Source organism: Pelodiscus sinensis, chromosome 9, assembly GCF_052426305.1.
Source record: "Pelodiscus sinensis isolate ZL-2025 chromosome 9, ASM5242630v1, whole genome shotgun sequence".
Classification (NCBI taxonomy): Eukaryota; Metazoa; Chordata; order Testudines; family Trionychidae; genus Pelodiscus; species Pelodiscus sinensis.
Genome location: NC_143060.1, coordinates 56,753,640 through 56,997,432, shown reverse-complemented (window position 1 = coordinate 56,997,432; position 243,793 = coordinate 56,753,640). Strand labels below are relative to the sequence as shown.

The following is a 243,793-nucleotide window of genomic DNA, read 5'->3' as shown; positions in this document are numbered from 1 at the left end:
CTTGCATGAGCGCAAAGAGGTGCCGTCTACACAACAACCCCCCCTTCTTGCGTTCTTCCTCATTTTTTCAGGAAGAAATGCTCTTGTGCAAGAGGGGGTTTTTGCGCAATAACGTCTTGCACAAAAAGGGCTCCTAATTACTTATGCAAATGAAGCATGGCAATATGCTAATCTGTGCTTCATTTGCATAGGCTTTGGCGGAAGAGGGAAACTGCATAGATGTAGCATTAGAGTCCAGAACCAGCAAAGTACTAAGCATAAGTCGTATCATTTATGCCATTACTTAAGCCCCAGTTTTGCTGAAGGCCACCTACCATTCAGTGAACATTTCTAAACTACCACGCAGTCTGGCAATCTCTGCCCAAGATTGGATTAGGTGGAAGTTATGTAGCTCTGAAGAAGCGTAGGGAAACTTGCATAGTATTTGCTCAGATTCTAAGCCTGGCTCAAGCCAGTTCTAAGGAAACTTACATGAGCACTAAAGTTGACTCAAACATATATAAAATAAAATAAAAATAAAACACATTCAGGCTGAACATAATGGCAGGTGAAATCAGCTTGAACTTCAAGGCTGGGATAGCCTTAACACTGCATTATCAAATGATGTAAATGCTATACAATATCTTATCAAATGTAATAACATCTAAAATATACAATAAAGCCAAAATGTAATTCCCCATCTTCCTTCTTTATTTATGCTTTTGGCCGTATTTCACAGAATGGTTTGATACAATATTATCAGTACTAATGGAGGGTAGACATTCATTTTGTTGTATGGGTTTTGTTGTTGATAGTATCGGATGCTTTTTTCCTCATGAGAGTGTAGGCCAATCTATAATGGCATTAGCAATCATAGCCTGTTAGAAATTAAAGATGGAAAAGTCTCAGTTATGTCACCTTTTCCACCCCAATTATGCCAGTGCAAGACGCTCCCTACAATTTATTGTCCAGTCTAGTTTTAAATTACTCAAGTTCCCACTAATTTTCAGGTGAGACTAATCACAATAATCCCACTTTGCATCTCTTGGGACCAGCCTGACCAATTTTCTTCTTTTTCCTGACTTCAGATATTTAGATAGTGCTTCTATTCCTCCCTACCACACACTTTCACTGTCAAGTAAATTGCTTACTGAGTCAACTGCTGGGAAATAATGAACTGAAATTATTGATAGATAATAAATATAATATAGTAATATTATATAGTATAATAAATATAGGGTAATGATACTGCCCCCAGCATGTGACCTCGAATAAATGCTGAATCTTTTCTGTGGCTATGTTTTCTTTCTGCAAATAATACTTATCCTGCAAGCACATTGGGAAGATTGTTAAGTGCATTAAGATCCTTATATAAAAATCTGATATCACTCATATTTATCATGTTACTCAGACACGTTGGGCAATTAGCTTGTGACAGCATGTTTAGAGCAATATAGGAGATATGAGATGTCTGAAATATCCCTGAAAGCAGACAAATCCTTTGTAGGGAAAGCACAATACTTAGCTTTGTTCATAATATTTTGTTTAAAGTACTCTTTTTCAGATAGGAGGGTTTCCATTTTTTATGTCCATCCTACTCTGGCTTGGCTCTAGGTGTTTTGCTACCCTTGTGGAAAATATTTTTGGTACCCCTACGACCTATAGTCAAGTAGGTGGAGAACACACACACAGCCTTGATTGCCCTTGTCTAAGGCTGGCGCTGGCCCTCATAACTCTGTATTCTAGGTGTTCTCAGAATATTGAACAAATATACTTCTATAATCTGTAATACAAACTTATATGATGCAAGTATGCTTTCTATTTTATACATTGTAGATGGCTATAAATGTATATAGGGCTGGAAGTTTTGAGGTTATTGCCCATGTCATTAAACTACGTTAATCTCAAAGCAGTTTTATTGTTACCAAATAATAAATTTGGAACAAGCCATATTGGCTCCAAGGGAGGTGAATGCTGAGGCCTGGTCTACACTGCAGCAGCAGGTCAAAGTAAGATACGCAATTCCAGCTATGTTGGCGTCGATGTATTTTAAATCACACTTTTGCGCTGTCCACACAGTGGGAGGCCAACGGGAACAATCCCATTGGCTTCCCTTACTACTCATGACAAGCAAGAGTACCAGCCACAACAAGGGTACTTTCTGAGTCGATTTAGAGGGTCTAGACTAGACCCACTAAAATCGAACCCCAGAAGATCGACCACAGCTGCATCAATCTTCCGCATACCATAGACGTGCTCTAAGAATCTGCTTAAATCTATCCATAATTCAGGAAAGAACTGCTTTTTTTCCTGATCTATACTGCTTAAGTATAATCAGGAACAGGGCATTTTTTACTAAACTGGCCCCATTAAAAGTTTGAAGGAGCCCACTTGTAGCATAATTCAATTCTAAAAAAGAAGGATCTGCATGCAATCCTCCAATGTTCTGAATCTGTTCAGTAGGAAATAGATAAATATCTTGACTATCAGAGTAATTTAAATGTCTAAATTAATGCTTAAAAGTAATCACATGTTCTGAATTGTGTAAATTAAAGTTTGGACCAAATCTTTCAGCTTTTGGCTAGTTCTTACACAGGAAAATATTCCTTTTCAATTTCCAAGTGTGAGCTGCTAAATTTGGTCCATTATTTGGTACTATATGAATTAAGTATTAATAGTATTATAATTGTTCTTTAAAACAATGTGAAAAGAAATGCTGGTATTAATAGCACATAGTAGTGCATAACTTTAAAACTACTGTTTGATAAGATAGGAAAGAAAATATAGTCAATGTTTCTCTGCAATGATTTTCTACTGCTGTGCAATATAATCTAATACCTACCAGATAATCTGTTCATTTCAATATAAAATTAAAATTATGTTTTGCCTAATAAGTCTAAATATAATTAATTTATTTTTGTAATTATTTTAAAGGGAGTGTTTGTTCTCCAGATGTTGCTTAACTCTAGTCATCTGGAACCTTTTCCAAATGCTTTGGAAACTTTGCTGTCATAGACAAAATCAACAGAGACAACCCAACATGTTGGGTAATTAGTTCATCACAGTATATTTACAGCAATATATAAAACGTCTAAAATATCCCTGAAAGCAGACATAACCTTTGGAGGGTAAGTACAATACTCTTTATTCACAATATTTTGTTCAAGCGAAATAAAGCTGAAAACCACTTCTCCACTGTTCTAAGCAATAATGAAATGTCTACATTAACAATTTGTTGGATTATTTTTTACCCAATCTGCTGATTAATTTGTTTGACAAGTTGTGTTTTGATAGCAATTTTTTAAAATATAAGTAGCTTTGCCAGCCATATCTCATTAGAAATTAGCTTGCAGATTAAATAAATGTATCTAATTGACTATATTCCTCCTATTTAGGGACTTCTACAAAAATATAACTCTATGAACTGCTATAATTTACAGAAATAGGCTTTAAAGAATGATGCTATTTACATCTTTTTTCTGCAAAATGTAATGCATAATCAACTTATTGTGAGGAGATACATGGTATAATTCTGAATTAGCAAGGTTTCTTAATATTTTTAAATGATGTTTAAATTGTTACATGATTTTCATTATAGATAATAAAGCATCCATGTACATTTCATATAGTGGTCAGAGTATTTCTTCAATACACTGTTTCTTTTCAGGAAGAATGCAGTACCTAAAAATAACCATGCTGTGGAATATATATTACATATCCCTGGTGTTATTTTCAGCATCTTTGATTCAGCAAGTTTCTTCTGAAGGTATTGTAAAACACACGATGGAAGCAAAGTTGTTTGGAATATTTGGAAACATAAATTAATATAAATAAGAAGTGTTTGCAATGAAAGAATCATTTAAGATTCTACTAAATTACAACTAAATGATTTAGCAACATGGGTACCATGATTCAGTTTGCCAAAAGTTGACAGTCTTTTTAAACATCTGTTAATATAAATTGGCCTTTTAAGTGGAGTAATTTATAAATCTCAGTGTCATGTAAAATGTATATGTACATGTTATGTGAGTGTGTGTGTATCTACAGCTCTCTTTCTATAGAGATAGCCTTCAGATCCTATTAACCTCTAAACAATAGTCAAATCCACCGTTGATATAATCCAATGGGATACTTGGAATTACACCATTGATTAATTTGGCAAGGATGGGTAAAATACTGATCAGAATCAGGACAGGGCATGTAACATAATATGATAACTAAATACTTTCCTTGTCAGTCAGTCACGCACTATCAGATAATTTTCTTGTGGCATTAATTTCTCTAATACTGTAATTACTTTGAATTTCTCTTAAATTCAGGAAGCAATTAGGAAGCAATTTAAATACTGTAGGTTTCTATTGCAGCAGATATTACATAGTTGAATAGTAGTTACACAAAACATTCTCAACAGCTCTCCTCTCACAAGGCAGGAGTGAAATTTTACCTACACAGGATCTTAGAGCCCAGTGGAATTCCTTTTGAAGTGAGTGGGAATTTTTGTACTAACATCAACAAGGATCAGAACCTTACTGCCAGGAAAGAATGTATTAAGCCAAAAGTGTCTTTAAAAAAAAAAGAAATAACTTATCCTATAGTTCATAATTTTTTTCATCTTGAGTCCAGATTTCACCTATGTTTTTCCCTCAGCCATCTCTCGTACATGGAGGGAGAATTGTGGTGTAACAAGCTATGTAGAGACCTGGTAGCGAACAAAGATGGGATCTAACTCTTGCACAGTTTTAATTATTATTTTTATGCCATCTCCTCTGATACACACACACACACGTACATTGTATGTTGTTGAATTTTTTTCCTTGTCTCCAGTGCTGTGTTGTGTGTTATTTCTTGTTGTTTCTTGACATTTCAACTCACTGTCTTGAGTCTTTTTTTCAGCTTGTTTACTAAATGTACAGTCTCTTCGTTCGCATTTAAGGATGCTTCATTTGCATATTTTGGTTCCTGAAGGGGAGGCTGTTAGTACACTAGTGTAGCTCTCATTTATTAGGGGAATTGTTCCAAGATGATTGTATGATCTAACAGAACAAGATCATTGACTGCAGATAGAAGCTGTGATGGTTTCATTGATAAAACAGTTCTATCTGTCAGGTAGATTTTTACTTCTAAATGCAAAAGAGGGAGTCCCCCCCCCCCCCCACACACACACTATCTTTAATTATCCATGATCTCCCAGCACTGCAGCAACCTGGAATATTTTTCTTCCATTGAAGCCACTCTGTAAGATGAATGTCACCCCACTGAACATGAAGAATCCACATGAACAAAAGGAAAGAATGTATTTTATCCTGATGAGCAGGACTGGGACCCAACAATTCCTAAATTTTAAACTTCAGAGAAAATACAGGACTATGTAGCACTTTAAAGACTAACAAGATGGTTTATTAGATGATGAGCTTTCGTGGGCCAGACCCACTTCCTCAGATCAAATAATGGAAGAAAATAGTCACAACCATATATACCAAAGGATACAATTTAAAAAAAAATGAACACACATGAAAAGGACAAATCACATTACAGAACAGAAGGGGGATGTGGGGGGGGGGGGGGAAGGAAGGTGAATGCCAGTGAGTTAATGATATTAGAGGTGGGGAAGGGGAAATGTCTGTGAGTTAATAGTATTAGAGGTGATAATTGGGGAAGCTATCTTTGTAATAGCTTCCCCAATTATCACCTCTAATACTATTAACTCACAGACATTTCCCCTTCCCCACCTCTAATATCATTAACTCACTGGCATTCACCTTCCTTTCCCCCCCCCCCCCCCACATCCCCTTTCTGTTCTGTAATGTGATTTGTCCTTTTCATGTGTGTTCATTTTTTTAAAATTGTATCCTTTGGTATATATGCTTGTGACTATTTTCTTCCACTATTTGATCTGAGGAAGTGGGTCTGGCCCACGAAAGCTCATCATCTAATAAACCATCTTGTTAGTCTTTAAAGTGCTACATAGTCCTGTATTTTGTTTCAGCTACATCAGACTAACACGGCTACATCTCTATCACTAAACTTCAGAGAGTGAGTCCATCTCAGAATGATATCAGGCATGTCAACTGAAGTGCAGTCTTGCTTTGAAAAGGGACTGTAAGAACAATACCATAGGACAGGGCTACTCAACTTGGGAAGCCCTGGGGGCCACAATGATACTCACAGCATATGCCGAGGGCTGCATCTTAAGTGTGGTTGCATGTATATGCAAATATATACAAATAGTTTCTTTCACACTGACAGGCACGAATACAAAGATTAAGTCAAGACTACACAATACCCAGGCTCCATTTAAGTCAGTTCTGCTGATATTAATAACGTACCTTATTTCCACCCATCTGACAGCACTTTTAATGAGCAATGACAGTCCAGGAATTTAACTACGAAAACGAATATCAACAGAAGACCATTATATTGACTCGCCAGTATGGAGTGTGTTCCCAGTGGAGGTCATGTTCAAAGGATCCCACCCACAGGCTGAGTGTTGAGCCCTGAGTAAACCCAAACCTACTGCGGGCCACAAACAAACAGGCCGCAGGCGGCCCACGGGCCTCATGTTCAGTAGCTCTGCCATAGAATTTCTTGGTACTGTGATCTATTCACTAATGGACAGACATAATTTTTTTAAACAAGCCCAAAGTATGCTGTCAATAGCACATTGCCTTCCGATTCTGCATTTAGGGTATATCCTCTGGACGACTGGGACACCAGTAGTGCATACAGTGCAGCATAGGTAGTAGGAATCGGGCAAATACTTGGGTCCCCAGCCTGCTCCGAAGCCCATGTTGAGCTACCTTCACTGTTACTATTACTTGTACTAGCTGGACTCAAGATAAGCTAACCTATTGCCCAGCTTTTTTCTGTGCAGACAGATCCTTAGTTACACTTATGTGATCACACACAGAGCCATCATTGAGATAATGCAGGTTTCACTGAGAGCCAAGGTACCTTTTATTTGTAATTGGAGCAACTTTATTCTGGAAGTCAAATAAAATAGAAACCCCATCCCCCACAGCCATATTCACTGGTCTTTTCAAAGCAGAACTGCACTCTCCCAGTGTTCCATCTGGAGTTTGTTGTTTAATTTTTTGAAAAATATTTTGATTGTTTCTATTCACTTTAAACATTGTTGTAATCATTAAGAGGCAAAATTAACAGTCAAATTAGTCATACCAGTCAGTTCACCAACACTGACCAAATCTTGTTTTTCTAAGCGATGACAGGTCAGATACATATGCTGATCACTCGCCATAAAGCGGATTCATTCAGTACGAAAGATGATCCCACACCAATCTCCAGTTCATCCTCTGGATGAGGGCTGCTGCAGTTTGCAAACCTAGTTAGTGGGGTGGCAGACCTCCAGTTGTCCCCTATCTATTTCCATAATATACCAATCCAAAACTTTAGACATCATCCCTCTAAGCTTTCCTGTTTGAAATATGTCTCTGCATTTCCAAGCTCGGGCTCATCTCTAACCCAGAGAATGAATTCATGCACAGTGATAGTCTGACCACAGCTACACATTCTAGCTCGCAGTAATCCTCATTCAAAGCATAAAAGACAAATTAACATGTCTTGGGCCCAATCCAACTCCCAATCAGTGGGACTTTTGCCACTGATTTCAGTGGAAGCGAAACAACTCTTGACATTTTTTTGCATATTCAGTAGATATATTTTGGTCTAATTGGAAAGAAGAAACCTGCCTCCTACAAGCCACATCAAACTTTAAAAATATCCCATAGTAGAAACCTTTACTTATGAAGTCTGGATAATGCAGCTATTATACCCCCTAATATAGGGCCCAATCCTTGGCCCATTGTAGACAATGAAAAGACTCCCATAAATTTCAATAGGAGTTGGATTGGGTCCACAGTTTTGCTTATAATGAGTAAGCAAATTAAATACTTAAAAGAAAAAAAAATTAACCACCTTATTACTTTGCCATTCACTGTTTCCTTACAAACCATTCTAGTTTGGCACTGTTTAAAATTAGTATTGTGTGATTTTAGATTTATCAAGCTGTGCAGGGAGATGTGGGGAAGGGTATTCTAGAGAGGCTGCCTGCCATTGTGATTATAGCTGTCTACACTACATGGAGTGCTGCCACGATTACAAGAAATTCTGCACCGAGGGTAAGTTGTCAAACCCCATGAGTTTCTACAATGATAAGCTTTTGCTCCTACTTTTTTTGGCTCCTGTACCATGTTCTCGTCTCAGTGTTCAACTTCCCTCCCGCCCACCCCCTTTCGCTTTACTTTGTCTCTTGTTTCCTTCTCGTAAATGTTGTATTGCGTCTGAATAGTGAATGTTTTTCACGGATAATCGCCACTTCAAAACGTCCAATATTCACAGGTACAATAATTAGGCTGCCATGAAGAAAAGTGCCCTGCTTTGAAAAGAAGCAGAGCAGCACACAAGGGGTGAATAATTTACTTACAATTTGGGGCCCATCCTGTTCATTGCTTTAAAAAAAAAATCTTTTAAAGCAACATTTTAAAAGCCATGGAACCAGAGGTCCTGATTTAAAGCCCAGCGAAGTCAACAGGAGTCTTTCACGGACTTCATTGGACTTTGGATCAGATTCTGCTATCAGTTTTGAAGCCAAAAATTGCTACTGACTAAGGTTTTCTTGTTTTTAAATGTGATGACGTCTCACTATGGCCCTACAACTGCTAAGGAAAAAGTAGTTGAAATTTGCCACCTTAAAAACTCACATCTGTTTCCATATGCTGAGCCCAAGTAGTTGAAAATGTTGTGTGGGAAACTGATTGGGAAAACAACAGAATGAATATTAGACTCTGAATAGGTCTCCTGCAATTGAAATGTCACTGAACAGTGCAAATATACAGGTTTTTGTCTACAGGCAGTCCCCGGGTTACATGGATCCTACTTACATCGGATCCCTACTTACAAACGGGGTGAGGCAACCCTGCACTAGCTGCTTCCCCCCAGCAGACCAGGGAGATGTGAAGCTAGTGCCCCTCCCCCCCCCCAGCAGACCAGGGAGACATGGAGCGGCTTTTCTCAGCAGACACCTCAGCTTGAGAATAAAGGACTGAGTGAAGTGAGGTGTGGGAGAATAAAACTGAGCTCTGGAGAAATGTTTGGCTAGAGTTTCCCCTACAATATGTACCAGTTCCGACTTACATACAAATTCAACTTAAGAACAAACCTACAGTCCCTATCTTGTACGTAACCCGGGGACTGCCTGTATTTTTACAAGGATTTCGGCAAATTAGGTTTATTGTCAGGTATCAATGCCTTATATTCATTTTTATGATTAAGTTTTGTCTACAGAGTGTTTCAGGCTACACCAGAGGGGTGTGAATGGGTGCACAAGTATGGACTAATGTACACTAATATAGGTCTGTTTAAACAGTACTATGTTACCGTGCACCGGGAAATTTGTTTGCATGCCAGTAAGATCCACATCAGCCAGTTATTATGCAACATGCTAGTGTGCACTAGAATGTCACTCAATTTCACCTTCTGGTGTGGACTAAATGCACAATGCAGACAACCCCTTCAGATAACCAGGGTATGCTACTTTCATTGCAGTTCAAACAATGGCTAAAACATTCTAGGGTAAGATTTTTTAGCTCTATCATTACAGAATCATAAACCCTGATTACACCACCTTTACTAATTGGTACCTTACTGCACAAATAGCCCCATGGAAGGGACTTGTATTGTGATTAAACCAGTCATATTTATTACATGGAGTGTATTGATAGCTCAGGTAAACCTGATTTGAATAAGACAAAATTTTAATCTGCTCAGCAATTTCAATATTTCTTTGATTCTCTTGAATGATAGGATGGTCTGAAATGTTGCAGATTCTCTTTATTATACAACAGGGTCTTTAGTTACTAAGGGGCAGATTTTTAAAGGTCTCTAGTGGTAGACAGGCAAGTCTGGCTCTTTGTGGCTATGTATTCTATGTGCTGAGCACCCTAGCCCTGACCAAGCGTGTGCTTACGTTTAAACATGCAGAAGTGATGAGGAATCCTGTGGCACCTTATAGACTAACAGATGTATTGGAGCGTAAGCTTTCGTGGCAAAGACCCACTTTGCCAGATGCATCTGATGAAGTGGGTCTTTGCCCACAAAAGCTTATGCTCCAATACATCTGTTAGTCTCTAAGGTGCCACAGGACTCCTCATCGCTTTTGCAGATCCATACTAACACGGCTACCCCTCTGATACTTTAAACATGCAGGTAATCCCACTGAGCTGACAGAGTGATTTTGGCATTAGTAGCATGTCAGAGTAATGATTAGGAATGCAATTTTTCTTAGCACTGTAATTTAAGGACCTATTTCTGATCTCATTTACACTGGTACGTATCAGGAGCTAAACCTGACATAAGTTGGGCTACACTGAATTTCTATCAGTGTAAGGTCAGAAGCTGCCAATTGTCTATGAATGATCCTAGCAGCACTCAACAAATATTTATTGAAAAATAGGGTTTTGATCCCTGCACATAATCACAGACGAACTTCAATAGGAGATCAGACCCAGAGAGGGTTCATTACCTGTCTGCCATCCAGTGTAACTACCAACTGACAGCTTATTTGGATCCCCGTTCTGGGTGGTACTGAGTATTCTCAGCTTCTGGTGACTTCAGGTCTAATCTGACCGCTGAAATACACAAGATGTATCTGTTACACACGTACTATACAATGTCAATGGCTGTGTTAAGATATGACAAACATTTACATGGGTAATTCCTATAACTTTCTGAAATCAATGGGAGCTGTGCACACTCTTGCAAGCAGATAAATTGACCCTTACTATTTAATATGTAGTGCAAGGAATTTAGTGGTTATTAAAAGTTAAGCCCCAATGGATTATTAGGAATAGGCAGCATTAATTAAATTTGAATTATTTAATTATACTTATGTCATAAGATAATAATAAATAATAATAATTTTGTACTCAATTAACATTTTTAATCTTCTCCACGCAAATAATTGCTTATGCAAATAATGTGGGGCTTCTTCGAAAATCTGGCCTAGCATAACATTTTTGTTGACTCTAAATTCAGGCCCTCTGAGATATTTAACATCTGGCCCATACTGCAGAGCCATCACATCTGACTAGGGGGGGGATGGAATCCTCTTCAAAGGAACCTTTTTATAGTGAATTCTGAGATAGTGAAACAGCTTGTAGTGAAGCAGAATGCAAATTCTAAATTGCTTCAGTACACCACAGTGTGCAAATTGCAGTTACAGAGCATGACAGCCAATCCCCTGAAAGCAAGCGGAGTCCTCACATTGATTTAAATAGGCTTCAGAACAACTAGCTCCTTATACGAAGTTGCTCTTTATAACAACAAAAATGAATGACTTCATTATAAAAGGGTTCCAATACAGACCAAAGCCAATCCAAGCCAAAGACAGGCAATAGCGCTGAACGTCTTGCTTTGCCTTGTGTAGAACTCTCCTGTAAGGGACGGTGCTTTGAAACGTTTGTGAGAGGGAGAGAATGTGATTGTGATGCAGACTGCGAAAAATATGGGAAATGCTGTCCAGACTATCAGAAACATTGTGAAGAAGGTGAGTGTACTTCCCTTATAAACGGTTTTCTGTGTTTTATATGTTTGATGTAGCTGCCTATGTGTTATAGCAGATTGGCAACCCCACCTATTTTGTACTTGAAAATGCTCCCATTAAAGGGACGTTGGTTGCCATTAAGTTCAGTGAAAATAGAATGGCTCATTCCCTTTCAGTAACAGAACCCCATGTATGGAAAGCTCAATCAACAGGAACTAAGAGGGGGCGATTAAAGGAATGGTCTGGTAACCTGCTTTTATTTGAACACAGGTGCTTGGAACTGGCCTTCTCTGAATTAACTGCCCTGAGCTACCTCTCAGGTTTCCTAACTGCTCATCTTTTCAGGCAGTCCTTAACTGCTGATAAACTTGTTTAACAATAGAGTGCCCAGGTGTCCGGGTTTGGACTGGTACGTCCAGTCAAACAGGGATGCTGGTGTCTCTGGTCAGCACTGCTGACTGGGCCATTGAGTCTCTGGTTGGTGGCACCATTGTGCTGGGCAGTGGGGCTGGCAGGCTCCCTGCTAACCACTGTGCTGTGCAGCTCCCTGGCCAGGAAGCAGACAGCAGGTTCAGATCCTAGCGACAGCCCTCCCTCCCTCCGCCCACAGGCACAGATCCTATTGGCTGGGTCAGGGCAGGAAAGGAACTAGTGCAACTCGTACGTGCTCAGCAGGCAGCTGTTGAGGGGTGATGTGGCGGGTGCACACGTCTCCCCTGCTGCCCAGCCCTCTTCTCCTCCCATGGCAGGGTTCAAGCTGCAGTGTGTGCCCTGCAGTGAACCGCTGTCTGTCTGTCGCCCAATTGCCAGCACCCTGGAGTCTGAAGTAATGTATCTCCATCTCCAAGTACTGGGAATGGGGCTACCCCCGCAGATCCTATCACTGCACCCCTCCCTCATCCCATCTATCCTTGTCCCAATCTCACCACTGTACCCCTTCCACCTCTCTCCCACCCAGACTCGCCACCTCCCATGTCCCTTATCCCCATCCCCCCTGTAATCCATTCACCTCCAGACACTGCTGCACTGCCATTACGTCCCTATACATCTGTCCCCCAAATCCTCATGCTCCTGTACCCTCATACTCTTACTGCCCCTCCTCTCGCCTTCACTGCCCCCTCTGCCCTTCACACTGCTTTCATCTGTAGCCTCTTCCCTCCCCATCTTTTCCATTCCAGCCACCTTCCCAAATAGGTGATTGAGGCTGCCTCTGGAAAAGCGCATGAATAAGTATCTCTGTGTAGGCAAGTATGTGCATGCATTGTATGTATGTAAAAGTCTGTGTCTTTGTGTAGGGAGGTGTGTGTACTGCCGCATGTGTGTACACCCATGTGAATAAAGTTTGCGGCATAACTTTTTGACTTCTCTTCCTTTGGCTGGCTTGTTCACAAATAATTGGATGGCAAAGTATGTATTCATTTCATAACAAACTTTTAAAAGAGAAAGGAACTCTAAGGCTACATCTACACTGCAGACTTCTTCTGCAAGAACTGGTTTGCACAAGAGTTTGCATGTCCACACTGACATGTGATTTTGCACAAGAGAGATGCTTTTGCGCAAGAGCATCCATGGCAGTGTGGATGTGCTCTTGCACAAGAAAGCTCTGATGGCCATTTTAGCCATAGGGTTTTCTTGCGCAAGAAACCCCTGTTCCCGTCCACACTGCCTTCTTGCACAAGAGGAGCCTGAGCCCAATGCCAGGACGGGACGGAGAGAACTGGAGCTGGGTCCGGCAGGGGAATGCAGGATAAGGGGCAGCCTAAAAGTAGCAGGGCAGAATGGGTCCCCACATGGCTTAGAGGCTAGGGTGTTGTGTTCTAGTCCCCTGAGCCTGACCCCAACCCTGGGAGCTCTTGTGCGAAAAGGTATATCCTTCACAAGGAGAGGAATATCTCTTGTGTAAGAAGCCCTCTGTTCCAACACTTCACTGTAAATTCACTTGTGCAAGAACACACATGCAGTGTAGATGCTCTGCAAGTTTTTGTGCAAGAACAGCTGTTCTTGCGCAAGAAGCCTGCAGTATAGATGTAACCTAAAAGTATATTATTGTATTAAAATACTGTGGCAAAGTTGTGGCTGTGTTCCATGGGTCTTGCGCTCCTGGCAGATCATTTTAGCCTCAGACATGCGCAGTGGTCCTATACACAACCCCTTTCTCTTTACAGGAGGCAGTGTCCGTAGCTTAGTGAGCCATGCTCATCACAGGCTAGTCCATGGTTTTGGGGTGAAAACCCCTTCATAGTCCTGGTCTCCCTTCTTGGGACAGGCTCTGTGTTGGTGTCAGGGGAAGGTTTGGGGGGAACCTGGGCCGACCCACTACTCCGGGTTCTGACCCAGGGACCCTAAAATAGCAGCAGCAATCATGGTTGGTTTTCCTTCAGGCTTGGCAGTTTTTTCTTTGGGCCACTTCCCCAAACAACCCCTCCAAAATGTCTCCCTCTGGTACATGTTAACCAGCTCTCAGCTCACACACAGCTTCTTGTTCCTCCCTTTCTCCTGCAGGTCCCTTACTGTTTGTCTTCCTCTCCTTGGCTGCAGGTGTGGAGTGACTTCCTGAGGGAGCAAGCTAGCTAATTAGCCCCATGTGTTTTCCTGCCTTCATTTTACTGCATCCGGCCTTAGTACAGCCATGGCCAACCCGCGGCTCACGAGCCACATGAGGCTCTTTCCCCCAAAAGTGTGGCTTACGAAGCCTCTCCCGCCCCCTCAAATGCCCCGCCGCCAGCCTCCCTGTGCTCACCGGGTCGGCAATTCAAAAAGATGCCCAAGATGGTGGCCATCGATGGGAGCCTGATATAGCCAAAAAGCCTAAGCCCGCTTGCTCCTTAAAGGGGCAGTCTCCTTCTTTTTTTTGCTTGACAATTCTGAGGTGGCTCTTCGCATTTCTTCTGCTGCTGTTGGCCACTCCTGCTCTAGTAGTTTACACTGGAAAGAGAAAGCCACTTATTCAGTGCCCTGTATCTCTGCTTTCACCAGAGTGTGGAAGGCTGCTGGCTTAGGTCTGTCACAATATATTACTCTTTAAAAAGTGAATGTTGCTGACTAGCAATTGCAGAAGAACCAGTGTTTCTCCATCTTTGTCTAGCTACATTATAAACTCTTTATTAAAAGATTCTCTCTTTTTATGTGTATGTCTAGCACCTACCACCCTGGAGCCCTGATCGTAGTTGGGATAGTAAATAACAATTGTACTATTAAACAATGCGGAAGTATACATGTTAGTGATGTGTAAAAGGGAAGTCAAATCCCCCGGAGCCATTGATTCCCCTATGAGGGGCACGTACAATATATATACATTGCTAATGCTTAGATATATTTGCTATTTGTATAGGAGTAAGACATGACAAAGGTCAGGGCCTGTCACAGGTAATAACTTATAATAAGGAGACGAGGGGAAGTGAAACCAGTCTTCTGTTAAGTAGAGATATGGATAGATTCCACATCCTTTAAACTTGTGACCGGCTCAAGCAGGAAAGGAAAAAGGGAAGTATGGCTTGCCCATTGTTCAGCAAAAGTGAATGACTGTAAGACAGCTGTAACTGCAAAGTCAGCAAGTAGGCATTGTATTTAACCTCATTGGGAAAATTAACCTGACCTATAGGAATGCTAAACGTCAAAAATGAAGTAACCTATCATGTTAAGGCACCTAAACCAGGAAGGATGTGAACCCTATAAAAACCCCTGCATATGAGATGTTGGGGGTCGGCTCTGATTTGAACATTGAGTTCCTTAGCCGTACCGTGGTTGCAACCAATAAACTTGAGTTGGACCCAGCCTGAAAGTGTGACTCTCTTCTTGGGGTAAATCAGACTAGCCTCCAAGGGGACGAAACCAGCAATTTATGCAACATTAGTGCATGTTAGATGTCTATGCATGAATACACATATGTATCTGCATGTAGACATGGGAGTCAGTTTCTACAGATTTATTTATATAGTTATCTGGACAAGTGCATCTTTCAGCTTTGTTTGCTTTTTTTGCTTTTTTTTTTAACTTTGCATGAAGAAATTTAAACATCCCATTAAAGTCTTGGGAATGTTGTACTAACTCATGAACATCATATGAGTTTTAAGGTCTGAACTACCAGGCTGCTGGCTATGAATATTTTGAACATTTCATAAGAACATAAGAATGGGCACACTGGTCTATCTAGACCAGTATTCTGTTCCTTCAAGTGGTTAATACCAGGTGCCTTAGACGGAATGAACAGATCAGGTAATCATCAATTGATCATCTCCTGTCACCTATTCCCAACTTCTGATAAACAGAAGCTGGGAATGGGAATGGGAATGGGACACCATTCCTGCCAATCTGGCTAGTAGCCATTGATGGACCTATCCTCCATGAATTTATCTAGCTTTTTTTAATTGTTATAGTCTAGAACTTCACAACATCCTCTTGAAAGGAGTTCCACAGGTTGACTGTGTGCTGTGTGAAGAAATACTTCCTTTTGTTTGTTTTAATCCTGCAATCTGTTCATTTCATTTGGTGACCCCTCATTTTTGTGTTATGGGAAGGTGCAAATAACTCTTCTTTATTCATTTTTTCCACACCAATCATGATTTTTATCATATCCCCCCTTAGTTATCTCTTTTCCAGGCTGAAAAGTCGCAGTCTTATTAATCTCTCCTCATATGGCAACTGTTCCATACCCCTAATCATTTTGGTTTTCCTTTTTTGTACTTTTTCAAGTGCCAAAATATCTATTTCCCTCTGTCCATTTGTACTGCTAAGAAGGTTGTATATACCAGATAACACTGATTTTCACCACTGATCTTGGTTCCTGATCCTTTTTGCTTCCTGCTTTCTCAGGCTACGTCTACACTACAGGGGTTTTGCTCAAAAACAGCTGTTTTTGCGCAAAAACCCATGGCGTGTCCACACCTCAAGCGTGTTTTTGAGCATGTAAATTTACAGTGAATCAACAGAACAGAGGGCTTTTTCGGTACAGGTATTCCTCTTTTTACAAGGAATAACTCCTTTTTGTCAAGAGCGCTTGCGCAAAAAGGTATGTGTGGATGGAAAACGGGAGTTTTGTGCAAAAAGAGCCTCTTGAAAGAAGTACAGGTGCCCTGGTGGCCATTCTGTGAATAGCAATCAGAGCTTTCTTGCAAGAGAGCATCCATGCAGTCTGGATGCTCTCTTGTGCAAAAATACATCACTTTTGTGATGTTCTTTTGTAGTGTGGACGCATTCTTGCACAAGAAGTTTTTGCGGAAGATCTCTTTTGCGGTAGCCCAAGAGTTGAAGCTGAGGTCTGATTCTTTTCAGAGCTTAAAATAACACCTTGTCTTACTAAGGCAAAACCAGAAAGAACTAGATTAAAAATACTATATTTTTTCTGCAGAATTACTGCTTAAAATATTTAATTATTTGCTAATTTCTAAACTATCTAATAACTTCACTTCACCTAATCCCCCACAAAAGGCAGTTGCATCTTGGACCTCCAGGTACTTTAGCAAAGGAAAAAATAGGGAAGAGCCCATACTCTGCTGCAAAGCTTCGGTGTGTATCTGCTATTCAATGCTGAAATTGGAGGAAATCCATAGGAATGGTAGATACCTCCTCTGCTGTCACTGCTCAGTCTCCCTATACAGTCTCCCTATAACCAATCATGCAAGGTTACTTAAGAATAGTTAACCAAATATGGATTTCTGTAATGTCTTACAGAAGTTTCAAATTAATATCATATTGTACCATGTTAATCCCGACATAACCCACATTTCCAGGTCTCATTTTGTGCAAGGGAGAAAGTGGTCTTATACTGTTCACACGTCACACAAGACATTGTTAGTAGAGTGCTCCCATGTGTTTCTCTTTTCTGGGTGTTTTCTGGGTGTTTTCAGCACAACAAGGCCCTGGGCTACTGCAGGCTTCTACCTGTGCAGGTTCCACGTGGCTCCAAGAAGTGGCTGCCAGGTCCCTGCAGTCCCTAAGACTGAGCTGGCAGCATCCACCCCTCCCACCCATGAATTTGACAAAAGGACAAGGCTCCCACTTGACAGCCTGTGTGCATTGCACTAGTTAGCCTTTTACTGGGGGAGCTGGGAAGGAATTTTTCTCTCTCTGCCAGACAGGCCCAGGTAGCATGTCTGGGGCCCATTGGGATGAAGTAGGTTATGACGTTAGGATTATGTGGAAATTAAGAAAAGGTTAATGATTTGAACTGCACAATTTATTGCCAGATGCTCCCAGATATTTTAAGTGAATAAAGTTGCAGCCTTGTGAAACCACATCCATTGCCTTCTATCTTTCTTCTGCCATGGCTGGACAGCTGACCTTTACCCGAACCCTTGCTATCTGACTCACTCTCTGATCCAAATTCACACCTGCGGTTTAGACTGACTACTGGATCCCAAATTATTTTCCGGTTCTGGTATGAACATGTGTGAAACCTCATGAGATTTCAGTGACAGTATATCTGAACCCAGACCCTGATTTAGCCTCAACAGAGAACTTAAGAGGACTAACCTAATACCTGGATCTGACCTTGCTTCCAAGTTTGCGGCTCAAGACATTTTTTTTAGCTTGGAGTAAGTGGACATAAAAGTGAACCAACATTTTAAAAAGTAAAGCCTTGTTTCCCCTTAAGTCCCATTAATGAAAAAAAAAGTGTTTAGTTGATCTCAATCTTTCAGAAAAAAAGTTTTCTCTGGTCTTAAAGTAAGCACGAGAAGCTTCCGGTCTAAAAGTGTGTGTGTGCGTGCATGTGTTTTGCAAAAATTTAGTGGAATAGAGGGAGTGAAGCAAAATTAGACTTATAGTAGAAATGTGTCACAGCTGTTCCATTTCATTTGTTAATGATAATATGCTTCATGCTGAATGAGAATGGAATTTCCATTAACACATTGTATTTTTCTTGGCTTCAGCACTTACTACGAAATCATCATCAACCAGAACAACTCCTTTGGTGACCAAAACAACTGCTAAACGGTCATCAAAAAATTCAAAGAATAAGAAACCAAAGAAAGTAGTTCAATCCCATGAAGTTATGGAAGGTAAGAAAGAAAATGAATGCAACTGGCATTATCTGAGTGAATGTTAAAAATCACTCCACAGTTCTAGCTGTAGAAAACTAATGTGAGATGTTTCCACATAGCTATTAAGCTTGTTCCTAGAATTTATTACATCATATACTCTTCAGAGAAGATCTTAGGCTACGTCTAGACTACATGCCTCTGTCGCCAGAGTCATGTAGATTAGGCTACCATTACCAAATAATTTCCAAATAACAGACGGCTTATTCCAAAATCTGTAAACCTCATTCTATGAGGAATAACGCCTAGTCTGAAATAGCTATTTTGAAATAAGGCATGTGTGGATGCTCCACTGCTGCTATTTTGAAATAGCTCTTCACCAGGGCCATTCTAAGTTATTCCTCCCCAGTGCGTCCAGGGGCTCTAAATTGACACAGCACATCTACATTAGGGGAGCCTCCCTCGGACTAATTTTGAGGCTTTCCTGTAGACATTCTATTTTGAAATAAGCTATTTTGGAATAACTATTCTGGAATAGCTTATTTCGAAATAAGCGTGGAGTGTAGACATACCCTCAGTCTTTCTTTGCAGAATGTGCAAAGCACCTTTTTTTCTAGGATTATGTAATATCGTAACTTGTTAGATTATAGGTTTAAGTTTGTATGCTTACATTGACTGAGAAATTCAGACTTGTAATTGCATTCACTACAATAGTTATACCGGGGGTCAACGATGGCAAATGCTTGAGAGTTTTAATAGATAATTCTTTAAAACTCTTGCAAAATATGCCTACTAGCTGCAATAATCTTACAAAATATTTGCCTATTCATTGCATTAATTTGTCATAGAGAGATGATACAGAGGACCAAAGCTAAAGAAATTACATTCATTTTAACTTTTTAAATGAGAGCAAAAACCTTTAACAAGACTCCCAGTCAATTTACTGCCTATGCAAACATTACACAGGAGAAAGAACTAGTCTGTAATGCTTTGCCATACAGTATTGTTCCTACAGTACATTTACAAGTGTGCCTCAAGCAGTAGTTTGTACAGCTCTTCCAGGTGGCCCACAGGCTCTTCTATCACAGTGCTGTCCAACCCTTGTTAAGCAGCAATGCTTGCTCTTAGTAATTTCTGGGAGCTTTTTTGAGAAGCAAAATGAATCCTGCTCTAAACTACATGAAGGTGTTGTGTGTCTGTCGGGGGTCAAGGAAGTGTGTGTGTAAGCTTAGGTCTGATAGTGGGCAACACCAAATCTGAAGCAAAACACCTAGGAGGACAAAACAAAACTGTACAATATGTCGGAGATATAATACAAAGAAATACAAGGCCATATACTTATGACCAATTATACAAGGTCATATACTTATGACCAATTCCTGATCAATTTAGATATGAAGTATGACCTGAGTAAAGTCAATGGGGCTACTAACAAAGCCAAAGGTCTCAAACTCAATTTATCTTAGGGTCAGTGTCAGTCCTCAAATCCTCCTAGTGGACCAGTGAGCACCCCCACTCTGGCAGGGCTATGGGGAGAGGGGGAAGGTGTCTCTGTACCTCCCTACCCATACATCCCTCAGCCCAACCTGCCACCCCAAGGCAATTTAAAACCCACTTCACCCCACACAGGCAGTGGAGCGGGGCTAGAGTAGCTTCCCACTGCTAGCTCCATGCCGCTGCCAGCTCGTCCCTGTGGCCCAGGAGCCGTGTTTGCAGAGCTGTCCCGTCCGTAGGGGAAAGCTGTGAAACTACTAACGCATTTTGTGAAACTGACTAGACATCAGTGATACCAACTCTCCTGATTTGATCACAAGCCTCCTGATAATTGGGACTGTTTTTTTTCCTGGGAAGCCCCAGCCACGTTGTTAGAATTAAGCCAGATCTGGGAATTTCACTTCCTCATGCCTCGTGCATGGCTGCCAGCTGTGATCACTCTGATTTGGTAGATTATGCTTGTTTGTTGGTGCCTCGTATTAGAAGAGAATCCCAACCACACTTTTCTCCCCTCCCCTTTTTTTTTAAAGGAAGACTTTAGGTCTCACGGTTTGTAGAGAAAAGCTAGAAAATGTGCCTTGTGTTCAGCCAAAGACCTCGAACACCAGATGCCAAATAAATATGAATGGTATGATAGATATGATAGAGGTCTATAAAATCATGACTGGTGTGGGAAAAGTGAATAAGGAAAAGTTATAAGAACTAGGGGTCACCTAATGCTACCAATAGGTAATAGGTTTAAAACAAACAAAAGGAAGTTTTTCTTCATGCAGCACACAGTCAACCTGTGGAACTCCTTGCTAGAGTATGTTGTGAAGATCAGGAATTTAACTGGGTTCAAAAAAGAGCTAGATAAATTCATGGAGGTTAGGTTCATGAATGGCGTCCCTAGCCTCTGTTTGTCTGGAAATGTATGACAGGAGAGGGATCACATGATGATTTCTTGTTCTGTTCACTCCTTCTGGGACATTTGGCATTGGCCACTGTCAGAAGACGGATACTAGATGGACTTTTGGTCTGACACACTATGACTATTTTTATGTTCTTAAAAAGTTCCCCAAGTTTACTTTATCTGTGATTTTAAGAAGCCATTCTCTTTTGGGAGGGTCGGGGGTGGGGCTGATTCATGAGTTTCTCCCGTGTCCAGGAGCTGAGAAAGAGACCAGGATCCCACAAAAGACCTGAAACTGAGTCCTCACCCTGACACCCCCATGTCCTTGCTCTGAGATTTTCCCCTATCCCACATCCATGTCCTCAGACTAGGATCCTGCTTGCCCCGCACTAACATTTGCATCCTCGTTCTGGGGTCCCCACCCAGGGTAACCAAAAGCAAAACAAACTACCCTTCCCTGCTGTTTGCAGAAGGGCATCAGCTCAGGCAGCTCCCTGGCCAGAGCAGTTCACATCACAGTGGAGGCAGCTAGCGTGGCATCCCAGACTGAGTGGTTCCCTCTATGTCCGGGACTATATGGGTGCTGGGGGCCTAGGTGAGGGTGAGTTCCCACCTGTACCTACCCCCTCACCCCCGTCCTTGGGTTGGCAGCCACACAGGTCTGATTAAATAACTTTTTCAAATATTTCATGGGCCAGATTGAGGAAGTGCTCGGGCAATAGATGGCCAGTGGGTCAGCAATTAGAGACCCCTGGACTGAGGTGAGCATGTTTTGGTCTTTAAGCTGTACATCATGAAGAGGAAATAAAGCCCAGCATACAAAATGGGAGGAAATGAACCAAAGTTATTACTATTCAGTTCTACTAAAATGGCTGCATTTCCCTTTTATCTCCTTACTCTTTTCTTATTCATGCTTGTCAGGTAACCACGCGTTACCGTAACCCCAGGGAAGGTGTGCAGTTGGGATTAGGAGATTCCAAGGGGAGCAGACCCTGGCAGGGAAGTGGTCCATAATATGAGAAAGTTCGAAAACTCCTGGACGAGAGTGTTTTCCTGTTTATTACTTTTAAAAGTTTATAAAAAAATTAAACCTGTTTCTCTGAGGCATGGGAGACTGCTTTGAAATGCCTTGAGCTCTGCAGAATAGTGATAGAAATGTAGCCGTGTTAGTCTGGGGTAGCTGAAGCAAAATGCAGGACAATGTAGCACTTTAAAGACTAACAAGATGGTTTATTAGATGATGAGCTTTCGTGGGCCAGACCCACTTCCTCAGATCAAATAGTGGAAGAAAATAGTCACAACCATATATACCAAAGGATACAATTAAAAAAATGAACAAATATGAAAAGGACAAATCACATTTCATAACAGGAGGGAGATGCGGGGGGGGGGGGGGAAGGAAGGAAGGTAAGTGTCTGTGAATTGATGATATTAGAGGTGGGGAGAGTGGGATGTCTGTGAGCTAATGGTATTAGAGGTGATAATTGGGGAAGCTATCTTGGTAATGGGTAAGATAGTTTGAGTGTTTGTTCATTCCTTCCCGGAGAGTGTCGAATTACTTAATTACTTAAGTACTTAATTACTTAAGACTTAATTACTTAAGACTTAATTACTTAAGTCGAGTGACTTAACCACCTGCATTCTGCTACAAAGATCTTTTACATCTGCACTTGAAAGGGAATCCTCTGAACTGTCATTCATGTCATTCTCTGAATGTCTGTCATTCTGCAGACCAGGGAGACGCTGAGCAAAGCCGTGGAGGACCCAGCCGGACCCGCGGTGCTTCCAGCTGATCTGGAAGTGGCCGCGGGTCCGGCCCCGGGTCCTCCGCCAGCAGACCAGGGAGACGGGGAGCAGCTTTTCTCGCCCCGGAGGAGGTGGGCAGCGGGACCAGGCGTCCCGCTGCTCCAGTCCTCCGGGGCGAGAAAAATCCCTGTTCGTTACTGCAGATCCGACGTAAGTTGGATCCGCGTAATTCGGGGACTGCCTGTATTAAATGAGGCTGCGAAGGGCTCAAGTTTTCAGGAATATGACCATAACATTTGCTACCTCCTTCTGGGTGTTGCTTCCATTCATTGCTGGCTCAGGAGGCAAGCCATTTCAAATACTTCCCATCTTCAACACTCCAAACCTTTATCTTTTGAGAACAATTTTCTTGTAAACTGAGTATTAGCTTCTTCTACAACGTGTTTTACATGGCTTCCCATTTTCACCAATTGTTTTACTTGGCTACAGAACATTCAGAATCTGAGAAACAGAAATCATCTTCCTCATCGTCTTCTTCATTGTCGACCACAACCATTCGGAAGACAAAGGCTTCGTCAAAAAATCCCAATGAAAATGGCCAAACAAAGGACATTAAAAACAAAAATAATAGAAAAGCGAAGGATGCCATGAAAGGTATGTGATAGAAATGTAGCCGTGTTAGTCTGGGGTAGCTGAAGCAAAATGCAAAGTGCTGCATTGTCCTGCATTTTGATGAAAGGTATGGATTGTGATCAAACAGCCTAATGCAGAAATCAAATGTAAACAGTATAAGTAGCAATATAATAGAAGCATGCTTGTCTTTCTATGTAGAAAGAATTTTTAAGGATTTACTGCAAACAATCCTCTTTTTTAATATTTTCTGTTTCACCTCTGATTAAATGCTTTAAAAGTCTTGAGCTTGTAAGCTATTCTGCATGGACAGACCATTAAGCTCACATGAGACTCCACTGAGGTTATTAGGGCCATGCACAGGCTCATTTGCAGTTTACCAAATAAGGACAGTTTGCCAGAGATTCCAACATACCTAGTTTTACTTGTAAGTTTGGAACATTCAATACAGAACTCACTAAGTGACAATAAACATATAACCCCATGTTGGCATTTTTACAGGGTCCCTTTTCAGAGTAGAGCCACCATTAAAGTTGACACAGAAAAAGACCAAAATTGATATATTTCCATGGAAGAATCAAAATGTCCTAAGCAGCATGAAGAAGTCCTCCTTTAGTCAATGCAGTATCTCTCCCTTTTCAGATCTTAAGTGCACCAATAGCCCTATTCCTTTTTTAAAATGAAAAACAATCTCCTTCATATATAGTAAAGCAGATGAAGCAAGAAAAAAGGCCTACCAGAACTATACTGTAACCAGAGTCAACTAACTATTTTTGAGAATCCCCTGCGTAATAAGTCACTAGGCAGGCTCAGGTAATCGTGTAGAACTTAGGTAGGCAGGAGATTAGATAGCTTGGCACACTGAAATCTCTTTTCTAAAGAAGGATGTGAGTGGCTTTGTTGGGTAGGAGGGTTGACTGCAGATACACACAGGATAGAATTGCGAACATGGTGTTGCTCTCAGAATTGCTTGGCCTAGCGTGAGAGCATTTTTGGCCCAAATCTAAAGGTGGATCCTTTAGACTCTGTTCACTTTTATATTACAAAAACTACAAGGAGTCCTGTGGCACCTTAGAATTCGTTTTTTTTCTTTTCTTTTTTGCAGGTACAGACTAACACAGATACCCTTCTGAGACTTTTATATTAAAATGTCATTAACACCCGTCTTCCCCAAGGCCAGGAGGTGGGGTATTTCCTAGCACACATCCTTTTTCCAGCCCAGCACCATTTAACATTTACAATCTGTGTATTTAACAACTAGAAAAGGTAATAAAATCTAACCTGTCTCCAAAGACTTCCCATTTCCTCACACAGTTTGTTATTAGAGAAACAACTGACATTGGAAAAGTCACAACACAGTGCACCACCACATGTCACAATGATTACAGGTGGCATAAGAATATGATTATAAAAATAACAGGCTTTCCCATTTTCAAGGGTGCACTTATTTAACTAAAGGTGTGATTTTAAACCAACTTAATTAAACCAATGTAAAATCTTGCATGGACAGTCACAGTTAAACACAATTTAAACTTGTCTTTTATCAGGTTAGCTTAACTCAAGTCCTTATCTCTTGATGAATTAAGCTAACCTGATAAAAACTAGGTTTAAATTGAATTAAGGTACAGGTTGAACTTCTCTAGTCTGGCACTCTCTGGTCCAGAATCATCTGTGATCTGGCATGATTTTAGTTAGCCAGGTGTCCACTAATCATGGGTGTGGCCAAGTTTCCCGCTGTCTCATAACATTTGTTTACAGCCACCAGTCCTGACTCAGCGTTGTGTGCTGTTATTTAGCTCTAATCTACCCCTAAATGTCTTCTAAAAGGCCAAGAAGCAGTGGCAGCATTAGTAATATTAGACAATATTGACCTCTCGTGTGTGGCAAATTCTCTGGTTCAGCACCAGTCAGATCCTTAGGGTGTTGAACTAGAGAGGTTCAACCTGTATTCACAAAGGTTTCTAAATCGATTTAAGTTAAAACAGTGCAACTTTACAGAAAAAAAGTGAAAGAGATATTGCTATAATTTACAAGAGTTACAACTGTTGCCAGCTGTGTTTACAAAAAAGCCATGAGTGTCAAATCCAAAAGAGCAAATGCTGGAATGCTGCAGAACTATGAGAAAATTAAAAAATGGCGCTTTAACTTGATATGTGCTTCTTGTAGAGAAAGACTCAAAAAACAGAAGAACTACAGCTGATAAAATAAGAGAAATTTCTGAGGAGATTGGCAGTGGATTGGAAAATGCGGGCACCAGGCCTGCTCCTACTACAAAGCACCCCAACAGAAAAATTTTAAGAGAAGGAAATAAAGCTACAACAGCAGCTCCTTTGTCAGAAGAAAATTTTAGAGAGACCCCTGCCTCCCAACCACATAAAACTACTATGACAATCAAAATGAATACTACAAAGATATTAACTCCAAAGACCAGCATGCCACCTACTACTACAACAAGTACAACTAAGATCTCAGCATTAACTAATGCAGCTCATGTCACCAAAGCTAAAGACAAAAGTACTACATCTATGAAAAATGCCACACCTACTACCACTAAAGGGGCAACCATAGCTAAGAAAAACACAAGTATTGTAACAACTACAATAGATAAAGAAACAATAGCCCAAACAGATAAAACAGTAACAGCTATTACTGAAAGTCAGACTGTAACAACAGCAAAACCAGTCACGACAGCTGCAGCTAAAGACACTGTAAAAACAACAGCAAAAAAAGACGCTACCACAATAGCTAAGAAAGACACAACCACAGTAAATGATATTATATTCAGTCCGGATGAAAAAGACGTAATGAGTGAAAAAGGTACAACTACTGCAGCTAAGAACACTGTAACAAGAGCACCTAGAACAGACACAACTACAGAAATTAAAGACACTGTAACAACAACAGGAAGAAAAGATACAACTATTGTAGACAAAGAAAAGGTAACAACCAAAGTACTAGCTACTACAGCTAAAGAATCTATAATGACAACAGCTAAACTAGACACAACTACAGCAACTAAAAAGACACCTACTGCTGCTGAAGTAACAACTGTGGCTACTGACTTGACAAATGAAAGAGAGACAACCACAGTAAGTGATGAAGTTATAACTCTAGATGAAAAAGACTTAACTAAAAAACACACAACTACTGCAGCTAGGAAGACTGTAACAAGGGCACCAAGAACAAGCACAACTGCAGAAATTAAAGACACTGAACCAACTGCACGTAAAAGAGATATAACTATTGTGAACAAAGAAAACATGCCAACAGGTGAAAAAGACAAATCAACCACAGATAAAAAAGACACAACTGTGGCTACAGAGACTATGATGTCTACAGATGAAAGAGACACAAAAGATGCAAAAAAGACAATTACTGCAAAAAGAGAGACTGCAACAACAACTAAAACAGTCACAACTGGTTCAGCTAAAGACACTGTAACATCAGCAACTAAAAAAGATGCATCTACTGCAGGTGAAGAGATTAGACCAAGTCCATATGAAAAAAGCTTAATGCCTAAAAAAGACACAACTGCTGCATATAGAGAGATTGAATCTTCCCCTAACACAGCCACAACTGCAGCAGCTAGGGAGACTGTCACAAGATCACCTAGAACAGACACAACTATAGACACTAAAGACACTCTAGCCACCACAGGTAAAAAAGACACAAGCACTGTGGACAAAGAGAGTGTAATGACAATAGATACAAAAGACACAACTACTATAGCTGAAGTCAATATAATGACAACAGGTGAAAAAGACACAACAGGAAAAGACACAACTTTTGCCTATAGAGAGATTGTAACAACCAAAGTAACAGCTACTGCAGCTAAAGAATCTATAATGACAACAGCTAAACTGGACACAACTACAGCAACTAAAAAGACACAAACTGCCACTAAACAGACACCTACTGCTGCTGAAATAACAGCTGTGGCTACTGACTTGACTACTGCAGACAAAGAAGAAACTGAAGATAACAGACAGAAAACTACGGCCACCAAACAAACAACTGAAGCGAAAAAAGAACTGACTGCGGTTATCAAAGGGACAACTACGGAAAAAGCCTCTGATGACAAAGAGGTAACCACAACAGATAAAAAGGAAACACCTGAAAGTACTGTCACTAAAGAAACACTGACTGTCTCTGAAGAAGTGTCCACTATAGCTAAAGACTCCCAGGAAAGACCTGTGTCACCAACACAAGATGGACTTGGTACCACTGTCACACAAATCCCACCAGTAAAAGCCACTGCCAAACCTTCCATTGAACCTGAAAAAAAAGCTAACCCTGCGATTGAAATTACTGCTACTGCACCAATAAACCTTACTACCTCTAACCCAAAAGACTTTATGAAAACAAAAGTCCATTTTGAAACCACAAAAGAAACCTCTACTGTTACTAAAAGATCTGTAACAACTTCCATTTCCAAGGGGACTACTGAAACCAAAGACATCTCTGAAAATGCATACACTAGAGATACTGCTACCCAGAAAAATACAGAGCAGTCTCCAACTGACAGATTACAAACTTCCAAGATCATCATCAGCCCTTCTTTGACTCAGAAACCAGCAGCAAACTCAGTCCCTTCTGAGCAGGAGAATCATAGAGATAATTCAAGCCCCACTCCAATGGACCCAATGACTGTGGCAGACAGTAATTTCCCTGGCAGAAACACAGAAAACCCTAAAGAACCAAACCAAAATCCTACCTCTCCTAAACAAGAGGACTCCATAGACTCCCTAGCAATCTCATTCACAACATGTATTGCTCCACTGAAAGGTACACTTAATCCTAATGGCAATAATGAGTATAACTGGTTGGAAACCATTACAAAAATAACACAGACAACAACAAAATCTAATTCGGCTATTTCTCAGAAACAAGAAACTACATCACATGGGATTACAACTAGTAACAGCACTGATCTTGTTTCAGATAAAGCAATTACCAAGGAAAACCAAATTGCTATGAACACAAATACTTCAGTAAAACATACAATAGGGACTTCAATCTCTGCAGCTGTGAAGGATATGCATTATACCTCCACCTTGGCAAATGGATTCAGAACCACAAGGCCTGAAGAGAGAAAAGAAGACCCACATTTCCCTACTAAAACATATTCAATATCTTACTCAACTAACGCGCCAGAAAGAACTCCCACTATCCAGGCAAACTCCACACTACAAAAGACGATCAACACAACGTTCTTTTACAAAGGTATCTTTCTTTATAATTGTAACATTTATGTTTATAGCAATGAACAAACTAAATTTCTTAGACAGCCAAACCATGTCACCATTTTAGGAGCCATATATTTCTGAAGGGATCACTGGGAACATTGAGTGCAAGTACCAGGGAACATAGGAATCAAAACAGGGCCAAAGAATAAAGCTAGAGAGAGATTTCCAAGTCTGATGAAAGTATTCCAGTATTTATTAGAGTTCAACTATTAGTCACGTGACCTAATTTGACAGCTATTTTGTACTGATACCCACAATGAAAAACAAGAAAACCTCTCCCCTGGCTCCATCCAGCTGCAATGCTGCTCTTTGTCCTCATTATCCATTATAGTTTAATTAAATTTAATCCCTATCATTTTCCCGAATCAGTTTTCTAAATTCACATTTGTGCATAGTTTGCTACAGTTAGGCACCAATAGACCTAAGTATTGTTTAAATCCAATTACTAGGGTAGAGTAGTCACCCATTTTTTATCATTATGAAACTTGAGCTCCAGCTATATACTTATCCTTATGAAAAAAGAGCTCCAGGAAACACTACACGATGTCTGTTCAATTCACACTTATGAGTGGAGAATGCTGATGTGGTTTTGCATCCACTATGTGGTGTGAGGGACAGCATGAGATGCAAACCAATAGACTGTTGAAATCAATGAGAGGTAGGTGCCTGAAAACATTTGAGGATCTGAGCATAAATCTATATCTCTGTGAATGAGACAAAATACAAATATTTTCAGGACTTCTTGCTTTGGGTCCAGGGGAGCTAGCAGCCTCCATGGGCCTCTGGGCAAGGTATGTCGGGGGGGGGGGGGGAGGGAAGAGGACTGCTCTGTGCTCCTGGAAGGGACAAGACCTCAAACAGAAGGGGAGGGCTGAGGCAGCCAACCCTCATCGCCGTCAGAGTGTGGTGCGCCCCCGCCAGCCCTCAGAGAAGCATAAAGCGTTCTGGAAGCAAGTCATAGGAGCCTGGGGCTCTGGCCATCACTGCTATTGCAACCTGGAGCCCTGGGCCCCGGTGCAACTGTCCCATTGGCACCTCTCTGTTAGCAGGCCTGTTTGGAACAGGTCAGCTATACAATGCAGGATGTTTTTCTGAAATGCAGGTACTCAAAATATTAACGAAAGAAAACTATGGATTGCTATAAAAATACCAGACTTGACATTCTTCGGTCACAAATATCAAGATTCAGACTTTGGTGATCCTATCTCAAATGAATAAAATGCTAAATCTATATCTGCTCTGTGTGAATGAGACAAAAAGGAAAATATTTTCAGAACTTTTTGGTTTGAGGCAAGATTGAAAATTTCCTGCAGTTTTTCTGTTTCTTATCCCAGCTTACCCAGAGCAGAGAGAACTAAAACAAAACAGAAGAGATTTTTTAAAAATCTTAAGTTCTCTTATTTGTAGTGTAAGTATTAGATATAGGAATTAGAACCCTGGATCCAGAATATTCTCAAACATAAAGAAGGAATGGTGCTTCTATGCAGCATTCTTACTGAAAGTTTTATGTTTATGCCTTCTTTTATAGTTTAATAAGTTGATCAATATACAATACAGATTTCCTTATGCACACTCTAATAAATAATTATATTAAAAGACTATGTTCCATTAGTAAGAGGTTTATTTTACTTGACAATCCTCTGGCATTTCAAACTGTTCTTTGAGCTTCAATTTCATTTACATAAAAATATACACTAATTATTTTGACCCAGGTGAACAAGATGATAATAATTTGTGTAATGGAAAGCCAGCAGATGGAATTGTTGCTTTACCAAATGGAACATTAGCTGTATTTCGAGGTGAGTAATCTATTATTTTATTTTATTTTTTTTTACAAATTGTGTTGACTCCACGTTTAGTCAATTACCTGCCTCTTAACATCTTTAGGGGAAGGGGATGGGGGAAGGACTTTTGATGTTTGAAACCCTGAATTTCATATTTGAGATCTGCTTAAAGCGCATGCTCTATCCCCAGAGACAGCTCTTAATTGCAACACAGTTTGTACTGCTCCCAGCTTTTCCTTTGGGGCAGAGAGTTTTATAGGCAGAGGCTATGGCTACACTGTTTGTTTTTTTGCAAAGAAGAGGATATGCAAATCACACTTGCATTTGCATATCTTCTAATTCTTTTTGCGGAAGAGGTTTTTCTGATAAAAAGCTCTATTTAGATGGAAACCCCCCTCCTTCGCAAGGCCCCTTTATTCCTCGTAAATCGAGGTTTACAGGGTCTTGCGAAAGAGAGTTTTTTTCTGACAAATGGCCCCGTCTATATGGGGCTTTTTATCGAAAAAACCTCTTCCGCAAAAAGAATCAGAAGAAGCTATGCAAATGCGAGTGCGATTTGCTATCCTCTTCCGCAAAAAAGCAACAGCGGTGCCCAGCAAGAAGGAGGCAAGGTGATTAAGATAACACTAGGCTTGTCATTCAAGTAATTGAAGGATCATTAGATGATCGTGAAAACATTGCCAGCTGCTCCATTTAAAAGACAGGACAAAAAGGGTAGGACTAAATAGTGATGGGCTCCAGGGGGTCATTCAGACCAGTGCTGTTCAACTTATTCATAAATAAGTCTTGAAAAAGAGATAAACAGTGAGGTAGCAAAACTTGCAAATACAAAATGATGCAAAACAGTTAATTCCAAAGATGACTGCAAAGAATTACAAAGGGATCTCATAAAAGTGGGTAATTGGGAAACACAATCGCTGATGAAATAAATGCCAAGTAATGCACATAGAAAAATAGAATTCCAACTACAGGTACAAAATGATAGGGGTCTAAAATAGCTGTTACCGCTCTAGAAAGAGATTTTTGGATCATTGTGGATAGTTCCCTAAAAAGACCTGCTCAATGTGCAATGGCTGTCTAAAAAGCTAAATGATTCTTTGAGATAATTAATAAAGCAGAAATATTATATTGCCTCTATATAAGGTCATGGTAGATCCACATCTTGAATACTGCATGCAGATCTGATATATATTGGTCCAGAAAAGGGCAACATAAATGATTAGGGGCAAGGAACAGCTTCCATATGCAAGTCAGTCAAACTCTTCCTCCTCTTTTCTGTCCTAGCTTTGCTACTCTCAGCCACTAATGGTTAGGCAGATTTTCTGGGGCCCCCGCCCATCTTGATGAATATTACTTTTCCAGCAAGTGCTTCTGGCTCCAATGACATGGACCCAGCAAGTGCTTCTGCAATGACATGGATCCTGCTAGGTGCTGAGCCGCCTCTATTGCATTTTCCGACCCATAGGATGGTTTGGAATGGCTGCTTCAAGCCTGGTGCTTTGGGGGGCCCATGCAGCCACCTTAACTGTCCTATGGAGAGGGCCCAGGATGGCCTGGGGATTACTTACTGCAATGGTGGGAGCCAGAGTGGAAATATTAAATATCAGTTAATTGAATAGTCATATAACCTCATGAATTTTGATTGATTAATCGACTCTTCTATTGTCCTCGGGGGCAGGGCTGGCAGCCGGTAGACTCTGGCCCCACTCCCAAGGAGTCCCTTGCTAGTTCACGCGGGGTGCCAGATGGTAGCTGGTCGACAAAGAAAGCCAGTTTAAAAACCAGCTCCCTTTGCAGACGGGCTGCCTGTTGCCTTGTGCTGCTGCCTCTGAAACAGAGGGAGCAGTGCAGGGTGGCAGCAGACCCTGTCCAGGACGGGGGAGGGTAGGAAAGGAAATGTGTGTAATCTATAGCACTAACCTATAAGCTTTTGCTTATCAGATAATCGGTTAATTGACTACACTATTATATCCCTAAACCAGTGCAACCCAGCAGCTTGCTCTGCACTGCCCCACCCCACCGTACCGCCCTCTCCCAGCCCACTGTACTCCACTTCACGGTGGCAGCAGGAAGCAGAGCGCCCTGGTCCCAACGTGCACCAATGCTGAGGGAAAGCTAAGTGCAGCAGCCTAGAAGAGGGAACAGGCAGTCGGGTTTCTCTATCAGGAGGGAGGCCAACCCCTGCTGTAGTCCCATGCCAGGCTGCCTGGTAATCCCCTGGCTGCAATGCCTGGAGGAAGGGGCTTTGGTTAAGGAGGGTGGGGTAGAAGCAGGGTGAAGTGGGGACAGGGCCAGCGGGAAGGCGTGAACCAGAGGTGGGGCCTGTGATGAGGTTGGGCTGCCCTGGGCACTCAGCCTTGCAGCAGTGAGTACTTTGGAGCAGTGTTTCTCAACCTTTTTTTATAAAGTACTCCCAGTACCTACAGTTTTCAGACACACACATTTTTTTCCTACACATTTGTTTAAACAATTTAATTGTAGCCGGGTGGGCAATCAAATTTTTGGGCATAAAAAGTACAAAAATAATGAAGCTCTGTAAAACTTAAAACAAAAATTCAGTTTTCTTCAAATTTCAGTTGTGTTGATGTACCCCCCGACTTCTCTCGAGTACCCCTGAGTGTACTCATACCACTGGTTGAGAAACACTGATCTAGAGAGCCCGTTGTGCCAGTTCAAAGGGTGGTACTGTTTGGAATTTTTAGATTTGGCATTTTCTGTACTACTACATTTTTCAAAAACAAAAATTTAAGTAGGAGCAAAATGGTGCACTTTACTGAGGTTTTTCAGGGCTAGCTCTACTTTTTATTTTGCAGGTCATTACTACTGGCTGCTGGATTCAGCTAAGCAACCAACAGTATCCCCTCGCAAAATCACTGAGGGGTGGGGTATTCCATCCCCCATTGATACAGTCTTTTCCAGATGCAACTGCGATGGCAAAACCTTCTTCTTTAAGGTAGGGAAGTTATCTTGCTTAGTTTGAGCATGTAAAGGATTTAATTTCAAGGGTGCCTGCAAACCTAAAAAAAAAAATGAGGGGCTGTATGGAAGAAGGTTATAAGTAGGAAATAGATCCATGAGTTCAGCTGACAAACACTTATCTAATGGTCTAGGTTGCTAAAGACTCACAAAGGGACATGCATGTCCATAGGTGCTGGAGTCCATTCTTGTGAAAATAATGCTGTATTTTAAAAACTGACTGTATTTTAAAACTTTGATACAGAAGCTTGAATTTTGCATACTGCTGGCTTGGATGGCCCAGGCATTAGAGTGTTAACTTTAGAAGAGGCACACAGGATATTTTTCAGAGGGAAAAGGAAATACACCATGTTTATTGCAAATGCAGCATAGAAATCAGTATATGCATGTGTGCACACAGAGTCCTGCAACTGGTGTCATAATTACCAGTTTTATGGGTGCTCGTGCCAACCTACTGGCCAATTAGCCTGGGCCCGGGAAGGAGCCGGGTTCTGTCAGATGCAGTCCGATGCCTGGAAGTTGTTTTCGCAGAGCTAACCCAAAGCTTCATGACTTCATCTCCCCCCACTTTAGTCTATGGGTTTTTGCAATGTCACGGTGAAGCCATCTAATTTTACCTCAAGGCTGCTTCCATTGTCATGCTCCATCAGTACATTGGTGAATGTCCTGGGAGTGGCTGCAGATGGTTTATCTTGTTCACAGATCTCATTCACAGGTGTATGCCCTTGCTTTAGAGTTGTCAAGTCTGCCCCTCTTTGGCCATCCTGAATTTGATGGACACCCGAGTTCACACCTCCTCAACCATTCTGACCATCTGGTACTGGAGTCTCCCCACATTCCTCACTCAACAAAGCAATTTCTCTTACAAAGGAATATGCAAAATTTATTCTGCGCAGGGATGGAAAAAATTAGAGGGAACATTGTAAACAGCTGCTCTGGCTGACTCTGAAGACACCACTAGGTGTTTCCAGAATTCTATTTCTACTTCACGCAGAGGAACCAGAGAATAAGTCTTCGCCCTTCAGGATTTCTTAGTTACAGTATTAGAGACACAATTTTAAACAATGTCTTACTCTTATAATACCTATAAACAATTTATTACTAACTTATAATACCCAATACAGAATATATTTCAATACCAAGCAGCTACTATAAAGCAAAGCATATGAAACAAAATCTATATAAAATAAAGCCTAACTATTGTACGTCAAGCATACAAGTGCATGCTCTGGAAACCTGCAATAACAATTTTGTAGTTGCCCACTAGATACTATTGATTTAGACATTTATATTATTGGGTTGCATTTATTTTCTTATCCCTTTACCAAGTCCACAGCTGGGAATACATCGTTGGAGGAGAAAGCAGAACATCTGTCTAATTATTGCTACATTTCTGCTTTCACCCTTAAGACCTTAATGTCCAGACTTAGGACCTGAAAAGAGGACTTAGGTTGGAAAAGTTAAATTATCTCTTGCTCCATGCACCATATAAGTCAGAAGAGGGGGGACATAAATAGTATAGCAGGAAAAATGTTAATGGCTCCAGGAACTCCCCAGCCTTCACATGCTTTACCATAGGTATAATTTATCTGGCACAGTTGGCAGCCACCAGTGCCCTTTTGGAAATGCACAGCCTGTTTTCGTACACTAATAATCACAGGAATGCTAACAATTGGTGAATTTGTTTCCTTAAGTGGAGTAATTTAAAATACTGAGTTAAGCATGAAGTCCTTATTCATTGTTACACATTCACTCTTTATTTGGCTGGAAAGTGCTGCATGAAAGAGCAAAAACCAATTGTGCAAAGTTTCTGTTTAATATTCTTGGGCTCACTGTTGGGAAGTCAATGCTGGTTCTACCCCTCCCCCCCCCCCCCCCCCCTTCTATCTCAAGCTTTTTGGGATCCCTGAAAGTTCTTAAATGCACTCTTCTTCCTTCATTATATAATAAAAAATGTATTACATAAACCCAACAAAGCTAATTTTTCACCATATTCATATGCTTTTATGTTATCCCCAATCTTTTGTGACGTTAGTATGTAATTCCTTCAGGGAAGCAAAAGTCATTTTTTTCTGTGTCTGTACAATATCCGGTCCAATAAGGTTTTACTCTTGATTGGAGCCTTTATACCCAACTGTAGTATAAATATTTACTAAGACTCTATAAGCAATTTTCAGCCTACCAAATGAGGCTGAAATATGCTGTCCTTAGAAACAAATGGTGGAATGATTGTGAGTATCAAAAACCCAGCACTTGAGTTCCCCCTACCTCAGGATATTGCAAAAGTAAAGTGGCTGTGGGTAGGTGAAAAAGTTAGTATGCTAATAAATGTTTAAGAAGCCTGCAGAATAATCTTTCCAACATAAGCTGAAGTCATTTTTATGATTGAGGGATACATCAGTAATTATTTGGGACAGTTTTAAAATGTACATTAATTAGATGTGGATTTCATAATCACTTGTCTAGTCAATATTGTAGCCTCTCAGCTGTGACCATTTTTTTCCCTCTAAGTAAAATCTTCTGTTTACATCCTCAGGGTTCCCAATACTGGCGTTTCACTAATGATGTAAAGGATATGGGATATCCCAAACAGATTGCAAAAGGATTTGCAGGACTAAATGGGAAAATAGTAGCAGTTCTTTCAGTAGCACAACACAGGAACAGGCCAGAATCTGTGTATTTTTTCAAAAGAGGTATGTTTCATAACTAAGGTGCCTACAAATGTTAGAGCTATTTAGCTTATTTCTTTTTGTAATAAAGCTCGGCTTCATTTCCAAATAAGACTGCATGTCTGGCAACGGATAAATGATGTCACCAATACCTAGTACAACAAGAGCCTGAGCTAACCTGAGGCTTTGAAGACAACTTTTGAATGCCAAAGTGATCATGGACGTTTACATACTTTTCAGGATAGGGTTATAAAGAAGGGTTTTAATGTCTTTTGGACACTGTTCCAATCACAAGTTAACAAGGCACCGTTACGGAAATAAACCAATCACCCCACAGCTATGTATGGAGCAGTTTCTCAGTTATGGTTCTTTTCTTAGAAAGTGCTAGATTTAGCCATATCATCATCTTATTTGAATGGTATAGTCTCTACACAGGAACATTTGAAGGAGCTATTCAGATTAAAACAGCTAGGCAATAACATTGATCTAATCCTATAGTCCAGTGGTCCCCAATGTGGTGCCACGGCGCCCGCCAGGGCATTTATGTGCACCCGCTGAACAACCTAGGCCGGCCCCACCCCTGGGCGCGCGGCACATGCCAGTGCCAGCCCAGGGCGTTAGGCGCATGCGCGGCCCCTACCCCCGGCGCCCGGCAGCCCCAAAAGGTTGGGGACCACTGCTGTAGTCTTTTTCCTTGGTAGCATTCCCTCAAGGAAAGGGAATTATGCAAACAAAAAGCCTGCAGCATCAGGCTAGTGCCTTACAATTTCACCATTTTTCCCCAAGAGAATTGATCACTTTCAGCAGGTACTGTTACCATCATACTTCCAAGTTATATATGTAGTTTTTTTACACTTAAAGCTGGAAGTTTCTTCAATAGCATTTGAACACATTTTAAAAGATGTTGAGTTGTTCTTGTCTTTCCAGCCTTTCAGGTTCATATTGCTGACAACATTTTTGCTTCAATTATTTTTATAACTGGAACAAACTTCTCCTTCAGGTGGCAATGTTCAACACTATGTCTACAATCAAGAACCCGCTAAGAAGTGCAAAAAGAAAGTATATGTTAGGTACCCAGCTTATACACCCAGAGCAGTGATCAAGAGGAGACGCTTTGAACGTGCAATAAGATCAGCAGTCGTGTACCGCACACCTGTCATGTCTCACACGATCAGACTCCACCATAATCCATCAGGTCTGTTATATTTAATGTTATTTATATTTATTTTAAAAGTAATAGTTTCTGAAGGACAGCATTTGTCATCTGTTCACCTTGTATGATTTTACATCTCTTCAACCTAGTAGCTGTTCTCTGTTTCTCTTCCCAGGTTATAACTTTGTATGGGTCATGTTTTAATATATTTTCCTAACAAAGCAATTTTCTTGTCTGCAGGAATATTACATCATGAGGTTAAAATAAATTCTTACTGGAGAGGATTTCCAAAGGTAGTTCGCTCAGCTATATCAATACCTAACTACCAAAGGCCAGATGGCTATGATTACTATGTTTTCTCTAAAGGTAAGTTAAACCTAAAACACATTAAATCTCAAAGGCAAGTATGGGCTTCTAAAATGTAAAGTTACCTACCCTTTCTACTACAAAAGAATTGCCAAGGTAAGTTTAATGAGTGCTAGGGTTCAGGCTGAAAAGAAATGGCAATAACTCAAGCTTGATCCTTAGACTCTGAATAAATGAATGTTTCTACTTAAAATAATCAGCGAAATAGCTAGCCAGTGTCACTAGTTGTCGGGCAGTCTTGTTATCTTATACATATCTAAACCTTTTAAATCTTATCTGGAGTCATCACTGTAATGACTAATCATTAAAGAATGAAATCCTCACACCACTGAATTGGTACAATAGAGTCCTGATTATCTGACCTAAACGGGACCGGGGGGTGGTCGGACTACCGAAAATATCGGATAAAACGGAAACTGGTATGAAATCAGGTTTATTACTTATTGTTCTACAGAACAAGTAACATAATAGAATAAAGAACATTTAGTATGCAGTATGGCAAAACGCTAAAGTTATTGTTTAAAAAAATTAGTGATTGAAGTTTGTTTCTCAGCTTTGTTCCTCTTCCTTGTGGCGAGGTTGCGCCAGCGTCTCAATAACATAACATCACTAGCAGTTGCCTCCCCTTGTTGTTCAACGTAAGCCAGTGCCGTCTCGAGAGCCTTGACCCCTTCACTATGACTAATTCTCTCCGTTTTGTCATTGTCATTTGTATCTTCATCATCTTCATTGTCATCCCAATTCACCAGAGTTATTATGTCGCAGTCAGTCAGTTCTTGTTGCTCATCTTTCTCCATCCATTCCTGTATATCATCATCATCATCCACCTTTTCACAGCCTGGAATTTGTTGTAACAAAGGTAGCAGGTTATCACAATTTTCTTGCACCATTTCTTGTGTGTTTTCGTCTTCAGAGAGTAACTTTCTCCATGATCTTGCCAGAGTTTGCGGTTCAATTTCTTCCCATGATTGTGTGTTCCAATAAATAGCATCTTTTATGTTCACTGTCCTTAGCTTATCTAGCATACCATTTCCATCGTCTATCGCCTCAATGAGCGTAGCTAAAAGCTTACGACAATATTTTTTCTTTAACGCTTCAAGCACACCCTGGTCCATAGGCTGACACAATGACGTGATATTAGGAGGAAGAAAAATCACTCTAATGTCCCTACTGAACAGTTCATCCTCATGAGGATGAGATGGCGCATTATCAATGACAAGGATTGCTTTCCTTGGTAGATTTAGTGAATTCAAAAATTGTTCTACTGAAGGAAGAAATTCATTGAAAAACCAGCCTTGGAAAATTGCTGAATCCATCCATGCATTCCTCTGATTCTTGTACGAAACTGGTAGAGCAGTAGGTGCTATGTTTTTGAAAGCCTGTGTTTTTTTTACCTTTCCAATAAATGTGAGTCTTAGTTTGTGGTTACCAGTAGCATTAATACAGGCTAGAATCGTCACTCTTTCTTTACTTGGTTTATACCCAGGAGCCGAAGCTTCAGCCCAGGAAGATAGAGTTTTTGAAAGCAGCATTTTATAGTTTAAGCCTGTCTTATCGCAGTTATGTATCTGCTCACCCGATAATCCTTCATTTTCGATGAGACAATGAAAATTTGCTTTACATTTCAGAAACCCTTCCTGATTTGCCGATAATTTTTTGCTACATATACTTACCGGCCTTAACCTGTATCTTTTTTTCCAGCAATCAAGCCAGCCTACACTAGCCATGAAATCAGGTTCCCCTTCATTAAATTCCTTTTGGAAACTCAGAGCTTTCTCTTGCAGAATCGGGCCTGTGATAGGCATGCCTTATCCCTTTGCTGTGTGAACCATAAGAACAAAGCTTCACTCACTTTTTCATATTCACATTTTTTCATTGTTTTTTCTGTCCTTCAGTCCTGCACTTGAGGGTCAATCAGAGCACCAATTTTCTAACTCACTTCTTTTCCTTTTCCAGTCACCAACTGTAACTCGCCCCACACCGAGTTCAGATGCAATTTTTAGCATGGACTCGCCTTTGTCTATTCTTTTTAACACTTCAAGTTTTTGTTCAATGGAAAGAACCAGTTTTTTTCCTCTTTTCACATGCCATGTTACTCAAACAATAAAATATTACAGTAAGGAGAACATGCAATTGGAAAAATGAAACACAATCACAGCACAAACATAAATCACTGGTGCAGAGGAACAAATGAAGCTACAGCCACGGCGGCATGTGACGCACGGACACGTAAATAGCACATCGAATGGCTATGTCGGATAACCCGGAAGGTGGGATAAGTGAAGGTCAGATAATCCGGACTCTACTGTAGTAGTTTTGCTGCTGACTTCAGTCAAGTCAGGACATCACTCAAACAGTTCTGCATATAAACCCCTGTGCATAAGGGCATAAATCAACTTCTAATGCGGGTCAGGAGAAACTTTCCCTCTGGGCAGCATCCCATAACTGGATACTGAAGGATTTTTAGATACTTTTCTCCGAAGTATTAGATATTAGATTAGGACCACCACTGATCTGGTCCAGCATAATTCCTATCATGCCTATGAAGTAGGTGAGAATGCCTACATGGGAAATAAGGTGCCTTTTCTTAGAATAAAAGTGCACAACTTTAGCCCTTTCACAGAAGTGGTAGGACAGAATACAAATGAGCATGAGATAGCAAAGATAACAAACATTCTTCCTTTAATTCTCAAGGCTTTGGCTGAGGGTTGCTCAGGTTTTTTTAAGCCACTTATCTGTTCAAGTGCACTTAATTTTACAACTGAATATAAAGAATTTCTTCTGGGATTTATGGGTGTATTTAAATGAGCTGTGTTTGGGTTTCAGAAAAGATCATATCTCACAGTATAACACTAAAAAGTATGAAAGCTTGAGATTAGTATATGCCAAAAGACTGACAAAGTTGCCAATTTTTTTAAAGAAGAAACTACTCTATAAAAAGGGGAGACCAATGGGACTAAGTAGCAGTTTTTCAGGTTGCTAACCAATAAAACAGTCATAGCCGGCCAAGACTGATAATTGTGACTAAAAAAAGAAAATGTCAAAACGAAATACTTTGTCGGGAAACAGGTATTAAAGCATCTCTCTCAACTACATGTGATATAATGCCAAAAGGACAAGGAAGAGGGAAAGTGGCATCTGATGTTAACTCAGCTCATTAATCAGAGAACTTTTCATATACTAGACTTCCTGTACCAGTAATTCTAATTTCTACTCCAACTGCATTTCTCTTACTGCAGATCAATACTATAATGTGGATGTGGCCAGCAGAATAGCAAGATCAGTTACCGCTCAGACTGGGCAGACAGTATCCAATGACTGGTATAAGTGTCCAAAAGCAGATGTGTAACAGGAGTGGAAAGAAAGAAGCCATAATCATTGGACAGTTTGTTTAATTTTATTAATAAAGACAGTGAAATGTGCACACATCAATCTACGTACAAAATGCTGCTTTTAGCGCTGTAATCATTAAACTAAAGCAACAATAGCCAATCTGACAGTCTGTATACACAGCTTCAATTACTTTACAGAACTTTTAACTAATATTGCCTCTGTTTAGGCCTCCTCTGCCTCCCATTGCATGAGTTACACCTGTGTAGGGAAAGAGAAAAGTGCAAATGTAAGTACTTGTTCCTGCTCCAATAATCAAACATTATTAGTTGCTACTTCATTTAGTAATGAGGTAAGTGTGCAATGGAGTATTCCGCTACCAATCTTGGTTTCTCTGTGATGGCCTAACACATCAATGGACTGTTATTCCAGGGGCCAGAAGAGCCACAATTACAGCATGCTCAACTATGGGTGGAGACTGTTACCTTCCTTTCTCAACAGCCTCCCTATTGGTTGATTGACACACAATAGTTGGGACTGCCATGGAAATCCCTTCCAATTCAGCATTTTTATGGTTAAATCCACATAATCTGAATGTTAACAGAAATATCAGTGCGAGCACCAGTATACACAGATTATTTAATATTTATATTGAAGAATAAATTTTAATCTGGGGAGGTTTTTTATGTGGGGGATGTTATAGATAAAATCACTATAACAAGCACTATCTAAAGAATATTAACATATTAAGCTTCTGTAATTTCAATCATTTAATTTTCTTAAAAAGCAGCAATGATTCCAGGCTTCATCTCCACAAAAATCTTACATTTAAAATAGGAAAATTGTGTTAGGAATAATCTTAAATATCAGAATTGTAAAAAAAAATTTAAATGTATACATCTTCTTGTAAGAGCCATAAGCTACATAAGAAGTAAGTCTTTTTACCTACCAGCCAAATTAAATGTTTTAGATACAGTAATATATATAGATATCTGTGGAGCAGAGACCCTACATTGTTTACTGTATCATCACATATACATACGGGTGCACTATACATTTCCAGTTTTAAAAAGGTTAAGAAAATTATTAAGAGGTCAATTGAAAAAGTACATACACGTAGAGTCATAATTGTAGCACTGACAGTCACTTACCCCTCTGCCTGTTAAACTGACGACCACGGACACCAGTTCTTAATGTTGGTGGCTGAAGTCTGACACGCCGGAAAGGCTTTGGTTGATTACTGCTTGTGTCTGTAGAGGGGAAAAAACCCCCAGAATGTATAAGATTATTATTGCAGTATGATTGTAATTGTTAGTGAGTCCATTGCTTAAGTTTAACATACAGCAATGCTTGTTTTTCATATTTTAATAAAATTGTGAAGGTTCAACATGTACTTCTCAAGTAATAATAAAACCTCAAACTGAGTAAGTGTGTTTGTTTTTCTTTGTCTCTCCCCCCTCCCCATCGGCCGGATGAACGATTGTGTAACTGTATTTTGACAACTAATACAAAAGGAAAGTAACTTTCCATTTGTATTCTTTATAATGTTTTCATGTCAAACTCCAACGAATACACAGAAATTTAAAGACAATGCAAAATTAAAACCTTATTAAAGTGTTTATTTTAATACAGCTTGCTCTAGTTGATGTCTGAGTTACCTTACTAGTGCCTCTGATTACTATCTTGCCCTTTACTTCTGCACTGCTTACATCACATCCCTTTGGACGGGTTGAAATTTCTTATGTGCAACACCAATATTGAAGTAGTGCATGGAGGTGTACAAACAAACAAAACACACACCCACCCACCCCCACCCACACAAAGAGAGAGAGATACATACACCATATATACTCATTCATAAGCAGACTTAAAAAAAAAATCCCTTTGTGAAGAGCAGGCGTCGCCTTATGAAACAGGTTCTTCCCAAGCTGCAAGTGTGCTGAAGGACTTGCTAGCTACTAGCACAGAGTGTCTCTTTATATCAATATACGTATACATCTAAAAATATTTTAAGCAGCAGTCTATGAGTGTGGAAGAAAATATATTAAAACAAGACACTGTGTGTGGTTGCTGTGAGGTACCTTTAGTGACTACAAAGGTGCTGTACAAAGGTAGGAAATTAGTCTTCTTCCACTCAAGGAAGAGTAAAAGCCCCAGAAGAATTAACACGTGGCTTCAGGGTTTGTAGACAGATGCATGTTTCAAAGAGCTTGCAAATATGGTTTCATCCTACAAAACTAGCATCACACCTAGTACTTGCTACTTCTGACGCATAAGAGCCAGAACTCTATCATATAGCAAAAATCTGGCCTTAATGCAATACTTATTATTACATGGTAAATCGTAACACAGAATTTTAAAAAATCATTAAGTTCAGAGGCAGCATTTAGCTCCTGTTTACTGCCACTCTTCACCTGCCGGTCAGCTGAGCTCTCTGCCTCTGTGGGGAGCTTTGAACCTCTGAGTGGGACTCAGAAATAGTTATGCAGACACGCAGTTGCGGGGCTTAGACGGAACTTTGGTCTTAGTCTGGTCTCCTTTGCCAACAATGTATTCCGCACTGGGAAAAGTCTTGATATGTAAGCATCATATAAAACATCTGTGTTTGGAATGAAGCCCATACCTGCTGATGAACTAGAAGGAGGATCCTGACTGGTAGAAGGAAGGTCTGATTCATCAGGCGCTTGAACAGATTCTTCTTCTTGCTGGCTATCAATCTCTAGACCAGCTTCTGAAGTAATTCTGGAACATAAAAGTTCAGGTGTTAAACAATGGTCAGAAACCTAAAGAGAAATAGAAAATACCCTGAGTGCAAATATAATTTAACAAGGAAATGGATTCTTTTTTACCATAGGTATTTTCACACATAACCAGACAGAAAAAAGTGAAGGGTATCAGAAATCAGAGATTTTTTTTTTAAATAAAGGTAAAAAAAAAAAAAAAAAAAAAATCTACTCTTGCACTTATCTACTCATCCACTGCCTTTCAGATAAGACCAGAAAAATGAAGTTTCCTTGGGGGTACTTTTTAGTGAACCATGTCCCATGGAAGAACATACACACTAATTCTGCTCCTCAAATTACAGATGACTGCGGGTAAGGAAAATAAAAATATGGACTATGGAGTCTGATCAATCTATCAATGAATAATTCCTGAAGGATGCTTCATTGTTACAGTAACAGTTGCATAAATTACCTGAAGAAGGGATGTGATTGATTAAGCTGTCAACCGGTAAGCATCAACCTTACTGACTGATGTTTTCCGGTTACAGTTAACCAGTGGCACAGGCTGAGGGGTGCTTCAGCCTGCCAGAACAACTCCCACCCGCTCCCATTTAAGCGGTTCATTCGTTAAAATTTAACCAGTTAATGGATTAAACGGGATTTTACATCCCTAATCTGAAATGCTCAGCAGACCACTTTCAAGATCACTGCATTAATCCATTTATCAAGAAAAATGGACCAAACTCACTCAGACCCATGGTACCTAGAAAGGGTGTATATCACAGATGGGCAACCACAAATAGTGAGTGAGTCACATGAGTGGCCTTCCTTCACCTCAGTGGGCTGCAACCCAATGGCCCTTGGCTAATCCCTCACCCGTGTGCCTCTCGCGCACTGGGGCACCAGAGCCCCACATTTCCTAATAGTCCTCTCCCTCCTAGCACTTTTGGAGCATGCAAATCACAAGTAGCTTGTGCAGTAGAAAGATTGCCAGGGAGTTCGCGGGTGGAGCCCCAGTGGCTTCATCACTGGCTTATATTCTTTACAAAAATTTACATTTTGTTTTTGTTATTTCTGCAAGCCGCAAATTAAGATGTTCAGGGGAAAAAAGGAAATTGACACTGAACTGTGGTCATTTTGTGACATCTACAAGTTCTAAATCCTACTATCAGTACCAGATGTTGAAAAATACTTTGATTCAAAGTCTAAATTCCACTTTTCCACTGCAAGTGAATTAGCTTGTGAACATCTTCCACTACAAAGTAGTTTTTAGTTCAGATGGGTTCATTCTCTCTGTAGCCACACTGAGATGGTTTTCAAGAAGAACAATGTTCTAATATAGAGAAACCAAACAGAGCTAAGATTTAACAGACACTCTCAAATGATGAAATGCAATGAAAGTATGTCAAATTAAATCTCAAATACAGAATTAAGTCTTAATCCACTGAATAGTATACCTTACCCTTCAGATTCTGCCTCCACAAAAACCTCATCCCCATCATCACCCACTCCGGATTCAGTAGTTGTGGATAAACTTCCAGTGGATGTTGTAACCATTGGAACAGACTGAGAGGCATGCTCTGAAGGATCAGCTGTGGTACTTTCAGTAAAAACAGTCACTTTAGAAAAACAAAAATCAGGAAAAGCAGTTAAGACACCCAAAATATTGGATACTAGGGCCGTGTCCAGACTCAGGGGTTTTTCCGGGAAAAGGCTACTTTTCCCGAAAAAACTTCCCCTGCGTCCAGACTCAAGCCGCGTTCTTTCGAAATTATTTCGAAAGAACGCGGCTTTTCTTTCGATGGCGGTAAACCTCGTTTCACGAGGAAGAACGCCTTCTTTCGAAAGTTCCTCTTTCGAAAGAAGGCGTTCTTCAATGTAAAGAGGCCGTCTTCGAAAGAGAGCATCCAGACTCGCTGGGTGCTCTCTTTCGAAAAAAAGCGGATTTCTCTTTCGAAAGATCCGCCTGCAGTCTAGACGCGATCTTTTGAACGAGGCTCTTTCGAAAGATGCTTTCGAAAGAGCCTCTTTCGAAAGAAGCCTGCAGTCTAGACATAGCCTAGGAGAATTCAGGCTACAGTAATATTTTCACCACAGCAACTAAAACACACACAACTAATATTCTCCATTATGTTGGGAATCAAAGCTTCTAATATTCTCATTACATTCTGCCATACTGATTCTCACCTGGTGCTGCGACTTGCAGTGGAGTTGTTGGAACACTGCGGCCACCAGATTCTTCTTCATGGGCAAGGAAGAGTGGTGTTTCATACATTCCTAAACCTGTAACACACAACTCTTGGTATTAATGGGTATAGTGAATGCCTGTTAGACAACAGGAATTATACCATTATCTGAAGTCCAACTACAGGCAGTCCCCGACTTACGCGGATCCGACTTATGTCAGATCCGCACTTACGAACGGGGCTTTCTCGCCCCGGAGCTCACAGGCAGCGGTCAGCCACCTCAAGCTCCGGGGCGAGAAAAGCTGCTCCTGGTGCCCCTGGTCTGCTGGGGACCATCTCCAGCAGACCAGGGACACCGCGAGCGAGCCCGCAGCAGTGCGGGGACCCCGCCGCGGCTGCGGGTTTGCTCCTGGTGCCCCTGGTCTGCTGGGGACCGTCTCCAGCAAACCAGGGGCACCAGGAGCAAAGCGGTCCGACGCCAGAGCAAAGCCTCAGAGGTGAGGCACCCCCCCCCCCCCTCCCCCCCCCCGCCGCTTTGCTCCCTGTGTCCCCGGTCTGCTGGGGGGGCTGGGGGGGGGCGCAGCTAGTGTGCCCCCCCAGCAGACCAGGCTTTTGTTGTGGACCCTGGGGCAGAGCAGCTGGGGCGCTGCCGGTTGGTCCCGCAGCGCCGCTCTGGGCACTACTGGACCAACCCGGCAGCACCCCAACTGCTCTGCCCCAGGCGTCCTGATTCAGCTGCTGCTGGTCAGTTTCAGCAGCGGCTGAATCAGGACTCCTGGGGCAGAGCAGCTGGGGTGCTGCTGGGTTGGTCCAGTAGCGCCGAGGAGCGGTGCTACTGGAGCAACCCAGCAGCATCCCAGCTGCTCTGCCCCAGACGTCCCCAAGTCAGCCGTTGCTGAAACTGACCAGCGCTGACTACAGGAAGCCCGAGGCACAGTTGCTCTGCCCCGGGCTTCCTGGAATCAGCTCCTGATCAGTTTCAGCAGCAGCTGACTTGGGGTTCTTAAGTTGAATCTGTATGTAAGTCAGAACTGGCAGTCAGTTTCAGTAGCGGCTGAATCTGGACGCCAGTTCCGACTTACATACAAATTCAACTTAAGAACAAACCTACAGTCCCTATCTTGTACGTAACCCGGGGACTGCCTGTAATTATGTATGGTCCTACGAACTGATGTAATTTATTGGTTTGTATTTAAACAATAATACTAAATAATTGAGATTACTCAAAAGTAAACCTAATTTGCACAAAGGTAGCACCTTGAAGCCAAAATTCTTCAGTTTTAATTAAATAAACTACATACCCACTTCAAATAAAGATCTCTATTTTACAGGGAAAAAGATGCAGATGAATTAAATGACTTGTCCAAGATTAAACAGGGAATCGGTAAAGCTAGGATCCAAACCTAAATCTTCTGATGATTGACCTGAGCTTTAACCTTAACCACTAAATAATACTTCCTCTGATGAAGTAGAGGATTTTTTTTTCAATCCTGTAAGTGAATATCCTATTAACTGAACACATGCAATTTAGATTAAGCTGCTTAAAATAAAGAAGTTATTTTCAAAATTAATGCCTCACTCAATAACGGGAAAATTATTTCACAGGATTAAATAATTAATAAAACAACCAGTTTGGGCCTTCAAGCCATCTGAATATTTTTTAATTATATTATTTTATTTTTAAAAAAGCCCGATTACAAACCATCCTATAAGCTTTGTTTTATCCCAATTAAACTGTTATGCCCTTTTAAAATGAACACTGGAAGATCCCATGATATTTGCTGTTTACCTGAAATCTGTCAGACTACTGCAAAAGAATTTCAACCAGGATACATTTCTTTTAGAGAGGAGTCTTGCAAAGGAGCCCATAAAGCAAAATTGTGCTAAGTACACAGGTTCTTCACATGAGATAATTTCACTGAAACTTATGAAAAGAGGCAAGCACTGGGACAATTATGAAAATGTCTCATTTGCGAACCTTGCAAAGGCCTGACACTCACTTTGATGGCATTTCAGAGTTTGAATGGATGTAATTTACAATGTATGCAATGAGGTAACTTTTGACTACTGAATCCAATCAATTCCAAAATTCCAGGGAATATTCTAGACTTCAATGGCCAAAACCCTGTTTATTTTGGATAAAACTCAAAGGGTGAAGACTGAGGTTATGTGAAGCCCCTGTCAACTCTTTAGCACCAACCAGACACCTGGAGAACCTCTGCAATAGTCTGAAGACCAAACAACTGTTTAACATGGGCCATGAAGGCCTTCTAGCACGACAATATTTCCATCTTATCTCAGTTTATCCACTCAGTTCAGTTTAACATGTGGACATATTAAATAACTGAGCTTCCTGACAGAGAAAAGAATAATAGTGGTGGGGTAGAGGTATATATGCAGATCTTGTCATGATGGAAATGGAGTGGGAGGAAATGGGGAATACTGAACAGGAGGACACAGAACTTACCAGAAGAAAAACTGAGATGAAAGGGGGAAAACGGGATTTGGGTGTATTCAGAATCTATGCAATGGTGAGGGTATAAAGGAGACCCTGAAGTGGGACAGAAAGACAGGACTGGGCACACAAAACTCCTGGCAGGTGGGAGGCGTGGGATCCTACTATGGCAGGGGTGTCCAAACTTTTTTCAAAGAGGGCCAGATTTGAAGAAGTGAACATGCGTGAGGGCCGTCCCCGCACTCTCAGCCCCAAGGCGGAGGGCCCGCAGGGTCAGAGGCTGGCGGAGAGCACAGGGCACGCCAGCCTCACGGCGGCCTGGGGGAAGGGCGAACCCGCAGCCGAGCGGGGGAGTGAGGCTGCGGACGTGCCCTACAGGGCATGCTCTAGGACCGCGGAGGCCATGGGCGGCGGCGGCGCAGCCGGAAGGAGAGGGGGAGGAAGCGGGGGCCGTATTAAATTGGAACACGGGCCGCAATTGGCCCGCAGGCCGGATTTTGGACATGCCTGTACTATGGGATCCTAGTATGGGTGTGGTGCACACAGGTCTTCTATTAGAGAACGGAGTGTGGGGAAAGTAAGAATGGGAGTGCACATAGAGAAGTTGCTAGAGAGGAGAAAGGAAGAGTCTGGTATGGGAGAAAAAGGATATATAGAACATATGGTACGAAAAGAGTGCAGAAATAGCAGGGACGCCTTGAAAAAAGAGATGGGACAGTGGAACATGGGGCTTATAGGATGATTGGAGGAATGCAGGGAGCACTTGCTTTACCCTACACAAGCTACAAAACACGCAATCTGCTAGCAATTTCTCACTTTACAAAGCCACTGCATATCTTAATCATGGTACAATACTTCTTAACAAAACAGGAGTCCCCTCCATTTTAGATCTTCTCTCTGTTTTGCTTTTCTGAGGCATCTCAATTCACTATTTTGCTGAGTGTCAGCCCTTCAGGGAGTAGCTTAGCAAATCTCTTACAGTTTCTTCTTTGCTGCCAGGAAAAGAAGGGAGACTGCTTCCTGCAGAACAGCAGGAAGGATAAGAACGTGCAATTGCCTGCCCACCATTATTGTGGGTAGGGGCTACTTTTTCTCCTCTGTACTGTGATCAAAGGAACACACTGATGTTGGATGTCCTGAAATTCAAGCTCAGAGGAACTGAAAGCATTTTCAGTGGCCATTTCTCTGCTATCATACTACATTACAGATGCAAGCTCATCTTGATCTAGCTACCTTCAAGAACTCAATGCCAGCCCTATTTACATAATTTTAGCAATAATGAAATTAGAGCACAGGTTAACAGTATCCCTTGAGGAAGCAGACTCATGGAATAATCCAACTGAAAAATAGATAAGCGTGAGATAAAGGAATAGAGATTTGGTCTCTGCAACAGATTATGTTTCCTATGTTATACATGGAAGGCCTAAATAATAGCAATACACACAAGAGAGTGATAGTAACAGAGTGATAGTAACAAGAGTTTTCTTGTGGGATATTGAGGCTATTTACTAAATAGATTAGATCTTCACACACCTAAACCATAGGTGAAAAAGATGAACAGAGCCACACATGAAGACATGCCAGAGATACTATATGGTGTACAATCTAAAAGCTTCTGTTATTTTTTATGTTTTCATTTTGCTTGAGTGATATTAAATTTCAACTTCTCATGTAAGATCACCCAGATTCTGACACACAACACAATGGTTCAACAAGTTGCTTGCTTCACAGCATCAGTCTTAGTTTTCCTCATATTTGTACATGCTATTCTATATGGTTAAAAGCATATGCTTAGCAGGATTAATAATTTTTCATGTATACTGAAGCAATTTTTTATTTATATGAATTTATATTTTCACAGTTGTTGGAAGTTATGGAGAGAGGGGAGAAACCAATTATTTAATGATAGATGTTAAGATTCAGAAAAATTAAAGTTTTATAAACCTTAAAACACAAAAAGTTGTCATAATCACATCAAAAATATACAAAGCAAGTATCTTCAAAACTAAATTCTCAAGCAGAGTTTTCCTTACTTTATCTCAAATTTCAGTTATCAATTAATTTTTTCTCTTGGTTTGTGTATGTAAGGTGAAACTGACTTTTACCTACATTTACCCATAAAAATCTAATCTTTCCAAGCTTAAACAGTAAACCATGCTTACATTAAGCAACATTTAGTTACAAACAACAAAGCTATTAGCACAAGATGAACAAAACATCGTTGCCTCCATCCTTCTAGCCTTCCTACAACCATAAAGAGGCACAGACAAGGAGTTGTTTCCTTTGAATATACTTTTCTAACAAATATAAAACAAAGGTATTACACATATTTACCTCCTTGTGATGCAAGCTGGCCAAGATCGGAGTGGCTGGAACTAGTCTGTGGCATATCTTCTGGAGGTCCAAACCTGAATCTAGGAACTCCAGCTACCTGGGGGGAACTATAAAGATACAGAATGTGCTGTATAAACTGTTTAATAAACTAAAAATAATAATGAAGTTGTTATAATTGAATAAGGGAAACATATCTATGATACAAATAAGATTAGTAGCTAAACAGGTATTGCTTAATGTTATCAGCATTTTCCAAAGTAATCAGTTACCCCATTATATTTGCATCAAAACTATATGTTTACAAATACTCCTCTAGTAAGAAAATAATAATGCTTTAAAGTGAATACTGTAAAGTTTAAATAAAAATTTGATGTGTGACATTATAGGAGCTAAGTGGCCTGCTGAGCATGTCATCAACTCTCCTCTACCCAAAGTTGCGACGAGCAACTGATTCTTCATAACAGCTTGCTTGTGTTTTTTAACTGATATTCTTAGTCAATACGGAGAAAACATGCTTTTGTCATATATAGCATTAATGAGCATCTGCAAAAGAGAAGCTGAAAGTATCATGGTAACCCACTGTTGCCCTAGTAATTTTAACTGTACTACTTTTTAAACAAATACATGACATTATAGATTGGAATATGACCAGAAGCTTACTTCTCTGAACTCAGTTTTATGATGTATGGTTCAAACAATTCAATATTTGTGGCCTTTTCCTTTAACCATCTATTGGATGGAATGTTATAATATCTTACTACCTAATCACCAAATCATTTTATTTGCATTTACCTTTAAGCAAAGAATCATTCAACTGTTAGTAAAAGGGAAACATATGATACAGCTTGCATTTATTATGATTTCTACATACTGAATTGCTTCTGCAAATCCATCTGTACGATGTGGCACCACTAGAGTTGGGGTGCTAGGAACTGTCCTGTCCTCATCATCAAAGAAGTGTTGCTGCTGGAAAAAATATTACAATTAGAAGCTAAAATATATTCATTAGTCCTACTCTGTACGGTTCTAAATAAAACTGATCTACAAAGTTGTCCCCTCCCAACATAATAGACATATCCGCTTTAACCACTATTTGTCTGTTCAACAGTGAGATGGAAACCAATATCAAAATAAAAATGCACTGAATATGTATTTTAAAAAATTGATTTAAAAATTGTAATAAATATTTGTTGTCGTCTAAACCAGGGGCGGAGAAACCTCAGGCCTGGGGGCAAGATGTGGCTTCCAGCTTGCTTGGATCTGGCCCCCAAAGCTCCGGGTTTCCCTGTAGCATTTGGGAGCCTGTGCTGGTGCTCCAGCTCCCTCCTGCCCCGCTGTGGGACTGGAACACACAAAATCTACTAGCCTGGGCCCCCCTGGGCTCTGGTGTGCAAGGGGGAATGTACGGAGTGTCTTTCTCCTTCTCAGTCAGGGGCCACGTCCGTGAGGGTTTGTTCATATTTTGTTTCTCACTTCTGTGTAGCCCGCAAATGATTTTTCTGTGGGTCAGCAGCTCCTGACCCAAAAGAATCCCCAATCCTGGTCTAAACTAATCTAGATTATTAAGGGCTTTACCTTCATCTTATACCTAACTCTTACTTTTCTCGTAGTCACATTTCAACTAAGTTAAGGGATTCAAGTCCCATTAATATGAAAACCACAGCTTGATTAAACGTATCTGCAAGGTTACACACACTCGAGGAATTCTTGACTGCTCTGGTAGTGTTATAAGATTACAAGGTTCACAGTGCTCTCAATCAAGGTTTTTAGGAGCAGACTGCCATTTACTTACCATGCCCCCTATACCAGGAGTTAGTTGAAGCCCACGTCCCACTGACTGCCTCCGAGTCATCTGGATTCTCTTTATGGTAAAAGGAGGAATAAAGTAGTATAAATGTTTCCTGGGGATTCTAGCAGCATGCAAATATCTTCAGGAATAAAGTTTAGTGATAAAAGGTAGATAAATAAATTATTTTGGCTTTCTACCAAAAGCATGATTTGATTAAAACCAGCTAGCAACTTTTTGCTTATTGGTGAAAACCATATTTCAGAGATTTTATCATGCACTTTATTCCTATAGTAAAACAACCCAAGTGAGGTGGAAGTGACTATTTCATAAAACAGGGCAATGTTACACTTAAAAAAAAAAAGAGGGAGGGGGAATTAATATAGGACAGTGGTGGGCAATAAGCTGCCCACAGGCTACATGTTGTTTGCCAGAGTTCACCCCACGGCAGGCTGCCAGACGCTTTAGTTACCTGCGCGTTTCCAGGAATGAGTGCTTGCAGCTCCCGTTGGCCGCAGATCGCCATTCCCGGCCAATGGGAGCTGCAGGAAGTAGTGTCCTGGTGCACAGGCTGTTTACTGTCCACCCTGCTAGAAGAACTTTTTCTAAGTAAACATGATACAGGCAGTACCCGACTTACAAACAGGTTATGTTCCGAACACCTGGTCGTAACTCGATTTGGTTGTAAGTCAGAAATAGCGCGGGTAGCACGTTTAAGGGTGTCTGAAAAACTTGACGTACATGGTTTTCAACTAAAAAATATTATAATGGGGTTAATGGGAGGTTGGTCGTCAGTACGGATGGTCGTAAGTCGGTGTGTTCGTAAGTCAGGGAGTGGCTTTATAGTGAGTGTGTGAACTCACCGCAGTTCAATGGCATTTAAATCATTTTCACAAGACATAATTTTAGTTTAAATAAATAGTTCAATTACTTAGTATTTACTGTAAAGTGCTCAAAGGGTTTTTTGTGTGCACTTCAGTGCACTTCAAAGCCTTTTTAAAAACAAACAAAATTCATAATATAATCTCTTTAAAGAACACAAACTAAGTGAAAAATGTATGAACAATTATAATTGTGCTTAAGATAAAACTAAGTCAGTTTAATATTTTCCTTTTTAAAAAAAAATCAAGTTCTGAGCATAGAACAGTCAACTTTTCTGGCACCCATTCTTCAACACTCTCTCAGTGCTTTCACTGTGAAGGAAGCAAGCTCAGCTCAGCATTTAAATTCTCAAATTAAGCAGCAATGCAGCCCAACTCTCAAGGACATCTAACTAAGACAGACTGAGTTGCCTATTGACAACTGCATTCAAGATTGCACGATGTAATCAAGTATTCAAAACACCATACAAATTCACGGATTTCAAGGACAGAAAGGACCATTAGGATCATCTATCTGCCCTGTATTACACAGGCCACAGAATTTTTCCAAAATAATCCCTACAGTATATTTTTAAAAAATTCAATCTCAATTTAAAAGTTGCCAGTGATGGAGACACCACTATAACCCTTGGTAAATGGTTTCAAGGATGAATTACTTTTGCCATTGAAAATTTACGCCTTATTCCTTGTGCCACATCATTCCTTGTGATAACCTTTTTTTTTTCCCTGCACTTGTGTTTTTTCTCCGTTTATTTCTTCTTTTCTATCTGTTCTTTCTTGGGACAGAGATGATTTAAAATTTGGAAAGGATTGTTATCAGTCCTTGTTCCTCTTCCCCCTCTGCAATTTGTGCTTTCAATTCAACTCCCCAATAGACTACACTGAGGAAAAGAACCCTGATCTTCAAGAGAGGACAAAGTGCAGGGAACACTGTCTTCTGTCCTCACTAGCTGCAACATTTTCCTCACTTCATGCACTGAAAGTCATGGAGAGATCCTGTGAAACTGCAGGGCTCCTTTTTGTAGCAGTATCCTTTTGAAAATATACTGGGTAACTGCAGCCACAATCTTCCTTATCCACTGTCAGATCATGAAAGATAAGCATGTTACCTGAAGCTTCTAGTGAAGTGGAATAGAGTAAATAATGTTGACATGTAACCTATCATAAGGGTTCCAAGATAAATACCCCATAGAAATAAAGTGGAACAGTGTACTCCTTTGAGAACAAGGGGGCAACAGCTCACAATCAGGCTTCTTTTTGCAACCATAAGGGTAAGACTTCTTTTTAAATGAAAGCTTAAAATTCTGTACAATCTTAAGATATATGTAGCTCATACTTCAGGCATTCAGAAAAAAACCTGCACATCCAGCAATCTGATCTATGCCATCAAATGCCAGCAACGTCCCACTGCTATATATATATATATTGGACAAACTGGACAGTCTCTGCGGGAAAGAATCAGTGCAAAGGAAACATACAGAAACCTATTGGAGAGCACTTCAACCTTCCAAATCACACCCTGAAAGATCTCCAAGTAGCTGTCTTGTCACAAACCAGTTCTACAAGCCAGAGCGCCACAGGGAAGCATTGGAATTAGAGTTCATCCTCAAATTCAATTCACACGGTAATGGACTCAATCGTGATGAAAGTTTGTTGGGACACTGCCAATATAACAACCATTGAAGGTGCAAACAGCTCTCTGAGTTGTATCCTTCCTGACATGGGAGTCTATCTATTGACTTTGATTTTTATCTGCTTCAGTTTAACTATCCAATCTTCAGATACTTACTGATGCTCTGTCTGCCACCCCGCTCCCTTCTTCTTCCTTCCCCCCTCCTATTTATTTCGGGTGTACACATCCCAAAATCATAACTTCAGTCATCTGAAGAAGTGGGCTGTGCCACGAAAGCTCATGATACTATCGACATGTTTTGTTAGTCTATAAAGTGCTACCAGACCATTTGTTGTTCTTTTTCCTGTAACAGACTAACTCAGCTACCCCCTGAAACTGCAGGAAAAAAAAAGGTTGGTTGAGAAATTTTCTTATGCCACAGTTGCATCTGGGCAAAGAATACTTAATAAAAACCCGAGCCAAATCCTACTGAATTATAGCTTGCTCAAAAAATTCCTGCTTTTAGAATGGAAATACAAACATTAACTAAAAGAGTGTTGGTATAATCATTTCAAGACATACACCCACCATAATTGCCTTAATGCTTTTAATGGTCATTTCACTTGTGTAGCCAGCAAATAAAATCACTGTCATATTTCAAGAGATGAGAAATTTAAGTTAATTTGCTCAGCTGTTTTAATTAATATCTGCATGTTTCCATTTTGTAAGACACCATATAAAAATAACAGTTTGATCAAATACACAGGACTAAAACCTTATTTGCCAAAAGCTACAGAGTGAATTATTTTCCTTCATTTTCTAAAGCGTTGAGTGACTTCCTACCTGAACGGGTGGTCCCAGTTCCTGGGGTGGAGCATGAATAGTCAATCGTGGGGGTAGAGGATGCGGTGGTCTGCGCGGTGACTGAGGATGCCGAGAAGCCTGCCTTTCTGAAGCAGATGTTGGCTGCTGTTCTCTTGAACTTTCATGGGAGAAGGTTGACTCTGCAGCACTTGTATTTCCTTCACCTAAAACGCAAAGAAATATAATGCAATAAAAACACTGTACTCCACAAATCTATGACCAAAGTTATTCAGAAAGTATATTTTTAAATTTATGGTCATTAGCTGCAATGACAGAATTATGAGAACTTTATAAAATTGATATACACTGTACAGAATCACTGCAGCCACTACCCAAATAGCATCAATTCTGAAGAAGCTCGAGGCATTTAAGATGAAACTGTAATAAAAACTTTCAGAAGAGATACCAAAACTGAACATCAGGTGAACATGCTAAAACAGACATTTCTACATTTGCAAAAAAGCAGCAACTAACAGGGACACTTGAATGGTGCGCCTGGAGCCCTAGATTTAAAAACTCATTTGAAAGGCCACATGTCTACTAGATAAAGAACCCATTAGCACCATGACAAGCAACTGTTCAGCAATGACTCAGAGGGAAGAGAATCATCTACTGATTCATCAACAACACTTTTTGCAACAGCTAGGGTACGTCTAGACTACAGGGTTTTGTCAACAGGGTTTTGTCAACAGAAGTTTTGTCGACAGATACTGTCGACAAAACTTCTGTCAACAAAGAGTGTCTAGACTACATCCAGTTCTGTTGACAAAGCAAGCCGCTTTGTCGACATAACAGTGTGGACACAAAGGACAGTGCAGATGCAATAATGCCTTCTATCGACAGAACTCTGTCAACAAAAGGTGTTATTCTTCGTAGAATGAGGTTTACATACGTCGACAGAACTGCTGAGTTTTGTCAACATTATGTCGACATAACTCAAAGGCAGTGTGGACGCAGGTATAGTTTTGTCGACAAAAGTCCACTTTTGTCGACAAAACCCTGTACTCTAGACACGCCCCTAATGTTTTCTATAGAGATACAGAATACACCCAGTTCTAATTAGTTTATGGAATTTAACTGAAGCACATCCCAAAGTGTGCTCCTGTAAACCACCTAATTTTTAAATTTGCAATACATGTTTTAATAGAAGAACTCAAAGGTTTGCACATGACCCCTTCCACAAGCCAAGACTTTGGAGAAAGCCAAGATTAGTTATACCACTGTTTTGGGAGTCTGCTGCTCTCTGGTTGCTTTCTCCTCCTCCCATGCTCTCTTCAGTTTCGGTACAAGGATCTGTTCCATCAGCACCCTAAAAAAAAAAAAAACATAAAACATCCAGTGCAAAATACATTTATTCCAAAATCTCAACAAGATCAATAAAGTGCTGGAGGTATCCCGGAATGGTTCTTCCTTGTCCAAGGAATGCATCTGCTTTTCCAAAAAAAGTTGAAAAAATGGATGCATTTTGTTGGCATGCCTGTAAGCCTCATTTTATGAGGAAAAAGGGATGTTCTGAAAGAGGGTTTTCCCCCCGAAATTTGGCCCCATGTAGATGGGCCAAATTTTGGAAAAGCCTCTTTTGGAAGTAAATTGGAAAAAATATGCAATTTGGGCACTGCAAATGGCATTTCTTTTCCAATTTATATTTGTAGTCTAGACATAGCCTATGTGAGTACACTCTCACAGAGTATAAGCTTGGGGTTAAGACAATGTGGAGAGTTTTTACTCAAAGAAAACCAGTTTCAACATGAACTATATTTATCACCCTTAAGTATAAAATTCAATGTACTTGGATTGTCTTTTAAGGTTTTCTTTTCTCAACATGTGGATTACAGTAGGAACAAGCTGTGAAATCCTCAGGAGATTCTCATATACCTACAATCGTTACCTCAGCATCATCTGCTTCATATCCATCATTGCCATCAGCACTGCCAGTTCCTTCATTACTGTCATCACCTTCATCCCCCATTCCTGTATCTTCATCATCATCGTCATCCTCCTCTTCCTCATCTTCATAATCCTACAAATATAGCCTTAGTAAAAGCTCAAAAGGATCATATCTAGCTCTTCTATAGTTCTTTTCTTCTATAGACCTCAAAGTCCTTTACAAAGGAGGTTAGTATCATCATCTTAGAGCTGGTCAAATCATTCTGTAGTGTGCTATGAACAGAGATTTCTTTCTAACGGTCTGTCTAGAGATGCTCAGAATTAATATTTATACAAACAAATTTCAAACTGTAGGTCAAGTGAAAAATTTGTTAACCGGAGTAATGTGCATCAATAGATGCATGAATAAGTTTATACATATAAGTGACTAATTAAAATATGCCCTCTTCAAGGTAGTTCTCTTCTATGTTTGTTCAGCATCTGGATAATGAAGCCAGAATCTCAGGATACTGGGTAATATGAATCAGTTGCATTAAAGCAAAAAATCTCAATGGGTAATGTCAGTGTAGTATATATTACAATTATTTTTATTTTTGTGAACCAAGTAATAACTGTGGATTTCACACAGGAATTTTATTTCAAACTTATTTCTTTGCTGAAATCCTTTCCATAGCTAGTTAGCAGAATCATTTCATAACATAAATAAGCACTTCAGTTAACTTCACATCAGTTCAAAAATTAAGCTAAGTTCAGACAATAAATGTAAATATTCAGCTGTATAAAGAAGTGAAGAACTCTGTAAGTGAAGTTTGTTATAATTCTGCTCAAGCCAGGTCAACAGTCGCACACAGCTTCTAAGAGTGCATATGTTTTCCTACATTTATCATTAAACCTTAGACATTGTAAACTGTGAGTTAGTGAGTAGGGTTAGAAGACAAAATAAAAAAAGAACTAGTTAAAAACCACTTAGAAAAGTTAGATGTCTGCAAGTCACCAGGGCCTGATGAAATGCATCCTAGAATACTCAAGGGCTACGTCTACATTGGCCCCTTCTCCGGAAGAGGCATGTTAATTTCCAACTTCAGAATAGGGAAAGTAGGAATAAGAGATCCTCCGGAAAAGGGCTTTATTCCGGAGGATCGCGCCAGTCTAGACGCTTTTTTCCAGCTTTTTCCCAAGCCGGAAAAAAAGCGGCGGACATGTTTATTTAAATCCCGCGGGGGATATTTAAATCCACCGTGGATTTCCTTATTCTGAAGTTGGAAATTAACATGCCTCTTCCGGAGAAGGGGCCAATGTAGACGTAGCCAAGGAGCTGATAGAGGTGGTATCTGAGCCTTTAGTTATCATCTGTGGAAAATCATGGAAGACAGGAGAGATTCCAGAAGATTGGAAAAGGGCAAATATAGTGCCCATCTATAAAAAGGGAAATAAAAACAACCCAGGAAACTACAGACTAGTCAGTTTAACTTCTGTGCCAGGAAAGATAATGGAGAAAGTAATTAAGGAAATCGTCTGCAAACACTTGGAAGATAATAAGGTGATAGGGAACAGCCTACATGGATTTATAAAGAACAAATCATGTCAAACTAATCGGATAGCTTTCTTTGATAGGATAACGAGTCTTGTGGATAAGGGAAAAGCGGTAGATGTGGTATACCTAAACTTTAGTAAGGCATTTGATACGGTCTCGCATGATATTCTTATCAATAAAATAGGCAAAAACAACTTAGATGGGGCTACTATAAGGTGGGTGCGTAACTGGCTGAATAACCATTCTCAGAAACTAATTATTAATGGTTCACAATCCTGATGGAAAGGTATAACAAGTGGGGTTCCACAGAGGACTGTTTTGGGACTGGTTCTATTCAATATCTTCATCAACGATTTAGATATTGGCATAGAGAGTACGCTTATTAAGTTTGCAGATGATACCAAGCTGGGAGGGGCTGTAACTGCTTTGGAGGATAGGGTCATAATTCAAAATGATCTGGACAAATTGGAGAAATGGTCTAAGGTAAACAGGATGAAGTTTAATAAGGACAAATGTAAAGTGCTCCACTTAGGAAGGAACAATCAGTTTCACACATACAGAATGGGAAGCGACTGTCTAGCAAGTTGTACTGCAGAAAGGGATCTAGGGGTTATAGTGAACCACAAGCTAAATATGAGTCAACAGTGTGACGCTGCTGCAAAAAAGCAAACATGATTCTAGGATGCAATAACAGGTGTGTTGTGAGCAAGACACGAGAAGTTACTCTGGAGATATTTAAGAGTAGGTTAGATAAATGTCTATCAGGGATGGTCTAGACAGTATTGGGTCCTGCCATGAGGGCAGGGGACTGGACTTGATGACCTCTCGAGGTTGCTTCCAGTCCTAGTATTCTATGATTCTATGACATTAAAGATCACAAACTACAAATAAGTCAGACATACTTCTTGCTCGCCTTCATTTTCCTCCTCCTCCTCCTCTTCATCATCGCTGTCAATCACAATGACATCATCTTTCTTGGATTGACCATCCTGGGATGATGAGGTATTCTGTTGATCAGACTGAAGAGGTCCAAGATCTATTGGGAGGGACTGAGAGGTTTCTTCACTGTCTTCCATGGGAGCATACTCCCCCTGGGTGACACCCTTTAAAAGGGAAAAGAAAGTTACTAAAACAAAACTTATACATTGTATACTTATTTTTAAAAATGTCTGCCAAAGAGATTAAGTCAATTTACAATTTCATTTACCTTATAAAGCCCTCCACAAGTGCTAGGACTGTTGCTACACTTCAAAGGTGGAATTACCCTATCGACTAATCGAATAGTTGATTAGTCAACTAGTCGCTATTTAACATCCTTAGTTCAGAACCTAGATCAGACTTTGGTCCACTTTACACAGCAGCAGTGTTGTGGTAATCTGTTTGTGACAGTCATCTTAACTGGTTGCAATAATTAAATTTTTATTGTGTCCACTCAGCAGCTGGGCCACAAACCAGGCAAATACAAGAATTCACTCCTACCAACGATGGTACCTGTGTTTGTACTAATGCACTTTGGACAATATGGACAGGTATTCACAGTGGCTGAACGAGAATTGCCCAGAGGTTACATAAATAGAAACTAGCTGACATCATATGTGCAATATAAGCTAGTGTACTCTGATACAGAGCACTCTTAGAGAAGCTCATCAACATGCAAAAGAGTAGCAAGTCAAACAGAGACAAGACAATCAGAGCAGAATGTATTGCTGGCAAAGGAAAAACATTAATTGCCACAGATATTAACAGATATCAAGTGGTATATAAACACAAACTATAGTTGAATTTAACTAGGCCACTAATCAGTTTCAAATGCATCTAAAAAGATGAAATGTAGCCAGAGCCTTGGACAAAGCACTCTTTCCAATACAAAGGGAAAACTAACTCTAGGCTTCTCTTCTGCTATTCCAGACTGAATGAAATTCTTACAGAGGTTCATCATTGGCAAGCCAGCTACAAAAGTAGTTTAAAAATGTTGTATATTATTCTAGTTTGATTCAGCAAAAACAGTAGCTCATTAAAACATTTAAAGAATTTGAACAGGATGTATTAAAGCTGGATAAAGATGTTTGGAAAATAACCATCTCTTTTCAGATATTGGAAATCACTTTTTTGTTTTTTTAATCAAGAATACTTCACATTTCAGCACCCATGACTGTTAAATTACAAGAGCTAGTTCTAGATATTTCTGCACACCAAGGGTATGTCTATACTTCACCATTATTTCAATATAACTAGCGTTATTTTGAGATAACTGATGGTTTATTCCGAAATCTGTAAACCTCATTCTACCAGAAATAACGCCTATTCCGAAATAGTTATTTCAAAATAAGGTTTATTTAGACACTACACTGCTGCTATTTCGAAATATTCCCTTACTAGGGCCATTCTAAGTTATTCCTCCTCAGTGCTTCCTGGGGCTCTAAATCGAGACAGCACGTCTACATTAGGGAAGCCTACCTTGGACTAATTTTCAGGCTTTCCTGCAGTGTAGACGTGCTATTTTGAAATAAGGAATTGCTTATTTTGAAATAGCCATGTAGTGTGCCCCAAGTGACTTGACTGCTTTGTATTAAATTGCTTAGCAATTGAATTGGATTGCAATAATCATGTTTGATTTCTTGAAAAGATATTTCAAGTAAGTTTGGGGGTGGGATATTTGTAGTTAAAGGAGAGCCAGCCTTTGAACACCTTTTGTGTGTATGTAAAGTTACAGGGAGAAAGAAACAACATGATTGTGAAGACACAGTATCTTCTAGTGGTTAGAGAAAATCCATTCTATGGAAAAGTATGACCAGATGCAGGTATGAGATACTGAATTTTATTTCTTTGATGTAGAAAAAGAAACTTAATTCCAAATTTTGTGTCTTAATATTGCCATTACTTATTTTAGGAGAACCAAAAATCTGACTCTAGATAAGTACAAAGGGCAGTCGAAGATACTGGGCAGAACTACAGACATTGCCTTCACTCTTTTGTGACTCACCCCAGTTCCTTGTGGTTGAAATGTCTCAACTATTTGTCACAATCTGTCTGCAATATAAAACTAAAAATGAAAAAAAGTATATTCTGGGGGAACAAATCAAAGAATTCAAGAGTTTTGAACTCTCAAACCCAATCATGGCTCTGATGAGGATTCCTTTAATTCCTATGTCTCAGGTCCCCAATAAGTAAAATTACTCCATAATTCAGTCGCAGTACTTAATGCTTATATACTACTAGGAAAGTGTCAAGTTTTATATACTTGGTTGCTATGCAGATATGTGAAAAATCACAATCAAAACTAAATACACATTGAATGGAACTTACAGCCCTAAAAATTATGATCTATATAAACTGATTTCCATAATAAAACTCTACATTATGAGTGATACTAGAAGACTTACTGGGTGTTGCCCGGTCAGCTGGAGGAACACGATACCCAGACCAGCCCCTGGTGGCTCTCCTCAGTCTGGCACGGGAGGTGGGGAGAGAAACCATCCAGATGCAGGGAGCGGGGAGACCTGCATTAGTCTGGAGGCCGGGGAGGTGTAGAATGGAGGCTGCAGAGACCTCCCACCGATGCTCCTTGGGCCTGGGCCAAGAGGGCAAAGGCCCACACAAGCCAGCCCTGATGCTGATCCCTGAGCTGGCCCGGGGATAGGGAGAGGAGGCTGCATAGGCCATGCTGGGCAGCCCGGTGGTGTTTGGGAGGGCAGGGAGAGGCAGGGCTGTGCTGCTTGGCCCCGGTGGTGCTTGGGGGTGGGGGGAAAGGCACGGGAGAAAAATGCAGCAGTGGGACCCACAGGGGCCAAAGGGAAAGGTTTTGGGGCCATAGGGGACCTCTTCTGTGGGTCGCTGGCCAGCAAGATGGTGAGCCCCGTTCACAGCTGGCCACTCCCTGCCTGATGCAGCTGTCCCCAACAGTCACTTTGCAGTACGACTGTCCCCCACGCTCACTGTGCCCACTGGTGACAATGCAGTATCATGCCACTCTAATGAGCCCCCTCCCTTCCCATATTTTCGAAAACATTTGAATTCAAGGCACGTCCCATTTTCCTGACACAACCAAACCCTGCCTTGTCTTTAAGTTAGCATAAGAGGAAGCTGCATACCAAATTTGGTAGTCCTAGCTGTTACTGTTTAGAAGTTGAAAAGGCAGACACACATCTCTAATATATATAAAAAAGATTTCATGAAAATGTTACTATCAACAAACACTTTTCTAATAGTGACTAGATTGATATACAATGCTAACTTCAGCAACTGCTACCATACCAAACTGGTATTTGCAAGGAAGGGCTGTTCACTGCAATTAAAAGTAATTTTTTTTGCTTACTTCTCCAATGGAATCTTGAGAATCTTGGTTGTAAGTTTGAGTTTCAACCTCACCATCAGTGCTTTCTTCTGCCGTGACTTCCTCCTGAAAACGCATATTTTTTCATATTAAGAAAGATAACCAGCCAATTTTAACTACCATTTCTACACCAATGGCCAACACCTTCCTTTCACCAACCATCCTCATATTTCTGCTTTCTGACATCTCCTTACAGATGATATATTAGATTCCATGTCCTCTCTACATCTGAATATCCAGACTATGTCCAAATATTGTTGCTTCTTTCTCTATAACTTGAAGACCTGGCCTTCTCTCTGTCCATACTGATAAAACTCTTACCCAAGACCTTATTGCTCATTTTCAATTTCTGCATCTCCTACCTTTCTGACAACCACCTCACTCCTTTCAGGTCTATTCAAAATACAGTAAACTTCCTATAATCTGGCACCTTTAGGACCCAGGGGGTGCTGGATTATCAGATATGCCGGACTATCGGAAGGGGGAGTTCTGAGGGGTCTGGGGTGGGGGGGATGCCACCCCAGATCCCTCATAGCCCCCCCTTCCGATAGTCCGGGTCTGCCCAAGGCGTCCCTGATTCAGCCGCTGCTGAAACTGACCAGCAGAGGCTGAATCGGGGACGCCTAGAGCAGAACAGCTGGAGTGCTGCCAGGTTGGTCGAGTAGCACAGACCCTCGGCACGGCGAGACCAACCTGGCAGCACCCCAGCTGCTCTTGGGGACGCCTGGGGCAGATACTGATCAGCGGCTGACTCCAGGAGGCCCGAGGCAGAGCTGCTCTGCCCCAGGCTTCCTGGAGTCAGCCACTGGTGAGTTTCAACAGCCGCTGAATCAGGACGCCTAGGGCAGAGCAGCTGGGGGGCTGCCGGGTTGGTCCCACAGTGCCGAGGAGCGGCGCTACTGGACCAACACCCCAGGTGTCCCCAAGTCAGCTGCTGCTGCTACTGATCAGCGGCTGACTCCAGGAAGCCCGAGGCAGAGCTGTTCTGCCCCGGGCTTCCTGGAGTCAGCTGCTGGTCAGTTTCAACAGCAGCTGAATCAGGATGCCTGGGACAGAGCAGCTGGGGCTCTGCCGGGTTGGTCTGGTAGCGCCAACCCTTGGCGCGCGAGACCAACCCGGCAGCACCCCAGCTGCTCTGTCCCAAGTGTACCCAAGTCAGCTGCTGCTGAAACTGATCAGGGGCTGATTCCAGGAAGCCGGGGCAGAGCAGCTCTGCCTCGGGCTTCCTGGAGTCAGCTGCTGGTCAGTTTCAACAGCAGCTGAATTGGGGACATCTGGGGTGCTGCCGGGTTGGTCCCAGAGCCCCGAGAGGCAGCGCTACGGGACCTACCCGGCAGCACCCCAGCTACTCTGCCCCCAGCTTCCCCAATTCAGCCGCTGGTCAGTTTTAGCAGCGGCTGAATTGGGGAAGCTGGGGGCAGAGCAGCTCCAATGGTCCGGCTGCCCGGAGCACTTCCAGGTTCCTGATGGTGCCAGACCATCAGGAGTGCTGGACCATCAGATGCCGGACCATCGGAGTTTTACTGTACTTCAAAGATCAACTGCCTGGATCTCAAGTAAGAGAGTTTCCCTTAAACTAATAAAAATTATGTTCTTTAACATACTGCCCATCATTAAAATGCAATAACTTCTGCTTTATTTGGAAGTTCCAGGTGAAGGTTATTTCAACGGTATAGAATTTGGCAATTATCACTTTCAAAAAGCAACACTTCGCTTTGCCAGAATCAGAGTTTTAAAACCTTTTCAATAGGATTCTGTTTCAGTTTCCTTGTCAAAAACATATTTCAATCTCAAATCCTGTAAGGGCAAAATTATTAACTGGAAGTATTTTCCAGTCTTACAAACCTCAGGTCCAACTCTCTGTATGCTTCTCAATTTCTTTGGAAGAGGTATATCCACCATCTCCTCTGAAATTTGGTCTGAGTTGTCTACTGTGCTGTCCTCTTCCTCCTCTCGTGGACGCTTGGGCAAAGAAGAACTTGGGGTAGCTGAAACTTAAAAATAACACAGCGGACTTTTTCAAAAGGTTTATGGCACACAAAAAATGTTTAGGAAACTCACAGAAAAGTAGATGATTTCAGACTCCTCTCTGAGAAATTGCCTCTTTCCCTATACTCAAACATAGCAATTAGGACTGGACAGAGTGTCTTCTTGTTGGCTCTTGGAGTGGATCACACTGGGACTGCCAGCAAAACTTTCTGAGCGATAGCCGTCTCCCCATCTCCACCCCGTGCAACTGGCATATTTTTCAGTCATCTTGTTCTGGACAGAATGTAATTGCTAATATTTCCATAGGCAGTGACAAAAACAATTACAGTGGGTATTTTTGGGGCAAGTTTTGCAAAGAACAGAAGCTTCTACAATGATAGAATAATACTTTTTTTAAACTGTCATATAATATCTAGATTATTGTGGGGCAAGTACAGTACAATTATAGAATATATGTTCAGTTATTTGATTTAGTTTGTTTCCTGCAGTAGTCATTTGCAAAAAATTTAGAGCCAAATCATCCTTTACATTAAACTCTGAATCTTCATATCAAAGCAAGACTGAGGAAATCAAAATGCTCATGAAGGGAGAGCCTGCTTTTTCTGGAGCCAACAGTTGAAACATCCAGCAATAGTTTGAAAAGACACATGAACATTCACTTCGGCTACGTCTACACTGGCCCCTTTTCCGGAAGGGGCATGTAAATTTCACTAGTCGTCGTAGGGAAATCCGCAGGGGATTTAAATATCCCCCGCGGCATTTAAATAAAAATGTCCGCCGCTTTTTTCCGGCTTTTAAAAAAGCCGGAAAAGAGCGTCTAGACTGGCCCCGATCCTCCGGAAAAAGTGCCCTTTTCCGGAGGCTCTTATTCTTACTTCAAAGTAAGAATAAGAGCCTCCGGAAAAGGGCACTTTTTCCGGAGGATCGGGGCCAGTCTAGACGCTCTTTTCCGGCTTTTTTAAAAGCCGGAAAAAAGCGGCGGACATTTTTATTTAAACTTCAAAGTAAGAATAAGAGCCTCCGGAAAAGGGCACTTTTTCCGGAGGATCGGGGCCAGTCTAGACGCTCTTTTCCGGCTTTTTTAAAAGCCGGAAAAAAGCGGCGGACATTTTTATTTAAATGCCGCGGGGGATATTTAAATCCCCCGCGGATTTCCCTACGACGACTAGTGAAATTTACATGCCCCTTCCGGAAAAGGGGCCAGTGTAGACGTAGCCTTCTAGTTTAATCTAAGATACCCTTTGGAAGTGTTTTAGGACATATGTTTAAAAGGCAAAACTTTTGCAAGAGACAGAAGATAGGCCAGACCTCAGCCTCTTTGAAAACTTAGCCCACAGTTTATTCACAAAGTCAGCTGCTGTTACATGATATTATGGCCTGATTCAATGAGGAACTGTAGTGGTTTGGACACACCACGAGATTAAGCCCTTTATAATATTTAAGAGAATGAAACCAACCTGTGCCAAACACTGCTGTGGAAGTAGAGGGTCTTTCTATTTGTGAGCTCTGTACAACCTCCACAATGGTGGGGGATGGCTCTTGAGTAGCTGGCTCGATCTGAGGATGACTTTGCTGAGTGGGCTGCACAAAAGCTGTAGCCTGAGTCTGTTGTTGAACAGTTAAGATGGGTTGAGAGAGAGATGTCTGGACATTGGGACTGGTGGAGCGTACAGATCCACTTGTGCTTCCAAAAACTGGAACATGTTCTACTGGTCCTTCTGATTGCATAGCTGGAAAGCGAATGTTAGCACATTTTAATTGGCTTACAGTTATCTAGTATAGTTCACAGCACTTTTCACTTGAGAAAAGAGTAGGCAGTAAGATTTAATGTTTCTCATATTTAGCCAGTTAAAAGTAAAAACAATAAAAGCACAAAGGTCATGAAGAATAGCTGAACTTATGTTCAACTTTGAAACTGACTAGATTTCAAGGCAGAGATGCCCTTTGAAAGTTATTTTATTTTAGATAACAGGCCTTTATCTATAACACTTACCTTCCTGGGTTTCCACCTGCGTTGTGGGCATAACTGTGGCTGTTGGAGTAGTGGTTGGATTTGTAACTGTAGCAGGAGTAACCATTGGACGAATACTGGCTCTTGGAGTAGATTTACTCCCAGGTATGGCAGTAGCAGTCACTTTACTTGGAGTTGACACAACAGGAGTTGGCTTAATGTTTGCTGTCGGTGGATCTGAAGTGCTAGCACTAGAAATAGGACACTGGTTTAATTTGTGCTAACCAAGTTGGGGGCAGACTTACAAGCATATCAAATTCAGTTTGATACAAACTAACAATATATCAAATGTTCATTTGAAAAAGTTTCACAAATTTAAAACGGATCATGGAATAGTACTAATATATAAACTATATTATGACTTAATTGGCATCAATCTGACTTGCTGGGATGCCCATATGGTGGAAGGTGATCATGAAATGATTGATTTCTTGATTCTACAGAAATGAAGAAGTCAGAGCAGAATAAGAATCATGGATTTCAAAAAGACGACAAATTCAGAGAACTGGAAGGCAGGATCCAATGGGAAGAAAGGCTAAAGGATACAGGAAAGTTGGCAGCTTCTTGAAGAAAGGCAGAACAGCAAACTATCCTGATGCAAAGGAAGATAGCAAGAATAGTAAGGGGCCCAACATGTCTCCATCAGGAGCAATTTAATGACTTGAAAAAAATCAAAAAGGAATTCTACAAAAAGTGAAAACATGGACAAATTGCTCTGGAGTACAAAAGAATAGCACAAGAAAGCATGGATAAAATAAAAAAGGTTAAAGCACAAAATGAGTTGCACCTAGTAAGGGACATAAAAAGTAACAAGAGGTGACTCTTTAAATACATTATGAGCAAAAGAAAGACAAAAGTGTACTCAGTGGGGATGGAGAGAAAATAACAGATGGCATTTACAAAGTAAAGGCATTTAGAATTCCTATTCTGCTTCTGAATGCCTATTCATGGGGAAAAAAAAGTAGTAACCAGGTATTTGATACAATTAATATCAACAAGAAGGGATGCGTGTAGGCCATAATAGATAAAAAACAGGTTAAAGAATATTTGAATAAATTAGATATATTAAATTCAACAAGGCCAGAAGAAATTCCTCCTAAAGGTGCTTAAGGAACAAGCTGAAAACATCTTGAAAGGCAAGCAGAGCACTTATGTTAAAAAAAAGGAAACAAAAAGGACATAAGGAATTATAGGCCACACAGTCTAACTTCAATACCTGGAAAGATATTGGGACAAATTATTAAACAATCCACATATGACAAGCCTTCCAGCGAATGTTCAGACTAGCATGAGGGCAATGGCTTCTATCTGTAAGGAACTTAGTAATGCATGGATATGTGATTTGCCCATGTGACTCCAAACTCCACCTTACTGCTCCAAACTCCACCTTGCTGCTGTAACTTTGCACGGTAAGACCAAAGGATTTCCTTCCACATGGAAAAAGATATAAAAGGCCCTGGAAACTAGGGAGCAATCGACTACCCGATAAGTCCATGCTGCTTATCGAATAGTCAAGTCGACTACACGCATTCCCCCTCCCCTCGCTGCTGCCTCTGTACCAGAAGCAGCTGAAGGGGGGGGGGGGAGAAGAGGGAAAGGAAGGAAGGAGGGGCAGGAGCCAGTGCTGGGAGGAGCTGTCTTAAATGCCAGTTCCACCTAGCATTGCGGTGCTGCTTGCCCCCCCAATATCAGAGGCGGGGGGGAGGAGGAGGGGGGCCTGCTGCTGTGAAGCAATCCTTGTCCACGGTGACCCAGATGTGGGTAAGGGCTGCCTCGTGGTAGCAGTCCCAGTGTGCTGGGGGTCCCAGAAAGAAGTTGGGACTTCCTACATGGTGGTGGAGGAGGTGGTCCCTGTGGTGGTGAGTTGAGGGAGATAACAGGCTCCTGACCCCCAGGACTCAGGCAATGCCAGGTAAGAATCCTAGTGGCTCAATACATGGGGAGAATATCTGCCAAGTAAGATGTATGCCAGTGAGTTTTACAGTCACATGTCAAGGGTCAAAACCATTCCAAGAACAGAAGTGTCAGATTATAAAGCCATAAAGATGCTTCAGAGGCTAGTGTAGTATCTAAAAACACTTGCAGTTTTTCAAATGGACTACATTTCAAGTTCACAGTATACCTAAATGTGGCAGTTTAGCAGTTAGTGACTTAATGGGTTAGTTTTGCCTCAGGAGGCAAACAGTTCAGTTAGCCCATAGCTCAGCATTAGCATTAAGCAGTTGGTAACTTCTAAAAGCTATTCAAAAATTCTTTAATGCAAAAACCTTTAATTCATTCCTACAGTTCAAAACAAAAAATATATAAACATAGCAACTGGACAAAAAACAACCTGCAACTTACATTCCTCTTTCACCTGAAGCTGGAGTAGATTTGAGTGTGATCTGCCTCTGCTGTTCTGGAACCTATTAGACATAAGTGTTCCTGTAAATTATATGCTTCCTTAGCCAAACATTAAGCCCACAGGCTCTATTATCCAATCCAGAATGCAATTTTGATTACTATTTTAGTAGACAGAGCTCTTTAATTTCAATTGTTTCAACTATCAATTTGGTAGAATACCAGGTGAAGTTCCATGCTTACTCTCAAATATTCTGAGTTTGCTCAAGCAACTCAAGTATTTTCTGGGATACCCTTGATAATGAAGTTTTTTCAGTCAGCCCAAAAGAGTACTAATTAATTCTCTTCTATAGAAAGGAACAGTATTTACTGTTGGACCCAGATGCATATTGCATGTGCAAATAAGACTGTAGACAGAGCCAACGAGAGCAGCAATATTTGAACAGCTCTTGTGGGAAACCTAGTTGTTGAAACAACTATATGCTTTTATTAATAGTGGAAGTTTGAACTACACTAGAATGATTCTTTTTAATATTAACTTCAAATGCTTTAAAGAGCTGTTTCCCTTCTTTCCAAGACCATTAGGCACAATGTACTTTTTGGGTTCTAGTCATGTTATTCTGGGGATCGAAAAGGTTGAAAGCACCATGGAAAAAGGCTGAGTCTGTTGAATATGTTATCAGAGATATGGTAAAAGGAATAATTCTAATTCACAACTGCTCCGTTACTGTGAACTCAAAGCCCACCCACTATTAGACACAGACTATCCCATTAACTGTTAGACAGAAAGTACAGGTTGGGAAGAAGAACCCCAGTGGCTGGCCTGTGGCTGGCCATGGAGCCCTGATGGCCCCTGTAAAAAACAGCAAGCAAATGGTCTGGTAGCACTTTACAGACTAACAAAACATGCAGATGGTATCATGAGCTTTCGTGGCCACAGCCCAGGACAGCTGAGCCCTGGCGGCCTTGGGGTAATGGAGCCCCAGTAACTCTTGGGCTGGTGGAAGAGCGGGGAGCCCAGGGGCAGGGGAGCCTGGAAGTTTGCCGACAGACCCCAAGAGAGCCTCGGTGTCTATCAACAGAGGGGCAACCTCCCCTGGTCCAGAAAACTCTTCTTCAGATCCGGTCAAGTCCGGATGGTGCCGGACCAGGGAGGTCCAACCTGTATTCTGTTTTTCTCCATATGTGAATACAGCTAACAAAGGCTTCACACATCTTGTACCTTATTAGTAGACTCTGGAGGCTCATCTCGCTGTTCATGGTGCCTCTCTTGTTGTTCTCTTAACTCTCTCTCCAGGCGGCAAATGCGACCTTCATACTGTGATTTGAGTGCACTCATCCGCACCTCCAATTCAGTCTTTTGCTCTTCTAGTGCACTACTCTTTTGTTTCCACTCATCGTTTTCTTTTGTCAGCTGTTCTTTTGTACCTAATCAAGTAACACAGCATTCAGTCTTTTCAATGTAATGCCACCTATCAAATCTTTGTGAACTGAAAAGTCTGTTTGCTTTTATAAGTACTTTAAGAGACCTATATGTATTAACACACTGTAAACGATAAAACTATTTTATTCAGTGATAGCCCGTGTGATATTTTCAAAAATAAGATAGCAGTTGTAAATATGAAACCTCAAAAGATGGTACATTTTCTCCACACATCAAAAGCTAGCACTCGTAGTTTCTTTCCTTTCTGATTAACACTGAACTTGCTGAAAGGAATTAACGCCCTTTGCACTAACAAGCTGTGTGGGATAAATACATGGGTGCTAAGCAAGGACAATATCCTGACTGATCTATTATAACTCTATGATTAGTTATTGGACATTTTAACTGGCTCAGGTTTACCCAAGATGATAATGTTTTCTCCAGCCCTGGAAGCTTTTCCACAAAACTAATTAAAAAAAGGTAAGAGACAGAGTAAGGTAGCTTACCAGCTAATTGTGCAATTTTTTGCTTGGCAGCCAGCAAGGTCTTTCTAGTCTTCTCCTCTTTCTCCGTTATCTGTTGCCTGACTTGTTCTTCCTGTGTAGTTTTCTCTTGCAAATCTTGATGAAGACGAGAAAGTTCTGACTGTCGTTGAGATACCTGTTCCTGAAGAGTTCTGGCTTCACTTTCTTTTTCTGCTAAATTCTGCGGTGGAGGGAAAAGGGGGAGGGGTGAGATAATTTAGCTACCAATTACAATAAGCTACCTTAAAAGTAGGTGGTGAGTGCATCAGACACAAAACACAGCTCAATGAGCTCTGAGATACTAACTTATCACTTCAGTTAAGATAATAAAGTTCTGAGTAGTAAAACATTCCAGGTCCTGAGAAAGAGGAAACATTTGACAGGGCACAGTGAAGATGTCAAAAGATATATAGAAACTAACAATATTGTCATCTCTTTACCTTCTGTAAATTTTCTATCTGATTCTCCAAGGATTTTGTCTTTACGTCAGCCTGGCTGAGAGTCTCTTTCAGTTCTTGTATTTCCTGGGCAGAAGCTTTCTGTTCTTGTTCTTCTGCGTAAGACTGAGTTGATGTCTCAGCAACTACCTGAAACATGGCAAACTGACGTCACATCCAGGTTGTGGGTTCTGCTTTGGTTTTTTTTTTTTTTAAAATGAAACGTCAGGTGTAGAAAGCTATCACTTTTACACGCAACGCTACCAGATGGGCTCTAATCATCTCAAATAGTCTAAACAGGATGCGGAAAGGAATTATAATGCTCTCTTAAGAGCTGTGCTTTATACATTATACATTCAAACACCACATTATTCCTTGGAAAGCTAAAAGCCAGAATTTTGCACGCTAGTTTCGGTATCAAAAGTAACATTGAGTAAGTTTTTATAACAAATTCAGATTATTATAAGCGATAATGAACATGAAGACTGCTCAAAGTGTGTGCTTCAATTTCTTAAAATCAGAATTTACAGCTACCTTGTCATATTGTGCTTTCAGCTCTTCATATTGAGTTTTGTATCGTCGCCCAATTTTCTTGACTTGTGTTATAGTTTTGACTTTTTCTTGTATGTCAGCCACTTTATTCTCTAGCTCCTTCTGAAGAGTGTCTTTTTCAGTTCTTATTTTAGTTAGTTCATCTCTGAGGGTTTGGACCAGATTCTGGGTTGTAGTTACAGATGCATTAGATCTAAACACCAAAATTAGATGAAGATATGTATGAGATCTTGCCAAGAGTTAAACAAAGTCAATACAGTTTGATATTGCTATATTTTTGTAATGTCATAATTCACCATAAGGGAATTAGCAAAATACCCACAGCAAATCAAATTATAAAAAGTTAAACTTGGAGTTATTTAGCTACTATTTTAATGTCCCATTTTCAAATACATTAACACTTTCCTTTTGGTAACTACTGAATAAAATGAGTTAAATTGCTGAACAAACACCAAAGGTTTTATGGTGTTTGATTTCCAGATGCTGTCCTATTTTAAACATTACATAGTAAAAATGACTTTTAGTATTCAGAACTTTTCGGCAAGTTTCTGTATACTGTACCTTGCTATTTCTGCTTTAAGCCTGCCCGTTTCTTCATTCATCTGTTGTATGCGTTTGGTATTTGCCTCCTTCTCTGAAAGGAGTTTCCGATATTCTTCAAGATCAGAATCTTTCTGTTGGCTCAGTACATTCTGAAAGATATTTATAACCTGAATTGTCTTGATTCTTGCAAAAGAAAACATTTCATTCTACACATGGTGGTGATAAGGAAACATTGTAAGGAATCACTGAAACCAGTTGTAATAGATATGACCCATTTAACAACTTTTATTATTTTTTTAACCTAATTTATCAAAGACTCATCTAAGCATTGTTTTTGGATGAGACTGTGATGTATATTTTGATTTGGGGATAGGTATTTGGTTCTTTGGAGTGAAAGAATCTAATATATGTGATTTCTGGTTCTAATAAGAAGTTATCACAGAAGTCTGATTTGTCTGCATGATTCATGAGGGGCAAGAGGACCTGAAAAGGACTGTCTGTGGCTCCCTAACAATTAATATAGTAATTTGGTGGCACACATTTGTTATCAGCTTGGTGAAGTCTTATAGTAAAATACATCACCAGTCTGGGATATATGCCCCTATTCTGGCAGTCAGACCTGAGACTGGTGCTCTTAGCTGTGCCCCAAATCTGATAGAGTGATAAAGCAAACTAATGGTACCCTATCAAATTCAAGCCTTATACATACATATTCATTAATGAGGTTTCATAGAACAATTTCAGTCTTCCACTACTTTTCAGGCGATGGGGTTGATCTACCAGCACGAGTTCTTTCATTTGTATTTCCTTTTTGAAAAGATGCAACTCACCTGGGTCCGGGCCTTCCAACGTTTCACATCCTCTTCCAATAGCTTCTTCTCTGCCTGAAGCATTCCACTTTTTTCACTCAGCTCAGCATTAGACTCTTGTAAAGGTAAGATGTCGGACTCTAGTTTACGCACCTAGAAGATCATCAGTTATTAAAATATACCCCCATCTCACTAGGGGAGAAGAAGGGATTTTTGTCAGACTAGCAGGGTGATATACAACCCAGAAAGGGAGACAGCCATGACTAGGCCCCTCCTTTGGTTCTCCACCTCACATTGGTCAGCCAGAGGAGAAATAAAAAAATCTAATTGATGGTGGAGCACCATTCCTAATTTAAATGCCTTTTCATACTTTCAGGGGGTGCCTTCACTGGCCAATGCAAACATAGATTAAAAGGTCAGACATTCCTAAAAGTAAATGACACTTAAGATTTCACTGGTGAATCTTGAACATGTAAAATAGAAGGTCTAAAGTCTTCAAAAACTGAGACTCCCCTTAGTATCCTTATGAGGTGGAGGGTGGAAAGATACAGAAGTGAGCTGGGTTCTAGGGGTAGACTGAAGAGGTCCAACACTGAGTTACTGCTCATATGATGAGAGTGGAAGCCCTGTAAGGCACACTGAACACCGTTAAATTCCTGAACTATGAGATATGCCACATAACACTGGGCAGGAATGTGAAGTTAATAAAATTGTAGCCCACAACTTCAGCCCATCTCTTTATATTTCTTTTATTTTGTTGACTGTCCTGATCAACAGTGTATTGTTAACGGAGTAAGGCCATGTCTTCACTAATCAGAAGATTGAAGCTGCCGCAATTGATCTTCCAGAGATCAATTTAGCGAGTCTAGAATTGAGTCTAATTCTGCTATATTGAACTTAGAGGCTGCCTCCATCAGCATCTAGTACTACAGTGAAGAGTAAGGGAAGCTGATGGGAGCATTTGCTCTCATAAACCTCCCACTGTGGAGATGGTGGGGAAAATTTGAAACAAAGTACAGTAAAACTCCAATCGTCTGGCATCCAGTGGTCCAGCACTGCTTATAATCCGGCACCAACTGGAACCCGGAAGTGCTCCGGCCAGCCGGACAATTGGAGCTGTTCCGCGCCACTTCCCCAAGTCCGCTACTGCTGCTGCTGAAACTGACCAGTGGTGGACTTGTGGAAGAGGCACAGAGCAGAGCAGCTGAAGTGCTTCCAGGTTGGTCCCGCAGCACCACCCCTTACCCCCTGCTCAGCGCCTGGCAGCACCCCAGCTGCTCCGCGCTTATGCTGAAACTGATGAGAGGCAGACTTGGGGAAGCTGCGGAGCAGAGTAGCTGGGGTGCTGCCAGGCGCCGAGCAGGGGGGTGAGGGGTGGCGCTGTGGGACCAACTCGGCAGCACCCCAGCTGCTCCGCCCCCGGCTCCCCCAAGTGTGCCGCTCATCAGTTTCAACAGCAGCGGACTTGGGAAAGCCATGGGGCAGAGCAGCTGGGGTGCGGCTGGGTTGGTCCCACAGCGTCGCTCAGGTGAGGGGCAGTGCTGCAGGATCAACCTGACAGCACCCCAGCTGCTCTGCCCTGCTGCTTCCCCAAATCACCGCTGCCGCTTGCAGCCCCAGCTGGCCTGTCGACAGCGGCTGCGTGGGGCTTCCACTGCCTCCCTGCATAATGGCAGAGGGTTTGCCCCACGCCGCGCCGTTCCCCGCCGCCCCCAGATCCCTCCCAGGCCCCCCCTTCCGTAGTACCTCCTGATACTCCGGCATATCCGATAATCTGGCACCCCCTGGGTCCCAAAGGTGCCGGATTATCGGAAGTTTACTGTATATTGACTCCAGCTACGCAATTAACATCAGCTGCATGAAGCATCAATTCGTGCTCATACTTATTGTGGTAATTAATATAGCTGGAGTAATGTATTTTAATTCGACCTTCCCTTTTAGTTTAGGCTTGGCCTAACTATAGTTTTTTTACTTTAATTAAAACTACTTGAAACTTTCTGCATAGTAAACAGGGCCATGTCCTCTGACATCTTAATTATAACGAAAATCCTCTCAGTTGTGTCCACAGTGACTTTTCCCCACATTATAAATAATGTTTTCCAGCATATAATTTCTGCAATGTGATGTTATAGGTCAAACAAATCCACATGTTGATTCATTCAAATTCTCCTTCAAATACTCACTTTAATGTGTCTGTGAACTTTGTACACAAGTCTCATCACTAACCTTTGCCTGCAGTTGTTGTAGCTCTTGTTCTAGCCTCTCTTTCTCTTCTCTCAGCATCTTGTTGGTTTCTATCAACACATTCATGGTTTCAGTCTTTTTTAAGAGTTCCTCATGCTGAGCAATTGTTTTTGCTGTTACCTGTCAGGTCAAAGAAAATCATTAAAAACAACTGGTTTAGCTTTCTTTATATATGTATGTTCAAACAACTTTCATTGGCATTAGAATTTTGAAAGCTACCACTGTATGCATAAACTCATGTAAACACTTTTTAAAGAGATGAAAAAAATTAATATGTTGTTTAAGCACCCTGAAAACAACAGATTTCCCCACAAGATTGTCTCTACCATTTCTCCAAACATGTCTTTTGACTGCTTCTTAAATATCTGTTCTGCACAACCTATTCACGTTAAAACAAGTTCTGGAAGCATAATTGCTATCTTTCTTTTGAGAACAAATTCATAAGGCTAGAAGTAAGGCTACTGCAACTGGACAAATATCAATCCCAATTGAAACATGTAGATTCTTGTATACTTCTGAGCTTTAGCTTATGTTTACACTGCAGATGAGGTGCTAGCTCAGGTAGAGCTCTAAAAATACTCTTATAAATAGCAGCATAGCTGAGGGTAGCATAGATGGTGGCTTAGGCTAGATTCTTAAGTATATACTCATGGTGTCCAGCTGGCTTCATACTACGACATTGTAAGTTTTAGCAAGCTAGCACATTTGTCTACGCAAGCTTGAAAGCACACTCCTAACTGCAACACAACTGTACACAGTTGCAGTAGGTAAAGCCATAAATAAGAAGGAAGACATTTCAGTCACTTCTTGGTGGTGTAACTAATAGTTCATGTACACACCTGCACCTTCTCCCTCTCTGCATTCAGACTATCATGCAATTCCTGGAGTTCCCTTTCCAGGTGATCCACCCTCTGACGATAACGCAAGCTCTCCACTTGGGCCACCTCAAACCTAGTTTCAGCAATCTCCTTCTCTCGGCGTATAAATCTGTAAGAAAAGGAGTAATCTGAACTAAAGACTAAGAAGGAATTTTAAATCTAGACACAGCTATCAGAATGACTCCTGATAAAGAAAATAAAAATGGCATTTAGTTGAAAACACCCAAAACCAAATCCTAATATCTACAAATAAAGGAAATAAGAACACGTGATCCTGTTCTGGGAAGGTGTCACTCTACAGACTGTCCTTGCCATCAAAATTTCCCAAAAGGTACCAGGTCCTCCAGAGAAGTGTCTGTCTTAATATCTTTTCCATATGATATCCAGGGCCAATGAACTGCTGCAACTCCAGCTATCTCTGTTGCTACTGAAGCAGGGCAAAAGGCTGTCACTATAGCTAATAGCAGTTAAATATTTAATCCGCTTTAATTATGCAATTTTCTGTGTTTTCCTATGAAGAAAATGATGGTGATCTAACCAGTCCAACAACTGATATTACTCACAATGACAAAGGAAAATAGTTTAGGGTTAAATTTACCTGAGAATTTCTAAGATTTGTTCCTGTGATTTGCCTTCTTCATTGAGAGAAACATTCAGTGCACTTGGCATGGCTTCCTTCACAGAGGTCACCATCTTGTCACTTAGATTTTCCAGTTGTTCATGTAATAATCGGTTTTGTTTTTCTAAATCTTCACAGCGAGACCCAAGCTTTGAAGCTTCATTCTACGATAAAATATTTTTCTATGTTTTGTCATGATGAATTTTAATTTGCGTGGGTATGACCAGTACAGGTGTCTACTCACTTCAGAAAAGTCACGAACAAGACAAATCCTACCTTTAGCATTCTCTCCCGCTCTTCCCATGAGACTTTGCACTCCCGAAGTGCAGAATCAGCTTTCTGAGCAGCTTCCTCCAACTGCTGCTTTATTGATGAATTCTTAGAAACTTGATTTTTAGCTGCCTGCAAGGCCTCAACATCAGCTGCATGAAGCATCAATTCACGCTCATACTTATTTTGAGCTTCTGAAGCTATCTTTGCCTGTGAAAAACAACATACTTATTTCTTTCTGCACTCTAAGTAAATTGTCAAAAACTGGGTCTGGAAATTTTCCCTTAGTATATTCCCCTGAGAACTTTAGTTTTTACCACCTTCTTGGGAGTTAAGGAAGAATCCATTAGGATCAGATAAGTCTCTGTCTCTTCGTGCCCTCGGTGTTAACCTACAGCAGTGGGCACATTTACTAATGACATGAGACTCCCTCAGGCAACGAATGCAGAGTGCATGTCCGTCAGAATTGCCTCTTTACACTGAGCACACCGCTTGAAGCCAGGTGATCCAGACATGGTGGTGAAACTGACGAGAAAAAACGCTTCACCGCGTAACTGACCAAAACGATCTTCTTTTTTCTTTTTTTTGAAGACTTACTAAACCAAGACTAACAACTAACTAACACTAAAAATTAACTATTTACACTTCCCCCCGCCCCTCCCCAGAGAAAATGGTAAGCGACCGAAGAGAGATCGCCAGGTCCCGTCAGCAACTGAGGACGGTTGAGAAGAAATGGTGGGAGGGGAGGGGTGGGGGGCTGAACCGCGCACGTTAGAAAGGGCACGAATGACCAGCAGGCGCAGGGAGCATGCGTGGTCCGGCCCGATATGGCTATGAAATCTCCCGATCAGTGGCGCCGGGACGGACCCAATACCTGGAGTGGAGCACCCACGGGGCCACTCGAAGAAGAACTTTAGTTTTCACCACCTTCTTGGGAGTTAAGGAAGAATCCATTAGGATCAGATAAGTACATCCCCAAAATTAATTGCCTACACATGGGGCAGGCATTAGTTAGTCCTGCTTGCCTGTCTTCTGCTTCCTTTTCCTACCTTATATAGCTGCAGGATATCATATTCAACATCTATTTAACTCACACTCAAGTTACAGGTTGAACCTCGGTGGTCTGGGACTCTCTGGTCTGGCAACATCTGTGGTCCAGCAGGACTAGAGAGCCCCAGCTCCAGAGACTGCTGGCGTCTGAAAGCCCCAGTGGTCTGGAAAGGAGCTCTGCTAGCAGAATGGGGACAGCAGAGACCAGCAGACGGGCTGGAAGCAGTACAATGGATGGGGCCATGGCCAGCAGAGGAGCCCTGGGAGAGCCCAAGTCCTGATCTCCCTTGAACCTCAGATCCCAAGGATGTCAGATCAGGGACATCCAACCTGTATTTAAAATGTAGATATCAATGCAATAAAGCACCAGGAAATACAGTCTAAGAAACAATCATGGCATAAGAATGGACAAGCTTCTCTTATAATTCTTTCTTTCTTTTCCACTAATTTCTCTGACCGACTACATTAAAAGTTAAATTAGTCCTTGGCTACAGAGACAAAACTATCAAGTAAGCTTCATCTGGCCATTTATAGCTAAACCCATAACTTACTTGTTCCTGACAGTCACGCCTGGCCTGCTGTTCATTACTTATTGCTGTGCTTGCTCTTTGAAGGGCTTCCTGGACTTCAGATTGCACATTAGAGAGGCTCTTCTTGAGCTCAGATAGCTATAAGAGAAAAAAATTAAACATGACAATATAATTTATTAAGTACTATAAGAGTTTAAAAGAACTTGCAGAGATATAAAATATGAATAACTGAGAACCAAAAGAGGAACTTAAAATGACTATAATCTGATGAGATTCAGATTTTGGCTTATTAATATAATAGAGCCCATTTTTTGCACATTTAAGTATTCTGGGCTCTCCTTTTTATAAACAGTTAACTATACTTTCCCCACTGAACTGCCATCAGTGATGCTGGTTGCACAGCAGTCTTGTTCATTTCAATTCCAACAGAAAGAAAAACAGTCACTTTTAAATATAAAATTGAAAAACTTAAGAGTATGGGTGCCCTAATTCTGGTACACGCTAGTGTGCTATTCTCCAAGCACGTATCACAATATAAGTTAAGAAAAACAGTGAAGGATTGAGTGCATAGGAAACTTTTATAATCCTTCAAATTCAGTTAATCCTTTTTTGAAAGGCAGAACAAATTAGCATTGGAGACTGCACTGATTTCCTTTTCTGCATGGAAAGAAAATGAAAACTACAACTATAGATTAACTACAGAACATATTCTTGCAGACACAAGGATGCTGAAAGCTGAGCATTCTATACCTGTTGTTCCATATTCTCTATTGCTTTACGTTTCTCATCTTGAAGTTCTTGCTTTTCCTTCTCTGCCTCCATCAGTTTCTTTTCTAGTTGGGCTTGATACTCAGAAGAATCTTTCAAACGGGCTTCAACAGTTGCACGAACTTCCTCTGTCACCTTTGTAAAAAAAACAATGACTAAAGTTCAAGCCATCAGTAAAAATTTTGATTCACACATGCTACGGGGTACGTGAGATATGCGCAAGTTCCATATAGATTCACATTTCATGTTTCACATACATAGTATTCATGCAGTACCCATATTAAGCCAAAAAATTGAAGTCTGTCTTATTAGCCAAATAACATGGCTATGTTGGAAAGTACAGCTAATGATATTTTTAGATAATTCAGGATGTTTTTAACATGCCACTGGATGCAGTTTTGAAGAGCAGTTTCAGATAATTAGGTGTGGATTTATATCAGCTGAAATACTAGTATTATATATTAAAGTTTATAACTATATAAAGCTCATGCTTCAATGAAATATTTGCAATAACAATTGGAGGGAAGGTCTGTATGTTATATACAAAGAATGACACATACTTGATCTGTTAGATGCCAAAATTTTAGTAAAAATGATAAATTTTGTTTGGTGATCAAAGTTCTATTTGGGTAGTCTCTATTTTGATAAATCAAGAATCTGAAAGACACACTCACAATTTGCAACATTGAGCTGTATTCGACTATAGGCAGTGATTTTTTTTTTAAACAAATAAGACATGATTATTTGCATTCATGCTTGAAGTGCACCTAGAAAGTATTCTGTCACGTATCTGAAGCAGGGGTGTTAGCATGCTGTTTACATGATTAACTGGTAAAGCCTGGGCTTATCGGTTAATCCTAATAACTACATGCACACCACCCCACATCTTTGCTGCCTCTGTATGGGGGGGAGGGGCAGGCCGGAGCCGATATATGCGGGGAGATGGCTTTTAAGCCCGCTCACTGCACATCCTGGCTCCTACACAGCCATCTACTCGCCCTCCTCTGCCCCCCAGAGAGACAGCAGCACGAGGGGTGAGTGGTGTCCTCAGCCAGGAGGTGATACCCAGGGGAAGCTGGCTTAAAAGCTGGCTTCCCCCCCACACTGATGCCTCTCTGTCATAGACAATAGTGCAGAGGGTGATGGGGAGCAGGCAGTACACACAGGGAGCCAGCTCCCTGAGCGTACTGGCTCCATGGAGCTGCCTGTTCCCCCTCCCCCCACACACACTGTTGCTGTGGGCCCTCCACTGCATGTAAATGTGTAACTGCTGAACAATTCAGCAGTTACACATTTACAAAAATGTTTGCTAACATCCCTAGTCGGAAGACTTTACTCCATTAGGATAAAAAGTGAGTATTTAGAATGAATGATATCAATTAGATTCCATTCATAGGCAGTGCCTGTATTCCTAAAGGTCCTGTCAGGGCTGAGGCCCCTCACTAGTAGAGAACTTAGATTCACTTTCCTCTTGTGATGGAGACACTTAAGTAAGGAGTCAGCCTTGCCTCAGATTTACAGTTCAGTTATATTAACAAATGGGTATTAAAATATGCAGGAAGATTTAATGTACAGTATGTTTTGAAGTCTATTTATATTAAGTACTGAAAAGGAATTGCAGAATTTCATTCGAATAATAGGCACTGTAAAGTATTTTACTGATTGTGACAGTCCATGAAACATGAGAAGTTCTGCTCCCTGGGATAAGAGTACTAAAACAAATGTGACCATGATGTACACAGTTATATTTAGTAAGCAAAGTTAATGGCTAACCACAAAATGACACTTGCCTGTTTCTCTTTATTAAGGGATTCCTCTAGACTAAGAACCATAGCTCTGTACTGTTCCACATTACTAGTTGTAGTCTTCAGTCTTTCCTTCAGATCATTAACTTGTTCTTCAGCTTGTCTTAGCCGACTAACAAGATCATCCACATCCTCACTTGCACTAGGCTGACCTAAGATATCAAAAAGCATACATTTAATAAACGAAACCTCAATGTTTAAGATGGCACTGCGAGGGATAGGTGAGATGAGACAGTACATATGAAAGGACTCTGGTTAAGAGTAGTTGTCTCATAATTAGAGCCCTGTGATTTTCACAAATTTGAAGTCACATGAAATAAAAAAACATATACAAATGTAAATAAATCAATTCTCTCACTTCCTCCCCCTCAACCACCAATCACCCCACAGGGGTGGCTTCCTGCCTCACAAGGCTGGGCCCAGTTCTCTGCCTTGTGACTTGGTACATGGGGTTACTGTGCTGCTCAGGCATGGTCCACCCACTCCTTTATCACAATGTGAGATGGGGTCTCCAGATCAAGTGTGAGTGAGTGGCGTTGCAACCCAAATTTGCAGTACTATTCTGGACCAATTGCCTTTCTGCTACCATGATGGAGGGGTGGCCAGGCAAAACTTGAGTGGTCCTGTAACCCTGTCCACCAGATCACAAATACCTGGAGCAGGAAACTGGACTCAGCCTCATGGGGCAGGAACCATTGCTGCAGTTGGGCAAATGTGGGGTAAGCTCACTCTGAACCCTACAGGGCCTTTTACCACCCTTGGGACTTGAGAATCCTGTCCCTTACACCTAGCCATCTACTGTCTCCGGGAAAGACCCTTTGCTATTCCTGCTGGAGTGGATAAAACTAAGTACTGTAACAAGAAATTTCCCAAAGCTAAATGGAAATTCCTCATTAAAATGTTTCTAAAAAGTGTCATGGGTCTCTGCTTATAATTTTACCATCGCTGTACATATATATTTAAGAGATAAGTGCTCTTTCCATACAAACTCAATATGAGTATTTTTTAAACTCAGTATTTTTGAGTACTAGAGGAATAAAGAAGTATTTAACATGTAAGAAGTTTCAAGGTGCATAATTTCTTAAAAGCTATGGTCAAAACAAGTTATTTTACAACAAATTACAAAGTCTTTCTTTTAGGCCAAGAACAAACATGAGAAATTTCAAGTCAAAAGAATAATTATTTTAGAAAATGTTTAGCACCAAATAAAAAGTAATAGCTTATGAGGTAAGTGCTTTTTCACTTATTACTATTGCTAAAAATATGAATATGCAGATATAAATGTTGCACAGTGCAACAAATTAGGCTACTTGCTACCTGTTGAAAGTATAAATCTCAAAATCTGTTGCTTTAAAAGATACAAGGTAAAACACTGGCCCTAATGAAGTTAATGAAAGTGCTGCCACTAACGTAAGGCCAAAATTTAATCTACAATCTTACATTTCAATTAAGACTTAAAATGACAGTTAGAAATTTCCACCCATTCTCCTAAGAACACTACTGAGGATTAAGCAATCAATTTAAGTTGGTGAAAATGATGAAGTACAGGGTCAGATGTATTTAAGAAATAGTATTTCACATAAAAGTAAACTTTCGAGTCTATATAGGAGACCTATTTATGTCTGGTCCATCTAAATTCTTTTATATCTCATATTGATCAAACTGTATCTGAACACACTGGTGTAATCAGAACATGGTGTTTTGATTTCAGAGACTGTATTCCTAGATTTATACACCAACACTGGACATAACTCACTCTAGTCTCCATCAGAGGACAACTTTCAAACTGGTAAAAGATTTCAGTAAGTCACCATTTATCTTTACCTTTTCCAGGAACCTGCTGTGATGTCTGGGAGGCTAACTGAGCTTCAGCATTATTCAGCTGCTGCTTCAATGTAGTAATCTCTTTTTGGGCATTCTTCAGTAGTTCCTTTGTGTTAAGATGACGGCTTATTTCAGTCTCAAGTTGTCTCTTGGTATCCAACAGATGAACCTGTACAGACAGTGTTCTTAAGTCTGCAATATCTTACACACTGCATAATTAATACAAGACAACAAACAATGATTAAAACAAGATTAAGCAGATCTTGTCAGCTGGTAAGACATTTCATTTATTTTTCTCTTAAATACCAATCAGAAATAATTACTTAAAAATACTCACATCTTGGTTTTTGGTAAGCACATGCCTTTGTTCTACCTCACTCTCTAGTTTCTTTTTTAGTTGGGATATCTCACGCTCTAGTTTCTCTACCTGGTTGCTGAGTCTTTGTTTAGTCTCTGTCTCGGACCTCTCCAATATTACCTGATAAAAAAGCATGAAATAAATTTCCTACCATGTTGAACAACTCAGACAAGTGAAATTCTAATCACCATTCCTGTCACCCTCACTCCTCCCAAAAAATTACACACCAAGCAGCATCCTGTATCAACATGTGACAACACAGCAATACTTTTTACCACCGTGAAACGTGAGTTTATACTGCCAAATTTTATTGTAGTAAAATTTCTCTTCACAAATCAAACAGCATGTATTTTGAAAAACGAGATGTCTCATTAAACAAGTGTTGAGTTATCATTAAACATGAATTTCTTAGGAGTATTATCATAAACAATTATTTATGAAGGAAGTACTAAACACATCTCAGCATAATAGAAAAACAAAATTAGTAGGTCAGACACTGACCAGAATCAAGTTTGTCAAGAGTTAATGAAACAAGTAACCACTTTGTTTAAAATACAAATGACTATAAATTGTGGATTGGATAATGGTTATATTATCAATGGAAGGAGAATAATTCTTTGTCTTTTCAAAAGTGCACAAAAACTGTTCCCATATTGATAACAGTATTACTGCTCATTGATGAAATCAGTAATGTAACATAATCAAGTAATAAATGATAATGTATCATTTGAAACTATGATCACTGTTTAATGACTGATCCAATGCTTATTAAAGTCAATGATTCATCAGACATTGGATAATAGCTTAAAATATGCTATTTTCATCCGTACATAGAGGAGCCTTGAAGGTAACATGCCAAGTCACCATACTAATTCCTGAAAGATCTGACAAAAATGTATTACACATTTATTGTTATCAGTTGAAAAGACTATCTACAGTTCACATGGTTTTTGCATGCAATAAAAAAAAAGATCACATTCGATTATACCTGAATAGTCTGCAGATTAGTAAGCAGTAAATTTTGTCCCCTTTGCTCAGTTACTAAAGATTCTCGCTGCTGAGTCAGACGAACTTCAGTCATCTTCAAGATATCCTTCTCTTTCTTCAAGTTTTCTGCTCTCACCTTTAAAACAGGATACAAATGAAAATTTGGCATCTTAATAGCAAATCTGTGCTTTATTAACTTGGGTAAAATTTACCTACCGCAAATGAAGACAATAACCAAAACAGTAAAACACAAACATCATAAGTAACCAAAGCCAGTCACATACTTTTTGAAATAGATTGTTAAATTTCTGAAATTTAACAAAGTTGTAAGTAAATAAAGCTGGAATTACAAAACTTTAGCTAGATTGTACTGAATTCCAAAATTTCAGGTTCAAATTCCAAGTTTTCAAAACAATGGAATAGAGTCTATTATGTCACTATCTTAAACTTGAAATGTGTAGGAATACAGATTGCATGAAAATGTACAATCACCTCTGCCATAGCCAGTTTTTCATTAGCGCCCCTTAATTCCTGGGTCATGGTGTTAATTATCTGTTCATGTTTTTGATTTGCTGCTGTGAGCTTCTGGGTTCTTTCCTGAAGGGATGTTATTTCTCGACGATATCCCTCAACATTATCCTGCAGCATCTCATAACTTAAATGAAACAAGAACAACAACAAAAGTTTATATTCCTGATGTAAATGGCTTATACTGAATTACAAGGTGACTGAATACACTCTCATGAATTTGCTATATTTTCATCTAAACATCTGAAGTATGATTTACAGAGATAATTAGTCTTGTAAACTAATTTGCTGAATTGGAAAATTGAATGCAAATTAAATAGATTTTTCTGAAGCCCTGCTTTATTTCATATCAAGTTTCTGAATTTGATCCATATTAATTCATATAGATAAATATGGCTAGTTCTTAACAAATACCCAATTAAACATGCTAAACAGATCCTTTTCTTCCCTTACCAGGCTAGGTGAGTATTCTTACAAAAGCTCCTCTAAAATACAAGGTTTTTCTCTCTCTCTTTGGCTTTAATCCAGGAAGTTGTATTTCAAATAAAGAATCCAAATTTTCACGTTTAAGTTGCTCTTTTAGTTCTTGATTTTTCAATAAAATAATTTACTACTAACTCCTACCTGGTACTAAGTACCACTGGCACTTTTTTTTAAATTAGTAGCTACATCTGTTTTGGGCTTTTTGTGGAATTGTAAAGTTGTCACGTAACAACGTACCTAAATTTGCCTGCGTACGGCAACTACATTCTCACTCAACTGGAAAAATTGATTTTTTTGGGAGTTCATATCAACAAACATGTTCTCTAGATTAATGCCAAACTATTAATTTGTTTTCCTCACGTGTAAGACAAGAAAATGGAGTTCTACACGAAAATGTAAGAAACACCAATGTACCGTTTGGAGGCAAATTCAAGTTGAGTGGACATCTTAGCGTTCTGTGACCGCAAGTCTGTAACTTGTTCCTGAAGTTTTTCATTTTGTTCATTTAGAAGTTTGTCATTCTCTGCCTTTTCTTTTCTGTAGTTCTCAAAAACTTCCCGCAGCTACAGTAAGCATTAAGGAACAATCAGTAACAAGATTACAATGTGAAAAAGAAGCAAACTATTTTTAAATCTTTAATAAAAAAATACAGTATACCTGTTTAAGTGCAGCCTTAGCCTCTACTGCTTCTGCTGATTCAGTCATTGTTACTGGAGCTGGAGTTGACATGGCCTGAGGCATACTTGTACGTTTTGGAGTTGAGGTTAAAGACGTTTCTTCTGGCAACATACCTGAAGCTTTATAAAAATAAAAGCTACATTTGAAAACCACCAAATATACAAACAGAAGACTGAATCTCAGTCACTTGATGTTGGGCAGGCTAGGAGTTCTTAGAGCAAAAAAAATGATACATTTCATATTCTTCATATGCCATCTCAGGGTAAACAATGAACAACACAAAGCAACTAAAAAATGTTTCCGGTCCCTGCAATGCATTATTTTAGAAAATTATTAACTATTGTGACATTCTTCAAGATGTGTAGAAACTCATGATTTGCTGACAAGCCTAACCTTGCATTGGAATAACAACTCCAGTTGTCTGAGCTAACAGCACACGGTACATATCACGCTGACGAACTATAGAGTCTACAAGCTGCAGTTGAATCTGACGTGCTTCACGCAGTTTCTCTAACTCATGGATGGCTTCCTCAAGTTGACTCTGCAGCTCAGAAATTCTGAAACGAGAGAATGACAAGATTTTGTTTTCTTTTCAACTATATTTAGACAGCAATTGTTATTAGTAAGATGGCATTTTTATAGAAGCTTTTAGACTATTTAATCATAAGAAACCTTCAAAACTGTTCCATCTTTAGAATTGTAATTAATCACTGGGAGTTCTAAGCAACAATACAGGGACTGGACAAGGCTCATGGATGTCTAAAAAATGAGCAAACATGACTGCCCGGCTTAGTCCAAGTTATGTATATACAGATACCCTACTGCTCATCTTTCTTTGGCTCGAAGTTGTTTTAATTTTAAAGTACTGAAATTGTCCCTAATTAAATGAACAACACAGAGTATTTTGAGTCCATTTTAGGGATGCAAAATCCTGCTTAATTGGTTAACTGGTTAAACACGTTGTTTAACTCGTTAACCAACTGTGGTGCAGGCAGGGGCTGTTCCGGATAGCTGAAACAGCCCCTGTTCATGGCAGGCCCCCTGCAGAGCTGGAGCAGCCCCCTGCTTGTGGCAGGCAGAGAGCTGCTCTAGCTCCCACTAGTAAGCCTTTCACATCTCTAGTCCACTTAGCAAACACAGAATATGTCTTGCTATGCCACTGATGAATTTTATAGGGGAAATGGAGATTCTCTCCTCTGTAGCGGGGAGAGGGCTATATTTCAGTGAATTGGCTGGCTACCTCTTCCCCACATATATTGATGAGGGATAAATTGGACACAAGGAAATAAATGTCTGCTCTCTGCTGACAAGAGGACCTTCCTACACCCGGCACATGTCTAGGCTTTGATTTTATTGTAGCACAGCTGGTCTACTACTAGTTGGCCAGAATGCCAAGAGTCTGTGACCTGTCTTGCCATGTTCTAGGTTATGGCTAATCACCAACTGAACTTAGAATGGCACTGGTCTCCACAGCATGAACTTGCTTAATAGATGGGTTTTTTCAGCTTCTATGAGCATCCATAGTGTGTAGGTCACAGATTTGTAGGTTTTGCTATTATTTAGGTTTTTCACATACTTCCATAGTACCTGTCACTTTATGAGGCAAGAGGCAGATTGGAAGTACAGTAGAGTCTCGATTAGCCAACCTAAACGGGACCGAAGGATGGTTGGATAATACGGAAAATACCTTGTGGGGTCCAAGGTATTTTCCCCATCAGCTGCTGCTCTGCAGATGCTTGCCTGCTTTATGTGGAGCTGTGCTGCCCCTGGACCTCCTCAATCTTCCCCGACTAGTCGCGCTGCCCCCAACCTCCCGTCTCCCCCGTCCAGCCATGCTTCCCCTGACTTCCCTGCCCTGACCAGGGGAGACAGAGGAGGTCGGGGGCAGCACGACTGGCTGGGGGAGACAAGGGAGGTCGGGGGCAGCGCGACTGGCCGGGGGAGACAAGGGAGGTCGGGGGCGGTGCGACTGGCTGGAAGGGATGGGGGAGATCGGGGCACTCCGCAACCTTGAGGGAGCAGGGGCGGATGGGCTCCGGCATCCTGCCACATGCCCCTGCTCCCTCCTCCCTCTTCTCTGACTGTCTTTGTCTCTGCACTGCCTGGCACCTTCCCTTCCGCACTCCACTCTGCCGGCTCTGCCACCCACACAATTGCCTTGGGTGGCCACAGGCAGGTTGGATAACACGGAACGTTGAATAAAGGAAGGTCGGATAATTGAGACTCTACTGTAGTTTATTCTAATCCTGACTAAGGAACTAGAAGTGGACACAAAAATCTTGTAAATGGCAATGTGGGAGAGAGCCTTTTCTCTAACAATTTAGAGTAGCGATGAACAATGTAGGTTAGGGAGTGGGTCGCATGGGTGGCCCTCCAGCTCAGTGGGCTGCATAACTGTCATAATCATGATGATCTTCCAGGATACAGCAGTTTTCTTGCGTATCTAGAATTTGTGTAAACACAAACCATCCCTGACAGGTATTTGTTGAACTTGCTTTTAAAAACCTTCAAATAGAGACCCTCGCAATTTGCAGACTTGCTATTTGTGAGTCTCTCCCATCCTTTCCTACTGCACCTCATCCCCCAGCCCAGAAGGGGGCTGTTGTGGGCAGCAGGATTGGTCAGGACTCCCAGCTGCCACGGGGAACTCACTGAGGGGGCCAAAAACTGAAGGGAAACAGAGCACTTGCTACATTTTCCCATCCCAAGTATTTGTAGATTTCGCCATTCGCAGAGATATCAGGAATGCATCCATTGTGAATAGTGAAAATTTATTGTTATGGGAATTTCACAACATCCCTTGGAAACTTATTCCAGAGTTTTATTATTCTTATAGGTTAGAAAGTTTTTTCTACTAATTGACCTCAATTTCCCTTGTTGCAGATTATGCCCTTTACTTCCAAGTCCTGTTACTGTCAAGTATGAAAATTTTGCTGAAGGAGGAAAGTTTACCTAGACGATGTTGTTTCTAGTTCCTCTTTTTCTCTAGCCTCCCCAAGTTCCCGAAGAGCCACCAACAGACGCTGATTCTGCTGTTGAAGTTCCTCAATATTTCTGTAGGAGACTAGATGCTGGGATATTACTTCAGAAGAGCTACTGATGTCAGCAGAACTCACTTCTTCATCACGAATTACATGATTGCCCCTGGCTTCCTCGAGTTCCATTAAAAGCACTCTCACCTGAAAAAGAACGTTGAGCTCTTATAAAATTATAACTTACTTTTGATTTTAAAAGTTTATTTTAACATGTACGCTATTTAGAAGCAAAAACACTTATAAGTGATATATTTTCTAACTTTATAGTGGTACATTTAACTTTAGAAACATGAAATAAATTTAACTAAAACCTTCTGAGGCAGGTAAGTGCTATCCCCATTTTACAGTGAAGAGGAAGTTGTCCTTTGTCCAAGGCTACATAAAAAATTCACGTATGAGCCAGAACTTGAACTCAAGTATTCCTGGCTTCCAATCCCGTGCTCCAATCACGGGACTATCCGTTTCTACACAAAATCCAATTCATATTGCAATTTTCCATGCAAGACACACATCATGTTCTCCTAAAGACGACTGGCATTATAGATAAATTTGAATTGAGTTGCTAATTTTATAAACAGAAACAAAATTGTACACTGCCCTAAGGAAATGTTTTTAAGCAGATCAGCAACATCAGAAGTATACTTTTCAAAGCCAAACTCCAAGGCTGTGTCTAGACTGGCCAGTTTTTCCGGAAAATCAGCTGCTTGAATTTCCGCAAAAGCACTGACTTCCTACTGTAAGAAATCAGTGCTTTTTGCGGAAATACTATGCTGCTCCCGTTCGGGCAAAAGTCCCTTTTGCGCAAAAGGGCCAGTGTAGACAGCTCAGATTTGTTTTGTGCAAAAAAGCCCCGATCGCAAAAATGGCGATCGGGGCTTTTTTGCGCAAAAGCGCGTCTAGATTGGCCACGGCTGCTTTTCCGCAAAAAGTGCTTTTGCGGAAAAGCGTCCGTGCCAATCTAGACGCTCTTTTCCGTTAAAAGCATTTCCGGAAAATCATGCCAGTCTAGACGTAGCCCTTGTGTACAATACAACAATTGATCACTCTGTTAACAAGAGTGATAACTCTCTAGAACTGTATTAGGAAAATGAAGTGAGTAATATTTTTTCTAACCTGCTGTGATAGGTCTTTCACTTGTATTTCTAATCTTTGGTTCTCTCTCTCCAGTACAGAAGCATGTTTATTGGCTTTATCAGTATCCTCTTGCAATCGCTGAATTTCCTATAAACAAACAAACTTTTATATAAAACACAAAGAAATTCTGAACTAATCAACACGCCTACTCCGGCGACCATGTCAGATACAGTGAAAATTCTTCTGAATAATTAAAGTAAAAAGCATTTGTTTTTTTCTTTTGGGGTTGGAGTCTTAGAAGTCTTTTTCTTCAATCAAAACTAAAAGAAACATCATGATTACTTTTACAAATTATCCTCCAATTATTCTTTGTAATGCCACATACTGTAAAGTTATAGGATAGGATTTTTCAAAGCTGACGAAAGGATTTGGACACCTAATATCCATGATAATTAATTAGAACTGGAAATCCAAATCCCATTTTGTTTAGTTACTAATTAACCTCCAATTTTGGTATTTTCTTGACAATTAAGATCAAATATGTAAAGTCTTAGTTTTATTCCCCTCCCCACCCAGGAAGACATGAAACTACAGGTCAACAGACTGTTCTAGAACTGTAACAGAGATCATGAACGATCTTGTCCATAACCACTCAAGAACTGGAAAGCACTAAACAGTTTCTTTTGCACAACACATCATTTACTAAAATTCATTCAGTATGTTTATGAGTTTAGGGGATAAGCACAATCAATCTTCTGCATTTTCTTTGCAAGTCATTTCTTAACTCTCTTTTTTGATAACCACACTGACCTTCATAGCTTGTTCGAGCTTAGCAGACAAACTGGCTACTGCTTTTTGTGATCGTTCATACTCTTCACGTTGACGTTTTAAAATTGGTGCTTTGGCTTCCACTTCCTGCACTATTTCATCCAAATACTTATTAATTCTCTTATTCTCCTGCTTCTCCAGAAGTAACTGATCCTGTGTTTCCACGTATGCATTGTAAAGCTGTCAAGAATACTTTTTTAAAAAAGTGTAACGAGCCACCTCAAAGACCACTTATCTAATTGCTTTTAGATCACACATTCAATATACATGTTTTATATCAATTCTGTAACATTTTATATTATGATCTTTTCAAATGCATTCTGTAAGTTGAATAATTAACTAGTTTAAACTTTATATTAGTTTATGATGCAAATATTCCATAACGTTATTGTCCCTATTATTAAATATTCTCCATTTTTCAAGTTATAGTGTATCTACAACAATGTGATTCCGCACTACAATATAATAGGCCAAATTTTAGATATTTGGCATAGATCATCAAAATTGGGTAATGAAGACCTCATAATATTATGTTAAGTATCACAGCAGCAAACAAAAGTTTCACTTTGGAATCAGTATCTTTTGGGGCTGGAGAAAGAAAAAAAATGTGGATATGACTTTTTAAAGATGGAAGACACTCTAGGGAGACTTGGAACTGGAAGAGCACTGGTGTCATTCTGGCAGGGGTAACCAGACTGTTAGAAGTCAGGGTGAGGCCACTGTGCTGTAAAGCAGGCTGAAGGTGTCAGAACTCTGAGCCTAACTTGAAGAAGTGGGCAGGGTGACACAATCTCTTACTGTTCCAAGTGAACCTCCATAGTGTCACAGTGATCAAGTGCTTTGCCAGACTAGGGAAGACACATGAGTAAATACTTTATATTCATGTTGTTAATGTTTTCACGAAGATTTTAGTCAAAGACACAAATAGATAAATAAGTTTTCAGTCGTCAATTCAAAATTAACTACACTTACCTCTGTTAACTTCATTCCAGGTTTCACCACTTTAGCTACTGCTGCAGCTGTAGGAGACATGGCTGTGAGTTCTTCCTCCGACAGTGCAGCTCCTGAATAGGTTAAAACCCCCAAAATATGTTAAAAATAAAGTCTTATATATAAAAAAAGAGAGTCTTCTTGCACATATGCTTACACTATCTCTAGTACACAAATACTAGGCACTTATGCGCAAAGTCAGAACAGCTACTGTACATAGTACACAATCTCTACAAATGAGTTCTTCCATCTCAAAATTAATTACGAAAATATTGTATTTGGTACTAAAATCCTAGACATCGGAAATTACATCTAATTCTAGTGCAAAATTGTCTTAATATATTCCACAGTGATTTGTGCATTCTAGTTATAAATGGTCAAACAAATTTTATCTGTCAGCCTCTTGAGACTTCTATCACAGAATGTGAACAAACCATTTAAACAGGGATGCCCCAGAAATATAATGGCTGGAAGAGCTCAACTGTGGCAAGCTACAAGTGCCACTTCAGTAAATTGGAAAAGGTGCTATCTTGCATATTTTATCAAGTTAAACCAAAACACAACAGTAATAGGTTCTCCCTGGCACAAGGGCTCTAGCAGATACATTTAGATTGATCTTTGGTACATAATATTGTTCACAAATATTATCATAAGTTTTAAGATAAAGATTTAGTTCACCTATTTGGTATGAAAATTGCAATGCAATACATTTTCATAAGATTAATTAGTATAAAAGATCTGTTATTTCATGAATCAACCATTATCCTACCTTTTCGTTTTGTAGCAGAAAGTAAGTCATTAGCATTCTCCAGTTCTCTCTCTAGCTTTTTAATCTTCTCTCCGAGTTCTTTTTCTATTGCAGTTTTAGATTCCTCCACTTCAGTCAAATGATCTTCTGTTGCTTTGTTAGCTAAAATTACATATAATATTTTTCCTCTCTGAAAAAACTCAACTGTACAAAAGTATCTTTATAGAGGCTTCTTACATGTTCTGAGAAGGACATTAAATCATTCAGTTTAGAAAGAAAGCACAAACAGATATTCCGCTGAATATTAAAAAAAGTGCCAAAAGTTAAACAAAAAATTAGTACAAACCAATCTAAAACAAATTAGACCGACAAGAAGATACAGGTCAAATGTCTTTAAAGACATCCTGCAGATATTTTTTTTTTAAAATCATAACCTTAAGAAAAAATCTACAAGTAAATTCAGAGATCGTTGGAGTTTTTTTTAAGTCATAAAATAACTATTGCAAGACAGTTCAACATATGACATTTTAATTATGTTTCTCACAAATGAATGTTGAAAAAACTTTTCATAATCGCCATTGTTTTGAAGGTGTTTTTACTCACAGAAACTATTTAATCAAATAGGAACAGAAAACAAAATAATAAAAAAGCCTCCAATTCACGTAAAGTAGCTTCTCACCTTCACCTGCTTCTTGCAAAAGTTTGTGCAGCTCCTCCACGGCTCGTGTCAACTCATTGCTCTTTGCTTCTGAATCATCTGCAGCACTCTAAATAATAAGTATATTCTTCAATCTTTTATTAATGAACAGTTTCATATTTATACCAATATATTGTTGACTCCTGGCCTCTAAGAAGCCATCTTATTTGTAATGTATGCCAAGATATTACACTAAGGCAATGGTTTTCAAACTTTTTCTTGTGACCCGGTTGGGAAAAATCATTTTGTGCCCACAACCCAATAGTTTATTCTTTTTAGAGTTCCGCCCTTCCGTGTAGGGCTCTCCAAGTGGCTACTGGAGATTTTTCAAAGCCACACACAAGAATGTTATACGACTACAAAATAAGCTGCACGGGTGTTAATACCATTGATTAGTGAGAACTGCGCTTTGTTATGATTAACTCATTTGCAATACAAGAAAATTCCATCAGTAAACAGGATACTTCCTCTATTATTTGAAAGTAATTTTGCTTAATTTGTAGAATAAAGTAAAATAATGAGGTCTGAGCTCAGCAATTTAACATTTTAAATGCAGCGTGAAATATAACATCATTACCACCACAGTCATTGGTAAGGGTCAAAAAGTAAGGGTCATTTTAAGCATTCGGCCATATCAGCCCAATCTAAGTTCTCTCCCATATCCTTTTAAAATGTCAAAGCAAATCTGTGCATACTGTTCTATGCTGTGTAGGAAGTTTTTAACAGATATATCCTTTTTCGTGAAAATGCACAGTCACTGTCCTACTGGCCAGAAGAAACTGAACAGGAGAATAAAGGATTAACCTGGCCTATACCACACTACAAAACCTGGACCTACTTCTATGTAATTCTAATCTGAACGCGTCCAACATCCCAAACTTACCTTGTACAAGTTAGATAACTTTATGTGGGCCTTTAGTTCATTATGGAATCTTTCTTCCATACCAGCTTGCTGTTCTTTTGCCTAATGAATAAAAACATGAATTCATAACATAGGTTGTTTCAACTGAATTTAATTTTTTGTTTTGCAAGCCATTGAGCTGGCAGAGTTTGCAGACAAGACTAAATTACTCAAGATAGTTAAGTCTAAAGTTGACTGCAAAGAATTACAAGCAAGTCTCTCAAAACTAGGTGACTGGAAACAGAATGGCAGATAAAACTCAATGCTGGTAACTGCTATTTTATGCACATTGGAAAACGTAATCCCATCCATATTAAATGATAGATTATAAATGAACTATTGATGCCACTCAAGAAAAATCTTAAGAGTCATCATGGCTAGTTCTCTCAAAACATCTGCTCAATGTGCAGCAGCAGCCAAAACAACTAAGGAAACATAAGGAAAGAGATAAATAATAGACAGAAAATACAAACCACTATATAAATACATGGTATGCATACACCTTCAATACTGTGTGCTGTTCTAGTCACCCCATCTCAAGAATGATATATTAGAATTATAAAAGATAGCGAGGTGGGCAACAAAAATGATTAAGGGGATGGAACAACTTCCACATGAGAAGAGAAAGATACACCTAAGGGGATATGATAGAGATCAATACAATCATGAACGGTATACCGAGAGTGAATAAGGAATAATTATTTATTTCTTCTCATAACACAAGAACCAAGGGCTCATGCAAGGAAATTAATAAGCAGCAGGCCTAAATCAAAAACATAAAGGTATGGTATGTCTTCAATACTGTCTGTATTACTTTTTAACAAGGGATGCTGTGAAGGCCAAAAGTATAAATGGATTCTAAAAAGAATTACATCAGGCCATGGAGGATAGGCCCATCAACAGCGATTGGCCAAGATGGTCAGCAGTGCAACCCCACATTCTGGGTATCCCTAAACCTCTGTCAAAAACAGAGATTGGACAATCGGGGATGGATCACTCAATAATTGCCAGGATCTGTTCATTTCCCATCTGAAAAATCTGGAATTGGCCAGTGTCAGAAGACAGGTTAGAAGGCTAGATGGAACATTGGTCTGACTGAGTATAGCAGTTCTTACATTTAAAGTGAGTTTTTTAAGGTTAAGCATTATATTGCTGGCTATTAGATGTTCAAAACGAAAAGAAGTTCCTCAAATATACAGTACTACAGACCAAATGATGTGGAAAAGAGAAAGTTCTTGAATGAGATTCTCCCCCCCCACCGCATAAGAAGTTTCACTTTTTCCTCAAACCAGCCAATTTTAACTTAAATTTGAAAAAATATGATTAATCACATACATGTTACATACAAAAGAAAAGGCAAAAACCAGGTTGTGACAAACCATTAAAATAGCATTTGTACATTTCTTCATCCATGTTTCAACCATATGTGCCATTTGCTTATTACAAGAGAATTGAGCTAGTTTTTTCTATTTCTTTTTCAGTTTTACTCTTTGCACATCTCTCAGCATGGAGAATGAAAATATGCCAATCAATTTCATGTTTAGGCTTTCATAAACTTCAAAAAAGTTGGGATGTTTGAGCAGCAAATATCAGAGTATTTGTTCAAAAAAGCTCAAACAAACAAAACAAACAAAAATAATTTAAAAAAAACGGTGCTGGAACATCTATCAAAGTTGGAAGATGTTGGTTCTAACTGAAAGCTTTCTTAAGCTCCTGCTCTCCCACCACCCTCTTCCCCCCGTGCCTAAAGTTGCTTTGTAAGAAAGAGAATAGTGAGTTATGACTATTACATTCTCCCCATATAGGAGTCCTTTCTGCTATGCCTAGACACTGCAGCTTGCAATGTAAACTTCCTTCTCATCTATAGTAGGCAATCCCAAGAATACCTAGGAATAGTAGGACAGATTCAAGTACCGTATTTTCCGGCGTATAAGACGACTTTTTATACTAAAAAACATCCCCCAAAAATCGGGGGGTCGTCTTATATGCCGGGTATAAACGTACAGGCAGTCCCCGACTTGCAGGTACGAACGGGGCTTCTCTCGCCCCAGAGGACATGGACTGCGGGACCTCATTGTCCCGCCGCCCGTGTACTCCGGGGTGAGAAAAGCTGCTCCACGTCTCCCTGGTCTGCAGACCAGGAAGATGCGGAGCAAAGCCGCGGAGGGGCTCCCCCGCTGCCTGAGCCCCTCCGCGGCTTTGCAAAGCCTCGGGGACGCCGGCAGCGGGACAGCCCAGACGCGCCGCGGCTGTCCCGCTGCCGGCGTCCTCAGAGGCTTTGCTCCCGGTGTCCCTGGTCTGCTGGAGACGGTCCCCAGCAGACCAGGGGCACCGGGAGCAAAGCCGCAGCGGCGGCGGGGTGCCACGCCTCTGAAGCTTTGCCAGAGCAAAGCCTCAGAGGCGCGGCACCCCGCCGCCGCTGCGGCTTTGCTCCCGGTGCCCCTGGTTTGCTGGGGACCGTCTCCAGCAGACCAGGGACACTGGGAGCAAAGCCGGGGAAGGGGAGGGGTCCCGCGCCTCTGAGGCTTTGCTCTGGCAAAGCCTCAGAGGTACAGGACCCCTCCGCGGCTGCGGCTTTGCTCCTGGTGTCCCTGGTCTGCTGAAGACGGTCCCCAGCAGACCAGGGGCACTGGGAGCAAAGCCGCAGCTGTGGCTGGGTCCTGTGCCTCTGAGGCTTTGCCAGAGCAAAGCCTCAGAGGCGCGGCACCCCGCCGCCGCTGCGGCTTTGCTCCCGGTGCCCCTGGTCTGCTGGGGACCGTCTCCAGCAGACCAGGGACACTGGGAGCAAAGCCGGGGAAGGGGAGGGGTCCCGCGCCTCTGAGGCTTTGCTCTGGCAAAGCCTCAGAGGCACAGGACCCCTCCGCGGCTGCGGCTTTGCTCCTGGTGTCCCTGGTCTGCTGGAGACGGTCCCCAGCAGACCAGGGGCACTGGGAGCAAAGCCGCAGCCGTGGCTGGGTCCTGCGCCTCTAAGGCTTTGCCAGAGCAAAGCCTCAGAGGCGAGGCACCCCGCTGCTGCTGCGGCTTTGCTCCCCGTGTCCCTGGTCTGCTGGGGGGGAGGGGGGCGCAGCTAGTGCGCCCCCCCACCAGCAGACCAGGCTTTTGTTGTGGACCCTGGGGCAGAGCAGCTGGGGCGCTGCCGGTTGGCCTCTTAAGGGGGGGTAGTCTTATACGGCGAGTATAGGCGTAAACCTATGTTTTAACTAGAAAATTAGGGGGTCACCTTATACGCCCAGTCGCCTTATACGCCGGAAAATACGGTAGTATTGTACTTAACTCTAGTAGATACAGAAAATAATTCTTCTAGTTAAAATACAGATACTATCTTAAATGCTGCTACATTGAAGATTAAAGTTTAGAACAAGCTTGTTTACCTCCTTCAGTTTAGTCAAAAGATCTTCCACATGTTTTTGTAGATTTTCATTTGACTGTTTTAAGCTGTTTACCTGTTCTTCCATTCTAGAAACCTGTGTGAATAACATATTATATTTAATTTACAATCAGATAATGCATACCTATCTAGCAGTATGATTATTATCAGCTATAATACCGTTTTAAAGTTTCTAATTACGGTACAACCTTAAATTTCTGAAGTGACAGCGTAAAGGCCAGATTTTCTAAAGACTTGCTCTTGTGTAGGCATTTATATGAAGCAGCCAAACTTTCAAAGGTACTCTTCATCCTGGTGCATATAGTAGCTGAGAACCCAGAAAATATGGCTGTTTCACTTACTTGAGTAACAGGACCCAATCACATATCTAAAACAGGAGCAGATTAGTGTCAAATTATACGGCCCCATGTTTTTCCCCCAACCAAAAAACATATGCGAAAATGAAGCTGTATTACCAGTACCAGAATGTTGTACAGATTTTAAACAGGTTCTATTTAACAAGAAGTTGTATTTCTGTATATTTTCACTAGCACTGTGGTGTTATACCTTCCACTTTCTGCTACTTCTAATTTATCATCACTAATCTTAACAATAATATTCAATTGCTTTACCTTACACATCCATATCAATATATTAATTCCCTGCAAAATATAAATGACCAAAACACAATTCCCTACCTTAAAACCTACTGTCACCAAAAACTTCAAGAGTTTACCATTAAAATTTAACCCTTCAATGGAAATCAATTCATCATGAAGAATTTCAGTGCTGAAAATATTCTTTACTCAATATAGCAGTCCCCATCTCTTCTGATTAAAATTTTATTTTTTTTAAATTACTTACAATTTTTTTTTTTTATTATTTACTACTTTACCTCCTCTTTCTTGTTCTCCAAACTACATTTAAGTTCCAGGATTTCATTTCCCTTTTCCCTGGAAATAAGCAGGAGTTCATCTGTCTTAGCTTTCAATTCTGAATGCAGCCACGTATTCTGATTCTGTAATAATTCTTTTTCTTGCTCCAACCTTTTCTCACGATACTAAAAATAAAATTGTGAAAAACAATACAGTAACTGGATAAATTATTTAATTACCCCAAACGGCAGTATCAAAAAGGTTTCCATCTTGTTAGAAAAGAGTTCACCAAACTCAAATTTTGAAATATATTAATAAAAGAGATATGGTGCAACAAAGAGATGTTTTGTAGTGAAGATTGATACACTGAAAAATAAGTTCTCTTTCACTGAGGCCTTGCCTACACTAAAAGGAAGATCACTGCTGTCATAATCACTCTTCCGGAATTTCATCCAACTCACATGGTGCCCCCGCTGGTATCCAGTACTCCTCTTTTTCTGAAGAGTAAGGGAAAGTGACAGGAGCATTTGCTGTGGGGACATCGCCAAGCTCGGCTTAAGGTAGTGGAGACCTGGCCGAAGCCTATTGGAAGGCTCGATGACAGGTTGGTGGTCGGCTTCTAGTGGAGTGCCCCAAGGACACTGTTCTAGGACCGGTTTTGTTCAACTGGGGATTTGATAGCAGCCTGCAACTTCCTGAAGTGAGGTTCCAAAGAGGATGGAGAGAGGCTGTTCACAGTAGTGACGGATGGCAGAACAAGGAGCAATGGTCTCAAGTTACAGTGGGGGAGGTCTAAGTTGGATATTAGGAAAAACTATTTCATCAGGAGGGTGGTGAAGTACTGGAATGGGTTACCTAGGGAGGTGGTAGAATCCCCATCCCTAGAGGTTTTTAAGTCTCGGCTTGACAAAGCCCTGGCTGGGTTGATTTAGTTGGGATTGGTCCTGCCTTAGGCAGGGGGCTGGACTTGATGACCTCCTGAGGTCTCTTCCAGCTCTATGATTTTATTATTCTAAGGTTGCAAAAGACATTTTCCTGCAATGACAAAGATAATACGTGGTCCAGGTCAGATTCAAGTACCAACTCACTGATTAGCAGAGTGCTCACAGCTGGCTGCATGTGTTTCTATCTGTTGGTGAACATAAAATGTATTCTACCCATGGATGAAGGAAATTAGAGGTAACACTGGTCAGTGTCTTTTGAAGGACCACCTATTTTTATATCACATGGTTATTTTCTTATTGATACCCACATAACTGATGTCTTTACAATGTAAGTTGTTGGAACTTTCATCACTCACAAGCCTAAACCATGCAAAACACTATGTACCTTAACTGAAACATCTGATGTTTGAAGCTCATCTAACTTTATTTGTAGCTCCACTTTTGCTGTGTTTGCTTCCGTAAGTTTCTCATTTAGACGTTTAACATCCTCTAGGAAAATCAGAGGCAATATAAGATACCAAACATTCAAAACAATTTCTCTTAATACTGTAAATAAATCAAATTTAGTATCTTAAAAATTAAGGCTACTATTTCCTAAACTGTTAGCAATTATCAATGTGTGTCTATTCAATAACACAGCACATATCATGCTGTTTCCCCCCACTTTTCTCTACCAATATGATTTCTGTTCCTTACAGATCTATTAATGGGAGTCACCCACACAAAACTGAAGTTTACATGTAAATCTAAATCCCAAAGCAGGTGTTTTGTTGGCATGATCAACTCAGTTAGAGTTCAGACATATCTACTGGCCTTACCATTTAAGTGTTCGATTTCTTGAGACCGTCTCTCACTCGTTCGAACTAAATCTCTTTTTTCACCTTCCAAATCTTCTTTTGCTCTAGTAAGCTGACTCTTCAATTAAAAAAATATCCATTTTATGGTCATTCTTTAAACTTATTGCCCTACATGGAAAAAGCTGTGGTAAACAGAGGTTATCATCCTACCCATTTTTAATGTATGTGTGAAAGCCACCCACACAACCAAGCCACCCAACTAGTACATAGTATTTAACTGTTCTAGCAAGTCTGTTACAGAAACAAAAACTGAAATCTTGTGTCCATCTTTTATTTCCTCCACTGCGCTGAGCATCTGTTCAGTTCTGACACAGAAAAAAGAAACATATATCTGTGCATCACCCTGAAGATTTCTTGGAGGTTTCATCCCATAGCTCTGAAACGTAATCTCAATCTGAGATGGTACAGGGTATCACTGCCCAATTAATCTTTGCTTTTATATGTAAATTGAGAGTACGTTAAAATAATACATATCTGGGGGGGGGGGGGCAGAAAAGAGTTATCAGCGAGTCAAGTACAACAGTTTATTGAATGTGATGTTTTCCATGCTCCTACTTTTGCTACTGAACTGTTACAGAGATTTCCTATCTACCAGGTGCCAGGTAGACTGGAATTTACTTAATTCCAGAGGAAATCTAAGACAGATCTTCTTTATAATAATTTGTTCTTAAGTGTGCCTAAGGATAAAACTAGAATCAGAACTGTAGTAACAAGAGGTGCTCTAGTTACATTTGTTCTCTGAATTGGTTTTAGTTTGTTGACATTTTCTATACACTATTAACTACAAACTAGTCAAGGCCAGAGGAAAAAAAGAAATTGTGAAGAAAGCCATCAATAGAGTGGGCCAGTCTTCACAAGAAAACTGCACTGCCAGAAGCAAGAGTTGCAATTTAAAACCAACTTTGTTAAAATGGTGTGAAACTGTGCAGAAACTCTTGGTTTTATTGTGACTTCTGAGGGTTAGTTTAAACTAGAAAACTTACCTGGCACTGTCCGCGTCCATCAGGGAAGAGGGCTGGTGGTGTGGAGGATGCAGGAGTCAGGGCAGGGCAATGGGGATAGGGGCAGGACAGAAGTCTGAGGGCATGAGGGGGTGCAAGAATGAGGGTTGGAGGCTGATGAGGTTCCATCTGACAGGGCTTTCACTCCCCTCACTGGCCACCAGGGGCCTTCTGCATCCTGCTCCAGTCTCCCCCCCAAGGGTCCTTTCTCCCTTCCCCCACTGGTGCTGTAATCAGAGCAGGAGCGCGTGGGGCGGGGGGGGGCTAATTACTCCATCTGATGCAGGCAGGATGGTGAGTCCCAGCTCCACTGGCCTCTCTCTGCATGGTACGGCTGCCCCCACTGTCCACTCTGCATATGGCTCCCCCCTTGCAGGTTCACTGCCCCCAGTGGCCACTCTCAGTATTGCATCCCTCCTCTCTGCCCTCCTCCCTTTCCATGTAATGGAAAACATTCCCATTCTCAGAACTTCCCATTTTCTTGGCACAACCAAACTCTGACCTTGCTTTAAGTTAGGAAAAGAGGAAACTGTATACCAAATTTGGTGGTCCTAGCTCTTTCCGTTTAGGAGGAGGTTTTGAACAAACAGATTCCCAGAAGGACAGACTTTTCTAAAATATATAAATAGCTCGGGAACACTTTTAAACTACTTTAAAATAAGTCACTCTTAATCTGAAATAAAACTGTCCACACCGGAGCTTGCACTGGGACTCGAAGAGCGCAGCCTTCTTGAATAGACAGGGTCTTATTTGCACAAAGATTGTACCAGATCTAACTTCTGACTTTCAAGACTTCGAACAAAATATGCACCCTAAATTCTAAAGCTTTTCAACTGTCTATCGCTACATTTGCATAGCCCCAGTTCCTATACCTGTGTGGCTGCACTGCGATCTCGAGCTGCTTCAAGTTCTTTGTTTTTCTCACTCAGTGTTTTCAACTGCTCATCTATGTAGAGAAAGAAAAAAAGAGAAAATTAAGAAAATGTTTTGGTATTAACAGAACATATGCATTAGGTACCTCCAGTTGGTAAAATTCATATTCCTGTTTCAGAATTAAAAACAGAAGAGTTTAAGAGTTTAATTCCGAAAATTAAAAATCTAATATACAAGCCATTGATTAAATTGTGATTAAAAACAAAGTAGTTTTATTCCTGCTCATCTACTTTCTGGAAATATTTTAGGCCCTCCTCGCTATAAGTCCAAGATACATTTAAAAAAAGTTGGACTTATAGTGAAACAACTTAAAGCAGGGAATTTTTTCCCCTGCGACTGATTTCCATTTGCGCAAATTGGGGGGAAGGATTTGAGCGACTTAAGAGTTGGTAATGTGAAGACTTATAACATCAGTTTCTATAGATGTAAACGACTTTATTGTGGAACAGATATATACTGGGGCAATTTACAGTGGGGATTCCCTGTACTCAGAGGAAAGAGTATTCCTCACAGAGAAGCTACTGACATATCAGTGTCTAAGGCCCTGATCCTGCAACCTGACCCTTATTGGTATAAAGCAGGGCTCGACAAATTATACAATCTACTCGCCTGTGGCAAGTAGATTGTAACCCGGATGAGCTGGGTTCCAGCGACCTGCGCATGCGCAGATTGCCGGACAGCGTGGTTCGGCGAGCCCTGGATATAAGGGTACACTGCACACATTTGTTTGTAGAATCTTTTCTTGAATAAAATGAAATAAGATGTTTACTCCAGTAAAACAGACTGCATGTAGAAAGCAAGGATTTGAATAAAAAATATCAATTAACTTCTACGAAATGAAAGGTTAGAGTATTAAGCATTTCAAAATAACTTCAATAGATGTAATCATATGAGCAGAAAAATAACTTTCCAAACTGTTATTCAAGCATAAAACAGTTAATCAATGCATAGTTATACTTACTAAGTTTGTTTAGCTCCTGGCGGATTGTCTGACATTCCTGAGTCTCGTTTACAAGTCTCTCCTGACTTTGAGCCAGACGCTTTTCCACTTCAAAATACTGTTGTTCTGTACAACACCAACACATTATGTTAACATTACTTCATAATTAGTTTTTATTAGGGAACCATATCTACCAGAAAAATGCCAGAAATAATCCTTTCACTCCTGCTCCAGGCTCTACTGAAAACTTTAAGTGCAGTGCTACATTGCTAACTAAAGGTAGGACCTCTCTGCCAGATGCAGTCCCAGTGGTTGGGAGTGGGGGTCAGCCAGGACTCCAGAGGCAGAGTGGCCAACTGCTGGGAGTAGAGGCTGGCCGGGGCCAAAAGTGGACAGCCTCCACTGTCCCCCTAGGAATCTCAGTCTGGATTGAGCACTTGCTCTGGCTGGGGATAGCTCACGGGCCAGGAGACTGAGACCCCTGTTCTACAAACATCAGTATCCTTAGTGTCATTTTACAAAGCAATAGAGTCACAGGGAAGTATCTTGCCCAAGGTTACCCACTGAGAGAGCCAGATATTAAATCCAGGTCTCCTGGTCCCACTCCTCCGTTCTAGACATTAAGATATGTTGCCTTTCCAACTGAGCCCAGGGTGATAGCAGTGATTTTATTGGTTAACTGGCCCTTGCCAGTGAACTCTGAGCTGGAGCAGCCCCAGTTGCAGAGAAGCCAGCAGGCTGAACAATGGGACCCCACAACATAAGTTATGGCGGCAGGACATAAGTTAAAACAGTTAAGTGCTAGTGTTTAACCAGTTAACTGATTTAACATCCCTAGGTGATAAAATCATATATAATCAATGTTATTGTCTCAAAAAAAATCTTAAGAGTTTAAGCAGGGAAGAGAGATAGGATAGCTCAGTGGTTTGAGCATTGGCCTGCTAAACCCAGGGCTGTGAACTCAATCCTTGAAAGGGCCATGTAGGGATCTGGGGCACATCTATCAGGGATGGTACTTGGGTCCTGCCCTGAGGGTAGGGGACTGAACTTGATCTCTCAAGGTCCCTTCCAGTTATATGAAATAGGTATATCTCCATGTAATGCCAGAAGGAACTACCTTATAGTCCCAAAGCCTGGGTTGGATTACAGCACTCAGGAAGCCAAAGTGTTGCATAGGTGATAATTCAATCACCCTTTCAAAGTTTTGTTTCCAGCAACTGCAGATCATTCAGAAAGGTTAAAGTTTCAAAAACTGAGTTTACTGGAAGTGTTGCCGGATTGGGCTCCCTCAGAATATGTCTAGATTGAAAAAATAAAAAAACACCAAAACACAGCTGTTGAGTCTCAGAACCTGGGTTTATAAAACCAGACTCATACTATAGCATTAAAAATAGACGTATAGAAGTTCCCACTAGAACGTGGGCTCTGAAATCAATGCCCTCCTTAGGGCTCAGACCCAAAATGGGAATAGCTAAAACAAAAAACAGGACTATGTAGCACTTTAAAGACTAACAAGATGGTTTATTAGGTGATGAGCTTTCGTGGGCCAGACCCACTTCCTCAGATCAATTTGCGGAAGATTGATCTGAGGAAGTGGGTCTGGCCCACAAAAGCTCATCACCTAATAAACTATCTCGTTAGTCTTTAAAGTGCTACATAGTCCTGTTTTTTGTTTTAGCTAGACCAGACTAACATGGCTGCATCTCTATCACTATTCCCAAATGGGAATATCTTCATAACTATTTTTAGTTCTGGGACACAAAGTGTGTAGACCCGGGCTCACAGAACCACTGTAGCAATGTTCTTTTTTGCAGTGTAGACCAAACAAACCTCTTATACTCTTCCTCAAGCAACAGCCTAACTTAGGGAACAGATAGAGAATCTCACTCAAGAAGTACATTCCCTTTCATTTTCAATTAATTTTAGGCGTTTAATGTAAAGCAATAACTTGTAACTTCACGCGAAGAGCAGCCTCTTATTGAGTTCTGCAAATATTGTTGACCAAGGCCTAAGTGGAGAAGGAGGGTTTAAAAGTCAAAGGAATCCACTTCCTAGAACACGTGTAATGCTCCCTCAGTGCCGCTACACAGCAGTGAAAGCCGTGGGGGACGTTTATACGCCTCTTGTCCGCACCAGGAGAGCTGCCCACAGCGTTGCCTCTCGCGCTACCCCTTTGCTGCCAGGGTCTGTCACTAGCCAGTGGCCGCTGTCACAACTCGACACTCGGTTCCTGGTGCATTTCCGTGGCGGGCGGGAGAACCGTCCGCCCAAGCCCGGGGGCCGGCCCCCCTGCCTGGCAGCAGACTCAGGCCTGGTCCCAGGGACAGCAGCGTATCAACGTCTCCCCGGGCCCGGCTCCCGCCACTCACCGCTGTCCACTTTGAAGCGTTCGTGCCGGGCCCGGAGCCCGTCGATCTCGGTCTGCTGGTCGGCCAGGAAGCGCTCCAGCTTCCCCTGCACCGGCTTGGGCAGCTTGGCCAGCTCGGCCCGCTCCAGGACCTGCTGCAGCACCGCCGCCATCTTGGGAGGGAGCCGCTAACCTCGCTACCGCCTCCCGAGCAGCGCGCAGCCAGAGCTCGCCTCCCCGGCTCGCACAGAGCGCGCACAGTAGCCAACCGACCGCAGGCGCCACCGGAAGCGGAACTCGTGTGCGAAAGCTTCCGCAAGTCGCGTCCTGTCCGCCATGATGGGCGAGGCACTGCGCCCCGGGTGGGCAAGAAAGAGGCGCAGCGACCTCTGCCACACAGCACATGGCGGGCCCCGATGGGCGGCAACAACCAGCGCCCGACTTCCGGCGCTGAGAGTTTTCTCTCCTCGAATCATAGAACCTGAAAGAGACCTGAGGCGTAGTAATCCTACGTCATCAACCTGCGCCTTGAGAGCGGAGCGCAGCGCAGCGCAGCCTGGTGATGTGCATCTGTGGGGACAGCGCGGTGCCGGGTGGGAGTGTGGGGACACCAGTAAGCTGTGGCCCTGGCTGGGAGGCTGACCTTGGTGGGGGAGGGGAAGCGTGTCTGAAGGCGCCGGGGGCCTGGCCGCGCGGAGGGGGAGAGCTGGTGGGGCAGAGGGAACATGGCCCCGGTCGGAGGTGCTGGCTCGCCGCCCGCGCGGGGGCTGCCCGAACGAGTGGATTCCGCCTGCCTGCACCTTGCAAGTCCTGGCGCCTGCCACGTCGCCTCTCAGCTCTTTGGTGTAGATCTCGCTCGCTCGCTCTCTCTTGATTTTACTGTGTCCCTTTGGAGTCGGGATGTAAGTGACTAGTTCACTGCCCGATAAGCCTAGGCTCCACTGGTACTCGACTGTCCTCCCCACCCCCCACTGCCTGATACAGAGTAGCAAAGGGAGGGGGGAAAGCTGGTGCTGAAGGGAGCTTAAAATCCAGTCCCCCCCAGCGCCCTCTCTGGTGTGGGGTGGGGGAGGAGAGACAGAGTCACAGTGGTCTGGAAGATGGGACTGCTCAGTTCCAGCTTTCACTGGGTCTCGGACTGCTGCACCTCTACCTTGTAAATGTAGTAGGGAGCCACCCAGCTCTTATTACATTTAAAAGGCAAAGCTGCAGCGGGGGTGGGTCTGGGACATGGCCTGAGCTGGGACTGCTCAGTCCCTCTTGTGCCAAGTCTGGGACGGTGCCCCTTATCAACTAATTGTGTGTTGATATAAATTGTGTCGACTATATGATTAGTCAATTACCTGCTTCTTAACATCCTTAGTTTGGAAGGAGTGAGTCAAATAGATTGAAGTATATGAGCCTGGCGGCCAGGGGAGAGAGAATCCCCCTATGCCCACCTCCTACATCTTGTGTTCAGGGATTTTTTAAAACAAACAAAACCCTGCAAATGGAAGGTGTAAGACAGGCCTGTTTGACAGACTTTTGTGGCTTAAAAAGCAAATCATGTCTGAAGAAGGGAATGAGCATGTTTAAAGAATGCAGTTATTGTGGACTGAGCCAGGACTAGTCTTTCATTTTTTTCTAGGCAGCAGTTATTTGCAGGTGATGTGATTATAGGCTAGAGATGGGAGTCTGACTGAGAATTGTGAATTCATGAGACAATAATTGGAGGTGAACATTAAGAGTTGAAGGTTGTTTCATAGGTCATTTGTAAATTATCGTTTCAAGACTTTAAATGAAGATATTTTATTTGATATGTCAGTTTCACAGTTATCACATTTAAAATACCTCTTTTTCATACAAGTATGTTAAGAATATACTTACCTATTCAGAGAGAGACTTTTAGAACTCAGTAAAATGATCAGTAACATATTAATATGCTCAGGGTGTTTTTCTGACACTTTATTTCTGTGTTCTTACTCTCCTATACCTTATGTTCTCGGACTAAGTACCTCTAAAAAGTAGATTAATATATTCTCTTTTTATAGATGGAAATTAGGCTAAACCTGCAGTAATGGGAAGAAGCTATTTTGTGGAAGAACCTGTTGGACAGTATCTTTCAGACTTCAGCACCAAGCCAAAGACTTGTGTCACAGGCTTGTTGATAGGACAGGTAACTGTTTAAATTGCTATATGAAAGTGAATAGGCTTTTGTGATGTGAATGTAACTCAGATTAACATGTTCATATAGGGCTTATTATCTATATTCAGCTGTAAAACCTTTTAAGTAGCCGATAGGCCCTGGGCAAGAGTGCAGCCCCAGAGGGGCTGGGGCAGAGAGGCTGGCGATGGGGAGCAGGGCTGAAGGAGAGCCTTGATCTCCCTGGGTCCGGCAAACTCCGAGGTTTGGGACTGCCCAGGTCACGAGGGTGCCCAACCAGAGAAGTCCCACCTGTAGAAGTTTCATGTGTGTTAAGGTGTTAGTAGAAATGAGATTGTGAAGATCATTTTAGTGTCACTTCTTTTATATATTTGTGAATGATTAACATAGCAAAATATGTTACCATTTTAATTTCTTCCTTTTTTGCCATTCCCAAAATTGATAATCTGTATTTTCATTGTTACCTTGTACTATTTGTATTGATTTTTTTCTCTGCCACAACCACGGGCTCCTGCAGAGCTGCCTCCCCCCTCCTCCCCCAGCACTGCTGCCTCTGAGGCAGCGAAGAAGGGACAGGGAGTAGCAGGTGGGAGCCAGTGCTTGCGGTGCTTAAAAGATGGCTCCCTGCAAGTACTGGCTCCCGCCTGCTACTCCTGCATGTAAATGTGTAACTAATGAAAAATTTAACGGTTACACATTTACAGAATTAAATGTCTCAGAGGGGTAGCCATGTTGGTCTGTAACTGAAAATAATAATAATAGAAAAAACCAATGAATGGTCCTGCAGAACCTTAGAGACTAACAAAACATGTAGATAGTATCATGAGCTTTTGTGGGCACAACCCACTTCTTCAGATGAATGGAGCACGGGGTCCAGAGGTACAAATAAATGGCTAAATGCAGTGATGTTTTGCTAACATCCCTACTCAAAGCTGGGTTCTTGACTAGCTTATGATGGTGCTGACATCCTAATGCTTTTTATTTTGTCTTTTTAAGTTTGTGGGAAAATGGTATATTGGTTCTAGGGTAGATCTATATTGGTATAATGGGCTTTGACTGCAACTCATGTGGTCATACCCAAGCTTTAATTTAGCTAGCTCATGTACCAGAGCAGTGAAACTGACACTTAGGCTTTAGCAAAGGCTGACCACCCTACACATTTTCCACTCTGCTATGGCTTCACTGATGTGGTAGCTGAGTTAGCTAGGTTTAAGCTCAGGCATACCCACAGGGGTTACAGTTACACCCGATGATTGCAGCGCAGACGTATCTTTAATGCAAGGAATGTGTTTAGTTGAGCAATGGTATCCACTTCCTACTTTTTTTTTATGAATTGTGTTTTGAACAGCCTTTCAGCTAACTAGCTGAAGTGCTGAAAGATCAGGAAACTAAAGCACCGGTTCTCAAATTTTTTGGCCCATGGACTACCTGGCTCAATGCAAACCTTTCTGTAGACCACCAATTGCTAATGGAAACTCACTTGTAATTACATAAGTAACCCTGAGCCATTTTGCAAGTGCTGCAGCTAAAGAGAATGGTTTAATTTAAATTATTAAACAGATTAAGCATTTTAACTTTCTCATGTTAGTTTATCAAGCTTCATTTTAAATCAAGTAAAATATTAATTTATGTCCAACACATAATGTGTTCTTTGTGTATGGCAGGGGTGGGGAACCTTTTTAGGGTCAGAGACCACTGACCCACAGAAAAATCAGCTGAGGACCACACAAATAAAAAAGCAAAAAAAACTCCTTCCAAAGCCCCCAACCCACACTGATGTGGCCCCCAACTGAGACAACTCACTCCATTGGTGCTCCAACCCCATGGAGCGAGGGGAAGGGACAGCGAGGATTGAGGTTCAGGGCTTCCCATAGGCTAGATTTACTTTTCTGGGGTTCCAGAATTAGTAGGTTTTGTGGAAACCTAAGGCTCTGGGGTGGGGGCAAAAATGAGAGGTGCAGTGCATGGGACAGGGCTGCCAGTGAGTGGGATAGGGATGGGGATGCTGGATCGGGGTGGGAGTGAGAGGGCTGGATGGGAGGTAGAAGCAGGCTGGGGGTAGGGTGTCTGGACAGGGGGAGGAAGCAAGAGCAAGGGAGGGTGCAGGAGCAAGGGAAGATGTAGGAGAAAGCTGGGGGTGCAGGGTCTTGGTGGGGGGAGAGAAGCAAGTGAGGGGAATTGCAGTGCAGGGGTCTTAGTATGAGGGGACATGCTTACCTGACTTTGTGCCCCATTGCAGTGGGGAAAGCCTCTGGGTAGCACATCATTGTGTTGCCCGCTCCTTCCTGGCCAGCGAGTGGCTCCTGGGCTCCCGACTGCCATGACTTTCCAGTTTGTTCGTTATGCTTATAAGAAGCACACGGGATCTTTTTCAGGGAAAAGGCAATACACCGTGTTTATTGAGAATACAGCAGAGAAGCAGTTAGCATATGCTTTATAAGGACACATGCAGATGCATACGCACGCACGTCCTGCAGATGGTGCATAGTTACTGGTCCATGGTGGCTCAAGTCAGTTTTACTGGCCAGGCAAAGCTGACTGAGTGAGGAGTTGGGGTTCTTCTGAGGCTTGTCTTGCAGGACTGAACCCAGAGTCCCATGGTAAGAGCTTCCCTTCTTATACATGTAAATTCCCAGTTAGGTCTATAGATATTTCAGTAGGTGTGTCTAGACTACGTGTCTCCATCGAAGGAGCCATGTAGATTTGTTTAGTCGGCAAAGGGAAATGAAGCGGCAGCCATTTTAATTTAAATGAAGCAGCAATTATTTAAATCGCTGCTTCATTTCCCTTTGCCTACAACCCTAATCTATGTAGTCTAGACATGCCCAAAGTCATGCTCCTGTCATACACCCTTAATCTGTGTTCTCCAGAGTTATCCTTCATGGTGATTGTCTGGATTCCCATCCTGGTCTCTCACTCTTGGTGGGGTCTCTGCCTGTCTCCAGGGTTAGTTAATGCTGCTAGTTCAATTCAGTTTCAAGACACAATGCATGTTTCCTTGTTATCTTCAAAGTTTCCACTTGTTCTTGATTACCTGGGTATCTGTGATGGCTTTCACAGATGGGCAGAATCCCCTGGGATGCTAACATGAAAGGGAAAGGAACCCAGGAGAGCTGGCAGTATTTTAAAGAAGCCTTATTGAAGGCACAGAAAGAAACCATTCCAATGCAAGAGAAGCAAATATGGTAGGAGACCAGATTGGCTCACCGGGGAAATCCTTGGGGATCTTAAGCGCAAAAAGGGAGATATACAAAAAGTGGAAACTTGGACTGATGACTAGGGAGGGGTATAAATGTGTAGCTCAAGAATGTAGGGGAGTTATCAGGAAGGCGAAAGAGCAATTGGAATTGCGACTCACAAAGGATGTGAAGGATAACAAAGGTTTCTACAGGCATATTAGCAAGAAGAAGGTGATCAGAGGGGGTGTAGGGCCCCTACTGGATGAGGGCGGTAACTTAGTGACAGATGATGTGGGGAAAGCTGAAGTACTTAATGCTTTCTTTGCCTCTGTCTTCATGGACAAGGTCAGCTCCCAGTCTAATGCGCTAAGTGATGCAATATGGGACGAAGGTGGACAGCCCTTGGTGGGGAAGCAACAGGTTAGGACCTACTTAGAAAAGCTAAAAGTACATAAATCTATGGGTCCGGATTTAATACATCCAAGAGTACTGAAGAAGTTGGCAAATGTCATTGAGGAGCCTTTGGCCATTATCTTTGAAAAGTCGTGGAGATCAGGAGAGATCCCGGTGATTGGAAAAAGGCAAATGTAGTGCCCATCTTTAAGAAAGGGAAGAAGGACGATCCAGGAATTTATAGGCTGGTCAGTCTTACCTCAGTCCCTGGAAAAATCATGGGAGGGATCCTCAAGGAATCCATTTTAAAGCAAGTGCTTTACAGATTTAATGGAAGAGGGGAAAGTGATCAAGAACAGTCAGCATGGATTCATGAAGGGCAGGTCGTGCCTGACCAATCTGATTAGCTTCTATGATGAGGTAACTGGCTCTGTGGATATGGGGAAGTCAGTAGATGTGATATACCTTGACTTTAGCAAAGCTTTTGATATGGTCTCCCACAATATTCTTGCCAACAAGTTAAGGGAATGTGGATTGGATAAATGGACTGTAAGATGGATAGAAAGCTGGCTGGAAAGTCGGGCCCAGCGGGTAATGATCAACGGCTCAATGTCAGGATGGCGGTTGGTTTCTAGCGGAGGTTCAGTTTGGGACCAGTTTTGTTCAACATCTTTATTAATGACCTGGATGAGGGGATGGATTGCACTCTCAGCAAGTTTGCGGATGACGCTAAGGTAGGCGGAGAGATAGATACGCTGGAGGGCAGAGATAGAGTCCAGAGTGACTTAGGCAGATTGGAGGATTGGGCCACAAGAAATCTGATGAGGTTCAACAAGGACAAGTGTAGAGTCCTGCACTTGGGACGGAAGAATCCGAAGCATTGTTACAGGCTGGGGACCAACTGGCTAAGTAGCAGTTCTGTAGGAAAGGATCTGGGGATTACCGTGGATGAGAAGCTGGACATGAGTCAACAGCGTGCCCTTGTAGCCAAGAAGACTAATGGCATATTAGGTTGCATTAAGAAGAGCATTGCAAGTCAATCCAGAGATGTGATTATTCCTCTTTACTCAGCTCTGGTGAGGCCACATCTGGAGTATTGTGTGCAGTTCTGTGCCTGCAATTACAAGAAGGATGTGGATGCATTAGAGAGGATCCAGCAGAGGGCAACTAAAATGATTAGGGGGCTGGAGCATATGACCTACGAGAAGAGGCTGAGGGAGTTGGGTCTGTTTAGTCTGTAGAAGAGAAGAGTGAAGGGGAATTTGATAGCAGCCTTCAACTTCCTGAAGGGAGGTTCCAAAGAGGATGGAGACGGGCTGTTCACAGTAGTCATGGATGGCAGAACAAGGAACAATGCTCTCAAGTTGTGGTGGGAGAGGTCCAGGTTGGATATTAGGAAAAACTATTTCACTAGGAGGGTGGTGAAGCACTGGAATGGGTTACCTAGGGAAGTAGTGGAGTCTCCATCCCTAGAGGTATTTAAGTCTCGGCTTGACAAACCCCCAAAGCTGGATTGATTTAATTGGGATTGGTCCTGCCTGGGGCAGGGGGCTGGACTTGATGGCCTTCTGAGGTCTCTTCCAGATCTATTGTTCTATAATCCACTCACACAGACCCTCCATTCACACCAAACAATTGCATAGAGTTTCAGACAAGATCAATAGTTAAGGCCTTACAGCCGTGGTCACCAACCAGTAGATCGCGATCTACCGGTAGATCTCAGGGGCTCTAAGAGTAGCTCTTGAGCCCTCTCTGAACTGCGTGCCTGCACAGTACATTTACATTAGATTTCCTCATTTGAGGAGCAGCTACTCACCGAGCAACAACACAGGTAAGTAGCTGCGAGGAATGGTGGGAGCTGGGATGTCAGGAGGGCTGAAACACCCCAGCCAGCTGACTGTGGCTTTCAGCTGAAAGAGGCTGCCCCGTGCTCCAGCTGATCGGCGGCTTCTCCTCTGCGCCTGCCCTGGTGGAGCTTGGTGCACCCTGGCTAAGCGCCATGGCCAGCTGGCCGGGCAGCCGCTTCTCTTCCCTCCAGCCCGGCTGCCCTGTGCTCAGCCCAGGGAGGCTGCGTCTAGCTCCGGCTGTGCTGGAGCAAGCTTCCCGGGCTAAGTGCAGGGCAGCCAGGCGGAAGCGAAGAGAAGCGGCTTCCCGGACAGCTGCCCATGGCGCTCAGCCAGGGTGCACCAAGCTCCACGTGGGCTGGCGCAGAGGGGAAGCCGCCTGATCAGCTGGAGCGTGGTTCAGCCTCCTCCGGGCTGAAGGCCACAGCCAGCTGGCCAGGCAGCTTCTTCTCTGCACCAGTCCACGTAGAGCGTGGTGCACCCTGGCTGAGCACCACTTCCAAATGTTGAAAAACCTCTTCCAAATGTTGGAAAAAACTTTTTTAAAAAGCAGCAGTATAAGGATTGGGGATAGCAAGTGATGGAGAGGAGGAGAATAGAGAGGGCAGGGCTTCAAGGTAGGGGCGGAGCTTCAAGTAAGGGGCGGGGCGGTAGATCTTGGCTTGGTCTGTCATTTAAAAAGTGATCTTGGGTGTAAAAAGGTTGGAGACCACTGCCTTACAGTAACATCATCTAACCATGAGAGAGACAGAGAGAAATAGAAGCTACAGCACTTATAAGCAAATGAAATCATTATGCATCCTACTTATAGTCTTATAACCAATACTAAAATACAGGCAGTCCCCGGGTTACGTACAAGATAGGGACTGTAGGTTTGTTCTTAAGTTGAATCTGTATGTAAGTCGGAACTGGCGTCCAGATTCAGCCGCTGCTGAAACTGATCAGTTTCAACAGCGGCTGAATCTGGAGGCCAGTTCTGACTTACATACAGATTCAACTTAAGAACCCCAGGCATCCCCAAGTCAGCTGCTGCTGAAACTGATCAGCGGCTGATTCCAGGAAGCCCGGGGCAGGGGCTTCCTGTAGTCAGCCACTGGTCAGTTTCAGCAGCTGCTGACTTGGGGACACCTGGGGCAGAGCAGCTGGGGTGCTGCTGGGTTGGTCCAGTGGCGCCCAGAGCGGCGCTACGGGACCAACCGGCAGCGCCCCAGCTGCTGTACCACAGGCGTCCGGAGCAAAGCCGCGGAGCACGGGGGCAGCGGGACAGCCCAGACCCGCCGTGGCTATCCTGCTGCCCTCGGGCTCCGTGGCTTTGCTCTGCTTTGCTCCCCGTCCCCCTGGTCTGCAGACCAGGGGGACGGGGAGCAAAGCGGCGGAACACGCGGGCAGCGGGACAGCCCAGACACGTCTGGGCTGTCAGCTGGCCGCGTGCTCCGCGGCTTTGCTCTGCTCTGCTCCCCGTCCCCCTGGTCTGCAGACCAGGGGGACGGGGAGCAAAGTAGAGCAGAGCAGAGCAAAGCGGCGGAACATGGACTGCAATTTGAGAGCCGCTGAACTAGGGATGTGCGCAGAGCTAGTTATGTGAATGTTTTATTGGTTAACTAGTGGGGACTGGAGCAGCCCCCTACCTGTTATGAGCAGAGGGTTGCTCCACCCCCGTGGAGGCCTGCCATGGACTGGGATACACTAGCTGGGCTGGAGCAGCCTTTGCCTGCTGCAGGCCTGGGCACCCGGCAGGCAAGCCACTCCAGCCCAGCAACATGCTGGGGGGTCGCTGCAGCCAGACTGGAGCCCACTCTCGTTAATTGATTAACTGGTTAAACTAAAATGGAATTTTACATCCCTACTCTGAGCATGCACAGGGGACTTTTCCCTTAAGTTTATAAAATAAGCATCAGAAGTGAAATCGGTCAGAGTGCATTGCTATGAATTGATAAGAACATGTGGGCTTTTAGAATTCTGTGTTCCTTGAATGTGAAGGGACTGTAAGAAGTTTTAGATTATTAAAAATGAAGAGTTTAAAAAAATCACCTGCCAGTACTTGCTGTATTGACTCTTTAAATTTTTTCACTTCTCTAAGGTTGGAAGATGAAAATAGACTACAGTACTCGGTTTTCCTTTATATAATAATCTGATTTCACTTACAGGTTCTCTTGCATTAACACAGTATTGCAGTGACTAGATTTCAATCCTGACACTGTAGGATTATCCTGGAGTCTCCAGGAATTAAATATTAATCTTTAATTAAAGATTATACCTGGTGAGGAAATTTCCTGGAATAAATCAAACCCCTTGCAGCTGTAGCAAGGGGGTAGGCTTTTGTTTGGCGAGGGGAGAGATGGCAAACAAACCTAAAACTGTTTCAACAAGAATAAAAAAAAGCCAAAAATCTGTTACTTATATTTTCTAAATATGTTATTTAGAGTCTAATTTTTTACCTCTTTGAGTCCATATAAGAGCTAAAGGCATGAAAGAAAAGATATTTGTGTGTGATTTTGTTTTATTTTAAATCCTTGAGCTATGGAAATGAACCACACAGCATCTCCAAAGGCACTATATACTGCTTTGTGTTTACCTTTGAAATCCAATACCAATCTCATAGCCTTTTTTCTTCCCCTAAAGTGTTCCCTACAAAGAGATTATGTGATTCTGGCTATTAGAACACCTCCAAGAGAAGAGCAGAATGAAAGCAACAAAAATCATCATCCACAATTGGCTGACATTGATGAAGAATGGGTAACAGCACATGCTAGTCAGGTAAAGCACTTTCATTGGGTGTACAGTTAGGGTAAAGAATGTGTGAAATTGAAGTTAGGATTTGAAGTTTTCTTCTCATTACTCCTTTGTTAGCACTTATTTTGTTAGTTGATCAAAACCTTATACTATTATAACCAATAATTAGTAGTATGTTTCTGTCTTTTTGTCAAAGCACAACATTTGCATGAAATATATGACAATAGAGTGGAAGACGAGTATTTTTAAATAAGGGTTTGTGAAGATGAGAAATAACCTTGCTAATTTTAGTCTTTCAGTTTATTCTACATCTGGGTTCTGATACTAAGTATGTGAACGGGTAATTGGTTAACCTTACTGAATATGCTTACCTTGTAACTGTTAACCGGTGCCCGGAAGTAGCCCCTTGCTCACAGCCTGCTGTGGGCAGGAGACTGCTCCTGCCCCACTGGGCCCCCACGTGGGATTGGGAGCTGGCAGCCCTGTCACCCCGCAGGCTGGGGGCTGTTTCAGCTGAGATGGAGCGGTCCCCCGCCTGGGATCCTGCTTAGTTGATTAACTGGTTAAATGTTAGGTTAACCTAACATTTAACTGGTTACCTGATTAAATGGGATTTTAGATCCCTATCTGATACCTTTAAAAACAAAACCTATAGTAAACTAAGTAATATCGTTTATAGACCTTTACAATAATAATAATTAATAATTTGCTTTTCTACTTATTTTGTAAGTTGTCCAGAATGCTCCCAGGAGGACTGCTAGTTCTTGGTGTATTTATTATTGCAGCTCCAGAAGTGGCAAAAGATGTCCAAAATGCTTTGCGCAAGGTAAGTGCATAAATAACGTCCCTAGGAGGACGTTATTCTTTCACTGAAGTTTTAGCTAAATTTAGTCAATGGGTTCTCTTAAACAGAAATAAAAAATGTCCCAGACATAAGTATTCTTAGATCTGATTTATTGAACTCTAGAAGATTTACCCGGGGTTGCTCAGGTCTTTAACTCAATTTTTGTTTTTCTTTAGTTAAATCATTGCTCTGGGTTGGGGTTGGGGATGAGAGGTTCAGTGTGCAGGCTGCCCCAGGGAGAGAGGACTATCTCAGCCCTCTCTCACCACAGCAGCTTGGGGCCAGATGTGAAGTGCCTCTTCATAGCTGCTGCAGCTGCAGTGGGCACAGCCAGGGCAGGGATGTATGTCTCTGGGGGAGAGGGAGGGCAGGTCCAAGTTTGTCTGTCTCCTGTATCCACAGGCAGAGTGAGGAATGCAGCAAACTGTGCCCTTTTCCCCTCACTCCCTGATGAAGGAGAACAACCAGTAATGTTCCCGTACAAATCAGTGCCTGGGCTTGGGAGGGTCAGGCCTTGGGGCAATGCTGAACTGGGGCGGTGATGGGGTCAGAGCGGAGGGGCATGACCCAGCCAGACCCTCTCACCTGCCCGATAATTCTGTGTCTGTGTGACTTTATGAGTAGCAATACCATTCTGGGCACATCCTGTTTTCCTGGCATAACCAAACCCTTATCTTGCTTTATTATAAGAGGAAGCATCATATGGAATTTGGTGGTTCTAGCTCTTTACTTTTTAGGAGGAGTTCTTGAACAGACAGACAAACATACAAACTCTCTCAAATAGATAAATAGCTATATATTGAAACTATCTACATTACATTAAAATTACACTTAGTATTTGTTTAGAATATACTGAGTACTCCATTAACATTTCCCAAGAGAACATGTTGTTTTTGTGTTGGTTTGAAGTCCATTGTTTGTAGTCTAGTTGGTTTTCTTTCCAGTGTGGTAGCTTTTCCTTCTATATAGATATTAAGTATAGATAACGTGACCTGTTTCCATATGATGGGAAAAGGAAGCTGTGGTAACTTGCCAAAAGTAAGGATGACCTTCAGGCCTGTAGATTCTCAGCACTTGGCTGTATTTGAGACACAGTGTATTCAAGTTATTTATCATAGCTTAATATTAGCAGCTGACTGGATAAAAAATACCAACCATATGTTAAAGCAGTATTATCTTAATCTTGAAGTCTGGAACTCTGTAGTTTGGCTGGGGGAGACAGAGGGTCTGGCCCAGCAGGACAGGGTTGTGGGGAAGGCAAACATCAGTGGTATGATCAGCACACCAGATGAAAATTCCAAGATAGGGATGAAAATGGGTAACCAAGTAACCGATTACCAGGTGATGCTTACTGGTTACTTACTGGTTAATAGCTACCCGGGAGCGGTGCCCTTCCTTTGGGGGGACTGGGATCAAGCTGCCGCCTCCTCCCCCCTGTGCATTGGCGGGGGATCAGGAGCAGAAGCTGGCCATACTGTGGGAGGTAGAGGGAGGACAGGAGCAGGATCCTGCTTATTTGGCTAAACAGTTAACTGATTAACTGGGATTTTACATCTCTACCCCAAGGTGACTTCTGTGAATTAACCTGTCATGATTATATAATTTTATCTGCTCTATTGTCGTAATACCAACTGTCTTCCAGATTGTTTCACAGAGTTAAATGGTTTGAAGCGGGAATGGAAAATGTGGAGACAGGTGTGGTCTGAAGAGAGTTGATGAGATGGAGAGAGATGAGAAAGCTGCTGTTAATATCAAAAGCTGCAGGGAAGGAAGCCAGATTGTGTTGAGGGAATTAGAGTAGAGGAAGACAAAGAAAGAAACCAAGTCTAAGTGGAACATAAGCAAGTTTATGAAAGTTTTTTTAAAAAGTGCAATGTGTTAAGTTAGTTATTTTTTTAAAGTATTGTGATAGTGGTTGTGCTGCTTCTGTGCAGTTGGACAGCAACTGCTGTCCAATGTAGAATCTTCATGTTAGATATTTTCATTAACATCTTGAGTCTTTCGTATGATGTTTCAGACATTTAACAACTGCACCAGCCTAAATTAAAACCATGTATTTTTAGTTCTTGTTCTGTCTGAATATGGTATGATGTTAGACAAGCCAACTTTCTTACTGTCAGATTTCAAGTTAGACTATAACTAAAAGCCATAAGGTCTTTAGAAAATAGATACTGGCTTTGGAGTAGCAGTGACTATTCCCAAGTGTTTGCATAAATCTTTCTGTCAGTTTCAGTTTGTATATTTGCAGCCTGTGCATTTGCAAATATTCAAGTTTTGGTTCCATTACAAAGTGGATATACTTTGTGATACTGACACATTGTTAAAAATACATGCTATGTTACTTTAGAACTGAAATGAAGGGCTGTTTTCAGTAATTATAATTACTTTAATTTTTCTTTGTGCTATGAAGAAAAATCCCATAACATTTTTTGTCTTTTTCAGCTAGTTTTTTCAATAGAAAAGTCTGTAGCTAAAAAGAGGCTCTGGAATTTTGCTGATGAGGAGATCTCTGACAGAGTGGCTCTTCACGTTTGTTCTGCTACAAAGAAGTATCCTTCTATGGCAAAAATATACTGTAGTCTTTTGAGACAGTATATTGAAATATAATGCTGTGCAGGAGCCACCTAATATGGTCTAATGCTGTCCAAAAATCTTCATTACCTTACTGTCAAGGGTTGCTAGATTGGATATTGCACCAGTACAAACCCTAAAAAGCAAAGCATCTATTCTGTTCTCAACTTACTAGTTTCCCTATTAAAGCTCATTTACTGTCTTTCCATCATTCACAGCCCACATTCCCACCCTCACTTCGCTCTGCCAATAGGTAGCCTAAACTTTAAGCATGTGTATTGGTTATATGGACATGTGCTTTGATTTTAGGTTTGGGGTGGTCTCACTAAATTACATTTATATCTACTTTTGTATGATGAATGCAAGTAGGTGAGGAATGTTATCCAGTTGCAAATAGTAAATGCAGGATGTTTTTCTGTTAGTGATACAGGGATTTCTATTGATGGATGGAAGTTGAGGCAAATGAGAGGTTCAACAGGAAGGGGCCTGGATGGGGAAGCACCACGGAGTGGAGAAAGCTGTGTAGGTGGGGAACATGGGAAAGAACTGAAGTTCAACAAATTGACAGCTGGAGAAGTACTGCTCTGGAGGAGACTGGGAGAGAAAGCACCATTGTAGAGAAATATGGGAGGCATCAGGGCTTGTACGTTAACATAGAGGTAGCTGTAAGTGTTGATATATATTTGAAAGGCAAGCACATTGTTCCTCTAATTATAGTTTACAGGTGAAATATTTTTTCATTCCCATTAGTGTGAGAACATTCTCTATACAATTAAAAACATGTTCCTGGAAAACAAGCAGATGGTAAATGTAGGTGATAAAAGACAAGTTAATTTAGCATATTTTGTTTTTTCTTTTGTTCCTTAGTTTTTATTTATTCCTTTTTAAGCGTGTTGCATTGAGTTTTTCCTTAAATAGTAAAGGATAATTTGTCGAACTTATGATATAAAAGATCCAAAGGTAAGATTTGACTACTGTATGCAAGATTTACAAAGTTCGGAAGAGATTCATTTTATTTCAGATTTGTGTCAAGCCATTACATTTGCTACATATTAAAAATAAAACCCTGTCTTTGCCTTCTAGAGTTCAGCTAGGCCAGCAGACTGGAAGTACCAAAGTGGCCTATCTACCTTCTGGCTATCTTTGGAGTGCACAGTTAATGTTAATATTCACATCCCACTTTCTGCTACAACAATCAACTATGAACTAGAGAAAAATACAAGGGTAAATGAACAAAAAATAATGTCTATAAAATATACTAATATAATATCTCTTACTCCTTTAATATAGTACATACTATTATATTGCTTAGAAATGAATACTATTATGAAAATATGCAACAGTAGGGTAATAGAATTAATGAATATTTACTGGTAGTTAAATCTATGAGGTTGTAAATTCCTTGTGTTTTTTCTGCATTGATAATAACAAAGCATAGATTGAGAAATCTTCAAGATTTCTTTTCCTGTGTACTTTTCTCTGTTTATTTTATTCAAAATATTATTAGGAGAGTGTAAATTAGATAGCTTTCCTTTTTTCTCTTCATTCAATGCAAAGTCTGGTTTTGATAGCATTTAAAAATTAGGGATGTTAATGTATAGTCATTTAAACAATTAACCAGTAAGCCTGGGCTTATCAAATAATCCTAATGACTACACGCATTCCCTCTCCCTGAAAGCCTCTGATACAGAGGCAGCAAGGGGGAAGAAGGGGAAGCTGGTGCCTGGGTAGAGCTAGCTTTTAAGCCAGCTCCCCACAAGTATTGATTCCTGCGGGGCCGCCAGCCTCCCTCCCTCCCCCCACTGCTGCCTCTCTGAGTCAGTAGTGCAGGGGCCGGGCAGGAGCCGGTGCTTGTGGGAAACTAGGCCAATAAAGATTAAAATTAATATTTATATTTAGGAAATGTAGATTAATATGTGGCTTGTAAGTAGTATGTTGTCTATTGCTATAGTGTAGGTGGATGACAGGTCTGAAAGCTGGTTAGGATTTGTTAATGTCTGTCTTTGGCTAATGATTTAAACATATATTGCAGTAGTTTTGGAGTCTTGGTGTTTTTTCTTGGCAATATTCAACCAAAAGTGTAGTTTATTTTTCGAGAAGTTGTCTTGGTGAAATAACTACTTACAGTCTTTCTTTGCTTTTGGGTTTTAAAGAACGGATTAACCCGGTGGGCAAAACAGATAGAAGAAGGTATTTTTCTCATCAATGGGCAAGTTAAAGAAGACGATGCAGAGCTATTGGAAGGTCAGGTATGTGCTGTATAGCATGGGATTAATAGTGATCTGTCACTTAAAAAGTCTGGTATGGTCATATAAGTGGCTGAAAGATGGTTTGTGGAATATTTTATTTCTACTTGACATGTGACATATCACCAATATAAAGGATTGCTTTTCTCTTACATAAAAATGGCCATACTGGGTCAGGCTAAAAGTCCATCTAGGGACTTCCTTTTCTTTATTTTGAACTTGCTGCGACTCCTCCTCCCTGTCCTCAGAACAAAAAATGGGGATGATTGTAGAAGTAGTGAAAAGAAAAATAAGTTAGTGAGAACTGGTATATACAAAGGCTCTGCCCATATGTTGCAGATTAGATTGACCTTTATGGATGTCTTTGACAGTTTTTTTGCTGTTGCAGTTTTTGGAAGAAAAAAGAACAAGCCACTCAAAAATATTTTAATGAAGTCATCTAAAGCTGTGCCATTGTTTTAGTACTAAAAGCACTCTTAACAATGTTTTACCAAAGGTTCCGGACATTTTGTTAACTATGTCCTTAAGGTTCTTTCTATATCTCAATTTTCTTTCTAAAATCTACACACTGATACTACATTGCTAGGGCCTATGGAATACCTCGATATGGTAGATACGGATAAATATTCTATATGTTTCACACAGTTTTTTTCCCTTCCTTTTTTTTATCAGAAAAAGTCTTCAAGAGGAAACATTCAACCCTTTGATGTGAAGGTTCTGACGCAGTTGGTAAGTATTGTATGTGGAAATTGCCAGTAAGGTTAGGGGCAGTATTTCATAAAGCTTTATTCTCAGATGCCTACTCTAAAAAGGGGGGTATGAAGTAAGAAATAAAAATTGAAAGTGATGGGTTCTTTTTAAACAACTACTGCCCACTATAAATTTGGTTCTTGTTCAGATTAATATAATCCTGGTACTTAGGAACTTCTCCAAATTATTGACTTCAGTGTGAGTATCAGGTCCTGATAGAGCACAAACATCTGAGAATCATGTGATATATTTGAAGAGAGAGGGAATCTGAGACCCGTGGATGTTTAATTCTGTAAACTTCTCATCTTGGACTGAAACCTGCACCTACAAGGCCCCATTTACTTCAGTGAGGCTTTGTGTGGCTGTATGGGTTCACATGAATGAAACAGGCTTATAGATCTTAAGGTCAGAAGGGACCATTGTGCTTATCTAGTCAGATCTCCCATATAACACAGACCCCACAGCATTTTAACAAATGGTTTCTGTGTCAAGCCTATACATTCTAGTTGAGGTAGAGCATATATCTTTTAGAACTGTGGCTCTCAACCTTTTCAGTCTTCAGTTAGCAGTCTGATTGTCTTGTGTACCCCCAAGTTTCACCTAATTTAAAAACTATTTGCTTGCAAAATCAAACAGACCAGTGTCAGAGCAATCTGATGACAAATTGCTTACTTTCTTTGTACCATTGAATTATAAATTAAATTAGTTGTAATATTGTGATTACATTTCAGTGTATAGTAGATAGAGCAGTATAAACAAGACATTATCTGTGTGAAATTTTAGTTTTTACTGATTTCACTAGCACTTCTATGCAGCACATTGTAAATAGATAAATATATGGATGAGTTGATGTGCTCCCTGGAAGACCTTTGAGTACTCTCAAGGGTACGTGTACTCCTGCTTGAAAACCACTGTTTCAGAAGACAAACCTCCAGTTCTGATTTTAAAGACTTTAGATGATGATGAATCCATCATATTCCTAGTAATGTTGTTTCAGTTCTTAATTTACTCTGTTTTAAAAAGAACACCTTTTATTTCAAATAGGTATTTTTTTATCAGGGTCTAAGTGACTTGTTGAATGTTACACAAAATTTACGACCCCTTTAAATGTAATCAAAATATCAATGATATAAGTTATTTTTCATGAGACATGCCCATTTTTCCTTTGTGAAAAGGGTAGATGTTTACAGTCTATCAAGTTTCCAAAGATATTGATTATATTGGAATCACCAGTTGTTCTGTGAACTGTTCATGGTAGTCAAGACAAGGGAGAGCATCAGCTTGAATGGTCTCCCTCTGGCCATAGAAACATAGTTTGTCCTAAAATAGGTTAAGGACTCCATGATCTAGCTTTGATTTAGTTCCAAATATGACCAGATAAAAATATCTCTTCCTAATTAATTCTAGGACTGGTGGATGAATCTACTTTAAGAAAAATACTCAAACAGCACAACGTAGATATTCTAGATTATACTTACTAATACAGTAAGTAGACACATTTTCTGTCACTTAAAAAAGGCTTCAAAAAGCAGTGTACAAAGGTGTTTACTGGGAAAATATTGTATTAGCAACAGCTGACTGAAAATAAGTTAATTCTGTAGTCCTACCATGTGCAAACTACTTATATTTTTTAAATGAAAACAATAGTGACCAACTTCAAAAACAGAAAGAGCTAAATTAATTCTACTTTCACAATCTTGCTAGCATCACCATTAATAGCTATTTGCATGCTGATGAGAAGTAAATATAAAATGCATAGATTGCAAAAAATAAGTTCCTGGAAAAGCAAATTATAAAGAATTTACCAATTGGAAAAGGACAAAAATGTTGAGACAGATTTCCATATTAAGTAAAAGGTATAAATATTAGGGGAAAATACCACACTGTACCAAGTTTTTAATATTTTAAAGTGTTGTTAATAGAAATATGTAGTTGCTTCATGATTGATCCGATTGCAGATGCGTGGTTAACATTATTCAAATGTGTTTATTTTTCAGTCCCAGAGCTCAGGCCATAGATCAACAGCAATGGTGCAAGTCTGCAGTGGTTCCATAAATCTTAAAGGTGCAGTGAAGTGCAGAGCTTACATCCATAATAACAAGCCAAAAGTTAAGGATGCTATTCAGGTAATGAATATAGAGATCAGTCTCCTTCATTGCTTTGAAGAAAATGGCTTTAATCTTTTCTCAAATATTTTACTGGAACCCTTAAAGTGGTGGTCTGCCTTTGCCTTTGGTAGGATAATAGAGATCCAAAAATTCCAAATTATCAATCTAGTTCCCTGGAGTTGAGAATTTTTTTGAGCCTAGTTTGGAAGTCCCTTTTAATATGCAAGACAATACATTTTTCAAAAGGTTCAATTTTATTTATAAGCAGTTCATTTTAGGTCTCCACTAGTGTTGTTTTTTTCCCCCTAAAAAATTTTATATTATTCTTAGTCTAGTGCTTGATGTAAAGTTTTCTTAAAATTAAAGAAATGACTTCTGTATGTTATGTATTTTTGTATGTGGTGGAGGAAAAATGTAGGCAGATAATATATCCCAATTTAGTATTTCTTAATCAGACAAAGTGATCTTCTCGCACAGGCCCAATGGGGACAGAATGGAAGGGGAGTGCTCCAGGACCTGGTGGCAATGACAGTGGCTGGAGCTCTGGGCCTCTTTGAATTGCTGCCGGACCACTGCTCTGCTCAACCTTGAGGGTTGGGCTAGAGGCTGCCTGTCCACTGCCCCTTCCCTTCCGGGGGCACAGAGTGCCCTCCCACCCCACACCTTGCCCCAAAACCCACAGTGACTGTTGGCCTCGCTATCTCTGCATAGCGTTCTCCTAGTGTATTTCTAATGTTGTCCAAAAAAATACTGAACATGACAGTCAGTATTTTCCTGTGTTGCAAACTTCTGCATGGTTGAAACAATGCATCATATCGTCTTAGGCTAACTTTTACTCTGTTTGTCAAAAAGAAACTCCCTAAGAACTTACAACAGTTTTATTTAACAGACCAGATATGGTAATGGGCTATGCTGTACTCTCGTTTCAATGGAGGGAGTGGTTTTAATGGAGGAGGAGTGTATGTGAGATAAGGATGTTAAGAAGCTGGTAACTGACTAACCCGGTAGTCGTTTCAATTTGTATCAACTATAGGATTAGTTGATAAAGAGTCCCGCTGCGGATCTGCAGTTTAAATGTAGTAGAAAGCAGGTGTACAGGCAGTCCAGCTCCTACTATATTTAAACTGCAGGGGGCGTATGTCCCAGACCCAATGCAAGCCGGACTGAGCAGTTCCAGCTCATGCTGCGTCCCAGACTGCCAGCTCTTAACTACATTTAAAATGCAGAGCACAGCAGTCTGGGACCCAGTGTGATCCAGGATTGCTCAGTTCTGGCTTGCGCCAGCTCCCAGATCTACTCCTGCTGTGGCTCTGTAGTTTAAATGTAATAAGAGCCAAGCAGATCTTAGTACATTTAAAATGCAGAGGTGCAGTGGTCCGGGACCTAGCACGAGCTGGGAGTGAGCAGTCCTGGCTCCTGCCAGTTCCCAGACCACTGCACCTCTGCCTCTCCTGCGCCTCGCTTCTCTTGCACTGCAGAGAGAGTGCTGTGAGGAGCTGGCTTTCAAGCTGACACCCGTCCCCTTACTGCCTCTGAAACAGAGGCAGCAAGGGGGGGAGGAGGAAGCAAGTAGTTGAGTAGCCTAGGCTTATCGGGTTGTCGACTACTCGACAAGTCCCTTACATCCCTAACGTGAGAGCAGTATTAGTCTTGATAGGCAAATTATTCTATGGTATGAGGAGTGCCAAGCACTTCAAACATCAATGAATTAAGCCTCTGAAAATCATTGTGGTAATAGTCAGATTTTAAAGAGAGCCTGTAACTTGGCCAAGAAGACTCAGGGAATCTGTGGTAGAGTCAAGAATATAACCCAGTCTTTTTAATGTAGTCATATGCTTGAATTTCATAATTTAAGTTTATCCTTAAAACCCCCACTTCTTGATATGTTGTTGTTATGATAAGGAAACTGAAGAGGAAAGTGTGTGTGTGTGTGTGTGTGTGTGTGTGTGTGTGTGTGTGTGTGTGTGTGTGTGTGTGTGTGTGTGTGTGTGTGTGTGTGTGTGTTTTATTTAATATTAGGTTGGGCTATTTTTTTAGTTTTATTTTTTTATTTTTTTTAATATCACTGTTAAGATGGCCTAAATGCATACGACAAACTGAGACTCTTTCTACACTATGGTTGTTTTTACATAATCACAGATAACTTGCAAACTGGCTTACGTGTTGCTTATGTGTTTTTGTTTTATCTTTTTAGGCTTTGAAGAGGGATATAATAAACACACTCTGTGATCGTTGTGAAATATTGTTTGAAGATCTGCTTATAAATGAGGCATCTGACAAAAAAGGTAGGAGCCTAGAGAAAGAAGGCAAATCATCTTTTTCTAATGCAATTTGCTTTTTGTTTTCTTGGAGTTCCTTACTGATCATCATCAGGATTCAATTGGAAGGACTGGAATCTTGATAGTATAGAGTTATAGAACTAGACGGGACCTTGAGAGGTCAAGTCCAGTCCCCTGCCCTCATGGCAGGACCAAGTACCATCCCTGACAGATTTGCCCCAGATCCCTAAATGGCCCTCCTCAAGGACTGAGCTCACAACCCTGGATTTAGCAGGCCAATGCGCAAACCACTGAGCTATCCCACCGCCTTGATGTGGTTAAAGAGAAACTAAAGTGTATCAAGCAGCACAATTTCTACTTGTCAGTCATTTGCCTTTCTTTAGTTGGAAGGAGAAGAATTTAGTTAAACTTCAGACATTGTTCTTTGGGCCTGCATCCTCTCCCATCCCCGCGTAATGAATCTCGCCCTATATATAATTTCAACTTCCACTTTAATCCCTTTCTGGCCTAGCTGATCCTGAGTGCAATTAAGTTTATCCCATAGTCACAGACTCAGCATCAAGATCTCTAATACCGAAGAGCTTTGATGCTTAGTCAGAAATCAGCCAGTTATTTTTGTATTATTTTGTTATTTCACTTGCCAGTGAAATAAATATGCCAATCTTGGTAAGATTCAACAAGGAATTAACTATTGGGGATCTAAATGAGACCTAAGATGGAGGACACATGATGCCACATTGGCCTGCAGCAGTAGTCTTACACTTTCCTCTAAAGCATCTTATGCTAATCCTTGTCAGAGACAGGATACTGAGTAGATGGACCTCTGGTTTGATTTAGTTTGAGAATTCTTATTCTCCTATCCAGATGTACAAGTTATAGTACATGTGGTGTAGTATTTCTCCTTTGGGATTTCATATATATAATCTACAAAATTCACTTTACATTTAAGTAAAAAGGTACAGATCTTGCATGCGAGCTCAGCACATTGAATAAATGGCAAGGCTATTGGATATTCATTTCAAGGCCAGAATTATTTTCACTATATTTATTCTTCATAATAGCAAAGTTTATTATCTTAATATAATTACAGACCATGAGAGCAAGTTAATATACCAATACCATCTTAGCTGATTCAAGCTTAGATGATCCTTCAAACTCCATTCATTATCCTACATAGAGTATAATAATTTTAAAGGAATTTTTTTTTAATGACAAATGCCATGTCATCAGCTGCGTAAAATGTTAATTTCTCCTACCTAAGATTTGCTAATTGGAGAGATGGAAGATGCCTTGTGGCTTTTTGTTTGTTTTAAAATAAAGACAAACTGTTTAATAAGACAAAAGGAAAATTGAATGTTGCTAAATAGTCATCATCTACTTTAGGATGACAGTACGTTATATTTATTATGCTATATACTGAGAAAAAAACTAATCGTAAATATTGCTTTAGCTACCTTTATCCGAAATGGGGAATGTGGCAGTAAAAGATTTTATTATTTTCATGCAGTTTTCTGTTTTCTCTCTAGGTGGCACTTGTACTTCATGGGTGTTAATTGTCGCCCTAAGCCAATAATTGTTATATTTTTTGAGGCTGAAATTGTGGACTGTTTGGCACATGCCTCAACTTCTTTATCTCCAAATTTCCTGAGAGTGTTCTTTGTATCATTTCCTGGTCGACATTCTCCATTCATAATCATTTTTAAGATTATTTGGCTATGTCTGAGGACCAATGAAGAGAGGGTTATATGAAAAATATATGAAAAGTTTTATTTGGAATTAGGGATATGAAAGGTTAACCAGTAAGCACCATCCTTAATGGACGCCCAGATGCCTGCAACAGCTCCTGCCAGTGACCGTGGGCTGCTCCACCCTGGGCGCAGTGGGTGGGATGGGGAGGTATGGCCCCCCTTTAATTGGTTAACTAATTACACAGGATTTTACTTCCCTAATTGGAATATAATTTCAATTTACAAGTATAAGTGGTTAAAATTTGCGTGAACCAGTGAGGTTTAGGCTGGAAATATTTAAAATCAGGCTTTTAACGACGTCTTAGACAATGCTTTTACAGCAGTATGTATAATGTATGCTGATTATTGAAAAGTCTTTACCATAGTTACACACTTCCTAACTGGGGGCACCTGCAGCTGGTTCTCTGGCTGGCTGGCTGGCTGTTCATCCACCAGGCCTGGATGATGCGGTCCACTAAATGGAGCAATCCACCATGGGAATCAGGACAAGTGGTGCAGGAAGTGTGGCTACGCCAGTGAAATGCTGCCCCACATGTTGTGTGGCTGAATGCCTCACTCCAAAGCCTGGCACCTGCGCCACAACAGCATCCAGGATCCCTAGAACCTGGGTAAGGTTTCTGTCAACTCTGCCATTCCCGGAACGGATAGCCAGCAATGCCCAGACATCATCACCAATGAGAAACAGAGGAAGATCATTATGGTGGATGTCATGGTTCCCTTCAAAAACAGCAGCTTGATCTTGGAAGATAGAGAAGAATGCCCCTGTGGTCGACACCCTGAGAGCTCAGGGCTATGAGATACAAATCCATAAGGTATTGGAGCCCTGAGTGCTTGGGATTGCAACAACGAGCCAGTGTTAAAAGTGTATAGAGTTGGTCGATGTAATGCTCGACGGGTGCGGTGGCTCATGGTCTTGGGTGCCATCAGGTGATCTAGGGGTATGTACACGAAACACATCATGAACATTGGCAGTACCAAGAGTGATGAGCAGAACCGCCAACAAGGGATGCCTTCAGTGAAGTAGCCCAAATACTTCCTTGGCACACTATATTTTTCAACAGACAGTCTATACTAGATACTGACAGACTGAGGGAGAAACTCCACTCATTAACATACCTGCTTTCCACAACTAACTATCTGTTAAACTCTCCAGGACTGATCTACCCCCATACTAAAGTGTATGGCTAAACTTTCACATCAAAATCTGGGTCAATGCTGACCAGTTACTGTATGTATCGTGTGACTTCTTAAACAAAACTTTAAAAATTTTAGATAATCCAAGCATGACACCAAGAAGTACAACATTTTTTTCTCCACCTATATACTATGTACACGTTTAAAACATTAGCTTCAATAAAGTTTTTATTTCCTTTCCCTTTCTAGGTTCTGAGAGAGAGTATCATGCTCTGCCTCACAGAGTGTTTGCCCCCATTGCTGGATCAAATGTGATGCTGTGTGACTATAAATTTGGAGATGAAACGGCTGGGGAAATCCAAGAGCGTTTTTTTGAGATGTTGGATCAAGTTGTGCATGGGGAAGCAATACATATAGTTGAGGAAATGAACACAGGTAAATATAGCATCTGAGTAAAGAACCAGATTAGACTACAAAAGGGGTTATGACTAAATAGAACAAACAGACTTTATTCACGTTTGTGACATTACACTGAACGTATCAAAGCTTAAATCTGGCTGACTTCATATCTTGTAGTTCTTGTGTATACTAGTGTAATTACACTTTTTGAATATACTTGTATTATAGAATAAGATGGTTAAGGCTGTCGTGTTTTATATGTAATAGTTACTTGATGTGTTTTTTGCTTTCTTCTGAGTTGTGTTGTATATCAGCATTTCAACTGTCTAGAGTTTTGTTAAAAGTACACAAGCAATAGGCATTGGACAGAAAAGAAAATGGATTGTGCTCACTATAATCCAAAAACTGGACTTAATTAGGCACTTTAAAAGAGGAGAAAATAGGAGCCAATTGATGCAAGAGTTTGGTGTTAGCTTGTTGACCGTCTATGATAGTAAGGCAAAGAAGACAGAATTGATTAAATTTGTGTCCAGTGCTGAGATGAGCAAAGCAATTAAAGAAATGCCATACTTTGCACAAACCAAAATTGGAGCAATTAGACAACGTGATCTACGAATGGTTTTCCTTAAAACATTCTGAGGGAGCTACAATTTCTGGCCCAATGTTGACCAAAAAGGTCAGGGACTTTTATCAGCAGATGTAAATGACTGAGACCTGCATTTTTTCTGATGATTGTTTGGCATGCTTTAAGATGTGTTGTAGTATCCGAAGGTTTGATATCTCTGGAGAGAAACAATATGCTGATCGTGAGGCCACAGAGAACTATTGTTTGTTTAAGAATCTGATTCAGGATCATGACGTAACCCCAAAGAACCTCTACAGTGCTGGTGAAATGGGACTCCATTGGTGTCGCCTGCTATCTTCAACCCTTGTTAGTGCAGGTGAAATTGGTGCACCTGGATTCAACAGGAACAAGGACCACACCACTCTGCTTATGTATGCAAATGCTGCTGGCATACTGAAAATGAAGCTGCTGTGGTTTCAAAATTTGCATGGCCAAGAGCATTCAAGAGTATTGTCCATCTGCCAGTGGAGAACAAAGTCCAGCCTAATGCATGAGCAGCATTCATCTTTTGAAACCTCTTTTAAGTGATCATTTCTAAAATTCCATCTTAAATGTCTCAATTACTGTAACAAGGTATTTCCAAAAATATGCTCATTACTTTGAATAGAAGCTGAGGGCTAGAGGCTAAGATTTAAACTTTTTGGAATTGGAGATACAGTACTGGGTAAAATAGTGAAAAGTGACTTAGGCTCCCAAGTGTCAGTCATTGTTGAAAATGGCCCTTGCAATGTATGTCACTTAAGTGTTTGTTCATAGTTTTTACCTTTCATCTCCTTAACTGGTTTGTAAAGTGCTTAGGATTCTGTTGATGCTATGTTGTTGCTAATATTATTACAAAGAACATAAGAGCAATCATACCGGAACTGGTCTCTAATCTTTTTAGACCATCCTTGTATGGAAGCCATTTTCTACCCTTAATCATCTTTGTAGCCCTTCTCTGGAACTTTTACGTTTCTGTATATCCTTCTTGAAATTGGGGGATCAGAATTGGACACAGAATCCAAGGACCAGGGAATTATATAGTGGCATGATCTCATTTTTTCTGTCCCATTCTTAATAATGATTGACAGGTAAAAGCAAGTGTCTCTGACCACTGATGCACTTCAGGTAGAACTTTTCAGAGAACTAACCACAGTTACTCTGCTATCTTTTTCTTCAGTGATAATAGCTAATTTAGAATCCATCGTATATGTATATATGGGATTAGGTTTTCCAATGTTCATTACTTTGTACATATCTAGGCTGAATTTCATCTTCGTTACCCAGTCATCCAGTTTTGTTAGATCCCTTTGTAATTTCTTGAGGTCTGCTTTGGCGTTAACTATCATGAATAATTTTATGTCTTCAAATTTTGCACTTCAGTGTCACCCTTTTTTCCAGATCATCAATAAATAAGTTGAACAGCACAAGTTCTAGTACAGATACTTATTACTACTGATAATACAAAATGATCAGTAATAAAGAGGATCAGGAATTACAAACTTAATGTCCTTTTTTAATTATTGTGATTGCAAAATATAGGTGTCTTTTCTAAACTTTGATTGAATAAATACTTGTTTTACTAAACATATCTCTTAATTTTTTGCAGTTGATATAAATCCACCTGTCGACAGCACAGATGACATGGAACAGATACAGTTAACAAAAGCCACATTTCTATTGAAACTTCAACAAAACATGGGTATGTTACCTCCAGTAAGCCCATTAAGGCATTCTAGAACTGTTATGTATAGTCTTTACTAACAATGTTGTGGGAGCAAATGATAGTGAATTTCAGGATGCGAGGACATGGTAAGTGACAATTTCATTTAGAGCTTAAAGCATAAGGTTAGTAAATCAGGAGGAGGTGACTTAAGCTTTGTGCTTGTTAAAATTCAGAGAGTTAGGCAAAAAAAAGTTATTTAGTTCACTCTTCAATGGCTAAGTTTTGCAATTTACTGAACATTTATTTATTTAGTGTTTGCATATTTGCTGAGCCAAGCAATAACTTTCTTAGGGAGCCACATAGAGCTCTCTGAGCCCACTATTGAATTTGGTTAGTGGCCTCTCAACTGTGTATCATTGCTTCATCTGCCATGAAGCAACTTCAGTTGTCTCAAAACCCCAGTGGTGCTAGTTGACAGTGCCTTGCCCAGTCCAGAATTAGCTGAGAAGAGCCCATTGACTATGTGGTAGTCAAAGCCAGGCAGGTGAGCAGAAGAGACTATCAAAAGCCTAGAGAAATGGTCTGAGGTAAATAGGATGAAGTTTAATAGGGATAAATGCAAAGTACTCCACTTAGGATGGAACAATCAGTCTCACATACAGAATGGGAAGCAACTGTCTAGGAAGAAGTACTGCAGAAAGGGATCTAGGAGTCATAATGGGTCACAAGCTAAATAAGAGTCAACAGTGTGACACTGTTGCAAAAAAAGCAAACATGATTCTGGGATGCATGAACATGTGTGTTGTGAGCAAGACACGAGAAGTCATTCTTCTGCTCTACTCTGTACTGATTAGCCTCAGTTGGAATGTTGTGTCCAGTTCTGGGCACCACATTTCAAGAAAGAGGTGGAGAAATTGGAGAAGGTCCAGCGAAGAGCAACAAAAATGATTAAAGGTCTAGAAAACATGAGCTATGATGAAAGGCTGAAGGAATTGGCCTTGTTTAGTTTAGAAAAGAGTTTAGAAAAGACTGAGAGGGGACATAGTAGTAATTTTCAAGTATCTAAAAGGGTGTCACAAGGAGGAAGGAGACAAATTGTTCTCCTTAGCCTCTGAGGATATAGGACAAGAAGCAATGGGCTTAAACTGCAGCAAGGGAGGTTTAGGTTGGACATTAGGAAAAACTTCTTAATGGTCAGGGTGGTAAAACACTGGAATAAATTGCCTAGGGAATTTGTGGAATCTTCATCACTGGAGATATTTAAGAGCAGGTTGGATAGACATCTGACAGGGATGATCTAGACTGTGCTTGGTCCTGCTGCGAGGGCAAGGGACTGCACTTGATGATCTCTCAAGGTCTCTTCCAGTTCTGGCATTTCATGATTCTATGAAAAGGAACTTATGGTTGATATTAAGCACCAGCCTTCTCACCACAGGGATTCTGCTGACACATACTGGCATGGCAGCCTCAGACACAGTGTGGCATGATGAAAGAAGTATAGAGGGTGGGTTTAAAAAAAAGGTTGAACAAGGGCAAGTTTGGATTCACACGTACTTCTCAAACATCTTACCAGCTGCAGTCTCTCTCCTGTTATGAGGGGCAGCAATGCGACTGAGAACTGGGAACCAAGGAAGATGAGTCATTTAGAGACTTCCTGTGATGATGCACATTGTTGAGAGTACAATGAGACATTACATGCATCTGACGAAGTGGGTCTTTGCCCACAAAAGCTTATGCGCCAATAAATCTGTTAGTCTATAAGGTGCCACAGGACTTTTCATTGTTTATGCAGATTGAGACTAACACAGCTACCCTTCTGATAATTGTTGAGAGAAGTTGCACATCAGCAAGTTTGGTACATGCCAGCCGTCTCCAGACTAGCACACAGTACCTCGCTATTGAGTATGAGATAGCAAGGGTTGGGGTTTTAGGGCAGGAGTATCTGCTCCCCATAAAGAACCTGTTAGTTTGCTAAGAAGGTTATTGCACATCTTGATGTTTGCTGCTATCTTGCTCAGGTGGCTTTTGTGTGGGAGTTTTTGTCGAGGGTCATGCTTCAGCCTCTGACCATTCATTCTGATGATAAATTGCCTCTTAGTGTTAGTACGAAGAGTTGGAATGGGCTAGAGACTGTCTTGCTGGTGCTAGGCTGAAGGCGCCATGTCTTGAAGTCAGCCAGCTTTGCACCATCCTTACTTAGGATCTTTTCCAAGTCAGAGCCTGTAGCCTACAGTAGCTGGTTGCATAGATTAACTTCTGCGACTGGTTTAGTTGCATTGTGGCCCTGAGCTAGCCAGGCACTTATGATCATACTTTATTGATGTGAGTAGTCCTGTTGGCATCAGTGTGATGACTCTCATGCTTAAAGTTAAACATGTACTTACATGTTTGCTGCATGGGACCAACGTGTTAAGCATTTTAGGATAAAATCCAAAGCAAATAATGGAATATTGGTGGGACAGCATGGGGGTGGGAAATTATGATATTTAAAAAGAAGCTTTATTCCTGATGAGAAAAACAATATAGTAGTGGTGGTTTTAAATACAACATCAGTAACCTCTCACAACTCTCATCTGGGGAACTATTTTTAAGAGGTCAGAATATCTCAGAATCAGCACCAGATCTAAATTCCACAAAACAGATAATAAAGAAAACTGCCCTCAAAACAAGTAGTTATTTCTTTCTGGGAAGCCACTATTTTTATGTGCTCTTTTTTGACAATCAAGTAAGGGTGCGGGCAAGTGGCTTCTTTCAAGATGAATAGAGCTAATATATCAATTAGCTTGTAGTGGTGCTTATGAGGCTACAGTTAAGCTGCTTGCAAGGACAAGCTATGCTACCTTGGTAACAAATTCCAGCCATCCTAGAAGTCTTTACTCGGTCAACGTTTCTTGCATGATCATCCCTAGTGCTTGTGATCAAGCTTGTGAGCAAAGTATAGAGAAATTGTAGTACATCTTTATGAAAATGTGACCGACCTCAGTCCATCTTGATTTATATTTGGTATTCGATTAGTCAGGGGAACTGCTGCCACACAACTTGAAGCCTACCTATCCATGACATTTCTTTTATTTAGTATTTTAACAAGTAACACCTACATTTTTATAACTTGCAGATTACATAAAACTTATTTTTGTGTGTGTGTGTGTGTTTAGTTTGTGCATATGACTGTCCTTTCCTCTCAACATTCAGCCAGTTTGCCCTGCTTGTGTAATCTATAACACTGGAGAGAGAGATTCTAAGACCACAGGAAAATGTGTTTGTAAAACTACAAAAACTGACCATGGAACTTAAGGGTGTGGGGGGAAATGTAGTATCTGAAGCAATATTTAATTCATGTTTTAGATGTCCCTTTATCCAAAACCTTTAATCTGTAGGTCTGTTTACTGTCCTTAAGCCATAACGTAGAGTTGATGCATTAAATTTTTGATGTCTAGGACCAAAAGAGCAGAATTTAGATGATTAACTGAATTTCTGTAGGATTTTGCACTTTTTGTCTTATAGAATGAATTTATATGACTAACAATATAATCTGATCTTTAGGCATTTTAGTGCTACTCAGCAATGTTAAAAAATACTTTTATTGTTCCCACTTTTCCTTTTCTACACACCCTGGCTTGCGGTGATTGTACATTCTTCTTCACTCACAGAAGTTGTATTTCCTTTATCATTTTAGGTGTGGTAATAGCTGCCGCAGTTGCAGTCTTTGCAGTAACCTTCTCCTTTAATTACTTCAGTGACTAGACTCCAAGCAAAAGAAGGCATCTAATCATCATGGGAACATTGACAAGTATTTACATTAATGCAAGGTGGGAGCCTCAAAGATTTAATATGTTAGCAACTAAACGTTGTCTAAAACACAATCATTGGGTGTGTTCTAAATTGTAGAGATCTATCCAGCTGTCTTGTTCCATCATGTAAATACTGTAGATGGATCAGGTTCCTGGAAACTAAAGGAAGATATATTTGGTGGAAATTACCTGTAAAATAGCATTTTCCAGGAAGAATTGTTTAGCAAAAAGGTAGAATGCCCCTTTCCCTATGCTAGTTGATTACAGTTTCATTGTTAAAAACTTATAAATGTATTTTTAAGAGACATTTTCAAGGTTATTGGAACTTAATATTTGCCTTTTTTTAATTACCCACTATGACAGGTCTTGTCTTTAACATGGATATTGACTATTTTTTTTTAAAAAGACAACGATTGAAAAGTTGGTCCCATTGTAGTCAATGGCAAAATCCTGATTTCCATGGCATCAGAATTTCACTCCACGCATTCTTTTTGTTAAAGCATGTGTGTCAGGTTAACTCATATAGTTCGCAGCAGCCCTAAAATCCCAATTTAGACCAACATACACTATGTAAATATCTTGGCTAAAGCTTTGAATCATAAATTAATGAAATAATTAAACCTCTAAGATGAATGGTGAATTTATATTTGCTTCGTTTTTCATCTTGATCTGATTTATCCATCTAATCCTGACTGACTCAATTGCTATATTTCCTTTAAGAATGCTTTATCGGATAATTCCCCAGATATTCATATCCCAAATATGCAGATTGGAATGACAAATAATTAAAAAATGTTGGATATGAATTAAATAAGTCAGTTTATGCTGTCTTTTAAACTATATATTATGGGCAAAATTATTGCTTTACCCTAAAGGAAAAATGTTTGAAATAAAGTTAACAAATGTCACCTTTATTTAAAAGTTGTTGACATCTGTATAGTTCTGAGTTGCTATATAAATTGATATATACCAGCCCGAAGAGTATTTAACCTTTTGTACTGCAGCTTAATGAGTTTAGATGCAAAGGTACTGGAACTTGCAGGAAAGCTTTGAGCCTATGGCATAATCAAGCAGAAAGTATTAGAAAACTGAATAAAAGATAACTTGCAAATGGAATAACATTTACATACATAGCCTATTCATCTGATTTTTACATGCTCCAAACAATTAACATACAAAAAATTCGATTGTTCAGAAATTTACAATTACTGCTGACTTGCTAAGAGTCAAGACAAGTTAGACTGACTCTTAGTGCAAATGGGGAATTCCCTTCATTAAGCATTAGTAACACATCAGATTTGAAATTATAGGAATTCTTTTGGCCAGAGGTTAAATTTCTGAGAGGGAGCATGGTCGAGGCTTGTATTGGGCAGTGGTGGTAATCCAATCCCTTTCCTTCTCACCGCTTTGTTTGAGGGGAGCAACTTGAGGGAACAAGGAAACAAAGCTCCTGATAGGGTGTAGGGATGTCCTCCTGCTGCAAATTTATTTTACAGGTACATGCTATTTGACAGAAATTTGGTAGATTTTTTGGTAGAAGGAACTTATTCCCTTTTATTTGAAAAGGGAGGAGTGGCTGCCAGAGCATTCTCCAGAAGGGGCTCTTGACGTTGGCATTTGATTTCTCCCTACTAGAAATAAATCTCTTGGTCAGCTAGTGCTCAGGGGTGTTAATGAAAAGCTGGATATGTATACTTTTGGGAAAAGTCATGTTACAAAGATTAATTCTTTTAAAATAGTCATTTGTGAAACATGTTAATTGTTGACTGGCTGCTGCTGTTATCGTGCGTATGTATAAATGAGGTGGCTCTGTACCCGTCATAACTGCCCATTTGCATGCTTTGTATGTTATTCTCATCTATGTTTGTTAGCATTTTGCCTACTCGGATGGTGAACTCTGAGGCTGGTAAACTGTTATTTATGTGAACTGCCAAATAGAGCTTTAGTGATTTGATTAATAAAAGCTGCTCACAAATATCTGTCTGAACTATACAAGTAATTCTGTTCCAATTTTTACATGTGAAGGAGTCTGTATTGGGGATGGAATTAGAACTGCTGAATTCATGGTTCCTATTTGTCTACTTAGATGAACCCACTCTATTTAACTCTATGTAATGTTGCCATCTTTTTTTTATTGGGACATGTCTACATTAGGACTACTTTTTAGTATAAGAAACTGGTGTACTGTACAGACAAAGAGTTTCTTTGAGTTGAAAATGTGGACTGGCAAAGCCACAGCTGTACAGTTTTTATAATTTATTTCACCCACACCCTCTCACCATGAGCAAAACTGAGGGTGTGTCTAAACTACATGACTCCATTGATGGAGCCATGTAGATTAGGCTGATTGGGAAAGGGAAATGAAGCTGCGATTTTAAATAATCGCGGCTTCATTTAAATTTAAATGGCTGCCGTGCTGAGCCGACAAACAGCTGATCAGCTGTTTGTTGGCTCAGTGCGCTAGTCTGGACGCTCCCCTGCCAACATGAAAGCCCTTTATCGACCTTCCCGGTAAACCTCATCCTACGAGGCATAACAGGGAGGTCGATAAAGGGCTTTCAGGTCGGCGAGGGAGCGTCCAGACTAGCGCGCTGAGCCAACAAACAGCTGATCAGCTGTTTGTCGGCTCAGCGTAGCAGCCATTTAAATGTAGATGAAGCCGTGATTATTTAAATCGCGGCTTCATTTCCCTTTGCAGATCAGCCTAATCTACATGGCTCCATCGATGGAGCCATGTAGTTTAGACACACCCAAAGTGTGCTGATAAAAGTACAGTGTTGCTGATATAACTGCATCTGTCTTAAGGGCTTAAAAATATCAGCAGTCTGGGATCACAGGTCTTCATGTCCCAAAGGGCAAGTCTGTACTACACGGAAGATGGACGCTGCTGCAGTAGATTTTCCGGGGTTCAATTTAGTGAGACCTGCTAGATTAAACTCAAAGGGCACCCCCACTGGTGCCAGTACTCCTGCTCCTTTGGAGGAGGAAGGGAAGCCAATGGGAGCATTTGCACTTGCTGTGTGGAAAGTGGGGAAACACTATGTAAAATACATTGATTCCAGCTACAGTTTACATAGCTGGAGTTGCATATCTTACTTTGACCTTCCAGTGTAGTGTAGACCAGGCCTAACTGACCAAGTGAAATCTAGTCTTTGCATTTAAATAATTATTTACAAGCTTTGTAACTAAAGGAACCTTGCCTGCTTCTAAAAAAAAACAAAATTAGAACTCTGTCACTCTCTTCCTCCCCACCCCTCAAATTTTTACCATTATCCCACACAAATTTCTGTGTAAATCTTCTTAGTTTTTGTACAAAATTGTGAAGGACTAAAGAATATCAATCTTATTAACAGTTTCCTGGACCAATAATGTTCTCCTTGGTGTACAATAGGTTGAGAGGTATGTTCTATATTGTGCTTCAGGATTTTATGCAATTTGTTTATTAAGAATGTGTTTATTGAACAGTAGTTCTGAAAATAATGAAGCAGAAGAGGATCTACCCCATATGTGGCAGGCATAGGTAGCTGTTTCTGTATGTAAGGTTTTTTTTTCATGCTTTGGGATATCTTGTACTCCAGATCTGCCTCAGATTAATATTTCCTCTACAGCCTATTCTGCATTGTTACTGCTTTTTGAAGATATTTCACATAAGAAATAGTGAACAGAGTGCACCATTTTGGAAAATATCCATACCTACACCCAAACTCCCTCCCAAGCCTGCACCCCACACTTCCTCTAGAACCCCTCCCCTTACTCCAGACTCAGCCCAGAGCACCCTCTCACACTTGGAACCCGGAGCCCACACCTACTCATGTGCCCCAAACTCCTTCCCTATCCTGGTGAAACTGACTGTGAGGAAGAGCAATCAATGGAAGGGAAGAGTGTGGCCATGGTCTCTGGGAAGGTTTGGGGCGGGGGTGGGACAAAGGTATTTGGGTTTGTGTGACTATAGGTGGTTGGCAATTCTAATAGGATCCATCGAACCACTAATAAATAGACCATATTAGGATTGCCAACCATTTAATCACACCAGTTAATAGTGGTTCCCTATCCCTCCCTCAGTTCTACACCCTTTCTAAGCTTTCACTATGGCACATTTAGTGTTTCTGAAGTATCCACTTAAAATCTGAGGTTCCCCCTCTCACTTTAATTATAATGAAGATTTTCAGAAGAGATCTGCATATTCATTTGCTTTGAATATTCTGGAGTGAAAAATCTAGTAGTAAAACCTCAGTGGGAACAGCTGGGTGTTGTTCCAGACTTACAGAAACCTGGCCAATTATTTTGCTGAAGTGTGTAAGTTTATATACTGCAGGTTTGAAAACCTCGATCCACATTTCTGTATGCATTTATTTTTCTTGCCTTTGTATTAACTTTGTTGGTTTGACATTTTTGCTTTAAATATAGGGGCTTCAAATTTATTGTCTATTTTATAGGTGTTGGCTTCAGTGTTCCCTGTAAGCTGATGAGCGCTTGGGTGGCCATCCAGGAGAAATTCAAATGCTGCCCAGCTGATTAGCAGAGTATTCCATAGCCAGCAGCATGTGTTTGTACTTGTGGTGCACATTTGCACATGCCTCAGTGCACATAAAAGTTATTCCACACATGGATGGAAAAAAATAAGAGGGAACACTGGTTGATTGAATTTTGTGTTAAATAACATGGGTAACTACTGAAATCAATAAAGTTATACAGCTGAACCCTAGAAAAGGTGGCCTGAGAGGACTTGTGTATGTTGGGATCCATACTTCTCCACTAGTACAGCTCTACTGCTGATGACAAGGTTGTGTGATATTTTAATTGTAACAGGCAAGCCCTGTTTACACCATAGCTTCTACTATTGCTCACTGCAGTGGAGTGATACCAGATATGAACTACAGGTCCCATTTTTGCCAGTGTACACACACACAACCAAAAATGGTGGTTTTAATTTTGCTGATCCAAAGCGTACTGAAGCAAATGAACAGATTCGCTTTGAGTTCCTGTCCAATTGAAGTCCACTGAAGTTTTGTTCCATGGGTTCATTAAATGTTTTCCTTTCTATCATTCAAGAATTTAGTATGCAGTGATTTACAATATGTGACACAAATCCTGCCTCTCTTTTCTGCAAAGAAATATTGATTAATGCTGTGATCAAAGCTATAGTTTTAAGTTTGTCAAGATTTTGATGCTCCCATCACTTATGATTATTGGCTTATGAATATATATAATTTGAAGATGCTATATGCAGCCAGGTCATGTAATATATCAGTCTTATAGTTATAATCTGCTGGATCTGTATATCCTACTCTTGTATGTGAAGTTAGAAATATGAAGTGTGGATTTGTTTATAATTCTAAATGTGCCAATGAGGTCCATCACTTAGGCTCTAGAAACTTAATGGCTCTGTGATCAACTCAACAACACGTGAATAGCATTGTTTGTCCTGTGAGCCCAAACTGTGGTTGGTCCTAGAAACACATGTGACTGTGCCTGTTGGTACTGGAATCCATCCTGGATCTGATAATTTTCCATGGAGATGGGAGATGCAAAACAAAGGGTTCCTGTCCTGGGGGAAGTTCTGTCTAAGCAAAGGGAAGCAATCAGCTCATCTTCAGCTGGCTTTGGGAACTGCCTGAAACACCCTAGAGGATACAAAAGAACTTTGAAGAAGCTGTAGATCCAAGTCAGTAAAAAATCAACTTTTATCTGAAATAAGAACAGTTGTTTAGGGTAAGAATTTGAATGTAACAAGTTTCTTCTTAGAATTAGCTAAGTGTTTTCTGTTCTGTAACTTTTTTTTTAGTTGGATCTGACTGTTTTCACTTGCAACCACTTAAATCCTCCTTTTTTGTACTTAATAGAAGCACTTTTGTTTATTATCAGGCCCAGTGTAAATAATTGTTACTGGGGGGAAGCAACCAGTGTGCATTTCTCTCTTTCATTGATAAAGGGTGCTAACCTTATGAGCGTTCTCTGCGTAAGTTGGATTTGTTTGGGGTTTTGGTCCCTTGTGGGGGTATAGTTTCCTGGGTGCTGAACCCTTATAGCTGGGCCCTCTTGGAGCTGAACTGTTTCAGCATTTCCACCATCTCCCATCACAATTCGGGATGTAATAGTGTAGCCATTTAAACAGGTAACTGATAAGCATGAGTTTATCAGTTACCCAATTCTTACACCAATTACCTGAATTTTAAACATTCCTAGTCACAATAACCACTTTCTGTGACGTGTTGTTGCTAATAATATTTGGGTCCTGCATTGCCACCCAGTGGAAGTTTTGTTGCATCAGTTACACGTATTAAAGGTTAGATGTTACTCTTAGTGCCTACCCATTTGCCCTTTACATGCTACCCCTCTCAGGGTCCTCTCTGTGCTGTGTCCCTTCACACACACTCCAGCCTGCTTCTCCTCTATATCCCTCCTCCCTCCTGCTGGCCGGGTGCATTCCACTCCCAGTGCTTTGCAGAGAACCAGCCCCTGGTCAGATTATTCAGCTCACCAAGTGCTGACTAACAAGCTTCTTCCCACTGCCTCTGGCTGGGCTGGCACCTAGGGAAAGCCAAGCCCCACATGCGCCAAAGGCCTACGCATTTCTGACATGCAGAAACTGCCCTCCCCTCTTCCCAATAAGCTCTGTAGTGGCAGGGCGGAAGCTATTTCCAGCCTGTTTGCACTTGACCCTGCAACTCCTCAGACAGGGGCTTTTAGCATCCACTCCTCGGGTCCTGCATCCAGGCAGTGTGGGGCTACTCAGTCTCCTAGGCCCTCTCCCTGGTTAGCCACCTCACTGGGAGGGTTCACTGAAGCCCCTGCAGCCAGGTTCCCTGGGCCCTGGGGCACAATGCATCCTTAGAGCTTAACCCCTTTCTCCTGCACTGTAGCCAGGGAACAGGAGGCAACTCCTGGGTAGTGTCAGTGACCAACTGCAGCTTGGAGGTGTTAGCCACCTTTCTACACTGGGCAGGGAGGGACAAGCTGCTCCTAGTGAGATAGAATTGGGGGAGAGGAGGGAAGAGATGATATCTGGAAACATTCAGGACAAGTCATCCCTATCCCCACCTCAGCCCCCTTCAGCTGGCAGCACATCCCATCCCTTCCCTCCTGCACAGTGCTAACAGGTTGCTGCTTTCCACATTCTGGTGTGAATCCTGAGAGAAATCTGGTAGGAGGGAGGAGGGCTATGACCCTGTATGCTTCACTCCCACCCCATATTGCCTTGAGAAGACATGGCACCAGGTACCAAGAGAGGCGAGTCCATCCCAGGGGTGCAACCACGCTTGGAGGGTGGAGAGCACTAGGAAGAGAAGGTTGGGACAGGTCAGTCAGTCACCCCATCCCTGTGTGAGAGGGCTATGAGAATGTGTGTCACCTCTCCCTGCACAAACCTTAAAGATAAGAAGGTAAATAAAAAGACTCCAGCTACACAGGTTTTCCTTTTAACAGGGGCTCAGCCAACTTGATGTTAATTTGGAGATTTGTATTGCATAGTTCTGATTGATTGCCCTTGAACTTGCTTGAATACGAGTAACTTTACCAGGTATCCTGTATTCAGCGTCGGGAAATATGGTCACCCTACTCACGATCTGCCCCTTGAGTTGGAATACGGTGGCTTATTTCTTTAAAGCCAGCTAGAGATGCAGCTTCTGATGTATTTGACATTTTATTTTTATGCTGGGTGGGAGGGGGAAGCAGGGTACTACTTCACCATAAATGATCATTTGCGTCCCTTTGCTCTCTCCTTTATGCCACTGACGATTCACTTTATGCTACAGGTAAAGAGAGAAAAGCCCAATACTTGGTGGTGATTGCCCATTCAGATGGCAACTGTTCCTAAAAACCACACCCAACCCCTTACTCATCAGCATAGAAATGTTGTATAAGATCAACTGCAATTACTTTTAGTTGTGGACAGAAATATGAGGGGGCAGCAAGGGGCTGCTCTGGAAGAGCACAGTGCTGCCTGCATTATTTCACCAAACACCATAGTGGAGGATTTGACTAATGTAAAATGCCAACTGTACTCAGCAGCTCTTGGAGAATTCATTCCAGCATTGTGTCATGTAAGTTCTTGGTTGAAGTGAATATTGTCAATCATTTTACAATATGAAATAGTCTAAACTGTAGTTGGGATTGAGTCAGGTGTGCAAAGTGGATTTGTGTTTGAAAGTTGGGGAATCGTCCTTCATATAGTTCATGAAACAACACGAGATGAGATGTATCCTTCCCCATCAATACCTATAATGCACTTACATGCAACTGTCGCTATTTAGTGCCATTCTTTTGGTATTAGGGTCCAATGACATTTGACACATTTGTGGCACACATTTCTGCTATTGCAACACGGAAGTCTGTCATTAGAGTTGTTTTCTGGTAATATTAATTGCAGTTCAGCAGACAAACAGCAATGTTACTTAAACCAGGCATAAGTCCCGTTTTAATGACTTTACTTTAAAAAGCAGCATATTTTAAGTTTGAGGTGGAAAATATATTAAAAAGGGCATGTTTTGCCATCCTTCATGAATAGAAATCTTTTCATTGTGTTTGAAAATGGCTTGACTGTGAATTATGACTATAATATTTTTCTGGATGACTGCAAGGAAGAAATATTTATTAGAATAGTAACACATCAAGGAGTTGATGTTGGAGCTGGGCCAATGAATGTTCTGCATGTGGCTTGGGTGCTACCATTAGGAAGATTAATGGAGCTCTATATTCTTAGCTCCCATCAAAATCAATTCACATTCTGCATGTTTGATCTCTCCTTGAACATAAAATAAATCTTACTAGTGTAGTTTTGTTACCCGTCAGGAATAAAACTCAAAAACCTAGCAAACAGTAGCAAAAATGCAATGTAAACTAGGTTGGTAAATGTGTAAGTCTTAATAAGCTGAGGTGTTATCAATATCAAACCACTTTATGGCAGCAAACCAAATTAAGGTACAACGAACAACAAAACACAACTTGCTAGTTTCTCACATTTTGATCTCTCTCATTGGCCCAAAATCATGCCAATGAATGATTTCAAAATGTAACAAATGAACAAGTTGTGTTTTGTTGTTCGTTGTGCTGTAATTGATTTTAACTAGAAAACATAAGGAAGTTTTCTCAGTGAAAGAACATATTTTTCCATGCTTCAACCTTCACTCCAAACAGCCTCTTTGTTTCGCCATATGTTCCTTTTAATAACGTTTCAAAATTTGAGTTTGGTGAACTCTTTTCTAATGAGTTGGAAACTGTGGTACTGCCTTTAGGGTCATCAAGGTACATTTTCTGAATGATTTTCACTTTTCTTATTGAAGATTTGGTTCTTTTAAAAGCTTTATTCATAATGTATAATATATTCATAGCATTCATATTACATAAAAAGTAATTGCTCAGGGATCACAAATAAGCAACAACAATAGTCAGAACATGGTGGTACACTATACTGGAAAGCAGCTGATAAAGTTTGCATTAACAAAGACGTTAAAGTATCTGTTGTATTAGTTTCTCAAAATGAGCTCTTGTTTTAGCAATGACTAGTCCATATTTGCACAATTATTAAAAGTTTTATGCCAACCAAATATTTAACATTGTGACCTACATTTCTTATACGTGTGACTTGTGATTGCTCACATATTGATTTAGCTCTAATATTATTGGGTGAAACCCTGTCCCTACTGAAATCAGTAGGAGCTTTGCAAGTAACTTCACCCAGGTGATGATTTTGCCTATCGTCCCTTTCTTGCTGTAGATGCATAGGATGCTTTTTTATGTGCAAAGAAGAAGAAATATAGAAGGACCTGATTCAGTTTGACTGAAATTAGTCTGGATGTATTGGGCACAGGGTTAGGGTCTAAAAAGATCTATGTTTAAATCTATCATTAATTTTCTAAAGTTCATTGCCAGTATTTTATCCTAATTATGCTATTACTGTCAACTGAATAGAAATAAATACGTACAGGAGTAACTGTTAGATGTGCTTTAAATAAAGTTCACATGCTGACAGTTAATATTTATATGTGTATCTTACATATAAAGTAATGAGCAGAGACAGGCTTCTCTAAGTGATCGTGGGTTCTGTTGAGATCCAATTGCAATAGAAGGAGAAAAGGTGACAAACTGTATTTCTTCCTAATTATTCAATATCTTGATCATCTGTATTGCCATTTCCAAGTGCTGGAATTTCCTTTTCAGGTAGCAGCCCATACTCATGTAGGAAAGATTCCACATCCACAGCATAAAATTCCTCACTGAACTGTTCAGTAAAGTTAATAAAATTGCTCAGAAGCTCACCACCCTTGTAGACGAGCAGAGTTGGGAGCACATCAGCTGAGAAGCGGTCTCCAGCCCCTGTGTTAGATGCCTTTATCTTACAGAATCTCAGAGTAGAGTATTCTGCAGCAAGGCAGGTTAAGCTGTTGTTTAGCGCCTCGCAGCCCTTGACACCATCTTCATAAATGTGAACAATGACCATGACGGTTTTTCGCTCTTTTTCAATGACCTCCAGGAATTGTTCCCCATTCTGCAGCTCACACAGATAGCCATATCTGGGCCCAAAGCTCAGCCTCTGATGCATATCCTGCATGCAGCGTTTGCGGTATTTTCGTAGGCAGCTTTCATCTTCTTGCTCGTCATGGATGAGCTCATACTCCTGCATACTCATCTGTGAACATGAAGAGAGTATTATATTATTGAGGGAACCTACATAGTCACTGAAAAAGGAGAGGGACAGGAACAGCCTCCCCCCCCCCCCCCCCCCCCGATAAGAAGATTCTTGGGAAGAAGAAGAATTGCCCATAACTTGGTGCGAGGGGAATTAAGGCATTAAATGGAAACCTTATCTCTCTTTACTTGCGAATACAGAATTGTAGGCAATGATCTATTTAACAATATCAGCAAAGAAACACAGTGGAAGTTTTGCCAGTGACTTTAGTGGAGCCATAATTTCACCACCTGGTCTTTATCTGTTTTCAGGAGGAAATATTTACCAAGGCAATCAGAACAGTTTCTAAGTGGTACCCAGATTGACAAGAGTGAAGGAGATCCAAGGCAGCTAGATATTGAGAATTATTTCACCACAGCCTTCTCATTAACCTTAAACAAGGATAGAAGAGTCACCACTGGTCAACAGTTGGCCAGATTGTCAGGATCAAGTGATGTGTTCTATTTCATGTGCATTTGGCGCCAGATGCTTCTTATCTTTCTACAAAGTAGTTATTTACTCTATGAATAGTCTCATTTTCTTCGGTGTGATTCCTTGCAAAATAAAATATTACTCATTGTGAGGAAGGATAGCATAATCTGACCCTTCATGATCTCTTTGTATGTTATTTATATTAATTCAAACACCTTCTGTTTTTCAGAGGGTCCCAAGCTAAGTTTCAGCAACTAGTGCTAACATGCCTCATACATAGCCTTTCCATATTCAACTTAGCTTTATAAACATTGACTTCACAGTATCATTTTGAAGTAGTTCAGTATTATCCCAATTTGCAGCTGCAGAAAACTGAGATGAGGGTGTTAAGTGATTTGTACAAGGACCCAAAGAAAGTGGGAATCAGTGGCAGTCATATTCAGTAGTTTCTTCTCCTGTGCTGATACCACATTTTACATAGAGTCGTTACTTCTGTGTTTTGTTGTTCTCTAGTTACCTTACGACTGAATCTCTCTCTGGTGTCCTTATCTTCTTTACTGAAAGATCTGTGTGGTGAAGACATTTGTCTGAGGATCTCTTTTTTGCTCAAAGGAAGAGAATCTCTGTCTTCACTTTCTAATTTAAACTTTCTCCAATCATTGATTACGCCTTTGGGCCCTAGGAGAGATAAAGAGCCATAATTATTTGGTTTGTTAGTTTCAGAGAGACAATATCTTTGGACAAAGAGCATGTTTAAAGGCTTTGAGTGCACTGCAAGTTTGTTTTCTCTCACCCCCACCCCCACGCTCTCTTGTGGTAAAAGAGCTCTAGAAGAAGTTGAAGTGCTTTCTTCCTGATTTCAAAAAGAAAGGCTGCCACCACTAAGTGAAAACCTATCTCCCAAGGCCAAGGAATCTGTGATCTTGGGGAGCTTTTAAGCAGAGCCTAAAGGCAGGGTATTTTTAAGGTCTTCTGTGGGCCCTTACCTTCTGCACTCAGAGTACCTTCTGCCACAGTGGGGAACAGCCTTGAACAGCTACTATATCCCTGTTTGGGCTTCTAACTTTAGGGTCCTTTTTTGAAATCATGGCACAAATGAACAATGCTGATTTGGGAAGAAGTGCTGCAAAGCATAGAGCTGAAAAAAAGGGCACAGGAAAATCTGGGGTATGGAGAAAAAAAGAGCTGTTTAGACCGTATGCTTGTATGTATCCTGGGTTAGGAGCATGGTTGCCAGTTCTGTACATTGAGTACCGTGATAGTGTAGCCCACACACCTACTGGGTGTGGTGTATTATCCCATGTAGTGGCACTTAGACCACTTACAGAGAGAATGAGTGTGCTCTACGGCCTTAGTGGAGAGCCATCTGACTTTTAGCTCAAGTGGTAGAGGTTCATGCACTAAAGCACCAGAGGTCTCAGGTTCAGTTCCATCTGTTAGAGTTACAATAGGCCTTTCAAAAATAATAACCACTAAACACTGGGAAAAGAAGAACAGCTTTTCTTTTAATAACCAAGGATGGTTTAAAGCTCTTAATAGCTATCTTATGCCATGACAAAAGTGTTTGTGAATGAATTTTTAGCAATGATTTCTCCTATGAAAATGAGAGCTTTAAGATTTCACATTATGCTTTTGCTTGTTGCATTAGGAGGCATTAATGTCTCTGGCAAAGACATATAGGAAATAAGGTTCCCAGATTTCAGCCTTTATGACTGAAAACTGAGATCCCAGTGCTAGTGGGTCACAGCTGTTTTCAATACAGAGAAATAAAGGAGATTGATAATGACTGAGGCAAAATAGCCTACATCAAATTTGCTCTGGACCATGCCACTGCTGATTGGGGTCCTGTGCAGCCTTTTCCTTTAAGAACTAATAAGGCTGGCTTTGAATACAACCCTGCCTATCCTGTCCAGCCAAGAGGGGGTAAGAATTAGTCAGGAAAATGGATCTTGTATATACCTGTGCCAGATATTCAGCAAATTAAAATTACACATTTCCACACTGATTATTATTAACAATGAGCTAAAATGTCCTTTAACATTTGTTTCTTTACCTGTATGTGTAGCCTGCCCTTCAAAATCTTCTTCCAAGCTGGCACTTGTTTGCTCTTCCATAACTGTCACTCAATTGGCTAAAACAACAGATTCAACACAGAAAATAATGAATATGACAGATGAGCTGTAAGTTTTACAACTGGTTCTAACACAATGTGTAATTTCCTGCTGCTTTTAGACATCAGTGCAGCTGATTAAGTCTGCTATTAAAGCTGATGCAATCTTAATTTAATTATAGTTCTCTTAACCTCATAAAAAGCAATTAGGACAACATAGCAGTCTGCATTATTAAAGATGTCTGGATCCAGCCTAATTTAAAATATGTGAGTTTTCCTTTTCCGAAAACTTACTGTGTCCTATAGGTTAGTGGGAAATTCGAATAATCTAGTGAAGAACAGCTAGCAAAATCTGCTGGAATTATATTCCTTGCAAATGTCTCCCATTTTTGTTTGAAAACCATTCAGTAATGGATCTTGATTCCTCCAATCATATTTATTATTCTTAACTATTCACCTCATAGCTCACACGAAAAACATTCTCCACCCTGCACTTTCAGATTAGAGATGACTCAGCCAAACCCCAATGCCTTGGGTCTGTCCCAATGCCTCTAAACGTCAAGGGCTAGTTCTTCTGACCTGGCTGCACTTGTGGCAACTTAGATTGGAAAAGTGAGGCAAAAGTGGCTTTTGAGCCACTTTTATGCTCCTTTAATCATGGAGCTGTCATAGGACATGGCAGGTTCCTGCTGTAAATTAAAACAGATTCAGGGGCCATATGGTCAGCCATGAATCAGTGAGGTATAGCAATGTCCTAGCTATGTCCCTTCCCTCATGTAATGTCCCCTGATCATATGTGTGTGCGAGAGAGAGAGAGAGAGAGAGAGAGAGAGAGAGGTGCACTATGTTAGCTACAAACCACACAAAAATGTTTCTTTCCATGGAGAAGTCCCCCACAGATAAGCTGACTTTATGGCTACTTTGCTTTGTCAAAGCAAATGGATCAGACAGGAGCGTTAGGTTTGGAACATGAGATGGTCTAATTCATCTTCTTCTTCTTGAAAGGCAATATTTTTTGTAACAAAAATGTTTTGACTTTGTGAGCACAGATAGCCTACTGCCACATTTATATAGAAATAATATCAAAGGTACCAATTTCTAATTCATCTATGCATTTATCTGACACAGACCGGCATATTATTCAGCCTAATCACTTCTGCATGCTTTAAGGTAAATCTTTTCATCTTCCTGATGGTTAGAAACACATTGCATCCTTCTCTTCAAAAACTGTATGTAAATGGAGCTTAAGCTACAGGAACAAGCATTTTCCACAGAAAAGACTATTGTCAAAAAGTCAGAGAAATGAAGATGCCATTCTTTCTGGTCCTATTTCCCACTTTTTCTCTGCAGATATAACTTGGTACTTGATAATTGGCCTGGTAATTGTGTTCTGCAGGAATATTTTTTTATTTGGCTTTTGCTATAAAACCTGCTCTGCAAAGCTATTGTCAAGTAAATAAGTTATTAAATTTTGACCAGGTAATTAATGCCAGAGTTAAAAAGCTGAGGGTAAGTAAGAACTGAGTGGTTTTCATTTTACATAGTGTTCTCTAAAATGCACTTCAATTTTACCTATTTCAATGTTTCTGTAACAAACCTGTGCATTTCATGATAAAATAGCAAAATAGTATTGAAATAGTTCCTAAGGTGGATACTTTGCTGCTTGTATGCTTGAGTTTCAAGTGGAGATAATTAGCAAATATGGTGATACATTCTTCAGGGCAAAAATTATTAGTGTAAATAATTAATCAAAACTAGTACCTGGGCAACATTCTGATTCTGTGTTAAAGAAGAGCATACAATGAAATATATATCATTAAATTACCACATGTAGTCTGTAATATAGGTATGCAGATGCAAACTACTGTGAAATTGTTTCCTTTTCTGTATTTCTACTATCTTTGCTCTCTTCATTTGCTAAATTCTGTGGTGAAACTTTGTAGCTCCAACAGTAGCATAAATCCCGTGGTCACTTATTCACAGAATCCAATGAAAGTGAATTCTGCATCCTGTTGCATGTGTTCCATGTGTTCCATGTGTTGCATGTAGAACAGAGAATAGTGGATTTATCTGAGATATATGACTACTGTGAAATCCACAGGGCCAAAACCCCACATAAATATGTAGTAGTGAAGTTCATCGATAGCTTCCTCCCAGGGTTTGTGTTTGAGTATGTCTATACTGCGGTGCTATTTCAGGATACTTCCAGAAATAGCGTTTTCCGCGTCTTGGCAGCGCACTTGTTATTTTGAAATGTAATCGAAATAACAAGCGCGCTATTCCGACATCCTAGTAAACCTCATTCCACGAGGATTAAGGGACTTGTCAGAATAGCTCTCTATTTCTAAATAAGCTCAAAATAAGGTACGCAATTTGCATAGCTCAAATTGTATAGCTTATTTCAAGTTAGTGCCGCAGTGTAGCTGCATCTTTAGGGACTGCAAATGACTATGTCAACAGCTAAGCTACTGGAGGCAAGGTTTCATCCTTTGCTGCATCAGAAAGAAAATGAGGGTTTTTATGTGGATTTTGCTTTTCCATAGCTTTTGGCCCTGAGTACGTTTAAAAATATACAGAGAAAGCAAATGGTACAGTTAAGTGGCTTTCCTGGCTGCTGAAGGTTTGAACCTAGAAAGTTGACCACCATAAAGCAGCTTGAGTAAAATCATTGCATTAAGAGCATCAAAGTATGCTATTTTTTTTAGAAAGTATCTTTTATTGGTCTGTGTTACACAATGGATCCCAGAAAATTAGCTGAATCACTATAGTACTTCAAAAAGTACTTTCACATCATTTTAAGTGGTTTGGTTGTAAAACAGTGACCAACATAATACACAAGTCTAGTGAGTTGAACATGGGTCTGTGGTCCAGGAATTCCTGAGGTGTAATACTGGCTCTGCTATGTACTCACTCTGAAAACTTTCCTATCTTAGTCATGTATTGTGAGAATGAGTTAGTTAAAGGCATCAGGGTGTGGGAACAGCAGGGTGTGGACATGTTTTAAAATCTGTCCTCTTAGCATATTTAACTGCAATTTAAACCCAGGATGAGTGGGACTCAAGTCAGATGACCCTGGATTAGAGAACCCTGATGGGCACATTAGGGCTATGTCTAGACTGCAAGCCTCTTTCCAAAGAGGCTTTTTCGAAAAAGAGCGTCTAGACTACAACCAGTACTTTCGAAAAAGCAAGCCACTTTTTTGAGAGAGAGCACCCAGGCAATCTGTGCTTTCTTTTGAAAAAGCACAGTTTGCATTACATAGCATCTTTTTTGGAAAGAGCACTTTCGAAAAAAGGCATTCTTCCTCGTAAAATGAGGTTTCCACAGCCGAAAAAACATCCACGTTCTTTCAATTTATTTTCAAAAGAATGCAGCAGCAGTCTAGACTCAGGGGAAGTTTTTTGGAAAAAAAGGCCACTTTTTTCAAAAAAACCCTGTTGTCTAGATACACCCCAACACTGCACACTTGTTTCAAAATAAGCTATTCAGGAATAGTTATTTCGAAATAGCCTATTTCAAAATAGCATGTCTACACTGCAGGGAAGCCTCAAAACTAGTCTGAGGCAGGTTTCCCTAATGTAGACATGCTACCTCGATTTAGAGCCCCGGGAAGCACTGGGGAGGAATAACTTAGAATGGCCCTGGTGAGGGGCTATTTTGAAATAGCAGGAGTGGAGCGTCTACACACACCTTATTTTGAAATAGCTGTTTCAGTATAGGCATTATACCTATATGAGGTTTACAGGTTTTGAAGTAAGCCGTATGTTATTTTGAAATAATGGAATGGCTGTGTAGACACTCACATTGTCATTTCAAAATAACGCTAGTTATCTCGAAATAACGGTGCAGTTTAGACACACCCTAAGTTAGTTTTAGAATTTTCTAACCCATTCTCAAATTTGGAACTTTGCTGTTCACACTGCAGCATTCAGACCTGAGTCAAACCAGCCATATCCCAGACTCTATCGTCTGAAACATGGCTGCTTTGACTATGGTGTATTGTGGGAAAACTTGACTGACCACCCTGTGCATTACAGGAAGTTTGACTGGCCTGCTATGGACTCATTTTGGTCAGTGCACTCCCAGCTACCAGAGCCAGCAATGTGGAGGAGGCATCTTTTGAAGAACGTCTCCTGCTGGCACTTGCCTGTCAGGTAATGGGCAAAGCTGCCATGAGATGCTGAAAGACATTTCAGAAGTATTTTCAGAACCACTTAAGACACCTGACATAGCTTATGAAGGAGCTAGAGGAGGAAGAAGCAGAGGAACAGGAGTACCTAGGCATGGCTGTCTTGAACTGCAGCTATTAATAACTCTATGGAGGATACACAGCACTCAACTCAAAATAAGCTGTGCAATTTGCTCTACGCAAATGGCGTAGCTTATTTCGAGTGTATTTCTAAATGGCTTATTTCATAATTTAGCGTGGTCTACTCATCACCAAATTTTGAAATAACTTGCTATTCCAAAATGTCCCTTAAACAGGGATATGAACGGGATGTCTGAATGAGCTGCCGATTCTTTACCTGAGATTCCTTCAAAATATGAAACAAAATACAGGACTATGTAGCACTTTAAAGACTAACAAGATGGTTTATTAGATGATGAGCTTTCGTGGGCCAGACCCACTTCAAAATATGCTTTCTGCATACTATTTATTCCTATCACTCTTCAGGGAAACAGAACTTGTATACATCTTGTACGTCAGGGCTGGGGAACCTTTTTTGGGTTGGGGCCATAAACAAGTGAGAAGCAAAAAAAAAAAACCAAAACAAATCCTCACTGACTGAGATGCAAAACGATACTCCCCGTTCCATACTTAGTAATAGCCGCCCAGCCATGGCTCCGCACTCCCCTGCTCTACGCATGGGGTGCAAAGATGTGCGTGGGGCGGGGGTGCGAAGGAGGAGGGAGAGTGCAGGCCGCCAATGGTCACTCCCTCTTTCCGCACAGTCGTAACAGCCATACTCCCTAGGGGGGCAACCTAGTTCTGGGGAGTAATGGGGGGAGAACAAAGGGGTGTTGGTGAGGGTGTGTGGGGGGGGTCACAGGGCAAGAGAGTTTTGGCTATTCGGGTCAGAGGTTAAAGGGTCAAAGAACATGGTGTGTAGGGTGGAGGTTAAAGGGTGTTATGCACTGGGGAGCAAGGGATGGGTTAGGGCTAGGAGGCCAGGCAACACTGTATTCACATATTTGCATATCCACTATTTTCATAATGAATATGTAAATAAAATGTTACCAGTCTGCCAAAGGCTTATGAATGGGTTCGCCAGTCCCCGGCATAAAAAAGGTGGGGAACACCTACACCACTGCAAACAGTTTTACTGGTTTCATTGGAACTGTTTGTTTACTACTCAACATGGAAAAGGGACCTATATGAACATAAACACTGAAAAGTAATAGAAATGTAGCCGTGTTAGTCTGGTGTAGCTGAAGTAAAATGCAGGACTATGTAGCACTTTAAAGACTAACAAGATGGTTTATTAGATGATGAGCTTTCGTGGGCCAGACCCACTTCCTCAGATCAAATAGTGGAAGAAAATAGTCACAACCATATATACCAAAGGATACAATTTAAAAAAATGAACACATATGAAAAGGACAAATCACATTTCAGAACAGAAGGAGGGTGCGGGGGGGAAGGAAGGAAGGTAAGTATCTGTGAGTTAATGATATTAGAGGTGGGGAAAGTTAGATGTCTTTGAGCTAATGGTATTAGAGGTGATAATTGGGGAAGCTATCCTGGTAATGGGTAAGATAGTTGGGGTCTTTGTTCAATTCGCCCCCCCGGAGAGTGTCGAATTTTAACATGAATGACAGTTCAGAGGATTCCCTTTCAAGTGCAGATGTAAAAGGTCTTTGTAGAAGAACGCAGGTGGTGAAGTCGTTGAGACAGTGTCCTTTCTGGTTGAAATGGCAAGAAATAGTTTTTTCTTTGTGATCTTGTCTGACACTTCGCCAAAGGATTAATGCCCACAAAACAGGATGCCCTTCCTCCCCCGCCTCCCGCATCTCCCTTCTGTTCTGAAATGTGATTTGTCCTTTTCATATGTGTTCACTTTTTTAAATTGTATCCTTTGGTATATATGGCTGTGACTATTTTCTTCCACTACTTGATCTGAGGAAGTGGGTCTGGCCCACGAAAGCTCATAATCTAATAAACCATCTTGTTAGTCTTTAAAGTGCTACATAGTCCTGCATTTTACTTCATAAACACTGAAACTTTCACCATGGCGCTGTCCATTTATTGAATACATCCCAGGGTGAACACCCTAATGCAGGGGTCCTTAAGCTGTGGCATGGGCCTCCATGGGGGAGCAAAGAGGACTATTGGTGTGTTTGCACAGTGGAGTCTGGGCCAGGGTCCATGAAGGGGAGGGAGAGACAGCCAGGCTTCCAGCCCCATTCTACGCCGCACCAGCTCCACCCCCCAGCCTCACTTCTCCCAAGCCTGGTTCAGCACCTGGTCCTGTTCTGTCTCTGTGCTTGGGTGAGCCCCCGATGGCAGGTGGGGGGACAGGAGCACCAGGATTCCAGCCCCACTCTACCTCCAGCCTTAATCCCCCTCCCCCGCCTCAGCTAAACTCCATCCCCAGCCCAGCTCTGTCCTGGTTCCCTTTCAGCTCCCACACCAGCTCTTCCTTCAGCCCCAGTGCCACTGCTGAGGAAGGGTTGGCCGTGTGTTAATGGAGGGATTAAAAGCTTGCATACAACTGCCTCACTAACTGCTTTTTTAACCAATTATTGAAGTAAACAAAGTAACTTTCAATACTACATTTACATTATCAGCAGCACAGTAGCAAAGACTACTGTACCTGGCAGTTCCAATTAATGAACTAAGTGGGTTCTCATACATGTGCTAAGATAACCTAGCAGTAGAAACCCATTAAATCTGAGCTGACTGAGGCTGCGTCTAGACAAAACCCTGCCGCGTCCAAGGAACGCGTTTGCTCTTCCGCTTTTTTTCTCAGAGGAGCAAATGAGCTCTTTTGGGGAGCCCTGTAAAACTCTTTTCACAAGGCATAAGGGCTCTGCCAAAGGAGGAGGATTTTCTGCCATTTGGCCCCATCTAGAGGAAAAAGCCTCTTCTGAAAAAAAGCGGAAAAAGCTACGCAAAATGTGGAGCATATTTTGCGTTGTTTTTTCTGTAAAAATGCTGCAGTCTAGACCTAGCCTTAGTGACCTAGTGGATAATGGTGATCGTATGTGTCAGCAGTAAACTGTTCTTGCTGTAAACTGACCTGAGGGAATTGGTCAGTGGATCCTGTTAACCTCCCCCCCCCATTTCTTTTTTTAAGATCGGAGAATGAAACCAATGCTGCTGAAAATGAGGTTGCGCATAAGAACACTATTTAAATTATGCCTAGTGCTACAGCAACTCTTGATGTTTCTGTTATCCATATAAATGTCCAATCCTTTTTGACACCCTACTATTTTCTTGGGCTATCTAATGGCAAATTTGACTCCACAGTGAGGACTGTTATTGCAGCTGTGTCCGCGGTACCTTGCGGTGATACAGTCATGCAAAATCATAGACTATCAGGTGGTGAGTGCTGGGGGGCAGGTTTTTTTTGCACAAGGTTGATGCTTTTATTTATGTCTCAAAACTGTTGGTTACACAGTTAATTCCACACAAATACTAATAAGGCCTCCCAAATAAATGCCAATTAATACCACCATTCAACATTAAATGTTAATGAAAATTTTCTGGATTTTGAAAACTTTGGGCAATTTACTCAAATAATACATTAAACAAAAGCTATTATCTTGCCCACCTTGCCTTTCTACCAATATGGCTACAACAACCCTGCAATATAACAGTGAATACTACAAATTTTGTCATCTGAAACAAACCCACAACAGGAAGAAAAGGAAGCAAAATTGAATGGCAGCATCTGCTTTTTGAGCAAATACATCATCCCCATGGGTACCACTATTTATAACCTTCTGATCACTACATACAACTCCAAATATGGTGACTAAACCTGCAGAAGGTCTTTGTTAAAACTGAGGAATCCATTTACTTCTCATTGCAATCTCCAGAAGAGACTACCTTAAACACAAAGGCTATGTCTACACTGGCACCCATTTCCAGAAATGCTTAAAACGGAACAGTTTTCCGTTATAAGTATTTCCGGAAAAAGTGCATCTATATTGGCAGGATGCTTTTCCGGAAAAGCACTTTTTCTGGAAAAGCGTCCGTGGCCAATGTAGACGCGCTTTTCTGGAAAAAAGCCCCGATCATCATTTTCGCAATTGGGGCTTTTTTGCGGAAAAGACTACTGTGCTGTCTACACTGGCCCTTTTCCGGAACAGTTTTTCCAGAAAAGGACTTTTGCCCGAACAGGAGCAGCATAGTTTTTCTGGAAAAACACTGACAATTTTACAGTAGATCATCATTGCTTTTCCGGAAAAGCAAGCGGCCAGTGTAGACAGCTGGCAAGTTATTCTGGAAAAGCGGCAGTGTAGACACAGCCAAAAAGTGTCACATGCTCCCATGCACTGGAAAAAAGATCATGAAACTTATCTGGAAACCCCAAACACCTTAAAAATACTCGATGACCATGGCCCAAACAAAAACAAGAAGTGAATCCACCACAACCCACCGAATATCACCTTTGAGAGTAACTATGGCACCAGTACCCAACACATGGTCCCTTACATGACACCCAAACACCATAAATTCAGGACCATCCTTAACCAGAAATTAATTTTATCTATAAATTATCTGTACTCCCCAAAAGAATGAAAATCCCATCTTATGACAGGCTAATTGGCTAGTTATTATAATAATTACATTTGAAAATAGTATTTAGGGAGGTAAATTTGGCAATTTCAGACCTGGGCGACTCCCATATACCCTACCTACATGCTGATGGTCTAAGGCAGTGTTTCTCAACCTTTTTTTTTTTATATAAAGTAGCCCCAGCCCCCTGCTCTAACCCAATGCATGCATCCCTCTCCCAGAGCAAGGCACCTCCAGCCCCCATCCTGCTCCAACCTAATGCCCTCCCCCTCCCGCAGAGCCAGGCACCTCCAGCCCCCCCACTCTAACCCAGTGCACCTCCCTTGCCCCAGAGCCAGGCATCGGACGAATGGTAACCCTACCTTTGAAGTGCCCACTCCTGCTGCCCAGCCCTGCCTTGGTGTCTTGTCTGCAGGGAGCAAGTGGCCCACCAGTGCCAGGCTCACCTCATGGGGCTGTGCGCTCTCACCTCAACTCAGAGCCCCTCTACAATGGCACCCGGAAGCAACTGCCCCACCTCACTATACCACAGATGTGGGGGGATCCTTTGGAGCAAAGCTTATTGTGCTGCTGCGCCACCTTTTAGCCCCTCTCTGCAGCACCATGGGAAAGGGTCTATGGGGATGCATTGAACTGAGCTGCTGACAAGGGAATGTGCATCTTCAGGTTCAGCCATCCTCCCTGCTGGAGCACCTGGGGATGGCTGCCGGGAGGAAACAAACTAGGAGAGGCGGCCATGGAAGTAATTTTTTTTCCCTACCCAAACCTGCCCACCAATTCAGAACTGTCCTGAGTCTCACCGGAACCGGCGCCGCAACCACACATTTTCCCCACCAGGCGCTGGGGCATGTGCATAGAGCGGCTGTTAACGTCCGGGCACGGACTCCAAACATTCAATTTGACTGGCACGTGCCGCCACCCCCTAACCTATCCTCTTTGCAGGGCAAAATCCCGGATATTTTTTACCAAATTTCACTCGTGTTGATCTACCCCCCCAGACTTCTCTCACGTACCCCTAAGGGTACATGTACCACTGGTTGAGAAACACTGGTCTAAGGTATAGACCATCTGCAGCTCCCATTGAATTCAGTGACAATCAGACCACTTATATTTAGGCACCTAGGTATGCATTTAAGAGTCTAACTTCAGGAACTCAGGTTTGGAAACATTGCCACAAATACTCATTTATGTGTTAATTACAAGTGAGATGAGCCCATGTGCCTTTTTTTTTGTGCACACGAATAGTCCAAACTATAATCATGTTCATACAGTATCTAGTCTGCAGAACACCACATCTAAAAATGTTGCAAAATGCAGAAGCATATGAGTTTGTCAGATTAAAGAAGCGGTCATGTGTCAGGAAGGAAATAAATAAACCTGGCTAGGCTGACATAGAAAACTGTCAACTTCACTACAGATCACAGAGGTTGATGAGAGGGTTAGTGGATTACTCAGTCTATCCGGTTTAGCAGTTATGTAATTCCTCCTATGGGGAGATGGAAAAATTTTAAATAGACTCAGTTCAAAGTTTCACTGATCCTTAAAGCTATGTCAAGTCAAGTTAAGCACTTGAGTCTTAATGTTAGACTTCCAGGCATTCTATTTGGTTAAAAACATCTTTACCTATGGTACTCATATACTGACAAACATGGCCTACAGTTATGCACACAAAGTTGTGTGTTCATTGTCATATGCACATACATATTTGATCATTTGCCTGTGCGCTATAAAATCTACATGTGCTTTTCACTATTTGTGTATGTGTACTTTCTGCATTTCACTCAGTTTGAAAAGTTAAACTAGCCTGAGATTTTATCAGTCAGTTTCACTTTCTGAAGATCAGGTTCTCCTGCAAAGATGCTGTTGTGTTTGGGTTGAGCACCTAGAATAGAATGTTGACTGGTTTTCTCTCAGAGAAACACTTTGGTTAATATTAATAGCAAAAATTTTAGTCTTGATTTTATAAAATCCATGCTGTGCATTAAACAGTGTGCCTTGAAATTTTAAAGGAGTTGAATTTTGGAGGCCAGAGCTCCAATAAAATGCTTGTTACCAAAGTGATGATATATTCTTCTATTTGGATATTCTGAGCTATTTTACTTTCAGGAAGTCCCATTTTTATTTATCAGTTACTTTTAATTGCTTCTATTTTTTTTTAAATAATATGTGAGAACATATGGTTGATGGCAGGCCATATCAGAAGTCGGGCCAGAAGGGCCATTTGGCCCATGCCTCAGGAGACAAAGGGGCCTCAAATTCTGACATTTTTCTACCAGGTCATTTCCATTTATTATACACCTTGCAGTTATAACAAAGACAACAAAAAAGGCTACATATTTGTGGGTCCTCAGGCCTTTGCCAATTTTTTGGTCACTTGTGAGTTTTCATCTGCATGACGGGAGACCAGAGTACATTCTGTGATTAGTGATTCTACGTTATGAAACACTGTTTGCAGTTTTTGCATAGTTTAGAGTAATAATTAATTCTGTTACTGTAAAGAGATTCTGCTTGGTCTGAGGGTGAGTTTAACTTTTAAATTGGCTGTTTATCTCTGCACAGGAGATTTTTATACTCCTGATTTTTCTTATGTGTCTTCATATACAATAACCAGGGCTCGGCAAATCTGTTTATCTACTCGCCCGTGGCAAGTAAATTTCAGCCGGTCACCCCATTCACCAACGGTTCGCTCATGCGCAGTGCGGGGCTGGTGAGTGGTTTTTGCCGCGGTTTGTCAAGCCCTGATAATAACCATATCAGGCTCAGCAGTAAGCTACCTCTTTGTCCAGATTTAGATTCATCTTTAAAGGGTTTTATGTGATAATAATTTTTTAATTCCACTTGTTAAATAAACTTTATAGGTAATCTGGCATTTGCCCCATGTTCACATTCATAATAATGCACTGGTTGTTAGCAGAATTTAATAATGGGAACATGCATTGAAAGACCAAATACTTGCACATGAAACTTCATTCAGTATTGTATCAAGATAACCATGTCACATGGAAATCAACTAGTAGAGCAGCACTAGCTGACAGTTCAACTGAAAACTTACTCCTGAGTGAAATAAACTCAGAGGCTGCGTCTAGACTGGCATGATTTTGCGGAAATACTTTTAACGGAAAAGTTTTTCCATTAAAAGTATTTCCGCAAAAGAGCGTCTAGATTGGCACTGATGCTTTTGTGCAAAAGTGCTTTTGTGCAAAAGCATCCGTGCCCAGTATAGACGTGCTTTTGCGAAAGAAAGCTCCAATGGCCATTTTAGCCATCGGGCTTTCTTGTGTGAAAAATTAAGATGCCTGTCTACACTGGCCCTCTCGCGCAAGTATTCTTGCGCAAGAGGGCTTATCCCTGAGTAGGAGTGTCAAAGTATTTGCGCAAGAAGCACTTAATTCTTACATTAGAACGTCAGTGCTCTTGCGCCAATTCAAGCGGCCAGTGTAGACAGCTGGCAAGTTTTTGCACAAAAGCAGCCACTTTTGCACGAAATCTTGCCAGTCTAGATGCACCCAGATAACTGGAAAAAACTGATAACTGGAAAAAACTCCTTGAGCACACATTGAATGTCATTTTTTTCTTTCTGAATAGGGATTGGCTTTGTTTGGTTCCAGTCAACATATCTGTGACCCTACAAATGGAGACTTTCTTGATATACTTGAGCTTCTTAGCAAGTATGACTCACTTTTCTCAGGCCATGTTAAGTGTGTTTGTGAATCACAAGACAGCAGAAAACACATGCAAGTTCATTATCTGTCTACCAGAATACAAAGTGAGTTTATTGAGCTGGGTGGGAGATTTGAGCAAACAACAATTCTTGAAGAGATATGACATGCAAAGTACTTTTCAATTATTAGTGATGCCAGAACTCCAGACTGTGCTCATGAAGAACAGATGACCTTGGTTGTTCAATATGTTAAAACTGCAGAAAGTTCAAAGGTTTCAACTGAAGAACAATTTATTTCGTTCGATAATTTCACCAAAAAAACTGGAAATGAAATCGCCGCTCATGTATTAGAAATTCTAGAAGGCTTCAAATTAAATTTTCAAGTCTGCATTGGCCAAGCCTATGACAATGGATCCAATATGTCTGGGAAGTATAATGGAGTACAAGCAGTCCTTCTTGAGCAAGGAAGCAATCACATTGTTTGGAACAATCCAGCAACTGTACAATCTCTTCAGTAGCGAATGTGGGAAATTATGAAGCAGCATCTGACTTTTTCCCTTCATGCATGTCAACAACGAGATGGTCAGTACTAATTGATGGCATTAAACCAGTTGCACAGCATTTGGATTCTGTGAGAAAGGCTTTAAGTGCATTTGAATCTCTTACTCTCACAGCAAAGTCTCACACTGAGCTTAAGTCAGTTCAGAAGTATATATCCAAATTTGAATGCATTTTAATGTCATCCATGTGGATGAAGCTGCTAAAAATGATCCACAAAACTAATCTTGTAATTGAAGTATGCAATGCTATATTAGATGTTGAGAGGGAAAACACTGAAAGACTTCTTAAAGATATTCAAAAGATTCGTGATCAGTGGGACACAATCCTTTCTAAGTCCAAATCAGTAGCACGGGGTATTGACATTTCATCTGAGTTTTCCACCAATAGCAGTCTAATATTTCAATTTGATGCAGAAAGGCACTATCAAGTCAAAGTTTTTTTGTTATTATTGATTCTATCAAATCTGGTCTTAAATGTTGATTTGAGTCTCTGCAACAAATTTGTACCCTTTTTGGATTCCTTTGGGAGTTCAGAGAACTAAGTGATGAAGAGCTATATTCAGCAGCATAACAGTTTCAACAAAGATACAACAATGAAATTTCAAGAGAGCTCTGTGACAAGACCAACTTCCTGAAATGTATACATTCCACCAACTTTAAATCAGACTGTAAGCCAAAAGAATTGCTTGAAGAAATATTCCATATTGTCCTGTCGACCGTATTTCCTAATATTACAATTGCATTAAGTATTTTTGTCAGTCTCTCTGCATCAGTGGCTTCAGGTGAATGCATATTCAATGTGTTAATAAAAGTAAAGAACTATCATCATTCTACAATGGGACAAGCGCATTTGAATGGGCTCACAATGCTTAACATTAATGGTGATGTTACACATATAAATTAGATTTTTCTTCAATTATAAATGAGGTTGCACACAATAAAACTAGAAAAGTATTCCTAAAATGAAGAGCTTTGCTTTCAGTGGAAACTCACAATTAAAGTTACATTTTTAATATACGTATAATATCTCATTCTCTGAGAAAGCCAGGTTGGAGGTCAGAAAGTGTCTATTTGTTGCAAAAGGAGAATGACCAAATGTTTCAAACTTAGGTGTCTAAAGTCAAGAAGCAAAGTCCATATTTAACCTCAATATCTGGCTTGATTTTCAAATATGTTGAGTACTTGCTGCTTCTGTTGATTTCAGTGAAGTGCTCTGAAAATCAGACCAAACTTTTCTGTAGATGCCTAAATATGGGTTTATTTGCTTAGGCATTCCAGCTGGAAAAATATGGCCAGAACTCTTAACTTGCCTCCTTCATAGCACTGTCTGCTTTCTCCTGGATTTTTTTAGTTGTCCATCAGAGAGCTGGAGAAAGCATCAGGAAATGAATATCCCCCTGAACATTGGCTGGGAATGCCCAGTTCTTTTAGAATTCTGGTTCTTTATTGTGTAATGGTCAATGAGATATTGCAGAGTGACCGGGACTCCAGAAAGAGATCTTTCAAGCAGAAAAGATGATCCCCACAACTTATTATAAAATAACTCATGTCAAAATGGCAGCTCTTGATTAAGCATCTAAGGCTATGTCTACACTGCAGTTTTTCAAATATGTTGCGTACTTGCAGAAAAACTCTGCCACATTGGAAGAGCAGATGCGCTTTTTCGGCATCCTTGTAAACCTCGTTTTATGAGGAAGAAGGAATGTTCCGAAAAAGTTTTTTTTCCCAACATTTGGCCCAGTGTAGATGGGCCAAATGTTGGAAAAGTCTCTTCCGAAAAAAGAAGTGGAAAAAGCTACACAAATTGTGGTTCGCAATGGATAGTTTATGCAATAGTTATATATTTTGTGTGTTTAAGTAGCCATTGCTAACTAGGCTTAAGTCAGCAAAAAAAATGAGAAGGGAGGTATCTCCTTTGTTGACCTGTCAATTGCCAACAGCTGGCATGTGCATATCCCTACAACAAAACATTTCTAGTAATGTTTGTTGTACTAGTGTACATTGCACAGAAATAAATGATAAAATTACAGATATGTAAGTTACATTATATAGCCCCTTAAGCTTCCTCATTGGTGCTTGCTACTTAGAGTGGCTTCTTCCATCTCCTTGCATTGGTTGGGTCCTAACCTGGGTTCTTTTGTGTGATACCCGGTGCCTCCATCCAAGGTAATTCTTCATTGTGCCTGGGACACAAGGTGTGCTGTCCCTTTGGAAAATCAATAATGCTACTTGAGTTAGGAAGGATTATAAAACTCAATAAAGAAGAAATAATAATGTACATCAACACAAATCCCGGCAATGAAATGTCACATTCCAAAATAACAATTTAACAAAGGGGGACTTTATTAGGAGCAGGAAAATAGGATTCAAGAAAGGAAAGGAAAGAATTAGGTTTAACTAATAGGTACTGAATATTAACAAATCAACACTCTCAACTCTTCATAATTCCCCATCTCTCTCCATCACATTTTCCTGGTTAGATGGCATGCTGAGGATGAGTCTAGAGATGAGTGCTGCAGTAGTATGAATGTAAGTTGGCTTAAACAAAAGGAAGAGGTCCCCTTACTGAGTCTTTGACCATACTTGTGGCAAGTTCCACTCGTAGCTTCCTGGTCTGGAAGTTCTGCCATTTTGGTTGTGGCCATCAGAATTGGAACTGCCTGATCCATGCATTAGATCTCACAGTAATTCAAAGTCTACCTTTGTGGTGAAGGAGACTTCATTAGAGAATCCCTTACCTATTTCACTTTTCTGACAGCTCCCAAACTCAATGCTTAAAACTGAACCTAGACTTCTTGTCTGTGGGTCAGCCAGAGTAGTCCCACTGAAAGTATGTCTAGATCTAGTCACTGATTTCTGAGCATTCTGAAGTAGATTTTTAGTATAATCAGAACAGTTGTAAAGATAAGCAGAGTAATTACATCTCTGGCACACCCCTGGGTGACACCCCAAGATCTCTGGATTTCTGAGGCCCAGACCTTCGAGATCAACCAAAACATTTCATGGCAATGTGAGATGTAGGGAGGCGCATGCATATTTCTCGTGAACTGGATATGTATGGTTTGGAACATTTCCCCGGGCATCTTATGTTGCCCCCCAACATTAAATTCTTTACAGAATGCAGTATTGCTGTAATACAGACATCACAGGGTCTTGCTCCAGAATTCAGGTCCCTTCTCTTGGATGCTAGGGTTGAAAAAAGGCAGTTTTGTCTCCTCCTCTAATTGGCTGTTCTGGAGGGAGTGTAGCACACAGCTTTCCTCTGGTGCAGGAGCATGTTTGTTTCCCCTCTTCTCTCCTTTGTTCTCTCTCAAACTCGGTGTTCCAGAGGCAACTAAGATGCAGTAGAGCTGATTTCAGTGACTTTCCTCCCTTCACTGGTGGGTTCAGAGGGGCTGGCAGATAATGTCACTGAGCAATAGAGGGTAATGCATCCAGCACTTGTCTTATTCCATTGTTACTCCTGGCCAGGTGAGAGAGCAAGGGAGGAAATTTTAGCAGCTGAGCTTGAGCCATTAGTCTGCAGTAAGTTTTGAAGCTGTATAATTGTGGCATGCATGGGACATCACTACGGAATGTATTTGTGTATTGTATTGTACTTAGCAAGAAATACATGCCATATTGATAGAAATAGGAGCCACGGGCCCCATCCTGCAACACAATAAATGTATTTGATTTTCCCTTTGATATTTTCATACCCTCTGCTCCTTGTTTCCCGCCCCCTTCCATTTTTTTCCTTCCCCCCTCTCCCTTTTCCCCTATTTATTTTGGGTCTGCACACCCTAAACTCAAAACTCCGGTCATCTGAAGTCATCTGTGCTCATGAAAGCTCATGATACCATCTACATGTTTTGTTAGTCTATAAAGTGCTACCAGGCCATTTGTTGTTTTTTAAGTTTATCCTGTACAGGCTAACTCGGTTACCCCCTGAAGCTTCTGTTAAGTTAAGTTAATGGTAACTGTGGTTGCTGACCTTCTCTTAGGATTAGAACAGTGCAGGTAGTCTTCATGTCAGGGTAAAGGTCACTCCAGTGCTGAGTGCCAGCATGAGGTCTATGTACCACTTATGTCCTATTTTAAGGATTTGAATGTGATCTAAGTGGTGTACAGTCCTGTCCTGGCCCTCTGCCCAGAGGGGTAAGTCTTACCCATCATTGTGTGATAGAAGTGCACAACTAGTATATTTAATAGAAGTGTTTGCAAATTTGTCTTATTGAAACTTTTCTTTGATAGAAATGTGGTTTTTGATTACTCAGAATTTTTTAAAGGTTTCTGTGTTTCCTGAAAGGTTTTGATTTGTAATTGAACATCTTCCCCCTCCCCTCCCACACACAAACACAGAAATTGAACATTGGAAATTTTAATATTTTAATGAAAAGTTGAAGATATTGCGGAGTGGGAAAAAATCCAACTAACACTATTAATCAATATGTCTGATTTATTTAAATTTTTCATCAGCTCTAGTATTCAGTATGCTTGAATTATAAAGAAAATATATTTAGCAATAGCTAAGCTCAATGGATCATCACAAGTAATTATGTATTCACAAGCTAACTTCTGGTTACAGGGCTTTTTTATATATATTTTGTCTTGGTATCAAATGGAAACACCAAATATTCAACTACAGTATAATTACAGTGTACCTGCAGTATGAGATTTGTCCAGAGTCTCATTTCAATTACAAGAGCATACATCCAAAGGAACCAACTTCAAGTTTAAACCTCTCTTAAATTAAATTAATGGTTAATAATAATAATAATAATAATTAATAAATCATCAGGAGACTTACTTATTCAATACAAAGAAAACTGAAAGTTAGGACTAACTGCATTCAACATTTACATAGCATCTTCTGTGGTCCTCCCCAAGACTTGTTGACTAAAAAGCTGAGGACTAGCAGCGAATAGATCAATGACTTGGAGTGATCAGATTCTCAGATTAATTTCATAATACATGCAAATCCAATGGAACCTATTTAGAGCAAAACTATATTCTGGTGACTTAGAATGTAAGTCGCACATTATTTCTATGTAATATGAAAATTGTTCTACCACTTTGCTTAGCATAAAGTTTAGTGAGAACAGACTCCATTGTAGGAGGAATCCAGGGGACACCAAGCATATACCAAATCATTTCATTCTCTGTATCAACCATTTAAATGGTACAATGAGGAGAACAAATTTGAGCCATGATGGGTTAATCTATGAAGAAGAATCCTTTTATAAATCCACTTGGGAGGATTTCCCAAGAGGTCAGTCCTTGTTAATAGCATCTATGAAGACATTTATTGTACTGTATAGGTTAGAATTTATGTGTGTGTCTGGGTGATATCTATTTTAAACAGACAAGGTGAGTGAGATAAGCTCCTTTATTAGACTAATTTCAGTTGGTGAGAGAAACTAGCTTTTGAGCTAAGCTCTGTTCAGCTCGAAAGCTTGTCTTTCTCACCAATAGAAGTTGGTTCAATAAAACCTACCTTGTTTCTCCCTAATACTCTGGGACCAACATGGCTACAATAATGCTCCATATTTTAAACAAGACAATTTACAAAAGAAAACCAAACTGCATCAATGCAAATGTAAAAAAAAAAAATAGACTTGTTTATAACTTGTTCATATTGTCATATTCTTTAGCATAAAAGTGTATCTGTATATTTTAATAGTTGGCACTAAATTACCAAATAAAATGATTAGTGACTAACTGTCACTTAATTTATTTTAAATCTTTATCTAAATACTCTTTATTTTTAGAATGACCTCTATTTTGATTTTTATACACAAGTTTCAAGGAAAAGCCTATTACCACCTAATACAGATTATGTCCAAAGGCTCAACTTCATTGACATTTCTGACTATACAACTGTTTGTAATTACTGACTCTTCAAAATGATGACCTGGAAGAATTTGGAGAGCGGAGAATCCCAGCTTGCCAATAGGACCCAGGCCTTGCGTCAAGTCCAGGAAGACCATTTTTACGTACCGGAAAGCTAATTAAAGTATTTTTAAAGGCTTCTGTGGCTTCCACTGAATCTTGTGTAGGTGGCCCAGGGGCAGGGATTCTTCTAATAAGCCTAAAAGATTTAGGCATGCAACTCCTATATGAATACGGTAGAAATTTGATGCTTAATCCCCTGGGTTCCTTTTAAACTTATAGCCATGGTAACCAAACCTACTGATAGCCCATTCAAATTGTGGAGTGATGAACCACTTAGCAAGTCAGAGTCTGATCCTGCATTAGCTTCAGTTTTCAAACAGTTCCAGTGTGCAGCCTATAGAACATTTTACATTAGCTAATCCTAAGGAGGTATGGATACTAGCGGCAAAGTTTGCATCGAGAGAGAAAGTTCACACTGATGGAAAAAAAGGAACTTTTGATCACAGCTGCTACAGAACTACTTAGCAGCATCCCTGGATCTAATAAAACTCTCTGATTGTGAATCTGTTTAATGAACATCTGGGACAGCTGAATTTTTGCCCACTCCTCCAGTTTTTCCTTGGCCTAGCAACATTAAATTAATCTTGACTGCACGTAGCCATCTAATCTTTAACCAGGCTACATCCTCATATGCCCTAAGTCACCAGTATGCTCCCTGCAGTGTCATAAATATGTAGAAAAGGAGAGATGTCAAAGGAGATTGTTGTAGTATGCTGTACATGAGAAGAAGGAAGGGGAACAATTGCCAAGGATTACCCTTGGGACCTCATTTCAAGAAACAAGTGGAGCAACTAGATGGCAAAGCAAATTGGGGGCAGGCAACCACCTACCTTGGTTGCTTTTAGATATAGGTAGGATATCATTTCAAGTACATCATGCAAATGGTAATGGAAGGGGTACACCATGAATTTTCACCTGGGGATAGAAACAAGCTTGCCCCACACTCATTGGCAACTGTGGCTCCTGTCTATGAGGCCGGGCCTGGCTCCTAGCTATGGATGTTGTGACATGGCACATAGGGTCATTTGGCACTATGACCCTGTCCACCAGCTTGTAATGCCTGGAATGGGGAGCTGGGCCAAGCCTTGTGGGACGGCTGCTGCCATTGCCAGATGAGGGTAGAGTGGACTTACTCTCCAGCCACCCAAAAAACTATTCATTGCCTCTTTGTTGAAGATCTATGCTCTGGAGCCAATGAAGAACAACTACCAACCACAGCCGAAAACCATGAACATATCAACAAAGCCCTGTGGTCAAGGACATCAAAATGTGCTGATAGACTTAAAATATCATCACAGGCATTTTATCATCATGCAGAGCTTCTAACTGGGCAAACACCACAACCAGTGTGAGGCCTACTACTGATTTATCTGAAGTCAAGAAAAGATGGGGACTCCATAAACAGTTACAGCCTTCCCCCTGAAGGAAACATTAGCTAGTTTCAACTACTAGCTTCCAAGAGACAGGAAGGACAAGGATCTAACCCACAACTTGTGGTTAGAAGCACTCACACACCTTGTCACCTTATTGGATTTTAAAGTGAGCGGACAGATCACTGTTGCACCCATGGATGGTGTTTGTCCCAAATTCTGTACCATCTGGGCTATGTGAGGTGTCAAATGGAAGCTTATGCTCTCCTGATTCTATGTATGAGGCTCATGTACTTGTGTGATACTTGTATGTGAAGTTATGAATATGGGCTCTGTTCTTGTATTTTAAATGTACTCTGTCTGAGAGGGAGCAATGGGCCTGGACTGCCTGTTGTGAGGAAGGATTGTTCAGTGACTGGCAGTGCTAACGAGCGCTGCTCCATGGACAATGGCTCGCAGAGTGGCCAATATACACCCGAGGAATGCATCTTGAAGCCTGTGGACTAGTCAGTGCATGATGGCTACTTGCATGTGAAACACAGATAGGTCGCTTGATCATGTGACCAGCTCCAGTTTGGGAGACACCAGAAATATAAAAATCCCATGAGGTTGACTCCATCTTTGTCTTCAATCCTGCTCCTGTTCCCAAATGCAGGCTTGCTAGGGACAGAGAGCCGGGAACAATTGCTGACCCATCCTAATACAGGATGTACACCAGAGACTTCTAAGCTAGCAGTTTGTAACATCTCTGCTAAGAGCCTGTATCAAGAACTTGGTGACTGATGTGTGTAATGTATTCTCCTTAACAATCTTACTCTCAAGCTTTTTTTTCTTTTATTAATAAACCTTTAGATTTTAGATTCTAAAGGATTGGCTCAGTCTGATCTTGTGGGTAAGATCTAAAGTGCAAATTGACCAGGGGCTGTGGCTGGTTCTTTGGGACCGGGAGGATCTGTTCGGAGTTGCTGAGATCGGGTTTTACAACCTCTCACCTGTGTAAGGTCCAGGGCTTATTGTGGCACAGGGAGAGCTGGGGTGTCTGAAGGGTTTTGCTTGTGAGGCTTCCTGCTGGCCAGATTGGCAGCTGAAGCACTGTGTGACTGGTCTGTGGCCTATTTGGGAAAGGTCTCCAGTCTAGGGCTGTAAGTAGCCCTGATTTTGAGCGATTCACCCTGAGTTGACGCCCTCAGTGACACCCAGACCTGGCCTGGTCCATCACACAACTTCAAGACCTCAATGAGTGACACTTTCTAAAAGTCAAATAGTGTGAACTTATTATCTTGAAAGAACAAATGCTGCGTCTCATCAGAGGCAGAAAGGTGACTAGATATAAAGAAAAGTAATGAAAATTCTTCACAAGGAGACCAATACAACTCTGTTGCTGTGACCAAGCATAGGGAACCTGAACTAGTAGACTATAGACTACCCAGAACAACTCCACCCAACCTACTGCAAGACTTATGAGGAACAGATCTTGCATTTAACATCATGAAGTAAAGAGATGGATTTTTATTTGTCCTCCATTCCTAGGACAAAATATACATTGAACCCAGTGAAACAGAGACATCTTGGCCTTGGATTATATTAAGTCTTATGCTGCTTGTATTCTTCTGCCTTGTCTCTCGTTAGATGCTAATACAAAGACTGAGGAACACAAGTTGCCACCGCCATTTCTATTGCTTTACCCTGTGGCCACCATATTCCAAGCTTACAGCTGTGTTTTTCTGCCTTTTCAGCCACTCTGAGGTGGTCACTGAAAGTTAAGTGCCCAAATAAAAGTCCACCTACACCCACCCAAACTCTCAATCACTACGGAAATGCAAACCTTCCACCCTGCTCCATTAATAAAACAATCTCTCCTTACAGATAGCTTTGTAACTTTGCTGAGCTCTCATCTTAACAACACGCTATATTTCAAACCAATCATGATCTAACATCAAAACACCACTCCATAAATAGTCTGGTCCCACAGAATATCATCATTTCAACTCCTACACAATTATTACATGGAGCAAAATAAAAGAGGCAGGAGAAAAAAAAGATGTAAATGAGTAATTCATGTAGCCAATATCAGATTGCACTAAAATATAGTTACAGTTTTCTGTTCATAAAAGCTCCCTTCACCAACTTGATGTGAGGGACTTGCATGGAATGTGAGCACTTTCTCCTCACTCCCTTAGGATCTGGGGAACAGGATGAAAAGCAAGCCGCATCCGGGAGCGCATGGCTGCTGTCCCCCTAGCCTCCCGAAATGGCACCCTTACGCTGAATGCAAGGATTGGGGTTATCCAATGCTCTTGTGGAAAGAAGTTCCATTGGCCTGCAATTCTGCTTTGGCCTAGAACAAGACCTTTGGGTTGTATGTGTCGGTTCTGTGCCAGAAGATTCATTTTCCCTCTGTTCACACCCCATACCTGACTCAAGCATAAATTTAACCATACTGTTTTAAAGAGATTGTGTATTTTCTTTTTACATAGACTCAGTAGATGCGGCTTGATATCTAAGATATTCTGATTGTGGATAGAAATTCCCATGGTGGTCTACATAAAGTTAAAAACTTGTGAAATTTGTTTATTTTATGTGGATACTGAATTGTCAAAAGTTGCACATTAAGAAGAAAATAATGATTACATCTTTGTGTCTCACCAGTACATTTAAATTAGAAAAAGCAGACCTGTGTATTACATGCATCTAAAGAGACATTAGGAAATCGTGAATTATAAAACAATCACTTGCAGATATATAAATGGAGGCATACAAAAGTGCTGTTCCCATTAGAGTCAATGGTAAAAGTCCCATTGACATGAATGGGAGCAAGAGCATGTGCTCACTCTAAGACATATTCTTTATTGTTATGCTCAATGGACCATATGTGGCCTTCAGTTACACTCTTGTAGCCCTATTAATGTTAATGGCATAGCAGTGGGTGCTTGAGGGCAAAATGTAGCCCAATGTGTTTGGTTTGTCATGCCAACAAAATAAAACAAGAATCATTAATATTACAAAATTGTGAGCATAGGACCACACTTCCAAACCTGGATGCCTAAAGTTAGATGCCTAAATTTTTATTAGGCACTTAAATAGAAGTGACCTAATTTGCAGTCAGTGGGAGTTGCAGATGCTCAGACCTAAGACAAGGATTTAGGAGCCAGGTTTGAAAATTTTGCTCTGAAAACATTCTGGGGACAAAAACAAAGGGGTCCCCCCAGGCATAAGAACCCCCTCAAGGAGCATGGGGTTATATATACATGGGGGTACAAGAATGGCACGTTTTCATTCTTCTGTAGCTGATTTTGAAGTAGTGTATAGGTAAGGTCAGTCAAACACAACAGGTGAACTCCTGGTCCTACTGAAGTCAATGACAAAACTACCATTGACTTCAGGAGGGCTAGATTTCACCCCAGAAACATAACAGCGATTAAAAAACAGCGAGACATAGCAGTCAACCCCGCTCTAACTGCTAGATCCATAGCAATTCCCAGGATGGCTTGGGCACTTCGCAGAATCGAACTTCTAATAGAGTTGTCCTTTCCTAATGTTGCTCCATTTAGAATTTATTACGAAAAAAAATGGTAACGGTCTAGATTTTAAGCAAGGCCAGTGCTGGTTCACTGCACAACTTGTTACAGTTTAATATACAACAAGCTTCAACATATGAAAAAATCTTGGTAAATGAGAAGATTTTCATCTAGTATTATTTTTGACACCAGTAGTTTTACTTTACCCTGATACTTTACTTAATTTTTTTGAGTGACTAAATTTTATTGCAATTATCTTTTGCATAATGTTTATACATCCCCACAGCTATTGCAAAGTATTGTAAAACCCTATCTTGCTCCCTTGTTAAAATAAACTCTACAAATAGGAACATGTAAAATACTTTACTTGTTAAAATCAGCTGCCCAGCTCCACTTTTCCAATATGACCAGTGTCCTTGACAGCTTGCAGAAGAGGAGAATGTGGCTCACGGGTGGGAGTGGGCTTGAGGATAGATAGATCTGGAGTCAGATTTAGGCTGCTGGATAATGATGACCCTTGTAGAAATAGCTCTTGACAGGTAATAGGATTATCATAAGGGAATTAGCAAATTCTGCTCATTAGACTGGGCCAATGAAATTGCAGACTTGAGATGGATTTAAAGGTTTAAATATATAGATATAATTGAGAAGGAAACAACAAGCCAGGCTAAAGAAGAGCTACAGATGGCAACCTGACACTACCATGTTTGGTGTATTAGAAATGTCTAAAGCAGACATATTGATGATAGACATGATGGGGCCCAACACTGGCAACTTCTATCACAATTATAGGTTTCAAAGAGGTTTAATTCTTATCAGTTTATTATCTTATCCTAAATAAGATAATAGTTCAATATCTTATCACAACTAAGATCGGTAGAAGTCGTGCTGCAGTAATACAAACACAGATGTTAATTAAAACAAAACAAAACAGAGAACTCCAAATCTGAAAGAGAGACATTTGACAGGATGAAAAGTGAAGCATCGTCTCCTATGTGGTATGAATGAAAAGTGTAAGAATAACTTTAACTGAAAATATTACCTGGGCTATCTACTGAAGCCCGCCCTGGCTCTTCCATGGTGCAAGGGGGTGGATCGGAAGTATCCCTGAAAGACCTTCCTCCTATACGTGACCCATGTATGTGACAGTCGCAATTGCAGACTTCATGTTTAGGGGCTGTCTCTGTGAAACTCCTAGGGCGAAGGTAGGGTCATAGCTCTGTCCTTCCCCCACCTCCAAGCTCCTCTGTGGTTCTGAGAGTGAGGCAGGGCTGCACCTTTGCACTTTTTAAATGCAACCACCGTGACTTGTGGCCTCCAAAGCCTGGGTGGGTATTGGGGTTGGGGGGAAATAGCAGCCTCTCTCTGCAGCACCCAGCTGTTGCTCCTGAAGAGCTGTTACCAAAGGCAGTAAGATATGCCACCTTGGTGCTTGCTGACGCTGCCAGCACTGTGCAGCATTCTTGGGGGCTCGTGACTGGGCCTCTGGAGATATGGGTGGCTGTTGTGTGCAGTGCCAGTTCTTGTCAGTGGAAGTGGCTGCAGTGTTCAGTCTCTAGGGCACTCCTCTAGGTCAAGGGCCATCTTTAGCACTTCTGGGGCCCTACGCAGCCCCCCCAACAGGGACAGCTCACTCCATGGAGAGGCTGGTTGATTGCTTTCCTTCCCACTACCACCAGTGAGCATGGGGTAGGCCTGACCCGTGCTACTGGTGCCGTGTAGCCGCGCGGCACGGGGTTCGCACTAGCCGGCTTTTAAAAATGGCGGCGCCGGCTTTATGCTAATGAAGCTCGGGAAATTCAAATCCCGGGCTTCATTAGCAAGTTCGGTATGCATACATTACCCCCCTAGTTCGAACTAGGGGGGTAGTGTAGACATACCCTTTCTTCTCTTCTTCTTCTTTTTTCTCTACGTATACTTTGCAAATGTGGGCAATAAAATGGCAAGTTAAATACATCACTGATAAATACAAAATCATGCAGATTGTGTAATCCCACCTATACATAAAGATGGCTTCTAAATTAGCTGTAACCATCCAAAAAAGAATCTTGGAGTCATTGGGGGGAGTTCTCTGAAAACTTCCACTCAATGTGCAGCAGAGGTAAAAAAAAAGTCTGACAGTGTGTGAGGAACTATTAGGAAAGGAAAGGAAAATAAGAAAATTAATATCATAATGCTACTAGGTAGATTCCTGGTATGTCCAAACTTGGAATACTGTGTGCAGTTCGGATTGTCCCAGGTCAGAATTTATATAGTGAAACTGGAAAAGATCCAGACAAGAACAACAAAGACGATCAACATAGAGAGTGTGTCAATCACTAAGTAATTTTACTAATGTCTGTCCAGATTAAATTGACCCAAATAATTAATGCAAATTGAATTAGTTTTCCAGTAAGTACAGTTTAATTCTGTTGCTCCAGGTTAAATCTGTAGACACAATACACTCATACCACTACAGTACGGGTACATCTAGACTACGTTCTTTTTTCAAAAGGGGCTATGCAAATTCAGTGCTAATTTGTATATCTTCTTCTGATCACTTTTTCAAAAGCGTTTTTTTCAAAAGTGAAAGCAGTTTAGATGGTTTTCTTTTTAAAGAACTCCCCTTTTTTGAAAGAGCCCTTCCTCCATAAAAAATGAGGTGTACAGGGTTCTTTTGAAAAAGGGGGTTCTTTAAAAAAAACCCATCTAAACTGCTTTCACTTAAAAAAAACGCTTTTGAAAAAGTGATTGGAAGAAGATATGCATATTAGTGCTGAATTTGCATATATCCTTTCAAAAGAAGAATGTAGTTTACAGGTACCCTGGAACTTTATGCAGTATTCTAGTATAGGTCTCATCAATGCCATATGCAGAGATGAAATCAGCTCTCCACTTACACTTCTCCCTTGTTTTGGCTATATCTACACTGCAGTGAGGATTGATGCGCTGAGATCAATCCACCAGCACTTGATTTAATGGGTCTAATGAAGACCAGCCAAATGGACTACAGATCACCCTCCAGTCAATCCCCTTACTCTACACCAGTTGAGAAGAATAAGGGAAAGCAACAGGAGAATTTCCCCTGCCAACCGCCATCTTCCCCTCCGCCCCAGGATAGATGCCGTGATAACCCAACTTGCAGTACATCGACTCCAACTATGTTATTCATGTAGCTGGAATTGTGTAACTTAGATTGACTTTTTGCTGTAGTGTGGTCATAGGTTTAGACATCCAGGGGATGGGTTAGCCCTTTTTGTCAGTGTTGCAGTAGTATCTCATGATTAATTGCTTGTCCATTAGGACCCCTAAACTCTTTTCAGGGTTAGGTTTTCTAGCATACAATCACCCAGTCCATAGGAAATGCCTAAATTACTTGTGCCTAGATGTATAATTTTGCATTTGGCTATCTTAAAATTCATTTTAGCTGAAAGGTCACAATTCACCAAGCAATGCTAATCTCTTTGTATGCCTACTTATCCTCATAATTATTTCCCTCTTTCTTAATCTTTGTGCCATCTGCAAAATGTATCAACAATGATACATTTCCAGAATATTGATGAAATGTTGAATGGTGTTGCACTGAGTACCCATGTCACAATTCAGGTCAACTGCACCTCTACTTAATCGGGATGTTAAATTTCAATTAATTAACGAATCAAATAGACAATAGGATTTCCATCAACTATTTGATTAGTCGATAAGGACTAGCGTGAGGCGTTCCTCTTTTGAAATGTACAAGAGCCCCAGTAGGGGCTCTTCTGCATTTCAAAGATTCAAACACCATCTGGAGCCTGGGACCAACAAGGAGTCTGCTGACCCCAGGCTCCATGCAGGCGCTTCCGCTTTGAAATGTATGAGAGTCCCAGCAGGGGCTCTTGTTCATTTCAAAGATTGAAATGCTGTGTGGAGCCTGGGGCCTGTCCCCTCCCACAGAGCTAGAGCTGTGGGGAACCGTCTTTCTGATAGAGGCAGCAAATAGGGGGAAGTGACTAGTTGATTAGTCACTTACATCCCTAGTATTTAGCCCTCTTGATCCATTAAGGACACCTATTCTAGGCTCCCAGTTGCTTATCAAGCACTTCTTTTGGGTAGAGTCCCACATCTCTCTCTCTCCTGTGCAACCCAGCTGCACAGCTCTATGCCTACGCTGTGATATTCCCAGAGAGTCAGACCAACATCTGTGCTTTGCTTTCTCTCTGAAGGCTATTACCAGTGTAATTGCCTGCATTTACAAGTTACAACAAGGATCTTTATAGGAAAGCACATTTATTCTTAAGATGAAAGCATTAAAGAGAAAACATATAAAACCAATAGAGGTTCCTATATCCACACTAATGGCTTACTAGCAATCCCAGCTCACTTTTATGTTACCTTGATAGGCCAAAGTTCTTCCAACCACTTATCAGAAAGAAGCGGGGGGGGGGGGGGAGGAGGGAAGGGAAGGGGGGAATAGAATGCATCAAAAAATCTTGTATTTATCTGTTGGTCTCAGGAAAATCCAGTTTCAATTAGTTAGTTTGATTCAGCAAAAATGACAAGTAGTCCTGTGGCACCTTAAAGACTAACAAATGTATTTGGGCATAAGCTTTCATGGGCAGGAGCCCACTTTGTCAGTTTCTCTGAAAATGTTAACTTACATGAATTTGCCTACTCACCTCTCACTGTTCTTAGTTCCTGGAGGAGCCCTCCCCATGGAGTACAGTCCCTGACCCACAATGACACATAAACTGAATATAGTAAGCTCTTCCAAAGATATTGCAGGGAATTGCTTTATCTGTCACAACCAAACCCTGTACAACCAAGTGCCTCACTACACAGACCCATATTTGATGACAATTTCTCAGTGACCACATCTTTTTGAAAGCCATGAGTCAGTTCTTATCTCAATTAACCTGTGCTTTGTTAATACTATTTTTTCAATCCAGATTTCAATCCAGAGCTGGGCAATTTTTTTCAGAGGAATAATTTATTTGTCAGAAAATGCAATATTTTAAAAACTAGTTGTGAATTTTACCTCATTTTTCAGGGCCAGCTTGAGAACCTGGGGCATGTCTCCCTTTATGATCTTTAGCATAGGATCCTTGCTTGAGAAACCCCACTCTGGAATAGGAACTTGAACTCTGTGCTTCCCTCGTATGGGGAGAGAGCTGTGTTAGATTACTTTAGTCTTGTCTGTTGAATCTGGTTCAGCTTGTAATTTTCTTAATTGTCTTTAAAGCATGGCCTTGAACTCAAGTCCCCTACCACAGGAAAGTGAGCCCCTTGCCCAGGCGATTATAAGCTACTCTATTCTTCCGGCCTGCTCAGTTTTCCCCAGGAATTGAAATTAGGGGGAGTGTTTGAATTTACAGGGGGGTATCAGGGCCGATGAGGGGTGAGACTGTGAGGGTGAAGGTGGGCTGTATGGCACCATAGTTAAAACTGAAAAATGTTTCATGACCATTTTATTAGATTTAATGCATGTTTTAAAATCACACAAATTAAAGTTGGCTACTCAAGCCTTCTATGAAGCACTACGTCTACATCCTTTTTGGTTTCTTGTTATAATTTTGCACAAGTCTGTTAATGAACTTCTCAAATGCAATGCGTTCATCTTTGGTGGCTTCTCGTGTGTCCAGTACTTCCATTCCTTCAATTGATATCCTCATTAGTTCATTCACATGATCAGGCAGAAGGCGACTTCTTTCAGAACACAAAATTCTATTCAATGATGAAAAAAAAAACACTCAACTGTAGCTGTTGTGACTGGGAGTAGCAAGAGATGAATTCCTACTTCTTTCATCCCAGGAAACATGGCAGAAAGATCCGGTCAAGCCACTAGTGATGATAAAAAAGAAGTTGAAATCAAATCTTCATTCATTTGTCATATGATATTCCACTCTGTGTTCAAATTCTCTTTTCTGTCCTGAGCACATGGCAGCCCCATTGCTGCTGTGCCTCACTCCACTCAACTGTCGATGTTTTATAGGACAGGCATCTGTAAAAGATACGTAGAGGTTGAGTAGAATCTAGAAGTCACTGTTGTAGATTTAAGACTCAAGTCTGTGTATTTTTTCAATTGTCTTAACACACACTTCTTGTCCTCTTCACTTAAGGATTCAATATAAATGCCTTCATTAGTCAACTTCTGGACTGAAATCTTTGCTTCTTCCAGTACCTTTTCAATGGATAGCTCTCTGATTGATCCAAATGTAGCTTCTATTGCAGGACAAAGATCTACTACTGTTGTAGCAGATGCCTGGATGGAATTGTTTAATGACTCAAGTGGTTTCAACAGTAGATTTATGAGAGAGAGAATGGCAATAGTCTTCTCTGAACATAGTAGCAAAAGTAATCCACCAGCCTCACTATTTAGATCCATCCCATCTTGGTAGATACTTTCCAAAGCCAGTAATAACGGCTGGAGTAATTTTAAGATAACAGCCAAAGATCGCTCATGAGAAAGCCAGCGGGGTTTCCCAGGTTGAACTAATTTTAACTTCAGTCCCAGTGTATCTTCTATATTTTCCAAGCTATTCTATCTTTTTGGACTCTTGCTGAAAAAAGAATATAATGAAGACACTAAATTTATAGCTTTTTGAATGTATTTTGAAGATTCTGCAGCTCGTACTAGTGCTAGTTGGAGTAGATGGCCTCTGCAGCGTGTATAGGAGAGATTAGGCTTACACTTTTCTCTGAGCAAAGCTTGTACTCTACCATGTCATCCAGAGAAGTTTGCAGCTCCATCAAATGCCCAAGCAACCATCTGTTTGGGGTCCAATTGACAAGCATTTAACTCTTCTAAGATGTGGGTTGTCACAGATGCAGCTGATGTGTTTTCTATACATTGAACATCTAGAAATGCATCTACTGGCCTACCACTGACATCAGGATAATGTACACAATGACTTAATACTTGATGCCCATTTGCATCAGTGCATTCATCAGCCACGTATGCGAATTTTTTGAATGTGGTGAGAGAGTTCTTCACTTTTTCAACTGTTGCATCGCATGCTTCTAGCCAGTCAGTTGAGTTTCTTGCAGAAAGATAGTGAGCATTTGCTGGTCTTGTTCGAATTAGTGTTCAACTTCAGGATGAACAAGTGACAATACACTTAACATTGGCCTCCAGTTTGTAGTGTGTGGTATCTCCTGCTTAAATAGAAAGTATGATGCCACAGCCATGTTTGTTCACACAAACTGTGTTGTGTCTCCAGCATTCTTAACAGCCTCATTAAGTACTTCTAAAATTGGCTTTGAAAGTGGGCTTCTAAGGCTTTCTGCATGTTGATGCAGTCCAGAGGCCTGGTGTTTAGCTGCCTTTTCACATAGTTTGTCAGTATTAGCTTTGCTGATCGGTCTGACCAAGCAAGCTCCTCCACTTTTACCAGTTATAGCATTGGAAAGCTTTCCTTCTTCATAAGCTTTTTTGCAAGAGGTGTACCAGTAGCCATCTTTTGTAACTTCAATAGATGGGAACACTTTGATCGACAAACATAGGGAACTGCCTTTAGGTTTTGGAGGCACTGTATTTTCAGTAGGTAGCTGTATTTGTGCTTTGGGCTGGTCGGATGTAGATATACAACTTGACCCTTCAGATGACATGTTGATATATTCTTGGTTCGTGATGTGTTCTTTATCTTGGTTAGTTTTTGAGGACTCTGAGTGGAAAAATTGTTGTATTGTTTTTTGTCTTTTCATTTTCACTTCGACCTGCAACGTATCAAAGAGATATGAACAAATTAAATGTTTTGTTAGGATAATGCAAATTTAAAATAAGGATAATGCAAGACACACCAAAACACAATGTGAAATAACAGCCTTGGCAAATAATGCATTTTTAAAATCTTGGCCTACTAGGAAACAAATTTATATATGTTTCCATTCTCAGTCACAAATCTAGCATTCTGGAACAAAGTCACTAAAATATAGTCCAACAAACCAATGTTTTTTTAACGTGCCCCTCACTTTCCCCTCCACCTCACTCCACTCACCGGTGTTGTCCTTGGTCAGTGGACACTCAGAGTTCAGAGGTGCTTTCACGTGAGTATACCTCTCAGGTGGGGGGCAAGAAGGCACCTTGCTTGTTCCTCCAGCTGCTCACTCTTCGCTCTGGCCACTGTTGTTTGTTGTGCCACCATTCACTCCATCGCTCTGTTGCCAATGGCCCTGCGCTGTCACCTTCTGCTGCCACTGCGACCTCTGCAAGTTGGTCTCTTGAGGTTTCACCCAGCTCTAAGTGATTTCAGCTGAGCTCTCAGTGGGGGAACCTCGCTGCTAGGGTAGTCTGGGCTGTCTCTTACACAGAAACACTGTACCCACAGGAACACCTTCCCCACAGCGGGAGTAAGTACTTAGACCTCCTTATCAGTGATTTCAGCTGTCATGGTCACTTAACAAAACAAAAGACTATATATGGAGCCTAATCAGCTCTATCTTTAAACAGTGGAGATGGGCAGGTCAAATAGTACTTGTGACTCAGACAGACCATCAAGCAAAACACCTGTCCCTACCCTCTATCTTGATGCCTTCAAGCAGTACAGGTTAAGTACAGTTCTACTGCCCTTTGCTTATACAATAAGAAGAACAACATCCCCTCCCCCCCCCGCATTCAAGTGATTTGTAACCCAATCCCAGCCAAAATCTATCATTTGGGCAACACAGCTCTGTTTGCTGGATACCTAGGTAGATTAGGTGTGATGTAAATACAATCTGGCCCTGAAGCCTTTCCCCCCAGCTCCTAGCTTTCAGGGAGAGCTCATTTTGACTTTGCTTACAAATCCTAATTTGAAATTATTAGGTTGGCCAACATCACCAAAATGAATGTCATAAAAACCAATAGCTGTATAAGGAAGCTAATCTATGTTCATACCTTTCAAATCTATTATACTTTTTCAGATACACATATCTTATCGTACACTGCATATGCTTTTAAAGTGTGTATTAATGTTTTAATTTCAATTCAAATTTCCAAACAATCACTAAATTGGCATGTAACTAGTTCACAAGACTCTGGGGGAAGGGAGGTGTTGGAGAAATTCAGGGGGGATATACACCCCCATGAAGGGGTATAGGGAAACCCCTGCCTACTCTTGAAGGTGTTGCACTTTATATTAATATTTGGCTACTCAATAGGCCCAAGCTGAAGAACAACTCTCTTTCCTGACAATTCAGGCTCCCTTTGGGGAAGGAGGAAGTAAGAAGTCGCTTTGGCTAGGTCTACACTGCACAGTTATTTTGCAATAAACTATTCCAGAATAGTTATTCCGAAATAGCTTATTTCGAAATATAACGTCTATCCTGCAGGGAAGCCTCAAAATTAGTCTGAGGCAGGCTTCCTTAAGGTACACCTGCTATCTCGATTTAGAGCTCCAGGAGGAATAACTTAGAATGGCCCTGGTGAGGGACTATTTCGAAATAGCAGAAGTGGAGCGTCTACACACGCCTTATTTCGAAACAGCTATTTCGGAATAGGTGTTCTTCTTTGTAGAATGAGGTTTACAGATGTCAGAATAAGCCATCCGATATTTTGAAATTATTTTGAAATAAGGGAATTGCTGTGTAGTTGCTCGTGTAACAGCCATTATTCCAAAATAATTTTGCTGTGTAGACACACCCATTTGTTGCACCCCTGCCCATAGGGATCTGCCCATCTAGTTTGAGGATCAATGCCTAAGTATCTTTTCAATGGCAACAAAAACAAGATTGGCTCAACCTGTGGTTAATTATTTTGGTCAAAACCAAGAGAGAATTGTGTACAGCATTGAAAAAGAATAAAATAAAACTTCTGGCTGTTTTTGTCAAGCAGACATTTTGGGATGCAGTTGCAGCCCTTCTGAGTTTTACTTCACAGTGGTAAATGGAACTACTAAACTGATACTTCCCAATTTAAAACTATATTTTTTAAAATCAAAAGCAAATGCCTTCATTACTTTTGCTAACCCACTTGATGCTGAACACATTTTTAATATAAAAGGGTCTTGTTTTCATTTATATTTGATCATTTATTTTTTGAATTTTACTTATATTTGGCAATGGAAGGAAGCGTGTTATTTAATTAGTGTTGGCAATTGACTGAGAACTGCAGACACAAAATGAGAAACTGGGCTGAGTGTTTTTTAACACAGAAGCTATATGGAACAGGAACACTTACTTTGTACTAATTTCCCTGAGTACAGGATTGGTTCTTGTTTCCCCCTGCATGCTTGTCCGTGGCTTTTCCTTTCAATTTGGCAGAAGGAAGCAGCTGTAACCCCAAAGAGGCCATTTTGCAGTTGGTGAATACTCTTTATCTTTGTTGTAGTTTGCCCTTTCTGAATTCTGAGGAGACAATAATATGCCTGATAAAGTACAACATTAATACCAGTGAGTTCTATTTATGTGCATGGCTAGCAATATGGTATGTGCTTGACACGCTCACAGAAAAATGCTTATTACAAGAGCTGATCTCCTGATCTCGTGCTGTGCTTTATAATGGTTACAAGGAGTCCTGTGGCACCTTATAGACTAACAGATGTATTGGAGCTTTTGTGGGCAAAGACCCACTTTGTCAGTGGAAATTTCCAGAGGCAGATATAAATATGCAGACCAGAATAAGGCTAGAGATAACAAGGTTAATTCAGTCGGAGAGTGAGGCCCACTTCTAGCAGCTGATCTGGAGGTGTAAACAGTCTTTGTTTAATTCTAAGATGCTGGTGTCAGATTTGCAGATGAACTGTAGCTCAGTAGTTTCTCTTTGAAGTCTGGTCTTGAAGTATCAGGCAACGTGAATTTCTTGCGCAAGAAAACCCTATGGTTAAAATGGCCATCAGAGCTTTCTCGCACAAGAGAGCGTCTACACTGGCATGGATGCTCTTGCGCAAAAGCACATGCCAGTGTAGATGTAGCCTAGTCTGGAAGAATTTTTGCAGAAGAACTCTTCCACAAAAGAGTTTTTGTGTGAGAACGTGCCAGTGTAGATGTAGCCTAGTCTATCTTTAGCCCAAATAGTCCTTTGTTCCGATAAGGATGGCTTGCAGCTTATCAGAGAAGTTGACATTGAGCCAACCAGGAAAGTTCAGTCTGTTCCAGTCTTTGTCATTTGAATAAAGAAGAGGAACAAACAAAACAATGTTGCTTACATGCCTGATGTCATCACAATGCTGCATTGTCTTATTCCACTGCAGTATAGTGCTGCCTCAGATGGACATAACTTTTTAGCTTTAGAATTTTTGGTGGGTCTATGAAGTCACTCACGCTGATAGACCTCCCACTGTGGTGATGGAGGTACCGTAAACATCACCTTCCTCCTTAGGAGTTCAGTATATCCTGTAGTAGGTAGGGAGGGCTGCAATTTACTGGTAAGAGTGTAGCAAATGGACTAGTTTTTTAAACATCAATGCCTCTGAGTACTGACAGTTCTGTTCAGACTGAAACACTTCTGATTCTAATAAAACTCCTTGCATTGAGATACATTACTGCTGCTAAATTTCCAACATGCTGCTGAACATGATTGATTTTGATGGCTCTTGTCTTCAGATTTGAACAGATGATTATACAGTTTATTTTAACATAAGAACATAAGAATGGCCATTCTGGGTCAGACCAGAGATCCATCTAGACCAGTATCCTGTCTGCTGACAGTGGCCAGTACCAGATGCCCCAGAGGAAAGTAACACAACAGTTAATCATCACGTGATCCATCTCCTGTCATCCATTTCCAGACAAACAGAAGCTAGAGACACCATTCCTACCCATCCTGGATAATATCCATTGATAGACCTAACCCCCATGAATCTATATAGCTCTTTTTTGAACCTTATTAAAGTCCTAGTCTTCACAAGATACTCTAGCAAGGAGTTCCACAGGTTGACTGCGCTGAGTGAAAAAAACCTTCCTTTTGTTTGTTTTAAACCTGCTGCCTATTCATTTGGTGACCTTTAGTTCTTCTATTGTGGGAATAAGTAAATAACGTTTTCTTATTCACTTTTTCCACATCAGTAATGATTTTATAGACCTCTATCATATCCCCCCTTAGTCTCCTTTTTTCTAAGCTGAAAAGTCCAAATCTTTTTAATCTCTCTTCATACGGGACCTGTTCCAAACCCCTAATAATTTTTGTTGCCCTTTTCTGAACCTTTTCCAATGCCAATATATCTTTTTTGAGATGAGGCAACCACATCTGTACGCAGTATTCAAGATGTGGGTGTACCATGATTTTATGTAGAGGCAATAAGATATTCTCTGTCTTATTCTCTATCCCTTTTTAAATGATTCCTAACATTCTATTTGCTTTTTTGACTGCTGCTGCACACTGAGTGGATGTTTTCAGAGAACTATCCATAATGACTCCAAGATCTTTCTTGAGTAGTTGTAGCCAAATTAGTCCCCATCATATTGTATATATAGTTGGAATTATTTTTTCCAATGTGCATTACTTTCCATTTATCAATATTAAATTTCATTTAAATATTCCAATGTGCATTACTTTCCATTTATCAATATTAAATTTCACTTTGCCATTTTGTTGCCTAACTTTAGTCTCCTAATACTTGTGTTAGCCATTGTATGCAGTAATGTAAACATACTGCCTAGAGAGGTCAGTGTTTGCCTTTAAAATGGACAATTCCTGGGATGCTCTATTTAAGTGGCTCGCAAGGAGTGTAATATGTTTCAGAACATTTTATTTGTTTTCATATCCCCTTCTGCAGTCTTCTGGATTTCTTATTTAAATTGTATTGATCAAATATGCAAGTGCTACAACATTGACTAAATTAAAAATTCAGGGGGCAGCGAGTTAGTCTATACAGGATTGGCTTAAAAAAACAAAAACTGGCCTGGTGGCACTTCATAGACAAACAAAACATGTAGATGGTATCATGAGCGTTCGTGGGCACAGCCCACCTCTTCAGATGACCGGAGTTTTGAGTTTAGGTTGTGCGGACCTAAATAAATAGGGGAGAAGAGGAAAGAGGGAAGAAAAAGAGGAGGAGGAGGGGCGGGAAACAAGGAACAGAGGTTATGAAGCTCATGATATCATCTACGTGTTTTTAAATGAAAAATGTTGGACTTGGTTGCTGATAAATTATTTGGTTCTGATTTTTATGCTCTAAAAATCTCAAACCTATCTTTAATTTTGAAAAAAAGCCTTTAAAATAGAAATGCAAATGCATGGAATTCTTCTTGATGGTTTACCATACTTTTTTAAAGTGGAATGTAAAACATTATATAGTATGAGTATAAATACCTACAGTACAAGTGCTTATAATACTAGAGTGGATAGAGCATTGGATTGGGACTCAGACCTGCAGTCTAGTGCCAGCTCTGCTACTGGACTGTGCTTCTATTTCTCCATCTGTAAAATGGGGGGAGGTAATGATATCTGCCTCCCATGTAAAGTTCTTTGATATCTATTGACAAAAGTGCTTTATAAGAGCTCAGAACTGTAAGTAGCACAAATATTTGACAGTGGTTATCAAAATGTTGTTTTTGTTGTCAGACGTTTTAAGAAAATAAAGTACTTGTACACTTGGCATTTGTTTTGACAATATGCTTGATTTGATTGTCCCAGAAGTTGTATGAGCAATCACTCATGACTACCAGGAGAATATAAATTCTAAGATCTCCCTTGCAAGTGGTCTTTTAAATAACGTTTGAAAGGAATGATGGCTGGCATGACAGAAACCCAGTTGTAATTCTAAGAAATATGATTTTTTTAAGGTTCTTTCTGGTTGCTCTTTTGCAGTAAGTGAGATTAGAATCTTGTGGATTTCCCTCCTTCAGTTCCGCACCCAAATGGGTTTGCCAGTCATCATTCAGTGATGGGTGTCTGAAGAAGTTCAGCTAACAATCTAACTTGATTTTAAACTGAAACTTGAAGTGAATGTAGCACTCACGCAGAGCATGGCCTTCTCCGTTGTGGTAGCTGGAGACGCCTGGTTAAGAAAACTACCACAGCTCACACAAACATGGTGTTTCGTGTTAGCGTGGCTTGTTGGAGTGTAGTGTGACATGTCACACTGAGATATTAATTCTTTGAAAACAGGACATGTCTACACTGCAATTAAACACCCATGGCAGGTCTATGCCAGCTTACTTGGGCTCAGGGTCTGGGGCGGGGACTCTGAGAGCCTGCAAGCAAGGCTGTCCCAAAGAGGGGGTGCAGGGCATGGGGCAATTCTCCCTCCATAAGGCCTGCCCTGCCCCTTGCCCAAGTCCCATCCCTGCCCATTTGCCCCCTTCCCAGAGCAATGTGGCCCAAGGGAGTATGGGAGGCCTGGTGCAGAGGCAGCAGGGGTCACTCTCCCACACTCACCATGTGGGTGGCATGATCAGGAGTGGTCCAGAAGCCTGCTCCATTCCATCCCGTTGCGCACCCTCCCAGCCCGCTGCACCCTGCTTCTCCTTAGCAATGGGCTGGAAGAGGATGGCGGGGCAGAGCAGAAGAAGCTTCCCAGGCACTCTTATTCCCACCGCTGTGGTGAGTGCGGGGAGGGTGATCCCTGCTGCCACTGTGTGCCAGGCTCTGATGATCCGTTAGCCCTGGGCTGCAGACCAAGCTTCAGTGTCTACATTGCAATTTGACAACCCTACAGCTTAACCTCTGAAGGCCTGAATCAGCTGTCATGGGCCAGAGCAAGTGTTTAATTGCTATGTAGACATACTCCAGAAGGGCTTCCACCCATCATTCCAAAGGCACAGGCTCAAGGTCTGTTGATAAAAGGAAAAAAATTCCAGTAATATCTGCATTGATGGTGGCTGAATCCTAACCAAAAATATTAATGAAAACTCTTTCAAGTAAAAGCTGTGAACTTGCTTTGCTATTTTCATTCATTTTTCTGTGAATTTTCTACGAATGACCATTTGTTCTAAATGAATGTTTTCAGAAAGCAGGGTGCACTAAATGCTCTTGGAAATACCCTCTCTATATCTTTTATTTTCCTCTTCTATTTATAATGTTTCAAGATTCCAGTCAGATAATAGGAACAAAATGTGATTTAAACGACCAATCACACAACACTACATTAATAGCTAATAGTCAAAGAAATAGTGGAAATGAAAGATCAGAAACCAGGTTGAAATATAGTCACATAAAATGTTCAAATGATTTAAAATAATAAAGAAATCAATGAAAACCAAAGTCTGCTAAACATTTTCATAAACAACCAAAATAGTAAAACATTATTTTGCTGTGAATAGTTGGCCCTTATAAAACCTTCTGCAGCAATATTTGCACAGGGCATCTCATTAATTTCATTCAGCCTTTTTAGTTGCAATTACTAACATGTATTGACTCCTTGTTAATTTGTTGGATGTGCTTCTACTGACCTTGTGTAATTGGTAGCAAATTTATAGCTCACTTTGGTCCTCACACAAACCAAAATCTGTTTTTTTCCTGGCTGGGGCAAGAGTGAAGCCCAGTAACATTTATGACACAACCACAGTCTCTCTGCTACTTTGTTTCCAAAGTATTATAAATCACTGCTCTTCACATGAACAATGAGGGAGCAGCAGTCAGAGCAGGGAACTGGGGATTAGATTCCTAAATCTACTCTAACCTCTGCTAGTGATATACTATATCCAGTTGGCCAAATCTCTCAACACCTCTGTCACTAACTTTGTTTATCCAAAGATGGTAGGGACTGAGATCTTATGGTGATGGGCACAACATAAACAGGGGCTCCTCATTGCTAGTGCTGGTTGGCTTGAGAGGGACAATAATTCCTCTTCCTTTGCCTGGCTGCTCTTGGGTACCACTTGTGGCTGAAAAAAGCTCCGCCTTTCCTGCTCCACACTCACTTCCTGCCCCTCTTCACTCTATAGCTGCAGGGAGAGGCACCACTGGACAGGGTGTGCCCCCTCCAGGTGCAATTGTTGGCTTGTTTCAATACGATAAAGAAAGGTTGTGTGATCCTGGACAGGATTTATTGATTGACACTTTAGAGCTGCAAATAACTCTCAGGGAGCTTTAAGCAGCACAGGGAAAATCTGATCCATCTGCCTCCTCCAGCTGCAGGAATCTCTGTGGCTGCTCCCCAGTGCCAGAGAGTGTCCTGCACCAGGGGGAGGCACCCAGAGATAGGTCTGGTCTGGTGCCTCCCTCCCATTCCCAGAGCAGTGTTCAGGGGAGGGACAGGTCCTGTCTCTTGCCTACCTAGTCAGAGCTAGGAGCCCCCTTTGCTGGGATGCTCCTAGAACAAGGCGACATCAGATTTCATGGGGAAGGGCTTATTTCACTGAGACGCATTTTTCATGTCTGTGAAATTGGTAGGGCCCTAATTATGAGACTTGATGTCTGCAAAATGCTTTGAGATCCTTGGATAAATAATACTATATATATGCAAGGGACAGTATTATTATTAACTGAAGATGCTGGCCATTCTGTTATAGTAATACAATTTTCATTCATCTCCCCAGTGCTATATGCCTAACATTGATAGCACATGCACCATGAGCTAGAGTTCAACAATAAATTACCAAGGCCAGTTGTGCAAGAGTGGGTGAGAAGAAATACCTTTTTTTAGAGGTATTTCTAGACAAAAGAAAAAAAGTCTACTGGTAACTACGTGCACCTTTTTTCATCATGTGGGCAGAAACTAGATGCCATTACAGGTGGGGCTGGGTGAAGAGTTCAGAAGCTAATCAGAACTAGTTCTTTCTAAACTTCTCGGCAGAGTTCAAACAATGCAGGGAGTTTTCCGTAGACTTTGGAATCCTGATGTGCACACTGACTTATTATGTTGATGACTAGGATAATTGTAGGTGTTGAATGATGAATGAGCACAAATTGATATGGTCCCTGGCCAAAAGATCTCAGAAGGAAAGAACAATTAAATTAAAGAAGGTAAATGGTAAAGGGAATGTAATGCAACATGGTTTTACCAAAGATGGATCATAGCACTCTAATCCGGATTCCTTCTTGGAGCAAGAAAGAGAGTTACATAAGAACATAAGAATGGCCGTACTGGGTCAGACCAAAGGTCCATCTAGCCCAGTAGCCTGTCTGCCGACAGTGACCAGTGCCAAGTGCCCTGGAGGGGGTGGACCGAAGACAATGATCAAGCGATTTGTCTCGTGCCTTCCATCTCCAGCCTCTGATAAACAGAGGCCAGGGACACCATTCTTACCCCCTGGCTAATAGCCTTTTATGGACCTAACCTCCATGAATTTATCTAGCTTCTCTTTAAACTCAGTTATAGTTCTAGCCTTCACAGCCTCCTCTGGCAAGGAGTTCCACAGGTTGACTATGCACTGTGTGAAGAAGAACTTTCACTTATTAGTTTTAAACCTCCTACCCATTAATTTCATTTGGTGTCCTCTAGTCCTTATATTATGGGAACTAATGAATAACTTTTCTTTATTCACCCTCTCCACACCACTCATGATTTTATATATCTCTATCATATCCCCCCTCAGTCTCCTCTATTCCAGACTGAAAAGTCCCAGTCACTTTAGCCTCTCTTCATATAGGACCTGATCCAAACCCCTAATCATTTTAGTTGCCCTTTTCTGAACCCTTTCCAAGGCCAAAATATCTTTTTTGAGGTGAGGAGACCACATCTGAACACAGTACTCAAGATGTGGGCGTACCATAGTTTTATACAGGGGAAGTAAGATATTCTGTGTCTTATTTTCTATCCCTTTCTTAATAATTCCTAACATTCTATTTGCCTTTTTGACTGCCGCTGCACACTGTGTGGACGTTTTCAGAGAACTATCCATGATAACTCCAAGATCTCTTTCCTGATTTGTCGTAGCCAAATTAGCCCCCATCATACTATATGTATATGTGGGGTTATATTTTCCAACATGCATTACTTTACACATATCCACATTAAACTTCATTTGCCATTTTGTTGCCCAATTACTTAGTTTTGTGAGATCTTTTTGAAGTTCTTCACAGTTTGCTTCTGTCTTGACTATCTTGAACAGTTTAGTATCATCCACAAATTTTACTACCTCATTTCTTGCCCCTTTCTCTAGATCATTTATGAATAGGTTGAATAGGATTGGTGATAAGACTGACCACTAGTTACCCCTCTCCACTCTGAAAATTTACCATTTATTTCTACCCATTGTTTCCTGTCTTTTAACCAGTTCTCAATCCATGAAAGGACCTTCCTTCTTAACCCATGGCCATGTAATTTACACAAGAGCCGTTGGTGACGGACTTTGTCAAAGGCTTTCTGAAAATCTAAGTATACTATATCTACTGGATCCCCCTTGTCCGCATGTTTGTTAACCCCTTCAAAGAACTCTAATAGATTAGTAAGAGTTCTTAGATAAGGGAAGTACAATAGAACTAATATATCTGTATGTCAGTAAAGCATTTGACACCATGTCACCTGGGAAATTATTAATTAAATTAAGGAAGTTGAGGACCAGAAAAGTGCATAAGAAACTGGCTAAAGGGGAGAAGGCAAAGGGTTATACTGAAAGGTGAATTGCTAGTTTGAAAAGAGGTTACTAGTGGAGTTCATCAAAGATTGGTTTGGGGACCATCTTATTCAATGGTTTTATTAATGACTTTGACACATAAAGTAGGAGTGTGCTAATGACATTTGCAGATGATAAAAATTTGGGAGGTATAGTCACTTCAGTCAGGACTGGAATATTATACAGAAGATATGCACCATCTCAAAACTGGAGTGACAAAAAAGGGATGAAATTCAACAGCATAAAGTACAGGCCATCCTCACTATAAGTCCAAGATACTTTTCAAAAAACTTGGACTTATAGTGAAACAACTTAAAGCGGGGAATTTTTTTCCTGTGGCCAACTTCCATTTAAGCAAATTGGGGGGAGTGTTTCGCACAACTTATAGCGGGGAATGGGTGGACTTATAACATATCAGTTCCTACAAACGTCAACGACTTTCGTGTGGAACAGATGTATACCGGGGTGACTTATAGTAGGGACGCCCTGTATGATGTCATGCACACGGGGTCTAATTATACAAATGTATGTTACAATCCAGAGACTCATTGGTGCAAAGTGACAAAAGAGGCAAAAGCCCTGGAGTGGAGGTGTGTGTCAATTACAGGATGTGTGTCAATGAAGTCACGTGGCAGTGAAAAAGGAAAATGTGACCGGTAAGATATACCAGGAGAGGCATTTCCAGTAAATATAGAGAAGTGTTAATGCCTTTGTACAAAGGCAACACTTTGTACAGTTCTGGTTGCTAATGTTCAAAAAGATGAATTCACACTGGAACAAGTTAAGAGAATATCTACTAGGATGATCAGGGGACTAGAGGGCTCATCTTTTGAGAGGAGACTGGAAGACCTTGGCTTGTTTAGCCTAAAAAATGTGAAGAGAGGTTATGGCTGCTGTCTATAAATACTTTTTTTGGAGTGGGTGAAAATACTAGCAATGGCAAATAGCTATTTAAACTAAATGACAATGTTGGCACAATAGCAATCATTATATAGACTGGCCATGAAGAAATTCAGGCAGGAAGCGAAAAGAATGTTTTTAACTTCCAGAGGACTGAAATTCTGCAGTAGCCCCCAATGAGAGTTGTGTGTGTGGGTGGTGGTGGTGGTGGGAGGAACAATGTAATTCGTTTTAAGAGAGAGCTGGACAAATTTGTGTGCATAATGAGCTACTTGTGATGGTAAAGGATGGTGCTCAACACTTTCTGGTTTATGTTCCAAAAAGGTTATGCTTTACCCAGCCACCTGCAGAGCTTAGGAAGGGAGGTTTCCTTAGCAATGTACTCTATTTACTTTTTCATCTCTTCTTTCTGAAGTCTCAGGGATGTGGCCCTGGCTAGAGATGAGTAATTGGATGGGGAAGGCATGGCTCCAGGTGACACCGAGCATTGTCTTTCTCTGTTGCTGGGTCTTGCTCACATGCTCAAGGGCTAATTGATAGGGGTCAAGAAGGAAGTGTGCCCTGAGTCACACTGGCAGAGACTTTGTCTTCCTCTGCAGCAGGACTCTGGCCAGGAGTATTTAGGTGTAATTCCCTTAATCATTTCCCTGCCACCAGTAGGGGGAGGTGTTTAGGCACTGGGGCACTTCAATCCTTCTGTGGCTCATGCAATCTAGTCCCCTGTGAGCTGTAAGGCTCTGGTCTAATTTCAGTGGCTGAGTTTAATGTGTGGGTAATGGCAGCCTGTTACATACATGAGATCAGACTAGATCAGTGCTCTCCAACCTTTTTAACCACAAGATCACTCTTGTAATTTTAGTGCAATATCAGATCTACCTCAAACCCAAATACCCTTGCCCCGCTTCCTTCCTGCCTTTCTCTGAGGCCCTGCCCCTGCTCCAGCCCTTCTCTGAGTCCTCACCCTGCTCATTCCATCCCTCTTCTTCCCCCATCCTCACTCACTTGCACCAGGCTGGGGTAGGGGGTTGAGGTGCAGGCTTTGGTCTTGGGCCAAGGTGTCTGGAGTGTGGGAGGGGCTCCAGGCTTAGCCCAGGGTGGGGGATTGGGGTACAGGAGAGATTTCAGGGGGCAAGCTCTGGGAAGGAGTTTGGGTGCAGGGGGGCTCACGTCTGGGCAGGTTGGGTGTAGGAGGAGGTTCAGGAAGCAGGATCTGGCTGGCATCAGAGATGGCTTCCAGGTGGTGGAGCAGTGGGTTTAAGGCAGGATTATTCCTGCCATGGCCCTGCACCACTCCGGAAAGCAGCTGGCATGTGCAGCAATGGTTCCATGGCGCCACGTGCTGTCCCTCCTCTACAGGCACTGGCCCACAGCTTCCACTGGCCACGGTTCCCTGTTACTGATCAATGGGAGCTACAGGAACTGTGTCTGCCTTTCTCAGGGGCTGCAGGGACATGCCAGCCACTTCCAGGAGCAGCAATTACCACAGGGATAGTTACTCCAGCCATGACAGGTTTGGCGTTTTAGAACTCACTACTCAAATAACTACATTTAAGCATGAGAGAGAAATGAAAATTATGAAACACCAAAAATAACCCATTTTACAAGCCGTGCAAGAAGTAACAACAACCCCCCATGGAAGTGTTGGGACGGGAGAGGAGAGTGCAGGACAGTTGGTATTTGTGAGAATGACAGAGACACACACAGTGTGTAAGAGTGACAGAGATTTGCATTGCCAAGCTCCCTCCATCCGCTGTTCTCTGTGTGGAGATAGGGTACAAGAGTGGGGGGAGGAGGGACACCTTGATATCAGCACCCCCCCTTCTCCCTCCCACACCCTCCACAGCAAGCAGGAGGCTTCCAGGGAAGCAGCTCCAAGGCAGAGGGCAGGAGAAGCATGACAGGGGGTGGAGGGCAACTGAAGTGCCAGCACTTGATAGCTTCCTGGCCAAACTAGTCAGGATCACCTGTCAGAGGCTCCAAGATCTACCAGTAGATCTACTGGTTGGTGACCACAGAACTAGATGATCTGGTGGGTCCTTCTGGCCTTAAACTCTATTACAACTAACTGGAAACAAGACAGCAGTGAGGATAGCAAATAATAGGTAGGAAGAGATGAGGAGAGTAACATGATTGTGTTTGCACAGGCTGGTTGTGTGCTCAGATTGGCCTCTGCTCATTTGAGAACTCTTTTCTTTTGCAGCTAGTTGACTATAAAATCAACTTATCTGTGATTGCCTCTCTACATAGCTATTGCTAGTTGGATGGTGTCTCTAAGGTATCACAAAAGAAATGGATCATATAGACTATACTGATGCAGGCGAGCCAGTTGTCATAACTGTCCAATTTTTTAGTATGGTCATCAGTTACCAGACATCTCTGAGATCCTGTCTTAACTGTTGTATTTCCTAATCAGTTTTTTGTGTGCTGATTCTTGGATTTTGCTTTAACAATGCTGTTTGCAGATGGATTTTTAATGATTGGACTTTATAGACAGTGGAACCCGGCTCTCCTCTTCTTTAGTCAACTCCCAAGTTGTCCAAGAAAATGATGAATTTTGCAGGTTATCAAAGGCATCTTTTTGGCAGGGCTTTAGCAGAAACCACTGGAACGTCAGCCTGGAAAATACTGTTCTTGTATTAACTTTGCAGCATGCAGGAATCAGACAGAAGGACTCTCCATGCACTGAAAAACAGTGTTGGGACAGAGAAAGACTACATTGAGATAAGATGAGAAAAAAGTAGAAATGACTGAGGTTTAGATGCAGACATTAAGAAGGGAGTTATTCATAGCTACAGATATGGTGGTGACTACCATGAAGTGATTCAGATACAAGTATGCTAGGCAGACTTTGAGAGCAAATGGGAAAAACCCGGCAATACACAAAAGTATCTTTAAATATATAATCACAGGCTCATTTCCAGAAAAAGGAAATCCTTCTGTGTCACCAAGTCTCTCCCCATGCCTCATGAAATGTTTCCATATCCTTAAGTTGCTGCCGCCACCAAGCGAATGCCAAGTTTTGCCCTGAATATTCCCTGTTGAGATCATTCCACAATCTCCACTGGCAGTTCATCCCATTAACCATTTCTGCACTGACATAACTATTTCTACTGCAACATGTGCATATACTCTGAAAACAATCCAGAATGGGCCTGGCTTCTGTCTTTATTGTGTCTCACTGACTTTCATATTCAATTTCCATAGTCTGAGTAAAATTGTGGCTTTTTGAAATGCAAGCCTTGGAATACTTGCTTTGGAGAGGAAATGCCGTCTGCATTCTGTTTGGCTTGGCCTTGAATAAAGGTTCTCTAGGTCAAACCCTACCTTAATGTGCACTGTACAGCCTGCTATCTTCAAAGAAGGCAGAATCTAGTTTCCTAAGTCAGATCCATACGTAGCAAGGTAGTTGTTGCAAGAACACCTAATTAGCCCCCACCCTGCCAGCTCCAATCAAGGGGAACAGATTGGGGGCTGATGAAAAAGCCTAATGTTGGCTTGAGGATTAGCAACACTGCCAGCCTGAAGAGCCAAGGTCTATACAGGATGCGAATAAACCTGAAGAGGGAGCAAAAGATGGAAGTCTCCTAGCTGAGGACTGACTCTGCCTGTAACCCTAATGCATTGTGTACAGAAGCCCTCGTTTCTCCAGCTGTACAGTGAAGATGACAAACTACATACCTTTGTTGAAAGAGGGATGTAAATTAAGCAAATTGAAAATGCAAATGAAGCGGGGATTTAAATATCCAGCACTTCATTTGCATAATTGCGTCACAGTGGTCTTTCGAAAAAGGGTATTTCGAAAGTGAAACCACTGTCTAGATGTGGTTCTTTCAAAAAAACAACAACCCCTTTTTCGAAGGATCCCGTGCTCCTCAAAAAATGACCGCTGTGACGCGATTATGCAAATGAAGCACGGATTATTTAAATCACTGCTTCACTTGCACATTCAATTTGCCTAATTTACATCCCTCTTTTGACACAGGGATGTAGTTTAGACATACCACAGAGTACTTAGTTTAGAGTACCACCAGAGTCTCTCTGGTGTTAAATCTAAAATTCATTGTTTAAGATGAGCCACAAGGTCTGTGGATGGAAGGTGTTGTATAAATGCAAAATGTGTGTGTCTTGTACAAGACCCAAGGACATTCAGGATCCATGAAGTGTGCTTGTGTCAAAAGGGAGAAATAATTGAGATGAAACTCCTTTCTGCCTGCTGTATGTGTCTTGAGAAGGATATAGTCCATGTCTGTTAGCAAAACAAACAAACAAACAAAAAAAACGGGGATGAATTACTTTATGAGGTCTACAAAATATATTGGAAAAATAAAGGACAAGACTCTGTTTGAGTTTGTATGTGTGTGTTCCATCTCTCTATGGTTATGTCCCTCTGAAGTCTCATATTTTACATTTTTATATATATCTGTGTCATGGTTTTTTTTGTAAGCCGCCTTGAATATTTTAAATAGAAAGACGGGGTCAAAATATTTAAATAAAAATAAATAAATAAATAAATAAGACACAGCTGGTATATATTGGTGTAGCTCACCGACTTAGACCAGTTGTGAATGTGTCTGCTCCTGCATTTGTAAAGCAGGAAAAGGGACCTACTAAGGCTATGTCTACACTGCACCATTCTGCTGCTTATTTTCAGGAAGAATGGCTCTTGCACAAGAGAGTTCTTTTGCACAAGAAAGAGCAGTGTAGACAGATCCTTCTTGTGCAAAAACCTCTTCCACAAAAATGGCAGCTCATTAGGTATGCAAACGAGGCATGGCGATATTAATCGCCGTGCCTCATTTGCATATCTTCTTGTGCAACAAAGCACAGTGTAGACGTAGCCTAATGATACTGGGGTGAGATGTCCAGTGAACTCAGGAATAGGGCATCAGCCTCTGAAGCACAGGGTGGTGGGCTTGATCCTGCCTACCGAGGCAGAAGCTGGGCAGCCAACACTGGCTGCTCCAGGGATTAGGAAAGCAGGATAAAGGACCTTCAGGAGGTGGGGTGGGTTGTGGCCAGCCCCTTTTAAAGGCCTAGGGGCCAGTCAGTCTTTTCTGCTGCCCCTATGCGGAGTAGTGGTACTAGACTTCAGAAGAAGCAAGCCCAACAGTTAACGGCTGACAAGAAGGACAGTGGACACGTTGCTCCTACTTGGTTTGGGTCAGGAAGGGCTGTCTGAGGACAGTGACTGTCCCACGCCCTTTGTAGAAGGGTGGGCCTGAATGGGATTGTTGGCTAGACCTGTTGATGGTGGTTGACACAGGCTGCCATCATATAAGGAAGGGGGCTGCATGCTAAACCTGGCTGGGATGACGATTAATTTGAGTTGTTTTTCACTTGTTCAAGAACTTGGTTGCCATGGAAAAGGACGGACTGTTTAAAGTGATCTGGCCAGAAGGCTGAGTCAAATCTATGGTGGGAGTAGGTCAAAGTAGGTGGGAAAGCTGAGAGAGAAAGGATGAAGTGCTACACTGTACCTTGAAGGGGTGCTCTAGAAGGCTAAGTTCTGTATATTGGCCTAATGTTTTTCATGTAAGTAATTTCTGAGTCTTCTGCTAGTGACAGCCATTTGAAAAGTGACTTTGCTTGAGACTCCAGCAGCATGAGAGCAGAACCCCTCTCTAAAACTATGTAAACTCTTTCACATATTGTTTTTAGGATGGTTTGAATAGGAAAGAATTGTGTTGTGTAAATGCTAAGCATAGCAGAACAGGAAACTTCCTATGTAAATGATTAAACTTAAAAGCTATACGGCAAAGGGATAAAAGCTTTCCCAGAAACCTTGTATTGAATTTCTCATCCATTCAATTCACAATGGAATAATCAAAACCATTGCTTATGAAATAGCAGTGTTGTATTGTATAATAGGATCCTAACAGTCCTGCCAACTTCAAACTGCCATACAATAGTCAAAATTATTGCCAGGACTGCATGAGTCAATCATTTTAATCTTAGCAATTAACTCACTGAGAACTATTATCAATATTAATCCATAATTATAGGGTGGTATTAAAATAACACTTTTTTCCCAGAGGAAGAACATTCTATACTTTGATTCTGCAGTTGCTCTACTAGCATAGACACCTGAACCTAGAATGAGCCCTCGTGCTTTATGCAAGCACCGGAGGTTGGGGGAAAGAAGGGTTAGCGCTACTAGATTCTATTGAAGAAATGGGGACCTAAGAATAGACATGGCTCAACAGATGATGTTAGCAAACAATAGGGAAGGGTCCAAATAGGAAAAAGGAAGGAAAAGTGAATAATTAAAAAAAAATAGTATGGTTGTACTAAGTTTGTCATGTGAACACTATGTTGTTTCACTCAAGCTTTATATAATACTTTCATTTCTTCATATTCCTATTTTCTCCTTCCACCAGCAAATTTGTACCTAACTTTCCATCCTTCTCTAGCCACTGACCAGCCCCTGTTTTTACAAATTTGTTATATTTTAATGTTTTGGTTTTTTGAAAACATTTTCAGGAAATGCCCCCTAAATAACCTAAATTTCTTCTTCTGTTTTCCTTCCAACTCACTTTCCACCTACAGTGGCAGCCAGTCAGTATTTTCCTTCCTAAGTCTACATCTGGGCACCTCACGGCAGAGTCATACAAAAGGCATGAGAGTGCATCTCTGGCAGCAGACCTGGGTCTTTCTGCTTAACCTCAGGCTTTATCTCTGGAGTTATGGCTCCTGAACTGGGATTTGGGAGGGAGGGGGCTACACACAACTCTCTCAGCACTCCTCGCAATGCTGGTCAGTCTTTGGTGCAGGGACTGGCAAGTGGCAGGGAGGGGGGCACCTAGGGGTGTGCGTGGAATGTAATCCTTAGGCTAACTACTTCCCTGCTAGCGTTCTTGTATCTCCAGGAGGGGCTTCTTGCCTTCTTCTGAGGCTCAGGCTGGGGATGATGGCTGGGCTGCTGTTGATTATTCTCTATCTGGGTTTGGGGTCCTGGGAACGTTTTTTGCTGTGCAGTCGTGGGGCCAGGAAAATGGGGTGGTGAGCCTAGTCCAGCTCTCCACTACTGCTGCTTCATCTCCAGCAGTTAAAATGAATTTCCTCCCATGAGAGAGGCCTTTTATTTTAGTCAGTGCAGTGCAAATCCATTTCTTTCTTAGAGCAAGTGCTGGTACTCGTTTCTGTGATCCAATAGGAAGGGTCACATCTTATCTCTATGCTTTTCAGTTTGTCCTGTGCCAGTATCACATCAAAATGGCAGAAGGGTGTCCTGTTTTCAGCAAGCATTCCATGCGTCTTTTTGACCTTCATCTAACCCCACTGATGATATTTCGGGATTTCTTCCAAAACAAAGTCTCTGTTAACCGCCATCTGGTGTAGGGATAAATGAAACATCACCATGTTTCAGTGTTTTAAATCTGAACACCGTCCAGCAGCATGTTTTGATTTCTACTTGTTTTCTTGCTATGGTAGGGAGAAATAATGGAAGTGGAACCAGTTATCATCTCTGGTTGCAAAGTTTGTAGTGGCTACACTTACATTTCAGCAGATTATTCCAATATAAATATTTAAAGAATAAGAAAACTGATTGGATGGCTGTTTTCAAAGGAGCCGTTTCACAGCTCACAGAACTTGTGTGTAATGAAAGCGTCCAGCTGTGAAGAGTTGGAGTACAGCATTCTATCAAAAGATAAAAGATAATTGCTGGACAAAATCATAAAATGTCGTCTGGGTTGTCATTGTTAGACTCCTGCGTGGCTGGGCGGAAATCTTCTAAGCCACTCTCTGATCCTCCCTGCTCCCCAAAATGTTAAATGTCAGACATACTTTCCTTTGGTTTTTTTGTACCACATGTTCTGACCTTTATTTTAAAGAGTGAGTGTGTAGAGCACATCATTGTACAGTCATGTCTATGTGGCCTGTTTGTCTCCGGATGATATGTCAGTCTGCAGTTAGTAATTGAAGGTGCGAGGGCTACCCTAAGAACAGGCCATGTTGGCACATTATCCTTCTCTGTAGCTTTTGTGTCTACTCCACTGCAGGGATTTAAACTTGTTTGAACTATTGCAAAGAGAGTGAGATTTCCAGGTTTAGGAAAAAGCCTTTTCTAAAATTTTTACATAATGCTCATGTATGATTGTTGAACACAAAGATGTGCCCTGCAATATATTGAGTTTGAAATGACTCTCCAGTTGTAAATTGGGTCCTCTCCAAGAAAGACTCTCTTCTCTCTCTAGTTAAGAAGGGGGGGGGGGGGTATCATTAGAGTAGCTTGGAAATTCAACATGGAAATTAACAATGCTTATGTTTACATTTATCTGTACTTGCTGACCTCCCATGACTTCAGTCTGTGAAGTGAAACACATGTAAATGGTTTGAAAACATAAGTTTTATGCCTTTTCCCTCTTGCCTAGCATGAGAATTCCCACCTAGTTCAATCCTTTAGTTAGCTATATAGACTGGGAGTCAGATTTTCTGATTTGTAAATGAGCTTAGCTTTGATGAAGTCAATACAGCTATGACAATTTACCACAACTGAGAATCTAGCTCTGAATATCTAATTGATTTCCTGAATAAATACTATGAACTATTTAAGATGACAACTCTGTTTAAGATGACAACTTTTTCCTCTTGCAATAGGACATCTCAAGTGCTTATATAAAAATCAGAGTAGTACTTGTTTTTGGAGAAAAAATGTGTGCTGATCTGGGACCCCTGCTTTAATTTTCTCCACTACTTGCTTGTTCGATATGTAAGCTGTAAGGCAGGGGTGGGGAATCTACTTGCTTGTTCGATATGTAAGCTGCAAGGCAGGGGCTGGGGGCTGGATCTTACCCCTGGGTTGCCTGGTTCTGGCCTCTGAGGCTCGAGGCTTCCCCCAACATTGGGGAGCATGTGCTGGCGCTTCAGCCCCTCTCTCCTGGCTACTCTGCCATGGGGCTGGAGCACACAAAATTATTATCTTTAACCCGCCCCCTGCCCAGGCTCTTGTGTGTGAAGGGATCGTGGGGAGTCTTTTCCCTTCTCAGTCAGGGACCATTTCAGTGAGGATCTGGGATTTTTCTGTTTTGCTTTGTGTGCGGCCCCTGACTGATTTTTTTTTCTGTGTGTCATTGGCCCCTGACTCAAAAAGTTCCCCGCTGTATAGACTTTTTTTTTTGGTCTTTTTTTCTTCTGGCTTGTTTTATGTTTTGGTAAAGAAGTATTTGATTGTCTGGAATTAAGGGCTCGGTCCTTCTCTTTGTTGTGCTGTTACACAAGCAAGGGGAAGAACAGGCAGAGAGGTTTAGGATTAGACATAGGGCTTAGGGATCATGCAGGTTGAATTTCATTTTAATGTGCCAGCCACGCACATTATGTCTTTCAGGGTTGAGATGCATGGTTTGAAGACCATCTGACCTGTTAGTGCACATGTTACCATATTCAACACATAGACAGGAACTGCAAGAGCAGGGAAAACTCCTCCTTCTAGCTGCATGTCCCACCTACGGGTTCCATGGCTCTGTACCTGCTACTTCCATCCTCTCTAGGCAGACCACAATTTGGCCCTAGACCTCCAACCATTAACTTGCCATGAAAACATTCATTGGTTATTCATTGGTTTGCTTCATGAACTGGCTCCATTTTGAAGCAGCAATTGAAAGAACAGAACAACATGGCAGGATATGGGGCTGGATTATGATATTCTAAGGCCTAAACTATGTCAAATGTACGAGGTTCCATACCATAAAATGAATGTATATTATTTTCATAGAACATCAAAGATATAAACACGGAAACTTTATATTTGCATATATACAAAAGCAAAGTTGTAAAAATAGAATAATCTTCATTTTCAGCATCCTTCTCTGCAATGATGGCATCATGACAGAAATACATTTTTGACAAATTCTTTGAACTAATTGTATATGTAAATAAAGTAGAAGTAAACAATACAATACAAAAATTACAAAATAAAAATACAGTGAATAATACAATTAACTAGAAGAGTTCTTAGGAAATTTTTCTTCTCTGTTGGGGCATCTAAGTTGTGGAATTCCTTGCCTGAATATATAATGAGACTCTTAGAGGCTATAAAATGGCAACAGAGGATACAAGAGGCAATAGAACATAGAGGATGGGAATAATCCACAAAATTAAAAACCATTAGTTACGTCGATATGAATTACACCCAGATAATAAGCAAGCCGTCAGAAAATTATATGCAGATTATGTTTTTCCAATAATTGTTTTGTTTTTATAGAAGGCCTAATATTGAATTACCTAATATTCATACTACAGTTAGTAGCAGAGAGTTTTTATTGAAACCAGTAACAATCATATTTATAATCTCTGTATTGATAATATCTATACAGCAATACTTATTTTTATGAATATATATTCTGACAATGTGTGTTCTTTTACCAGCATGTCTCCATTAACTGGGGATAGCCACTGTGTCAATTGAGGCTCCCAGGATTCAGTGAAGGCTGACTAAATTGACCACAGATTGCTCTCCCATTTACTCTGGTACACTATCAGAACACAAAGCCTATGGTAAATCCATGGGCGGGTGTCTCCCATCGACCCAATGCGGTGTAGACACTGTAGTAAGTTAACCTAAGCTACACCGATTCCAGCTAATTTATTGACATAGCTGGAATTGCATAACTTGGGTCAACTTAGGCTTCATCTATGCTACAGAGGTAAGTGCTATTTTGTCTGTCAATTAGTTTCCCATCTCTCATTAACAAAGTGCAGTGAAGACAATGGGGTAAGCTGACGTAAGATATGTCAACTTCAGTTATTCACTTAGCTGGAGGAGCGTAACTTGGGTTCATTTATCCCCCATAGTGAAAAGAAGCCCTAGGTTCGCAAAGGAAAACAAAAGAGGATATACTTTTTTACACCATAAATAACAAGGAAAATTATCCCTCTCTTCATAGGAATAGATGAAAAGCATTTGATTAATTAGGGGTATACAATATTTATCCAGACTACATATAAAATATATTTACAAATATGTATTGCTATTTAATTTTCACTACAAAACAATAAATTGTTGGGATTTTTCTTTTGACATACTATACAAATACAATGTATTATGCATATGATATATGGTCTATAAATCTATATAAAGTTTTTACATAGCATACACCTTATAATAAAATATTATTTTGCCCACTCCTGCTAAGCAGAAACTCCCAATCTTTTCCCTAGACAGACATCTCTCTTCATGTTTGCTTCTCTAGCCTCTGTCTCCCGAGGACCATTAATTAATCTTGTGTAAGCACTTGGGACACATTGAGGGTGTCTTTGCACTGCACCCTTATCTCGTAATAAGCTACTCAGTTATTTCGAGTCAATTTTGAAATAGTTTATTTTGTAATTTTGTGCTGTCTAAGGAAGCTGATAGACTTACTTGTAGAAATACCAATTTTACAAGGGCAATTATATATATTTTTTTCAGTCTGGCCTCCCACTGTCAATAATCCTAGTGAAGGGCAAGTATTTGTGTAGTGAAATGTGTCTATTTTTATCATATGTAGACAAAAATGTTTATATTTAGAGAGAATCTTCTTTTTACCACATCTCCTTTATATAACGACTTATTTTGATCCAATTTGAAATGGAATCAGCTTTTTTTATAGGCCCTTCACAGAGTTGTCCCACCCATAGGACCATTTGGGCCAGCCACTGTGGGCCCAGTACTTTGGGAGGCTCCACAGTGCCTGGGGCAGCTTGGGTATGTCTGGGAGCTGGCACCAGTGGCAGAGGTAGGGTCCAACCTCACCTTGCTCTGCTCCACCATCTCCCAGCCAGATTGCCCCACTTCACCATGGCAACGGGAAGCAGAGCAGTCTAGCCCCAGCTTGCTTGGCTTCCCTGAGTGATGTGACTGAGAGCTGGGCTCATGGGAGTGGAGCGAGCTGAGTCCAGGTTACTCCTGTTCCTGCTGCTACAGTGAGTGTGTGGGGGAAGGCCTGCCCCCTGCCACTGGTGCCAGGCATTGCCAGTGTTGCTCAGGGGAGAAGGGCTGGGTAGAGTTGCAATAAGGTTGGGAGGGGGCAGAGTAGAGTGATAAAGAAGTAACATGGGGTGGAGCAGGGGTGGGGTTTGGGTGTTACATGTGAGACTGGAGTTAGGGAGATTCTATAATCAGACACCTATGAAAAACTTAATAGTCTCGGCCATATGGATCTTGGATAAAAGTATATTTTCAAACAAAGCCATTTTTAGGAGGATTGTTAAAGCAGAGAAGATGTTAAATTTGCATGTAGTTTAGGTTTGATAACTTTAACAGCCAAGTTGATATTTTAATTTTAACGAATATGCTAATCATGGCAAAAAAGATTATGTTTTTAGCACAGTTATAAAACCTGGTAGTCTTTAAAATGAAAAACACCTGTCCTAGTGGTCAGTGTTCAATGTGGAGCATTGTTTGTCTAGTGTTTAGAGCAATGGAATGCATTTCCTAGTGCCCAGATAATGTTTCCGGCTCCACCACTGGTTTATGGTGTCACCCATCTTGCTGCGCCACTATTTAATTACCAGAAAAATAGGGATAATACTTCCTTCCTTAATACCTTGTGTAGGGCTTAATTAACTTTAAATGCAGCCTTTTGTATATCCAGTAGTCTGTTTTTATAGATACTTTGAGTACTTATATATTATGGCTTTTTAAAAAACCTTGCATTTGTACACTTTTAGTGAAATTTTGGAAGTTCAGTTGTATATGTACATTTCTGAGTGTAAAGATTAGCTTCTGCAAGAAACTGCTTGTAATATGATATTTAGGGTATTTTTAATCTTAAAATAGATTATATCTATGTGTTTTACTGGAATTTGTGGCGTATTCAGCAGCCCACAGGCTATATTCCTTTAAGTGGGGCAACATCCTACACTTTCCAGCTAACACCTGAGGAACTCTAGAGCGTATTGGTGTCCCGGTCTGCGTGACATTTTGTTGTTGCAATGAAATGTTTCCCCTAGGTAAGATACAGTTATGCTGCATTTTGCTTTCAAGAGCCCTGGAATGTCTGTGGAGAAAATACTCAAATTTAAGTTAAAAATTAATTCCTCTTTTAGGCTTGTAGTATGAAAAGCTTGTCTAGTTAGTTATGTTAGACTGCTCTGAGAATGCAGGTCAAATGCAATCCTACTGTAAGTAAGGGTAATTTTCATGAGTTCAGTGGAGTTGTGTCCTGTTTACATCAGACTTCTTCCGACCTATCACTCAGTACTTAAAACCAGTCCTTCAAGTCCTAAAATAACCCACTAACAACCTGGGAGGTGTTCACCGAACACACATTGAATGATAAGCCAGACTTCTCAGACATTTTTGCAACAATACACAGCACACCCTGAATGCTTAGTTCCTAAGACAGTAATGGTGGAATCCACACGGTCCTTTCATCATAGAAATGTTCATCCACATTCCACAGATGTACAAGCAAACATGGCATTTGTCTGGATAACGGCAAACTTGGGTGCTGGGTAGACTCAGAAATGGTGTGGCTATTGCACGTTAGCAACGTAGTATCCCAGCAGCAACAATAAATGACTTTTTCTACAACAGCACTTTTTTGTTTACACTTCCCATGTGTACACTAACCCAGGGACAGCTCCACACCAGAGGTAGTGGTATGAGTGCTAGTGTAGCCTGGAACAGCAGCCCTTTCATTTCAGGGATGGGGATCCTTAGGTGGCTTAGGCAATTCCTCTCACACATCTCTTTCCGTTCCATATCTAGCTGGCCAGCTCTGTGCTTCTCCACCCTGACAAGTCAGCGCAGAGCTGCGACTCCCCTTTTAAGCTAACATGTTCATCTACCTGGCTGCTCCACATGGTACCCACAAAACCGTATTGCCCTATGCCTGGGTTTAATTGTTAATGTGACCCTGAAGGAAGAAGACAAGTTATCTGAATAAAAAAAAAAAAAAAAGATTTTGGTGGCCAACAGCAACTATCTCCAGCAACTATCTTTATTACATCACCCTTTTCTTATCCAAGTTTTCCTACCACGCTCATTATTATGGGGTGTGAGCACCTTTGTGGAATAATGGAGCTCAGAGCTTCGAAGGATGTGTCAGTCTCCCATTGTAGCAGATGTTTTTGATATAAAACATAAACCTTCACAGCTCATTTTAGTAAGCAAAATCATATTGAGTGGTGAATGTTATAGGTCTCCTCTTTCTGTCTGGCCTATACTCTTCATCATACTGTGCACTTTATAATGGATTTAAATCAGGGGTGGGGAACCTATGAACTGGGATTTGGATCCGGTACCTGGCTTGCCTGGTTATGGGCTGGATCCAACCCATAGGCTCTGCCTGGAAGTGGAGAGGAAGTGGCTCCCTGCACTGCTGCTTTCTTGGCTGGGGAAAGGTCAGCCCAGAATGTGCTGCTTGGAGTCTTTACCACTCACCCCCCGCCACCCCCCCCCCTTCTGATTAGCTGTAATCACGGCCAATAGGAGCAGCAGGGGTGCAATGCCTGGGAGTGGCAGGGGACATGGATCCATGTGCGTCCCAGATGAATTGTGCCAGGTAAGCGCACCCGCCCACTCAGACACTCCACCCCCGCCTGCTCCTGCATCCCTGTCGTGTGGTTCAATTTATTTTAGATCCAAGAGAAACCAGGACACTCCCGGGAAACGTACCCACTTTCTTATTCATTGCAAGCTTTAAGCAGTTAATACAGTTGTTTAAGTTTTACAAGACTTAAAAACAATTACTGTACAACTTAAACCTTAAATACTATAAATTCTAAAGCAATTAATATAGCGCAAAGCAATGCAAAAGCAATTAATAGAAGATCTACTTTAATACAACAAGAAAGCCTAATTCAATTACACTTGACCCATATGCTACCTTCAGTGCTAGGCAGGAGGTCGTGGTTCCTTTGATTCCCACTCATCAGAAAGCCATGTACTGGGGTCACCGGTGTGAAGGGCCTATTAACTTCTAGTTACATCGAGCAGGAGCTGCAGGTCAATCCTGCTCATTCCCTGCCATCGGTACCAATTGATTACATATTGTATAGGATACATAAAATGCCCAATGCCCTATTTGGGGTACATCCTGCTACTCAGGATGTTGCCTAATTTACGTGGATAGTTGACAGTTTCATGGCTCCATCTGTACTTTTTGCTTATCAGAAACAGAACAAGGTTGCTTATCATGTGTTCTTGATGTGATCTCATGTACCATCCTTAATCTGCATTGTTATTCAAAACATTCCTGCCTCCCATTCCTGTGTGCTTACGTGCACCAGACAGGCCTGGGTTTTGCTTTTTAGGGATCGGCACTGTGTTAAAGGGAGACATCACCATTTATTGTCAAGGCAGGGCTATCCAGGCTCCCCCCCAATCCCCTTCCTTCCATCCAACCCCCCACATCTCCACTCTGCTCCTGCACCCTACCATCCTCTCAGATCCCCCCAACCTACAGACCACTCTTGCACCCTCCCTCCTGTCCAGACCCCACACACCAAGCCTGTTTCCTGGCAGCCCCCTCCCCCACACTGAGCACTCATATTTGACTGGGCCCCTTTAGGCTCTGGTGTGCGAGGGGAGTGTCTTTCTGCTTCTCATTTAGGGGCCACATCAGTGAGGTGGGTTTTTTTTTTTTTTGCTTCTCATTTTTGTGCGGCTCCCAATTGATTTTTCTCTGGGTTAGTGGCCCCCAACCCAAAAAAGGTTCCTCACCCATGATTTAAATATATGTTGCCATTTGGTAATGTAGGCTGTGAATCACATCCTAGTGTAGTATATTTTCAGACTTACTGTTTGTTTTCCATAAAAATGATTAATTCCTCCAGGATATGTTTCCGTGGCAAAATTCAAGGTATAAAACCTTCCATACCAAGAGCTTGGTGTTTGACTGTCTTGGCTGATGTGATTTCCTTTCTGAAATGCTTTGACTGGAAACAATGATAGTGGGCTTAATGTTAAGATGATTTGTTTCCATGGATTGTGTAAAGGAGTTTTTATTTGAAATTACTGTACTGGTGGGCTGATGTGTAAACGTGTTCAGATAGTGGCAATGTGTCACGCACAGCCCGCATGGGCCTTGTCAACACCGCTCCGAAGCCGTTCAAGGCACGGCTGTAACCCCCGCTGGCAGGGTGGGGTCCAGGCCCTCCCTCACTCCCGGCCCAGGGCTCTAACACCAGGAGCTCAGCTCCCGATGGAAGCAGGTGGGGGCTTGCCCCTAAACTCGCCTGCTCATGGGCTCCGCGACCCTCCCTGGGCCTTACAACCCTGCCAGCGGCATGCCCGACCCTCTCTCTACCCTGGTGTGGCTGGCCTGGGGTTCTCGACACCCCAGCTCCCCCGGGGTTTCCGTTACCTGTCCGTCCTTTCCTTCCATGTCCTCCCCCGTTCCCTCGCTCGCCTGGCCCTTTTTATCCCTCCCCATGACATCCTCTCCAGCTTCTGGGTGCCTGGCCCCCCTCCTCACCAGCACACTGGTGACACCGGACGACGTCATCAGCGGGCGTCGCCGTGCGGCGTTTACCCCACCCTCTGGCCGGCCAGCCGCTGCTCCCCACGGCCCTGTACGGGAGCTGTCTGGCGCCGGGCTCCCCCACGCCACCGGGGCTGAACCCGCGGCTTCCTCAGCTGCGGACGATCCCTCCGTCCGCGGCTGGTGACGGGGTTGCTTCACCCCGTCACACATGCTTTTATATAAGCGAACAAGGGATAGTTGCCTCTCTCATGAAAAGGTGTAGAACAAAAGAGCCTTGAACTTCATTAATTTGTGGTAATAGTATGGCCAGAGTCTTGATACCACACTAAGGGTATGTCTATACTACCCCGCTGGTTCGAACTAGCGGGGTAATGTAGGCATACCGCACTTGCAAATGAAGCCCGGGATTTGAATTTCCCGGGCGTCATTTGCATAAGCGGGGAGCTGCCATTTTTAACACCCCGCTGGTTTGAACCCCATGCAGCGTGGCTACATGGGGCTCAAACTAGATAGTTCGGAATAGGAATCCTAGTTCGAACTACCGGTACACCTCGTTCCACTACCTAGTTCGAGCCCCATGTAGCCGCGCTGCACGGGGTTCGAACCAGCGGGGTTTTAAAAATGGTAGCTCCCCGCTTATGCAAATGAAGCCTGGGAAATTCAAATCCTGGGCTTCATTTGCAAGTGCGGTATGCCTACATTACCCTCCTAGTTCAAACTAGGAGGGTAGTGTAGACATACCCTAAGTGAATGGGTCTTCACTTGGTGGTAACTAATAACATAAAATAAGAATAGAGCTGGGTGAAAATGTTTGGACAAAACATTTTTTCAGTAAAAATGCAGATGTGGTGACACCAAAATATTTTGTGAATTCGTATTGATCTTGGCACACTTTCAGCTAATTCCTACAACCCCCTTAACCACACAACCCCCCAAAAAATCATAAAAAAATGAGATGCTTTCTTCCAATATTTTTGCTATTCTGATTTTTTTTTCATTCAAACAGCTTTTTATTTAAACATTCATTTCAGTTTTATGTAAAATTTCAAAAATATTAAAGTAAATTTAACAACAAAGTGTTTAAGAAGGCTTGAATGAAATATTTGCTTTAATCCTAAATGAACTGTTTGTAGTTTATGAATTGCCAAAATTTTTAAAAAAATAGTTTGTTGTAGTCAAAGCAAATTTATTCCCATGTTCTGGAATTGCCAGTGAACTGAAAAATCCATTCTTCACACAGCTCTAGTTAAATCACATTTACATACAGACCATTCTCGACACTTTTTTATTCCTTTGCTCCTTTCCTCACTTTGTGGTACAAAAGAGCATTTAGTTCTTGTTCAGGGATTACCCCCGAGAAGGTTTTACTGATGTTCATCTAGCTTTTGTAAACCAGCTCCATATAAGATTATAGGACACTTTCAAGTAGGGGGAGGGTAGATTTTAAAGCAAGAGGAAACTTGGTAAGGTAGCAGGATCTTTCTGTCACAAACCCATTTTAAAAAGTTATTTTCAAAAGCTTTTTGAAGTGATTCCGCTTACCTCAATGGCCATCCTCAGATTTTTACTTCTACTTTTTAAATAGCCTTAATTAAGACATCAGTCATTTAAACTGCAATGAGACATCAAGTCCATACTTGCAAAGATGTTAGTCATAAAGGTTGGGGGATCCACCAATATAGAGACTGTCTCTTTAGTCATTCCTTTTATACAGTCTAATGTGTGTTTGACTTTTGGCCTAGGACTATTAATTATAGGCCTTAATTGATATTAAAACAGCTAATTAATTCCTGAAGGGCGTGGAAGATGAAAATTCCCGTATCTTCCTCAGACTGCTTTATTACAAAATCTATAATTAAACATTATGTTTTAAATTTCTTTTATTACCACTTCAGTACTTCCATTTCAGTAATTGCATTGAAGGCATTTTTATCTTATTAACCCATTCAATCACCATCCCACCCACACATCTATCAAATACAAGCATCTGCTTCCTTTGAAAGCATGTATCTATTTATCTCATAACTAGGTAACAACAAGGAGTTTTTGCTTGCCTGACGCCCACTCTCCCCATGACAGGACACTCCTTTGCATTTTTTAATCTTTGCGTAAATTTATTTTACGCATTCCAAGTTCAGGGTATGGCTTCCTGAAACGAGTCATATCAAGAATGTGAGAAGTATCCAAACATAAAATACTGTGAGATTCGGCACCATCCACACTTTATCACACACTACTTAAAGACAGCACTTGCAAAATACAATTTAATGAGAATTTAGCAGCATTGTCAGCTTCGTACTTATCGAATATTCTATACAGCATGGATGATGCCCTTGACAGGGTTCTCAGAGGAGTCCTGAGCAATCCAGAAGCATGAGTGTTTCTTACTTGAGGGTTAGAGGATTAGTTTTAGTTGCTTGGAAACTATGTCAGACTCCTAAAACTCTCTGAGGTGGCTACTAGAAAGGGAGAGCGCCACACTGCTAATATGGGTTGACATGTCTAGTACTGACAACTTAAAGATATGTCCATGCTTTGGGCTGGAGGTCTAATTTCCAACTTGTGCACCAGCTTTGATTGAGCTATTGTGCTAAAAATGGAAGTGTAGCTGTGGTGGAACGGGCGAGGTGCTCTGAGAATGTGCAGAGTCCAGTATTCCCTGTAAGCTGAGTGCTTCAATGGCCACCCTGGGGAGATTCAAATGCTGGCCAGCTGATTAGCAGAGCACCCAAAGATGGCAGATTGAATTTCTACTGATGGTGCACATCTGAACATGCCTTGGTGTATATAACAAAATTTATTCTGCACACAGATGGAAAAATTAGAGGGAACATTGCCAGGTTCTCAAGCAGGATTTACTTGGCGTCAAACCTATCCTGCTGCTTGTGCTGCTGCAGCCTACACTTCCATTTCCAGTTCACTAGCTCAGTCAAAGCTAGCGGGGATACGTCTATTTGATCTGGAACTGATGCCTCCAGTATAAAGGGTGGACAAACCCTTCCTTGTGTAACCTGAAGGACAATCAAGTCAACACCAAAATTATGAAATTTAGTTTTGGACTCGATGCAATTTTTGCTTCTCATCCTCAGCTTGAAGTGCTTGCCTGGGAACATTCAGGCTGGTCCTGGGGGCGGATGTGTAGGGCACCAACTTCCAGAGGGAGCTTGGGTTGAAAATGTTTCACAAGAAGGCTGGCAAAATGACTAGGCTATTTCTGGGAATACACGTCTGTTTTTCGTTACATTCAGAATTTTGTTCCTCACTGTCATTCTTATGTGTCCAATGGACAACTCTCGGGCTTGGAGAAACAAGTATGTTCCTCAGAGGCATTCTGCTGGTGGAAGTGGCTTGTCATGGGATTCTGTTGGGTCAGGTGTTTTCCAGTAGCTCCCGGATCGTCTGTGCACAGGCACTTCAATAAATTGTCAAACTTCAATTTTTATAATGATCGTTGAAAGCCTTGTCTATACTGGATTATTTTAGCCATTCATGTAGCTACACAGGTAGAAATCTCTTGTGTATATACTGGTGTAAACCGAATCGTGCGTCACTATTGCTTCCAGTTGGAAATTGGAGGAAACTGCACTGGTATAACGTATGGGAACTTTAGGTAATATGCTAGTGTAGAGAAGGCCCATGTGCTGGAAGTGAACTTGTAAGATAATTTTATGCCTTTTAATTTTTCTGAGCACAGCTGATAGTGAGCAGATTGATTGTGCAGCATGAAATGTGTAAACTGCTACTCCAGGGGTCGGCAACACCCAGCATGAGTGGTAAGCAAGGTGATGTTCAGTGGCCTGTGGGGGTGGTTGAGAAAAGCCCCAAGCCCTGCTGTGTGATCAGGGAAAAAGCTGGAGCCACAAACAGCTCCACGCATTCCTGCGTGCTGTCCCTCTTCTCCCCCCAGCTGAAAGAACAAAGCAGCGCACCAGTGCACCACCTGCAGGCTTTTCCCACTGCTCCAATGGAATCCAGAGAATGGAGCAGTGGGAAGCCATGCTTGGGACAGCCTGAGAGCAGTGGGGAGTGGGGGGGGGGGGGGGGGGAGGGAGAAGGGGCAAAAGCAGGCCCTGCTGCTGCCATGGCCATGTCCCTGCTGCTCTGTGCACTATTCTGCCTCCTCCTCACACCTCCTGTGTGTGCCTTGCACTCACACCCACCAGAGAGCCCCATGGGGCCACTGGAGTCTGTCATCTTGCTGATCAGACTCCTTATGTTCCTGGCAAGGCACGGCCTTCATTCCACACTCGGCCCACGAGCCGCTAACTTATTCCGTGTCTGGAGAGTGTCTGGCTGCCACATGGGAGTGACTGTTACAATAAATAAACCCTGTTATGGACACTGGGGGAAAAAATGTAAGTGCCATCCAGGCCCTGCACCCCTTGCTCCCCTCTCCGTGCTGAGACCCTGAACCTCCACCCAGGTCCTGCCCCCTCCCCATGGTCAGACACCATAGTGTCAAGCTGTTCCTGCACCCCGTCTCCCACCCAGATCCTGCACCCAAGTGTGGAGAAGTGCGTGTGCACTGCCTGCTCTTCCCCTCCCCGCGGGAAAAGCTGGAGTGGAACCTAGGGCAGGAGACCAAATGGGGTGTGTGGTGGGGAGAGACCCTCTCCCCCTCCCGGGAGAGTGATGCAGCCCAGGACCGGAGAATTAAATCTTAGCACGCCACTTAGGAAAGTTTGCTGACCCCTGTGCTCCTCAGTCTGTCTGAGGAGGAAATTGGCTCCCATCAATTTTTGTTTATGTTTTAAATCCCATCAGAGGCCTTTGAATCTTTCCTCCAGTATCTGCCAGAGGCATTTCCCTTTTCTGTCCCTGTCTGAAACAATTTCTCCAAGGCTTACTGTTTTCCTTAACTTCACTCCACAATCTCCTTTTAGAGATTGGCTCTTGATCCAAATTCAAGAGTGTTTGAGTTTTGGAATTTAGTTCACACCTCTCTTTAAATCTTAGCACAGACTTTGGCAATAGGAAGATGAGAGTTTCTCCTGGAGACTGCAGTTATGAATAACACCTGTGAAGGAGGAAATGGACTAGTCAGAACAAGAGACCTTTGGTTAACTAGTAATAAAAAAATGCAAACATCACATGAACTTCGACTAGTTGCTTTGATTGAGTGACCTCAGACTCTCTGAATAACACTTTCTTCATTCTGAATGTTTAAAATGACACGTACTTTCTCCTGATGAAAGTATCACAATTGCAGATAGTTGTATAGGTATGGGAAGTAGGAGTGTGGGCAGTGCTGCAGCACCTCCATGATTTGGGCATCCTGGCCACATGCCCTACCCGCCAGGGTTCTGGCTGCTGACCTTCTGTTCCCCAGATGGGGTCTCCACTTGCAGCCAAGGGCTCCACTCAGCTGCCACCCTCATGCACCAGGGCTCTGCTGTTGATGCTAGGCCTGCTGAGCTGCCGGCCTCACACACAGGGGCTTAGCCCCCAGTCCCAGGTCCCCATGTGCAGGAGCTTGGCTGCCAGCCCTGGATCCCATTGAGCAGCTGGCCCTATAGTCAAGCCCCACATGAAGGGTCCTGCCCAGCCGCTGGGCCTGGGGTCCTGGTCGTAGGCCCCACATGCAAGGCTCTGGCTGCCAGCCTCATCTCTAAGGGGTGGTGAGGAGTGCTGATAGCGATAAGGGAGCATGGGGTGCAACTCAGCACCCCCACTCCAAAAACTGTTCCCATGCCTTTGGAGGCTTGTTCCTGAATTAAAAATGAGTGGGGGAAGAAATCTTTTGAATTAAAATATTCGGTAACTTCTAAAGTACCTGAACAAAATATAAGCACATACATATATATTTTAGTTCCACTCCTGCCGTCTGTGTTCACACACACCTCCCTTTCACACTGACCTCTGAACACAAGTGACATTTTATCCTGAGTTTTAAAATTAGGCAATGCATCTAGTGCGCAGGCCTTGTGTCCTGGAATTTGGGCCTAGCTTCTATTCCTGACTCTTCTACAGATTTTCTGTATGATCTTGGGCACATCTCTTCCTCAACCTGTACCTCATTTCCCCATTTGTAAAATGCAGCTAATGTTCATTCATCTTTGTGTAGTATGGGTGTCTGATGAAAAGCAATGCTGCATAGATTATATAGAAAAAATTTAGAAACACCTTCTAAAGAAGAGTGAGGTTAACTAGAAATTCTCAGTAACTTCAAAAAGGGTTTTGGCATAAATGCCTCCATGTCAGTTGTGATGGCCTTCCCCCACCCCCCCCATGCTTTGACATTCTTAAGTATACGAATAGGCATAACTCAAAGATCTGTAGATCTTATTTGGTGTAGGTATCATTCTTGCATCTATGGAGTATGGAATTGTTTATGGCTTTCAACGTGCAAATGAAAACCATCAAGGGTGTTTTCCTCAATGTCTGGGTGATCACCTGTGAACAGCCCCTTTAACCTTTAAGTTTTAGCAGTGGTTGATCTTAGTAAGGCCTGTGATCACCCTAACTAATCAGACCGTACCAGGTAATTTTCCATGGAAGGGTGGAATGTAGAGACAAAGAATTCTCCCCCCAAAAGAAAGCAATTTAGGATGCAAAGTTTTCAGGCCCTTGGGCTTTGGCTGGCATGTCACTTCGAAGAGAATGAACCAGAGACCCCAGCGAAAAAAGATCTTTCCCAGGCTTGGCGGTTTAGGTGAAACAAGAACAGTTTTAAGGTACTTTTGTAATAAGTTTTAGGATGCTAGAACTAGCTATTTTCTGTTATTTTAAATTTGTAATTCACTTTGTTCTGCCTGTTTTCACTTGTAGCCACTTAAATCCTACTGTTTGTACTTTGTAAATAAGTGATTTTGTTATCAAGCCCAGTGTAAATAATTGTTACCAGGGGAGCAATCAGTGTGTACATCTACCTTTCATTGTTAAAGGGGGCTTACCTGAATCATTTATTTTGGGTTCTGATCCCATTTAGGGGTTGGGTCCTCGGAAGCTGTGCCCAAAACTACATCCCCCTCAGTCCTGAAGAGACTTGGTGTCTGTGTTGCTCTGTGTGTGTGTGTGGGGAGGAGGGGGGGGGGGATAATCTCAGCTCTGTGCCTTGGCTGGGGGAGATCAGGAGATCTGGCCCAACAGGACAGGGTGGAGCAAGGAAGTGAGTGTCAATGGCTTTGTCAGCACATTGAAAAGTAACCCAAAGGGGTCGTCTGTGACTGCACCCCAGCACATCAATATGTTTGTTAAATGGGAATTCAGGCAATTGCTGAATAATTGTTGCAGACATCTACATTGTTTCAAGACTTTTTATTCTGACCTCTTTCAGTTTCCTAGAACCAGCAAAGGCATAGAAAAGGTGTTGTATCAGCTAGAAAAGTGAAAGTAGCTGACAAATGGATTAGGCAAATTATAAGATTACTTCCCCCATTAGAACACAGTACATGGACATTAAAAGGGCAATAGCAAGGCTAACAGCTAAAATGCCTATTTTGGAAGTAATTATTGAATAGATAAGGGTCCTGGGCACACTGGACAGCTTTTCTACTTCTATTATCTAAACAAACGAAGTCCTTCTGAATGTGAATTTGTAACTCCAGTCAGTGGAACCAAACATCTTTGGAACTTAATGCACAAGCCTCTACAGCTTGAGCTAAAAGCCATCTGTAGAGCTGCAGAGCAGACTCATTGTTCCCTCTCTGTCAGTGGTCTAAGTGCCACTACATGGACAGAGAACCACACCCAGAAGGTGCACAAACACACAATTGCCAATACATGAATGCTACACCACTTAGACTGAATGTGAATATAATACAACTCGGTTTATAGAAAAAGACTGTTTTCTGATTACAAATGCCCCTGCTTTTAAAACCAAAATGCTTTAAAACATGGATCCGTTATGATGAATATTTCCACAGAAAAAAATAACAAGTGTAAGCAGTATCTGAAGGAATGCTTCCCAAACAGCTAGTTGGAAAGGGACTTTCAGTGTGTATGTAAATACAGTTTGCTCCTGCTTTGCTCAGATGTGTTCAATTTTCAGCAGAGGGAGTGGTATTCTGCTCGGTGTCATTAACGTACTTTGTGACCCAACACCAGCTATGTTTGTGTTAGATGCAGGGACAGTGGAAACATGGCTACTAATGTTTGTAATATTGTGAGAACACAGAAGAGCAGGACCATGCTAAATTGTCATTAGCAGAAAGAACTCATTAGCAGAAAGAACCTTGCTAAGCAGGGGCTCAACTTTATAAAGGGAGAGAGGGTGAGGGATGAAGCTGCGTAACCTCCTTGGCCTGGCCTGGTTTGACCTGTACCTCCCTACTGTTCAGAAAACCAAGAGTTAAATAGACACCATTAACTGCTTTCCTTAGGTTAGTTGTATTTCTTCTATCCTGCTTGCCAAGAGTGAAATCTCTGGGAGCTGCAATCATTTATGGGCAGACGTCACAGCCAAGAGGTGGATGGTGTCAACCGCACCGCATCTAGACTGCCGCGCTGTGCTGGATCAACTGATCGTCGGCACAGCGCGGCGGCCATGTTTATTTTAATGAAGCGGGGATTATTTAAATCCCCACTTCTTTGACTATGTCGGGTAAACTAATTTACATGGCTCTGTCGACGGAGCCATGTAGTCTAGACACACTCTGGGAGTGGGGTGCAGAGAATGTTTGGCTGTGTGAAGGTGACATTTACTTTGCTGGATTTAAACACTTGAGAGGGAAAAGGGCATTGTTTATCCGACTTGCCGTGAGACTGTTACTCATGGTTTTATTTATCAACTCTGTTTGTGGTAGTTTCCCAAATTAATACCAAGTTATTTCCCTCCCATTTATTAAGAGTTTTTTTTCTACGCTCAGACTCTGTGCTTGTGACTGGGGAAGTGTTTCCTCCCAGAGTCACCCAGGAGTGTGTGTAAATTTCCCTGGTTACTGGGTGGGAGCTCAAGCCAGTTCTGTGTTGGATGGATGGAGATGAACCCCTGGATATTGAACCCGACCCTGGCTGCTGCTGACTCTACTTGGCAGAAGAGTTACATAAAAAAAACCCAAACAAACTTGAAATGAAAAAACAGTTTCATTACAACACACAGGCGACACTTTGATCTAGAAAAGATGTTACTTTTTTTTTTCATTTGTGTAAATATTTTACTGTTTTTTTGACCAGCTCAATTATCTAAGTTATAGCTCTGTGTGATGGGGTATGTCAACCCCGCACTGAAGAGCAGGGAGTAAGCTGGGCCCAGCTGGCTGAAAGAGCCCTTCCCCCACAGTTCTAATGGGCATGCTCCTGGTAAAACCAGACTGTAAAAGGCCCAGGGGCAGCTCAGTTGGGGCTGACCGCCGAGGGGGAAGGAGCTTCTAGGATAGCCCCAGAGAGAAAGAGTGACCAGACCTTCCAGCAGCAGCCAGGCTAGGAGGTGCTACGTGCAGGGTCATTGGATCATGGGGAGACAACACAGAAGACATCCACCAGACTCTAGTAGGAAGTAGCCCAGGATGGGGAGTTTCCCAGGAGTGCTCAGCGTGTTGCAGCAGGATTCCCCGCTGAGCGAGGCAGCGACCCCAGCCACTGCCTACAGGGCCCTGGGCTGAGACCTGGTAGAGTAGGGGGGCTCGGGTCCCCCTATTCCCTCCGTAGCTGGCTCGAGGGAGTAAGCGGTGCCTATAAGCCTGTGAACTTGGCCTCAAGGTTGTATTAACCCTGCTATAAGGGCCCATGTGTGGACTTTGGCCGCGAGGCCATATAACATCCATTGGGGACGCGTGTAGGGACCCTGGCAGGCAGGGGCCTCCCAGAGTAGGTTGCTCCTTGACATACTGGCACAAATATTTTATCACTGGAAAACTACATTTTTATACCTTTGCTGCTGACAGGTTAAGTGAAGTTATCAGATGGGTTTATTTTATATTCCTTTCCACTTGCAGACTTTCTGTAAATGTCTGCTTGTAGTCAATGGAAGTAGAGTTGAGCACATTGGAAAAATCTCATCTTACATTAGCAATTTAAATCTAGATGGAAATCAAAATATATTTGCTTTTCTTCTATAAAACAATGTCTAACTGGGGAGATTAGGCTGAAACATCGTGTATGGAAGAGTTATTTCATAGGTGCCCACTTGAGAGTTTTCGTTTGTTTGAAATATCCAGTGCTGGTCACTACCAGACAGGGGACAAGAAGGGTAATTGTTGTGATTGTGTCCATTCCTACATTCCTGTTTTGAAAATGCCAAAGTTCTTGATGATGACTCTTCAAGAGGAAATATAATAAGTGTTAGTTATATTATAGGCCACTCATGGCTTCTGCTTAGCTAACACAAAGCTGAAATTTTATTCTTTTGTAACACTAATATGTAAACCAAAGTTGAAAGTCTTATAAACTTAACCCACATGCTCTTAAACGTACAATCCTGATGAGTTCATATGTTAGTAGTCCCATTGCGGCTATTTGTGAGTAAGTGCTCATTACCAGTGAATATTACACCATTTCCCCCTTTAATTGCTTCAGTGATATGAATGGTCTTGCACAGACCTAATTCATTCTATGACTTTCATCCATCTTGAACACTGAAAGAGCATTATGTTATGTAAGTAGTCCAGGGGTGGGCAAAAGGCCTCTGTGGGCTGGATTTGGCCTGCCAAATGAGTTGACTTGGCTCGGGGAGTCCCTGATGCTCCCCCACCCCCAGGCCAATTGAGGCCTAGGGGCATGGGAGCTCGTGAAACTTCCTCCAACCCTGCGAGGAGCACGTAGCACTTCAAAGTGCTACACACTCCTTGCAGGGCAGGAGGAGACATCACACTCTCCCCCATGCCCAAGCCCTGATTGGCCTGGGGGTGGAAGAGAGTGTGAAGTTTCCTCTGCCCCGTGAGGAGCTCACGGCACTTCAAAGTGACATACGCTCACATAGGGTGGGGGTAGGATGAGGGAAGCTTCGCACAGCTCCCGTCCCCAGACCCTGATTGGCCTGGGGGCAGGGGTAGTGCCCGAAGCCTCCTCCTGCCCTACCCCCCCACCCTGCGAGGAGCACGTGGGTGCCTAGTGAGAAGGGGGGAAAAGGAGCTTCCCCACCCCCAGACCAATCATGGTCTGGGGGTGGGGTAGCCCAGAAGAGTACTGGCCCTGCCCCTTCTGGTTTAGGCCCCACCTCTTCCGGGCAGTCTGGGGCACTTCAAAACTTTTTGAAGTGGCCCCCAGCCAAAAATTATTGCCCTTCCCGAAACAGTCACTAAAGTTCCCTAGTAAAGACTGAATTTTGCACTTTTATTTAAGCTGTGGAATCTCAGCCATATGTATGAAAAATGCAGTATATTGTCCTTCAAACTACAGGCCCTTTTGAATATCAAATGCATTTCTTGAAAATTTAAAAGAAAATCAATTCATTTCTTTGAGTTAAATGAATTTAAAATAAAGGTTATTTAAGAAATCTAGTGCTCACTATTAGACTACTTTCCCCTCCCCAAAATTACAAAATACAGGGGGTCCCCACTATAAGTTGCCCCGGTAGACATCCGTTCCACACTAAAGTCATTGATGTTTGTAGGAACTGATGCGTTATAAGTCCTCCCATTCCTCACTCTAAGTCGTGCAAAACACTCCCCCCTAATTTGCTTAAATGGAAGTGAGCTGCAGGAAAAAAAATCCTCACTTTAAGTTGTTTCGCTATAATTCCAAATTTTTTAAAAATGTATCTTGGACTTATAGCGAGTAACACTGTTCAAACTAGGCATGGACTACACATGAAAACATTTTTATCTTGATAATTTTGTTTTTATGTTTCATAACTAAAAGGTTAGCATCCGCTGAATGTTGTTTTGTGGAGTGTTCAATAAATGGATTTTTTTCCCACAAACTCTCTTGTTTTTTCCAATGGTCATGAAGCCATATTAGCAAAACAAACTAAACTCTGCCCTGAAATGATACCAGAAAGGGGAAAATGTGGAAAACACAATTGTCTTGTTTAATCAATCTGGGTCTAAAACACACACTATTGTGCTTTAGTTGTGATTCTATGGTTATTTTAGGGCAGAACAGCAGCGGAAATAGGGCAGGGTGAGCGGGGCGGCTGCCCCGGGCCGCGCGCTTCAACAGGCTCTGCGCCAGCCCTACTCGCCCTGCCATATATCTGCCGCTGCTGCCCTTACCTGCTGGAGCTGCCTCTGCCGCTGCCCTTCGCTGCGAGTCCACAAGCGGCACTGTTAGCCAGTGGTGCGCGTGGCAGTGGCTCGTTGCCATGGAGGCGAAGAGCGACGTCTGGCCATGGCGCCCGGGTATCCCGCTTCTCCACCCTCCTGCCCTGCCCAGAGAGAGGCTGGGGGTGGCGCGGTTTCTCCCTTGGGGGAGCCCAGACCCCTTTCCTGCCATGCCCTGGGGTAGAGCGACCCGCCCACCAGGGAGACCCCATCTCCTCCCGCCAGTCCCCACCTCCCTCCACTTGTGGGTGCAGTGCGATCCAGCTCCACAGACAGCGCCCCCCCCCGAAACACACATGTCCCTGGGAGCAGCTGCCCCCGCCCAGCCAGGAGCTGTTCGAGAGGCTGAAATGGTTATTTTGGCCTGTCTGATGAGTCAGATACCCCTGCCCGTTGATCCTCCCTATGGCCCATCTGTGCGCCATCCTCCACATAGCTACACCCTGCCTGCCCCCCAACCCGAGTAACCACACGCTGCCTGCTCCCCAAGTCCCAACACCCACACGCTGCCTGTCCCCCCAAATCCCAATACCTAGTGCTGCCTGCCCCCCAAGTCCCAACACCCACACTCTACCTGCCCCCCAAGTCCCAACACCCACACGCTGCCTGTCCCCCCCAAATCCCAACACCTAATGCTGCCTAGCCCCCCAGGTCCCAACAGCCACATGTTCCCTGCCCCCGCAAGTCTCAACACCCACACTCCACCTGGCCCCTGCAAGTCCCAATGCTGCCTGGCTGTGAAACACCCAACACTGCGTGGCAAATACCAGCCATGGGCAGCCAAAGAGAATCGACTGTGAGCCAGAAGCGTATTGTAGGTCTTTCGATTATATCGATTGAAAATGACCTGTGTAAAGAAATGGGCTTTATTGACATAATTGAAGAATGTGCTGCCAAAAGAGCTAGACAGCTATAGTAGACTTAAATACAAATTAAAATGTTTAATTATTAATGCAGAATTGTGTTTAAGAATGAATTACCATATAATTAAAATAAAAATTATCCAACTAAATTAAGTTTCTGTGAAATTTACCCAATTCACATTTAATATGAAAAATAGCCTTCAATTTGCACATTTGATGCCCTTTTTCTATTTTGTCTCCAAAAGGGGGCCCTGCAAAATAGTGCTGCCATGGACCGCATAAAACTCTCATCCACCCCTGGGGCAGAATTAAGATTGCTTGGGTGCACAAACTGTGTGTTTCCATATCTTAATGTTGAGATTCTTTTAAAATTAACCTTAATGCTGGGTTTACAATATTTATTTTGGAGCTAATAATATATCTGTAATCTGTAACGATCCTTTATTGTAATGCTTGTCGCCCAATTATATTACACAGTTCTTCCATTTGTTGTTCACAACATTTTGAGGCCACAGAATTTTTTTCAAAGACTGTGTTGTAAAATCAAGTTCTAACTCAAAATATCAGGCATGCCATCTTTGGCCATTTTAGCTTGTGGAGAGAAGACTGGAAATCAGTGAGACACAGTTGTCCACACTTTTGTGAATACACACACACAGGTGTCTGTGTGCGACTCTCTGTTTGTGTCCTATAAGCCCTTTCCTGCATTGTATACCATTGACTTCACTGGGACTCTGCACAGACGCTATAGTCCATCCATATATTATACATCACAGGATCAGGCCTTGTATGTATGAGACTTTTTATTTCTCATGTTCCTACCTTGTCTTTCTAATAACATCCTCACACATTTCAAGCGAGGCATCTTTGGCTTAGACATGGAATTCTTGAACTGAAGAGTAGCTCTGGTATGGAGCACCTAGTAGTGACCCAGCCAGCTGGACAGAGGTACTGGAAGTGCAACAGCAGGAGTGCACAGCATTGCTGGGTGAAACATCCTGAAGGTTCCCTAGATGGGGCCAGCAGGAAGAAGTGAGCTCCCCTGGCAGATGCTTCTGCAGGGAAATAACAGGGGTCTCAGGGCTGCAGCCCTGAGAAAAGGGGCCAAAAGGAGATGGGGTCAAGGCAAAGAGGCAGGACCCTGGCTATATGCAACTCCATCTTGGCTTCCTGGAACTTGGCAATGGGAATCATGGGTTCCCAAGAATGAGCCCCTCTTTTCCTCAAGCCAATTTTCTCTTCTTTCATTGTCTCCTCCCCTCAACTAGCCCTCCCCTCTTTTTCCATACTGTCTCCTCTCAGTCCACCCCACTTATCACTACAGACACTATTTAACAGGGTGCTGCCATCTTCTCTCATCAGTAAAAAAGAGTCGGCATGAGCACGTCAGGCAAAAGCGAGGTTCTTTATGTTGTGTTGCATCATAAACAATTTTCAAAGGTTTCCTGGCAGTACAAAACACTGCAAAAATGTGCAAAGCGGCGACTTATTGTGGGTGAAACTTCATTCTCCTCCCTCCACACACAAAAATCCTTAATTGTGTTTTAGTGACCAAATTTGGCCTTGACTTGTATCCCATGCAGATATTTGAAGTTACTAAGATTTCAAGGGATTCAAGTCAAAACAGAATTCCCTTCTGTATTTTAAAGGTAGAAATTTTGTTTAGGATCCAACTTTTATCATTTTCAGATGACGGGGCTTCTAAATGAATGTTATCTTATTAACATTGATTTTAAGAAAGTGCTTTTGTTATCTAACTTTCCCCATATTACCCAGCCCACTTACTTTGTCTTTTGCCTTGTACAAACTGTATAAGTTTCTTGTGGGCACGGAATTATCTATGTTTGTACATCTAACACATACCTATAAATCAACAATATACATACCAATACTACTGGGGTAACATCCTGTTTCTTTTCATGTGAATTCTCTCATCCTTTTGTGACTTCTTTCAAAACACCTTTCAGTAGGATCTCTGTAAGGGTATATCTATTCTGCAATTAAACATCACTTTTGGTCTATGTCAGCTGACTTGGGCTCAGGCAACAGGGCTATAAAATTGTGGGATAGATATTTCATCTTAAGCTGGAGCTCATACTCTGGGACCCCATTTAATTGCAGTGTAGATTATCCTCAGCATTCTTAAATATCAATTATTCCTCTCTTACACCAATAGATGGTGCTGACAGCCCATTGCATTTTACCTAGTCAAATCCTGGATGTATGTACCCAGACTTATATGCAAAATGTGTGCAATATTCTTAAAATTCTATTTCATGAGGCCATTAAACAATTACTAATAGTAAAAACTGGGACAAAAGGCCAGAGAAATTGATAGTTTATTCTGTGCTAATGGATTACGCAAACAGAAAGACAGCCTCATAATATTGCTTCCTTTTTCTAAGCAGTGATTAAATATGAGAATCCTAGTATACAGTCTAGTCTAGAATCCAGAGGAAATAGCTCTAGGAGCCAAAATTGGGGAAGTTATGCTTTGTGGCATAAGCTACGGCATCCTGTGATTCAGGCAAAGGTTTATTGCATGATGTGCAACCTAAATTGCTTTTTGTCATCACTTGTGCTTTGATTCTAGCTGAGTTAGTCAGAATGATTGAGGACCCCCCTGTCATGATTATGAGGTTTAGCCAGCAGCCTGGGGATTAAGGGGTTAACTACACCTAGCCAGGTGGAGTGACCAGTAGGAATGTAGGTGGGACTTTCAACCTGGGACAAAGGAATTTGGGTTTTTTCCTTTGTCCTTTTGCCTCTCTGGGGGTTCTCTGCAGCTACAGAGAGGGACAAGCATGTCTCTCTCTCTCCCAGACACCATTCTTCATTTTCTGTAAGTAGGGTAAAGTTTAGGTAGTTTCGTTAGGCTTTATTGTTTTAAGGGTTGGGTATGAGATCAGAGATCTTGCACTGTTTAAAAGATGTTTTGGCTTTTCTTTGTAACTTAGTTCTAGGCCCATGGAGTTTCTCCATGAGTATATTTTGTTACCTTCCTATCTAGTCATTATGCTTGCAACAGGAATATTGTTGTAATAATAAAAGTTCTTTCTTTTCTTCTATTAACCTGGCAGTGGTTAATTGTGTGCCCCGATTTTTATTTTAGGGGTGAGATTTCCCAAATGATCTTTCCCCTGATTTCTTTATCAACATTTGGGTGGTGGCAATGGAAGTTTTATTCCCAAGATCTAGGTTTTTAAGATTCTGGGGGAAGTTTTATACCAAAGCCTGGTAGATAAGGCTTTGGGGAACACGTGCTGGCCCCCACTCCTGCATTTATCATGCCAGAGTGGGGAAGGAGCCATGACACCCCCTTCCCTCCCTGTATAGCCTCTCCTCAATCACGTCCCCCCCCCCCCCCCCCCAAGCAAGTCTGTAATAATCAATGCCAGGCATGCAGCAATCCCTGATCTCGGGGTAGGCATCATTAAAACCAGATTCTGAACTTCATTTTATGTGAAGCTTTACCATGTTGGCTTCTTTTCTGGCAGTTGTTTGGTCTGAATCAGCTTGTCTGCGCAATACTCATCCATATATTGTGTCGTAAACATACGTTACAAAAATGCGTAGACCTATTTTTCGCCATTTCAACCAGTCCTTCCAAATTCTGTCTTTGGATGCCTGCATATATGAATCCCATCAATTTCAACTAGAGTCCTCAATGCACATCCAAAGCAGAGTTTAATGTTCAGCATTACAGTCACCATTTAGTGTAAGTAGGGCAAAGAACATCACGTGTGCTGTACAAATAAGGGCACAGTTTTGGTCGGGGACTATCTGGTACAGTTCTTTCTGTTATTTCACTTCAATCAATTCAACAGATAGACTTTCTAATTGTGTTTGTTAGAGGGTAGCCCTACTCATTTTGTGTATTTAAATTATATAGTTTGAGGGGTACAAGATTGGCAGCCATGGAGTCTGGTCCAGCAGCCAGAAGGGGAGCCTGGCCAGGAGGCTGGTAGTCCTCTGGGACAGCTCTGACCTCCCCTGGTGCAGCAAACTCCTTTGTTTAGAACCAGTCAGGTCCCAAGGGTTCTGGATCAGAAAGGTCCAACCTAAGAATTATTCAAGGTCTTGCAAAACTTGCTTACACTATGAAAAACTTAATAATTACATAATTTGCTAAACACACTGGCAAGTTTCAGAGGAGACTTGAACATGCTCTACATATGCCTGTAATAGAAAGAGGAAGGGATAGATGACTCTTAGCAGAAAAAAATCAAGAGATTCAAAGGATGGACTAGAAATAAGGTGAATATTTTTTTATCTGTGAGGGTAATTTAGTCATTGGGACATCTTACCTGATGATGTGGTGGATTATCCATTGGCTGAAGTCTTTCAATCAAGATTGGGTGTCTTTCTAAAAGATCTGGTATAGCTCAAAAAGCAATCATGAGCTTGAGGGAGAGTTGTTTTGGCTTGCATTATGTAGGAGGTCACAGTAGATGATCAAAAACTGGATTTAAAATCTAAGAATCTCAAGTTCACAAAACTTTCCTACTAAAAGTTCATCCCTGAAATAGGGAAAAATACAACTACAGAGAAGATAGTTGGTTCAAGTGTTTTATTTTTTTATTCTGGGTCTCTAAACTTTGAAATGGAAAACAATAAAATAATTATATATACACAATGAAATTATTTTTTCCCTCATGCATTGGTGGAAAGTTGCAAGTAAAGCTGGTCAAGAGTATTTCAACAAAGCATTCTGATTGGGAAGGGCACGTACTTTGAAACCAAAGCTTTCTGTGTATCTGTGTAGTTGAAACTTTCATCTAGAACATCACAGTGACTTCTAGACAACCAGGCAACTATCTGCATACATAGGAGAAAATCCACAGAGTAGAAAGGCTACAGAAACAATTTTTCCTCCTTGAACATAATCTTCTGCTGTTTCTGCCTTAAGAAATAGATAAAATGATTGCTAAGACAGTCTTTCTGGTCGAATGCTTGATGCACTCAAGGCACTAAGCTAGTTCTGTGTTATGAAAATCTACAAGTGGAAAGGAATAGAAAATAAATCCATCTGGTAATTTCATTTAACCTGTCAGCAGCAAAGGTATAAAAATGTAGTTTTCCACTGATAAAATATTTGTGCCAGAGAATCAAGGGACTCTATGCCGGGGGTATTACACCTATATATATATACACACACACACACACACACACACACACACACACACTGTTGTGTGTTTGTATAACCCATCCCAGATAAGCCAGGAAAGGGATCTTAAACCTTTCCTGTTCGCTCGGGACTCTATGGCCGAGGGTGTAAATACCTGTTTTATCTTTAAATTCCTTTCTGCCTTGCCTTGCAGTGGGAATAGAAGATGCTAAGCTTCTACTCCTAAGCCCGGGATTCTATGGCTGGGGGTGTACACACCTTGATCGATCAGTATTTAGTACATATCAATATTTCTTAGTTTATACTGCAGGTTTTTTTTCCTTTGGGTATTATCCAACAAGTTTGGCGTGATGTCTTCCCCTTTCGCATTCTCCACCAAAATGTTTTGCTTAAAAGAAGCACACGCAGGGCAGGTCCTAACCAATTGGTGGCCTTGGGCGACTGCCTGGCTCACCCATAGGGTTGCCACATGGTTTCAAAAAAAATACTGGACAAAAATTTGTCAAGTGAAAAAAACCCCCAAACTCAAAAACTGCCAGGGATTTTTTTTTTAAAAAAAGGGTCAGGGAGTAACCAGGGAAACCTGGGGGGGAGAGGAGGGGAGGAAGGATTCAGCTCTGTCGGCAGCCCCTTGAAAATGGCGGCCCTGGGCGACTACCCGGCTTGCCTGCCTCTAAGACCGGTCTGAGAACATGGGATCTTTTTCAGGGGGATAAGGCAACATGCCACATTTATTGACAATATAACAAAGTGGCATATGCATTTGTAGTAAGATCATGGCTTAAAACATAAGCCCATGCAGCACAGGCCTGGTCTGAGGCCTGAGGCCTAGTTAACAATGTGCAAAACATGGCTAACATAAAGCAAACTAAGCTGGGAGCAAAGGACAGGCCCCAGCTCACAGAACTTGGCACGAATAGGGCTGAGAGTGCAAAACACTAATTGGTGCTAGGTACTGAGTGCAGAACAATAATTGGTATTGGTCATAAGTAGAAAGCACATGAAATCAGTAGCTCATTAAAAAAGACTTTGGTACCCACTCCACACAGATACAGACCTAGGTTCAAGAAAGTGTCTAAAATGACAGAATGATGGATAGAGATGATCTAATCAAACCAAGACCTACAGGGTGATGGGCGGTATCTAAGTAATGTCAGGGGATGGTAACCTGACAATGTCAGAGGTAACCTGACAGTGTCAGAGGGTGGCAACCTGATATGTCAGCAGTGCGGTGTCACTTGTTGTACCTGTATATAAGGTGGTGTCTTGGGGGAACAGCCTTTGAATGACATAGGGGGCAGTGAGACCTCTCACTGATTGAGTCATTCCATTGTGGCAAGTACATATGCATAGTGGTTCAGTAGACTCTACTGACAACTATGACTGTACTTCGCTCTACAGTAAACCTGGCCTGGCACCTTCAATCCTTGTCTGGTTTGTGTTCTTTGGGGGCTCTCTTGGGGTCTGCTGTAGAGACTAAGTGCACAAATTTACACGGCAAAAATCATTGAGCACACACGTAAGCAGCCTTCTGGTTATCATTAACGGCACCAGAGACCTGTGAGGATACCTTGGTAGTATATCCTGACCAGCCCTCCATGAAGAACTACAGCATTTACACACACACACGTCCTGCCAGATGGTAGTGGGACTTTTGCAATAGGATACCAGGCAGAGTGAAGTTAGTATTAAAAAAAACAATTCTCAAACCTACAGCATGAAAATCCTATGAAGTTATATTGTTGGGGAAGGAGACTTCCAAAGAGGAGTGAGAAACCACAGCTGGGCCACATTTCAAACACATGTCTACAGCTTGGCCAAAGTCTCCCTTTTGCTGCAATGTGAAGAATTTGAAGTACTAAAATTAGGGCAAGGGGAAATTAGGTTGTTTATGAAGCTGATCATTCAGAGGTGTGATTGCCTCACTTGCTTCTATTAAAGTCTTTGGGAGCTGTGGGTACTCAGCATCTCTGAAAATCACTTCCACATGAGTGGGACAAAATGAAAACCTCAGGTGAAGAATTGTTACTCTGTGGCCACCTAGGAGAGAGAGAGAGAGAGAGAGAGAGAGAGAGAGAGAGAGAGAGATTCCACGTCAATGGATTTTCCTAGGTAGTGATAACAGCCGGAGCTTTCACTGTTGACAGTCTGCTTGCCTAATATTCATGTTTTTCCTCTGAATGTTTTGGCAGCTCATTTCCTGTTTTATAGAGGTTAGTATTAGTGACAATGCTGGTGGGCAGGGGAAAGACTGAAGAATGTTTGTGAATTAAAAAAACCAAAACAACCGTGACCCAAGTCACTTTCCTGCGTAATTCTCTCTAAGCAAGCAGACGAGATGTTAGCCAGCTCGAATCACAATGTGTTCTGAGATTTGGCATACAAATCTTGGCTAGGCAAGATTGCTCCACTTAACAGTTTCACTGTTGGTCCTCCAGTTTATGTGCTGTGCTGACTGTCTCCTCTGAATGTTCCTGTGAGGGCTGAGGGGTGCGATCGCCCCCTCTCAGCCCTTTCGTCCTCTTCCTGCTTCTTGTTATACCCCGGGTCCCTGCTATGGGGCCCGGGCCCTTGGGTGTGATCACCCCCTCCTGGCCGGGGGGGGGGGGGGGTCAGCAAACCCTGAAACAGTCGCCCGTCCCTGCGGAACGGGGCCGAAGCCCTCCCCCAGTCTTAGTCCTCCCCGGCACGGGGTCCCGATTCGCGCTTTCCTTTTTGTTGTGGTTGCTAGGAGCTGGACGCTCCTCTTGGGGATGAAGGGGGACCCGGTCCCACGCTCTCTCCGGGTCCCAGCCCGGGGCCCTAGGCATCGGGGCTTGCTAGCGCCCTGGCGCGGTGGACGGAGGTCGCTCCCTCCATAACCCGTCCACCCATGGCTGCCAAAAGCACCCTGCCCCCGGGCTCCTTCCTCCCTCCTTGCGGCTCTTGGGGTCACCACCCCAACCCCCAGAACCTACCCTGGTTCAGTAGCTCAGATCCTGGGTCGTCCAGGCAAAGTCGCTGGGGAGAGCTCCCTTGGCTGGGTTCGCTCCCGGCTTGGCCGTTCCCTCCGGGTCCGGCGCGGCGGGGTTCGGCCCCCGTCGGAGGAGGGGCTGGCAGACCACCAGCGGTGATGGCTGTCCCGGTGGCTCTGGGGCCAAGGCCGGGCTGACTGCTGGCCTGGGTGGTGCTCGGGGTCCGCCCTGGGTTGGGGGCCGTTCCTCCGCTGCTGCAAGGAGGCTGCCCTCGACCTCGCTGGCGTCGAGCCTTTTCAAAACAGCCCGCCGTGCCGGCCGCTGCCTGGGGCCCCTCCCCTTCCAGCAGCGTGCTGGCCTTCGCCCCCGCCGTGCGTCCGCCCCGCTCCGCCCTGCCCCCACCCCACGGGGCCTTGAGGGAGGGGCCAACACTCCTGCCGGCGCAGGCACAGCGGCAGCAAGCGGTCCCGCCGGCTCCTCCGGCTTATGCCGGGGTAATGCTGGGGGGCTTGAGACTGGCCGCCAGCTCCCGGTGGGTGGTGGCTCCGGCCGTCCTCCCCCCAGACCAATGACGGCCCATTAAAGTTCCCATGACACCCCGAGAAAGCTGGGAATAGGGGTGCCTGTGGTGACGTTTTCAACTAGAACACACAGTGGAAAAAGGACCCTGCTGGCTCTAGTTAACACAGCTGACCAGGCTGTTAAAATTCTGATCAGTGGCATGGGGGCTAAGACAGGCTCCGTGCCTGCCCTGTCTCAGCAAGGAGCTGGCATTTCCCTCCGACTCCTAGGAAGAGGGGCAGTCAGGGAATCTCCACAGGCCGCCCCCACCTCCAGCACTGCTTCCTTAGTTACCGTTGGCTGGGGACCATGGCCAATGGGAGCTATGGGAGTGGTGCTTATAGGTGCAGGCAGACGCCAGACGTGATGGCCACCTCCAGGGGACCTGCCTGACCCCTAGTGTGCCGCCAACTGGGAGCTGCCTGATGTAAGTGCTGCCTGGCTGGAGCCTGCACCCTGAATCTCCTTCCCCAGGTGCTGCCTGGCTGGAGCCTCTACCCTGAAGCTCCTACTCCAGGTAGGAATCCCCTCCTGCACTCAGACTCCCTCCTGGACCACACACCTTGCACTTGCTCTTGCTCCCAGTCCCCTGCACCAGCCCTGATTCCCCCCACCACTTCAAACCCCTCAGCACCAGCTCCGAGCCCTCATCTGCACCCCAAATCCCAGAGCCCACACCTCCAGCAGGAGACCTCACCCCTCCTGTTTCCCAAACTCCTGCTGCAGCCTGGAGCCCCCTCTCACCCCCTGAATCCCTCCATTCTGGCCCCATCCCTCTTGCATCCCAATCCTTGCCCCAGCCCAGTGAAAATCAGTGAGGGTGAGGGAGAATGAGCAATGGGGGGGGGGGGGGGGTGTGTGGAGGGAGTGGGGGTGAGGCTTCAGGGAAGGAGCAGGCCGAGCTGGAGTGTTTGGTATTGTGCAATTAGGAAAGTTGGCAATCCTAGCTGGGAGTCTGGACGTATGTGATAAGGGGGGTCCCTTTGAAAGTGCATTTTCAAAGTCATAAGGTTAAAGAGGCTGCATCCTTTTCTTGAAAGGAAACACAGCACCTTGGGAGTTTTATGTTTTTCACGCCTGTCAGAGGGTCACCTGCCAGAAGGAGTTGCAAGAGGAAACGGTCTCTTAACAAAGAAATCATTGTGTGTGGGGAAAGTGAGCGTGTGCTGGGGAATGAAGGAATCAGTGAAGGGGCAAAATACATTTCCAGCTGATGTAGCAGGGGTGTATTGGCCCTTTTGCTGCAGGTGTAATGGGTATGAAGCATTTCTAAAGGCTCTGTAGCCAGCTGGGGGAGTAGGATTCTCCCAGCCCAAGTCTGTGGAAGACAGTCTTAGGCTGTCCATCTGAGGCTGTCCTTACACGTTTCTGTGGGGGGCAGGGGCAAGGAACAGCTCAAACAGGGCCACGGCATCTAGGCCTGTGGCATTTCCTGGCATTGCTGCAACCTGGTAGCATGAAGTAACATCACTCAAGTTATGGTAAGGGCCCATGCAGTCTCCAGAGCAGCCCAGCATTGTGAGGGCATGAAGGGAGCTCAAAGATTTATTATTTCCTCTTCCCCAGGGCTGCAAGTGCTGTGCTCTTAGCACACAGTGCAGATATACCCAAAGCCTGGGCTCTGACTCCAGCTTGGACCCAAGCCTCAATTCCCCCGCCCCCTCTCCCCACACGTCATTCCAGGTCAGAGTCTGAGTCTGAGTCTTGCTGAGACTCCTCTCCACGCCCTATTGTTGCTCCATGTGGAGGCAGGTCAAGCTGCAGTCTTGAGTCTGAGGTCTGGGCAGTGTCACGTGGATGCATTTGGTTGCAAAACCCAGATGCAACTATTGAAAAGCCAGTGCCGTGTGGACACTCAAGCCCTGGCTTGAACTACTCAGGCCACAAGCCTGGGTGCCAAAGACTGTTAGGCCAAGTCTGCACTACACAGCAATGTTGTCCGCCTCTATGCAGTGAAAAGCAAGCTGTGTGAGGACTGCAGTGTGTGGCCTCCCAAGTCAGTGAAAGACTCCAGAGCAAGGGTGGCCAACCCATTCTGGGCAAAGAGCCAAGATAGCCGTGGATCCAGAGTGAAGAGCCGGGGCAAAGTTATTGAGCAAAATAACGAGGTGTTTTCCTGTCGACTCCCCTTGCGTTCCTCATTGAGATGCAGTACTGGAGTCGATGGTAGAGCTATTGGTGATCAATTGATGTCTAGGCTAGATGTGATAAATTGACACTTGGATCAATTGCTGCCCTTTGATTCTGCCAGTAGTGAAGACATGTCCTTAACCATGTGAAGTGTGGGCCTGCTGCACTAATAATAGCTGTGCCGATTCCGCAGTGGCACTTTGGGCTCTGAAGCTTATGGAAGGGAGCAATTCATACCAGTGACTCCCCCCAAAGCTCTTAGGGGCAAACACTGAGTTAGCCAGTTCAGACCACTAAGCTCATTCAGTTTTTGAACATCCATTTTTTTCATTGCTGATAATCACTAGGTATAAAAGCCTTCATGTTTCTTTTTTTCAAAAATAAATTCCTTTTAATTAAATATTTAATTTACTTATTGAAAACATATGAGTTCCAAATTTTTCCGAATTATACGTCATGCTACTGTTCAGAGCACATTGCTTTCTTCCAGTTCACTGCAATGTGTCAGGTGTAAGGCTGTTGATTAATCATAATTAATTCATGTACTATACTAAAAAACTAATAACAATTAAAATTAATCATGATTAAACACAGTTTTAATCACACTGTTAAACAATAGAATACCAATTGAAATAAATTGATTTTTTCAAATTGTTTTACATTTTCAAATATATTGATTTAGTTACAACACAGCATACAAAGTGTACATTGCTCACTGTATATTTTATTACAAACTAGCTGGACTTACCCGGCATTGCCTGGGAAACCGGAGGAACAAAATTTCGAAAAACAGAAGTTGGTCCTGACAGCCTCCAGCCACACCACAGCTGCCCCTGCCTGACATCTGGCCATTATAGCAGACCCCCATGATTTTCTACTGCAGCATAAAGCAAAATCTCTGACTCAAAAAAGAGGCGTTGGAATGTTGAGAATCAGAGCTGTTTGACTTCGCAAACTTAGATACAAAAGTCACAATAGAAACTGTGTCTCTGTCTTCTTCCCATGTCATGAGTCTTGGAGCCATTAAAAGCACAGTGGAAGGGAGAGCCCCCAAATCACCCTGGCTTGTTTCCCCGCCATTGCTGGAAGTGTATGGAGGTCCCTCTTCAACAGTGCAATGTTTTGCTTCCTATCAGATGGTATTTTTGCTAATTATCCTTGTAGAAGCTAATGCTTTTTTGGTAGGGAAGTAGGGGATAGGCATGCTGGGTCTGCAAATCCTCATCCAAGAGCTGAGTATAAGGGTGCCTCAATCAATGGGGCTGGCCCTACTGAATCTGAGAGATTTCAAGGTGACACTTCAAACTCTTCTCCCATCTTTTTTGATGAAACTATGAGTCAACGACTTGAGCCTGCTGGCACCTTTATAGTCCCTCCTCCAGCACCACCCCCTTGACCAGCTGCCCCTCCCATGGACTGCATCTCTCACCCTTCCCCAGGATCATCCAGTATCAATGCCAGGACCAGTGCACAGATCTGAGGGATCCCCCCCACCTTGGATTAATTTCTCACCCACCCAGCATCATCCAGTGCTGCCCCTTGGGCAAGTGCCCCTCAAAGAAGACCCTCCCCCCTGCCATGGGCGTCATTTCTTACTCACGCCCTGCAGGATTGTCCAGCCCCTCTTCCTTCATCCCCCTACAATCCTGCCCTCCCCCCACTTGCCCCCAAAGGTCCAGCCCCACCTCCCTACAATCCTGCCCTCCCCCACTCACCCCCAACATCCGGCCCAACCCCCCACAATCCTGCCCTCCCCCACTCCTGCCCTCCCCCCGCTTGCTCCTAATGGTCCAGTCTCCCCGAACCAGATCATCACCTAACGATCCTGCCCTTCCCCGGCTTGCTCCTAATGGTCCAGCTCCACCCCCTCACAATCCTGTCCTCCCCTCACTCGCTCCTAATGATCCTTCCCCCACAAACCAGTTAGTCCCCCAATGATCCAGCCCCCCAATCCTACCCTACTCTTCACTTACCCCCAACAGTCCAGCCCCTCTGGACCAGTCCCCCCCTGTTCATTCCCTCTCCCCTGCTCTCACCTCTGGGTCCCCGATGCACCTCCTTCTGGACATATTTTCAATGTGGCAGCTGAGCAGTAACACCAGCCCTGCACCCTCCGCCTAGAGCGAGCTCCGGCAGCAACCCGCCTGCCCATTGGTCGGCCACTGGGCCCAATACAGCCAATTGCAGTGTTGAATAGGGGCCTCCATATGCTTCCAGCAATGGCAGGAAAGCCGCTTCTCCCTGCACTGCCAAGCTCCGTGCAGCCCCGAGGAGAGACATATGTCTCTCATCTCTTTCCTCCCATAGTACCTTAAAATCGTCTCCTGGAGGAAAGGTTATCCTATGGAAAGTTTGGTTGCAGTAGGTCTTATAGTGTCCAAGTTATTAGAGTACAAACATACAAACATTCTCCTTTACATATTAGATATTTGGACTGTTAAATGATAAACAAAAATTGTATTTTTCAATTGACCTCACACAAGTACTGTAGTGTAATCTCTTTAATATTAAAGGGCATCTTACAAATGTAGGTTTTTGCTAGATAACTATGTTTGTTTTTCAGTGAGATGTAAAACGTTAGTGCCAACAAGTCCACTCTGTCCTACTACTTATTCAGCCAATCTTATAGAGAAATAAGTTTATTTACATTTATGGGAGATAATGTTGACTTTTTTTATCACCTGAAAGTAAAAACAGGTGTTTGCATGGCATTTACATTTACATTCCAGATATGCTAAATATTTGTATACCCCTTCATGCTTTGGCTGCCATTCCAGAGGATATGCTTCCACACTGATGCTCAAATAAAAAAATAATGCATTAATTAGATTCTGACTGAACTCCTTGGGTTGGGAACTTGTATGTCTTCTGCTCTGTTTTATCTGTATTCTGACATATATTTCATGTAAAAGCAGTCGTGCTGGGTCATCATCCAAATGTTGTTCATTTTAGGAACACTTTCCCTGCAGATGTGCCATGACACAAAGAAGGTACCAATGTGTGATTTCTAAAGATAGCTATCGCATTTGACTCAAGCCTTAAGAATCTGAGATGCCTTCCAAAATCTGAGAGGGACGAGGTTTGGGGTAGAATCATAGAATCATAGAGCTGGAAGAGACCTTAGAAGGCCATCAAGTCCAGCCCCTTGCCCAAGGCAGGACCAATCCCAGTTAAATCAACCCAGCCAGGGCTTTGTCAAGCCGAGACTTAAACACTTCTAGGGATGGAGACTCCACTACTTCCCTAGGTAACCCATTCCAGTGCTCCACCACCCTCCTTGTGAAATAGTTTTTCCTAATATTCAACCTGGACCTCTCCCATTGCAACTTGAGACCATTGATCCTTGTTCTGTCATCTGTCACTACTGTGAACAGCCTTTCTCCATCCTCTTCGGAACCTCCCTTCGGGAAGCTGAAGGCTGCTATCAAATCCCCCCTCACTCTTCTGTTCTCAAGACTAAATAGACCCAACTCTCTCAGCCTCTCTTCGTAGGTCATATGCTCCAGCCCCCTAATCATTTTGATTGGCCTCCACTAGACCCTCTCCAGTGCATCCACATCCTTCCTGTAATTGGAGGTGTGCTTTCAGAAATCTTAAAAGAACAACACTGTGATGCAGAAACTACAGAACCTGAACCACCAAAGCAGAAAATCATCCTTCTGCTGGTGCATTTGATTTAGGTGATGAATATCAACAGGTCAGTTCACGTCACTTTGTATTGTCATTGAATAGACCCTGTCATCAGCATGGTTGTATGCCTTGTGGAATGGTGGCTGAAGCATGAAGGGGCATATAAATCTTTAGTGCGTCTGGCACCTAAATATCTTGTGAGGCTGGCTATAACGGTGGAGTACCCAAAAGGGGACACACAGTGATGCAGAGGACTTTATGCTGGGCTTCTGCTTTGGACAGAATTTCTCTACTAGTGAGTTTTCACCAATTTTTTTGCACTTGCACAGTATCACATACTGTATAATACTCAAAGATTTACCCAGCATTTCCCTGGTTCTTCAGGGCAGGGGACTGGCAGAGTGGTAGTTGCAGAATCAGGACAGAGCTTTGGTGATGTGGGAGGGCAGAGCAGGAGGCTATTTAGAAAATGTGCTCAATTTGTAATTGGGGGTGATTTTTTAAAATCTGACAGTTTGTAGGGAAGGATGCAAGTAATATATCAACTTTGAAAAAGGCTGGGTCTCTTTAAGAAAGTGATTTAATTTCCTTTGGGAGGAGAGAGGGGAAGTAGTATGAATACGTGGTGTGGTATTTAAACGGCTGTTTACTCTGTCATACGTGATCAGACACTACACTACATGCTGTAGAAAACTTTCCAGAATAGAAACTGAATCAAACATTCTGATTCCCTATTATGTCACTAGCTAAGTGAATTCAGTTGCTGTAAGTGCACACTAGCACATCAGTAGACTGACACAGAAAAAAAAAATTTGGGCAGAATTAAGTATTCAACAGGAAATAAGGTCATATAGTGTTTTAGATGTCTGTTCTCTATTTCTTAGCTTTCCTTAAGTGAAAATATGTTTGAGCAAGGAAGGTTCAGTTTTATAAGCTGGCTAATGACTTTCTCTCGGACTTTCTTATATTATGTAAGATTCTATTTATTTTGCCTCAGCTGAAATGATTCAAGACCTGTCTCTGGGGTGGTTTTTTTTTTGATTGCTAGAATGTTGAAATGATTCCAGGCAGGAGGCTGTATGAATAGTATCTCACGCTTCCCACAAAAAGGTTAATAGATTCCACATCTTTAAGGTCCAACTGAATTAGCTTTACTTGAGCTTTCTCCTGTTACTACAGCACCAAAATGAGGGCTACGAGCTGTCTATTCAGTACTCTTCAGATCATGGTGGTCCCCACCCTTGTAATCCCAGTATGCAGCATAATTAAAATAGAAAATGAATGAGAGGAAGAGGGAGGGAGGTAAAGGGCCTTAAATTTCTTTGAAAGGGGAGAGGGGAAAGGCAATCATTTTATTGGCTATAATTTACTAAATCTCCATGGCTGTGTCTAGACTGGCAAGTTTTTCCGGAAAATTTTTTAATGGAAAACCTTTTCCGTTAAAAGTATTTCCAGAAATTCATGCCAGTGTAGACGTAGCCCATGTGCATAACATCACATTATGCCCCCTCTTGTACAGGCCTGCCAACAGGAATTGTGGGCCTCAGGACAGAACAGTCAATGTCCCTCTCCCCCATCCTCCTTCCTCAGCTGGAATTGCAACCTCTGGTGCCCAGAGAAACCAGAGCACCCCCCATCATCCAGAAATCCCCCAGTCGATGGCACCTTCATTCCCCAACTACACTGAGAATCCCTAGGCTGGCCACTGCTCCATCCCCCACGTGCCCAGAGGAGTCCGGTGCCTGTTGCAGTTGCACCTCCTCTCCCTTCCCCAGACCCAACCCAGTGGTATTTAACTACTCAGCCACTCCAAAACCTGCCCAGGGCATAGCCAAAGTGTCTTTGAAGAGACACTTTATTCAGAGCAGGCTGGGTCTGGGGAGGAAGGGGTGCATGGCTGTGACCGGCCTGGGGCTTCTCTGGATGAGGGTGTGTGTGCTTGGAGCTTCTCTGGGTGGGGGAGAGCCTGTGGCTGGCCTGGGACTCCTCAGACAGTGGGAGTGCTCAGGGCTTCTCCAGGCGGGAGAGGGGTTGTGGCGCTGACTGAGAGAGGGGAGTAGGGGAATTTTGCAGTTCCAGGTGGGCAGCAGGAGTAGAGCCATGGGCTACCCTCCCCTGGGGGGGGGGGTCTCCATTCACTGCCCATGTGTCCATGCCTGTGCCAACCTCCCCCCCCCCCCGAGCAATTTAAAAGGGCTGGAGGGGTTCCCATTGCTAGTAACATGGGCTTTTTAAATTACTAGGGCTCCGTGCAATTGCCCCCCGAGCTTCCCATTGTCTGTGGGCCTGCTCTTATACAAACAATAATTTTGGGGCATGAAAGTATAAGGAGGATTAGATCAGCAGCTTCAGGCCCGAGAGCTGCATGCAGCCCATTAGAGTTCTATGAGGCATTTTGTTCACTGTCGCCCACACACAGGGTTGCCACATTCTGCTGGCTTTCATCCTCATAGGTTTTTTTTTTTCCTACCGGTATTACAACGGTGACACACACTTAAAGCAAAGGCATGTGAAGTGAGGTGTGTGCTGATTGCACACAACTTTGGTTGTGAGAGCCATGTGCTCCTTCTGCATCCAGTCAAAGTGCTGCTATGGTACATCCTGCAAATTCTAGGTACACAAGCACCGTTAGCGAAACTACCCTATCCTGGGAGACTGTCTTGGTTATGACAATCTTGTGGCCCACCACGATGGAGGCCCACTCATTAGCCTACGTTGCTCCTCTCTGGATTAGATTCTCACCTAAGACATTTAGACTGTGTTGCATGTTCTCTACTACAGTGACTCCAGCTATCTGCTTGGAGTTCTTTGCAGGATCAGGACCATAGTGTTACGCGGCTACATGTTTCTGAAGAACCCCTCTATAAATCCTCTAAAGCTAGAGGTGATGTTCAAAAATAAATAGTGATGAATACCTGAGTATCTCTGGCAAAGATCAAGTTCATTCTGTTCCTAGGGACTTATAAAAAGCCGTCACCTCAATGAAGGCTCATCTGCTGACTATTTCATGAACCATGAAGACTTTGAAGTCTACTAAAAAATTCAGATGGACTGGATGATCTGTGTTACTAATCTCTAATTACATGCAATTTATGTTGGGTCCTAAAATGTGTTTGGCCTGATTCCTTGTTCACTAAGTTCCATAAACATTATTAGCAAACTGGCTGATGCAAATACCCAGTTTTTCCTATGGTACAATAAAGTGTCTATTCATTCAGGCTGTGTCTAGACTGGCCAGTTTTTCTGGAAAATCAGCCGCTTTTCTGGAAAAACTTGCCAGCTGTCTACACTGGCTGCTTGATTTTCCACAAAAGCACTGACGATCTACTGCCCGAAATCAGTGTTTCTTGCGGAAAAGCTTTGACTCTCCCCGTTCAGGCAAAAGTCCTTTTTGCAAAAAACTGTTGCACAAAAGGGCCAGTGTAGACATCTAGCTAAGACTTTTGCGCAAAAGCAGGCTAAACGGAAAAAAGCCACTTGGATTCTGGGAGACCCCGTAGCTGCCTCGGACTTCCTGGTAACCCGAGCTCTTAAAGCAGATGCAGGCTGCTGAGTGCACGTGGCAGGAGCGTGCCTCAGACCTCTGGCCTGAGGTCTGCCACGTTGCCCCTGCCGTGCCCAGCAGCCACCTCGCAGCCCAGCATGGCAGCTCCGGGCGCTCAGCCACCCGCACCTCCAGTGCAGGAGGCCCCCAGGGGCCGCAAAAGAAGAGCCCCATCCTGGTCCTCCGGGGAGCTGGAGACCCTCCTGGACCTGTGGGAGGAGGAGAAGGGTCTGCATGACACCCAGTCCTGGCACCGCAACGCTGACATCTTTGGCCACATGGCCCAGGCTCTAGCCCAGCAGGGCCATCCAGCCCGGAACCTGGGACAAGTCCGGGCTAAAGTGGAGGAGCTGCACCTGGGCTATGTGCGGGCCAGTGAGGGCCGGGGGACAGGACCAGACACCTGCCCCCACTATGACCAGCTCCACGCCATCCTGGGACAGCCAGCTCCACAAGCCCCGGACGTCACAGCTGACACCTGTATGCGCCCCCCCGATCTCCAGGACCACCCCGACGGGGGAGGGAGACAGCAGCAGCAGTGCATCAGAGGACGAGGCCAGCACTGCCACCCAGCAGGCCCCCTCCAGTAGCCCCAACGTCTCCCGCGCGTCCTCAGAGGCCAGGGAAGGATCCACCGGTGAGTGTTGCACTTTGCACTCACAAGGGCAGGCAGGAGGGGAGCCAGGCACCCAGAGGGGGGAGGGAGGGGCAGGGCATGTCACTCGGGCCACGTGAGCTGCACGCTGTGTAGCATTAGGCAGCAAGCAGCCCGTGCAACCACGTGCAGCCTGGTGACCGAGCGGCACATGGCTGCGGCAGGCAGCTCCAGGGCACGCCTGGGACCGAGCTGCGCACACACATTCGGCGGGACCAGGGGGAAGGGTGGATGCCGGCTGGAACCAGCCAGGGCCCCAGGGACTCAGGCCAGAGCCCGCACCTCCGTAAGGGTGCAGCATGGAGAACGGCAACACTGTCCCATGCCTGGCTGTGAGGCACAGCCAGCTGCTCCTGGGAAAACCGCAGCATCACAGCCCTGTGAGCGTGGCCCCCACTGAGCCCCTCGCCTGCTCCCGGTGCCTTGGCTGGCTCCCCGAGGGAAGTCCCCACTGCAGCCACACATGTCCCTGGGCTACGTGTGTGAGGGATAGTGGGAGAGAGAAGGGGGGGGAAGCGCTCGGGCCGGCCCTAGCACTACGTCTAGACTACATGCCTCTGTCGCCAGAGGCATGTAGATTAGGCTACCAGACATAGTAAAATGAAACGGAGATTTAAATAATCGCCACTTCATTTAAATTTACATGGCTGCCGTGCTGAGCCGACAAACAGCTGATCAGCTGTTTGTCGGCTCAGCGCGATAGTCTGGACGCGTGGGTGGCGACATCAAAGGTATTTGTCGACCACCCAGATATACCTCATCCCAGGAGGCATACCTGGGTGGTCGACAAATACCTTTGATGTCGCCACCGGCGCGTCCAGAGTATCGCGCTGAGCTGACAAACAGCTGATGAGCTGTTTGTCGGCTCAGCGCGGCAGCCATGTAAATTTAAATGAAGCGGCGATTATTTAAATCTCCGCTTCATTTTCCTATGTCTGGTAGCCTAATCTACATGCCTCTGTTGCCAGAGGCATGTAGTCTAGACATTTTACCTTAGGGCCGCCTGAGTTTTGCTACAAGGATGGGACGCTCCCCAGTCACTTTCCTGGTTCCGTCCAGGAGATATCCCACGCGATGGGGATCTGAGAGCCCAGACCACGTCTGCCAGACGTGCTCCCAGACACTGTGTGGGGATTCATCTCGCTCCCTGTCAAACACCATTGATTAGCCCAAAGCTTCACAGCCTCCACTGGCAGGGAGTTCCACAGGTTAATGCAACACAAGTGCCCTCCCACCCTCCATGGGGCCAGGACACAGACCGGGGGTTCCAATACATGGATGAGGTCCCTACTCCAGGGGTGGTCCTCTATGCAAACATACAACATGGAAGGGGCAGGGGGGGAACCGAGTGGGCCCAAGCCACAATACCCCTGTGGTGTCACCTGGGCTCAGGGGTGGGGTGGAAGGCACGAGGTGTGGGGACAGTGGCCGGGCTGCCTGACTGACCCATCCTTTCTTCTCTTCCCTGCAGCGGGACCAACCAGGAGCAGGGGACCCTCCAGTCTGGCAGCAGCAGCACCCCCAGCCGCCCAACCACGGAGGAAGCGCGTCCGACAGTGGGACCAGCGCCTGCGGCGCCACGTGCAGGCCGTCGAGCGCATAGAGGCTGCCATCCACAGACGCACAGAGGCGGACCTGCAGTGCCGCCAGGAGGCCTGGGCCACCTTCCAGGGACACTGTGCGCTGATGGCGAACTCCACTGCCAGCTTCTCTGCACACATTGGCAATGCCATCCATTATGGCAAGGCCTTGCCCCATGCCCCCGCCATCCCTCCCCTAGCATTGCCCCTGCCCCCTCGTGCCCCCCTGCTCCTCCTGCAATGGCCCCTCCTGCTCCTGTCCCTGCCCCTCCTGCTCTGGACCCTCCTGCTCCTGTCCCTGCCCCTCCTGCTCCTGCTGCCCACCTCCCCATTCAGCCTGCCCCAATGCAGCCTGCCCCCCACGTCCAGGTCCGCCCCCGCAGGAGCGGTCGCAGGGGCCTCCCCTCCCAGGAGTAGCTCCCCTCCCCCTCCCAGTTCAAGGTCTCCTCCCCCTCCCAGTTCAAGGTCTCCTCCCTGTTACGCGAGGTAACGTGAATAATTAATTTAGAATGCCTATCAACCTAATAAAATCATGAAGATGACAAATGCGGACTCCAAATTCCATATCTATCACTGGTTTTCTAAAAAAAAAAAAGGGAAATAATTTTAAAGGGTTATGAGTTTGTGATGCATAAATGAATACCAACTCTGAAGATAAAATTTAACCACAGGACTATATTTGACATGCATAAAATCACAATCAAGCAAGGGATAGATTACAAAAGAGTAAACACAACACAAAATACATTAAACACAGTCTAGGTGCAGAGGGCGATTGCGGTGACGCTGGCAACCTCGAACCTTTGGTCCTTCCGGGCCTCAGGAGAGGAACTGCCAGGAGATCCCTCGAAGATGACTGGAATCGGGTACGCTGACTCGAGCCTTCCGCACGAACCTTGAATCCTCTTCCTGTT

General features: G+C 42.0%; 4 protein-coding genes across 8 annotated transcripts; 2 read left to right on the top strand and 2 right to left on the bottom strand.

Annotated features, from left to right (window-relative positions):
• Positions 1-3,004: 3,004 nt before the first annotated feature.
• On the top strand, positions 3,005-42,223 carry PRG4 (proteoglycan 4). 2 transcript variants are annotated; one of them, XM_006110867.5, is made up of 13 exons: positions 3,005-3,107; positions 3,647-3,745; positions 7,992-8,114; positions 11,420-11,539; positions 18,406-18,534; positions 23,135-23,299; positions 25,442-28,498; positions 30,234-30,320; positions 33,119-33,258; positions 35,818-35,974; positions 36,951-37,145; positions 37,344-37,469; positions 40,709-42,223. In XM_006110867.5, the coding sequence occupies exons 2-13, from the start codon at positions 3,652-3,654 to the stop codon at positions 40,816-40,818; spliced, it is 4,503 nt and encodes a 1,500-aa protein (XP_006110929.4). In that variant the 5' UTR covers positions 3,005-3,107; positions 3,647-3,651; the 3' UTR covers positions 40,819-42,223. The 2 variants fall into 2 exon arrangements, with proteins under 2 accessions (XP_006110929.4, XP_025037645.3); XM_025181860.3 differs by lacking the exon at positions 7,992-8,114.
• Positions 40,845-106,866, bottom strand: TPR (translocated promoter region, nuclear basket protein). Of its 2 annotated transcripts, none has more exons than XM_075936750.2 (51): positions 106,604-106,866; positions 104,256-104,360; positions 103,234-103,307; positions 101,322-101,418; positions 100,889-100,992; positions 99,580-99,744; positions 98,689-98,781; positions 95,300-95,380; positions 94,399-94,486; positions 93,741-93,881; positions 92,954-93,045; positions 91,964-92,161; positions 91,193-91,300; positions 89,997-90,223; positions 87,438-87,601; positions 87,024-87,163; positions 86,781-86,929; positions 85,848-86,010; positions 85,357-85,491; positions 84,348-84,488; positions 84,011-84,179; positions 82,172-82,338; positions 80,364-80,516; positions 79,635-79,751; positions 78,040-78,243; positions 77,743-77,927; positions 77,106-77,253; positions 76,249-76,386; positions 74,044-74,175; positions 73,232-73,362; positions 72,653-72,863; positions 72,122-72,268; positions 71,664-71,862; positions 70,957-71,162; positions 69,738-69,799; positions 67,377-67,585; positions 66,841-67,113; positions 65,240-65,388; positions 63,377-63,460; positions 59,964-60,164; positions 57,529-57,660; positions 56,859-56,949; positions 55,620-55,804; positions 52,290-52,358; positions 51,369-51,463; positions 50,498-50,604; positions 45,710-45,805; positions 44,985-45,141; positions 43,423-43,541; positions 41,951-42,049; positions 40,845-41,060 (listed from the first exon to the last, which is right to left on the bottom strand). In XM_075936750.2, the coding sequence occupies exons 1-51, from the start codon at positions 106,752-106,754 to the stop codon at positions 41,005-41,007; spliced, it is 7,107 nt and encodes a 2,368-aa protein (XP_075792865.2). In that variant the 5' UTR covers positions 106,755-106,866; the 3' UTR covers positions 40,845-41,004. The 2 variants fall into 2 exon arrangements, with proteins under 2 accessions (XP_075792865.2, XP_075792866.2); XM_075936751.2 differs by having other exon boundaries at positions 51,369-51,460.
• A 340-nt stretch (positions 106,867-107,206) lies between these two features.
• ODR4 (odr-4 GPCR localization factor homolog) lies at positions 107,207-142,874 on the top strand. Of its 3 annotated transcripts, XR_012906026.2 has the most exons (15): positions 107,207-107,483; positions 108,612-108,736; positions 116,763-116,897; positions 117,604-117,699; positions 120,160-120,266; positions 121,212-121,248; positions 121,372-121,512; positions 122,442-122,537; positions 123,207-123,263; positions 125,282-125,410; positions 127,587-127,677; positions 130,803-130,988; positions 133,166-133,258; positions 136,899-137,031; positions 141,450-142,874. XR_012906026.2 is itself a non-coding variant. In XM_075936753.2 (14 exons), the coding sequence occupies exons 2-14, from the start codon at positions 108,638-108,640 to the stop codon at positions 136,964-136,966; spliced, it is 1,335 nt and encodes a 444-aa protein (XP_075792868.1). In that variant the 5' UTR covers positions 107,207-107,426; positions 108,612-108,637; the 3' UTR covers positions 136,967-138,988. The 3 variants fall into 3 exon arrangements, 2 of the variants coding, with proteins under 2 accessions (XP_075792868.1, XP_075792867.1); XM_075936753.2 differs by lacking the exon at positions 141,450-142,874 and having other exon boundaries at positions 107,207-107,426; positions 136,899-138,988; XM_075936752.2 differs by lacking the exon at positions 141,450-142,874 and having other exon boundaries at positions 136,899-138,988.
• Positions 142,875-146,414: 3,540 nt separating this feature from the next.
• On the bottom strand, positions 146,415-150,225 carry PDC (phosducin). The gene is made up of 3 exons (XM_006110863.5): positions 150,165-150,225; positions 148,629-148,789; positions 146,415-147,640 (listed from the first exon to the last, which is right to left on the bottom strand). The coding sequence occupies exons 1-3, from the start codon at positions 150,223-150,225 to the stop codon at positions 147,113-147,115; spliced, it is 750 nt and encodes a 249-aa protein (XP_006110925.1). The 3' UTR covers positions 146,415-147,112.
• Positions 150,226-243,793: the final 93,568 nt, after the last annotated feature.

Bases quoted from the DNA above. Each gene is read 5' to 3' on its own strand.
- PDC (XM_006110863.5), bottom strand. From the start codon at position 150,225: ATGGAAGAGCAAACAAGTGCCAGCTTGGAAGAAGATTTTGAAGGGCAG. The intron at 148,790-150,164 runs GTAAAGAAACAA...TATCTCTCCTAG, and splicing joins AGGGCAGGCTACACATACAG to GGCCCAAAGGCGTAATCAAT. The intron at 147,641-148,628 runs GTAACTAGAGAA...TCATGTTCACAG, and splicing joins GAGAGAGATTCAGTCGTAAG to ATGAGTATGCAGGAGTATGA.
- PRG4 (XM_006110867.5), top strand. From the start codon at position 3,652: ATGCAGTACCTAAAAATAACCATGCTGTGGAATATATATTACATATCC. The intron at 28,499-30,233 runs GTATCTTTCTTT...ATTTTGACCCAG, and splicing joins CACAACGTTCTTTTACAAAG to GTGAACAAGATGATAATAAT. The intron at 37,470-40,708 runs GTAAGTTAAACC...CTCTTACTGCAG, and splicing joins TTACTATGTTTTCTCTAAAG to ATCAATACTATAATGTGGAT.
- ODR4 (XM_075936753.2), top strand. From the start codon at position 108,638: ATGGGAAGAAGCTATTTTGTGGAAGAACCTGTTGGACAGTATCTTTCA. The intron at 120,267-121,211 runs GTATCCTTCTAT...TAAATAGTAAAG, and splicing joins GTTTGTTCTGCTACAAAGAA to GATAATTTGTCGAACTTATG. The intron at 123,264-125,281 runs GTAAGTATTGTA...TTTATTTTTCAG, and splicing joins TGAAGGTTCTGACGCAGTTG to TCCCAGAGCTCAGGCCATAG.
- TPR (XM_075936750.2), bottom strand. From the start codon at position 106,754: ATGGCGGCGGTGCTGCAGCAGGTCCTGGAGCGGGCCGAGCTGGCCAAG. The intron at 77,254-77,742 runs GTAAATTTAACC...CTTTTCTTACAG, and splicing joins CAAATCTTAGAAATTCTCAG to ATTTATACGCCGAGAGAAGG. The intron at 60,165-63,376 runs GTAAGCAAAAAA...TCCCTTTTAAAG, and splicing joins CTCAAGATTCCATTGGAGAA to GGTGTCACCCAGGGGGAGTA.